A 253169-nucleotide genomic window follows, 5' to 3' on the forward strand; every position below is an offset into this window, starting at 1 on the left:
ACAATTACAGTATTTACAGGATTTGGGCTTCGAGCCCTGAAAACACAATTCTTGAGCAACTAGCCCAACTTTATGATATACAAATTTCACCAACGGGGCAGAAGACCCCAATCAAAGCCTGGAGCACTTGCTCCAAATTACACAGTAAAGCCTCCTCGAGCCATACAACACTCAGTTTTCAAAAAAAAAAGAGCCACTCGCTCTCAACTTTAAGCCTCTCCCAGGCCACACCAAGCTGTCCTCAACGGACATAAACACAGGGGTAAAATACCCAATCTACTGAGGCCTATTAAGTGAGAAAAGGTTAATTATATGGCCTCTAAAATACCAACTTGAAAGGAGGCTCTCCGCACTCCTAATACACTTTATTTAAAACCTACTTGGCACTAGGCCATTAATGCAAGGGCTAATCCCATACTACAGAGGTGACTTCAGAAAAGAACAATTTACATTATATTAACGAAGAATAGGTTGAGAAAGATAAGTTCACCTCAAAACAATATGATTGGGAGCTCGAGAGGGTAAAGCACTCTCTATCCCGATATGCAGTTTAAAAGATGAAATAGATACAAGTTTCTTTACATTTTAAGGAAGGTTACATAATGGAAAAAGCTTCGGACCCGCCCCGAGAGTTAAACTGCTGAGCAAGCAAGAAAATAAGTAATTAATCGGCCATTACCTGGTTGTTGACCGCCGCCGAAGAAAGAGGCGCTTCCCGCCCCCTGCTATGTACTTTACACACTGAAAGATGGAACAGAAGTGGCCCAGAGACCCTAAAATCAGCAGTTTATATACTCTCGCGGAAGGTTCTAGGCGTTAGGGGAATGAGAACACCCGCCCACAATCACTTTATTGGAGAATAAAGAGAAACCCCTACACAAGATGAAGAAGAAACACATTATTGGTGGAAAATTAAGTTAAGAAATTCGGGATTGGCTAGATTTAAAACAAGGGGAAAGAAAGGGTTAATATTGCCAACTTAAACAATGACTGAAAGAAATTTAGCAAGGAACAAACTTTTGAAATTAAATTTTCTCCAAAGAACAGTTCTTTTTCTTCGCACTAGGGTGCACTATTGTAGTTCTTCAGTAGTGTCCTCTAGAAGAGAAAGTTCACACTTCTTACTTCAAGCAAAACAAAAATACATCAAAAATGACACAGTTCTAAAACTCCAAAATTTACAGGTAGTGACATCTTCTGAGAAAGTAGAAAATTAATACCGTCAATAAAGTTCAGACTTCCTCCAGCAGAGGAGTTTCAACTGGCGCACCTTTTGAATTAGCGGCGTGGAGGTGTACCGCCCGGTACAGACCTCCCCCCCCCCCAAATGTTCCTCCAGGGGCGACACATAAAATTTGTTTGAAAACTAGGTCCAAGTTTTGATGTAGATATGGAGATTAATTGCCGAAAAATTTATAAGATTTTCTTAATGTGGTTTGGTTCAGTTTCAAAATTTTTGTTGTAACTGGAGAAGTAAAGTTTTTATGGTTGTAGAAGTTGAATTGAGAAGGAAAACTTTAGTTTTAACATCGAGGAAAAATTTTCTAAGTCCACCAGATTTTGTTGTTGAATTCCCAAGTGTAGTCATCTCTTATAGTAACTGTCCATGTAGTTGATGTTGATTAAGTTGGATGGCCAGACCGGCCGTTGCAGCTTGCGTCCAGATGAGGCCGCTCGGACCCCTCAAGTACCCTGAGATACCGCTCGCCCGCACCATGAGGGGAGCAGTGGTGTTGAAACACGCCGCGCCCGCGGTGAAGATATACAGGCTGCGGGCAAGTAGCAGGTCGTGCGCCGCACATCAGCCTTGGCCGGGAGGAGAGCTCCGGCTCGCCGTGCACATGTCGTCCTCGCTGGGGTCCAGGGGGCCCTTCCTCAATCCCAGTCGCGGCACGGCGCCGCGCGGCTGCGGTGGCACTGAAACATTAAAGCTAGGCGGCAGAATATTGTTGGACCATCATCTTTTTGAGGGCACAGACTTTGTGGAGAGGTTGAGGGGCCAGCGGCGTGCAGATATCCATGGCATTTAATATAAGCAAGCCACAGTGTGTATAGCAGGAGACGGGAGCGTGGTAATGGCCGTGGTAAGGACAGAATGGCAGTTTAACCGCGCGGGGAAGGTTTACAAAAACTTACATATGAAACAAAACATTATAGAAGGGGCAGAATGCCTTAAAAGTGAAAACTCAAAAAAAATATAACCTTCATATTCCTTTCACGATTATATGAAGCAAGTTGACACAAAATTTACACTGGTTTCACCTGTGACAGGTGAACCCTAAATATCCTCTCGGTGGCTGGATTACTTAATAACAACGTAACCGGCGTAAGAAAATCGAGAATGATACAAGGCCCATGAAATCTGGGGGCAAGCTTGCCCGCGGGAACAAAGTTTTTGACCATAACTTGGTCACCTACCTTCAAAGGGGTGGGTCTCCGTCCACGATCATACCTTTCCCTAACCTTTTCATGAGACACTTTAAGATTGGCTTTAGCCTTGTTCCAAAGATCTTTAATGTTGTCCGGATCTATTGTCTCGGGCAGAATGTCACTCAGAGACCAGAGGTTAGAGAGCGGCGTGTTGGGAACAAACTTGAACATCAAAGAGGCTGGAGTAAATTTATGTGATTCATGAACCGCCGAATTCAAAGCAAAAGCTAACCAATGCAGGAACGTATCCCACCTGGAATGATCTTCATGGTGATAGGCAATAAGCGCGGACCTGAGATTACGGTTAACCCGTTCAGCCAGAGATGGTTGAGGGTAATAAGCAGAAGTAGTTACATGAGAGATGGACAAGTCGAAACAGAATTTACGAAAAAGATTAGATGTGAACGCCTTAGCATTATCAGACACAATATATTGGCACGGACCAAAAGAGGCAAAAATAGAATTTAAGCAAGTAATGGTAGACTGAGCGGTAGCCAGCTTAGTCGGAAATAACCAGGAAAATCTAGTAAAGCCATCTACGCATACAAAGATAAACTTGTTAGCATTTCCCTTAGACTGGGGGAAGGGTCCTACATAATCAATATACAGGCGTTCCATGGGGCGCGACGCTTGATGAGAAGACAAAAGGCCTACCTTGGTGGACATGGTTGGTTTACTGAGCAAACAGGGTTTGCAAGCCTTCACTAGTTCACGGATTTCACCGTCCATACCTTTCCAGATGAACATTTCACGAATCTTCTCACGAGTTTTAAAGATTCCCAGATGCCCTCCTAATGGGGTCTCATGATAATACTTGAAGATCATAGGTACAAGAACAGCTGGAACGACAACTTTCATCATCTTATCATGCCTCGAGGGGCAACATAGAACACCATTCCTCAGAACATAAGGGACGACATGTTCCCCAGAAGAAAGGGTTTCCATTATCGGAGCCAGCGTCGGATCTTCACGTTGGTATTTCTCGATATCCCTAAAGAGCATGGGAGCATCAGTTAAGATGGCATTAACATCAGATAGTATGGACTCGGGAGGTGATGAACTGTCGACCGGTTCATGGGTCTCGACGTCGTTGGAAAACATACGGCTGAGTCCATCAGCAACAACATTTTCGGTACCTCTGATATGCCTGACATCGAATTGGAAGGCAGAAATACGGATGGCCCAACGGGCTAGACGACCAGTACGACGCGGCCTACCTAAGACCCAGCTTAAGGCTTGATTATCTGTCTCCAGGTCGAATTTGACATGTTCCAGATAGAGACGGAACTTCTCTAAGGCAAATAAGACTGCCAACCCTTCGAGCTCATAGATAGAATACTTGGCTTCTTGAGCCGATAGAGTCCTAGATGCATAGGCGATGGGTCGCCTCCCTAGTTCAGTCTCTTGAAGAAGGACTGCAGCTACTGCTGACGACGACGCGTCGGTTTGGACGATGAATTTCTTCGAGAAATCAGGCATAGCAAGTACAGGGGCATTACATAGAGCTAATTTAAGATCTTCAAAAGCGGCTTGTTGAGAAGGTCCCCACTCGAATTTGATGCCTTTCCTACGAAGAAGGTTTAAGGGCGCCGCTCTATTAGCGAAATTAGGAATAAACTTCCTGAAGAAATTCACCATACCAATGAACCTGGCGATACCTTTAATGTCCTTGGGAGGTTTAAAATCACGGATGGCCTGTGTTCTAGAATGATCGACTGCTACACCATCAGGTGACACAATATGCCCTAGGAATGACATATAGGGCTTAGCAAAGGCAACCTTGGACAACTTGACAGTTAACCCAGCCTTACGAAGGCGATCGAGGACTTCTCGCAGATGATCTAGATGTTCTTCAAAAGTCTCTGAAAATACGACGACATCATCCAAGTAGTGATATAAGTACTCAAATTTGATGTCGGAGAAGACCCTATCTAGTAGCCTAGTGAGTACAGCTGCTCCCGTGGGGAGCCCGAAAGGCACGCGGTTGTATTCGTATAAGTTCCAGTCCGTGGCAAACGCTGTAAGGTGTTTAGACTCTTCGGCAAGGGGAATTTGATTATAGGCCTGATTCAAGTCCAAGATGGTAAAGAACTTGGCCTTACGAAACCATGAAAAACAAGAATGAAGGTCAGGAAGGGGCACAGATTGTAACACCACCTTCCGATTGAGAGCCCTATAATCAATGACAGGCCTGAAGCCTCCTTGGGGTTTCGGGACTAGAAAAATAGGCGACGAATACGCCGACTTAGATGGCCTAATAATACCATCCTTCAACATTTGATCGATGATTTCTTTCAGAGCCTTCATTTTAGGTGGAGATAGCCTATAAGGTGGAAAACGGACAGGAATCGAATCCGTGACCTCAATTTTGTATTCAATAAGGTCAGTAACACCAAGAGTATCAGAGAACACCTCTGGAAATGACTGACATAATTTACGAATACTATCAGCCTGCTCCTCAGGTAGATGTCTAAGGTCTAACAACATCTCATCCTGGGTAGGCGAAATAGATGAGCATGATACAGAATTACACTTTAACAAGGGAATTTTACAATTGAACGCAAATTTGAATGTGCACGACTTACTCTGGAGATCGAGCACAAGACCAGTATGAGAAATGAAGTCCGCTCCCAGTATGATGGGGCAAGACAAGTGCTTAGCCACAAACAGTTTGGTTTTCCATGTAAATTTAAAAATACGAATTTTGACCTGTACGGAACCTAGAATTTCTAATGGAGATGAATTAGCCGAAACATATTGAACAGGAGATGAGACATAGTCAGGTAGTTTACAAACAGATTTCAATTTAGAATACCATTCAGCCGAAATAATCGAACAAACACTGCCTGAATCTAAGAGAGCTGTTACAGGTTCATTATTTAACTCAATCTTAAGAAAAGGAACCGGTGCGGGGGTATCTGCCGCAATCCTAAGACACTCCTTGGGGCATTCAAGGGATGGATTTGAAGATTGAAATTTCCCTGATTTTTCGATCTGTTTACCCGGGGCTGAGTCTCGGGAAGATGGATTAATCGACTCAGCCGAAGGCACTAGACACTTTATATTGTTGTTGGAAGTTGCACCAGAAGTTGAGCAGGAGGGGGTGCTATTCGAATTGGGACAATTCTTGGCAATATGTGAGAAAGCCCCACATTTAAAACAGCCTTGTGATGAACCAGCTCCATTCCTTGTCACACTAGATTTGAGCAATGGGCACTTGTTCCGAAGGTGGTCGGGCGACCCGCAAGCATAGCATTTACGGGGTGTGACTGGTCGGCGAGGTGGAGGCCGAGTATTACTAAAAGAAGGTGGGGGTTCTTTCGCGACACGCAAGGAATCGGCGTATCTCACTCCTTCCGCTGAGACGGCCAATGCTTCAAGTTCAGAGAAAGTTTGCGGGCACGCCGCGAAACACAAATATGACCTATAGGGAGGTGAAATTCCCTCTACAATAGCCTGTACAATCTGATCTTCAGGAAAATGAAGGGCAAACACCCTAGTATAAAACTTAATATCCTGTATGAAATCAGCCAAGTTTTCATCCAAGCGCTGTACACGATAATAGTACTTCTGAATCAGAGATAACCTCGCGCGAGCAGGAATAAAATTTGCAAGCAAGTGTGCATGAAAATCTTCAATAGATGACTGTTCAGCTATGGCTCTTACTATTTTGTCAGAGAGAATACCAATTGCATAAGGATAGATAATTTGCAAAATTTGACATGGAGAAAGAGAAAACACAAGGGCATGATCCTGAAATTCAACTAGAAATCTTAAAAATGAAATTACTTCACTGGTGGTATTAACGGAAAACTTAGAGATACCTCTGAGCAACATTGCCAATGGATGAGGCAAGCTGCTAAACCCGGGTGACATAGTCGGTAAAGGTTTAAGTGGCAAAGAAGTTAATTCAGAACGTACATTAGTCAATGAGTTACGACGTTCAGACTCGTTGTCTAATGGGGCAGAGATAGTTTGAGCAGCAACGGTTATCCTATTGACTTCTCCCTTAGGAGGCTCTTCCTCGCTCCCAGCATTCATCGTGGCGGGTTGATCAGTTTTGGGAGGAACTTCCCCAGTTAACAATTGAGTGACCTTGCTAGATAATTCAGACATATTTTCAAGCAGCGTACTAGCTTCCTTCTTCTGAACGTCATTCAACTTTAGAGACAACAGATCGTTAACTCTATTTGAAAAATGAAACAGCCTAGCTTTCACCCGCTTAATTTGATTAGGAGACGGATCATTTTCATCAAAAAAACTAACTACAGAAGCTAGCCCAGTAATATTCTCCGTGATCGTGGAAAGAGAGTCGTCAATTTCTTTCTCTCCCAAATTCGGGATGGAAATGGGCAAATCTAGGGATTCTCTAAGCTTATTTGTGTCTACTGCAACCGTGCCTCCAGATTGCACATTTCTAATAGTTAATTCATAGATTAACTCCTCTTTGCGCAAATAGTTAAGATGGAGAACATCGCGAGGGCCGGGCATGATGACAGAACAATTTTGAAAAAATAAAAAAAAATCCAGCAACTGAGAAAATTGTTAGAGTTCGGAACAAAAGAATGTTTAGCCGTCAAAAGGGGCTAAATTGAGACCCATTCAACCACGCTCTGCTACCACTTGTTACGGAGATTTCCGTGGTAGGTAGAGGTGAAAGAAGGTGCGGGTGTGAATAGGTCTCCAACTACGGAATTAAAGTTAATGTAAAATTTAACAAGGTTATATTTTCTTTCCAAAATTCAGAAATAACAAGAATGGCAGGTACGGAGTAGCAAGGCAACAAAGTACAATTACAGTATTACAGGATTTGGGCTTCGAACACTGAAAACACAATTCTTGAGCAACTAGCCCAACTTTATGATATACAAATTTCACCAACGGGGCAGAAGACCCCAATCAAAGCCTGGAGCACTTGCTCCAAATTACACAGTAAAGCCTCCTCGAGCCATACAACACTCAGTTTTCAAAAAAAAAGAGCCACTCGCTCTCAACTTTAAGCCTCTCCCAGGCCACACCAAGCTGTCCTCAACGGACATAAACACAGGGGTAAAATACCCAATCTACTGAGGCCTATTAAGTGAGAAAAGGTTAATTATATGGCCTCTAAAATACCAACTTGAAAGGAGGCTCTCCGCACTCCTAATACACTTTATTTAAAACCTACTTGGCACTAGGCCATTAATGCAAGGGCTAATCCCATACTACAGAGGTGACTTCAGAAAAGAACAATTTACATTATATTAACGAAGAATAGGTTGAGAAAGATAAGTTCACCTCAAAACAATATGATTGGGAGCTCGAGAGGGTAAAGCACTCTCTATCCCGATATGCAGTTTAAAAGATGAAATAGATACAAGTTTCTTTACATTTTAAGGAAGGTTACATAATGGAAAAAGCTTCGGACCCGCCCCGAGAGTTAAACTGCTGAGCAAGCAAGAAAATAAGTAATTAATCGGCCATTACCTGGTTGTTGACCGCCGCCGAAGAAAGAGGCGCTTCCCGCCCCCTGCTATGTACTTTACACACTGAAAGATGGAACAGAAGTGGCCCAGAGACCCTAAAATCAGCAGTTTATATACTCTCGCGGAAGGTTCTAGGCGTTAGGGGAATGAGAACACCCGCCCACAATCACTTTATTGGAGAATAAAGAGAAACCCCTACACAAGATGAAGAAGAAACACATTATTGGTGGAAAATTAAGTTAAGAAATTCGGGATTGGCTAGATTTAAAACAAGGGGAAAGAAAGGGTTAATATTGCCAACTTAAACAATGACTGAAAGAAATTTAGCAAGGAACAAACTTTTGAAATTAAATTTTCTCCAAAGAACAGTTCTTTTTCTTCGCACTAGGGTGCACTATTGTAGTTCTTCAGTAGTGTCCTCTAGAAGAGAAAGTTCACACTTCTTACTTCAAGCAAAACAAAAATACATCAAAAATGACACAGTTCTAAAACTCCAAAATTTACAGGTAGTGACATCTTCTGAGAAAGTAGAAAATTAATACCGTCAATAAAGTTCAGACTTCCTCCAGCAGAGGAGTTTCAACTGGCGCACCTTTTGAATTAGCGGCGTGGAGGTGTACCGCCCGGTACACCTCTTATCTTTAAATCGTTAGAAACCGAGTCTAACCATCGTCGCCTTGGTCTCCCTCTACTTCTCTTACCCTCCAAAGCAGAGTCCATTATTCTCCTAGGTAACCTATCCTCCTCCATTCGCCTCACATGTCCCCACCACCGAAGCCGGTTTATGCGTACAGCTTCATCCATCGAGTTCATTCCTAAATTAGCCTTTATCTCCTCATTCCGAGTACCCTCCTGCCATTGTTCCCACCTGTTTGTACCAGCAATCATTCTTGCTACTTTCATGTCTGTCACTTCTAACTTATGAATAAGATATCCTGAGTCCACCTAGCTTTCGCTCCCGTAAAGCAAAGTTGATCTGAAAACAGACCGACGTAAAGATAGTTTCGTCTGGGAGCTGACTTCCTTCTTACAGAATAGTGTAGATCGCAACTGCAAGCTCACTGCATTAGCTTTATTACACCTTGATTCAATCTCACTTACAGAGGACAATAAAACCTCCGTGGAAATACAGGAGAGGATAACAAGTGGAAACCGATGATTTTACGCCTTGCAAAGTATGTTTAAATCCAGGAATGTCAGCAGGAATACAAAAATTAAAATATACACAACAGTACTAAGACCAATAGTTATGTATGGATCAGAATACTGGGTGATGACCTCCAGAGAAGAACAGTGGCTGTTACGGTGGGAAAGGAAGATATCTGGTGCAGTAAGAGATCAGGATGGGTGGAGAATGAGGACGAATGTAGAGCTGCAAGGAGTGTTTGGCCAGCCAGATATTGTTACTAAAATTAAGCAGGGAAGAATTAGGTGGGCCGGTCATGTTCAGAGAATGGCAGAAACCTGCACCGTTAAAAAGGTGTTTATAGGAAAACTTGATGGAAGGAGGAGGAGAGAAAGACCCAGGAAAAAATGGATTGATGATGTTGAGGATGATCTTAGAAAGTTAGGAGTTAAACGTCGGAGAAGAAAAGCTGAGGACAGAGATGAATGGAGGAAGTGATAAAGGAGGCCAAGGACCTACAAGGACTGTAGCGCCGACAAGTGAGTGAGTCAGTGAGTGAGTGAGTGAGTGAGTGTGAATTGATTGTAGAACAAGACGAAACATGTTGGCTATCAGTATTTAGAACAGAAAAACTTATAACGCAAAACATTATAAGATTAATCTCTCTGTTGATACAATCGCACTCTTATGCAATCAACGCGCAAATGTTGCAAATGTTGTATATCTCCATTCGACATACTTCTTCTTAATCACTGCAGATAAAATGATTACTACATAGCAGTACATTGTCCTAAGGAGATGGATTTTACGGAATTCGAACACATGCAACAGAAAAAAGATCTGTTTAGTTACCGTAACAGAATAAAAAGATCATACTACTGTGCAGATAAAATGATTTTACTACTTAGCAGGGGATGCCGTTGTCCTACATCATATTGTGTTAAAGAGAAAAATTATGGATTCAAACCCTGTTCTAACACAGTAAAAAAATCATAGGATTGAAACTTTGTTTACAAGGGAGAGGAATAGAAGTGTACTTCCTCTTAAATCAATAATCACTACTATTATGCAGATAAAATGAGCTGTTCGAAAGGACTCTTCCTCCTCCTTACCGTGCCTTCATCGTAGGGATAAACGACTAATGGGCTAGAGTGCCTCTCCTTTCTTTATCCGGGCTTGACACCGGCTCCACATCTCGAGGCGGAGTTAAAACCCTAAGAAAGGGAGAATGTTGTAAAATAATCTATACGAATATAGATACTCGATCGGCTATATACTAAAGAAGGATGACTTAGATGAGGGTAAGCGCTGGGAATGTACGAAGGTGTTTAGGCTGTTGTACTGTCGAGAGAGAGCTATTACTCGATAATACTTACACGACGTAATTCTTGCTCTATTTCAAAAATATCCGCTTTATACTCTGTGTAACCAGTATCTTGATAGGCTCTTAGCAGTTGCAAATGTTTTACGAGTACTTCGGGGTCTTTACAGTATCTTATGTCTACATAGGATAACAGAGGCTTGTTGTGAACTTTGGGCCTATATGCAGACAGTTGATGTGTAGGGACTTGTTTTGATGTAATACGTGCTTCAGCAGTAGCGTTTCTAGGTACAAACTTAACTTGTTTCGATAGCAATGAAGCGTTGACATGTTCTTCTTCTTCATCTTGCGTCTCATCTGAAGATGTTTGCACTGCGACAGAACGTTTAGTAGGCTTAGAAACTGAAGTAAAATCATCAAGCTCTAATAGCAATAAAACATTGAGATCTTCTTCTACTTTTCCTTTACCAGTGTTTTGATCAACATCGTTATCCCTACTATCATAAGCATGACCTTGTCTCTCTTTATCTTGAAGTGTGTGTTTAGTAACAGAACTTGTAGCAGGCCTAGACAACAAGGGAGAATTAAAAAACTCTCGCAAAGGTGTAATTTTAACAAATAAATCAGTGTTCGGTTGACTACGGTCGAGCTCTTTGTATTTTCTTCTCAATGAAGCTACATTACACGCGGCTTCGTGACGGTGAGCGTCGTATGCGTTCCTGAACTCTCTTCTACATTGTTTGTGTTGAAAAATTGTCCTACATGATATCTCATGACGTCTCTTGTGATAGCTTCGGGAAAATGCTTTTCCACACTCTTTGCAAATATACCTAGAAATAGGTTTTTCCATGACGGACTTTATCTTCTGATAACAGATTCTTCTTTAAATCTAGTAGACACTTGTTACTTTCTACTTCGATGATGCGAACAGCTTAACGACTAATAGTAAACTAACACAAAAAGCGTATAACCAAGGTAGCAAGAGTGAGGTTTAGCCCCGTCAAGATGGCAGCAGTGAGGTTAGCGATGTTCTGCTGTTTAAAATTCCACACCCACATGGTTAAAGATGACAGCTGACAGGTGTCGAAAAGCACGTGGATTTTAAATTCCGCGCCACGACGTGCATAACTCTCGCATTGAAATCGCCCATTAGCCCTCTTTATTTCACCAACTACGCTCAGAGCAAACGATGACGCTATAACAAGGTATCACTTACTCCTCGCACATCCAGATGCATCCTCTTTGCTGACTCAGCCAGTTCTACTTTCTTTCTTCCATAAGCCCCATTAATATTGATAGTTCCCCATCGAATTCCATTTCGTTCGCCAAGTTGTTTCCAAGGAGTCCCTCGCCTGTCAAATGGGAGTGGGACTCCGTTACTCCCATAGGTCCGAGGCTTGCTTAAAATGTTCTGAGCTCGGTAAATTCATGAAGCAGGATGCTACCCTACTTGCACATAGTCCAAGTGAGGATCTCTCCTCTAACGGGTTATGGACCACCGGTGAATTGTATAGGCCCAGCCGCCTGAGCACAAGGAGGATCGAGATGCCCACTCCCATTCCATAGCAACTGGTATGCCGACTCTCAGGACCACTTACTAGGCCACTCAGCCGTTGCCCATGGTTCACGAACTGGGACGTGACTACAGTAACCCACACCATGGACCATGATATCGCGACGTTTTAAAATAACAGCAGATGTCAGAGACGGTGATGGCGTATATCCACTCCTTTTCGACTGTATCTTGGTAAAAGTTGCGAGAATTCGGAACGAAAAACTGAAGCACCATAGTATATTACCACTTGTGCTGGGGAGAAAGAACAAAGGTGTTGCAATAAATTGCCTAGCATTTGCAGATGATTTTGCCATATTCTCTGAAAGCCTGACTAATGCAGCAATACAAGTAAATCTTCTGGAAGGGACAGCCAACATGGCAGGAAACAAAATTCATGACAAATATAAAATAATGCTCCAATATTGCTAGGAGCAGATGTTGTAATGGTAAAGCAATTGGAGGAAACAATCCAAGAAAATGGTTTGGAAAAATCTGCCCTAGAGGCAAGGATATACAAAATGGAAAGAGCATATGGTATAACAAAAAATATTTATCTAAAAATCTTAAAATAAAGCACTAGAACACAGTTGTGAAACCGAAATGCTCATATGCCAGTGAATGCTTAGTACTCAATTATAAACTTGAAAGGTTGGAAGTACTGCATAGAAAGAAGAATTATAATAACAATATTAGGCCCCCTAAAAACTACAGAATTTTGGAAATTAAGAAGTAATAACGAAATTTATCAGAACATAGAAAACATATGTATAACAGTACGGAAGAAGAGACTGCTATTTTTTGGACATATTTACAGAATAGACAACAGTGGATTAACCAAAAAGATCTTCACGTATCTTTCGAAGAAAAAGTCAACAACCACTTGGATTCAAGAGATCAAAAAAGACTTGGAAAGAAACAACATCAGAGCAGAAGAAGTAATGGAAAGATAAACTTTTAGGAAGAAAGTTCTAAAGATGGAAGGTTTCAAAGGGAGGGAGGCAAACAAAACAGGCACAAAGTGGTCTGAAGAAAGAAAAAGTAACATAGTGAAACAATGAAGGAATATTGGAAAAAAGAATGGAACAACAGCTAAGGATAAAGAATTGAAATTGCAACTTGGTCTCCAGAAGGCCTAACGCAAGAATAATAAGTAGCCAACGGAAAAGGTTTAAGAATGTCTGTAGAACAAATCAAATGTATGAAAAATGTAAAAAATGCTCCACAATTTCTAGCAACAGAAATTGGTCGAATAAGGAAGGTAAAGAAATTGGCAGAAACAGTTCAAGAAAATGGTTTGGAAAAGTCCGCAGTAGAAGAAAGGTACACATACGGCATAACTAGGAATATCTACAACAAAATGTTTTTATCTGCAACGCAGTAGTCAAACCGGTACGCGAGTGCTGGATACATTACAAGAACTGGAAAGAAAAATTACGCGGTAAATACGCGGTAAATACTACAGAACTGTGGAGATCAGGAAGTAATGATGATATATACCGGAACAGAGAAAACAGAACAGGAACAATGCGGAAGACGCGTTTCATATTCTTTGAACACTTGTACAGAATGGATGACAACGCGTTAACCAAAAAGATCTTCAAATGCCTTTGGAACAATTAATGTCACGGTGACTTGTTCGCTGTCTGTGTCGGCGCGACGTAAAGGAGCAACTCCAGGGATATGAACTGCCCAATACGTAATAATAATATATTACTTATTTATGCCTAAAAATACAATTATTTTCTTAATCATCGTTATCCGGTCGATTAGATTAGCAGTTTGCCACTGGAGCGCTGATGTGAGTCAATGCAGAGTTTTTTGTTTTGTTTTTTTTGCTAGGGGCTTTACGTCGCACCGACACAGATAGGTCTTATGGCGACGATGGGATGGGAAAGGCCAAGGAGTTGGAAGGAAGCGGCCGTGGCCTTAATTAAGGTACAGCCCCAGCATTTGCCTGGTGTGAAAATGGGAAACCACGGAAAACCATTTTCAGGGCTGCCGATAGTGGGATTCGAACCTACTATCTCCCGGTTGCAAGCTCACAGCAGCACGCCTCTACGCGCACGGCCAACTCGCCCGGTAATGCAGAGTTTGTGGAGGGTATTGAACCAAGGAACACATTACAGAAAGAATTATGTACTATATAAGTTAATTTGGCTAGGATTTGAATAAAAAAGGAGACGAGTAAAGGAACGAGCGATTTGAGGCCGAAAGAGATTTTCGGAAACTTTTAGTTTCATAGTGCGATCCAAGCTTTAGCTCTTCAACTTTCGGCCCAGTTGAGGAAAATGCTTCACTTTACTTTTTTCGTTGTGTGCTAACATTAAAAACACCACATTCTGTTGGGGCGTTTCCTCGTAATGTCGTCACAATTAAATAAATAAATAAATTAATTAAAATAGATGGAGAGATACAAAAACGTCATACTTCGACGATTTCTTACAGTTTGCTTTACGTCGCGCCGACACAGACATGTGTTTTGGCGGCGATGAGCTAGGAGTGGGAAGGAAGCGGTCGTGGCCTCAATTAACGTACAGCCTCAACATTTGCCTCGTGTGAAAATGGGAAACCACGGAAAACGATCTTCAGGGTTGCCGACAGTAGGGTTTGAATCGACTATCTCCCGGATGGTTACCGTACTGTACGGCACGCGTTATCAAGCATTATAATAGCGATGTGATATTAGAGGCAAGGTCACTCGGCTCGACCAATGGCAGGCGAGGCGTAGGTTAGTAGGTCGCGGGAGGTATTTATATGCTAGTGGTCCCTCAGCAGGCACGCGCCATGGTCCTATATGAGGTGCCACTTCCCACCTATTGAAATAGATTACAGTATTTAAAATTAGGAAGTACCCATAAAGCATGTCCTTGCGTCGCTAGGCGCCACCTTGTCGCCGATAGCCTAGCACGCATACTCCCCTCATAAGATGATAATTACGAGACCTTGAGCACAATGTGGCAAGGGAGCGCATTTCTATGACCTAAAGTGTATAAAATATGTTCTATAATATTCAAAATATGTCTTAATGAACAGTATCTATAGAAACACTTTTATTACGATTCCTACAGGCAGCAATTAATGTAGAGTTCAAATCGTTTTCATTAATAGAAATTCTTATCCTGAAAATAAAGTGTAATGTTGAACTGCGTGCTCTGTGGAAGACTTAAATACTATATCAGCTATTGAATCAGTTGTATGTTATACACAAGGAGAGCGCGTAGAGCTCATTCCACGGTATTGCTCTTACAAGGAGTGAACACACCCATAATTCCTGAATATTATACAGTACTTTGAAATGTATTGTGAAAGGTAGATAAAAAGAATCGGGCATTTTTGCCCGCGACTTATAAAATAAGTACGTAACATTTCCTTTTTCATAAAAATGAAATGAAATGGCGTATGGCTTTCAGTGCCTGGAGTGTCCGAAGACATGTTCGGCTTGCCAGATGCAGATCTTTTGATTTGACTCCCGTAGGCGACCTGCGCGTCGTGATGAGGATGAAATGATGATGAGGACAACACACACACCCAGCCCCAATGCCAGCGAAATTAACCAATGATGGTTAAGATTCCCGACTCTGCCGGGAATCGAACCCGGGACCCCTGTGACCAAAGGCCAGCACGCTAACCACTTAGCCATGGAGCCGGACTCCTTTCTTATAAATACAAATGCATTCGTAGGGAGCAAGCACAATGGCGGGGCAGCCATCGCTTCGTTCTTCTTCTTCCTCTGTGTTGGTCTGGTACAAGCCTCACACTGCAGTGTTTATTTGTTGCGTGTCTGTTTTTAGGCTTCAAATCACTTGTCTTGTGTTGAGTAAGTGTTGTGTGATTTCTTTCTTTTAACATTAATGCGTTTATTTGCTGAGAACGATGGGACACGACAGTACCCCGCGTTGCCTAGAGATGCATCCCTCACCCCTCAAGCCCAAAATTAGTGTTTGTCTATTTTCTCCCCCTATTTGTCGTACAATTCAATGCTGAGGTTTTATGTATGCCTTAGTTTGTCTCTGATTCCGTTCAAATCAAAAATAGCTCCTATAAACCCCCCGTCCCCTTTAGTTCATAAAAATAATTTGCAGCTTAGTTTGTTCCGCTTTTCATCTTGAACTTAATTACTGAATATCACAAGATTATGTACCGCCGTTTACCCGTGATGGTGTTAAGCAGAGACGTTGGAGCAATACAGTGACCCTCACCAGGACTACTGGCTGGGAGACGTGATGCTCGGCTGTCGAGCTGTCAGGGCTGGGATGGACCTTTCAAAAGTGGGAAGTATGAAGATGAAGATGGAATTCAAGAGGACAAATATTCCTTTATAGGACGAGGATTAAGGGATTGGAATAAATTATCAAGGGAAATGCTCGATAAATTTCCAAGTGCGTTGAAAGTGCAGATAGAGAATCTCCCACCTGGCCGACTGTAGATCATTGATATGTGTGACCCAGTCTCCATTATCAGGATAATCTTAAGGTTGTCGGATGAGAATGCTCTCCCGTTGTCCGTGAGAGAGAAAAACTTGTATCAATATCACATGAAGTAACGGGACCGAATTTGAATAGAGTTAAATCATTTCGAGAACATTCCTGGAAATCTGCAGACAAATAAGTGCAGAATTGCCTTTGCTTCCGTCAAAATAATAGTGCGGTTTCCAGGAATTGACCTGCTAGAAACATCCCACACACTACAAGTAGCCTACATTCCAGTCTGTGCGGAGAGATAATTTCTAGACTTTACTTTGATTTTTTAAAACGAAGTTTAAACGAAAATTACCAAAATATAATGAGATTTTGTTCAAAATATTCCAGAAAAGTAAAAAGGAAGCCTAAATATGCATTTATATGCCCAATAAAACTTGTTTAATTTTAATTATCGTGCTTGGAAACGTACTGAAAATCCAAGACTGTCCTACATTATATAATGTTCAGGAAAAAAGTATGACTTGTCACAGAAATTCGGCCCGTAATTATGACACATTTCCTCTCTCCTCAGGAGCCCCACACCGCTACAAGTTGGCTACACTGTTTGAGTCACGGAGCTGGGAGCTGCACTGTTGGCAGCCCTCAACATGGTTTTCCGTCGCTTCCCATTTTCGCACCAGGCAAATGCTGGGGCTAGAGAAGCAATAGAACAAGACACCGACACAGATGCATCTTATGGCGACGATGGGATAGGAACGGCTCAGGAGTGGGAAGGAAGCGGCCATGGGCTTAATTAACATACAGCCCCAGCATTTGCCTGGTGCGAAAAAACGAAACCACAGAAAACCATTTTGAAATACAGTCCTAGCATGTACTACGTGTGACCACATGGACGGCTATCAACAGTAGGATTTGAACCCACCATTTCCCGAATTGAAGCTCACAGCTGCGTGACGCACACCGGACATCCAAATGGCTCCGTCAACCACATTGACAATTATCTATTATTATTACTACTATATCATTCACAATTTCATAATTGCGTTTATATGCTTCTTCGGTGCAATGTACATCGAAGAAGTACTATTTAGTACATACACACGTATGCTCCACGGTATATACTTCCTGTACATCGTTGACAAGTCCGGCTCCATGGCTAAATGGTTAGCACGCTGGCCTTTGGTCGGAGTACAGTGTGGTCAAGTCCAGTCCAGCCGCCATGTTTTAGCCAAGTACTCAGTCGACTGATAGATGAAAGAGAGTGATATTATTATTATTTCAATAAAGAATAGACTAGTTCAATATTTTAAGATGTTATTTATTTTGCTTATACTGCGTGAATATAGGCCTATCAGTATTTGTTATATTCAGAGTCTGGCGTAAGACTTCAGAATTTAGATTTACACGTCGTATAAATGTCACCATTATTTGTTCGAAATTCTGTGTTGGCAGCTAGGCCAATACATGTGGCATAAAATAGTATAGTCATTGTTTTGTATGTAATGACTGTAAAGTTAGCCTACATTTAAATTAAAAATTTAACATTACCGTATTCCAGGTTTTATGTTAACATAATATATTGTATCCATCTCTTGGCACAGGCCAGAGTAAAGTGTAGCTTCCACCGAAGTCCCAGTCTCATCCATGGCTGTGACAATATGGAAGCTGCTGGGGTATGGGTGGTGCTGAGTAATGACATTCAGAGCACGACTAGTGCATCTGAGTGTTATGAAAGGTGTTGCTCATACGGTCGGTCGTGCTGCAATAGCACTTTCTGACCCAGTGAGGAAAGCAATGGCAAACTACCTCACTCCTCGTCTTGCCTAGTACGCCTCATTTTGGTGCTGCCATTTGGTTTTGAGGTTTCCTTATAACCACATAACTTTTGGTGGTGCTATTTGAGGATCCAACCAGCCTCTGGGCTGATGACCTAACAGACAGACAGACAATATATTGTACCATTCTACTAATGGTACTAATATAAATAATGACGAAACTCTGCTACTCTTTAGTGGTAACTGTCATGGTCCCCGGGTAGTTGTGTATAAAACTCTGTTAATGACGGCTATGGTTTGATCCCCGCAATGAGCAATTAAATATTGGTATCGCTATACAATATAGTTTGAGAAAATACTACTTGTTGCTCGCTGAAATCAAGCAGTTATCCTGGTGCCGGAGTAACTTACTTGTATATTCAGGACTCTGTTACCGATCACACGCGGTTCGACTAATTCTGTGTCCCTGTTCGTTTATTACTGGTAGATATCCGCTGTATTTTAAACATTCTTTTTTCTACTATCGGTTTTGCTAATAAATTTTTATTACTGTTAATAATTTTTTTCTACCGCTCTTCCCACAAGTGTGGGGTTGTGGGAGCTAACTGCGTCACGCATGTGGATTTGGCCCTGTTGAACGGCCGGATGCCCTTCTTGACGCCAATCCTATATGGAGGGTTGTAATCACGATTGCGAGTTTCTGTGGTGGTTTGCAGTGTTGTGTGTTGTCTGAGAGTGTTGGGACAAACACAAGCATCCAGTCCCCAATACCCCGCCCGGTCGGGAATCGAACACAGGACCGTCTGAACTCAAGGGCAGTACGCTGACCATCCATCCACGGAGTCGGACTAATACTGTTATCATTATAATGTATGGGAAAATTCAAGTTGATGCTAGGTGGCATTTATAACCACGTCCTTTAAGAGATGAATAGCCATAAAAGCTTGAATTCGAGAATATATCCATCATGATAGCTCATGTAGGGGTTAGCGTGATTAGCTGCCACCCCCGGAGGATCTGGTTCGATTTCCGGCTGTGCCACGAAATTTGAAAAGTGGTACGAGGACTGGAACCGGGTCCACTCAGCCTCGGGAGGTCAACTGAGTAGAGGTGGGTCCGATTCCCACCTCAGTCATCCTCGAAGTGGTTTTCCGTGGTTTCCCACTCTCCTCCAGGTAAATGCCGGGATAGTACATAACTTAAGGCCACGGCCTTCCTTCCCTCTTCCTTGCCTGTCCCTTCCAATCTTCCCATCCCTCCACAAGGCCCTAAGTCTCACGCTCCAGGACACTGCCCTTGAGGCGGTAGAGGTGAAATCCCTCTCTGAGTACGAGGTAGAACCCTGCAGGGTAAACAGATTAAGAAAGAAATAAAGATGATAGCTCATGTGATCGGGAGTTACCTTTCCTGCAACTTTCCTTATGAACAAGTTTTAGATGTTCGGGGATATTTGGAAATTTGTGAAAAATAATATAGTCGTAAAAATCTGTTATTTTTCCGTACACGGTAAAATTGCAAAAAAAAATCGCAAAAGATCGGAAAATTACATTCTGTTATATTCTAAACATCTTTCGTTATGTACAGGTTTTCAATACGGCGAGTGTTAACGGAGAAATCTGACGTTTGCTGCCTTGGCCTCCATAAAATTACGAACGTACTTTGTATAATGTATGAGACAACTCTAATCGTTGCTGGGAGCATCTTATAATGTGCTGCTTTCAAAGCTGAAAACAAGCCATAGCCTAACTTCATTTTAAAACCCTTTCCGTATCTGTTTTCGCACCTATAGGCACAGCAGCCCGGCGTAATTTTCTTGCAATATCAGAGCTCAGAAATACGTAAATGCACACACATTTCGAAACTAATAATACTAAATAATCCCCCTGTTTAATAAAAACATATTTTCGGTAGTATTACAGTTAAAATAAGTAGCCTGTTCTTCGCCCTAACTGCATGAAGTGTGGTCTTACCCTGTGCGGAATACTTGTTTAAATCAGCTGACGGGGCATTTGGCTAAAAGATGGCGGAGCCAATCAGAATGAAGCACTCGTTGGCCACACTGTACATATAGAGTCACTGTAGGTCAGAGGGGTCCTGGGTTCGATTTCCGGCAGGGTCGGGGATTTTAACCATCATTGGTTAATTTCGCTGGCATGGGGGCTGGGTGTTTGATTCGTTTTCATCATCATTTCATCCTCATCATGACGCGCAGGTCGCCTACGGGAGTCAAATCAAAGACTTGCACCTGGCGAGCCGAACATGTCCTCGGACACTCCGAACACTAAAAGCCATACGCCATTTCATTTCATCGTTGATAAATAATAAATTTGACAGATATTTAGTACACGTTACTAGTCAATATTATTAGTCATTAGTCCTCTATATGGGGCATTCAGTGCACAAAGGAATCAAGTCACAATAAGAATGTTTTGAGAAAAATAGACATAAAGGTTTTGCTGAATAATTAATTACAGGAAGACGTTTACAATGTTTTAAAGTGTTTCAATAATAGAAGTTATTTTGTACAATGTATTCGCATATTACAAAAGGGTATATATATATATAAGTGCTAACTAAAATAGAAAAGTAAAGTTTTGGACTTGATTCTTTTGTGCTCTGAATGTGTTGTACTTGTATCTTCCTCTTTATTATAGGGTTCTGGTTTTATTAAGGAAACAGTAAAGGAAATACCTTTCTTGAATATATAATTTCCTTCTCTATGTATGCTTACAGCAAATATTTCCAAACAGTAAGTTATACAATTCAGATTCAAAGAAATACGTATTCACTTTCGTCTGCTTGCCCTTGCAAAGCCGAGGAAGCCCTTATGGCAGTTTCACACGGTAGGCTCTTGAAAAAATGATGATGCACAGGCGGAATGTATAGCAGTAAATCCTCTATGTCCTTTTTCTTCGCTTTTGTTACTGGTCGACGTTGGGTATAAAAAGGGCCTTGCTGGATGTTATAAAGGCGTGTTATGCGATGGTCAGGAGACTTCTTTCTTACGTCAACTTCGTCAAATTGCATATCAGGGTTCAGAGTCTGCTTAAACATCAGGGTAAAAGGGGATTCACTTTTATAAATTAACCAACTCATAGTCAGCCAGTTGATGTCATAACCATCAACCGTTTTTTTTTTTTTTTTCGTTACTGAATTCTCCTAGTTTCCGGTGGATAAGAAGTCTGAGAATTTCATTCCAATGACCACAAATCCAGGGGACGTTTTCTTTGCTTGTCTAACGATATCCATCCAATCATTTGGTGCGTAAAAGTGCGAGATTGTCCTACTGGTTTTCTCCACTAAACCAAAATCACAATCATTAGGTAAGTAATAATGTCCTGATACCAAGAATTTGTGATCAATGGCTGAGACATTCATGCTCGGATCTTGACACAACTTCATCAGAGACAATGACATTTTAATTATATCTCACACACCGACAAAGCAAACAATGGAAACTGTGCCAATGGACATGTTCCCATTGTGCTCTGAACAAATGACTGCTTCCCTCTGTGCTCAACAGAATTGCCAATAATATAACAGTTATTTACAATATCTGGACATGAAACTTTTATGCTCTGAAAGCAGCTTCATAAATAGTACTTAAAGGTGGAATAAGTCCAAAATGACCAAAAATGGACTTGATTCCCTTGTGCTCTGAACACCCCATATATGGTGGATAGTAGGGCAAGTGGCCAGGATTGCTGCTTTTGTTATTATTATTATTATTATTATTATTATTATTATTATTATTATTATTATTATTATTATTATTATTATTATTATTATTATTATGTGCGTATGGACCCAATGGATCACGCAAAGCTCTAACGATTCTGTTTTCTGAGTTGCCAAACAGCTCTCATCCTTTCTCCGTGGATCCTTTTTCGTTCTTCTGTCCACTTTGCTCCAGTCTTCTTTTTCACTTCGTTCTCTGGTTGCACTTTCCATCCATTAATTTTTTCCTGTAGAGGTTTCTGTCCGCGGTGTCAGTTGAGTCCATATGGGCCTTTTCCAGATAGTTCTTCACTTATAGTACCCATGGAATATTTTTTAGATGTTCTATGTAGGTGAGAATCTTGTGTGTCAGTCTACTTGCCGGCAGTCTGCGAACGTGCCCTGAAAATTTCAGACGTCTTTTGCGGATGTCTGCTGCAATGTTGGAAAGCTCTTCCGTCACTTTGCGTGACCTCAGTCTATATCCATCTTCTGTTTTTCGGGGGCCGAGAATTTTCCTCAGGATCCTTCTTTCTTCTTTTAAAATGTTTTCTAGGTCACCTTTCCCATTTAGTCTAAAGGTCTCGCCGGCATATAAGACTTCGGGCTTGATTACTGTATTATAGTGTCTGATCTTTGTATGGCGGGACAAGCACTTTTTATTGTATATGTTGTGAACCCTAGCGTAGACTTTCCGAAATTTTTGGGCAGCCTTCTCGCCTCCCGTTGGTTCAAGTATTTCTCCCAAGTACTTGAAGTGTGGTACTCGATTGATTTGCCCATATGTCGTGTTCAAATTTTGGATGTCAAGTTTTGAACAGAAGAACTTGGCCTTTTCGAGGGAAATTTGTAGACCAACCTTTCCAGCACGTTCACTAAGGGTTTCAATTTGTTTAACGGCTGTTACTACATCATCTGTCAGTATGGCAAGGTCATCTGCAAAAGCGAAGCATGATATCTCAATACCGTCTTTGGGTCGTCCTAGTCGTATGGGGCGCCAGTATCCCATGTCTTTCAATGCCTTCTTTGTCTAGGGCGAGGTTGAAAAGAAGTGGAGATAAGCCGTCACCTTGTCGGACGCCAGTTTTAATCGGGAATGGTTCAGAGATCTCCCTCATGAATTTAACTTTGGAGATAGTGTCAGTGAGTGTTGCCTTGAAGAGGTTGAGGGTCTTGGAATCAAGCCCCAGTTCCTCAAGAATAACAAAGAGAGACTGTCGATCAATCGAGTCGTACGCTTTCCTGAAGTCAACAAAAATGCAGATGACCGGTTTATTCCTCAATGCTTTGTATTTAAGTGTTGCCTTCAAGTTGAATATTTGTTCTGCTCACGAGCGACCAGGGCGGAAGCCTGCTTGATATTCGCCAATACTTTTTTCAAGTTGTTCTTGCGTTCTCTTCAAAAGGCAAGCTGAAAGAAGTTTGTATGTCACTTGGAGAAGAGAAATGCCACTGTAATTGTTCACGTCAGTCTTATCTCCCTTTTTGTGTAATGGGTGGATGAGGGCGCTCTTCCAATCCTGAGGTAATTTCTCCGATTGCCAGATATCTGTAACGATTTGAGGGAGTTAGGTCCAAGATTTTTCAGAAGTTCCGCAATGATGCCATCTTCTCCAGAGGTCCTATTATTTTTAAGTTTCAGGATGTGGCCGCGGATTTCTTCCTCTGTCGGTGGTGGAGATTCTGGGAAAGTGTGCCTTGGGGGTTCTTGATGGAATCTTGTAAGGGGCTCTGGACAGTTGAGGAGATCAGCGAAGTAAAGTGCTAGTTCCTGACAATTTTCCTGATTACTGAGTGCAAGTTTTCCATCTGATCTTTTGAAAGCCATGTTTTGAGGAGCATACCCACGGACTTGTCCTCCGAATTCCCTGTAGAAATCCCGTACGTTGTAGTTACAAAAGTTATCTTCAATCGAGTCCAGTTGTTGCTTCAGGTGTTTTCTCTTGACCTGCCTGATGATTTTGGCTACTCGTTTTCTGGTTTCATTGAAATATGTTTGGTTTTCTGGTGATTTCTTGCTGTTGTATTTCTGGAATGTTTCTTTTCGTTCCTTCAAGGCACGTTCACATTCAGAATTCCACCAAGGGTGTTTAGTATTCTTTTTCAGGGGAATTTGCTCTCGAGCTTTCTGGATGATTTTGTTGCGGAATTTCTCCCAGGTGCCTGCATGTTCCCTTTCCCACACTTCTTGCAGATTAGTGTTTCCAATCTGTGTCGTGTCAAACTTCGGTATGTATGACCTCTTATGATGAATTTTCTTCGGGGTGAATTTTACCTTTATTCTCACTAGGTAGTGATCGGAATCGACATTTGCTCCTCGGCGTACCTGTACATCGTGTACTTCTCTCTGCATGGGATGAGAGATACAACGTGATCGATTTGAAATTCACCGATCCCTGAATGGGAGACCTCCAGGTCTTCTGTTTCCGTGGAGATTTTCTCAGAGAAGTTGACATGATTTTAAGATTGTTTTGTTGACACAGTTCAATGAGTCTCAACCCGTTTTTGTTAGTGAATTTGTGAGCAGGGAATTTGCCAACAGTTTTCTGGTGTTCTTTTTCTTTACCAATTTGTGCGTTAAAGTCGCCCAGCAAAATTTTTGTATCCTCTTTTGGAATCTTCGCCATGACTTTATCAAGTTTAGCCCAGAATGCATCAGTTTTTTGCAGTTCTTTCTTATTGTCAGCGTTAGTGGGTGCATGTACGTTCACTATTGTATATTTCTTGTTAGCACATTGGATTCGCATTGTCATGAGCCGGTTGCTTATGGGAGTGACTTCTTTTATTGAGCCTACTATACTTTTATGTACCATGAAGGCTATTCCTAGTAAGGGAGTTCCCTTACCATCTCTCCTGTCCGTTTTACTCTTGAAGATCCGGTAGTTTCCATAATCATTTGTGTCCTCATCAGTGAATCTCGTTTCCTGAAGGGCAAGTATCTGGATTTTCTGTTGATCTAGTTCTGTCACAAGATTGTGCAATTTACCAGGTTGGATTAGGGTATTTACATTGAACATGCCGATGTATGTGAAGGTTTTGGATGTTAGTTTGCCAGAGAACTCCGACTTTCTCTGTGTTCGTGATTGCCTGGGTTCCCCAAAATCCGAATACCCAATAGCCGTCTCATGACGACTGGATTGGTTACCACCTGGAGTAATGCTGATTTTACTCTCATGAATCATCATAGCTTGTAATCAAAGATTGGTCCAGTGTTTCCACTGGGGAATTAGGACCAGGGATTTCTAGTTCCTGGAACGTAACTATACAGCCGTACCTACTAGGTAAACAGACGCTGACCACTTCGCCTCTGGATCCGAGTCAGACGCGAGGTGGAATTTATTTTTGGTTCTTCCGCCCTCTCAGCCATTGAGACATATGTCCTCTTCTGCCATCGAAGCCGTTGACCACAATTCTAGTTTCCTCAGTTGATGCGTGAGTTCTTATTTGAATACGTCTTATTCACACTTGTCCTGTATATCTACAGGAGACTTCCCCTATTAGCCATTGGGACGCGCCGTGTCGGGGTTGAGGGCCCCATCCCAGTGTCTCACGCAGGGTTATGCTTAGTTCGTACTCAGTTCGGAACTAAACCCCCACGTGAGCAGACCAAGTAATAATGTATTATGCTGTCCAATACACATGCGTCACATTGCCAGTCTTAAAAATGGCTGACAATAGCGGCCGGCAGTGTGACCTTGGCAACCCTGATAGTAAAAGTAATATAGCATATCTTTTTCGTGGTTTCTATGGAATTGATGACAAAAGAAACAAAATGAATGCAGCTATGTCAACTCTAGATCGTGTTATCTATGGAATAATTGTCGTATTTTCCAAGATGGCGGACATTTACGGCATGAAATTAATATTAAATATTAATCAAAAACCCTGTTATACAACAACAAAATCACAAGATAACACTCACTCACTTATAACACCACAAGTAGAACCACTATTATTCCTCGGAAGCCATAAAATAAGTACAGTTCTTTTGTATAGGTACCGTGCGCGTCGCTCTAGTGGCCGGGCAGAGAACAACACGTGAGGCAGACTCCAGACTCGCAGTAGCTGTTCTGTTATGACTGAGCGTGTAGTCACTCAGATGATAATGGCAGAGAAAAGGAGATCAAGTAAACTCAATTGTTGTGTTGTCAGATGTTCCAATACTTACGCAATTACGGGAAGTGAAGTAAAAAGTTTATTGTTTTCCAAAACGAGCGATAGATGTGGACTGAAAGAAGCGATGGATAATACAAGGAGTTAACCGAACGAAGTAAGTAGGCCTACACATACGCACTGCATATGTTTGCCATAAGTTCAGTTGATCCGATTTAATTTAATTTTTAGCACTGATGGATCACTTTGGCAACCTACGACTTACTCAAGAATATGTAGTGCGCATTTCATCGGAAACAAAAGATCTGGACACCCACTAAGTCCAGCCTATGTTCCGACAATATTTTCGGATTAATCCAAGAAGAGGAATGTGTCGCCGGGATCCAGCTTACAGCGCTTTCACTGGTAACTAAAGCGATTAAAACGATTAAGACGGAAAATTTTCAAGCACAGTTTGCCCAAGTAACATAACCAAGGATGCATCCGTGGGAACAGTTGCATCTGAATTTCATTGTTCAGACTTCATGTTTTCTTGTTCAATAAATGAAAAAGACGTAAATACACAAGCATGTATTCCACTTAATTTTGGTCTGGGAGGGGACTTAACGAAACACGATATCTGGAACGGAAGACGATCATGCAGACATCAAGGGTCCAGGTTTCCAAGGCTACAGTTCCATAAGAAACAATACACAAATGCGTGATTTAACAGGTGTGAACTTCAACGTCTTTCCCTTGCGTTATTATCAAACTGTAACGTTTCGAAATTATGTAAAGAAACCAGATTATTCATTTTCGTAATGAAAATGAAAATCGGACTGTCCTATTCTGCTTTGAGAGTGTTCACAGGACAAGTTCACGTTTTTTTTACGACCGTGGTTATGCAACTGGCACTGCGTACAAAATATTTCATATTCTGGCCTAGTGAGGAAAGTGTTCAAGAAACAATGTATCCAGCATTTAAAAGAAATTGCGGTAATTGTCGAGTCATTATTGACTGCACGGAATTTAGGGTTGAACAGCCTCCCCAAGTAGATCGAGAGATTGTATTTCTATTCCCAATACAAGGGTTGCTACACTGCAAAAGTTTTAATTGCAATCACGCCTAATGGTATGATCGCTTTAAATCTAAATGTTACGGTGGAAGAGCTAGCCACTCATTCATAACAACCGTCAGTGGTTTATTTTCCTTCAACCTGGCGATGAGGTCATGGCTGATAAAGGATTTAGGCATCAGAACTAACTTATTTGACCGCGCTATCATAATCGTGACACCACCGTTCTTACATGAAAGGAGATTAACAGCTGAGGAAGTTGAGAGTACTTACAATATTGCGAGTGTTAGAATTCACGTAGAAAGGTGTATTCAAAGAATCAAAATATACAATATATTACAGAAATTGCCAACAGAACTTTTTCCACACGTGGATGACATCGTCTATGTGTTGCGTGTTAAAGAATTTGCAACCTCATCGAATAACACGAACAACAAATGAACTTCCATAGCATTCTATTGCTTCACTTTCCATTTCACTTCCGTAAGAATGTTCAAAGCAGCTCCCCCAATTGGAGATTCATTTACAAATGCGAGAGCTAAAGTATCAAAGTTATGTCGTCTAGTTTTGGTCCGATTTGCTTTCGTGCTAGCAGATATTCTTATCTTTTTTTCTTGAAACCATCGAGGGCTTCCTGATTGAGATAGAGTGTCCAGGGAGATTTTAATTATAAGATCTATATCAACCTGCACTTTGCTGGTAAAAAGGTGTATTTGTCTGGGAAGCGCACGTCGTTAGAGACTTGTAAATGTAATAGCTGTGTCACAATTTCCTAACATTCTTCTCTCTCCACATCATTCACTACCCTGTCTATCAATAAGGTGACTACGGCTCTGCACGATTGTTTGATTTCAGTACTTGCTTCTGCTCGATGCTTTGTACGAAGACTGCAAGGGATGTGTTTTAAAATATCCTCAGTTAATTCGAAGGGGGGAAGAGATGTCCTCAAAGTCTTTTTACCGAACAGTTCTTCTACGCGTTTGCTTTTTCTATATTTTTCTGTTGACATTGTTTTCGGGCTCGGTTTTCCCCACTGTTGCGGACGGTCTGTTTTGGAGACAACACTTTAATTATTTATATAATACACTACCGCAGCTACGCGTTTGCAAGTTCTTCTGGCGTCGGCAGGACAGGAACATTCGCTGGTAGAGACATTACGATTCTGGTCAACCTGAACACAAAATAAAAATGCGTACAACTCAGCAAGCATACATCAGTTAATCCTTACTAAATAAACTATATACATTTTTACCTAACTACACCTTGCCTACCTCAAGTTTCACGATATAAGGCGGCAAAGTGCCAGACGTTTGTCGGGTGACTTTTCCTGTGATGTATCCGAAACCATTCGAAATTAACTCTTCAACACTGTTCACGTGGCCACTGACAACAAGGTCTCGTCCTTTATAGCATGATGATTCGCTTAGATCCCCGAATTGAATTGCTTTAAACCCGCAACTTGTTCGAATGTTACACACGTTGTACTGAGACTCTCGCACTGCGCCTCACCTCTTGTTTCAGAACAGGCCACTATGTAGCGCTAGTAGTAGCATTTCGATCTATTTGCACGGTGCCTATAAGCCGACAAATGACTCAGCACCATTACACATGATCTTACCCACTGGCCGGGAATCGAACCCGGAGCCTCCGGGCAAGAGGCAAGCACGTTACCCCTACACCACGGGGCCGAGTATCAGATGATGGACAGTGTGAAAATTAATGGAAGATATTGGAAGACTAAAAGGATAGCGAAAGGCAGATCGGCTTGGAGAGTGCTGATAGGCGGAGAACAGATGATAAGCGCCTCACTAGTGAGAGGGGAGCGACACCACTTTGAGAACAGTCTGTGGTGCGCCATCACACTCACATGTTGATGGTCCATAGAATTACCACGCGGCAAAGTAATTGCTATCTAATCTCGAATTCCTTCCTCTATAATCTATAAGCTTATTACGATCCTCGTATGTGTAGCCAGGCTCCGTAACTTCAACTGCCACCGAGTATAAAACAAATATCGCCACCCTGATAGCTCCTCACTGTTGCCAAGTTGACTAGTTACATATTGAAATCACGGAGACAGGTTCCCCTACCCAAGTATCAATGACGATATTCTCTCATTCTCACTCAATTTAATGTTACATATTTTTGCCTTCATTTTGATATTATTTTTCGATTTATTTTGATTACTATTTTTTGGTGTTTGTAAATAAATCAGCTCCCTTCTTGAAATTTGTTATTACTGGTCGGACTGAAGAGAAACCACACTGTAATAATACACACAAGCAAATATATTACATGTGACAAGACAAGGTTAGGTTGATAACGAAATTTCCTTCCATTTCAACTAAACTGATCTTTATAGAGGAGGTACCGTAATGTTGCTTTCCTTTCCGGAAGAGTTCTTGTAGATTTTTCTTGCTTCTTAGACATCGAACATGCCACAATTCTACTAACCTGACATTACCCAAACAGATTTACAATCCTACTTAAAAAGAAAATATGCTTCACTTTTCCCGCAAAGGTAACACTAGTGGCAGTACATAAGAAACCATGACTGTGTAGGCAAGTAGGGTGTGGTTAGGAAGAGTGAGGTCGTACCCAGCTCTACATTCGGCTGTCCTCAGAAATGTTTTCAATTCTCCTGCATTACTCGTACCGAGCTCGATAGCTGCAGTCGCTTAAGTGCGGCCAGTATCCAGTATTCGGGAGATAGTAAGTTCGAACCCCACTGTCGGCAGCCCTGAAAATGGTTTTCAGTGGTTTCCCATTTTCACAGCAGGCAAATGCTGGGGCTGTACCTTAATTACGGCCACGGCCGCTTCCTTCCCACTCCTAGCCCGTCCCTGTCCCATCCTCGCCATAAGACCTATCTGTGTCGGTGCGACGTAAAGCAACTAGCAATATATATATATATATATATATATTTAATAGCATTACTCGTAAGGCAGTTCCTACTTGAGGTCTTACCTTCTCTGCAAATCACGTGAGACCGCTAGCGAGGAATTTATTCTCTATTACAGTTTAATTGCTATTGTTTTTACAAGTTGCTTTACGTCGCACCGACACAGAGAAGTCTTAAGGCGACAATGGGATAGGAAAGGGCTAGGAGCTGCAAGGAAGCGACCGTGGCCTTAATTAAGGCACAGTCCCAGCATTTGCCTGATGTAAAAATGGGAAACCACGGCAAACTATCTTCAGTGCTGCCGACAGTGGGGTCCGAACCCACTATCTCCCGAATGCAAGCTCTCAGCTGCGCTCCGCTAACCGCACGGCCGACTCACTCGGCAATTGCTATTCAATAGAGCGCCGATACCTTCAGTAAAAATTAGTGGCGTAATTGTTCGAACTTGGGACGGGCAACCAGGACGGTGTGACATGTGCCTTGATGCATATGCAACCACTATCACGCACGAGTAGAGCGTGTAAGCTACAATGCCCGAATTCGCTCCAATTCGTTCGACAGGACATCTTCAAAGCTAAATTTGTGGACTAGAGAGGGATGACCTTGCTTGCTTTACTGACGTTGCAATCTATGTGGTTCATCGAGATATGTCCGACTCGTTGGCTGAACGGTCAGCGTACTGGCCTAAGATTCAGAGGGTCCCGGGTTCAATTCCCGGCCGGGTCGGGAATTTTTACCTTAATTGGTTAATTCCAATGGCACGGAGACTGGGTGTATGCGTTGTCTTCATCATCATTTCATCCTCATCACGACGCGCAGGTCGCCTACGGGCGTCAAATAGAAAGACCTGCACCTGGCGAGCCGAACCCATCCTGGGATATCCCGGCCCTAAAAGCCATACGACATTTCATTTCATCGAGATATGAGTAAGCCCTTGTTTGAAAAGAGAAAAGGCCGGGAATTCGGAGGTATAAAAGGTAAAGGGTCGGCGGATGTAAAGTGGGTCTTGGCCCACAAGTGGCGGGAGACGGAGAGTGGTCGCTCCACGCCGTCGGCTGTCCTGAGAATGGCTTTCCGTATTTTCCCACTTTCCTGCCGGAAGGAGCATGAAATCAGTCTACCTACTCTGCCAGTAATTGCCAGACGTACCAGTGCAACAAGTGAAACGGACTTTGGTAAAGCTAAATGCTTTTAACAAGTTGTAGGAGCTAGCTAGACCCAAACTAAGTCTATGGCTTATTATTAATTCATAACACTCATAACAATAAATAATTAGTTTTCAATTCATTCCCAATTTGGAGCTAGATATTTTGCACTAGCCATGTCTCCTCGGAGAGAAAACCTTGAGCAAAGAGGACTTTTAAAATTAATTTCGAGGTTTATATTTAACTGTATGTGATATAATGACTTATTAATTTGCACAGTTTATATAAAATGTTTTTGGTATGGGTAGTAGTGAAATATATGGCTAATGCATTAATAGTGTGTATTTACGCTAACCGGGAGGGGGAACTTCATTGACCATTTCTCCGACAGGAGTGATATTTACTACGTACGAGGCAGGCCCAGCCCAGTATAGTGTAGAAACACAACCTAAAAATATGAGTAAGTGTTGACAGCTTCACGCCCAGTCATGAGTCAACCATTGTGGCAAAAGCGTAATTTTCCAGAGATACAGTAAAGGTGCGCGAAACAAACTTAGCAGAGTACGGCTAAGCAAGGATTGAGGGAGGCGAGAACTTCTACCTGAAACTGAAATAGCGCGTGAAGGAGCAAGTATGAAGGGACAAAATCGAACGAACATAGCTCGCCCCGCCTCTGAGAAGCAAAGTTCGGCCATGGCCATACTCGGCAAATATGAACCGAGCATAGAGCGTGTTTTGCATGACACTAGTACAAATCAGAATGGTCAATGGGCTCGACAATTAAACAAGCATAATATCGGCCAGTTGTAGAATAATATCAGGACGGTTCCAGTGTGTAACGAGTTTGAAGAGCACAATACGAAATTAGTAGCCAGATCGGAAGCAGACACATTTTATAGACAAACAAATTGTTCGAAGTAGAATCGCAAAGTTCGGGGACTGGGGACACCCAGTAAACCACACACCTGGTGGATTTAGGAGCACTTTAGTCACTCCTGGAGAAATTCCCTTCGATGAGCTACTGACCTCATCTGTTTCCTTCAATGCGAAGGCAGAAGGGACATCTTTACATAGAACATTTACGAATGGTGACATATCCTCTCTACAAATGGACTTTCTATTTTAAATTGATGTCAGCTTTGCTACTGTTAAAGATATCGCATTTTCAAGCAGGAAATTGTTTGCAATTGACTATACTTAACTAAGGAAAGAAAACTTTTGATATAAAAACCAAAGGCAGGCCTTTATACAAGTGAAGATATATAGCTCCGTCTCTGCATTGTCCAACCAAGGAGGCTTGCAGTGGTGTCTCAACACCGAACAGCTATGGCTTAAAACAGAGTTCTGTATTCGGGAGGCGGTGGGTTGACCATTCTCCCCACTGCGGCGAATGCCGGGACAGGCTGTTTTGTAGGCCGCGGTCGTTCCCCTCTCACCTCACATTCCTGGCTTAAGAGGGCGCATGTGTGGCAATCGAACTGACGAGGCTACTACCACACTGAGCCGAAACGCTGGTAATTTCACGATTGGAAAAGTCGAAAAGATCTTGAATACCTAGCAAAATAATTTCAACAAAACTGTTTGTCTCCTCACGATAATGAAACATAATCATATCTGCTCATTTTAAAAAGACTGTAACTTCAAACTACATATGGATCAGCTTCAATGGATGGTGACATTTGGGCGCGAAAAGGTCAGTTATATCTGAATAAGCAGAAGAGCCAGTGCCTTCACTCACTGTTCAACGAAAAGTATTCACTCTTCTAAAAAACGATCTTTCACAATGTTACAGACAAGAAGTGTATTTGCAGAAGATGACGTATATTTGGGTAGTATCCATTTCAGCTAAAGAAAAAAGAGTCAACAGGTGTTTTCGCTGTCTGGATTCTGTTTTCCGTACATTTTATTTCACCCCTTAGAGCATCCACTGTGTCCAGCAAGCCTCTCTCAAACTCCTTCACGGCGCTACATGTCAAGCTGGTATGAGGCACTGTAAAATAAATGTTTCCCGACACTGTTTTGTGAACTGTGACACGCATGGCACATACACCGTAGCACGATTATTCTTCGTGTCTCAGAATCTTTGCATGAATCTGACGATTTACAATGCGAAGAACCGACACGCAAGTGCCGAGTTCCTCAATAAAGTGCTCCTTGAGTAAAGAGCTCAAAATCTTTTTTCGAATGTTTCATTCCTATGCTCTGCCAGTGTATCAATTATGTTTTGAGCCATTTGTATGTAATTAACGAGAGAGAGCCAGTGTGATACAAGTGGTGGTGGTGATTACTGTTTTCAGAGGAACTACATCTAGGCAACGATCCCCTATTAACACTAATCAAAGAGAAAACTTTAAGGGGTCCGACACTTCAAAAATGAAGGTATCGGACAAAGAAAGACGAGAGCCACGAAGGGCGTGAAATGAAAGACTCCCCAGGCCTCGCACCCCTAATACCGTCGGGGTCGGAAAAGAACAAGAGTTGACCAAGGGAGGTCGGAATGGACAGGATCCTGACACAAGTAAGTGGAAGCAATGTCAGGACTCAGCTAAGAGCCTCGTGGTCGCCAACCAACGCTCCCAAGTTAAGAGCCCCTGGGGCACCTTTTAAGTCGCCTCTTACGACAGGCAGAGGATACCTAGGGTGTTGTACCGCCCACACCCACAGGTTGCCAAGGTGATACAAAAGTTCTACGCAGTTACTTCTAATGCCACAATAAAATAAAGGTGATTAATTGCAGACAACATTATATTCATTTATTAAACACAATATGTACAGAAAAATGTTCAATCAACCAATCAATCAACCAATCAATCAATCAATACTGATCTACATTTAGGGCAGTCGCCCAGGTGGCAGATTTTAAGGAAATAAAATTGGAAATTTATTGAACATCTCCCTTGGCAAGTTATTCCAATCCCTAACTCCCCTTCCTATAAACGAATATTTGCCCCAATTTGTCCTCTTAATTTCCAACTTTATCTTCATATTGTGCTCTTTTCTTACATTTAAACACACCACTCAAACTTATTCGTCTACTAATGTCCTCCCACGCCAACTCTCCGCTGACGGCTCGGAACATACCACTTAGTCGAGCAGCTCGTCTCCTTTCTCCCAAGTCTTCCCAGCCCAAACTTTGCAACATTTTTGTAACGCTACTCTTTTGTCGCAAATCACCCAGCACAAATCGAGCTGCTTTCTTCAGATTTTTTTCCAGTTCTTGAATCAAGTAATCCTAGTGAGGGTCCCATGCACTGGAACCATACTCTAGTTGGGGTCTTACCAGAGACTTATATGCCCTCTCCTTTACATCCTTACTACAACCGCTAAATACCCTCATAACCATGTGCAGAGATCTGTACTCTTTATTTACTATCACATTTATGTGATTACCCCAATGAAGATCTCTCCTTATTTTAACACCTAGATACTTACAGAGATCCCCATAAGGAACTTTCGCCCCATCAACGCAGTAATTAAAACTGAGAGGATGTTTGAATGTCATTGCTAGTTGCCGTGTGCAGGTGGTATAATGAGCAGCATAGTCGGCAGATTTCGCACATGCCTTCAATGAACACTACTTGATGATAGCCTTTCCTGTTACACATGCCATGGGTAATGGAAACAATGTATTGCTGCTCTAGTGTAGAGGTGTCTCAACTGTTGGCTGTTTTCCATTCCACGTTGATCATGGCTGGGGTAGACAACAGGTTTTGAGTGGCCATAAGGTCCTCTATGAAAGATGTAGTTTCTGCCAGGTGGTATACAAGGCGGATGGGCAAACTTTGAGATACAGAGAGCTCTTTTAATATCTGGCTTTGACTCTGTGTAAGGCTTTAAGGTTTTTGTGTTTCAGATATAGCAACGTTATTTGTGTAGCACATGATGCCACAGGGGCGACTTTGAGTCTGACCAGTGACATTGCGGTTCTGAGTGAGAGAGATTTGAGATTACGGATGTCTATCGTGGCTTTTATTGCAGACACAGTCCTGTCCTCAATATGCTTCGTGAAAGTGATTCCCGTGACTTGTAAACTCATGATCACAAGAATTCCGGGTAGAAAGGAAAACATGTAACGTTTGGGCGTAGATTTTGGCAAACTCTGAGGATGAAGGTAAGTAAGCGAGGCAACACCACATGTGTTTCCTTCCAGGTGTGCCTTGCGACGTTACTCCCAAAACCATTTTCTCGGGAACTGATTAAGATGTTTCTGTGGTTAAACATTCTGGCTATACTGGCTCCTCCTAATCAAGGAAAGCAATTAATTAACTCTAATTTCATTGTGAAGAAATGTGCACGATGTAGGCCTAATCGTTCCCCCCCAATACGTATGGCATTTAAGTGTTTGATCAGGGCTGAAAATAACTGCATAGGAACGCTTTTACAAACACCCTGCTTCTCTGATAATCATAATTATTTAATGCCAGGTTATTTTTTCTTTGGTTGTTCAGGATAAAATGTAATAATAATAATAATAATAATAATAATAATAATAATAATAATAATAATAATAATAATAATAAAGAGCTGTCCTCCCTTCTAGTTGTCTTCTCAAGTTGCCCTGATTTAATAATTAAATAATAATAATAATAATAATAATAATAATAATAATAATAATAATAATAATAATAATAATAATAATAATAATTCCCTGGTTTAGAAATACCAAAGAAGACCTGCAAATGCTACATATCTCAGATGAAGACGCCTTTAACAGAGATCTCTTCCGCAAGAAAATATTGACGAACGGGCTAAACCGAAACGAGCAACCGAAGAGAAGACACGGTGCCCCTTGGACAGAGGAGCGTAAGCAGGCCCACTCACAAAGAATGAGGGAAATTTGGGCTCTAGAGAAGGCCAAGTTCAGTGTCAAATGCAACAAGACTTAACGTGGTCCTTGATGGCCCCAGCGAATTATATAATAATACACACTACGGGAAATCAACGCAGCAGTCATTTAAAATTCTATGGCTTTATGATGGTAGAAAAATGGTCATAATAAGAAGGGATAGTTTTATACCACACGGCAGTTCGTGAAAAGAAAAGAAACGAAGCGATTGACCTACCATACTTACTGTAGCATGTTTTTCCTGTGAATAATTTATGGACCTGTAATGTATTTTCGGCAATATAGAATAGCACACAGCACCTCGACCCATTCGAATACTGATCATGATCAGGCTCGCATGAAGGTCATCTCATGTAATTCAGTGTTTACAAACTGTTAAAACAATGGAGTTTTGTACAGACGTTAAAATGCTTCAGTAGTCGGCGACTGTTATCACTCTACCGTCTTAACTAGAAAAGACAGCTCGGTTTTAGATAAAAATACAGGTACCAGGAAGAGGGCACGGAGGGCCTTAAAACTCGCAGAAAATCGGGGTAACTTGAGTAGACAACTAGAAGGGAGGACAGCTCTTTCAGAAGCCAGAAATGAAAATACTTAATAAAGTAATGAAGAACCATTCAGTTTCCTCCAATCATTTGAATGGCTAGAAAATTATTATTTTTTTGTGGAAAACTAATGCTCTGTTTAAGAGTATACTCTACTTTTTATTTAATACGAATACAATTATTTTCGTGTGCAGGAAGTGTTCATTTTATTTCTTTGCTTTTTTCCTTACAAAATGCACTCCTTTGTTTCTTTAAGACATTTTACTATGATACTATTTCTTTACTACAACTCACCTATCCTTATTCTTTTTTCGGATTGTGAATAATGTTCTTCATTTACATGCCTTTTGTTTTATACGTCATTTTATGCCAGTCAATGTCTCTCCCATTTCCCATAATTATATCAAGAAAGATGATATTTCACTAAAAGAGTATAATGAAACACAAATCGTGTTTAGTGGAGGTTAGCTTCCTTCATCTTAATTTCTTGCGTCCAAATTTGATATCCGCGCATATTTTACTGCAAAATATATCACTTCTTCATTTGACAGTGCTTGCAAACTTGTTAATATAAGAGTCCTATATTCACGAAAAAAAACAAAAAAGGCTCGGGCCCGATGCCATTTAACAATAAGGTCATTGTTGACACCGCTAAGATTTCAGCCAGCCTTCGCACAAAAGAATTACAAATAAATAGGAGAATTTGACTCCCAATGAATAGACATACGAGTCCGCGTGGTTCCTTCATTCCCCTCTCTAGCGCATATTCCTGGTCGAACCAGGGGGTCGTGTGGGCTGGCGGGGAAGCAGGTACCTTCCCCTCTGTCGTGTATGGTTCACATTACATCTCCCGTCATTCGCTATTCAGGTGTGTCCATGTGCTATGCTTCAGAATGGACCTGACTAATGAAAAAGAGTGTGTGTAAGCTGGTACTGGGTGGTTTTGAAGACTGTACTGATTTCCTTGTCTGAAATGAATATTTATGGCCTGAGATTTACATGAAAACTAGTTTACTGTCACCCGTAACGACTGAACTACCTATTTCTAGTCTCTGATTTCAGCAGAGGAGTGTGTCATTTGTCACCAGCTTTACGAAACTTCCTGATCTTCGTTTTATTCTGATTTACGGGCATGTCGTTTTATCATGAGCTTGTTGAGCGCTTCTTGTATTGATGCCGTGTTGTAACTCACATCTTCGCTCGTCATCTTCTTTATTACATCATGCGTAACTATGCTGAACATTATCGGGTCACCTTGTGAGACCCCGGCATCTGCTGGCCATCCTTGATGTTTACTACATTCTTTTCCATGGTAATTAGCCAACGTAAAAGCTATTCCTTGTTCTTTATGAACAGTTTCGTAAAGGAATTCGACCACTGCCGGTAACTTGTCTCGGGAAACCAATAGAGCATCGTAGGCAGGATCTTCAAAAGGCAGAAGTACCGGTATTCAAGATTGTTGGTTACAAGAATAATGTCCAGATAGAGGAGACTAAGGCTAAAGAAGTATTAAAATTTACATATGATAACAATGACATCTACAATAAAATGCAAAAGTTGAAAACTAGAAAAGCGGCTGGAATTGATCAGATTTCTGGGGATATACTAAAGACAATGGGTTGGGATATAGTACCATATCTGAAGTACTTATTTGATTGTTGTTTGGTCGGAGGAGCTATACCAGATGAATGGAGAGTTGCTATTGTAGCCCTGGTGTATAAAGGAAAGGGTGATAGACATAAAGCTGAAAATTACAGGCCAGTAAGTTTGACATGCATTGTATGTAAGCTTTGGGAAGGCATTCTTTCAGATTATATTAGACATGTTTGTGAAATTAATAACTGGTTCGATAGAAGGCAATTCGGTTTTAGGAAAGGTTATTCCACTGAAGCTCAACTTGTAGGATTCCAGCAAGATATAGCAGATATCTTGGATTCTGGAGGTCAAATGGACTGTATCGCGATTGACCTGTCTAAAGCATTTGATAGGGTGGATCATGGGAGAATACTGGCAAAAATGAGTGCAATTGGACTAGACAAAAGAGTGACTGAATGGGTGGCTATATTTCTAGAAAATAGATCTCAGAGAGTTAGAGTAGGTGAAGCTTTATCTGACCCTGTAATAATTAAGAGAGGAATTCCTCAGGGCAGTATTATTGGACCTTTATGTTTTCTTATATATATAAATGATATGAGTAAAGAAGTGGAATCAGAGGTAAGGCTTTTTGCGGATGATGTTATTCTCTATAGAGTGATAAATAAGTTAAAAGATTGTGAGCAACTGCAACGTGACCTTGAAAATGTTGTGAGATGGACAGCAGGCAATGGTATGTTGATAAACGGGGTTAAAAGTCAGGTTGTGAGTTTCACAAATAGGAAAAGTCCTCTCAGTTTTAATTACTGCGTTAATGGGGTGAAAGTTCCTTTTGGGGATCATTGTAAGTATCTGGGTGTTAATATAAGAAAAGATCTTCATTGCGGTAATCACATAAATGGGATTGTAAATAAAGGGTACAGATCTCTGCACGTGGTTATGAGGGTATTTAGGGGTTCTAGTAAGGATGTAAAGGAGAGGGCATATAAGTCTCTGGTAAGACCCCAACTAGAGTATGGTTCCAGTGTATGGGACCCTCACCAGGATTACCTGATTCAAGAACTGGAAAAAAATCCAAAGAAAAGCAGCTCGATTTGTTCTGGGTGATTTCCGACAAAAGAGTAGCGTTACAAAACTGTTGCAAAGTTTGGGTTGGGAAGAACTGAGAGAAAAAAGAAGAGCTGCTCGACTAAGTGGTATGTTGCAGGTTATAAACTTCATTTTCCTTGTCCGTATTGAAGATCTACTTGTGATACAATTTCTTTAGTTTTGCCAATTGCCACCTTGGCAATAGTTTTTAAGCAGGCTAACTATGCAATCATCCAGTCTCATTTCATCAACCCATTAACCCTCACATTGTTTTAACATCATTTTAATTTAATTTATATTCAAATAGTCTTTAAGAGGAACAATGTACTTGAAAATAATGTATTCAGAAATTTAGCGATTCACCTAAGCTTAACAACAGCTGAAGATGTTCTCAAGTGAGAACAAAACATGTACTGTTTATAATTAGTAATTTGCTAAAAAGCAAATAAAAAGTATCAAAAAGGTGGAAGATTTTCAATTATTGTAAGTCTCTGAGATTAGAATTTGATATGGAAAATGAAGCTGATTACTTGCAATCATAAGTGGTATGTTCCGAGCTGTCAGCGGAGAGATGGCGTGGAATGACATTAGTAGACAAATAAGTTTGAGTGGCGTTTATAAAAGTAGGAAAGATCACAATATGAAGATAAAGTTGGAATTCAAGAGGACAAACTGGGGCAAATATTCATTTATAGGAAGGGGAGTTAGGGATTGGAATAACTTACCAAGGGAGATGTTCAATAAATTTCAAATTTCTTTGAAATCATTTAGGAAAAGGCTAGGAAAACAACAGACAGGGAATCTGCCACCTGGACGACTGCCCTAAATGCAGATCAGTATTGATTGATTGATTGATTGATTGATTGATTGTATCTCCCCACCTAACGAGTCTCGCAAAGTGACTTACCTACATCTTTTGACTTTGGTTTGAAGGGACGTTTCTTTGAACCTTCGCTTCTAATAATGTCATTCATTTTGAAGATTCTCCAATAAAATTATACACTTATCTTATTGTTCAGAATACATTTCTTATATCCGGTGATATAAATATCAACGAGATCTGGGAAAACTTGGAAAAAATATTTTTTGAATGTGTCGATCAAGTTGTGCCAAAAGTTTCCATCTCTAATAAGCGAAAAACGCCATGGATCACTAAGAGATAACATCAGGTATTTGAAAGAGAAACTGTTTATACAGGAAATGGAATGAAAACCCAAGTGACAGGAGGTGGGAGAAGTACAGACTGGCTAGGAACAAACTCAAATCATGAATCCCTGATGCCTACAGTTCATATATCCACAGCCTTAGTTCCAATAGTAAAGAGCTATGGGCTTTCATCAGAAACAAAAGCGGCAACAGTGCTCCATCCGTTTTCAAATACAACAGATTATCAGTTTCCTCTCCCCAAGAAATAGCAGACACATTTAACAGTCAATTTAAAAATAACTTCACCACTGCTAACAAGGACGAAGACATGTTCAACACAAGGACAGCCCCTCCCTTCCACCCCTAACTAGCTTGTACTTCACTGCTAACGAGGTCGCAACAAGTCTTCGGAGAACTAGACTTCATGCTGCGAGCGGCCCAGATAACATGCCGGCCAGAATTCCATCACTGTGCAGAAGCATTAGCACCTTCTCTTTGTGCAATATTTAACAGTTCAATGAACAGTGGGACTGTGCCAGAAGAATGGAAGAAAGCAAATGTCATTCCAATATTCAAAGACGATGACAGGGAAAATTTAGACAACTATCGCCTAGTCTCTATTACATCTGGCTTATGTAAATGCATGAAATGCCTAATTGTTAAACATGTGCTGGATTTTCTGAATGAGAGAAACCTGTTGAGTAACAACCAACATGGATTCCTCCCTGGAAAATCCTGTACTCCACTTTTAACAACAGTAATTGATGAGTGGCAACATTCCCTGGACCAGTCTAATATATCCCAAGTGGACTGCGTAACTCTCGACTGGAGTAGGCCTTTGATCAATTACCTCATCGACGACTGTTGTTAAAACTGAACAATTATGGCATTCAAGGCAACCAGCAGGCATAGTTTCAAGCAGAGCGTTGTGTTCAGTGGGGCCAGGTCAGAACAAACTTTAGTCACCTTGGGTGTGATTCAAGGTAGTGTGATAGGACCGCTTCTGTACACGATATTTACGCTGGATCTGCCAGGTTGTGTATCGTCTTCTATGGCACAGTATGCTGATGACACCATCATTTACAGAGCCATTCGCAATGAGAACGACGTCAATAAGCTACAGTCAGATCTGGATAGTGTGGCTCTGTGGTGCAAAATAAATAGAATGTCTATAAATGTACAGAAATGTAAATATATCTGCTTAACTAGAGCAAGATCACAATTACAACACCAAATTTCACTATGTGGTAAAAACCTGATGCCCTGTACCTCAATAAAATTGCTTGGCATTCACATTTGCAGCAAATTAAAATGGAACAAGCATGTTGAGGAAATAAGGTGCAAAGCATACAGAGTCCTGGGATTCATCCGCAGATCTCTACTGGGAGCCAGGAACAAAACAGTTCAGACAGTACATCCAATACTGCTGTACGGGCTTCCTTCTTGGCAACCTACTACAATGGAGAACATGATGAAACTAGAGGGAGTTCAACATCAAGCAGAACGACTAATTACTCAACACGGTCATTTAAATACAGCCAGGTCACTGCTCCCCATAACAAACCTCTGTAAACAAATAGATATTGCCTTCCTGAGAAAATCCCTCGCAAGTAACATTAATATAAACCCTTTCAACCGCTTACAGCTGAACTAACGTTCCGCTCAAAGAGGTCGAGGTGTGTCCCTTTTCCCTCCATTTGCAAGAACAGTATCATATCAAAGAGGCTTCTTCATTCGCTGTGCTCGGCAGTTGAATGAACTCCCATCATAGATAAAAGAACTACCTGCAGAAAAATTTTATAAAGAGGTAAAAAGGATATATATATATATATATATAAATAACGAAATCTTCTGTATATAACATCATTTTTCTACTGTGTGAATGTTCAGAATGAGTGGGGGGACGGATGAAAGTTTATGGGATCCCGAGTGAGTGAGACTGTATGTGAGTATGAGTAGCCGGCCTAGCTAAAGTGGGGATGCTAGCGAGAGAGAGAGAGTGTGTGTGTGTAATTACTTCAATGTTGAACAGGTCTTGTGAGTCCTATGTAAATATGCCTACGTAAATACGGTAACTGTATATAAGCACACTATGTAGAATGTAGTTGTATATTTGAATACTGTAATTTTAAGTGGTGATAGAGGCACTTTCGTGTATGTGGGGCTATGCCCTTTCTACATTCATCATCCTTAAATTGTATCTACAATTAGTGGAAAATAAATAATAATAATAATAATAATAATAATAATAATAATAATAATAATAATAATAATAATAGTATAATTTGTAAATTAGACTATGGAGTGGGTATGTGGGAAACTGGAAGTGAGATTTCTAGATCCTAATGGGTGGGTAGGAGATAGGGATCTCAGCTCAGATGGCCTTCATTTAAACCGCAGTGGTACGTATAAGTTAGGAAACTTGCTTAGAAAGGTTATAGGCAGGTACATTCAGGGAAACGGGATGGCCTAGGGAGCGGTGTTAAGCAAACAGGGAACTGGAAATCAAGTACGACTGACATAAAAATGTTAGTGCTCAACTGTAGAAGTATTGTAAACAAAGGAATCGAATTAAGTAACTATAGATATATACTTACCAGATATTGTAACAGAAGTTGAATCATGGCTGAGAAATGATATAAAGGATGCACAAATATTCTCACGGAACTGGAGTGTGTATCGTAGAGATAGGATAAGAATGGTAGGAGGGGGGAGTATTCATTCTGGTGAAAGAAGAATTTGTAACCTACGAAAAAGTTAAGGATGAAAAACATGAAATTCTGAGTGTAAGGCTCATCTCTAAAGATAATAAGCAACTTGATGTCTTTGGAGTGTACAGACCGGGAAAGGGTAGCGCTGACACTGATTCAGAATTATTTGATAAGATAATCAACTATGTGGGAAACGATAAGGAACATGACTGTAGCGGGTGATCTCAATTTACAAGCATGAACAACAAATGGCAAATAAGTTAATATGGGAAGGGCACCTGATTCAGAAAATGATGGAACCAACTAGAGGGAAGAATATTTTGGATGTGGTGCTGATAAAACCAGATAAGCTCTATAGAGAAACCAAAGTAATAGATGGTATTAGTGATCACAAACCGGTTTTTTTTCGTAGTTCAAAATAAATGTTAAAGAAAGGAAGAGATTAAAATTACGACTATTAGGCAGTACCATATAAAACAGGCATGAGGGAGTTCTTAAAAAGTAACTATGATCACTAGAAAATGGTAAATAAAAACGTAAACAGACTCTGGGATGGGTTTAAAGCAATTGTTGAGGAATGTGAAAATAGGTTCGTACCTTTAAAGGTGGTAAGGAATGGTAAAGATCCATTATAACAGAGAAGTAAAGAGACTAAGAAGGAGGTGCAGGTTGGAACGAAATAGAGCTAGAAATGGTTATGGAAGTAAAGAGAAATTGAAGGAACTTACTAGGAAATTGAATCTAGCAAAGAAGTCAGCTAAGAATAACATGATGGCAAGCATAATTGGTGGTCATTCAAATTTTAGTGAAAAATGGTAAGGTATGTATAGGTATTTTAAGACAGAAACAAGTTCAAAGAAGGACATTCCAGGAATCATTAATGAATGAGAGGAGTGTGATGCAAGGATCTTCAAAAGGCAGAAGTATTCAGTCAGCAGTATGTAAAGATTGTTGGTTACAAGGATAATGTCCAGATAAGGGATGTGAGTAATACTAAAGAAGTATTCAAATTTATCTATGACAGCAATGACATTTACAGTAAGCTAAAAAAGTTGAAAACTAGAAAAGCAGCTGGAATTGATAACATTTCTGGGGATATACTAAACGCAATGGATTGGGATATAGTACCATATCTGAAATACTTATTTGATTATTGTTTGCTTGAAGGAGCTATACCAAATGAATGGAGAGTTGGTACAGTAGCCCCTGTGTATAAAGGAAAGGGTGACAGGCATAAAGCTGAAAGTTACAGGCCAGTCAGTTTGACATGCATTGCATGTAAGCTTTGGGAAAGCATTCTTTCTGATTATATTAGATATGTTTGCAAAATTAATAACTGGTTTGACAGAAGGCAGTTTGGGTTTAGGAAAGGTTATTCCACTGAAGCTCAGCTTATAAGATTCAGCAAGATATAGCAGATATCCTGGATTCTAGAGGCCAAATGGACTGTATTGCGATTGACCTATCTAAGGCATTTGATAGGGTAGATCATAGCAGACTACTGGCAAAAATGAGTGCTATTGGACTAGAAAAAAGTGTGACTGAAAGGGTGGCTATATTTCTAGAAAATAGAACTCAGAGAATTAGAGTAGGCTAAGCTTTATCTGACCCTGTAATAATTAAGATGGGAATTCCTCAAGGCATATTATTGGACCTTTATGTTTTCTTTTATATATATCAATAATATGTGTAAAGAAGTGGAATCAGAGATAAGGCTGTTTGCAGACGATGTTATTCTGTACAGAGTAATAAATAAGTTACAAGATTGTGTGTGGCTGCAGGGTGACCTATATAGTGTTGTGAGATGGACGGTGGGCAATGGTTTGATGATAAACAGGGTTAAAAGTCAGGTTGTGAGTTTCACAAATAGGAAAAGTCCTCTCAGTTTTAATTAGGCGCCCGAATAGACGCTCGTGGGAAACCATGAAAGGCGTTGGTTGCTTAAGACAGCAGGACGGTGGCCATGGAAGTCGGAATCCGCTAAGAAGTTGATGGGGTGAAAGTTCCTTTTGGGGATCATTGTAAGTATCTAGGTGTTAATATAAGAAAAGACCTCCGTTGGGGTAATCACAAAAATATGATTGAATCAAGGTGGCGTGTCCGACACACGATCATCAGCTCGCAAAAGGAAAGATCTTCACTGGGGCAATCATATAAATGGGATTGTAAATAAAAGGTACAGATCTCTCCACATGGTTATGAGGGTATTTAGGGGTTGTAGTAAGGATGTAAAGGAGAGGGCATATAAGTCTCTGGTAAGATCCCACCTAGAGTATGGTTCCAGTGTATGGGACCCTCACCAGGATTACTTGATTCAAGAACTGGAAACAATCCAAAGAAAAGCAGCTCAATTTGTTCTGGGTGATTTCCGACAAAAGAGTAGCGTTACAAAAATGTTGCAAAGTTTGGACTGGGAAGACTTGGGAGAAAGGAGACGAGCTGCATGATTAAGTGGTATGTACATTTCTAAGTTCCTATAGGGGGAATTAGATATTTTTCACCAATAGAACATGTCAAAAACAGAACAGATGTAAGGATTTTCAGGCGTTTGCTCTATTAACCAGCATTTCAACATGCTCTATTGGTGAAAAATATCTAATTCCCTCTATGGGAACTTAGAATTTTCCATTCGGAATTGCTAGGCGGGCAATAATTCCATTGTGGAGATTTATCTGCCGTATGCAGTTACCAGACTGTGCCTCTTATATACGCTTCTGATAAATCACCTGCATACACCCCAGCGTCAGTGGATAGAGTTTGACACATCCCACACTGATGAGTCTAGTGTCAGACCTAAGACGAAATGCTGGTTAATAGAGCAAATGCCTGAAAAGCCTTACATCTGTTCTGTAAGTGGTATGTTCCGAGCTGTCAGTGGAGAGATGGCGTGGGAGGACATCAGTAGACGAATAAGTTTGGATGGTGTCTTTAAAAGTTGGAAAGATCACAATATGAAGATAAAGTTGGAATTCAAGAGGACAAATTGGGGCAAAATTTAATTTATAGGAAGGGGAGTTAGGGACTGGAATAACTTACCACAGAAAATGTTCAATAATTTTCCAATTTCTTTGCGATCATTTAAGAAAAGGCTAGGAAAACAACAGACAGGCAATCTGCCACCCGGGGGATTGCCCTAAATGCAGATCAGTAGTGATTGATTGATAGATAGGGTGTACACCTACCTGGATACCTCGCAACTGTTGTCAACAGGGTAACTTCTTATGATGCAAACTAGGCTGCTCAGGGTGCGAAATCAGAAAGAAATGGTGGGGGGAGAAGGAACATTGGGCAGTATCTGGCAGAGGAGTGGGTATAAAATTCCCCTGTAACTAAATTACCCTCTCCCCGAGGAAAATGTACATTTTAAATCTTTTTGTTTGAATTTTCTTGTTTTAACAAGAATGATAAACATTAGAAAGTTATTCCATTCAGCTGAAAAGTTTATGAGAGACCATCCCTTTCTTAAGAAAGGCCAGACGAGGCGTGATTTGTCTTGATTTATTGCTTTATTAGTGGAACCTTCCTCTACCAGGGCTAACTGCTGACTGAACAAATTTGTTGGTTTGTACACACCTGAAGTGAATATTGTCCTATTGATACCCATTGGAAACACATGCTCTCCAAGCAGTGCAGGAGTGGTGTAAGCTCGAGCTACTTTTTTTTTTTTGCTATGGGCTTTACGTCACACCGTTCGAGCTACTTAGAGCAAGGACAAGTAATAAATTTTTGCCTGGGGTTCAGATGGACTTGCCAGACTGTAGGCTGCAGGTCTGGATTACCACTGCTGCGTTGTTTTATTGCGCAAGGTCTGGCAGTCATTTGAATTATTGCTGATGTTTTTATGAAAATGTTGTTGTTGTTTGAGTCATCAGTCCATATACTGGTTTGATGCAGCTCTCCATGCCACCCTATCCTGTGCTAACCTTTTCATTTCTACGTAACTATTGCATCCTACATCTGCTCTAATCTGCTTGTCATATTCATACCTTGGTCTACCCCTTCCATTCTTACCACCTACACTTCCTTCAAAAACCAACTGAACAAGTCCTGGATGTCTTAAGATGTGTCCTATCATTCTATCTCTTCTTCTCGTCAAATTTAGCCAAATCGATCTCCTCTCACCAATTCGATTCAGTATCTCTTCGTTCGTGATTCGATCTATCCATCTCACCTTCAGCATTCTTCTGTAACACCACATTTCAAAAGCTTCTATTCTCTTTCTCTCTGAGCTAGTTATCGTCCATTTTTCGCTTCCATACAATGCCACGCTCCACACGAAAGTCTTCAAAAACATCTTTCTAATTCCGATATCAATGTTTGAAGTGAGCAAATTTCTTTTCTTAGGCCTATATTACACTATCACATTTCTGTGTCACAGAATATGATAAAATCTTTGATCACATGAATATGATCAAATTTGCTCATTAAAGACTTCTTGAGTATATTACACTATGTCAAATCTTTTATCATATGTCACAGTACTGCAATGATGAATCCAGGCTTCGGGGCCAGATGAGATACCTCCGATACTCCTACAGGAAGGACGGGAGATACTCGTCAATACCCTGACGGACCTCTTCAGAGCTAGTCTAGCTTCATGGTCTGAAGCTAAAGCAGTATTCATACGTAAACCTGGAAGGGCAAGCTATGCCCAAACCGAAGCACACAGACCATTATGTTTAACCTTCTTCACGCTGAAAGCAATGGAGAAAATTCTGGATAAATATATCAGAAGAACGGTGCAACTGAACTCGACGTTATAAAAAGTAATCATAGAAAGAGATGTCAAGATCATAGAACGTTAAGCTTGGTAACACATGCCTCCAAAATTATTACAAGAATTGTTTACCATTGCATGGAGAAAATAATAGAAGAAAATCTCCCAGAGGATCAATTCGGGTTTAGAAGAAACAGAGGAACAAGAGAAGCAATTCTGAGCCTTAGAACAATAATTGAACAAGCCCTAAGAATCAATAAGAATGTCCTAATTGCTTTCATTGATATAGAGAAAGCGTTAGATAATGTTAACTGGAATATTATGCTTAAAGCCCTTAGAAATCTGAAAGTGAACTACAGAGATCGGAAAATCATCTATCAGCTGTACAAGAACCAAACAGCGCTTATAGGAAAGGAGCAAATCAACGAGAAAATAAGGAGTACGGCACGGATGTGGTCTGTCATCTCTATTATTCAATGTGTATTTAGAAGAAGCAATGAATGAGTTTTCAGCCACCTCCACCCTTGGAATAAAAATAAATGACCAACTATACCGAACAATACGTTTCGCAGATGATATTGCTCTCATAGCTGAAACTGAGAAAGAGATACAGACCTCACTAAAGAAATTGAATGATCTACTAGTACTAAAGTATAACATGAATGTTAACAAAACAAAAACCAAGATAATGAAATGTACTCCGGATGGTAAACAGGATGTTAATGTTTGGTTGGAAGGAGAAAAATTGACTCAAGTAAATCAGTTCATTTACTTGGGAAGCATCATTACATCTGATCGGAGGTGTGAAAAGGACGTCCCTTCTCGAATAGCCCAGGCTAAAGAAGCTTTCAATAAAAAGAAGCCTGTTGACCTGCAAGGCAATATCCCTACCAGTAGGAAAACATTTCATTAGGAGCATTGCGAACTATGCCTCTGAAACCTGGACTCTGTTAAAGGCTGATAAGAAGAGAATAGATGCATTTGAAATGTGGTGCTGGCGTCGAATGTTACGAATTCCCTGGACTCACAGGCTAACAAATGAAGAAGTTCTCAAGAGAGTTGAAGAAACCATCAGTCTGGAGAAAATGATCGCGAAAAGAAGATGTAGTTGGATAGGTCATTTACTCCGGCATTCATCATGGTGCACTTCACTGCTTGCAGGGAAACTGGAAGGAAAGACTAGAAGAGGACGACCAAGAGCAGGGTTCCTCGATGGCATTAAAGGGCGACGTCCATATCAACTAATCAAGCAGCTGGCTCAGGATAGAAGGTCGTTGGACGACGACAGTCATGCTACCCACCAATTATCAGGTTGAGGAGAACGAGAGAGAGAGACAATGTTTTTGTTAATTTTCAGTCTTCTGTTCCTGTTTTTATAATCTTTATGCTTCGAATTATACAACATTTCATGTGATTCATAATGTGAAATAAGAAGTTTTGTGGTTACCACAGACCATGTGCACTTATTACTCGCCATTTTCTTTCTGCCTTGTCACAGATTTGATCAAAGGTATGATCGTGGGTATAACTTTTATCACACAACTGTGTCACAGCTAGATGTGATCAAAGATGCTGTATTACACTGTAAAATATTTTATCACATAAACATGATCAAACTTCTGTGACACAGAGATGTGATAGTGTAATATAGGCCTTAAGAAAGCTCTTCCTTGCTTGTGCTAGTCTGCATTTTATGTCCTCCTTACTTCTGCCATCGTTAGTTATTTTACTACCCCAGTAACAATATTCATCTACTTCCTTTAAGACTTCATTTACTAATCTAATATTTCCTACATCACCTGCCTTCGTTCGACTGCACTCCATTACTTATGGACTTATTTATTTTCATCTTGTACTCCTTACCCAAGACTTCATCCATACCATTCAGCAACTTCTCGAGATCTTCTGCAGTCTCAGATAAAATAACAATATCATCAGCAAATCTCAAGGTTTTGATTTCCTCTCCTTGGACTGTGATTCCCTTTCCAAATTTCTCTTTGATTTCCTTTACTGCCTGTTCTATGTAAACAATGAAGAGGAGAGGGGACAAACTGCAGCCTTGCCTCACTCCTTTCTGGATTGCTGCTTCTTTTTCAAAGCCCTCGATTCTTATCACTGCAGACTGATTTTTATACAGATTGTAGATAATTCTTCTTCTCGGTATCTGATCCCTATCATCTTCAGAATCATAAATAGCTTGGTCCAATCAACATTATCGAATGCCTTTTCTAGATCTACGAATGCCATTTACGTGGGCTTGTCCTTCTTGATTCGATCCTCTTAAGATCAGACGTAAAGTCAGGATTGCTTCACGTGTTCCTACATTTCTTCTGAAGCCAAATTCATCGTCTCCCAACTCAGCTTCAACTTGTTTTTCCATTCTTCTGTAAATAACACGTGTTAAAATTTTGCAGGCATGAGATACTAAACTAATGGTGCGGTAGTTTTCACACCTGTCAGTACCGGCTTTCTTGGGAATAGGTATAGCAACATTCTTCTGAAAATCGGATGGGACTTCTCCTGTCCCATACATCTTGCACACTAAATGAAATAACCTTGCCATGCTGGTTTCTCCTAAGGCAGTCAGTAATTCAGAGGGAATGTCATCAATTCCAGGTGCCTTGTTCCTATTTAGGTCACTCACAGCTCTGTCAAACTCTGACCTCAAAATTGGGTCTCCCATTTCATCAGCATCAACAGCCTCTTCATGTTCCAGAACCAAATTATCTACATCTTTACCTTCATACAACTGTTGGATATGCTCCTGCCATCTTTCTGCTTTGTCTTCTTTCCCTAGAAGTGGCTTTCCATCTGAGCTCTTAATATTCATACACCTAGATTTCCTTTCTCCAAAGGTTTCCTTGATTTTCCTGTATGCAGCATCTACCTTTCCCATGACCATACAGCCTTCGACATCCTTGCACTTCTCCTTCAGCCATTCTTCCTTAGCTACCTTGCACTTTCTATCCACTTCATTCTTTATCACCTGTATTCTTTTCTGCCCTCTTCATTTCTAGCATTCTTGTATTTTCGTCGTTCATCAATCAGGTCTAGTATCTCCTGAGTTATCCACTGATTCTTAATTGATCTTATCTTCCTTCCTAACATTTCTTCAGCAGCCCTACTGACTTCATTTTTTATGACTCTCCACTCTTCCTCTATAGTGTTTCCTTCAGCCTTTTCATTTAGTCCTTGTGCAACATGTTCCTTGAAACAATCCCTCACACTCTTTTCTTTCAACTTGTCTAGATCCCATCTTTTTGCATTCTTTCCTTTCTTCAATTTCTTCAACTTCAGATGGCATTTCATGACCAACAAGTTGTGGTCGGAGTCCACATCTGCTCCTGTAAAAGTTTTGCAATCCAACACCTGGTTTCTGAATCTCTGCCTAATCATAATGAAGTCTATTTGATACCTTCCAGTGTCTCCAGGTCTCGTCCACGTATACAGCCGTCGTTTGTGGTGTTTAAACCAAGTATTGGCAAGGACTAAATTATGATCGGTGCAGAATTCAACCAGCCGACTTCCTCTTTCGTTCCTTTGTCCCAATCCAAATTCTCCTACTGTACTACCTTCTCTTCCTTGGCCTATCACTGCATTCCAGTCTTCCATCACAATTAGATTCTCGTCACCTTTTACATATTGTATTAAATCTTCTATCTCCTCATATATTCTTTCGATTTCTTCATCATCCGCTGAACTAGTAGGCATATAGACCTGCACTATTGTGGTGGGCATTGGTTTGGTGTCTATCTTCACGACAATAATTATTTCATTATGCTGGTCGTAGTAGCTTACCCGCTGCCCTATTTTCTCATTCATTATTAAACCAACTCCTGCATTTCCCCTGTTTGATTTTGTGTTGATAATTCGGTAGTCGCCTGACCAAAAATCTTGTTCTTCCTGCCAACGTATTTCACTTATACCAACTACATCTAACTTTAGCCTATCCATCTCCCTTTTCAGATTCTCTAACCTACCACGATTCAAACTTCTAACATTCCAGGCTCCGACTCGCAGAATGTCAGTATCCATCTTCCTGATGATCGCCCCCTCTCGTGTAGTCCCCATCTGGAGATCCGAATGGGGGACTAGTTTACCTCCGGAATATTTTACCCGGGAGGAAGCCATCATCAGTACATCATTCATACAGAAAGAGCTGCATGTCCTCGGGAGTTAGTTACGGTTGTAGTTTCCCGTTGCTTTCAACCGTGTAGCAGTATCAACACAGCTAAGCCATGTTGAGTATTATTACAAGGCCGTATCAGTCAATCATCTAGACTGCCGCCCTTGCAACTACCGAAAGGCTGCTACCCCCCTTTTGATGAACCATTCGTTAGTCTGGTCTCTCAACAGATACCCATCCGATATGATTGCACCTGCGGCTCGGCTATCTGCGTCACTGGGACACGCAAGCCTCCCCACCGCGGCAAGGTCACATGGTTCGCAGAGTAAAAATAATTAATTTCAGTAATAAATTATATTATATGTGTTCTACATTTTCCTCATTATTTTATAATTAAACAATTCCCCGCACCAGGCGATTTTAGTGGGAACCTTTGAGATAAAGTCGTCAGTGGGGGGAAATTCCTCCTCCTCCTCCTCCTCCTCCTCCTCCTCCTCCCCCCCTCGCGCGATTTTGCACCCTGTGGCGCAGATGTTGTCTGTGATGATTCCCCTTCAGTGATATTATGTGTTGTTAAGTGTCAAATCACCCCAGAAGTATTTTATTTCTTTTAAACAAACAACACAGAGGGCTGTGCTATGTGGCATCTCTTCAAAATAATCCCAAGTCCACAACTTATGTTGCGTTTCGGACATCGTTTTAAAGCTGTACGTAGAGTAGCCATCAGTTTCTGTACTTGGCCTACTCGTTCGTGTACTTACCGCTGCATACAATGCCAGAAAATGTATCCTTTATAATTATGTAATAGTGCGTCAAAATAGACCTCGGTAGAAATGAACGCCCTAGTCGCTTGCTGACACGTTTTTATGGAATGCAGAAGGCCCGTGGTTGGCTATTCACATACTCAGCACAAACAACATTAAGCTCTGGCTACCTATAGGTCTACGACACGCTTCTCGCCGCATAATGCGAGAAATTTCGAGACCGTTGTCCCATTTCCATCCGACAGCAGTAGATAGGAAGACGCCAAGATGCTGGACTTTAGTCCCGTAGGAGTTCTTTTACATGCCAGTAAGTCTACCGACACGAGGCTGACATATTTGAGCATCTTCAAATACCACCGGACTGAGGCAGGATCGAACCTACCAAATTGGTGTCAGAAGGCCACCGCCTCAACCATCTGTGTCACTCAGCCTGGTTTTCCGAATGAGCAATCAATACCGTATTTATACCGAAACCTTAGAAAAGTTGAAGATGACTTCCGGCTTTGCAATTAAAGTTTCTTTTCCGTCCTGATTTTGTTACTCCTGCAACGTTCTCTCATTCACTCAGCCGTTTCCTGGAATATGGGCATGGCCTGCTGTCTCTTTATTATGGTCATAATTTTGTTTCTAGGGTGTTGTTGGATTTTTCAAGACGGTGGATGGGACTAACCTTTTATCGTGATGTACTGATTTTGCTCTTTAGTTAATTCAGTAACGAATTTAATTTATTTAATAATTTCAAGTCTATTTCCTTCTGGTGAGCTTCTGATTTAATTTTATTTCCTTAAGTTGCCAATTACTTGCCGATTTAAGCTGCAGGAAGTTTTTCTTCAATCTTCCTTTGGGTTGATATTAAGTGCCGGTCCAGTGATGTAGGGGCAGCGTGCGGGTTCGATTCCCGGCCAGGCCAGGGATTTTTACCTGCATCTGAGGGCTGGTTCGAGGTCCACTCAGACTACGCGATTACAATTGAGGAGCTATCTAACGGTGAGATGGCGGCCCCGGTCTAGAAAGCCAAGAATAACGGCCAAGAGGATTGGTCGTGCTGACCACACGATACCTCGTAATCTGCAGGCCTTCGGGCTGAGCAGCGGTCACTTGGTAGGCCAAGGCCCATCAGGGATGTAGTGCCATGGGATTGGATTAGGTTAGGTTTTTATATTAAGTTGGCTTGATTTTTATTCTTCCCAGCGATTGAATAATTAAGTTTGCCCTAAACTAGTTGTTGAAATTAGGTTCTCTGAATACATTTATTGATCTTAATAATTTCTAAGCATATTATTTTTGGGTTATCAAAGTAGTGTTTTGCTGTTCCGCACTACAAGGAAGAATTATAATTTGTTTAAACTGTACCATAGGTACACCCACCCCATGCATTTAAATTACGCGCCTTGTGTAAGGCCATCTGTAACGTAAACCTTGAAACTACTAGTACAAGAAGTTTGAACATATCTCAACAGATGTTGCTACTATGAATTATGTCGTGCCCTCTGGGGTGAAGATGAACTATTAATTTTTAAAGTAATTTTGTATGTCAAGTTTTCCTAAACTGAATTGTTTATAGCTTGTTTTTGATGTTCAAAAGTTATCAACACTTCTATCTCTTCCCGCCAACTTAAGATGTTGGCCAATGAGAAATTTGGTACATTTATTTATTCACCAATGATAAAATGTTGATATTCATTTGATTATCCAATGAAAGTTGGGGGTGTGTCAGGGAATTGGCCCCGAGTTTTCTGGAACCTTCATCTCCGCTATAAAAGCTGACACATTTCGGGCCATGACACTCTAGTGTGTGTTCGTAACGGAGGTGGATCTGGGAAGTCCACCAGTTAAAGGTAATGGCAGATTCTGATTAATAATGTGATAATCTTTTAAAGCTAGCTCAAGGGGAAGGTTTCAAATCTTTAGTAATGTAATTTTCAAACAAGTTGAAAGAACTTAACTGAACTAAGGGAATAGAGAGGGAGGTACCCTGAGAACTTGATATTAAGGTGACTCCTTTAACATCTATCTTGTAATTTGTGTAACTCCATCTAGTCACCTCTGTAGTCTCTGTAACATCGGGCCATAAACCCAAATAGGGTTTAAAGTATTTCATGTACATTTCAAGTGTTCGCCTTCTTACCATTTTGGTTTTCGGCCAGTAACTTTAACCCTTTGTTTTTACCAAAGGCCATGTAGAATGGGCACTTGTTACCCTGTTAAACTCTATTTCATTGCTTTTTGTTAAGGATATCAGACTGTTGAGTGATTTCCGACAAAAGAGTAGCGTTACAAAAATGTTGCAAAGTTTGGCCTGGGAAGAATTGGGAGTAAGAAGAAGAGCTGCTCGACTAAGTGGTATGTTTCAAGTCATTAATCTCATTTTTTGGTCCGTATTGACAACAGTGATTACATTCAATTTACAAAGTATACATTTATTATTCACCTATTCAATACCTACAGTACCACGTTTTGTGGTTACATAATCATAAAAGATTGAAAAGTTGTGGACATGTTTCGCCCTTCTTATTGGGCATCATCAGCACATTAGATAATCTTAAAACAAGCAATTTTATTAAGAATGATTGCACTATTGTTTATGAAAAATTGCGATGAGGTATGTTGCGATATTTTAAAAAAACATTTCTTTGAAATAGTAGTTAAGAAATTCGACATGGGAAGTAAAAGCACATATTAAAATTATTGTAGTATATTTTACAATATTGTCTAAAAAATTGTTTGTAATGATAAGAAGTTTTTAAAATCGGCATGTATCTCGAATTGAAATGGATCCTCTTCTTACTGAAAGTCAGTAATATTTGCCGCGATCACTGCTAAGTAGATCAGAGGATGAATTTTGTTTCAAATTATGCGTTCCAACTATTAAAATTAGGTTAAGAAGAAGCAAATGGTGTATTTTCGTTGAGTTGAATTGATATAAGATGCACTCTGGTGTAATCGTTGAAATGGAATATAAGTTGGAGATCTATCTGTGTTTGAAAGTTATGTTGATTTTCACATATAAGAGTGGTCTTCCAGATGTTGTAGGAATCTCGACAGATAGTGTGTTGTTAAACTGCAAAAAAATAAACAGAACGGCCTAGCAAAGGGAGACCCAATTTTGGGCATCTTAGCTGATATCTACATGGACACGATAGAGCACTCAAAAATCAAAACCGACATTAAAGGAATTTGTTTGAGGTTGAGGTATGTGGATGACAAGTTTGTAGTAATTGATAAGAATATCACAAAAGCAACGAAATATTAGAAAACTTAAACAACATCAACCCTAACGTAAATTTTACAAAAGAAGATGAGGATAAAGGCTCCTTAAACTTCTTAGATATAAAGATTACCCGAACCAATAACTCCTTTAAGTATCAGATTCACAGAAAACCTACACATTCGTCAGTAACCATAAATAATTCTTCACTACAGCCCGGATCACAGAAACAAGCATCCTTTTACAGCCTGATATACCGAGCTTTACAAATTCCATTATCCCCTATAAACTTAAAAACCCATTTCACTCGTCCACAACTCTTCTCACAACATACAACCAGCACGCTAAACAAGGTGAGTCTCATATCCTATCATATTCGGCCGCGATCCCATTTTTAGCTATCCATTTCATTAACTTAGTTTTTTCTTCCTTTTAAGCTTCACCACCCACGTTGAGCTGAGACAACCTTAAAAATCAACCTTATTCAACTTCTCAACGTCAGAAGTCCCGGCCTTAGACAAATATTTGATGGTCTTGTCAACCACATACAACACTGGACCTGGACTTATATATGTCTCCATTGAACAACAATAGAAGAGTGGACAATTTTATTGCATCGTTTTATTATCATATGAAGACTTTTATTCTCATTCATCAGATCAATTTTTATTGTATAATACTCACTTGCCTCATTAGACTATAACACCTTTATGTGTTATACTATATCACCATATTACACATCATTCTTCTAGCTTTTAATGAGAAAACAGCCTAACATTTGTATTTTGCAATGTATGTATTATCTATACAACTCTTATGACATGTACTATGCCCACTTTGTGATTTCTAGCTGATGATGACGCCATTAAGCGTCGAAACCAGTACTAGTAATAATAAATAATATGTTGTGAACACCTTGTACAACACATTTGTATTGAATAGGTTGAACCTTCTTGAATTCTAATTGTGACACTCATACAACACGCGAAGTAGGAACTCCAGTCAGACCAACGCTGCTAACAAAACAAGATAGATACCCACACAGCATTTGAGTAAGTACCCAATTTTACGCAATCCACAACACTGTACAATCACATACGTTTTAAACACACACATCAAATACGTCTTTTTATTTTTTTGCAGTTTAACAACACACTATCTGTCGAGATTCCTACAACATCTGGAAGACCACTCTTATATGTGAAAATCAACATAACTTTCAAACACAGCTAGATCTCCAACTTATATTCCATTTCAACGATTACACCAGAGTGTATCTTATATCAATTCAACTCAACGAAGATACACCATTTGCTTCTTCTTAACCTAATTTTTATAGTTGAAACGCATAATTTAAAACAAAATTCATCCTCCGATCTACTTAGCAGCGACCGCGGCAAATATTACTGATTTTCACTAAGAAGAGGAACCATTTCAATTCCAGATACATGCCGATTTTAAAAACTTCTTATCATTACAAATAATTTTTTAGACAATATTGTAAAATATACTACAATAATTTTAATATGTGCTTATACTTCCCATGTCATGCCTTTGCTGGCAGGACCTAGTGTTTACAGTGCACTATGTCTTCTGCTATAGGCTAGATCAATTTTGTTACTTTCATTGATCTGTCTCTGTCTTATCCTTGGCTTTGACAATATGTAAGTGCCAGAGGTATGAGCGATGCTAGTAATGCCAATCCTTATGCAGCCAGTCCCCGCTATGCATGGTGTGAAAATGTTGCTCATAGGGTCGGTTGGTGTATGCATTTCAGTGGGCTTGGTAGACTGATATGTAGTAGCAACTCTGGCTCGGTGAGGAAAGCAACGGGAAACTACCTCACACCTCATTTCCCTAGTACGCCTCTTCAGTGATGCGTAGGCCATCTATGACAGCTGATGGCAGAGCTGTTGAGGATCCAACCAGTGGAATTGCTGACGGACTGAACATACATACACTTCCCATGTCAAATTTCTTAACTACTGTTTCAAACAAAAAAATTTTTTAATATCACAACATACCTCAATTCAATTTTTCATAAACAATAGTGTAATCATTCTTAATAAAACTGTTTGTTTTAAGATTATCTAATGTGCTGATGATGCCCAATAAGAAGGGCAAAACATGTCCACAACTTTTCAATCTTTTATGATTATGTAACCACAAAACGTGGTATTGTAGGTATTGAATAGGTGAATAATAAATGTATACTTTGTAAACTGAATGTAAGTGGTATGTTGTGAGCTGTCAGCGGAGAGATGGCGTGGAATGACATTAGTAGACGAATAAGTTTGACTGGCGTTTATAAAAGTAGGAAAGATCACAATATGAAGATAAAGTTGGAATTCCAGAGGACAAACTGGGGCAAATATTCATTTATAGGAAGGGGAGTTAGGGATGGGAATAACTTACCAAGGGAGATGTTCAATAAATTTCCAATTTCTTTGAAATCATTTAGGAAAAGGCTAGGAAAACAACAGATATGGAATCTGCCACCTGGGCGACTGCCCTAAATGCAGATCAGTATTGACTGATTGATTGATTTTAGGCAGAGTACTGTTTAATTTTGTTAAATGTAGTTGTGCCTTTCATTGGCCTGGAAAGTGTAAATTCGTAGAGCAAAGACGCTCTTCCCATTGGCGTAAAAGAAATTGGGAGATCCATCTCCGTGACTGTTGGTTGAAAGGAGCAGTAGCACTCATGTAAAATTTGTAATTAGGAGCTTCAAGCTCAGTCTGTAAAATTGTTATTTGATTATTCTAGATTGTCTTTCGAGCTCACGAGCTAAATTTGTACCCGGTTTTGTTATTTTATTGGCAAAGTGTAAAATTTAAAATTTGAAAAAAAAAAGCACAGAAAGAAATATCGCTCCAATTTTAAAGTTTTAAATTAATCTTCTGACTCCACCCATTCATGCCCGCACCTTCTTTTACCTCTGCATTCCACAGAATCCCCGGAACATAAACTATAATATCAATTTAATATGGATCACTGTCCCCCATAAGTCCAACCCCTTGTCCACGTTGTGGGGGACGGGCAACGGTACGAAGTAGGGGATAGCCTGTAAGGGTGAAGTACAGCAGGGACCTTGTGTGCCCCAGGACCGCTACGGTAGCTGTGAAGGCCTTACAGGAACCCTGAAAAGTAACGGCTAACGGGGCTCTGGTGAAGTCCTTAACGGCAACTGAGGCGGAGAAGGGGACCTTTGGTACGGCAAAGTTGGCGGAGGAGGCAACCCTTCCTCTCGGGGTAAAATAAAGAGGAAAACCACTGCCTTGTGGTGAAGAGGGATCTTCAAAGGCTACGGGAGACTACCCCAACAGAAAACAAAAGGCTTGGAGGCGTAGGTGGCAGCCCCACCACCAAGCTCGGGTGCTGTGAGCCAATAACTCGCACAACCTTAAATTACCTTATTACAGAAACATCAACAATGAGAAACCGGACTGATCCAAAGATGACGACCTTTGGCTTGAAAAGGCTAACGAAAATTGGGCTATGGAATGTGAGGACTCTGCGGGAAAGTGGAAGGCTACGACAGGCAGTGGCATGTATGAGGAGTTATGGCCTGAACATCCTAGGTTTGAGTGAGGTAAGATGGAGCGAGTTTGGGGAACTGGCAACCCATGATGGAGCTACATTTATATACTCTGGAAGACCCGAGGGCGACGGAGCGAGTTATGGAGGTGTGGGTGTATTAATGGATAAGGAGGCCAAGAAGAGCCTTATGGAGTGGTACCCAGTGACGGAAAGGATAATAGTGGCACGTTTTAAGACCAATATTAGAAACATTGTGTTGATAGTATGCTATGCACCTACGGAGTCAGCAGAGGAGGAAGACAAACAGACGTTCTATGGACATCTTAATAGAACGGTTAAGAAACAGAAAAGGAAGGATATTATCCTAGTTGGAGGAGATTTGAATGCAAAAGTGGGATAGGACAACGAAGGACTTGAACATATTATGGGAAGGCATGGTTTAGGGGAACAAAATGAGAATGGACAGCTATCTGTGGACTTCTGTGCAAGCCACAATTTGGTTATTGGTGGTACTATATTTCCACATAAAGACTGCCATAAGGTGACATGGGTATCACCGGATCATAGGACAGAAAACCAGATAGATCATGTGGCTACTGGACGAAGGTGGAGGAGTTCATTGTTGGATGTGAGGAATAAGAGAGGTGCAGACATTGGTAGTGATCACCATCTTGTTGTGGCTACCTTTAGAATGAAGATACAGGCACAAAAGAGAAGGATAGAGCAAATAAGGAAGCGATATGATGTTGGAAAGCTAAGGGATGACAGAAATGTGAAAGAAGCCTTCAGGATAGAACTAAAGAATCGATTCCAAGCACTCACTGAGGTGAAGGATGAAACTATTGAGGAAAAATGGGTGAAGACTAGATCTGTATTTACTGAAGTAAGTGAAAATATCCTGGGTTTTAAGAACAGGAGGAAAAAAGACTGGATGACTGACCAGACATGGGAAATTATCAGACAAAGGAAAGAGATAAAGGAAGTAATGAATGCATGTAAGACACGAGCAAGGAAGGCAGAATTGCAATCCAAATATGCTGCGAAGGATAAGGAAGTAAAGAGAAGTGTGAGGAGAGATCAAAGGAAATGGATAGATGACCTATCTCAACAAGCAGAGGAGGCGGCCAGAAAGGAAAATCTTAGAGAACTCTATACCATCACCAGAGTTCTGGCAAGGAAGCAGATGCAGAAAAACCGTCCAGTCAGAAACAAAGATGGTGTCCTCCTAACAAACTCCGAGGATCAACTGAAGCGATGGCAGGAACATTTCTCTGCAGTGTTAAACCACTCCTTGGAGGAGCAAGTAGATGCAGGAGAAGGCGAAGAAGAGGAAGAAACCCAGCCTGACCCAAGGATTAAAGTCTGCATTCCAACAGTGGAGGAAATCAAGCGGGCATTGAGAGAGTTACATATTGGTAAGGCAGCAGGTGTTGACAATATTCCAGCAGAAGTCATGAAGGTTGATATGGATACCACTGCCAATATGTTGCAGCCGCTATTTGAGAAGATATGGCTTAATGGAGAAATGCCGACAGATTGGAAATGTGGGTTGCTGGTGAAGTTGCCAAAGAAGGGCGATACATCAAACTGTAACAACTGGAGGGGCATTACGCTTCTTTCAATCCCTGGCAAAGTCTTCACCGGGGTTCTGTTGAACAGAATTAAGGAGTATATCAACTTGAGGCTCTGACGGGAACAGGCAGGCTTTCGATCAAATCTCTCATGTGTAGACCAAATAAACACCTTGAGGATAATTCTGGAGCAGTGTGCTGAATGGTGATCTCGCCTCTATGCAGTGTTCATCGATTTCGAAAAAGCTTTTGATTCGATCAACAGAGAAGCTATGTGGAAGGAAGTGAAGCGGTATGGAGTGCCATCACAAATTACCAACCTCATCCAGGAAACATACCGTGATTATACATGCAGAGTCATACATGAGGGCCGTGTATCTGAACCTATATCTGTACGTTCAGGAGTGCGTCAAGGTTGTATCCTCTCGCCAACCATGTTCCTGGTGGTGATTGATGCGGTAATGCGAAATGTAACGCGAAATGTGAAACGCGGTATCCAGTGGGGATTGGCAAATAGGTTAGAAGACCTAGACTTCGTTGACGATGTGTCTCTCCTGTCTGAGGCACATGGTGAAATGCAATCAAAGATTGAAGACTTGGTAAAAGAAGAAAAAAAGGTGGGACTAATGATTAACTCAAAGAAGACCAAGGCCCTAAGGATGAACACCAACAAACTAGACCCATTTGTCTTCAGTGATGAACCTATAGAAGATGTGGATAGTTTCACCTACTTGGGCAGTGTAGTTTCCAAAGATGGAGGAGCAGTACAGGATATTTCTCAATGTATACAAAAAGCAAACGGTGCCTTTGTTCGGCTCTATCCGGTATGGAAGAACAACAAAATATCTATCAGGACCAAACTTCGCATTTTCCGAAGTAATGTCAAGGCTGTTCTACTGTATGGGTCCGAGACCTGGAAGGTGACTAAAGTGATTACCTCCAAGTTACAGATTTTAAACATCTACTGGCCGGAAGTAATCTCCAATCATGAACTATGGAGAAGGACAGGTGAAACCGAGATGGCCATACAGATAAAGCGGCGGAAATGGAAATGAATAGGGCATACGTTGAGGAAAGGGAATGAAGCCATCGAGAGAGAGGCACTGGATTGGAACCCGCAGGGTAAAAGGAGGAGAGGAAGGCCCAAACAAACGTGGCGAAGATCTCTACACATGGAGGCAAGACCTGGAGAGAGGTGAAGAGGTTGGCTGACAACAGGATCAGATGGAGATGCTTTGTAGATGCCCTATGTTCCACAAGGAACAACAGGAATTAAGTCAAGTAAGTCAGTATGGATCACTTACTCATAGTTTTTAATTTAATTAATCCAACATCTGAATTATTAAAATTATTTTCCTTTGAAATGGGTTTTCTTATTTCGATGTGTACTTGATTATATTTACGTGGCTTCCGAGTGCAACAGGCCTCTTCCAGGGGCAGTCCTTTATTTTAAAATGTAAATGAAATTTTGGACTTGTACAAAGATAAGTGATTGTACCTTTGATCTTGTTTGTTCTTTTCTGCTTTATGGATTTTTGTATTTGTGTCCCTCTTGTTCTAGATGGTGTACATTTCCCTTGCTTTATTGTTAAGCGTGGTCTGAGGGACAGATCTCTTCATATGGTTATGAAGTATTAGGGGCTCTAGTAAGTTAGTTATTGAAGTTACGTCCCACTAACTACTTTTATAGTTTACGGAAACACCAAGGTGCCAGAATTTTGTCCCACAGGAGTTCTTTAATGTGCCAGTAAATGTGACACGAGGCTGATGTATTTGATCACCTTCAAATACCACCGGACTGAGCCTGGAATGAACCTGCCAAGTTAGGCTCAGAAGGCCAACGGTCTATCATCTGAGCAGCTCTATTAAGAATGTAAGGAGAGAGCACATAAGACACTGGTAAGAACCCAATTAAAATAGGGTTCTAGTTATGGAACCCTCACCATATTACCTTATTCGAGGACTGGAAAATATCCAAAGGAAAGCAGCTCAATTTGTTCTGGGTGTTTTCTGACAAAGGAGTAGAAAATATTGTAACCTTTGGGCTGGGAAGACTTGGGAATAAGGAGACGAACAGCTCAACTAAGCAGTATGTTCTGAGCTCTCAATGGCTTCGAATGAAATTAGTAGACAAATAAGCTTGAGTGGAGTTTGTAAAAGTAGAAGAGAACATAATACAAAGATAAAAAAGAAATTCAACATGAGAAAGTGGGGCAAATATTTGTTTATAACGAAGAGGAATTAAGGATTGGAATAATATACCAAGGGAGAGTTCCATAAATATCTAACTTCTTTGAAATCGTTTAAGAAAAGACTCAACATGTGTAATTTACACTTCTACCACACTCATAGCTTACAAGAATTCTTACAAATACTATAAAGATGATGATAAATACAGGGTCTTACATAACGAATACAGTATATACAAAATGTACAGAGGCATCCACATATATATCCTACAATTTAAAAACAGATCTATGTCTTAGTTTCTTCTTTCTGAGCAAGAATCTTCTTCTCAAACTCTTCAAATTCTTTCTTTGTGATTATCTGGATTTCATCCTCGACTTGTTCCACACCAAGGACCTGCAAGAGAATAAGGACCTGTATCATTAGTGTAACATTCTTTCAGCTGGTTATGAAAAAGAAGTTAATTTTCTTGATTCTCTACCAATGATGCTTGATGCTTATTAGCAGGACTGCCTAAGGGGGGAGGTGTAAAGAAGCCAGGAAGTCGGTACAACTATGGAGCTAAGCTCTGCAACCAGGAGATGAGTGTGTTCGAGCCCCACCTTCGGCTGTCCTGAGAATGGTAAATTTACTCATTCAGGACAAATATTTTAGGTTCCCTATGGGAATCAACTCTGCATCATTTGATGGCCAGGCAGGCATCTATTTTTGGAAATGGGACATAGCTCTCATAGTGCGTTGGCACTGCTGGTGGCTTCAAATAGCCTATGCAGTGGCCTCCACAGTATGCACTAGCCTTGCGTCTAAAAAAAAAAAAAAAAAAAAAATGGGTGGTGTGCTAAGTCCCAACTGACGAGCCTAACTTAGCACATGAGGGCGAAACGCAGGCAACCAAGAATGAGTTAGCTGGAAAATGTATAATGTCCAATAACGGACCATTATATTGGTATTATGATATGGTATATCATGAAAGGAGCAGTATATATTCCATTAATGTACTGATAACTTTCAATTTAAAATCAAAAAAATTATATAATATTTTATTCTTTTGTATAATCCCACCAGACAGCAGAACAGCCACAATGGGCGAGTCCTGGAAACACCAATTACACAAGTCGATGTTGGCACTACCACCCAGCCTTCTTGCTGATAGAAAAGTACAATAGTATTTAAATATTTATTATTAAGATCCACCTTTTCAATACAAACTGTACAATGTTTTACATTACATTTACGTTCAGGGACTAGTTTCGACCTAACTGTAGGTCATCATCAGCCTTAAAGCAAATCAACACAAATACATCGAAGAAAATAAACAATGTATAGACACAAAGGTCTTAAAAAATGTATGCACAACTCATAGAATTGAAGTTAAGACTGGTTACATAAAATAAAACTCCGTTGAAAGCTCAAGCAATTTAAGACAGTGCAGTGTTGATAGAGATCCTTAAATTGCTGGTCAAGGATGATGCATAGAAGTTCAATAAAGGCTGGCTCCTTAAATATGCTGCTTTCTATTCAAAGTTCAACTGAGCCGAAGATATTCATATAATCAGTATATATAAATGTGATGCATGATGTTAGAAAGGCTCTTCTGTTTTAAGAATCTTGAAAGATGATGATTGTTACGCATGGATTTGTATGACTGCAAAACTTAGTGGACACAATAGTTATTTCATTGAAAGAATTATCAATAAATACAAACAAGTATGGAGGTCTAAATACATAATAGTAATTAAAGGTGGTTGCATTTCGCAGTTCAATGCAGACTGTACAGTTGACCTGGATAAATGACAGACAAGATAAGAAGAGTTAAGTTAGGGGGAAGAATATATTTAAATGACATATGTCGTATGGGAATCACCTCGTGTTGCAACAAGTTGAGCGAAACTGAAAATGAAGCGTGAATTTATTATTAAGATTAACTCCGTTGAAAGCTCAAGCAATTTAAGACAGTGCAGTGTTGATAGAGATCCTTAACACTAGAACGGCCAGAGCGGTCATTTTGACCGTTAGCGAATTTCAAGGTATTTCCACGCTCGTAATTTTTTACGCACGAGGTTGTTCTTTTGTGACTTTTAATATTTTAGGGTTATGTACATTCACGCCAAAAATTACATCCGTAGATAATAAGGGAACACTGATAATGTCCCTTATACCTAGGAAGGCCATAAGCGGTCATTTTGACCGCTTCACTTCCTTGATACGGTGAGCTCTATTTTGCTCACTGCTTGCTTCCTGTGATATATTTACAAGTGGCGCTATAGGGGCGTATGATGTAACTAAATAGTATGCCTCCAGCAGTGGTTGCGAGTGGACGAGTTAGTGCCTGTCCCTTGTGTCGTATAGTGCGTAATAATGGCTCGGCGGCAAAAACTTACTCCTGTTCAATTATTAGCAGAACTTGACAAGCTAGGAGAAGACGAATCAGGTGACGAAGATACATTATCAGATATAGACGCAATGAGTGACGATGAGGATTTTATAACTCAACAGTGTGATAATATGTCGGATAGTGATGGTGATTCGCCTGATGAAAATATGCACACAGTGGACTTCGCACCTACGATAGACGCAGTTACTCCTTCAACCAGCCGTGATCAATCTTGCAGCAGAGGACGATCTCTTAGCAGCAGGCAACCTGTTCGAAGAGGAAGGGAATGAGGTGGGAGAGGTCATGAACTGGTAAAGTCTTCTTCATTTGCACCAGTGGATCAGTTATGTGGTAATGATGGAACAACTATTTGGACTGTTGTCGACAGTAGTGGGAACCCCCCTGGAAGGATGGCTGCTCAGAATGTACTGAAAGAGGCAGCAGGGCCTACTTCTCCTGCTAAGCGTAACGTAGAGATTAATAGCAAGGTTAGTGCCTGGCGTTTATTCATTGACGCATCCATGTTGAAGCATATAAAGATGTGTACAGAGACCGAAGCTCGTAGACAGACAACGGATAATAATTGGTCTATTTCTTTGGAAGAATTAGATGCTTTTATTGCTTTGTTATACGCCCGTGGAGCTTATAAACTTACTAGTCTAGCTGTAGATCATATGTGGTCTTCTTTATGGGGTCCCCCTGTTTTCACTAACACTATGGCAAGAAACAGGTTCAAAGAAATTCTAAGGTATTTGCGCTTTGATCTCCGTAAAACTAGATCCACTCGTTTGCAGACAGATAAATTTGCTTTGGCTTCGGCTATTTGGAATAGATTTATTGAGAATTGTTATGCGTGCTATAAACCAAGAGCGAATGTCACAGCTGATGAACAACTCTTCCCCAGCAAAGCTCGGTGCAGGTTCACGCAGTATATGGCCAACAAGCCAGATAAATTTGGCATAAAATTCTGGCTACTGGTAGACGTTGATTCTAAGTATGTGTGCAATGGGTTTCCTTATCTTCGGAAAGACGAAATGCGACCCGCCAATGAGTCACTGCCTGAAAATGTTGTCATGAAACTTATGGACCCATACCTCATGAAAGGACGTAACGTGACCACTGATAACTTCTTTACATCGGTAAAGTTGGCTGAGAGACTGAAAGAGAAGAAAACTAGTATTGTTGGAACAATCAATCGAGTGAGGAAGGAAATCCCGGTGTCAATCAAAGCACTACGTATGAATCTGTACGAGACTGTCGTACTTCAGAAGGAAGATCACACCACTCTCACAGTATATCAAGGAAAAGTGAACAAGAATGTGCTTCTGCTAAGCACTCTACATCCAAGCGTTCAAGTCAGTGAAGATAACAAGAAGCTCCCTAGTACTACTGAATTTTATAACGAAACTAAGTATGGTGTGGATGTAGTTGATCAAATGGCGCGTAAATACTCCACTAGAGCTGGATGCCAAAGGTGGCCTGTACATGTATTTTACAACGTACTTGATCTAGCAGCAATAAATTCATGGATAGTCTACAAGGAAGTTACGGGACAGAGAATCTCTCGACATGATTATATTCTTGAAGTAATACAAGAACTAAGATCTGATTTTGTGAAGACAAGATCCCGGTTGATTGAACTCCCTATACTTCAGCCTGAGCCTCAGATTCAGGTTCAATATGCCAGTCGAAAGCGACGACAATGTCAAGTGAACTCCAATTGTAAACAGAACAAAACCTCTGACACATGTTCTTCGTGCAACAAAGTAGTCTGTGGCAAATGTTCGTGTAAGGTAATAACTTGCATGAATTGCTTGTCAAGTGCCTAAATAGGCTTGTAAACAAATAGAGACCGTTATTTTAATCATAATTTTTCACAAAGGCATTCAATAGCAAGTCCGCCGAAATATTTCATTGTTAACTATCAGAAGTGAGATAATATGAACAATTATTAATATTTAACAATGGATTGACCTGTATACAATACATCCTAATGGTTAACTATGTTGTTTTAAAATAAATAATTGAACATTTGCAGGTTTCTCAGATCCTGGATCCTAGGTATATGTCAGTAAGCGGCAGCGGTCAAAATGACCGCCTGCGGCCTTTATAGGTATGAGGAATGTTCGGCCGTTCTAGTGTTAAATTGCTGGTCAAGGATGATGCGTAGAAGTTCAATAAAGGCTGGCTCCTTAAATATGCTGCTTTCTATTCAAAGTTCAACTGAGCCGAAGATATTCATATAATCAGTATATATAAATGTGATGCATGATGTTAGAAAGGCTCTTCTGTTTTAAGAATCTTGAAAGACGATGACTGTTGCGCATGGAGGTCTAAATACATAATAGTAATTCAAGGTGGTTGGATTTTGGAGTTCAATGCGGACTGTACAGTTGACCTGGATAAAAGACAGATAAGATAAAAAGAGTTAAGTTACGGGGAAGAATATATTTAAATGACATATTGTACCCGTCTAAATGGTACCTCAGTTAATTTGAGAAAGCTGGGAATATTTATTACGGAGCATTGCTTACGAGTGCGCGTGTACCAGCTGTGACACAGTTGTGCGAGAGCGAGCCGGCCGAAACTAGGTCAACAGCTGATCGAGGGCGACCAGAGCGCAGTTACGTCACGACACCGGCAGACGACAAAGGGGAGGAGAAATGTTCTCATAAAATCCACTCGTAGCGGTCAAGGACGAGCTGTGGCGCAGGTCGAATACCAGCCAATAGAAATTGAGGAAAGTGCTGGAAATATTAGGATTGTTCTGGAACTAAGTCGAAGGAAGTTCTTGGGTAAGAACGTCAGAACAGTTCAAGAGAAATTTTACGAGACGACGGCCAGAACAGTTTTTCAAGAGCACGTCGGACAGTTGGTTCTTACGAGAAGTCGAACCGTGTATTCGCTACGGGAAAGAAGAATATGTTCAGACGACGTGAATACTAGTGTAATCCTTGTAGGGCACGATCATTACATTACTTGAATGCCAGTGTAATTCATTGTTAGCTCAACGCAGTATCCAGCGAGCTTATTACAGTCGTGCATTCTCCCGGGTGGAAAATGTTAAACCGCAGACAGTCAGCGTGCTCATTAAAGCCGATTCTTGCCATAGAAGCTTTAGGAATGTTCCATTGGACATTATGAAAGGAAATCACGATCTCAAGTGGATAGGCGAGAGGAAATCTAACCTTTATTTAATCATCATAATAGTCAGCCCTATTATTTGTCAGCCTAAGGCGTATCGTAACTTAATGAATGTGTTCAGAAGACGAAGCTTATAGTAATAATGGACCTAAAGTACATCGTTGCGCCAAGTTAAGTGTTGTACATAACTTAGTGAGTTATAGCTAGTGTGGATCCCTGTGCTAATAGAATATTTTAGTTTCAGCTATCTCCGAGGAAACCAAGTTGTCGACATGCGGCGATCAAGAGGGAAATCGAGAGATTTTCTGGGACTTTGCTGGAGTAAAAAGAAGACGCTGAATATAGCTACAGTCATGAGGAACTAAATTCCAGAGTGCACGCCAACGCGATGACTTTGTACATCCGTAAACCACCATAGATGAGGCAAGAGACGTTGTCGCCTGAAGCAGCATCCCGACGCCAAGGATTTTCACCGGAAATATGAGTACCCTTGTAAAATTTCTTCTCTTTTAGTAGATGACTAGATTGTATTCTTGCGTAGAGTAAAGTAGTTTCCTTAGTAGTTTTGTATGTAATGGTGATGGGAGAGCATTCCTTACTTCGTTGATTTGTAATTTCAATATTGTTCTATCTTTGCATTTTCTTGGAATAATGATAATTTTATTTTTGGACGAGATGATGAATAATCCCAGTTGTTCTCGAGTTGACAAGAGTGAATGATTATGATCTTCGAAAGTGATTTAAGGGAGTAAGGTCTACTAACAATCGTAATAATAATAATAATAATAATAAGAGTAAATTAAACTCATAAAAATAGTAAATGAAGATATGATTAAATGTAGGAGTAAACTATAATTAAATCGTAGTTTTAAAACCCTGTTAGTCATGTGTAGTGATTGATGGTAGAAGGGAAAGTGAACGACGAATGTTAGAAATATTCTTCGAGAGAACGATCTAGGAGCCATTATAGGATAATAGTAATAATAATAATGATCAAAATAGTAAAGGTCGGATAATGTAAAAGTTGTTGAGATTCAACTTGTATGGTCATTGTGATAATGGAGTTCGCCATTAATGGACGACATGGGACTACTAGGGTGCATGTCGGGCCTAAACGGTATTATGAGTCACAATGATTGTAATGAATGATTATGGCGATAATGATTTATGAGGATGTACGGATTTAGGGACTATAATAGGTCTATTTCTGGCTCAACCACTGATATGAATAATACACGACTTAATCGTTATTAGATGTTTTCGAGGCTCTTGAGCTCTTATCACTGATGATGGTGATGGTTATTCTTCGAGAGAGAAATTTGGCTTTCTGTATCATCATAACTACAGTCATGAGCGAGTTTTATTCTGGTCAGATGATTATAAGGATCTTCAATAAAACCCAAGAGGAAGACGAGATAAATGACTGGATAATAATAATAATAATAAATATTACAGATTCATTGTGTGATAAAAATGTACTTATAACCAGTTGGTAGAATTGGGTTATTTGGTGTCATTTACTTTTATCATTCCAAGGAAACTTATCTTGTATATTTTTTTTGTGACTGTGATGCATTGTTGTTGTTGTTGTTGATTCCGTGTAGGATCACATGATGCTCTATCCATCCATGAAATGCTAGGTAATTTAGAAAGGTTAAATAGAGTAAGGAAAGAATACAGTCAAGCGTAGTCTACGAGAGAGAGGGAGTTATGCCAAAGAAATTGTAAAAATATTTCCAAACGCTAAAGTGAAGAATTTGTAAAGATATTTCCCAACACTAAAATGAAATTGTAAAGGAATTTTATGATGACAAAATGAGTTAGAGGATTTTTCACAGGTAGAGTGAAATGAATGTTCAAGAAATTTTCTTGAACAAGTAAATGCTGAGTTAATAGTAATTGTTCTTCAAAATGTATGAAATTATTTTACCTGTAAATGACTAAACATGAGTTATAACGGGAAATGACAGCTTTGCTAATTTAGTGATTCATTCGATGTTACAGAGTAAAATCTTAGGTGGAGTTTCATTGGAGAAGCAATGGAATCTAACTCCAGAAGCATGCGAGGACTTACAGTCGTATTCATTTATTCACAAGCCATTAAAGATTGAGATATTCCTTTTATTGCAAAAATCACATTGTATTTAATAAATTTTTTTTTTCTTTCATGCATTTGTCCAGACTGAGTTTCCATTATGTTTTTAATAAACGTTGTTGTTATTTTGCCCTGATTTTCATTTATATTGTGTCACCTATCCAGTCACCAAGGGTCCTGAAAATATAAATTCTATGAAGTTGTCCCTTAATAGCATAATCGGCCCTGCGAACGGTCCACCCTTTTGGGACTCTCGCTCCGCCGACTGAGCGACCCCGGAGAAGGGGACATATTTCTGTGGCGCCCAACTTTCAGGGCCAACCCAAACCCTCATTGCTTAGGCATTGATCGTTTTGGTGAGTTATTTCCAGGGCATATTTTTGTTGTTGTTATATTTACGATCTTGTTGTTTCGGCGAACACTATTGTGGCGCAAAAGCAAGGAGATGGTAATTTTTATTCAGTTAAATGGTGACAATTAAATGGATAGAGATACCAAGGTTGGTAATGACATAATACAGCTGGACATTGCTTCGGTATAGGTCTATTTGTTACAGTACGGAGAGCATGCTTGTGGAGTTCATACTTTGTATTTTACAAATTCTTTGGCAATTTCCGGTGAAATTTAGGCAAATGGGGCAAAGATGTACAGGTTCATCGTTGTTGGCGAGCACAATGCTTATGAATTGTAATGGATTTGGATACTTTAGCTCGGATGATAGCGGAGATGAGAGCCAGCGCTGAGAAATTGGGAGCTGAGAATAAGGCTAGTATTGAAAGACTTGAACTTGCGCAATCTCAAATGTCGGCCGAGTGTAGGGCTAGTGCTGATTCTATGAAAGCCGAAACTAAAGCTAGTATTGAAAGACTTGAACGTAATCAATCAGAAATGAGAGCGGAAACTAAGGCTAGTGCTGATTCTATTAGGACTGAGTTTAAGGAGAGTCAAGCACAGATGTCACGTGAGTTCAAAGACAACCAGACTAGGTTAACCCAAGAAATTAAAGTGATGTCGCGTGATTTTAAAGATAGTCAGGCGAAGTTGAAACAAGAGATTGAACGAACAGTTACAAACTCGATAGCTAGCGTAGCGCAGGAGTTTACTGAGAGGCTAGGCACGCTCAAGAAATCAATTATGGATAATATGATCACACATAAGACTGAGGTGGAAAGGAAAATTTCTGAACTTAGCAACCAAATACAATCGCATAAAGAAAATACGACCGATGCGCAATTGAGGTGGACTAAACGATTTAAGGAAGTATGTGATAGTATAATTCAGGTCGACAAGGGGGTCAGACAGGAAATTCAGATGAGCAAAGAACTCATTACTGATGAAGTAGAAGGTCTGAAAACAGCTGTAAATGACAATAAGAAAGCTATCGGAGAAGTTGTATCCAAGGTGGAACACGAACTTCTTGCGTCCCGTGGGTTAGTAGGACAAATGGAGGATAAAATAAAGGGGATGTCAGACGAAATATCAAATATGACCCCGGAGAAGGGGACAATATGTCGTATGGGAATCACCTCGCGTTGCAACAACTTGAGCGAAGCTGAAAATGAAGCGTGAATGAGGAGCGGAGTGGGTGAGATTTTAACGAAGCCTTGAGAAGGAGGTGCGGGGAGGAAGAGAGGAAGGAAGTGAAGCGGAAAGAAATGGGGTGGGGGTAAAGACGGGGCTGAGGGATTCGGGAATACAGACGATTCCAGAGATGAGTTATTTATAAGGTTCAACCTATTCAATACTATTCAAAACAAATTGATCACAAACAAATGAGCAAAGACATATTAATTAAAACTGGTGTAGTGACACATTGAAATATGTACATTTCAAGATTAAGAGAAGGTTTATATCGGTCCCATGTTAAATAAATGTTGTGAATAACATGTAATTAGTATTGAATAGGTTGAACCTTATAAATAACTCATCTCTGTGATCTCAGTTCAATACGGAAACAACAATGAAGCTTACATCTCTGAATACAGATGATTCCCTAAGTAAAGTACTGTAAACAGAACGAAAAATCCATAAACGAGCGGCATACAATAGCATGGTTTATAGAGCCTTTACTGTACCAATGCCCAAAAGTGATCTTAAAAGAGAATTGAACAATATTTGTATGACTGCAAAACTTAGTGGACACAATAGTTATTTCATTGAAAAAATTATCAACAAATACAAACATCACCCTTTAACCACTTTGAAAAAAGAAAAACCCAATGTTATTTTATTTTCTACATTCACGTTCAATGAAGAAATTTATAAAGTCACTAACGTTTTTAAAAAAACATCATGTTAAAAATAGTCTTTAAAACTATCATTAATAACGCAACAATCTTACACAACTCTACTTCTATTAATAAGACTTAGTTTTTCAAAATCAGGAGTATATAGGATAAAATGCAACAGCTGTAATTTTTCTTATGTTGGACAGACTGGAAGGAGCTTTAACATAAGATACTTGGAACATGTCAATGCCCCAAAATACAATAAATTTTCAGCAGTAGGACAACACATGCACGATTACAATCACAAGTTTACTGACATTAAGCAGGATATGGAAATCCTCAAAGTTATGAATAAAGGACCCCTCCTTAACATAGCAGAAAACTACTTTATATATTTGGACCAATATTTTAATCCAAATTACAATCTTAACGACATTTCCGAAAAACCAAATATTCTATTTGACTGCTTATTCATATTTTCTGAAACAGAAAATCAAATAGTCAAGGCCTGATTTTTCATTCTATTTACAGTACTTTACTTAGGCATTCGTCTGTATTCCCGAATCCCTCAGCCCCGCCTAGCCCCCCCCCCCCATGTTTCCTTCCTATCACCCCTCTTCCTCCCCGCACCTCCTTCTCAAGGCTTCGTTAAAACCTCACCCACTCCACTCCTCATTCACGCTTCATTTTCAGTTTCGCTCAACTTGTTGCAACACGAGGTGATTCCCATACGACATATGTCATTTAAATATATTCTTTCCCCTAACTTAACTCTTCATATCTTGTCTGTCATTTATCCAGGTCAACTGTACAGTCTGCATTGAACTGCGAAATGCAACCACCTTTAATTACTATTATGTATTTAGACCTCCATACTTGTTTGTATTTATTGATAATTCTTTCAATGAAATAACTATTGTGTCCACTAAGTTTTGCAGTCATACAAATCCATGCGTAACAATCATCATCTTTCAAGATTCTTAAAACAGAACAGCCTTTCTAACATCATGCATCGCATTCATATATACTGATTATATGAATATCTCAGTTGAACTTTGAATAGAACTTTGAATAGAAAGCAGGATATTTAAGGATCTCTATCAACACTGCACTGTCATAAATTGCTTGAGCTTTCAACGGAGTTTTATTTTATGTAACCAGTCTTAACTTCAATTCTATGAGTTGCGCATACACTTTTTAAGACCTTTGTGTCTATACATTGTTTATTTTCTTCGATGTATTTGTGTTGATTTGCTTTAAGGATGATGATGACCTACAGTTAGGTCGAAACTAGTCCCTGAACGTATATGTAATGTAAAACTTTGTACAGTTTGTATTGAAAAGGTGGACCTTAATAATAAATATTTAAGTACTATTGTAATCACAGTACAATATGGATCTATCATAATGAAATTTATATGTTTTAGATAGAAAAGTACGAACGCCTGTGAATTGACAAGGGCTAATAGAGAGTAATCGAAATGTGGACATATTTATAATGCCCACATGTCCTAAAATGATGAAAAAAAATTCAAGGCTTGTTTAACTGACTTTAACCATGAAACAAAAATTGTCACAAAAAGCCACAACAATGCAAGTTTAGAGGATGTTTTCATCTTTATTTGTGTGATTTCTGTGCAGGTCAAGCTGATCAAGATTCTTATCAGACAGAACTCTTTATTCTGGTATGTGACATACAGTTGGACCAATTTCGAACAAACAAAGGAGCCCGTATGGATACGTAATCTCACGCACCCGAATGGGATCGCTTAGCACTCAACGTGTTATGATGAAACCAGGCCTCATCTGAAAAGAACACAAGCAGTATCTCACTCTTGCAGGTTTTAAACAATGTAACAGCTCTGTGTGCAGAGGAAACTGAAACCCCTTCTTCTTGTGCTAATTTTGTGAGTGATTTATTCAGTGACCGTTCAAAATTTGCAATCTAGCTTTTCCTCCATTAAAAATGTTCGTGTGCGCGCCTGTTCCTTATTGAGTGCTGAGCCAGTAGTTTCAAATTTATTTACAATTACATGAATCTGTACGCATGAAGGAGATTGCTCAACAAATGTTCCCGTCGAGCCGACTAGAATTTACGTATGAAAATATAGTGTTGCAATGATAACTGTTTCACCATGTTAACAGCTGAGATTGAGACTAGCTAGGTCGAACAAGTGCAGTTCTCGGAGAGTAGAAACCCTGTATTACCACATCCTTACCTCAGGTATGTAAAACTGAAGCATATTTTGAACTCCATTCTTCAAAGTGACAACAGAACTGGGACAGCTGGTGCAAGAACCTTGCATTTTTAGTTTCACGATACCGTCTTCGAAGCCCTGAAACACAGGTTATCAAAGTAAGCAAATAGTTTAAAATAAAATGAAATGACCATTTCTATGACAAGGAAGGCCCATACCATAAAAACAACATCGCCTCCATCCTCTTGCACTGTAGGCCTAATTCTAGTATCCAGCAGCTCCTTGATCATCTGAACAGTTTCATCATCATCCTCTGTTATTTCTGTAAGAGAGAACGACAACTATAATGCTTTGCATGCATGGAATTTGTTTTTTTATGCCCATTCATAGAAATTGATGAACAATGGAAATTACATCAAAACATGTTCAATAGTGATTAACCCTAGAACTGGCAACTGTTGAATATTCAACACTTTGGTTTCTGTTGTAGTGGCACTGTCGAATATTTCCTCATTTCTTCAATAGGTGTCATGACAGTCTACTTCTTGTCGTTCTTGATGTCAGTTTCATTCATATTTACAACCTCTTTGGGCGCAATTTCACACAAATAAATGAGTGCAGTTTTCCGACCAACTGAGTGCCATTTCTGTACCTTCACGGACTCTGCTTTGCTACTCTATTTCATTTGATTTTGTAGTTTTCCGTTCGGTGCGAGTTATTTACTTCTGTATATATTGTTATCTGATTGATTATATAGGCCTACATTTTTAGTACAGTGTGTGTCTAAATATGGCATCTTCACTTCATAACGGAAAATCAGTGATGAAGTATGGTGAGATTTGTTGGAAGACGAAAGTGATCGATCTGATTTTGAAGTTACTAAGTATGAACCGATAAATATAGAGTCGGATTTGGAATGTTTATCAGCTATTTCTTTGCATAAATATCACAAAGTGAAAGTGATAACGAACGTCCCCTAAAGCAACCTATCACAACATGGTCTAAGGGTATGCCTCCAAATGATTGCATGTCAATACATTTTCCCTAATACTTTCAAGAATATACCTCTCAGAGTGATGAAACTTTTGCTAGCGCATTACAGATACATTATTGACAATCTGTATATCTCTGTTTGTTTGCGACACGTTCCAGTTTTCTGTGCATATGATCGAAAGTTTTATTATTGTTCTGAATCTAGGAATTACACTTTTTTAACATGCTGTACATTTTTCTGGTCAAAACATTTGTGTAATTTCATGTCACCATAACAATCCTCAGTGTATTATCTTTCTATAGATATATAAAACTTCGCAGATATATTTCATATCTTGCGGATATTGTGTATTTTATTTAGACAAGTACAAGATGCCAAATATGGCTCCCACCACAGGATTTAACATTGCCAGTTCTAGGGTTAAGAAATATAGTGTGAGGCAGTCAAACTACCCGTTCTTATTCCATTACATGGTGTTGTCTTAATTTTTCTGTCCTTGTCTTAGAAGTATTTTGGGGTAACTGGGATTTCATTTTCAGAGTAAATGGAGGAGTGAGTGCAGAATGCTATTTTCTAAAGACTTCTTTTTACTACAACACATTGCATCATTTATTATTGATTACTTTCACCCGCTTCATATTGATAAAATCTTGAAGGTTTTTACAATATTGGTTCATAAGTAGGTACCTAGGAAGGATTTACACGAGAGTTGGAAGAGGAAGCTAGAGGTAAGAAGGAAAAGTTTACACAGAACAAGTGAAAGGAGGGGAAAAAAGAAGAGATAATAACACGTTTTTACAATCTGCTTTACACAGATAGGTCTTATGATGACGATGGAATAGGAGAAGGCTAGGAGTTGGAAGGCCTTAATTAAGGTACAGCCCCAGCATTTGCCTGGTTGAAAATGGGAAAATACGGAAAACTATCTTCACAGCTACCGACAGTGGGGTTTGAACCCACTATCTTCCAAATTCAAGCTCACAGCTGCGCGCCCCTAACCGCACGGCCACTTGCTCGGTTGATAATAACACAACCATAGGAGACAAAGAAAAGATGGAAGGATTACTTTGATGAACTTCTGAATGTAAGAAGTGGCGTAGATAAGATAATAGAGGGAGAGTGTAAGGAAGAATCCGAGAATGAAATCACAATGGAAAAGGTCAAAACTGCTGTTAAACAAGTGAAAGTGGGAAAAGCAGCAGGACTGGAGGAAGTGTGTGTGGAAATCATAAAAGGAGGAGGAGACAGTGGCTGCTGACGTTACCAAATGACTGGAGTAATAATGGCTATATTTAAGAAGGACGACAATGACACTCATACTTCAGGAAGCAAAAATATCTGGAATGAGAAGGTGGAAGGACAATTACAAGAGCAACACCAAAGCCCATTTTCAGCATGAGGCAGTTAATGGAAAAACATTGGGAATACAGAAGAGATAGGGTTTGATTTAGAAAAGCCTTACGATAGTGTAGCCAGAACAAAGGTATGGAACGTAATGCACTGGAAAGGATTTGAAAAACAAATGGTAGAATATGTGCAAGCAATGTACAAAAATTATTGCAGCAGTGTCCAGCCACACGTGGGGAGAAGATGGAGTACGACAACAAAGTGTGCTGTCACCAATGTTATTCATAATGGTTATGGAAGAAACTGTCAAGGAGACAAAGATAAATAAGGGGACAGGAACTGAAGTTGATATTGCGGTATGGAGAGCAAACAGAGAGCGGCGACTATATATTGAGTGAGATTATTGAAAATTATGGAATGAAAATCAGCCTCGAGAAGAGTAAGAGAGTCATGTTGACTACAAGAAAAAGGGAAGGGAATTATGAAAATAAAGAGACAAAACCTTCAAATGTTGGAGAGCTTCAAGTACTTAATTATAAGCTATAAATTCTATTTTTGTTCCATATTGAAGTGTAATTATAAGAATAAATTGACAAGAGGGTCACCTTTTCAATACAATATATCAAGTAAATGTCTTGGGACTAGTTTCAGCCACTCAGTGGCCATCTTCAGCCAAATAATGTGATAAATAAAACATATGTATACCATACAAAGAAAATGTAGGAATAATTATAACATTAAAATATATATAATAACAAAAATTAAGACAAACATTAAGAAAGCAATTGAATAGGTGGTAATTAACAAAATTACAAGTAGATCTTCAATACGGATGACCTGCAATCATTTAATGTGTGTGCGAAGTGATTCCCCGGGATGCGCTATTCCCTCGCCCACAATGAGTTGATGTCTCCATACTTAACTTAAAATGCACTCACTCAGTCATGGTGGAATATTAAATGCACAAAATATTAACACAAAAACTTAAGATTTCATTGGTAAAAATTTTGCATAAAAATCACATCGTGTACTGTTGTAAATAGAAAGTGCAGTACTGTGATTGTAGAACTTAAAAATAATAGGAATAAACTGTCTTCTCCTGTTTTAAGTGCCTTTTCTTTATAAACATTACATCAACTGTAAAACTCACGTTCCTCCTCCTCCTTCTTTGTCCAGCTAAATGACACCTTGCACAATTTCATTGTCATTTAAAGTATCAGTCAAGTTTAGTGAATCCAGAATGTCTTGTTTTCCAAGATCGCCACAATTAGACAGTTGCAGTAATTCATGTAACTGAGTTAGGCTGGTCGTCTGCTTTAAGGACTTCAGAACATCGTGATGATGGAATGGTTTGTTTTAAAATGTCATTTTCATTTTACCCTGTTATTACGATCTGATTGCCACTTGGCCAGATGACACCTCTAACCTGCTACTTGATGGGTTCCAGTGTCATTTCTTGCACTGAGGGGACCAAGGAAACTTGTCTGCCTGAAGCCGTTGGTCACCTTACTGCATTGGACACTCGCTGTACGGGATCACCAGCCAGACAGTACTAGCATTACTCTGTCCTATGGTCTGGTCCTGCAGTGGACGAACTACAGGGAGTGTACTGTAGTGCCAAAATCTCTCTATCTTCTTTGGCAAAAATTTAAGTACGGTCCCCCATTCAATAAATGTATTTTGTAATCCTCCCTCCAAAATCGCACAAAGGCGAAGTAAAATATCAGCAATGGTAGAGATAAAAATATCTAACTTCTTTAATATTAGAGTGATAGCACATGAAAAAGAGAAGTGGAGGATAAAGCATCAGTGGTCAAACTAGAGGACCCGTGTGCCCCGCAGCATTCCTTATAAATAGGTCAGGTAACTCGTCTTGATATGCCTGTCATAGCCATTTTGTTTTGCCAGCCCTTTTCAATGGTTCTATGAATATTTAATAAGAATCCACAGTTTGTTGTCAGAATTCATCCATGCTGTCTATCTGGTACAAATCTATCCATATGTACGCTTTTTTCTCCTACAGTTATTGATGTAAAGCTTGGTATTGTCGTTGAAGGCAATGGTATTTTTAATTGCGGTTCTTCTATATAGAACAGTTACCGTGTGAGCTCATAGGTTGGTCTTGAAGCAGAGTTTCTTCCCAGGCAGAGAACTATTTTTAAGATACATAGCCTTCATTCTTTCTAGTGTAGCCAGGTTATCGTTCGATAGGTATGGAATTTACATAATGGACAAGTATATACAATATTATACAAAAGAAAAACCTGCAAAGAATACATGGTACTAAGTAAGGAACAATTACACATAGATATAATGTCCAAGGCATATGTCATGATGGGGACTGTTTGTATGTAGACTTTTTGCTCTTAGCAGCATGTAAATTATTAGGAATGCTCTGCCATCTGTTGAGTATATTTGGAAGCTGGTAAAGGTTAGAGAATCAGAGTATCTAGTAGAAAATATTATTCTTGCGTGATCAGACGAAGTGTGAACTCTCTGGCTTGACAGGTAGTGTTAGTCGCTTAGCAATCTGCTAAGTAGAGAATGTATTGCGGGTTAGGGTAAGCCCTCGCCTGCAAATTTAGAGACCTATCAATGACGGACAGATTTGCCAAACATGTTTTAGTAAACTCTTTTAATATATAGATACCTTAATAGGTCCAGTACTGTAAAAGCAACATGACAGTAAAGCCTGTTCTGCTTTCTCCTTTACTTCTTTCTATCGATAGGTGTTTTTTAAATAAAAAAACAGGATTATCAGACTACTCTTCTTCTAGTGATAGGGAACCTTTATGACAGCCAAATGAAAACAAAGAGATTAGTTTTCTGGGAGAGACGAGACAGCCAGCGACCAAATCTGAAGAAATTAAAATGTTATTCACAGCCACTCCCCCAAAGTCTTTTTCATGTAAATGAACTTACGTGTGTCAGTGGGAGCTTCTGCATCTGTCACCACCGGCAAGCCACTAGCAAAGAAGTCCATAATGGTTGCAAATATCTCTGGTTTAACAATGCGCCATTCCACATCATCATCAACCTACAATGAATAATGCCAAACTAAATTTCCTCCATTGAATTGAGGCTATAAGCATGACAGTCATAGTATATAAAATTATAATAAAGTTCATATAACACAAGTGTCAAATGAGAACGCAGCAATTACCAACTGAAAAGCAGATCAAGGACAAAACAAGCTCTCGGGGCCAGAGGAAGACCTGAGATGACATGGACATAGAGAGTGAGCAGTTTGGGCATACATGGCACATGGCGGCCCTATGCTCCTCAAACCCGAGTTCAAGGAATTAACTCATAATCCACTAATTTAAAAAGTTCAGATGTTGTATGATGGTTGTGAAAGTAGTGTGCAAGTAGGAGATGGAAGATATCAGTGATTTAAAACAAGAAAAGGTGTCCAACAAGGGCGTTCTCTTTCCCCATTGCTCTTCATATCCCTCACGGTGTACCATTCCACTATTCCAGAAGTGAAATTTAGTCGAGTTGGAGTAAACGCAATTACCCACCACGAAATTAAACATAGTGAATAACTTTATAGAATATCACAGAGGCTCAGGTTAATGCAATGTCAAAATATATATAATCATGATGGCACTGAAAAAGACAAAACAGGGATTCGAATTGTTAAAAAACCAACACTATAGAAAAAACATAAATGATTGACTAGCTTAGCGAGCAGACGTATCGCAATTAGGAAGCAAGTTGAACTGCAAAAAATATATCAAGAAAAGAAGATATGAACAGTGATAAAACGTCTATATAACACGGAGCATATCATCATAAAGTGTGTTATTTTCATTTAAAATACTCAACAAGATTTGGAAACCAGCCATATTAAAGATGGCAAGTAGATAGTATTAACCAGAGAAGCAAATGATCAAAATAGTGCGATATTTTCATTAGAAAATTGATAAAGCAAATCCATATAATGTGTGTATATATACAGACATCTTGGAGGTCTGATAGACATTAGAAATCACGCAAAGAAACCTTAAAAGAAATATAATTGTACAGTATATTAGAAGGCTTTGATATGATTAACATGCAACAGCCAATTTCACATTTATATTTTATCTTTGTATCTGAGCAAGACAAGATGACGATGGCTTTCTAAAGATGTGAGGCAGGCTACCTGGATAAATCCGAGCTGAACCAACAACACAGATAAAGTCTACATAGCCAGCCATGCAGCAGGACGATCGCCCACGACAGCATGAACGAGTCATAAAATCATTCCAGAAGTGAAGGAAAAGAGATAAGTTTCTTGAATAAAAATAAGTAGATTGGTAGATGTTATTCTGAGCAGTAGTGGCTTTTCAGGTGCATCAGGTACAGCCCGGCTGCACTAACATTTCTCAAAACAATTGTCTATCATTTTCTGTATCCCTACATTTTCTGTTTAAAACATATTTGTTGAAAAAAACGAAGAGTGCGCTCTATATGTTGTGATTACTCAACATGCGTAGCGCTAATAGTTAAGCAAGCACCGCTGTTCGCTTCACTTACGAGTGCTGCGGACTGAGTGCAGCCCTCTCAATGCTCACAGCAGTGCGGGCTGACTTGTGACGTGTAACACAACGGTTGCCATGACAACGCTCAAGACTGTCATGAGTACGCATACGGTTGTATTTTGCGTGGTGCAGCCCAGCGAGTCTCTGGGATATTCGGCTGCTTGGCTCGAGCTGGGACGATATTATCCGAACCCAACCGAACGTGTAACCCACCCTCTCTGCTTAGGTTGAACCATTGAACTGTAGTATAGTTCAATGGGTTGAACACATGCGGGCTCCTACAGCATTGCTGCCAATATTAGTATCTCAATCTCACGCTAAAACACAATCAAACAAAGACACATTTACTAGTATATTTTGTGGCAAGAGTTGTGGCTACTGTTACACCAGCTGTAACAAGAAGCTTCTTATAAATTTGAAAGTGTGGTGCACGGAGTATTCTTTCATAATGAAAATAAATGTCTGTTGTTATAATGTGAATCGTGGCCGTGTGACGGATTAATTGTGAGTGAACTGTAAATAACATAAGCGAATTTGAAGAGCATTTAGTAGCACAGCTCACACGGTGAGCTCTTGGCGTTTTCATAGTTACTATGTGAAGCGTAGAATAATTATTGTCGTATGGATGTTTGGAGAGGAAGTGCGTTTGAATTTCATTAGGGATATAAATATGTAGTATTATAGTATTTAAATCTTTTCTTATAGTGTGAAAGAATAGCGTTCCCTCCAAAGCGTGCTTTAACATGGAACCCTCCGTGGATTTAGTTTGTATTTTAAGAGAAACTCCGTTTTCGAAATGGAAGGAGGAGGATAAAAGAGAAATTTTATCAGTCAATCGTCCCCAGCCAGATTTGACTTATCAGAAAATAACAGGTACTGCCTCCGGAAAGATGCACACACGACCTTTCCAAGTATCTTGGTGTAGTAGTTATCCGTGGTTATGCGGTACCGGTAGTCATTATTTGCAGAAACACTTTTGTTGGCATTGTCTTATTGTTGGAGTGAAACATGGAGTCTGGAATCACACAGGATTTGAAAATATGTCCTGTGCTACTAGGTCTTTCCAAAAGCACGAAGGTTCCTCGGAGCATATAAAAATGCCGTGGGATTTAAAGAACTTAAGAAGAATCAGAATCAAATTGCTGACGCTTTAAGAAAAAATGCTCGTCTATAAATCACAAAATTTAATGAGAATGTGAGACTTAACAGACTTTTCATGGGATTGCAAATCGATGCAGTTTTATTTCTTTCTAAGCAGGAAATTACATTTAGAGGCCATGATGAGAGCGGCGACTCCTTAAATAGAGGGAATTTCAAAGAACTGTTGAAACTATACCTTCATTAAGGATGCTGTGAAAGAAGAAATGTTAGAAACCTCTTTCTTTTCAGTTCAGGTCGGTGATACAACTGATATCACAAAGAAATCGCAGTGTTCGATGATACTTCGGTATATTATCCACAAAGGTGCGCTAGTTGAACGCTTTCTTGTTTTTTTTTAAGTTAGTTCGGATCGTACGGCGATTACTTTATTCAGCTTGCTGCAGACTGTATTGAGTGAAATTTCCTACAAAACTAAATTGATTGCCCAGTGTTATGACGGAGCTAGTGTCATGGCAGGTCATCTAAATGGTCTTCAAACTTAGGTCAAGGAGGATGCCCCTCAAGCATTATTTGTACATTGTTCGGCACACTGATTAAATCTAGTGGTACAGCAGAGTATTACCAACATATCAGAGTGCCGTATTTTTTTTGCGAGTCTTGGTGGTATTCTTTCATTTATTCATTCATCAGCCAAAAGAACTTTCGTCGCTGATTCAGTAATTGCGAAGCGAATACCATCTGGTGTGGATACACGTTGGTCGTCACATGGGAAACTTCTGAGCGTGGTTGTCGAGGAGTGGGAGGGATTGAAATAAATTTTTGAAAGACTCATGTACGATCCTCAGTCAGACGAAAAAACCATTCGCCAATCAGAGGGGTTGTTTAATAACTTTAATACCTTCCACTTCACAATTTTATCAATAGTATTCAATGACATTTTTGAGCTTGCTAATATATTATTTAACGTGCTCCAAAAGAAGTCTCTGGGCGTTTAGTTCTGCCTCTCAAAAGTAAGACCCACATGGCAACTGATACTAGGTAAAAGGAATGAAGAAACATTTAAAACCAGTTTTCGTACGGCTGAGAAGAAAACCAAAATTGAACTAAAAAGACATTCTGGTTTAAAAACAGAAAGTGAACTTTTTCTAAAGTATCGAGTGCTTTATTTTCAGATACTGGATTTAGTCTCCGTAGAGACTGATACAAGATTTTAAGATATGCAGAAGCTCCAATTTCTTTGCTTAGGGGATAGCTCTAAGTTTGAAGAATTTTCTAAAATCCTCCCTCTTGATGGTCTAGAGAACTTAAAAATCTCTTATCCCACAACATTTGACGCACACAGGTTAAAAAATGAACTTCAGTTTATCTATTCTGATTCCACTTACAAAAATACCAGTTTGGAGGAAATAATTGTGTCGCTCAATAATGAACTCACGGATGTTTTCAAAGAAGCGTATAAATTATGTTATTTAATACTTACCATACCGTCTACCAGCTCCTCAGTAGAAAGAAGCTTTTCGTGCCTTAGGCGGATAAAAACCTACTTAAGGAATTCAACATCGCAGGGGAGGTTGACTGCGCTGGCAACCATATCCCTGGAGAAGTCACTGTTCAGCGACTTGATGGATTCAATGCCCTTTTACGATGACATCATTGAAGTGGAAGATAGGAAAAACTAGAAAGGTTCCACCTTTTCAATACAAAAATGTTATAGGTTTATTTATAACATGTATTTGCACTTGGGACTAGTTTCGACGCTGTGTTGGCGTCATCATCAGCCAAAAAATGGGAAAATAGGCCAGTGTGTAGGCGTTCATATTACACAAGGTGTTACATTAAACAATACAAATCTTGCAAGGAGATAAAAACATGGATGAATATAGAAACAAATGAATCGTTGAGAAAGCAAAAGTTATACATGTTAAAAAATAACCTTAACCACACATCTTGCAGTGCGAAAATATTCTTCTTGAATGATTCCTGAGTATAAAACACACGCGCACACATTTCTGAAGAGCCAGCAGGCAGGACAAAGTAAAGTGAAACCTTAAGGGATCTTCTGAGAAGAGTTCATCATTTTTCTATGTTCCGATTAAATAATGAAGTCTCCCTTGAGTTCCTGATAAACATACACAACAGGAAATTCTCCTTCACTCTCAACAATAGCTATAAAGACCAACGGTAAATTTCATTTTTCAAAGACGTGAAAGCATGATCTTGAACGTGATGTAACTCCTTTCATTTAACCCATTTTTTACACAAGGTGTTACATTAAATAATATATCTCACGAGGAGATAAAAACAGGGACGAATGTAGAAACACATGCACCGTTGAGAGAGCAAAAGTTGTACATATTAAAAATAAGCTTAAGCACATAACTTGCAGTGCGAAAATATTTGAATTTGAAAGATTCTTGAATAAAAGACGCACGCGCACACACTTCTAAAGAGCCAGCAGGCAGGAAAAAGTAAGGTGAAACCTTAAGAGTTCTTCTGAGAAGAGTTCATCATACTTTCAATGTTCCGACTAACTAATGAAGTCTCGTTTTGAGTTCCTGATAAACATACACAACAGGAAATAAACAATATACATCTTACAAGGAGATAAAAACAGGGAAAGTTATACATATTAAAAATAGTCTTAACCACAAATCTTGCAGTGTGAAAATATTCGTCTTGAATGATTCCTGAATACAAAACACACGCGCATACAATTCCGAAGAGCCAGCAGGCAGGAAAAAGTAAAGTGAAACCTTAAGAGTTCTTCTGAGAAGAGTTCATCATTTTTTCTATGTTCCGACTAGCTGATGAAGTCTCCCTTGAGTTCCTGATAAACATATACAACAGGAAATTCTCCTTCACTTTCAACAATAGCTATAAAGACCAACGGTAAATTTCATTTTAAATATTGTGTAGAGACGTGAAAGCATGATTATGAACATGATATAACTCCTTCATTTAACCCAATTTTTACACAAGGTGTTACATTAAACAATACACATCTTACGAGGAGATGAAAATAGGGCCGAATGTAGAAACAAATGCATCGTTATGCATATTAAAAAATGAGCTTAACCACACAACTTGCAGTGCGAAAATATTTGCCTTGAATGATACATGAATACAAAAACGCACGCGCACACATTTCTAAAGAGCCAGCAGGCAGGAAAGAGTAAGGTGAAACCTTAAGAATTCTTCTGAGAAGAGTTGTATTTTAAATACTGTGTAGAGATGTGAAAGGATGATCTTGAACATGATATAACTTCTTCATTTAACCACCTATGAAAGTCTCTCTCTCTATTACATAGCTTCAATAACAACCATTCTGTAGATGCACAAAATAATCTTGTAATCTTCACAGGTCCGGTATTCAGCTCAACAAGAATATAAAATTGGTATTCAGGAATACGTTTTTGAGAGTTTGGAGGTTGACTGTGCCAGTATTTGTGGTGTATTGTTGCAGCATTACGTGTAGGGGGGGGGGGGGGGGGGCAGGTTTCTGTGATGTTTATTGCGGGACATGAGGCGGAAAAGCTATGTCGCGAGATGAAGAAGAAACAGAGCGTGTTGTATAGTTTAGGTCTGGGGAGCGGCCATTGTTGGATTAGGAGGGGGGAGGGGAGGAGTGGTAGGGGAGGAGGAGTGGAAGGAAGGGAAGTATGGAGGGTGATGTGGTGAAAGTGTGTGGCGTGACAAAGTATTATGCATAATCTGAAAGACCGATCTGTTTTTCGGGATATTCATGTTTTTGAAAAATTCAATGAGAAAGTCGAATAGGATCTTTGGTTTCTCTGAGATATCATTTAAGTTTAGGTTGGGATTGAAATATTGGTCTAAATGAATATAGAGGTTTTCAGTGACGTCTAGGAGAGAACCTTTGTTTAGAATATCTAGTACCTCAAGATCTTGATTTATTTCAGTAAAATTGTGCTTAAATTCTTTTATATGTAGGCCGACCGCGGAAAAACGGTTGTGTTTTATGGCATTGACATGTTCTGCATATCTGATTTTAAAGCTGCGTCCTGTTTGCCCTAGGTAAGAACTTTTGCAGTCTTGGCAAGAAAACCTATATACACCTGATTTAGAAAAAGGACTACTTTTATTTATTGATGAAGAGTTGTGTAGAATCTCTGTGCTTCTATTGTTAGTACGAAAGGCTATTTTAACGTTGTGTTTTTTAAGGACGTTAGTGACGTTGTAAATTTCTTTATTGAAGGTAAATGTGGAAAACGTGGCAGTGCTAGTATTGTCTTTTATTAGGGTGGTTTTTGGGCGGTGTCTGAATTTATTGATTATTCTTTCAATAAAGGATTCATTATATCCATTGAATTTTGCTATTTTTGGCTGATGATGACGCCAACACAGCGTCGAAACTAGTCCCAAGTGCAAATACATGTTATAAATAAACCTATAACATTTTTGTATTGAAAAGGTGGAACCTTTCTAGTTTTTCCTATCTTCCATTCTCAGTTCAATACGGACCAAAAATGAAACTCTTATGTTTAAATCATTGAAGTGTTCGCTGCTTCAAAGGACCGAAGAATAGATTTAACGTACAAGCAATAGACGTTACCGAATGTAAGATTTGTTTTTTAGTTAATGTTATAGTTACATTGTGCTTTTTAAAGTAATTGCATGAAAATTACACAGCGGGTATTTGTAGACCATTATCATACCAAAAGATCTCCCCGATCCCTTATTTCCTCCTAGGTAGATTATCCAACACACCTATTCAAAATGTAGGCTACACATTTACTGCAGATCGAGTGCTGGGCTGCACCGAACTTACAACCCACGAGCCGCCACTGATTCTGAGTTGACCATATGTAGCTAGAATGTTGATACTGTGTCGTTATAGTCTGCAAAATAACCTAAGGTCCCCGATCTAAATCCATGTCATTGTGTCTATCAGGGACATGTCCGATCTCTGCCTGATCTAAAGGGTGGTATATGACGGCATGTCGCTCTCATTTCAACTGTCGACCATGCAGCATGTTGCTGAGTTCGGAGGCCATACTAAACAGTGTTTGTAACCATAAATGCTAATAAACCTCCCAGAAACACTGGTATCAAGTATTTGATCTTTCCTGCCTTTTTTTCTTTGACCCCTATCATTGCTTACAGCGCCATATTTTCGTCTGACTGCAAAACTTGGAAGTAATAACTTTTGTGCTGAGCACATAGCTTAGTTATCATATCCACGATCATTACATCCCATGCTGTACCGTGCTGAATACCATAACTTTAATTGTGAACACCCGGTATCACGTTTAGTCTTCTCACTTAGTGACATTTAACATCTCTATGAAAAAACAAACCACCCACTCAAAATAAAGTAATACCTTTTTCCTTTCAATCTTCAGTATCATTCCAGCCCCATGTGAGACAAAGTCAGTGATTTCCTTAAGACTGGGCTTCTGTGTAATGTTACTGATTACTTGTTGAAAAGGTAACTCAGCCAAGTTACTTTTATTTTTCCCATCACTGTTCAGAAGACACATCACTGACACACTGGACTCAAGTTGGCAGGTTCGATTCCAGCCAAGTCCGGTGATATTTGAAGGTGCTCAAATACAGCGCCCTTGTGTCAGAGGATTTATAACCGGGCGAGTTTGCCATGCGGTTAGGAGCGCGCAGCTGTGAGCTCGCATCCAAGAGATAGTGGGTTCGAGTCCCACTATCGGCAGCCCTGAAAATGGTTTTCCGTGGTTTCCCATTTTCACACCAGGTAAATGCTGGGGCTGTACCTTAATTAAGGCCACGGCCGCTTCCTTCCCATTCCTAGGCCTATCCTGTCCCATCATCGCCATAAGACCTATCTGTGTCAGTGCGACATAAAGAAAATAGCAAAAAAAAAAATTATCAGCATGTAAAACTACTGCAGGGCAAAACTTCAGCAGCTCAGCATCACCATTAACATTAGTATTGCAGTCACACCATCTGTGAAATAAGCAGAAAGAAAAGTGATACTGTACTGTTCACTGATATACTGAGAGAAGAAATAGTAAGCTGTATGTTAGTTTTAAGGAAATAAAACTCTTCCACATGGAGTCTTGGAGGGGCATGCCAATCCAACTGATGAGCCCAAATGGCATATCTGGGTGAGACTCTGCAAACGCACACGGCCTAACCACCCAAAAGCTGGTTCTATTCCTGTGATTTTTAGACCTGCAGCCATGAAAGCCATTTTTTGGAATAATAATAATAACAGTAATAATAATAATAATAATAATAATAATAATAATAATAATAATAATAATAATAATAATAATGTCCCGGGCATGATGTTAAACTGCGTCCACAAAACCGAGTGACCACCGGTATAAGTGGTCCTCCTCTACCAAGTGCCAACGGCCTCTTCAGAGGGCGGACGAGCGGGTAGAGGTTCAGGGCACTCTCTTGCCCTTGGGGTGGGAAACTGCCCCTAAAGGCGGAAGAGCCACTAGATGGCCAACGGCATAGGATAATAATAAATCCAGTAGCGTCTGTTCACCTATTTGGTGCGGCAACTGGTCAGCATCTGTACTCCGAGTTGGAGCGGCTGCCTCAGAAAACCTTCAGGAACTCACCCACCTGAATGTACTCCAATCCCCCAGGATCAACCCAATCGCTTGAGAACAAGCACACCATGATTCCTGCAAGTAAGAACAACATTACTCCAGGTGGTAGCCAATCCACCCACCAACTGAAAACGAAGGCGGCAACCGGCCACTAAGATTCTGGAGGAGCCGGGCTGACACGAAAGAGAGAGTCAGAGCTCTCTGGCAAACTTCCCACTAAAACGCCCTTCTACATCGGCATGCTAAACATAAACACACTCCTACAAGTAGGCAAACTTCTCAGATTAACATCAGAATTAGATCAGCAAAAAATCCAGCTACTCGCCGTACAAGAGACCAGACTTACTGAGTCGGAGACGTCAGAATATGGTAACTACCGCATTTTCAAGAGCAAAACTACACGAACAGTAGGAAAAGCCACACCAATGTTAGGCATGGCCTTTTTCGTACACAAAAAAGATCGTGAACTCTGTACAAGAGATCATACCCATAAACAACAGACTAATGACCTTACGACTTCGCTGTGCAAATCACCACTACATCTTTGTAAATGCCCATGCACCCACCAACGACTGCAAAGATCAGAAACAAACAGAAAACTTCTGGAACAAACTTGAAACCACACTCATCAAAATACCTGAAAAAGACACCATCATTCTCCTCGGTGATTTCAACGGTAAAATTGGTAAAGAAAAGTGCTACAGAAAAACCGCAGGAAGATTCTCAGCACACGAAAAGACCAACAAAAATGGCAAATGCCTCATCAAGCTCTGTCAACAACAAGACCTGAAAATCATGTCAACATCCCTACGGAAAAACCCCAATAAGCTCTTCACATGGGAATCACCCAACACCTGCTGCGTCAAACACCAGATCGATCATGCCGCCATCTCCTTCCCAGCAAAAAAAGAAGTACACAACGTTCAAGTCCGCAGAGGAGCCAACATAGACTCGGACCATCATCTAACAAGAATCAAAGTGAAATTTACCCCAAAACGCTTCTACCAGAAATCCAAGGCAAACAAAAAATTGGACACAGCACAAATAAAAACATCAAATCTCAAGAAAACGTGGGAAAAAATCTCACCCAAAACTTGGAATGAATTCCACGACAAAATCATGAAGAGTGCATCAGAGCAAATCCCTCTACAGAAAAAGAGCAGACACCCGTTTTGGAACACCGAACGTGACCAAGCCATATTGAATAGAAAAAACGCATACCAGAAGTTCATCAGCAACCGTACACCTGAAAACGAAGAAAAATTCCGCGAAGTCCGCAGACAGACCTCTAAACTCATCAGACAAACCAAGAGGAAATACCTGGAGGCCAGAAGAAAAATTCCGCGAAGTCCGCAGACAGACTTCTAAACTCATCAGACAAACCAAGAGGAAATACCTGGAGGACCAACTGAAGTCGGCCGAACAGGACTTCTGCAACTACAACACCAGAGATTTTTACAGCGTCTTCTGCAACAGATTAAATGGGTACACGCCCAAGAACCTCTGCTTCAAAAAACAAAACGGAAAAACGGCACTCACAGATGACAAAAACACCAAGGAACTCGCAAGATACTTCGAGTCACTACTCAACTGCCCAGAACCAACGAAAAGGTTTCCACTTAAATCCCACCTGAACCCAAACCCAGACTCATCCCCACCTACACAAGAGGAAATACACCAACACATACGACTGAAAAACAATAAGGCATCTGGAGATGACGGCATCGTAGCAGAGCTTCTTAAACATCTAGGAAAGAATTCTCTCCAAGAACTCACACAAATCATACAAGAAATTTGGACAACGGAAAAACTACCAGAAAATTGGACAAACGCCCTCCTCGTTCCACATCACAAAAAAGGTGACCGAACAGATGTGAACAATTACAGGGGAATTTCCCTGGTGCAAGTCACATACAAAATCCTCTCTGCAGTCCTCCTCCAAAGAACACAGGAACAACTAGAATGACTCATAGGCGAATACCAAGCGGGCTTCATGCCCCACAGATCCTCAACCTGAAAACCATCTTGAAACTACGACAAACAAGAAAACAACCCACAATCTGCACCTTAGTGGACTTCCAGAAAGCATACGACTCCATTGACCGGCAATCCTTCTTCCATACACTGAGTGAGTACGGACTGGACAATGAGACTCAAAAAATCATCAGACTAACTCTCACCAACACAACCTCCCAAGTAAAATTCATGGAAAACATATCTGAAAAATTTCAGATAAAAACCGGTGTCCGACAAGGAGATGGACTTTCCCCACTACTCTTTAACATAGCCCTGGACAAAATCATGAGAGAATGGGAACAAGCTCTAAAAGCTCAAGGAAATTGGCAACCATTAAGTATGACAAGAAAACATGTAAAAATCTCTGTCTCGCTTTCGCAGATGATCTCGCGATCCTTGCAACAAACGAACAACGGGCAATCAGCCAAATCGAAACCCTCAAGAAATGCTCAGAAAAATTCGGCCTACAAATCTCCTTCTCAAAAACCAAGGTCATGTGCAACCACTGCAGCCTCCAGAATTTGAACACGAAATTTGGCACAATCGAAAAAGTAACTGAGTTTCGATATCTTGGAGAAATTATAGTACCAACAGGAAAAGAACAGAAGGCCCTCGAGGTCCGCATCAAGAAAATGAAGAGAGCCCTCGGCCGAACGCAAAATATTTACAACAAAAAATGCCTTTCGATCGTCACCAAAATTCGACATTACAATACTGTGATCAAACCTGAAATACTATACGCAAGTGAAACACTGGATCTCCACAGGAAAACAGTACTCGAAGAACGTAAAATCATCAGAAAAATTCTCGGCCCAAAACTGACTAACGAAGGATATAGACTGCAATCTCGTTCAAAAACCGAGGAGCTCTCAAACCTTGCAGCCGACATCAGAAAAAGACGCCTGAAATTCTACGGACACATCAAACGCCTTCCAGAAAACAGACTGACGAGAATCTTACTTGAGGCAACAGAAAACATCAAAACAAATAGGTGGACAATGGAAATCCGCCAAGACCTGGAAAAATCAGGAATCAAAGTGGCCGACATCGCTAACCAAACCTGCTACAGAACGAAAATCAACAAGTGGGAAGTAGAGTCAGAGAGAAACCACAAGAAGAAGACAGGAGCTAAGTGGACAGAAGAACGAAGAACCACGATGAGAGAAAAACTGAAGGCTGCCTGGCAAAGAAGGAAATGCACAACTTCTAAGTGAGCTTTGCGTGATCAGTTTTCTGGTCTTTTTCGCATATTATTATTATTATTATTATTATTATTATTATTATTATTATTATTATTATTATTAATATAATAATATAATATATAATATAATACATTCATCACATCAGGATTTATGTAAACAGCTGTCCATCAGATAAGACAGACCACATTGTTTAGGTTAGTTATATTATCGCCCTGATATTGCCAAAAGTTCCTGGACGGAAAGAATAAAAATAAATAACAGGAAAATCTACCGCATTTATGGGTATCTACAGGTGTGGCGGCGATGCGTTTTATTATCATAATGTTTAATTCCGTACGTTCGTTGTCTCTTTTTTTAATTAACAAATACCCTAGTATGTTTTGTTTGGCGTCTCCGAAAATTGTTTACAATACGTGGGGACATAATATTATTATTATTTGTTAGGTACGTTGGCGAGTAAAACAATCGTTTTAACTGGATAGCTTTTATCACATTTTAAACTTACTTCTCTCCAAATATATACCTATATTGGCCTGAGTTATGAATTTTAAAACTACCACTTTGTTAATGATCTCGCCTGGTGTATAAATAGCAACAACCGTGAATATTTCTCAACTAAAGTAAACTCATTTCCTCATCCCGAGGTGGTACAGCTCTTTTAAGACACACCCCCAGTGGAGGGGAGTTACATGTTCCGCTTTTACCGCATATCAACCTTCCTGCCATTCGTAAATCTCTGGCAGTACGGTACCAGGAATCAAAGTCAGACTCCCGAGAACAGCAACTAATTGTGCTGGCGGACATCATTAACTACAAAACACTGTCATATAGCACGACTGATCGAACACCTATTTGTGCAACGTCATCAGAGCTGCAGTAGGCGGACATTTCTTAACTACGAAACACAGATGTACCACGACGCATTTTCATTGCGTAGGTCGTACAGACGAAACTATTCACAAATTTGTGCGATGTCATCAGAGCTGCAATAAGACTTGTACCCGCTTCGAAGCGGAATCGTTCTCTGACGAATTACGTTGGGGGTCTTATATGCAAGATTTATTTTTTCATTTTCTTCGTCTCTAAAAGCCAGGGGGGGGTCTAATAGACGAGGAGATACGGTATATGCAATATGTACAACAACCATCTCAAGTTCATAACTGAAGTTCCATATGAAAAGTTGAGAGCCAGAAAAGAGCTTTGCTTGAATAACTGGTTGGTTATCACTATTAATAACCCACACCAAGTCACGTTTTGGGTTCGCATGCAGGGCTTTAAGTGCCATTTCACAGATGAAGTGTCATTTTTTACTTAAAATATCTTCTTCAATGTTATCATCATTGATGAAGTCATGGACTCCATCCCAATTCTGTGAATGGTCTGAACAACAAAAGTAGCAGCAGTTTAACATTCACTTCTGATGATCTATCAATGGTTCTTAATTTCTAATATTATATAAGGCACGTATGACAACAGAATTCTCCTTTCAAAAATTGTCTTTAAATTACTTTCTTTGTTTTAATGTTATTTTCATTAAACTATCACTGATTCAATTCAACTTCTCAATTAAAGTACAGTGCACATTCCTCTTATCACATCTCATGAGTTCATCCGAAAGAAATCTCGCAGGCTGGCGAAATGTGAATAATTTGCAGAGCTTTTTGCATGTGTATGGTGAGATTTTGCATTCACTCGTGCACGTATCAGTCCTCCCCCCTCGGACAGCAGGAAGCCCCTCTGCTGTACCCGAGTGGTGTTCAACAACGGTCAGAGCCGTGCAGGGTTTGAGTGCCGGTACAGCAAGTCATGCTGTGTCGCTGCTAGACACTGAGCACTCAGGTTTGCAGCCAGACAGTAGAAACGATAAGAGAATAGTTTCCTGGTGAGAGCAGTGACCTTTTGCTAGGTCTTCTTAGGATGAGATTTGCTTCTTTTTACGTTGTCTTCCCTGTACTTTTGCATGAAATGACTACTCTACAGTTAATTTCCAATGCCAACCTACTATCTAAAATTAATCAGATATGTAGTAACTTTTATATATATACAGAAACAATCATTTGTGCATCATTATTCTGCAACTTAACTTAAACACGTACGGCTTGGGTTTCTACGACGTCATATTTTCATCCTGGTCACTGTACAAACTTAACTTGAAGTGCTGAGTTCCTAGTTGACTGAGTTGTTTCATTCATATGTAACATTTTTTTGTAGAAGCCTCAATTATTAACTCACCAGTGGGGTGATTAGCTTAAAATGTTTACAAAATGTTCATTCTTTATAAATATAAATGCAAGTGGAAAATCCTACACTTATGTTCAACAACAAAATTACACTTTTTGTGCCCACACGTATATCATCTTTATACAAAGTAAAGAGCCCAAAATAAAATGATTTCCTAAAATTTATACGCAAATAACACATGTAACTCCTTATAAAATACTTTCTAAACCTGGAATGTGGTGACAGCTCAATGTTTTCCACCAGTTGTTTGTGATACTGATTTGTTTCATCAACAATCATGTGCACCAACTCCACTGGCACAAAAGTTTTTAAAAAAGCAATGATTTTGGGGTTGTCATTAAACACTACTTGGCTACCAGAGTCTGTCACAGTTACTTGTAAGTCTGGTGGAGGAAAGTCATCCGTCCACCATGAAAATAGTGATCAAATAGCTTTTGAACTCACTGTTTCGTTTAGAAGGAGGTTCTTTTTCTTTCTCACTTACAATATTTTCAGCACGCTAATATTATCACTCTCACTTTCCAAATCGCTTAAGAATTCATTAAAATCATCATCTTCATCATCACTTTTCACTGTGGTTAACAACTGAAAGATTCTTTGAACCCAAATACCATTGCCGCCATACCGGGCGAGTTGGCAGTGCGCGTAGAGAGGCTGTGAGCTTGCATCCGGGAGATAGTAGGTTCGAATCCCACTATCGGCACCCCTGAAGATGGTTTTCCGTGGTTTCCCATTTTCACACCAGGCAAATGCTGGGGCTGTACCTTAAGACCACGGCCACTTCCTTCCAACTCCTAGGCCTTTCCTATCCCATCGTCGCCATAAGACCTATTTGTGTCGGTGCGACGTAAAGCCCCTAGCAAAAAAAAAAAACAAACAACAATATTGCCGCGGAAGCAACTAGCTTGTTGTTTCACCATGCTTGTTTACATCACAGATGAGCTCTACAGACGTCTACAAAAAGCTCTGTAAGTTACTACCCGAAGCTATAAGCTGTGATCAATTAGTTCTACGTAATGCCCAACAGATGGCAGAACATGCATGAGTTCGAATCGGCACACAAGGGTGGACCGCAAAGCTAAAAAAAAATTCAAGTTCTCATGCACCGTCTATAGACGGGCGTAACACTCATTGAGTTAAAATAAACATATTTCTACCTTTTGAGAGCATGATAAGAGTTTCTATTGATAATAAAAATAAATATTTGACTATATTTTATAATTAAGTCATACTTAACAAAAAAATATAAGAAAAAGCAGATTTTTGCTCATATTAAAATTGTTTTAGCAGTTCTCCAAGTGTTTTTCACATATTTTGTGCCAATAATCCCACGTGATTTTGTTTGTGTTTGCTTATTCTGGATTCCATTTTCACAGAAATTCGAACCCTACTAATATATCTCCTGACTGCATGGTCTGTTTAGCAAGACATTTGAACAAATATTCACCTTTGTTACTGTGATGAAGTCTGGTCCAAAGAACACGGATTTCACACCTTCAATCCGAAACAGAAGTTTTGCCAAAGGAGAACAGAAAGCAGTTGTTCCATTTGGAAAATCCATAGTCTTACCAGGTCCCAAAACCTAGGAAAGAAAGGAAAAAAAATCACAATTAGTTATAAAAATACATTATTAAATATTGGGTCATCCAATTATCTTGAAACCATACCGGCGGCCAGGAGTGACAGATGCCCAGAAGGGAGGAGAGCGTGTGAAGACTACCGGTCTGGCATTGTCTCGCAACGTGTTTCAGTGTGCGAAGTGAAGTGAGAAATGGAAAATAATAATAGGCCTAATTATTCTATTCCACATCGAGTTTTTATCTGTGATCTGTATGTTTGTGCAGAATCCGCTGGTGCTGTTAGGAGATTTCAAGAGAAATACCCACATGTTCCAAGTTGTTGCATGATACATAAGATTAGTTAGAAAAATTTGTGAAATTGGAAATATTAATGAGAAGCGAAGAAGGCGGCGTAAAGTGCCCAAAGAAGAAAATTTTGAAGACATTGGACAATGCCTGAAAAATTCTCCTATCTCTTCGTCATCTTTCTCAGCAAATAGGATTTTCACATAGTTCCACACAAAGAGCTACGAAGTGAAGTTAAAACCCTATAAAAGCACTCTGGTGCCAGAACTTAAACCGGGTGATCCTGTATGTAGGATTAGATTTAGTGGATGGATTCTGAATGAAGAGCATGACTGAGAAATTGATTCCAAACTCAGACGAAACGTGAAGAACTAATAAGAGTGACGGGTAGTTCCATAAGATGATGCCAGAAATGTGTTGAAAATTAAGGCAGGTAGTTCCAGCATTTCCTTTAGTGACATGGGTCAGTACTTTTAACCCTTTCACTCCAGTTGACTGCTGTAGCAGTCGTGCTGGGCCCATGCCTCATAGACGGTCGACTGCTGTGGAAGTTCGGCCTTGGAGGTCTCTCGTGGATGTCTTGGGAGTCACCAGATGACAGGAGTAACCAGTTTGAAGACAAAAGCAATGTGTCCGGTATGCTACTAGTTGCTGCCCTGTGCTGACGTGCTTGTGCTTCTTGACGTAGCTTTCGATCGCTTTGAAATTGTGAAAGGCCTGACGACGGAGGAAACTCTTGCCCTCGTACTGGGTAGTGACTTTGAAGATGATGACGATGATAGTGATTTGTCATCTAAATCTAGTGATGGAACGACCCCTATCACACCTTCTACTTCAGGCAAGTTTACTAGTCCAGTTACTGCTTCATCATCTAAAGGGTCAGCTACTTCGATGATTCGAATGAAGATCAAGTGCCTGAACCACCGAGCAGAAAAGTACATTGGAAAAAGTAGAACCTGAATCCGAAGAAACTTAAGTTTGATGCGGCTAATTCCGGAGTGAAAAGTTTAGTGGACAGTGTTTTAAGTTTTTTAACACGAGTATTGCAACTCTTCCCTGCGAGCAGGATGAGAAGTGCTACAAGTATAGTCATAGGCATTTCACCGAATATGCATAACAAATAAAATAAAATACTCTAAAACTCTGCATGTCAGCAGCCAACTGCGGAATGGAGAGTGGAGCAAGCCAGCGTCTTGGTAGGTGTGCCACGTACCAAGTGATGAGCCCAACCTAGCACACGAGGGCGAAACGCTGGCAACCAGGAATGAGTTAGCTGGAAATAATGGACCATTATATTGGTATTATCCCATTTGCTTGCGTCACGCCACAGTGAAAGGGTTTCAGGCAGCCACTCTTTTATTGCCTCAGCTGCGGTTCTGCGTTAATTTGATAAAAAGCTATTATAATTCAACAATTTGTTGTTAATACCTGCTTTACCATGATTGTACAGGAGAAGATAGGTTGCCTTTTCTGCCAATGTGTGTTTTTCAACTTTTAAATGGACTAAAAATTATTTTTAGGTGTCTTATGGAATGACTTTTAAACTTCTTTAAAGAATCACCAACAAAGATGTTCATAAAATAACATTTCATAGGCTTACAGGAATTGGATACCATATGAATACAAAGATAATCCCCAGTGAAAGTATGGAGAGTGATCATAGATTATTAATTGTGAAACTAAAACAAGTAAATATCCCTGTAATTGTACTGAAGAAGAAACCAAAGATCAGGATTTGGGAATTGGAGGAGGAGGATAAAAGCATTCCAAGATTGTATAAAAAGGAAGTTGCCTAGCACGGAAATACGAAGTGGAGAAGAAGAGTGGGACAATATAAGGCAGACATTTGTGGAAGCAGTAACTGAGGTATGCGGGAAAACAAAAGCAAAGGTTAAGGGAAAGGAGACACGGTGGTGGACAAACAAAATAAAAAATGGTACAAGATGAAGAAAGAAATGGATAAGGAAAAGCAAAAAACAAACCAGAGGGATGAGAATAAGATAGAAAGGTTACATGTGGAATAGAAAAGATTGAAACTGCAAGCAAAGAGGAGTATCAAGGAAGACAAGAAGAAATGTTGGGGAGAGTTTACCAACAAAACTGAGCAAGATAGTCGAGCAAATCTGAAACTATTATACAGAGTAATAAAATCGAAAATAATAAATCAAGAAAAAATCAAGGCATTAGAGAGAGAAGATGGATCCATAGTACATGACAAAAAGGGCCTTCAGAGGGTGATGGCAAAGTATTTTGAAAAACTTTATAATGAGGATGACTGCTCGGAGGAAGAAGGAGATAAGAAAATGGAAATCATAGCTGGAGGAAGAGAAGAGAACCCTTTAACATGGTTTCGTTCTGGTCATCCCTGCACATCAAAAACAGATGCCAACAACTGAAAATGTCAGTGAATCAATAAATGATTTCAAAGAAATTGAATATTTATTGAACATCTCCCTTGGCAACTTATTCCAATCCCTAACTCCCCTTCCTATAAATGAATATTTGCCCCAATTTTTCCTCTTGAATTCCAACGTTATCTTCATATTGTGATCTTTCCTACTTTTAAAGACACCACTCAAACTCATTCGTCTACTAACGTCATTCCACGCCATCTCTCCGCTGACAGCTCGGAACATACCACTTATTACATGTTATAAATCTCATGTTATGGTCCGTATTGAAACGTACTTATAGTCAAATAATAATACTAGATTATAAATTCCACCTGTTCAATACATAAGAAATTTTTATTTAAATTTAAGAAATAATTCTTAACATATTAGATATAGGAACATGTTTCACCCATAATGAGGGCATCATCAGCCTAAAAATCTCATACCTGAAAGAAAGGTAGATCAGGATCCTGATTGTTCTTATACCTAAAAAAGAGGTACAAATGTGTATAAAATGACTAGCAAGTAGAATATAGTAGTTATAAGTACTCTTATGACAAAGTCTTATAATCGATCCTTATTGTAGATCTTTACGAATGTCTCTGTTTTTAAGATGTGGTACAAGTGGTTAGTTAAAAGTTCAAAAAGAATACGTAAATTGCTGCGCTGAAATAAAATTTGGTAAATATAGTGCCTTTTTCTGGAGATGGCGTAAGGAGTCAAAAAAGATCCCACAATAAGACTCCAGCGATATTTAAAAACACTGTTAAAAAATGCTACATTTTTACTCAATGAGCAAGAACAACAAAATCTAATCCTTATGAACCCTATTATTCCCACAGCCAGAGCATTACCAAAATTATGCAAAAAAGATACTCCCATACGTCCAATAATCAATTGCAGAAACAGCCCAACTTATAAAACATCTAAATATATCCACAATTTTCTCAAAAAAACATTACAATTTTAATAATAAATTCCCTTTAAAGAATTCAGTAGACTTTTGCGATATTTTAACAAAATTCTCCTTACAACCCAACCACATAATGTGCTTTTTTGACATTACTAATATGTACTCTAATGTACCAACCAAAGAAACAGTAAACATCATCAAAGACAACCACAGTAAACATAGTAGTAAACTTAGCAAGCTTGAAATAGAAGATTTCTTAAGAATCCTAAACTTTGTGTTAAAAAATAATTATTTTACTTTTAATGATATAATTTACCATCAGGATGGTCTAGCTACGGGAGACCCCTTATCTGGCATCTTAGCCGACATATACTTAGATTCCTTAGAACATCATAAAATATCAACAAATATAAAATGTATCAGCCTTTGGCTCAGATATGTAGATGACACTTTTGCAATTATTAATAAAGAACTCAATAACAGCGATAATATTTTAAATTTCCTTAACAACCTAGACAAAAATATAAAATTCACCAAGGAAGATGAAATCAATAAATCCTTAAATTTCCTAGACATCACAGTAACACGTAATAATGATAACTTTGACTTCCAAATTTACAGAAAACCAACCCACACTGCATTAACAGTAAAAAATACTTCATTACATCCAAAATCCCATAAACTAGCTACCTTTCATAGTTTAATTTACAGAGCCTTAAAAAACCCTCTATCACCCAAAAACCTAAAAGATGAACTCTATTACATAAAAGATTTGGCAAAAATTAATGGGTATAAACCAGGAACTATTAACAATTTAATCAACAAAATAAAACTCACATTAACAACTAACCTCATCCTTGACAGACCCAAAAAATCTAATTTTATTACTTTCACTTACAACAATCCAGACATTTACCAAATTTCGAACCCCCTAAAAAACCAAAACACTTGCATAGCCTTTAGAACAAATACCACCAACCTAAAATTATTTTTCAATCACACACAGTCAATTCAAATAATAACAGTTACTCAGGTTCAGGCATTTACAGACTCACTTGCACCCAATGTGGCGCCTCGTACATTGGACAAACTGGCCGCAGCTTTCACACTAGATACTTAGAACATTATAATGCCTCCAAACACAACAAATTTTCAGCTATGAGCTCTCATATGAAAGAAGCAGGTAATCATTTCACTATTACAGATCACTATATTACAACAAAAATTCAAACCTTAACAATATTATTGAAGTTAAAAACCCATTATACGAGATTTTACCAAAACTGTTGCAATCTCTAAACTATAAACACAATAACTTAATAAACAATCTAAAATTATCTTCTTCCAATACCCCTCCCACTTAGGGAGGCACAGCTCCCTCCCCGTTCGCCCCCATGGGTCAACCACATCCAATGGCACTTAAACTTGACGCCCTGCCCGACCCACCCCCACCTCTGCACCCTCCCCCCGCCAATCTCGCATCGGTATAGCACTAGAAGCACAAATATCAGTCATTCAAACGCTACCATGGCAACTAATTATTAACATTACAACAGTTGAAAAGATAAATGAAATTCACACACAACATATTTTCTTCAGCTCGCCTCATGTTTAACCAAATTAACATCACAACTGTCAAAGCGGTAAGTAATCTTCACACACATCGTTTTTTCTTCAGTCTCTCCTTCTCCTTTAATTTTATTCCTTAACATTTCACTCTCCTCTTATTTCAGACATAACACCACAAGCTCTACACAACTTCGCATATTTTCCTTTCGACTTTTAATACAAGAAGCTACAACCACGTCTACCAGCTAATTATAAATATAACTACGTTTTCCGACAAACACCTGTCCTCGCTCCTAAGTGCTTCAAGAAATTTGTCGTCTTAGCGGAAGCGCTGACAATCTGAAGAAGAGATCTTTTCATATAAGATTAACAAATTCAACAGACAAACAACTCTGGATTTTACCTAATCTTTAACCAAATTAACATAACTGTCGAAGGGACATAACACCACAAGCTGTACTCAACCTTGGATATTTTCCTTTCGACTTTTAATACAAGAAGTTACAACCACGTCTAACAGCTAATTATAAATATAGCTACGTTTCCCTACGAACACCTGTCCTCGCTCCTAAGTACTTCAAGAAGTTTTTCGTATTATCTTTTCATATAAAATTAGCAACTTACTACCAATAAGAGTGACTTTTATCCTAAATATTAAGCTATTATAAGCTCCTTGCGCCATCTCCAGAAAAAGGCACCATATTTACCTAATTTTATTTCAGCGCAGCAATTTACGTATTCTTTTTGAACTTTTAACTAACCACTTGTTACCACATTTTAAAAACCGAGACATTCGTAAAGATCTACAATAAGGATCGATTATAAGACTTTAACTACTATATCCTACTTGCTAGTCATTTTATACACATTTGTACCTCTTTTTTAGGTATAAGAACAATCAGGATCCTGATCTACCTTTCTTTCAGGTATGAGATTTTTAGGATAATGATGCCCTCATTATGGGTGAAACATGTTCCTATATCTAATATGTTAAAAATTATATCTTAAATTTAAATAAAAATTTCTTATGTATTGAACAGGTGGAATTTATAATCTAGTATTATTATTTGACTTTAGATACCACTTAGTTGAGCAGCTTGTCTCCTTTCAATTCTTCCCAACCACAACTTTGCAACATTTTTGTAACGCTACTCTTTTGTCGGAAATCACTCAGAACAAAATGAGCTGCTTTTCTTTGGATTTTTTCCAGTTCTTGAATCAAGTAATCCTGGGGAGGGTCCCATACACTGGAACCATACTCTAGTTGAGGTCTTACCAGAGACTTTTATGCCCTCTCCTTTACATCCTTACTACAACCCCTAAACACCCTCATAACCATGTGAAGAGATCTGCACCCTATATTTACAATTCCATTTATGTGATTACCCCAATGAAGATATTTCCCTATATTAAGACCTAGGTACTTACAGTGATCCCCATAAGGAACTATCACCCCATCAACGCAGTAATTAAAACTGAAAGGACTTTTCCTATTTGTGAAAGATTCTCGTAGGAAAGTGACAGAACACAGGCCATTGATAAACACTTTTTTATTATGGTATAGACAGCAAACACACAAGATTACGTACAAAGGACAGGTCTCCACTGGTTACAGACATTCGAAACAATCACCCAAGGTTTCCACTGTGCGTTGCCAGCGGTGGGGCACCCGCTGAATACCATTCACTGCATGTGTATTGCTAACGTGTGACACCTCTCCCCGAAACGCTGTTAAAATGTCCTCTTTATTAGCAAACCGTTGTCCACGTAATGGCTTCTTGACTTTGGGGATTAGATCATAGTCACACACCTAATGCTTCCTGCAGCTCTGCATGGCATTGGCATGCATTTCTGCTGCGGAGAACTGCTATTTTAATATACGATCGTTGCTCCTGCTTGTCGACTCCCATTTTGTGACGCTCTCACTCATACATTGCACTTGTGTGCATGTTTAGACCCACACTGTTGTTTACATACACGATCTAGTGGAATCATACGCAAGAACATACTGTACGTTTCTAAATGCATATCTTAGATTTTCCGTGTTTTCTTCTTTTCGCTAGGAAAAAAAATAGTTGCCATGACTTACGACTTAACCTCCATATAAGAAAACATAAAGGTCCAATAATACTGCCTTGAGGAATTCCCCTCTTAATTATTACAGGGTCAGATAAAACTTTGCCTACGCTAATTTTCTGAGATCTATTTTCTAGAAATATAGCAACCCATTCAGTCACTCTTTTGTGTAGTCGAATTGCACTCATTTTTGCAAGTAGTCTGCCATGATCCAACCTATCAAATGCTTTAGACAGGTCAATCGCGATACAGTCCATTTGACCTCCAGAATCCAAGATATCTGCTATATCTTGCTGGAATCCTACAAGTTGAGCTTCAGTGGAATAACCTTTCCTAAAACCGAACTGCTTTCTATCGAACCAGTTAATTTCGCAAACATGTCTAATATAATCAGAAAGAATGCCTTCCCAAAGCTTATGTCTATCACCCTTTCCTTTATATACAGGGGCTCCTATAGCAACTCTCCATTTATCTGGTATAGCTCCTCCGTCCAAACAATAATCAAACAAGTACTTCAGATATGGTACTATATCCCAACCCATTGTCTTTAGTGTATCCCCAGAAATCTTATCAATTCCAGCTGCTTTTCTAGTTTTCAACCTTGTATCTTATTGCAAATGTCATTGTTATATGTAAATTTTAATACTTCTTTCGTATTAGTCTCGTCCTCTATCTGCACATTATCCTTGTAACCAACAATCTTTACACACTGCTGACTGAATACTTCTGCCTTTTGAAGATCCTCACATACACACTCCCCTTGCTCATTAATGATTCCTGGAATATCCTTCTTGGAATCTGTTTCTGCCTTCAGGTATCTATACATACCCTTCCATTTTTCACCAAGATTTGTATGACTGCCAATTATGCTTGCTATCATGTTATCCTTAGCTGACTTCTTTGCTAGATTCAGTTTCCTAGTAAGTTCCTTCAATTTCTCCTTACTTCCACAGCCATTTCTAACTCTATTTCTTTCCAATCTGCACCTCCTTCTTAGTCTCTTTATTTCTCTATTATAATATGGTGGATTTTACCATTTCTTATCATCTTCAAAGGTACAAACCTGTTTTCACATTCCTCAACAATTGCTTTAAACCCATCCTATACTCCGTTTACATTTTTATTTACTGTTTTTCCATTGATCATATTACTTTTTTTAAACTCCCTCAAGCCTGCTTTATCAGCCATATGGTACTGCATAATAGTCCTACTTTAAGACCTTCCTTTCTATCACATTTATTTTTAACTACCACAAAAACAGCATCATGATCACTAATATCATCTATTACTTCGGTTTCTCTATAGAACTTATCTGGTTTTACCAGCACCACATGCCTCTAGTTGGTTCCATCATTTTCTGAATCAGCTGTCCTTCCCATATTAACTTATTTTCTATTTGTTGGTCATGCTTCTTGTCATTCACATTACCTTCCCAACTGACATTTGGTAAATTCAGATCTTCCATAGACCAATTTCATGTTTTTCCGTTTGTATTGAAATTGTAACTTAAATTCAGATCTCCCGCTACAGTCACATTCCCTTCCATGTTGTTTCCCACATAGCTGATTATTTTATCAAATAATTCTGAATCAGCGTCAGCGCTACGCTTTCCCAGCCTGTACACTCCAAAGACATCAAGTTGCCTATTATCTTTAGAGATGAGCCTTACACCTAGAATTTCGTGTTTGTCATCTTTAACTTTTTGTAGCTTACAAATTCTTCTTTCACCAGAATGAATACTCCCCCTCCTACCATTCCTATCCTATCTCTACGATACACACTCCAGTTCCGTGAGAAAATTTCTGCATCCATTATATAATTTCTCAGCCATGATTCAACTCCTATTACAATATCGGGTGAGTATATATCTGTTAAATTACTTAATTCTATTCCTTTCTTTACAATACTTCTACAGTTCAACACGAATGGCTGAGTGCATCAATCTCAATTAATGAGCTGCTAATTGTAGATTACTTAATGTCCGTTTACATTTTAACCTCCGTTTTAACATTTTTATGTCAACCCTACTTGACTTTCAGATCCCTGTACCCTTATCACCGCTCCCTAAACAGCAAGTGAAGTTGTTCACAAAGAGGTTGGTGCTTATGCTTTTGAGCAAATGGTGAATAAGCTGTTTAACATCAGGAAATTATACCAAAAAAAATTGGAGATGAGTTTCCTCTCACCCCATCAAAAGGAGGTTCAAGTGAATGTTTGTGCTGACATCGTCAAAAACATTGAAAAGAATTCTAACTTTTTAGGAAACCTTATAATTTGTGATGAATTGTGGTGTTTTTTAGTATGATCCAAAAACTAAACACCAACACCATGGAAAACGAAAGCACAGGGATTCTTCACGAAGGCCATGAACTGCGTATCCACTTATTTTGAAGAAAATGAGACAAGTCGTTTAGAAGTTATAGCAAAGTTTGTGTCAGCATGTACGAAGGCCATCCGGAAAGTGGTACCCATATGCGCACTAAAGACACAGGAGTAAATATTAACAAATGTACACATTTTTATTGGAAAGAGCATACTTTACACTACTTCTCCACATAATCTCCAAGCAAATTTAGGCATTTGTCATAACGTGGGACGAGTTTTGTATTCCTGCGCCATAGTCCTCCGCCGCCAGCGTATTGAGATACATAGAAGTTCTTCATCGCTGTCTTTTCCAGCAAACTCATTCCCAGTTGCCAGCGTTTCGCCACCGTGTGCTAAGCTGGGCTCATCAGTTGGTACCTAGCACACCTACCAAGACGCTGGCTAGTGCATACCGTGGAGGCCACTGCGTAGGCTAATTGTAGCCATCGGCAGTGCCAATGCACTATGAGAGACTTTGTCACATTATCAAAAATTGATGCCTGCTTGGCCATCAGATGATATAGATGTTCATTCCCATAGGGAATAGCACACGGAGCGAAACGCTGACAACCAGGAATTAGTTAGCTGGAAAATGTATAATGTCCAATAACGGACCATTTATATTGGTATTATAAATTTACTCATTCGGAACAAATATTTCAGATTCCCTATGGGAATGAACATCTATATCAAGAGATGAAAATCCGAAGGGGCCAAGTCCGGGCTATACGGGGGATGGTTGAAGGTTTCCCACTTGAATTGCTGCAAAAGTTGTCATGTTATTGCAGCTGCATGAGACCTGGCATTGTCATGAAGGAGAATGACGCCTGTAGACAATAGACCTCACCGTCGATTTTGTACTGCCCGCCGTAATTTTTTTAATGTTTCACAATATGCATTAGCATTAAAATCAATGAACAGTACACCTCGGCAATCCCAGAAAATGGCTGCCATGAGTTTCCTGGTGGACAGAACTGTCTTGAATTTTCTTGGTTTACATGTGATAAATCTCATAATTAGACCGTTTTGAAGATAATGTATTAAAGTTAAAAACTTTAATTTTTTTGGTTTGGTTGGTGAATGAGTATGATGCCACTCCAGTGACTGTCGTTTACTCTCAGGTGATGCATAACAAACCCATGTTTCATCCCCAGTAATGATGCGAGTCAGGAAAGAGTCTCCTTCATCGGAATAACGTCCCAGAAACGTGAGTGCTGCATCCATACGCTTGGTTTTGTGCTCCTCTGTAAGCATGCGAGGGACCCACCTTGCACAGATTTTTTGAATAATGCAGATGGTCTTTGACAATTTCATGAACAATTGTTCGAGACACATTAGGAAAATGTTCACAGAGTTCATCAATTGTGACGTGCCGATCGTTCCTCACGCATTTGTCTACTGCGCTCAGCAGTTGGTCTGTAATGACAGATGGTCTCCCTGAACGCTCCTTGTCGTGTGTATTCCCCCTCCCCAGCTTGAAGTTGCGACACCAGCGCCGAACAGACAACTCGTCCATCACATTGTCTCCATACACCTCCATTAATTGGTGATGAATATCAAAAGGTCGAACATTTCGTGCATTAAGAAATGTAATCACGGCCCTTTCTTCACAACTGACAGGGTTCTCAATTTGTTTAAACATTTTAAACGATCACAGACACAACACAGGCAATGCTAGCGTCACGCAACCTTGCACAGAGCAGGCAGACAAGCCACTGACGCGGTCTGACCTTGCCCAGCGGCTACCCGAGTCGTCAGCGCTTCATGCGGCGCTAACAGGTGCTACTTTCCAGATGGCCCTCATAAAATTGTGATATGTTTCAAAAATGTATTACTACTGTAAGGTAAAACTTGGCCAAATTTTAATACCGGCTTGAAGGGTCAGCCGGCATAAGCTACAAAGATGCAGAGACGGTAGTATTTCCTTCGACCTGCTTCACTGAAATCAGCTTCCTTTGGTCATAATGAACGTTTCTATACATAAAACTTTCTCGAAAAATACTTTGCAGAATGGTGAAAACTGCATGAAAATCCATCCAATGGTTCTCAAGATTAGCTGTCACAAGCAGACACTATGTAGAGATTCGTAAGTATTGGAAAGGAACAAACAAGTGCAGCTGTGTGTGAGAATGTTGAAATCATCCTTTTCCTTCAGTTTCTGACCTGTTATTCTCAGTACTGGCACAAATACCAAACCATTTCATAGTGTCCACAGAAATGTTCTCTCAAGTTCCTTGACCTACTAAGAAAAATGTCCTTGACACACGAAAATTAAATGACAAGTTAATTTGCCGAACAGCATGTTTTACAAGGAACAGCCTCCACCATCCCCATAGCTGGCCTAATTCTCTCTCCACTTCCTTCTTTTCAATTATTTATGGAAAAACGATTACATTGACCGCACTTTACATATAAACATATTTAATGGTAACATATACCTTTATCTTATCATTTCGAAGGAACAAAGGTACAACTAACTTATAGAGTAATTCAAATGTGAAAATAAAAATTGTTACCACAGCAATCTAATACTATTTAAAGCACTCCTGAGATCAAAAGCAATTACCTTCTGTTTGTAATGTAGGTGAATATAATGAATTGTAATTAATTTAGGTCTATATTCAAAACAGTTTTCAAATATGGAGACAAATCAGTCAGAAAAGATAGAAATGAAATAGAAAAGATTACTGTTTTTGTTTTATATTTTCTGAAACTACTTTCTTCCTTTCAATTTCAGCATCCTGCTTTTCTCTTTCAGTTTTCAACTTTTTCTGTTTTTCCTCCAAATCTTTCAACTATAATTCAATTTTCCTTTTCTCCACTTTCTTCCTTTCGTCTTTTGATTGCTTTTATTTTTTATTTTCCAGGTATGACTGATACTTCCTTCTTCAAGCTCGGATTGAGGTTAGCATACTTCTATCGATTGTAACATTCCTCAAACTACTAACGTGTTTTACACTATCAAAACTTATTCTCTGGGACACAAGTGATTCTAGTAAATGCTTATTCACAGAAAAGCCTGTCTCAACAAATGCATTACCATAGGATTAAATAAAACTAAGTTTCAATGTAGACCAAAGATCTTCATATTCCTCATCTTTTCCTAAAAGATTGTAGTAAAATTCATCCAATCCCTAGTCATCCATTCTTTTAGAAATGAAGACATTAATTTGTTTGTTGATTCCTGCAATGTTCTGAGCTGCCTCAGTTAGCAGACAGAACTGTCGTCTGGCCATTTCTGTACTTTTATCACATATTCTTCTATGGCTGTGTAAGTTTTCAAGGACAGCATCAATCCTTTTCATTGCCAAACTGGATTTGAGCAATATCATTTTAGGATTTAGGGCAGTGAGACCCTTTCCTAAATGTGATTTTAGAGGACTTTTCTCTCCGAGTTTTTCTAACATGGTGATCGAGATATTTTTGAACTCATTCTTAAAAGTAACCTTTTCCTTTTCAGAACATCTAACTTGTCATAACCAATATATCCACTTTTTCTCCTGAACCTGGGCCTAATTTGGAACGAAGAATCCCATTACATTCCCGTCTGTGATCAAGATCTTCCTCATCTGGATTGTATTCCTCGCTCCAATGCTACAATAGCCTGAGTTACAACAGAATAGAGCTTAAAAATATCCCCTCAAATCCATCATTGGGGAAGATTTCCCTGACTCTTCAGATTTTTTGTCTATTTCCCTGACTTTCCCTGACCAAAAATTTTTTCCCCTGACTTTCCAGAATGCGGACACTATGCATTTACATCATACTGTCCAAATATAAGACACATTTAAATTTGTCTTTAAAATCTAGAACTCAATTAGTGAAATATTGCTCTACTTTCAAAAAAGAAAATCAATAGCTGACGCCATGCTACCCAATACTCACTACATTCAAATGTCATTTGTTTACTTCTCTCACGGCCTTTGTGCAGAGAGTGCGAGTACGTAGTCGCGAGGTCAACAATGCTGCCAACGGGTTTAGTTGGAAACTAATACTAGTGACAAAGCCATTGGACTGTGACCAAGCAAAGAGGCTTACGCCCCACGAAGCATCTTTTAGGTCTCTAGCATTCTGTAGGATGAAAAGAGCACATTATATTTCACCCAAGTGCCTTGCTCACTTCCTGCTTCCCCCTAGACGCGAGGGTGCTACTGCAGCTCTGTATCTGCCACTGCATTTAGGTAAATTTCATATTGCTGTTGTGTATTTCACATTGTTTCCATCACATGGTTTTTTTATTTGTGCTTTTATTCAGCCAGGGTTGGTACTCAATCTAATTATCATCATTGATGGCACAGACGTCACATACTTTTCACGTTGGCCAACAGGACTGCAAGTAGCTACTTTAGCCATGGACAATGGTGGGTGCTCCTCTTCATTACGTTATAAAAGTAAATGTACTTCTGAGGGCAGGATGGTGGGTTCCTTGACATGGCAATGAACACATCTCTCCTCTAAAAGCAATTCCAAGTAAGATTTCCATAATTTCCACTTCAACTTTTGCCAAAAGAAATAGCAACCCCTAATCATCGTCTACAACATCCACCTTACTTCTACTTCACCCCATCCAGACAACAAAGCACGACCATTCTCAATGACAGTCAATTCAAACCTGATGCACTTATGATAACATTCTTCTGACTATTCCTTTCAAGGGAGCAAACAACTGATGACAGCAATATTCATGTTAAAAAACACCGTAGAACTAGGCGGTAGAGTAAAGGATGATGTGGTCATCAGAAAGCATTTACCAGTGGAAATCACACTCTGTGTAGAACGACTGTCACCGAAGAAGACAGAGGCCAGAAATCCATACTCCAGGAAACTAAATCAAGAGATTCTCAAAAAGGCAGACGAAGACCTAAATCCCACAGATAGGCGAGATCTGAATCAGATACTGGATTATCTGGAGAGCATTATTAAAATAGCTGCTGAACGACCATTAGTTAACCCCAGACGTGCAAAGCCATGGTTTAATAAGCTATGCTACAAAGCTCGCAAGGAAGCGCTACAAGCGCTGCACATATTCAGAAAGTTTCAGTCTCAGTCTGATCTACAGGAATATACAAAGAAAAATAGGGAATACAAAACCATATTGAGAGCTACAAGGAAAGATTTTCTGCTGGAGGAAGAAAAGAAGCTAATAGAAGACGCCAAAGAACATCCATATAAAGCCCTGAAAGCAAAACAACCTCAATTCCCCAGGGATATACCCATGGAGATATGGGAAGCGCATTTCAAAGATGTGTTACAGAAGGAAGAAACATGACTGGCATCAGCTGAAGATCACAAGAGCTGCATAAACATAAAACTATTTACTGCAAAGGAAGTGGAAATAGCATTAAAACAGCTGAAGAAGAATAAAGCATGCGGCCCTGATCAGATTCTCAATGAACACACAACAGAGAACACAAATGTACTGACAGAAGACTGGACACACTTGCTTAATAACTGCCTACTAGAGTGCAACGTGCCAGAGAAGTGGAGATGTTCAGTACTAAAGGTGTTATACAAGGGAAAAGGAGACACAGGTGACTAACTCATACAGGGGCATTGCTTTGGAATGTGCAGGCTTAAAATACTGACAAGATTATTGACGGAAAGACTATCAGACTTAGTGGATAGGAGATTACCTGAGGAACAACTTGGTTTCCGGAAGGGTCGTTCAACAATCAACGGCATAAATCATCATCATCATCATCATCCTAAACCATCTCCAGTTTCCCAGGTGTGGTATATGAGCCTCCTCCATCTCATCCTGTCCTTGTACCATTCTTCCTCCACCAACTTGTCCCAATCATGACCTCTCAGCATTACATCGCTCTTAACTAAATCTATCCATTTCCTTCGTGGCCTTCCCACGGGTCGTCTTCCTTCTACCTTTCTGTCAAATTCCTTCCTTGCAGTTCTGTTTACTGGCATCCTCTTCATGTGACCAAACCACTTCAGTCTTGATATCTGAATCTTATTTAGGAGAGAATTGTCTATTCCTACTTCTTCTCTAATTTTCTCATTCCTAATCTTGTCTTTCCTGGTTTTCTGGATCATAGTGCGTAGGAATTTCATTTCAGCTGCCTGAAGTTTGGAATTATCTCTATTGGTCAGTGTTGTGGTTTCGAGACTGTATGTAAGAATTGGTGTATAATAGGACTTGTACAATGTCATTTTTGTTTTCATGGGTATTTGCTCATCCCACAGCAGGTGTCTTACCTGGTGGTAAAATTGTGCTGCCTTATTGATTCGATTGTTCACCTCATGTTTTGCTAGGTTGTCATTTGATATAACGCTACCCAAGTATTTGAAAACTGGAACGCTGTCCAGTTGAGCTTCATTTAACATAACTATTGGTTCTGCTCCTTCCCCATACACTTTCATCACCACCGTCTTGGTCTTGCTGATGTTTAAACCATATTTCTTAAACTCCTCATTCCAGCTTTGTATTCTCTCTCCCAATTCATCTTCTGAGTCACTCCAGATCGCAACATCATCTGCAAATGTGAAGGCTTTGATATCTCCGTGTTCTTTCAGTGGTGACAATGAGCTGCCCTGCTGCACTCCTCTCTTTGTTTCAAACCAGTCCGACAAACCACATCCTACTTGAATACAGCTTCTGTTCCCACTATACAACATTTTCACTTTGTCTATGAGGCTGTCTCGCACTTGAAGTTCTTTCGTGCATTGCCAAATTCTTTCCCTTGGTACACTATCGTATGCTTTCTCAATGTCCAAAAATATTAGGAATAAAGGCTTGTTCTTCTCCCAGTATTTTTCCATTAGCATCCTAATTGCAAATATAAGGTCTGTAGTTGACCTTCCTGGTCTGAAACCATACTGCTCTTCTTCCAAAATTGGTTCAACAATATCTCTGATTCTGGTCTCTATTATTTTTTCTAATATTTTCAGGACATGAGACAGTAGTGTGATACCACGGTAATTAGTACATTTTCGTCGGCTTCCTTTCTTGAACAGAGGTACAATGATGCCCATCTTCCAGTCCTCAGGAACAGTATTTTCCTCCCATATCTTGTTGAGCAGTCTATAGAACCATTGGATTCCTGGAACTCCCGCTGCTTTCAGCATATCTGCACTTAGTTCATCTACGCCCACTGCCTTTCCTTTCTTCATGCTCTTGAGCGCATTTTCAACCTCAAGCCATGTAATTGGTGGTTCAGTTGTGGTTCCTCGACTTGGCTCTCCTCTATCCGTTGTTATGTTTTCTGTATCTCCATTCAGCAGGTTTTCGAAATAGATCTTGAGTTCTTGTTTAATTTCTCCCTCTTCTTGTGCCAGAGTTCCATCATCACGTTCTATTGCTTTTATGGTCTCTTGATCCCTTCGCTTGTTTTTCACTACTCTGTATAGCAATTTCATATTTCCTCTACTGTCCTCTTCCAGTTTGTCTGCAAACTCATTCCATTTCTTCTCTTTTTCTTCCCTTACAATGTTCTTTACAGCAAGTTTCTTGTTCCTGTATACTCCTTGAAGTCTTTGTATTTCTTGTTCATTTCGTTCTTGTCCCTGTTTTTGTTTCTCCTTGTCCAGTGCCTTCTTTATTTGGTTTCTTTCTTTCACCGCTGTTTTCACTCTATCATTCCACCATGGTGTCTCCTTTTTTCTTTTGATTGAACTTGTAACTCCACATAGGTTTTTGGCTTCTCCCACAAAGGTGTCTTTGAAGGCCTTCCATTCTTCATTAACGCTGGTTACTTCACACTTCGGCAAACTCTGTTGAATCCTTAGTTTGTATTCTTCCTTTATTTGGACTTCTTGCAACTTCCAAATGCCTACAAAATAATATCGAAGGATCATTGAGACTAAAAGGTGGCAAATTACATGCCATATTTATTGACTACTGCAAGGCCTTCGACCTGTTGAGCAGAAAGCTTATAATAGAGAAACTAGAATCCCTAATTGGACCTCAAAACTACATAGCAATGCTTATAAGGAGTATTCTTGCGAACAACGTGGTCCAGATCGACAACAACAGATCAGTATCCAGTGTGTTAGAACAAACGAACGGTATATTGCAGGGCGATCCACTAAGCCCCCTACTGTTTAACATGGCTGTTCTGGATGTAGTACAAGTAGTTAGCATGAACAACGCCGCGATCTATATGTGTGCGGACGACATGGTTCTAACTTCGGAATCGATTGAGCAGTTACAAGTAGCTTTCGACAAATTACTTAAGTGGTCTAAAGAGAATGGGCTAAGGATGAATAAAGTGAAAACGGTCATGATGACCTTCAGAAAGGAAGGAAGACTAGCTACAAACCAAGTAATCAAATTAGAAGGGATAAACTTGCAAATAGCAGAACACAACAAATCTCCAAACATATCGGTACACAACCTCCACAGCAACAACAATAACAACCATATAACGTGCATAGACGAGAGAAGTGTCACCACCAACTGCTCTAAAATTAAACCCTATCTTGCTGTATATATAAATCTTACCTGACTACATCAACAGTTGAATTGCACAGTTCTCAATTTTCAAATTTTAATGACAAGAGTTCTTATAACATACCAATACAAAGTATATCAGCCATAAAACATTCTCGATATTCACCTAATACAACTTAACACAAGAACTACAAGATTGAAGAATGAATGCAACACAACATGAACTCAAATTTTAATAGACGTTTTTAAAATATACCATGTTTTAATGTGTTTAATGTGCTATATTTTTTAGTGTCTTATGATGTGGCATATATATTTTAATGTGTTTATGTACTCATGTCCATGCTCAATCAATAGGTTTTAGTTTATTCTAACCATCACCACTTTAAATCAGAGATATTTTTACGCAACATACTGCAATATATTTTACTTCCATTTTTCATTAGACATCCGGATGCTCTTACGTAACATCTTTGTAATTCTGTCTAATGACTGTAAATTTGTGTGCTAGCTGATGATGGCCAAGATAGGCCGAAACCGGTAGTAGTGCAATAATTCATTCACAATAAATGTATTGATCGGTGGAACATTTTTCTTGTCTATTACATTGAACCCAATCAATACGGAATATGAAACCTATAAATAATAATGACTGGATGGACTCGAACTACGAGCTGCGACGTGTAGTTACCCGCCTTGCGGTTCATGGGTTTCACCATAGTGTGTGTAACATAAAGAAGTTCCACGTCCCAGATATACAGTGCCTGTGTGAACTATGCGGACGGCCATGTGACATATCACGTACTGTGGTGTAATCGACGCGGCTCCTCTCTAAGAAAGTTCTGTGAAAATTAATTATTCCATGCACATTGTGCGAAATTCTATACTATTATTATTACTAGGGAATAGCCTCTCAACTTGCTCTGCTACAGCGTGCTCCAATGGCAGGCACACGCAACAGGAGAATTCTCTGTTGTTCTTAGTGCCTTATTCACTTGCTCACCAATTATTTAATTCTGGAATCTGTGCATGTCCTGGCCAGTGGGAAAAACTATTGGTCTAATGCATCAGCAGTTCAGAGCAACGAGCATCTCAAAGCAAATGTGCACCCACCTAATAGCAAAGACTTGTTTTTAAGTTTTTATTGTTCGATAGTTGGTAATGAAATCTATCTGTGGGAATTCTGAAAGAGATACCATATTTAATAAATTTCAACCAAGAAACAATGTTAGGATGTTGGACCAAAACCTAACATTGTTTCTTAGTTTTAACTGTATCAATACGGATCTACACGATGAAGTTCGTAAATTGTACTAAATTTCAACCAATCGCAGTGGCTGTTCACGAAGGAGATATTGAAAATGTAGCATAATTTCTAGGGACGGTTTGGTGCATCCATGGCATTGGAAGTGAAACACTTCTCTCTCTTAAATATAATACAAGTCTTCAGCCCGGAGACTGGTTGGATCCTCATATAGCACCACTGAACGTTAGGCAGTTATAGTTAAATCACAAAAACCAAAGGCAGTACCATAATGGGGCCTTCTGGGCAGAGAAAACTCTCTAACAAGGCAATTTGTTTACTACAAACAGTGTATTGCAATCTGTATAAGTAATTGCATAAAGAAGTAGAAACTTAACACTGTCGTGCCCTACCTCAACACCAGGAATAAACTTCAAACTATTGGGGTTAGGAGTTTCTTGAGTCTGAATAAACATAGTCCTCTTCATCATGCTCAAGCACGAGTTCAAACCATTTCCATGGTTGGTCAGTATTTGCACATTTCCACTACATTTTCCAATGCTGTTATATGATCGAACAAGTTGAGGTATTCTGCAAAAAGGAGAAAAAGATTTTATAATAGTGAAATATAATTTCACAATATATTTCACACAGCCCACACTGTGATTTCACAATTCATGTATTCCATCACAAGAGAAATACAAGTAGCATTTTTTCATTTTTCCTAGTGGTTTAACATCCCATTACATTGAAGGTGTCTCACTTTTTGAGCAGGCACATCGCATACAAAAGATTGAAACCCGTGAAAAGCAGAAACTATGTCAGATCCAAACACGTCCTCCACCAACCTTTAGATGTGACGTGTGGCCGCATATTTCATGCAAAGATTGGCTTGATTCATCAGCGACATCTCCAAAGAGCCAAGAGACTTTAAGAAGAAATGCAGGAGAAAAAAAAAACCTATTCTCGGAAACGAGTAGTGGCCGACAACGACACTGAAGGTTTTTCAGCGATGGTAGGATTGGGAATGAAGCGGCCATGGCCTTAATTAAGGCAGAGCCGCAGGATTTGCTTGGTGTGAAAATGGAAAACCATCTTCATGGCTGCCAACGGTGGGATTCAAACCTCAAATGCAAAACCTCCCGAATGCAAGCTCACAGCTACACGACCCTGACTGCGCGGTCATCTCGCTTCGTATTTAGTACCGATACCTGATAACATATAAGGATTATCAACACATGCATGCCATCAATGGACTAGATTACTAATTTGGATATTTTTTAAAAAGACAGACGTGTCATGAATAGGGAATGCCCTGCACAGCATCAGTTGATTTAAGAGATTAGTGCATACTGCCCCAGTTATAGAAGACTCTGAAAATGATATGGGCAATATTAAAAATATGGGTAATATATTGTGAGATGGACAGTAGGCAATCATATGTTGATAAATGGGGTTAAAAGTCAGGTTGTGAGTTTCACAAATAGATAAGTCCTCTCAGTTTTAATTACTGCGTTGATGGGGTGAAAGTTCCTTTTGGGGATCATTGTAAGTACCTAGGTCTTAATATAAGGAAAGATCTTCATTGGGGTAATCACATAAATATGATTGTAAATAAAGGGTACAGATCTCTGCACGTGGTTATGAGGGTATTTAGGGGTTGTAGTAGGGATGTAGAGGAGAGGGCATATAAGTCTCTGGTAAGACTCCAACTAGAGTATGTTTCCAGTGTATGGGACCTTCACCAGGATTACTTGATTCAAGAACTGGAAAAAATCCAAAGAAATGCAGCTTGATTTGTTCTGGGTGATTTCCGTCAAAAGAGTAGCGTTACAAAAATGATGCAAAGTTTGAGCTGGTAAGACTTGAGAGAAAGGAGACGAGCTGCTCGACTAAGTGGTATGTTCCAAGCTCCAAGCTGTCAACGGAGAGATGGCGTGGAATGGCATTAGCAGACGAATAAGTTTGAGTGGTGTCTTTGAAAGTAGAAAAGATCACAATATTAAAATAAAGTTGGAATTCAAGAGGACAAATTGGGACAAATATTCATTTATAGGAAGGGGAGTTAGGGATTGGAATAACTTACCAAGGGAGAGATGTTCACTAAATTTCCAATTTCTTTGCTATCATTTAAGAAAAGGCTAGGAAAGCAACAGGTAGGGAATCTTCCACCGGGGCGACTGCCCTAAATGCAGATCAGTAGTGATTGATTGATTGAAGGGAACATTGAAGATCAACCAATTTTTGTGAATCTGGATGCTTCCACGAGCAATGACGGGAAGATCATGTCCAAATGAGCCTATAAAAATATTGTAGTGTTGACATTTTGCTTGAAACACTTCACATTTTGACTAGAAAAATACATAGTCCAATGAGAAAGAGACTCAATTCCTCCCAAAACCGTATATATATTTACTGCACATTAAGTTACTTTAAAACATTAATAATTTTGCTAAGTGACAAGTCTTTTCATATGTCATTATGAAAAAATATATCATTAATTATTTTAACAAACTAGTCATGATGGCCATTCAATTCTCAACCAGCATCGAAGCGAGTGGAAGATCTTTGAAGCCCAGTCTTGTCTACCATCCTTTCACTCCGGCGTAGTGAGTATGGTGGCGTGACCCTTTGGAGGCGAGCAGCGAGTGGCTCACCGAGCCCACTGTACAGGATACTTGTCTCGCTCCGCTCTCCCATCTGCATGCGGCTCACGACGTGAGGAGAGAACAGGAAGAGGTTTTTTTTTTTTTTTTTTTTAATGTGGAACTCCCACCTTCTGAGAAAAGTATCTATTAGTCTCATCGCACAGAAGAGTTATGACTCATGTTAAAAAATAGTTGAAAGAAACTTAACATGCTAGCATTAACCACTAAACTTCTAGTCCGGAATTAGCTGCGTCAAAATTATGATTCTTAGGATTCAGTTTGTTCTTTTTTCCAATTTAGTTTTCTGCTCGGTAGTTCAGGCACCTGGTCTTCATCCTCACTTTCTTCATCTTTAGTCGAATCGTCGAAGTAGGCTGGCGTTTTAGATGACGAATTGGTAACTGAAGTAGAAAACGTGCCTAAAATAGAAGGTGTGATTGAAGTCATTCCGTCACCAGAATCAGATGATAAATCATTATCATCGTCATATTCTTCAAAGTCACTACCCAATATGAGAACAAGAGCTTCCTCCACAGTATATCTTTCCTCCGTTATCAGGCCTTTCACAATTTAAAGCGACTGAAAACTAAATCGAGACGCACAAGCACATCAGCACAGGGGAGCAACTAGGCATGAAGTGAGTAGCATACCAACCACATTGCTTTTGTCTTCGAACTGGTTACTCCTGTCATCTGGTGATCATAGCGGTCTCCCAAGTCAGTCATGAGACCTCCAAGGCAGTACTTCCCCAGAATTTTATCGTAGCAAAACAGAAAACAGCCAAATGCCACGCGACTTCTGCAGCAGTCGACCGGCTATGAGGCACAGCTCCAGCACGACTTCTACAGCAGTCGACCAGCTATGAGGCACAGCTCCAGCACGACTGCTACAGCAGTCCACCAGGTGCGCGGCACAGCTCCCTCCCGACTGCTTGAGCAGTCTAATGGAGTGAAAGAGTCACAGGACAAAAGTAAATTTTCCACTAAAGCTTACAAGGCTCCGGCTGGGAAACGAATGGCCATTGCGACTATGAAAGCAGAGCAATCTTGTAATTTTAACCAACTGTTAATACCGTGATCACAGCACTGCGACCTCTAATTTTACATGGAATTCGAAACACAAGAGGTGACTTTCCATTTCAAATACCATTACTCCACGTGCATTAGTGGAATTTTCACAGACTGCTATCCATTCAAAGAATTATTAACAGTTAAGGCCAAAAGAAAAATAATATTGCTACTAAAACTATTTCAATTGTTTTCAAACAAAATTACGCCTTAACCTTCTAAAAGCACCCTTAAAGGTAAGTAGTCAAATATACAAAGGAGGGCCGATGACCTTCGATGTTAGGCCCCTTTAAACAACAAGCATCATCATCAAATATACAAAGGAACAAGTGTGGAAGAAACACACACACACACACACACACACACACACACACAGTCGACGACAGGCATGAACGATCAAAGTAAGTTGCCTAAAAAACGCCGTCTACAGTCTGTTTATTATACTTTGAACGTCCTTAACCTAAAATTATATACCTCACGCGAAATATCTCTTGTCATTTGACTAAACATACAATTTTCATTGTAATATATACCTATACGCAACATTCTTACCGCGATATGGGCAATATACTTCGCTGCACAATATATCTGGAAATTTCCCACGGAAATATTCTGCTTGCCATGTTAATGACTGTTTTGAGTGATATTTACATGTACCTGGCACCCCTCAAGCCAGACATGCGCACTAAGCAGTGTAGCCAACATTATATTTGTACTAGTTCTACACTCGCACACAATTCCGATAATGTAGAACACTGGTCGGGAATTGAAGCAGTTTCTATACATTTGTTATATAATTTTGTCCATATAGGGGCTAGCAGGTGTGCAGTGTCTTTTACATATTCATTATAGATCCCGTCCGGACCTGCGGCTTTCTTGTTTTTGGTGCTGTCTATAGCGGTTCTAGTTTCCTCTATGGTCAGGGGTACCCAGTCTAATTGTATATGTGGAGTAGTGGTATGTAGATCTTTTCTGGGGTGCGCTGGACCTTCGATGTTGAGAATCTTACTAAAGTGCGATTCCCAGATTTCCATGTCTATGTAGTGCGTCTGTTGTTGTTTCTTTGGGTGTAGGGCTATGAACGGATTTTTCTTGGCTTCCTCTGCTAGCTTCTTGCTCTCCGATTCTAAGTAGGCGCGTTTCTTTTCTTTCAGTGTTCTTTTGTAGAGTTTCCTCTTCTCATTGTATATGTATATTGGCTCAAGAGACATAACAAAATTACAGGAAACTGTAAATGACGTCCAAAACTGGTGCTCCGAAAACAAGTTGTTCATAAACATCTCAAAAACAGACACCGTGGTGTTCAGGAAAGGAGGGAGAGTACCCGCCTCAGCAGAGACCTTCATTCGGGATAAAAAATTAAAGATAGTATCAGACTTCAAATATTTAGGCATCACCCTGCAATCGAGCGCATATTGTTTCACAAAACATGTCACAGAAAAGGCAACTCAAGCAATGATGGCAATGCATGAAATAAAAGACATTAGATCACTTAGTCTGGAGACAGCAATGTTGCTATTCAGAGTAAAAATTCTTCCAATAATGACTTATGGCATTGAAATTATCTGGACACATTTAACAACGAGGAACTTATCAACCTTGGAAAAGGTGAAAGCGAACTATATAAAGAAGGTGATAGGTGTATCAAAAACGACACGATCTAGACTTGTATATCTCCTCGCAAGGGAATCATTTCTCATAGAAGATCTCAGGACAAGTATGCCACTACCGAACACCGGTGCATCCAAGAAACTGCTAGCAAATCTGACGGAGAAGAGAGAAGAAGTCCAACCAGACTTCTATGGCACAGGGGCAATGATAGATCGCTCATGGACAAAAGCTAATTTTGAATTAAGACATGTCATTACAAGATTAGCAGTTCACGGTTTTCATCACCTACTCTGCAAATCAAAACACTTCCATGACCCAAGTATAGACTGTGAGTGCAAACTATGTGGAAAAACGTGTGAACAGTACCACATTGAATTCTGTACAAGAAGAACAATGTCTATAAGTGATTATGCAAATATGTAACCCATCAATGTAACCTATATTCTCTGTTATGGCTATTTGGCTGCATTAAATATATTAATAATGTAGAACATCAATGCAGTTCGCAACTTGCTCTGATTGATAAGTACTTGAAGACTGAGTGAAGTAGATCGTGCAGTTGACTCACAAAATGGTTTCAAAGCACTTGAAATAGTTCATTAGAAGACGTAGCACCTAGATAACTGAGAGTGATTAAATTATGTATACAATACTAGGAGATATAGGAAAATCACAGGGACACAAGGTATACTAATCTTCACACTGGAGTGATCCGTCTCAGCGACTTCTACAAAATAAACAACACTGGGTCAACATATAAGGGGTAAGTAGGAGAGGGCAGTGGAACTACTGAGGGGTGAAGATATGAGAGAGTGTGGGACTTTGGACAGAGGGAAATTAATATCTGATCAACGTATATGGGGGAGAGAGCGGAAAGTGTTATTGAGATCGTAAACAAAAAACTAAGAGGCGTGACAGTGTGATGATATGACGGCAATGAAAGGGTACACGCGATAGGTGGAGGGGAACAGATGACAATATACGGTAGCTATGTGGCTTGGTTTAAAAGCAGGCGGTAGAGGGTAGAGAGGATGTGAGTCAAATGAGAACATTATGAAATAAGTAAATGATGTCAATGTATTGTGGTAATGAGGGATTAGAGTTGTAAATTAGAGTGATCTAAGAACTGATTTAATGTATTTATTATTGTGTGAGAGGGCTTGTATAGGAGACATGCAATTGACGTGGGGAGAGGAAAATTGAAAAACTTGAGTACAGGCAGCGTCTAGAGGAGTTATAAAACGGGAATTGAAAAAAGAGATGATTGATATTGACATCTACGGATCCATAATGACATAGGGGATGCTGTTGTAAACGAAAGCAAAATTTATAGAGTGGTGTAAGAGCATGATTAAAGCGAAGGCGTAAGATATTGATGATATGCCCACGAGTGTAGGTTGCGTGTTGATACCAGCAAGTAGTAGGTAATAGTGGTTGTAGATTATGATAGAAATTGCCCTTCTCACGTGCAGATGTTGTCCATATGCGTTGCCATAATTGTTTTTGTTGTGATTTTAACAGAGATATGAAATCTGTGGCGGGAACAGAAAATGTAGCTGGGTTTGTAGGTAAGAGTGAAGCCTCTTTCGCTAATTGATCAGCCTTTTCATTACCTGGTATATTTTTATGTGCCGGTATCCAAATGAGTGTAACTTGGACACCTGATTGGTTTAAAGTAAATGGGATGTACTTTACGTTATATACATACCAATTCAGCGTAAACTTGTTAGATTTTAGTGTTTGGAGCACGGAGAGAGAGTCAGTAAATATATTAGCAGATTGTATTGTGTGAATTGTTTATATACAGTAATGTTTGTCGTATGGCAAGGAGTTCTGCAGAAAAAATAGAAAAACGTGACGATAAATGAAATAATTCAGCATACTGAGTTTGTTCGTAGTAAAAAGCAGCTCCAACACCACAAGAATTTTTGGATCTATCAGTATAAAAGTTGGTACATGCATTAGTGGGTGAGATACGAACTTTTTTAGAATATAGAGGAAAATATGAAAGCCGGTACGAGAGCATAGCAAAGGATGATTCTTTAGAATAAATAATAGTAGGAGTATATTGAATCACGTCATATGACACAGACTAGTATGGTAACACATGACTACGAATAATATTAGGTTTAAATGGGGAGACAGACTCTAATGCCCAAATTAAGGCAGGGGTTCGGCAATTTTGTGTGAGAGGGGATGGGAATGATTGAGCGAGTAGTTGTATTTTCGGTAGAAGGTTATTGGAGATCACTAGAAGTCCTTTGAGAAGATACGTAGATGCTAGAAATCTGCGTCGAAGCAGAAGAGGAGGGTCACCAGTTTCTACTAATAATGCATTAGTAGGAGTGGTATATAATCCACCAAAACAAACTCGTAGCGCTTGATTTTGTATCGTATTGAGGGATTGAAGGGAGGATGGTGATGCAAGATCAATGACATGTGCACAGTAGGTAGTCGAAACGAGCACGGATAATGGAGCAGTATACTAATTTTGCTGTAACAGGATCAGCACCCCAGGAACGACGTGTAATAGCTTTTAGTAGGTTAATATATGTGGCAGTACTGTTTCGTAGGTGTTGTATATGTTGGGAGAAGGTAATTTACGATCAAGTATAATGCCAAGATATTTATGGTGCGAACGTATGGGAATTTCATATCTATCGAACAGTAAAGGCTCTGAATTATAAACACGCTTAGTAGTAAAAATTACCGCAAAGCATTTACCAGGAGATAAGGATAACCCATGAGTGTGTAACCAAGACTGGACTTTAAGAAGGAGCTGTGTTATGCATTTCCGGGCAACATCTAGATCTTTATGGGAAAAATAGATAACTATGTCGTCAGCATACATAAGAATTCTGACAGATTGGAGGGCAAGTTGCTCAAGATCGGATAAATATAAAGCAAAGAGTATTCCACTGAATATATCACCTTGAGGGGTGCCGACAGTAGCCTGACGAGGGGACTGTGTAGTGAGGGGAGGTTTGAAGATAAGAGTGCGATATATTAATCGATGGCGTAGAAGAGTTATGAAAGTAGTCGGGATTCTTTTCTGTAATAACACATCCCATAATATATTCAGGGGGACTGAATCAAAGGCACCTCGCATATCTAGGAAGACAGCAATAGTGTGCTGTTTTCTAGATTTAGCTAATAATATGTCAATAATAAGCATATTGATCGCATCCTGAGCATTTCTACCTTTACAGTAAGCATACTGATACTTGGAAAGAAGGGAATAATACTCTAAGTACCACAGAAACCTTTGGAGCATGATTTTAAGAAATAGTTTGCGTAGACAAGATGGTAATAATATTCCCCTTATATTGTGAGGGGTGGTCATTGGACGACGAGGCTTTAATTAAGGTACAGCCCCAGCATTTGCCTGCTGTGAAAATGGGAAACCACGGTAAACCATTTTCAGGGCTGCCGACAGTGGGGTTCGAACCTACTATCTCCCGAATACTGGATACTGGCCGCACTTAAGCGACTGCAGCTATCGAGCTCGGTTTCGCTGAAATTAGCGGTTGTTTATAAGCTGGATAATCAGGGAAAAGGCCGGGTACAGATCCTGTTTTTAATTTTCACGTTTTGCTGGTCACTTTGAAATCGTCATTTACGAAATATAGACTGCAAACCACGGAACAGTCAGAAGGAATCCATTTACTTCCCGTGCTGTTTCCTTCCCTGGATATAATGCCCAACCTCTTTCGACGCAATTCTGTACTTGAAGGTATTTTCACGGCATTCTAGCTAGTTTCCCTTTCTTTGATTTGCAGAAAAGCACGCAGCAGTACACCATTTTCACTGAAAATAAGTACAGTACCGGTACTATCCTTTTTCCCGCTATTTGATTCCGACACTCTGTTTACAACACTGCCTGCTCGATCTGCATCCGATGGCTGCTTAAGCAAATGTATGTATGTACTTACCTATATAAATAAAATCGTAATGACCTTGTGTCCATCCATTGACAATTTTTGCAAAATTTTTGTACAGTTATCCATTTCAGGTGTAATCATGACCATCTGCATCTATTTTAGCTTTCATTTGACACACTTATAAGAAGGACAGAATCATGAAATCCTCCACAAACATTAGCCCTCCTAGTAGCCACATGTGAACCAAAGTCTATGTTTTTAGCTGCCACATTAGTATCCAAAAAATAATGCTATGTGTGAAACCTTACCCAAATTTCTCCCTATTCAAAGTTTCTAACTCAGTCTAACCTATAAATAGAAGATATACAAGAAAATGTCACAGGATTAACCATTTAGACCGCTAAATGAGGCATCTTATGGTGCAATCCGTTTGTCGATATGAAAATCCACAGCCTCTTTCCAGTCATTTGACCAGGTCAGGGATGGAATGAATGAAGCCCCCATCTAGCGGCGAGGATAGGAAATGTGCCGGCTGCCGAAGCCTGTCGCACTCCTCTGGGGCAATGATAAATGACTGATAGATGAAATGAAATGTGAATGGAGAGTGTTGCTGGAATGAAAGATAACAGGGAAAACTGGAGTACCCGGAGAAAAACCTGTCCCGCCTCCGCTTTGTCCAGCACAAATCTCACATGGAGTGACCGGGATTTGAACCACGGTATCCAGCGGTGAGAGGCCAGCGCGCTGCCGCCTGAGCCACGGAGACTCAATCCGTTTGTCGATATAACCCACCTTTTACCAGCAGTTAATCTGTAAATGAAGGTCTGCAATATTGTAAACATGCATATACTTCCATTTGTTGATCTATATATATTAACCAAAGTCAATTTGTAGCGAACTAGAAGGGGTGTGTCTGCCATTATAATTAATACTTTACAAATCGATGGTGACTGCAGGAGCGTGTCTGCTATTGTAATCAATACTCCGCACATCGACTTTGACTGGCAGTAGGAATGGGGTCCTTCTCCAACTCCTGTTTGACTGGTGTTAGCAAGGAGGGCCTACTATTGTAATGAACAATTCTCTTCTCGATTTGACTGGCAGAAGGCAAGGGAGCATGCAATTTTGCTCAAAACTCCCCTACACGATAGTGTTTGGAAGTAGGAAAGGGGGCCTGCCATTGTGATGAAAACTCCCCAAATCGACTGTGATCCCACAGTAGATAAGAAGGTCTTCTATTGTAATGAAAACTTCCCAACTCAATTGTGAATGGCAGTAGGCAAGTGAGCCTGTCGTTATCATTACAACTCCGCATTGGAAAGAACATGTGGGGGATAACGCTAAGAGACATACAGTTTAAAAAAATCTTATTCACTGCGTATACAATGTAGAATACCGTACCAAAACATGGGTACATTTGCTAGTTCATATATACAAGAAAACATAAAGGTCCAATAATACAGCCCTGCGCCCCCCCCCCCCCCCCCCTCCTTAATTACAGGATCAGACAACACTTCACCTACTCTAATTCTCTGAGTTCTGTTCTCTAGAAATTTAGCCACCCATTGAACCACACTTTTGTCTAACCCAGTAGCCCTCATTATCGTCAGTAATCTCCCATAATTTACCCTATCAAAAACTTCAGATAGGTCTATAGTGATACAGTCCATTTGACCTTCTGAATCTAAAATATCTGCTATATCTTGCTGGCATCCTACAAGTTGAGCTTCTGTGGAATAACCTTTCTTAAACCCGAACTTCCTTCTATCAAACCAGTTAGTCATTTTGCAAACGTGTCTAATATAATCAGAGCTTACAAACAACACATATAAAGCTGATTGACCTGTAATTATCCGCATTATGTTTGTCACCTTTTCCCTTTGTACACTGGGGCCACTATTGCAACTTTCATTCATTTTGTATTGCTCCTTTTATGCAAACAATAATCAAATAAGTATTTCAGATATGGCACTGTATCCCAACTGATAGCCTTTAATATATCCCCAGAAATCTTATTAATCCCAGCTGCTTTCTCTTCCTTTAACTACCACCCCTGTTTCCATTTCTTGCCTCTTGTCCATTGCTCCCATGTACCCCTTCCTCGTTTTCCTTCTACTTTATCCCAGTTGGTCCCATCATTGCTATGTCCTCTTTCTCTGTTAAGTCATTGATCTCTGTTTTCCTTACTAAGGTCACCACATTGATAATACCCACCTTCATGGTGCTGATTACTGGTCTCCCACTTTTCACAGTTCTCCCAGCATCCTGAGAACTGCATTTCACCTACAGGATTTGCTCTAACCTTTTTTGAGGCTGGTTATCTTGTACCAACATAAGTATAGACTGATATTATAGATCACTACTCCCATAGGAATTTTAGAATTACTGCTAGCAATTGTTCAGGCTACTCCTAACTTGGAGAATAGACACCTTCTGTAGCCGCTTCACTGGAGGAGGAGAAGAAACGCTACAACCGATGAGTTGCCACATCCATCATGTCTGCCATATCGAAGCCCACTTCCTCCGTCTTTGATGCCGTCCAAGTGTTCACTCGTTACCCCAAGTTGAGACCCATACCAGGTAGTACACACCAAGTCAGTGTGCCATAGGATTTGCATACGTAGGGTTGCCACTGCCTGAAACGGGCCTGCCTGCCTGCCTCTAAAAGAGAATCTGAAAATTGAGTTCATAGGACTCGGAGTGTCTGATGACAAGGATGGAGGGGTTCAGATTAGAGGGGCAAGGAATAGTTGCCAAAGATGGAGATCTGAGACAGCCCACAGATTACAGGTAGCTTGGATGAACTGGAAGAGCTATTAGGTGTGCTCAGTAACAGAGAGCGGTGCTGTGTTACGGGGCAGAGATAAAGGCAATCAGGAAATAAGAGGAGAAGAAATCCTAAGGTGGATATGTGCAGTTACAAGGACAAACCTGATAAGGAATGAAGGAATCAGAGGATGTGTAAATGTAACAGCAGGAAAGATACTTCATAGTTATGTTGGGAGGAGAGTTAATAATAATGTTATTCAATGCTTTCACATCCCACCAACTACTTTTATGACTTTAGAGAAAGGAGAGGGGTAGGAGGGGAGGAAGGATAAAGAGATGGTTGATGGATCATGGGGGAGAAGAGATGCGACATAGGAGACATTGGAAGACGACAATGTTTGGGACTTAGGAAGAGGCTCACCAGAAACACTAAACTCATCTGAACAGGAAAAGACAGAATAAAAGAAGATTGATGAAAATCTTTATTTAAATAAACAGTAAAAGAACTTTATAACAGTGATATATTTCGTCTTTGGTATATTCATCTTAAAACCGGGTAAATTACTGTTTCTTAAGCTGCACCAGACTTGTAGAAGAATCTATATCTGAAGTTTTGGCCTCTGGTAGTGTTGATGACAAAGGCACTCTATAAATAACATAGTAGGCACCACCTACACCACTACCCTCAACCTATGAAATCTGGACGATCTATATCATCTTGTTCTTCATTTCACTTTTACTTTCTGCCGAGATATAGTCTGAATTTCATTTTCTGTAAACAGCAAAAGAGTATAGTTATTATAGGAATATTTCTCTGAAATCATTACTGTACAAATTTTAAATTAAGTCTCATAGACAAAATACAGGCATTCAAAGACAATAATGAATAATAGGTTCTGAAAAAGAAGTCAATCATATTCCTTATCTCTCACATATGTATTGTTTCAAACACTTTGAGAATCAAATTAAACTCAAATAATTTTAGAGAAATTACAACTTTCAGAATGAGAGAATACCAGATTTACTAATTCAGTTTTACCGACGTCATGAATTCAACAAATGTGTTCCTCATCATTCTTTATAAGTCATGCTTGCTAACTTTCAGATAACTTACTTTAGTAAGTTAACTACAAAATTTCATTCACTTGGAGATTGTAAATTAGAAAACTAAATTCCTCTTGTTTGTGCTTAGTTTAGTGACATACGGTACGGTACCGGTATCGTAATTAGGATACGTCTGAAAGTAGTTTATAATTACTGTAGTGTACTGTACAGTAGTATACGAGTAATATCGTATTAGAATTTAGTGTGATTATTTTATTATTGTAAAATATTTGTGTAGTACTGGTGTAGTAGAGGTATCCGTAGAGACTCTTACTAAAATACTGTTGTTGTAATTAGAATAGGCTTAATTGCAGTTTGGAATTGTGTAGTTCTTGTGTAGGCTATTATTTTCGATATTCAGTAATTAACAGCAGTTTTTATCCTGTCAGGGGTTGTAGGATTTAAAAAAAAATAGAGCACGACTAAGTAGTATTGTAGTGTAGTCGTATATTAATTACCTTATTGATGTGTACTATCCCAGACAATATATCCCTCCGTTCATTTATTTTTTGCAAATAAGTTATTTTACTTTTTCACTTCATTTTTTTCCCCGTAAAGAATGGCTAAGGAGCGCGAGTGTACTTACTGTGGATGTGGTGAGGCATTGAGGGGTATGAGGGAGGAGTTGGAAAGTTTGAGGGAGATAATTAGGATTCTCACAGAAGACAGGAAGGAAGATAGGACTCCCTCAAACAATGTACAGGTTACAGTAGGTGTACAAGAGGGAGGGGAAGGAAAGGGAGGAGTTATAGAAGACAGGTGGTCAAATGTTCTAAGGGGAAGGAGATTGCAGGCTAAGGGCTCTATTCAGGATCAGAATTCAGGACAGGTGTCTGTGCGAAATCGGTACGAGTCACTCCAGGTAGAACAACAGAGGGAAGATGAGGGACAGGGAACTGTTGCTGAGATGTGTGGAAGTAGGAGGAAGGGAAAAGGTAGGAAAGGAAAATGTAGAGTAGAGGATAGGAAAAGACAGGTGGAACAGGGTCATGGGAAGGAGAAAAGGGAGGAGGAAGTAGCTTCTGCAGCAGTGAGAGAAGATAGGGCTGACCAGGAGGGGAGGGGATCAAATGAGGTGGGTAGGGTTGAGGCTCTGGTCATGGGGGATTCCATCGTTAGACACGTGGGGAAAGTGTGTGGAGGAAAGGGTACCAGGGTAGAGTGTTATCCAGGAATTAGGTTGAGGCAGATGTTGAGGAAAGTAGAAGAGAGGGAGGAGGGGAAGGAGAAGGTGGTAGTGTTTCACGTTGGTACCAACAACGTAAGGCAAGCTGATATAAGTACCAACATAGTTGGAGATGTGTGGGATCTGGTAAATGCAGCACGGTTGAAGTTTAAGAAAGCGGAGATTGTTATTAGTGGAATACTGTGTAGGAGGGATACTGACTGGAGGGTGATTGGGGATTTAAATGAGACTATGGAGTGGGTATGTGGGAAACTGGGAGTGAAATTTCTAGATCCTAATGGGTGGGTAGGAGATAGGGATCTGCGCTCAGATGGCCTTCATTTAAACTGCAGTGGTACGTATAAGTTAGGAAATTTGTTTGGAAGGGTAATAGGGAGGTACATTCAGGGAAACGGGATGGCCTAGGGAGCGGTGATAAGGGAACAGGGAACTGGAAATCAAGTAGGGATGACATAAAATTGTTAGTGTTGAACTGTAGAAGTACTGTAAGGAAAGGAATAGAATTAAGTAATTTAATAGATATATATTTACCAGATATTGTAATAGGAGTTGAATCATGGCTGAGAAATGATATAATGGATGCAGAAATTTTCTCACGGCACTGGAGTGTGTATCGTAGAGATAGGATAGGAAGGGTGGGAGGGGGAGTGTTCATTCTGGTGAAAGAAGAATTTGTAAGCTACGAAAAAGTTAAAGATGAAACACATGAAATTCTAGGTGTAAGGCTCATTTCTAAAGATAATAGGCAACTTGATATATTTGGAGTGTACAGATCGGGAAAGGGTAGCACTGACGCAGATTCGGAATTATTTGATAGGATAGTCAGCTATGTGGGAAAACGACATGGAAAGAAATGTGATTGTAGCGGGAGATCTGAATATGCCAGATGTCAATTGGGAAGGAAATGCGATCGACAGAAAGCATGACCAACAAATGGCAAATAAGTTAATATGGGAAGGACAGCTGATTCAGAAAGTGATGGAACCAACCAGAGGGAAAAATATCCTGGATGTGGTGCTGATAAAACCAGATGAGCTCTATAGGAAAACTGAAGTAATAGATGGTATTAGTAATCATGAAGCTGTTTTTGTGGTAGTTAAAAATAAATGTGATAGAAAGGAAGGTCTTAAAAGTAGGACTGTTAGGCAGTACCATATGGCTGATAAAGCAGGCATGAGGCAGTTTCTAAAAAGTAGCTATTATCGGTGGAAAACGGTAAATAAAAATGTAAACAGACTCTGGGATGGGTTTAAAGAAATTGTTGAGGAATGCGAAAACAGGTTTGTACCATTAAGGGTGGTAAGGAATGGTAAAGACCCACCTTATTATATTAGAGAAATAAAGAGACTAAGAAGGAGGTGCAGACTGGAAAGAAATAGAGTTAGAAATGGCTGTGGAAGTAAGGAGAAATTGAAGGAACTTACTAGAAAATTGAATCTAGCAAAGAAGGCAGCTAAGGATAACATGATGGCAAGCATAATTGGCAGTCATATGAATTTTAGTGAAAAATGGAAGGGTATGTATAGGTATTTTAAGGCAGAAACAGGTTCCAAGAAGGACATTCCAGGAATAATTAATGAACAAGGGGAGTGTGTACGTGAGGATCTTCAAAAGGCAGAAGTATTCAGTCAGCAGTATGTAAAGATTGTTGGTTACAAGGATAATGTCGAGATAGAGGAGGAGACTAAGGCCAAAGAAGTAATAAAATTTACATATGATAACAATGACATTTACAATAAGATACAAAAGTTGAAAACTAGAAAAGCGGCTGGAATTGATCAGATTTCTGGGGATATACTAAAGACAATGGGTTGGGATATAGTACCATATCTGAAGTACTTATTTGATTATTGTTTGGTCGGAGGAGCTATACCAGATGAATGGAGAGTTGCTATAGTAGCCCCTGTGTATAAAGGAAAGGGTGATAGACATAAAGCTGAAAATTACAGGCCAGTAAGTTTGACATGCATTGTATGTAAGCTTTGGGAAGGCATTCTTTCAGATTATATTAGACATGTTTGTGAAATTAATAACTGGTTCGATAGAAGGCAATTCGGTTTTAGGAAGGGTTATTCCACTGAAGCTCAACTTGTAGGATTCCAGCAAGATATAGCAGATATCTTGGATTCTGGAGGTCAAATGGACTGTATCGCGATTGACCTGTCTAAAGCATTTGATAGGGTGGATCATGGGAGACTACTGGCAAAAATGAGTGCAATTGGACTAGACAAAAGAGTGACTGAATGGGTTGCTATATTTCTAGAAAATAGATCTCAGAGAGTTAGAGTAGGCAAAGCTTTATCTGACCCTGTAATAATTAAGAGGGGAATTCCTCAAGGCAGTATTATTGGACCTTTATGTTTTCTTATATATATAAATGATTGTATTGTTGTATTGTATTGTATTTTATTTCGTCCAACTGATCATACAGTGATATGGGACACGTCAATAATCATATTTACAGTAACAAAGGATAAAATAGTAATATACATGCCATGATAAATAAAGAGAAATATACAATGTGGTAAAGAGGCACAGATTTAAAAAAAGTGATACATGAGTTAATTTTCAAGAGCTAAGTATTCTTCAATAGAATAAAAACAATGGTTAGAAACAAATTTGAATAATTCTTTCTTAAATTTTGAACATGGTTTTATCTGCTTAATGTAGTCTGGTAATTTATTAAATAAATGTACTCCTGCATAACTCAAACTTGATTCATATAGCTTAGTTTTGTGTGGTTCTATGTGCAGACTGTGTTTATTTCTAGTATTATACCTATGTACATCAGAGTTTATGGTGTAGCTGTTTACATTCTCCTTCATATATACAAGTGTATGGAAGATATAAAGGCTAGGCAATGGTAAAATAAAATAAAGTTTAAAGTATTTCTTGCAGCTTGTCCTCCTGCCGACACCAGCCATTCCTCTAATTATTTTCTTTTGTAACTTAAAGATGACTTCGCTATATCGTGAATTCCCCCAGTAAATGATTCCATAGGTTAGTATGGGATGGACATATGCAAAATACATAATTTGGCAAGCCTTTAAATTAAAACTATTTTTCAAAGATATTATCATGAAATAAATTCTACTAAGCTTTTTCCCTATAAACTCTGTATGTTTATCCCAGGTTAATGATTCATCCATCCACAAGCCAAGAAACTTTGTTGATGATGAGTAATCAATTATGGTCTCTCCAAATGATATTGGACTAACTTCCATATTTAAATTAATCTTATGGTGAAATCTAATCACAGAAGTTTTCTGTTTACTTAAAATTAATTTATTATCTTCAAGCCAGCTCAGGATATTACTCACTATATTGCCTGCCTTCAATTCTAACCCTTCAGAACTTTCATCAGCTACAAAAACAGTAATATCATCTGCAAACAAAGTTAATTGCACTCCTTGAATATCATCAACAATTTGGACGATATCATTAATAAATACTAAAAATAATAATGGTCCTAAAACTGACCCCTGTGGAACACCATGATCTATGTTTCTGGCACAGGAATACACATTCTTAATTACATTTTTGCTCAAATCAGTACCGGTATATGATATTTCAACAATCTGTCTTCTATCCCCTAAAAATGATTTGAACCAGTCATAGGCCATTCCCCGAACTCCATACATGTATAACTTTTCTAAAAGCAAGCTGTGGTCAATTATATCAAAAGCTTTTGTTAAGTCCAAGAAAATACCTAAACATGCACCCTTCCCATCTAGTGTGTCATATATCCGTTCAATGAAATTAATGAATGCTGTGGTAGTTGATCTATTTTTACGAAAGCCATTCTGGCAACCAGCTAATATATTATGCTTCTCTAAGAATGATAACAGTCTATCGTACATAATTCTTTCCAGTATTTTGGAGAATACAGAGGGGAGGCAGACAGGCCTATAGTTACTAGCATCTTCTTCACTACCCTTTTTATGTATTGGAACAACTTTGGTTACCTTGAATTTGTCTGGAAATTTACCAGTGGTTAGTGACAAATTTATCAAGTAACAGAGAGGCTTTGTTATGTATTGGTAACAGCATTTAATAAGGTAGTTTGAATAACCATCTAAACCAGAAGACTTCTTTTTACCCATCTGTTTTATTATCTTATCTATCTCTTGCTCAGTCACAGGAGTAAGAAATATGGATGATACATTCCTGTGAACTGTATTCAAGTTTGTTCTTGTCACTGATGTTTGAAAATTTTCTGTTATCCTCAAAACTGCTTCTATAAAATAGTTACTAAATATTTCTGCAACTTCTTCTGGATCACTGATTTCTTTCCCTGCATTTGTAAGAGTAATATTATTTTTTAATGGAACTAGAGTACCTTTCTCCCTTTTTATAATGTTCCACATACATTTAGACCTGTTTTTAGAATTTTTTAGCTCATTCTCATTATGCAATCTTTTGGCAGCCTTCAAAACTTCTTGATATATGTTCTTATATTTCTTATAATAATCCTTCAATTCAGATGAGGTGTTACTCCCTTTCACACATTTGCTTAAAAACCTTAATCGTCTACTTGAATTTCTAATTCCTGTTGTAATCCACCCATTCCTATAATTCTTTACAATTACCCTTTTGACTGGTATTGCCACTTGATAATAATAATCGAACAAACCCAAAAACTCACTGAAGGCCTCATTAGTTGAGTTATTTCTATATACACTCTCCCAAGTTTCCTTGGCCAATAACTGGTTAAAATATGAAATATTTTCCTTGTTGCACATTCTAGTTTCCCTGTAAATTACATTGTTATTTTTTAAATTATGGTTTCCTATTACCCTAAAATTTAGATGCACGATTTGAGCAGAATGATCTGAAAAACCTGTATCATAAACTTCTATTTCATAGTTCCACATTACCTCATTCAATACAACTTGATCTACTGCTGACTTTGTATCCCCAGATATTCTAGTTGGTTGATTTACAACTGCCTTTAGACCGTACAAGGAAAACAACATTTCTAGCCTTTGCTTATCTCGCCCACCATTACTCCCTAAAAAATCTACATTGAAGTCACCCATGATTATTACATTTTTGTTATGATTCTGTAGGTCATCTAAAATAATTTCAATATTATTATAAAAAGTTTCAACATTACTAGAAGGATTTCTATAAATGCATATAAGTATTAACTTATAATCCACTAGTTCAACAAAGCTAGCCTCGAAATGCTCCTCTACATTCAGATATTCAAATTTATCCAACGGCTTACATTTGATATTATTATTCACATATATACATGAACCTCCACACTTCATTTTCTTTCTACAAAACTTACTTGCAAGAGCATAACCTTTTAATACAAAATTTGAAATCTCATCCTCTATCAACCAATGTTCAGTAAAGGAGTGGAATCGGAGGTAAGGCTTTTTGCGGATGATGTTATTCTCTATAGAGTAATAAATAAGTTACAAGATTGTGAGCAACTGCAATGTGACCTCGAAAATGTTGTGAGATGGACAACAGGCAATGGTATGTTGATAAACGGGGTTAAAAGTCAGGTTGTGAGTTTCACAAATAGGAAAAGTCCTCTCAGTTTTAATTACTGCGTTGATGAGGTGAAAGTACTTTTTGGGGATCATTGTAAGTATCTAGGTGTTAATATAAGGAAAGATCTTCATTGGGGTAATCACATAAATGAGATTGTAAATAAAGGGTACAGATCTCTGCACATGGTTATGAGGGTGTTTAGAGGTTGTAGTAAGGATGTAAAGGAGAAGGCATATAAGTCTCTGGTAAGACCCCAACTAGAGTATGGTTCCAGTGTATGGGACCCTCACCAGGATTACCTGATTCAAGAACTGGAAAAAATCCAAAGAAAAGCAGCTCGATTTGTTCTGGGTGATTTCCGACAAAAGAGTAGCGTTACAAAAATGTTGCAATTTTGGGTTGGGAAGAATTGAGAGAAAGAAGAAGAGCTGCTCGACTAAGTGGTATGTTCCGAGCTGTCAGCGGAGAGATGGCGTGGAATGACAGTAGTAGACGAATAAGTTTGAATGGCGTTTATAAAAGTAGGAAAGATCACAATATGAAGATAAAATTGGAATTCAAGAGGACAAACTGGGGCAAATATTCATTTATAGGAAGGGGAGTTAGGGATTGGAATAACTTACCAAGGGAGATGTTCAATAAATTTCCAATTTCTTTGAAATCATTTAGGAAAAGGCTAGGAAAGCAACAGACAGGGAATCTGCCACCTGGGCGACTGCCCTAAATGCAGATCAGTATTGATTGATTGACTGATTGATTGAAGACTACTAAGATGCTGGTGATGATGCTTGTTGTTTTAAGGGGCCTAACATCGAAGGTCATCGGCCCAAGACTACTAAGAACAGAGATTCTAAGTAGTTGTTCTTGACGAGGTCTGAATACACTTATTGGTAGTACTATGATCCAGAACTCATTTAAAGTAGGAAGGTCAGATTGTTCTTCTAAAATATTGGTCATGATTCAACTCTGCAATGGGCTAGCCTACAATATGAAACATTAAGACATACAGTACCTACCTAGTCCAATTTCCAGAAGTCAGAGATGTTTATTGAGAATTAGAAGTAATAGAAAACAGTATCAAAGAAGTCTGAACTACAGAAATAATTAAAAAGAAAAGATGAAATTGATTTGTTCATTGTCTGCTGAAGATTTCCTTGAAATCAAGGTTTGGAAAGAGTAAGGACAGACATTAGCTTTTTAGATAATGTATCCACCTGTCCGTGGGCAATGAAGAGAGGCCGGTGTCCTCAGATCCTGGCCAGTCCGTGTGGGATTTTAGAGGAGAAGTGTAGAGTTGAATGGATACTCATGCTGATGCTGCTTAGCCTGCAAAAATGAGGAGAGTGACCGAGTTCTGGGTTGCGAAGAGTAGGAAAATGTTTTCACACATTCAGTCCTAGACAATACTGAGATAGTACATTATTTCAACCTGATTGCTGCCCCAATTAATTGTAGACTTTTAGATATGTGCAAATGCGACAATAACACAGGTCCTGCATGTACACGTTAAAGAGCTGATGACCATGATACATGCAGCCAATCCCAGATTTGTTAAAGAATACTTAAAAATACAACTTCCTGTTACCTGTGGTGCTGCATGCCAATGAAATGGAGTGAAGGTGATTCACATAAAATACATTAAACAGTGCTGCAGTGATACACAAAGGTGCAGGAACACACAAGAAAAATTCTAAAATTGAAGAAAACTATATTCTCAGCAATTTGCATTTAATGCCCCAATACCAAAAGTACCGTACTGTAGACTATATATTGTGTTATTAGTCTTTGGTTTTTATAGGTTATTTATCAGATGATGTTTGATATTGTATGTTCATGTAGTGGAATGTCTGGAGATATACAATTGCCATGCCAGGAACTGCTCATGCTCTGTTGCCACGTACAATAGTGCACTCACTTAGTTCATCAATCCTTGGTGATACAGCAGTTCCCTTCACTCTAATGTTGTTGTTTTTTTTTTTTTTTTCCCCAGTCTTGATTAAGAAGTTGTTAACACCTGAACGGTCAGCACACTTTTCATTCTGAACTTGCCCTATTGTTTTTGCATTTGAAGCACTCAAAAATTCTTCTCTAATGCGAGAGTCATGTGTTCAAAGAATGTCTGCAAGAGCTATCTTTAAAAGTTCATGTCCAATAATGGTAGAGATCTTGTGCTAGGCATGGGAATAACACGAGAACCCCTTTTTCTGTTACCTAAACGTTCTCCCAGGGAAGGTTTTCATGTGATCTGTGGTGAAAAGAAACTACTGGAAGACAACAACTTCTCAGCTTATGCTGCCTTAAAGATATCCACAAACTATATACTTACGAATTGAAAGCATAAAAGGTTCATGAAAGTTTCTTTAAAAGGTCACTCACATCAACAGTTCTTGTGTTATCTAACGGCAGAAGTCATGTGCTAGGTACAGAAACAGGCTTAACACTGCCTGGAGCATTATAACTCTACAACTGCTGGACAGATTTTTATATGGCTTTCACTTTTGCCTAGAAGATGTCCCGACATAATGTACAGTACAAATATGATAGGAAGCCAAGCAGTAACGGTTTATGCAAAAGTGACGGACATACCCCCTACTCTCCAGCGGCAGCTCGACGTCTACTGCACTCAATATGAAAAAACTGGTTTGGCAACCTCTCCACATCACTTAGAACTCAGCAGGGTGTGATTGACTGCTGGCTTCCAGGAAGTGAGCCTTCATGTTTTGTTCCCAAGTTTACCTAAACCATTAATGATATCCACAAAATATAGAGCATAAAATGTTCTTGAAAGGGTCCCTGGAACACCATACCTGTCTTTTAAAGTTTGACAACAATGACAGTTTTTATGTTTGTTAACATTGGAAATCCTGTGCTAGATACGGGAACAGCATTCGGTAATTCATGAAATGCTGGGGAAATTTCTAACGGTTTTCAAAATTGTGTAAAGGACCTCCCAATCAAGGTTTCCAGGAGTAAAATATTCAATTGCTATCAAAGAAGTAACAACTTCTGAGAAACAACTCTAAGAAAATTTTGCCATGTGACAATTTTATCAGCTTACACTGCCTAAATCATTAAAGATACCTGCAAACTTATTGCCCATGTAGCTGAGATCTTTCAGACAGTATTGGAAGGAAGACTGAGGAGGAAGCTACAAGGAGAAATGGAAGAAGAACACTATGGTTTTAAGAAAGACACATCAACATTTCACGTGATCTTTACATTAAGATATATGATGTAGGAAAGATGGGATTCTGGAAAAGACATACTGATGACATTTATTGACATTGAGTAGGCTTATGACAGTGTGCCCAGACAGTTGGTATGGAACACATTAAGAAAAAAACAAGTTAAGAGAGTGGAAGTGCAAATGATTGATTTGTTCTGGGTGATTTCCAACAAAAGAGTAGCGTTACAAAAGTGTTGCAAAGTTTGGGTTGGGAAGAATTGGGAGAAAGAGGGCGAGCTGCTCGACTAAGTGGTATGTTACACGTTATAATTCTCATGTTAGGTCTGTATTGAAATGTACGTAAATACAAAGTAAGTTACAAGTGTTATTTTTTTTTAATATCCACTATTCAATACAAAGAGACCTTTTTTTTTTAGAAATTAAATATTATTATAAAATGTTAAATGTTTCGCCCATATTAAGGGTATCATCAGCCTCAAACTCAAACCTGTATGGTGAAAAATCAGGATCCTGATTGTTCTTACAAGTCGTAAAAAGAAGATATCAATGTAGATGTTTGTCTAAACATAAACATTATTAGAATGTCCTTGGTTAAAATCGCAGTATCAAGCTGCATGTCATAAGTTCACATGATTATCCCAAAACCTGTTGGGGGTAGAGCAATAAACAGCTCTATCTTTATAATGAAACAGAAATGTGTTTCCTTGAAAACTCCTGCTGGAGGATAAGAAAAAGTAAAGTTGATAGACTGTTAAAGATGTTAATTTTGTATGTTAAGATAAGATGACAGTCTTCGTAAGTGGCTGTTCAGCTGCCTATAGTCTTATTTAACTGGTTGAAGGAGTGAAAGTCGAATGTGTTACGATAAGATAACAGTCTTCTTTAAGTAGTTGTGGGAGCAAGGAAAAAGTATTCGGCTGTCTATAGACGTATTTCTTTTGCTTGAAGGAGCGAAAGTCGAAGGTATATTGACGTTGATAGAGCTTTTTGGTGTGAAGTCTGTAACAAGAGGAGAGTGAATGTTTAGGAAAGGTATTTTTGAAGAGAATGTGGGTTTAAAAAAAAAAGAAAAACATGGAAAATATATAAAACACTTACCCTTTCGTCTGTAAAGATGTAAATCAGTTATGGAAAGGTTAGTTGAAGGAAAACAATGTTATGTGTAGGTTCATTTATTTCTTTGACTGTTATGGTGTTAATCAGTTGCTATGGTAGTGTTGAATGACTGACACTTGTGAAGTCAAGAATCCATTATGCGAAAGTTTACCCAAATTATTGCAAACTCTAAATTCAAAACATAACTACATTCTTAAAAATCTTAAATTAACATCTTTTAGAACCTCCACTACTTTAACTTGACTCCCTTCATGTCCGCCCCCGCAATTCTCCCGCAACCCAACACGACTCCCTCCCTGTCTGACCACTCCCCTCCCCACCACACCCTCCTCCACCAATCTCACATCGATACCATACTAGAAGTCATAGGTTATTATTTATTATTATTATTATTTATTATTTTGATTGAGGATGAAACAACATCTAACAGTTCCCCATCAGCTAGTGGTTATTTACAGCAGTGTCCAATGGATTACATATAGCTAACACCACACAAATAGATTTGATGACAAACTACATGATCAACATTTACCAGTTCCCAGCAGTATTAGAACTAACAGTTCTGTGTATATAAATTAATACTTGAAATTATTCTCAATGATGAACATACTCAAGATGTTAGAACCTAGTTCATTTTCAAATTTATTCATAATTCCATCCCAGTTTTTAATGTCACTTTGTATATATTTGTTTTCATTTGTTTTATGTCAATTGTGTGCATGTACATTTGTTTAGTTATTAGGTGTTTTACATTAAGGCTGAAGATGGCCAGCCCCGGCCGAAACTAGTCCCTAATTAATGTAATTTAGAATATTACATATTATAGTATTGAAAGGTGGACCATTACTACATTAATTTAATAATTACATTGTACAATACTAGAAGCACAAGTGTCAGTCATTCAACACTACCATAGCAACTGATTAACACCATAACAGTCAAAGAAATAAATGAACCTACACATAACATTGTTTTACTTCAACTAACCTTTCCATAACTGATTTACATCTTTACAGACGAAAGGGTAAGTGTTTTATATATTTTCCTTGTTTTTCTTTTTTTTTTTAAACCCACATTCTCTTCAAAAATACCTTTCCTAAGCATTCACTCTCCTCTTGTTACAGACTTCACACCAAAAAGCTCTATCAACGTCAATATACCTTCGACTTTCGTTCCTTCAAGCAAAAGAAATACGTCTATAGACAGCCAAATACTTTTTCCTTGCTCCCACGACTACTTAAAGAAGATTGTTATCTTATCGTAACACATTCGACTTTCACTCCTTCAACCAGTTAAATAAGACTATAGGCAGCTGAACAGCCACTTACGAAGACTGTCATCTTATCTTAACATACAAAATTAACATCTTTAACAGTCTATCAACTTTACTTTTTCTTATCCTCCAACAGGAGTTTTCAAGGAAACACATTTCTGTTTCATTATAAAGATTGAGCTGTTTATTGCTCTACCCTCAACAGGTTTTGGGATAATCATGTGAACTTATGACATGCAGCTTGATACTGCGATTTTAACCAAGGACATTCTAATAATGTTTATGTTTGGACAAACATCTACATTGATATCTTCTTTTTACGACTTGTAAGAACAATCAGGATCCTGATTTTTCACCATACAGGTTTGAGTTTGAGGCTGATGATGCCCTTAATATGGGCGAAACATGTCCCTTAACATTTTATAATAATATTTAATTTATAAAAAAAAGATCTCTTTGTATTGAACAGGTGGGTATTAAAAAAAAAAACATTTGTAACATACTTTGTATTTAAGTGGTATGTTCCGAGCTGTCAGTGGAGAGATGGCGTGGAATGATTAGTAGATGAATAAGTTTGAGTGGCATCTTTAAAAGTAGGAAAGATCACAATATTAAGATAAAGTTGGAATTCAAGAGGACAAATTGGGGCAAATATTCATTTATAGGAAGGGGAGTTAGGGATTGGAATAACTTACCAAGGGAGATGTTCAATAAATTTCCAATTTCTTCAAAATCATTTAAGAAAAGGCTAGGAAGCAAATCTGTCACCTGAGCGACTGCCCTAAATGCAGATCAGTATTGATTGATTGATGATAAAAGCTATGTACAAAAATTGTGTTAGTAGCGTGAAGACCAGTATAGGAAGAACGAAATGGTTCAAAGTTGAAACTGGTCTCCAACAGGGAAGTGCACTATCCCCCATACTTTTCATCATAGTCATGGATGAAATTCATAAGAACATTAAACAGAGATTGGGAAGACAGGCAACAAAAGCCATGTTGTTTGCAGATGATATAGTGATATGGGGTGAGGATGAAACAGAAGTGCAAAAACAAGTAGATGTATGGAATCAAGAGATAGAAAAATTTGGGATGAAAGTAAGCACAGAGAAAATTAAAACAATAGTGATGACAATGAGAAGGAAGAGGAAAGATAAAACTGAATGATAAAATTCTGGAAGTGGTTAAAAGTTTCAAGTACTTGGGAAGTGTGATCACAGAAGATGGAAAGATAACCGAGGAAAGTGGGAAAAGAATACAACAAGCAAACAGCTTCTACCAGAGTGTTGCAAGTGATAAATATCATTATGGATCCATATTGAAGATACTATGTGTAGGCTGCTAATTAGTTTATAACGTCACCTATTCAATACATTAAAATTTTAAACAATTAGGAATTTATCTTTATTAAAAAAGGACCTGGAAGATACAGTTAATGAGGAAAATGTTATTATTATTGGAGATCTAAATGCGCAAGTTGGGGTAGACAGACTTGGGTACGAGAACATCATTGGTCCACATGGATTTGAACAAAGGAACCCAGAAGGAGAACAACTATTAGATCTGTGCAGAAGAAATTATCTTATAATCAAAAATACATTCTTCAAAAAAAGAGACAGTCACAGAATAACAAGGTACAGTTGGGATGGCCAGTATAGAACATTGATTGACTACGTAATCACAAATAAAGATGGTGGCAGGTACATCACAGATGTTAAGGTCATCCCTAGTGAAAGCATGGACAGTGACCACAGATTGTTGGTAGTAGACTTCAAACATAAGACAAATGAAACGCAGAAACTTATTACGAAAAAACCAAGGATTAAAACTTGGAAGTTGCAAGAAGTCCAAATAAAGGAAGAATACAAACTAAGGATTCAACAGAGTTTGCCGAAGTGTGAAGTAACCAGCGTTAATGAAGAATGGAAGGCCTTCAAAGACACCTTTGTGGGAGAAGCCAAAAACCTATGTGGAGTTACAAGTTCAATCAAAAGAAAAAAGGAGACACCATGGTGGAATGATAGAGTGAAAACAGCGGTGAAAGAAAGAAACCAAATAAAGAAGGCACTGGACAAGGAGAAACAAAAACAGGGACAAGAACGAAATGAACAAGAAATACAAAGACTTCAAGGAGTATACAGGAACAAGAAACTTGCTGTAAAGAACATTGTAAGGGAAGAAAAAGAGAAGAAATGGAATGAGTTTGCAGACAAACTGGAAGAGGACAGTAGAGGAAATATGAAATTGCTATACAGAGTAGTGAAAAACAAGCGAAGGGATCAAGAGACCATAAAAGCAATAGAACGTGATGATGGAACTCTGGCACAAGAAGAGGGAGAAATTAAACAAGAACTCAAGATCTATTTCGAAAACCTGCTGAATGGAGATACAGAAAACATAACAATGGATAGAGGAGAGCCAAGTCGAGGAACCACAACTGAACCACCAATTACATGGCTTGAGGTTGAAAATGCGCTCAAGAGCATGAAGAAAGGAAAGGCAGTGGGCGTAGATGAACTAAGTTCAGATATGCTGAAAGCAGCGGGAGTTCCAGGAATCCAATGGCTCTATAGACTGCTCAACAAGATATGGGAGGAAAATACTATTCCTGAGGACTGGAAGATGGGCATCATTGTACCTCTGTTCAAGAAAGGAAGCCGACGAAAATGTACTAATTACCGTGGTATCACACTACTGTCTCATGTCCTGAAAATATTGGAAAAAATAATAGAGACCAGAATCAGAGATATTGTTGAACCAATTTTGGAAGAAGAGCAGTATGGTTTCAGACCAGGAAGGTCAACTACAGACCTTATATTCGCAATTAGGATGCTAATGGAAAAATACTGGGAGAAGAACAAGCCTTTATTCCTAATATTTTTGAACATTGAGAAAGCATACGATAGTGTACCAAGGGAAAGAATGTGGCAATGCATGAAAGAACTTCAAGTGCGAGATAGCCTCATAGACAAAGTGAAAATGTTGTATAGTGGGAACAGAAGCTGTATTCAAGTAGGATGTGGTTTGTCGGACTGGTTTGAAACAAAGAGAGGAGTGCAGCAGGGCAGCTCATTGTCACCACTTCTATTTATTATTGTAATGGATGTAGTAATGAAATCTATTAAAAGGAAAGAACATGGAGATATCAAAGCCTTCACATTTGCAGATGATGTTGCGATCTGGAGTGACTCAGAAGATGAATTGGGAGAGAGAATACAAAGCTGGAATGAGGAGTTTAAGAAATATGGTTTAAACATCAGCAAGACCAAGACGGTGGTGATGAAAGTGTATGGGGAAGGAGCAGAACCAATAGTCATGTTAAATGAAGCTCAACTGGACAGCGTTCCAGTTTTCAAATACTTGGGTAGCATTATATCAAATGACAACCTAGCAAAACATGAGGTGAACAATCGAATCAATAAGGCAGCACAATTTTACCACCAGGTAAGACACCTGCTGTGGGATGAGCAAATACCCATGAAAACAAAAATGACATTGTACAAGTCCTATTATACACCAATTCTTACATACAGTCTCGAAACCACAACACTGACCAATAGAGATAATTCCAAACTTCAGGCAGCTGAAATGAAATTCCTACGCACTATGATCCAGAAAACCAGGAAAGACAAGATTAGGAATGAGAAAATTAGAGAAGAAGTAGGAATAGACAATTCTCTCCTAAATAAGATTCAGATATCAAGACTGAAGTGGTTTGGTCACATGAAGAGGATGCCAGTAAACAGAACTGCAAGGAAGGAATTTGACAGAAAGGTAGAAGGAAGACGACCGTGGGAAGGCCACGAAGGAAATGGATAGATTTAGTTAAGAGCGATGTAATGCTGAGAGGTCATGATTGGGACAAGTTGGTGGAGGAAGAATGGTACAAGGACAGGATGAGATGGAGGAGGGTCATATACCACACCCAGGAAACTGGAGATGGTTTAGGTTGATGATGATGATGATAAAAAAGGAATTTATCTTTATAAAAAAATCCTAATTGTTTAAAATTTTAATGTATCGAATAGGTGATATTGTAAACTAATTAGCATCCTACATCTACCAGAGTGTACGGGGTATTTTGTGGAACCAAGTTGTCCCGAAAAAATATAAGAAAGTATTATATGAAATAATTTGCCAAGGGAGATGTTCATAAATTTCCAATTTCTTTGAAATCATTTAAGATAAGGCTAGGAAAACAACAGATAGGGAATCTGCCACCTGGGCGACTGCCCTAAATGCAGATCAGTAGTGACTGATTTGATATTCAACGTATTATGAACCCTTACTAACCTATGCAGCTGGATCATGGACTACAACAAAATGAGAGGAGAGTAGAACACAGGCAGCAGAGATGAAATTCCTGAGAGGTATTGAGGGCAAGACCAGAAACGATAGAATTACAAATGAAGAGATAAGGAAAAGGACAGGAATCCTGAAACTTCAAGACAGGATAGAAACAACAAAGTGGTATGGGCACATGATGAGAATGGGAGAAGAGAGTGTGCCAAAAAAAGTTTTTCAGAAAAGTTGACAGGATAGAGACCATGAGGAAGATCCCGAAAGAGATGAACAGATTCAGTGTGGGAGTGCATAGAGAAGAAGGGAGGAAAACCAGAAGATGTACTTAAAATAGAAGAGGCAGGCAGTGATGGAGGTCCTTGTTTCACAAGCCGACCCGGGAAGCTGGAAACAGGAAATGAAGGTGACGACGATGATGATGACAAACTAGCAGTCACATGGACCTGATACATATCTTTAAAAATTCAACCACAATGTGTTAACAGTAGAAACTCTGCAGTAGATATGCGAAAAGCATTCTGTAGCTCAGGTGGAGAGATTTTGCCACGAGAACACTTTCTCAGTTTACGCTGCCTGAACCAGTAAACTAGATGGGTGGGAGTTTGAAACGGTCTCAGGGACCATAGCAGTTTAACAGTAGAGAGTCTCGCAAGGCAACTATGGAAGAGCATTCATGAGGCTCAGCTTAACGCTGCCCAAACCATTATAACATAAGTGCAGTTTTTGTTGTTGCCTAGAGGATATCCACAGGAAGGTTTTCATGTATTAAATATTGAACTGTGGTCAAAGGAAGCCAAGCCTCACACGAATTGATGGAATGTGAACACTTTCTCACCTTAGGCTACCTAAACCTACATGTGTAAGAATTATAGAGCATAAAATGTTATACAAAATAAAGTCAGGCAGACCACATATCTATCTTTAAGAGGTTACTCACAACAAGTATAAAATGTTCTATGAAAATTTTCACAAAACTAAACAGCTATATGTTACCTCATGTGAGATTTATGCACTATGATCAGGGTGCTGTGGAGAGACAGCTGTAGTGTTAGCTTAAATGTTTCCTTTGAAACTAACACTCAGAGATGTAAAAGCACATGAACACCAATATTATCTATTAACTATTTTTTAATGGCAGTGAATTTTAAGTTCATTTAGTGGATGTATGTATGTAAGTACTGACCAACAACATATGTGTCATAAAGACTGAAAATCTACTGCATTTAGCTGCATATTGCTGAATAGGATTGGTGTCAGGAAAGTCATCTGGCTGATCCCAGGAAATTGGGAACAGGCTAAGAAGAACTGGGTAGCGTACTTATCCCTCTGGTATCCCGGTAGAGTTGGGACTTCTGCCCATCGAATAGCAGTTAAACAGATGATTCTAATGAATATCAGAAGATGGATGGAATTAGTGTATTTTGATTTTCTCCATGCTTTTCTGATTATTTTCATTATAATTTTTTTCTTTGCATTCATGTGGATTTTCTTTTTTTTTTTTTTCCTACAGAATATTCAGCTTTAAGAAACATATATTTTGTAGGTAAGTATTTTCATGCAAATTCAAGATGGTGATGAGGACACTAGTTTAAAGTTCACCAGGAATTATTCCATGCAAATCAAGCAACTATAAAGTAAAGTTAAACTAAAAATATTTTTTATGAGTAGAAAGCATATATATTTCCTTATTCAAGAAAATTTTAAGAATTTGTCTTACTCTTCCTTGTGTCAGATAGTGTTCCAAGCCGTGTGAAGATTTAATTATCTACACATTCCTAAATATGTAAGAACAGTGAAGTTCTTGAACACTTTGTTTTGGTACACATGCTGTATTATTTGTTTTACCAACAGCTGCACAAGATTAGCTTCTTCAGGTGTTCATTACAGGACTTTCAGTCAAAAACACACTTGTATTCCTAAATTGAAGTATTTTGGACTGGAGATTTAACCACATTTCTAAATCAAAAGGAAGCCTCTGGGTCTCTTCACAATTCCTTATATAGCTTAGTTTCAAAGATATAGAATTCTAAATCTAAAATTAGGTGGTGAAAATAGCTGCATGTACTTGTAGTGCTTGCTATCTGTATTAATAACATAAATAAGGGTTAAAGTACAGAATTAAGAGATTGATAAGTGTTATGCTAGGATAAGTACTGGTGGACCTAGTGTATATATTAAAAGAGGAGAAGCAAAGGGACCAACAGTCCACTACAAGCTTTTGAAACATTTCTGTGAAATAACCTTGAACCAGATTTCAATATACAATAAGGTTAAAATCATACTTTTTAAAAATATTGTTGAATATTTTGCATCAAGTACACAGCTGAACTAATATGATGAAATGTAGGATGTTAAAAGGTTTGTTTTTTTCACCTATTCAATACATATAAATTTTATAAATTAGGAATTTATTGTAGATTCCACTTGAGACATGTTTCGCCCTTCATTGAGGGCATCATCAGTCAAAATATCACCTCAAGGTAAAAAATTAGGTAACTGGTTAGTAGTAGACATGTACAAATTATTACATATTATTAACAACATATAAAAATTAAGTATGGGAAAAAATTTGCACAAAAGTGATGGTTGAACATGTAGGTTTAGATGAAAAGTCAGCACCAATGCCTAAAAATAACAAAGTAGAGTTCTGCAGTGGTGCTCTGGAGATACAGTTGACGCAATCATATGAAAATAAAAAGTTTAAAAAATATTTACAATAAAACAATTAAGGGAGAAAAGGTGTAGTGTTTGGCATCAATGTTAGTAACCAAAAATTGATGTCAAAGGTTGGTAACTATACAGTATTTACATAGTTCAATTGAACAGTTGAGATAAAGTTTTTTAAAAATATTTACATTTAACATTCAGCGTAAATGTTTGTAATAAAAACTAATGTTAATGATTGGTAACTATATAGTAATTACATTATCTAATTGAAAGTTGAGAATTTACAATTATATACATATTTACACAAGAGCAGCTGGTGCGCAAGGATAAAAAATTTTAGTACCAAGTGTGTCCTGATGTTTTAGAGGTTGGAAGAAAGAATTAGCATTGACATTTCAGAAATATGTAGAGCACATCACAATCGATGCTACAGAGTCAACTAAAAGAATAAGCAGAAGTTTCAACCCACAACATTTTTCCTAATTAGCAATTACCCACTTTAACTGTCACCATTGTTGTCGTTCAAACGCACGGATTACCCATGAATCTCCAGCCACACTGACCAGTCTCCGTCCCGATCTCGGCGCTTCAACTGGAAAACTTTCAGCTTGATGCCTATAAAACCTCATTTGGCTATAAAAATTTCCCCTACCCCCGGTGATTTTTAACTAAAATAATCTGCTCTACATATTTCTGAAATGTCAATGCTAATTCTTTCTTCCAACCTCTAAAACATCAGGACACACTTGGTACTAAAATTTTTTATCCTTGCGCACCAGCTGCTCTTGTGTAAATATGTATATAATTGTAAATTCTCAACTTTCAATTAGATAATGTAATTACTATATAGTTACCAATCATTAACATTAGTTTTTATTACAAACATTTACGCTGAATGTTAAATGTAAATATTTTTAAAAAACTTTATCTCAACTGTTCAATTGAACTATGTAAATACTGTATAGTTACCAACCTTTGACATCAATTTTTGGTTACTAACATTGATGCCAAACACTACACCTTTTCTCCCTTAATTGTTTTATTGTAAATATTTTTTAAACTTTTTATTTTCATATGATTGCGTCAACTGTTTCTCCAGAGCACCACTGCAGAACTCTACTTTGTTATTTTTAGGCATTGGTGCTGACTTTTCATCTAAACCTACATGTTCAACCATCACTTTTGTGCAAATTTTTTCCCATACTTAATTTTTATATGTTGTTAATAATATGTAATAATTTGTACATGTCTACTACTAACCAGTTACCTAATTTTTTACCTTGAGGTGATATTTTGACTGATGATGCCCTCAATGAAGGGCGAAACATGTCTCAAGTGGAATCAATAATAAATTCCTAATTTATAAAATTTATATGTATTGAATAGGTGAAAAAAACAAACCTTTTAACATCCTACATTCAGTATCTTCAATACGGATAACAATGATTTTTATCACTTAATATGATGAAACTCGTAATGATATTTGTTAGACAAAGGAGATGTCCTACAAATACGAGACTTCAAACATTCTAAGAAGAGGGATAATAACATTCTCTTTTACAGTACGGTACTTATATTTTTATAGCATGACTACATGTCCATTTCACTGCAAGGTCGGGCATGAAGTGAGATGAATCTCCGTTGTGAGTTTTTATGACCGGATGCCCTTCCAGACGTCAACCTCATCAGAGGAGTTAATGAGATGAAATGAATGATGAGATATTTCTGACATAGTAGGAAGGGAGAGGGTGAAACTCATTCCCAGCACATAGTTGAATAGCACCAAGAAGTCTGCTCAAGGCTTGACGTCTCCATCCGATGGACGAATCACCATCAACAGTGTCATATGCCCTCACTCCACATGAGCACTACGGAGAGGTTTGGAATTTAATGCAGGCTTTTGGCACGCAATCTAGTGATTAGAAATTGTATACCACCACCTCCCCTACCCTGCCGGCCAACATTCTGATGGTGAACACGGCCACCAGGCCGGCTTTTTATAGCACAACTACTTCTGAAAAACGAGCATTTCTTTATTCCTGAAACATACTTCCTTCACAGTACTGATTTTCTTCTCTATCTTAAGATGTTGTTACTATTAAAATTATGAATCATTACTAATAATAATATTCTGTAATAAATCCACAAGAAATAAAGCAAGACAAAGTATTATTTACAAATAAAGCCTGCGATTTAGCTTCCTTCACCTGTTAACACGCCACATGCAGTGTTGGAGACAGTCACGTAGTGTGACCACCCGTGGGTGGGGCTGGTATCCCCTGCCTATCGTAAGAGGTGACTAAAAGGGGCCCCAGTGGCTCTCAACTTAGGAGCGTTGCTTGGCGAGCATGGGGCTCTCAGCTAAGTCGTGACATTGCTTCCACTTACTTGGTGCCAGAATCCTCACTTTCATCTATCCTATCTTAGTATTTTCCGACCCCAACGCTCTTAGGTTTCCGAGGGCTAGGGAGTTTTTCATTTTCACGCCCTTCGTAGCACTTGTCTTTCTTTGGCCAATACCTTCATGTTTTCTCTCTGATTAGGGTTATATAGAGGATGGTTGTCTAGTTGTACTTCCTCTTAAAACAGTAATCACCACCACCACCTCACATAGCGTGGCCATCTTGTGGAAAGACAATAGACCAGCCCACTGAATGTGAGAAATGGACCATAATTAGTTTCTTGAATTCACAACACATTGAACCCGCTGCCATTGATCGCCAAGTGATGTGTATGGTGAAAGTGCAATGACAGATAGAACGGTGAGGAAATGAGAGGTTGAAGCAAAAGTTTGTGAGGACAGATGGTTCACAATTTCTTCACTCTCTGGTTTTTCTACAGTGTTCAAAGTGACAGACCACAGAGTATTTCAGAAATTGTGTGCACGACGGGTGCCAAAACATCTCACTGAATGACATTGCATTGGTCTTTCTCACACAGGAAGGTGATGATGTGTTACAGGAGATGAGACATGGGTATCCCACATCATTTCTAAATCAAAGAAGCACTCCATGGAGTGGGCATTCAGTGTCACCAGTGAAGAAGAAATTCAGACTGACAGTTTTCACCTGGTTTTATGGGACAGACAAGGCATTTTGGTCAATGAATTCTTTCTTCAGAATGCAACAATCAACAAAGATGGCTGATCTGTGACACTAAAAAATCTGCGTTGTGCGATTCAGAACAAAAGGCATGGAATGTTTTCCCGTGGATTCATCTTGCTTTATGACAATGCCAGAGTGCACAGCCAGGACCTCATCACATCATTTGATTGGGATCAATGACAGAATGAAGAAGTTCTTGGTGGAAAGCGTTTTGATGGTGATCATTATGATCTCAGAGAAGGAGTAAAGATATGGCTTTCATCATAGGCAGCAGTGTTCTATGATGAAGGCATACAAAAACTGGTGCCCTGTTATAATAAGTGACTAGGTGGAGAAGTAGTTTAAGGTGTGGAGAAACCAAAGAAAATAGAAAAAGAAAATGATTCAAAATAACGTTGAAAATAACTCAAAACCCGTGCCTCGTAAGAAGCAAGCAGTCATTTTCAGTTTCTCACATTTTTAACTCTGATATATCTCATTTTGTGTCTTGCATCATATCACTGGGTGGTAGTTGCCTGACTAGATCTGTATTCTTCAGTGCTTTAATTTCTCTTTATTCTTTACTTACAAACTTCAATTAGTAAAATATTCCCCCTATCTGCAGGGGATATTTCATATACAGAGTGCTTGGTGAGTGATGTACATTGTCTTAGAAAACAAGCCCTCAGTGAAATAAGTGCATTACATCCACATATTTACATAAAGCAGACATACCACTTCTCTTGCTTTAGACAGGAGATTCTCTGAACTAGAAATATTCACTGGTTTCTTCATTAATATGTTTTCTCTCCCTGTTTCCTGTGAAAGAATTTTGATTAGTTTGATCTTTGGTATCACTAAATATAAGACAGATGACCTGCAGAGCTGGAAGCAGCAAATGATGACGATGATGATGATAGTAATAATAATAATTATTGGAGAATTGTATGAACCATTTGATGTTAAAACAGGAGTCGGACAAGGAGATGAGTTGTCCACTTCACTGTTTAACCTTGTGACTAGGACTTGGAAAAAAGTAGTTAAAGGAATAACCCTTGGCATTACAGTGTTTGGCCTTCGCTCATGACTTAGCATGAAGCAAACAAAGAAAGGACTGCTCCATTCTTGCCTTTCTACATCTTTAATCAATGATCTGCCTCCAATGGTCAGTGTTTCAGGTGCATAAAGTGCTTCAGGCTTGATTACAGTGTTGTAATGCCTTAAGATTGCATTTTGGGATATGGACTTTTTATTATATCTGTTCCAAGTGAGTCAGGTGTGGTCTTTGTGAGATCCTTTCTTTCTTTGCTTCAGTCCTGAAGGTTGGATGACTTCTCCCAGGTATTCGAATTTAGACACTTGAGATATTTTGCCATATTGGGTTTTCATTGGTTGTCTATCTAGGTATCAAAGAGATCCTTCCAAATTGTGAATATTTAAGATAAACTTAAATATTATAAACAAGATGGAATTAATTTCCTACCTTGTACAATGTACAATTTCAATTGCAGAATGGAAAGTCCGCTGAATGAAAGCACTACCCCAGGTGGTAGCTCGGAAGAGAAATCCACCATTGCGTTCCACCTAGGGTTCTGGGGAGTCCCAACATCTGCAATAAGGGTGAGTCGGAGCATCCTTGGAATCCTTTCAGACTTAAATTTAAGAGGAAATTCTTTGCAGGCACTCTTAATGTAAATTCCTTGCTAAAAACCAGCAAACAGAAAGAACTGGAAATTTTCTTAGATAGACATGAAATCCAGATCCTAGCAGCTCAAGAGACACGGTTTATGGATGAGAATGTAACAGAAACCAAAAATTATAGAATCTTTAAAGGTAAATCAGCAATCAAAATTATGAAAGGAATGCCACTACTAGGTACCGCCTTTTATGTCCATAAAGCAATAGTTGATAATGTTATGGAATTCAAATCTAGTTCAGAAAGGTTATCTCTTCTCACACTTAAATGCAAGAACAAAAAGTATACATTTGTTAACTATCATGCACCAATAAATCAAGATAATAGCAAGAACCCAAGTAAAACTGAAGAATTCTGGAGTCTTCTAGATGATGAAATGTCAAAAATTCCAAAAGCAAATGTTATTATTCGACTAGGTGATTTTAATGCACAGATAGGCAAAGAAAAAGTTTTCAGCAAAACAGTAGGGGCATATCCGGCACACAAAGAACAAACAAAAATGGCATGAGACTAATTAATCTCTGTAAATCCTTTCACCTAAAATTAATGTCGGCCTTCTTTAAGAAACTTCCAAGAAAGGCTAAAACATGGGTGTCCCCAAATCCGATGTTAGGTGAGTTTCAGTTGGACCATGTACCTATTTCTCAAAAAATTATTAAGGAAATTATGAATGTTAAAGTAATAAGAAGTGGGGAGTTTGACTCCGATCATTACCTCTCTAAAATTAAGCTAAAGCTTCTACCTTGCAGGAATCAAAGAAGGCCGAGAAAATTAATGAAATACAACATAGATAGGCTCAACATTACAGAAGCAACTATAGAAAACTTTCAGGAAGAAATTAAAATAACTCAGCATGGCAAATGGCCAGAATTATCTAAACAGATTAATAGTGCAGCGAAGAAAGTATTTAGATCAGTTAAAACTAAAAAGAAAGTATGGTGGAATAACGTATGTGAGGAAGCACTTATGGAAAGAACGAAAAAGTGGAAAAAATGGAAATGTTCCAGAAAGAATGAACACTATGAGCTATTTAAACAACAAAGAAAGGAAACAACAATAATAAGGCAGGTTAAAAGATCTTTTGAAAAATCGCAGCTAGTAGAAATTGAGAATAATTTTGTAAGAAATAACTCCCGAAATTTCTATCAGACCTTTAAGAATAACCTGAAAGGTTATCAATCCCGGAGTATTTGCTTCAGAGATGCAAATGGTAATATTGGCCTTAACAATGCCGAGAATTGTGAGGTTCTGGCAAAACACTTCGAAGACCTGCTGAACTGCCCTGAGCTAAATCATAAATTAGAATTTTCAGAAATTCAGGAAAATCTAGAAGCTGATTCACCTCCAACAGCAGAAGAAATAAAGGAAGCAATAACAAATCTTAAAAATAACAAAGCTAGTCGGGAAGACTCCATAACAGCTGAACTTTTAAAATGGGCTGAACCAAAAATTATAGAAGATCTGCAAATAATCTTTGAAGAAATTTGGAAAACAGAAAAGATCCCAGAGGATTGGAAAGGGGCTCTAATACACCCATTACACAAGAAGGGTAACAAGCAAGATGTCAACAACTACAGAGGTATATCTCTCTTGCCAGTTGCTTACAAGATATTCTCAACAATACTACTAAATAGAGTAAAATCGACACTGGACAGTCAATTGGGTGAATATCAAGGTGGATTTAGAGAAGGAAGATCTTGCTCCGAACAGATTTTCAACCTGAAATCTATAATTCGACACAGATTAATAAACTCCAAAGACATAGTTGTAACATTTATTGACTTTAAAAAAGCTTTTGACTCTATTGATAGGGAAATCCTAGATAAAGTAATCCGCGAATTTGGAGTTAAAATTAAATTGGCAAACCTAATTCATGAAACACTTACAGACACTATCTCGAAAGTAAAATTTATGGGTGAAGTATCTCGACCTTTCAAAATAAATACAGGTGTCAGGCAGGGCGATGGTCTATCTCCACTCCTTTTCAATTGTGTCATGGAGAAAATTGTAAGCATTTGGAATGAAAAACTGAGAGAATCTAAAATATTGCCACTCATGCTGGGGAACAAGAACAAAGGTGTTGCAATAAATTGCCTAGCATTTGCAGATGACTTTGCCATACTTTCAGAAAGCCTTACAGATGCAGCAGTGCAAGTCAATCTCCTTGAAAAGACAACCAACATGACAGGCTTGAAAATCTCTGCCGAGAAAACAAAATTTTTGACGAATATAAAGAGTGCCCCAAAGTTTTTAGTAACGGATATTGGTCAAATAGAAAAGGTAAAGAAATTCAAATATTTGGGTGAGACAATTCAAGAAAATGGTTTAGAAAAATCTGCTATAGAGGAGAGGATACAAAAGATGGAAAGAGCATACGGTATAACTAAGAATACTTACAACAAAAAGTGCTTATCAAGAAAACTTAAAATAAAGCACTACAACACAATAGTGAAACCAGAATGCCTTTATGCCAGCGAATGTCTAGCACTGAACTACAAGCTTGATAAATTAGAAATATTAGAAAGAAGAATTATAAGGAAAATATTAGGTCCTCTAAGAATTGCAGAGTTTTGGAAATTAAGAAGTAACAATGAAATTTACCAGAACGTAGAAAACATATCAGAAACAATAAGAAAAAGGAGATTGCTATTTCTTGGACACATTTACAGAATGGATGACAATAGACTAACTAAACGAATCTTCAAGTACCTTTGGGAAAAGAAATCAACTACCACCTGGATTCAAGAAGTCAAGAAAGACCTGGAAAGGAACAACATATGAGAAGAAGAATTATTGGAAAGAAAGATTTTTAGGAAGAAAGTCTTACAAATGGAAGGATTCCAAGGGAGGAAGGAAAGGAAAACAGCCACAAAGTGGACTGAAGACAGGAAAAAGAAACACAGTGAAACAATGAAAGAATACTGGAAGAAAAGGAAAGAACAACTAAGGAGGAACAATTGAAATTGTAATGTGGTCCTTAGAAGGCCGGAACGCAAGAAGAAGAGGAAACAAGATGTCTGCCTATTCAATCCACTTTATAAATTTATTATATTTAGTACATGTTTCATCCCCTAAGGGACATCAGCTATAATAAACTAACATTAATATATCAGAATACAAAGTAAATATGATTAAAATTGGCAAGACACATTAAAAAGTATTGATGTATAGTACGACATTCAAAATACAATCTTAGCAAATTTTGTTAAATTCTGAAGCATTCAATGTATATACTATTTAAGAAATTCATATTAAAGATCTAACAATCTTTCATCAAGAATTACTTTAAATCAAGAGGCTACTCACAACAGTGACCATTTAAGATTTTATAAAGCACAACTGTTATTCCCAAAAACATTATCAAGAGTTTAATGGACAATTCAACTGTTTTCATCGATCATATGACATAATTTTAACAAAATTTGCTGAGATTGTATTTTTAAAGTCGTACCATACATCAATGTTTTTTAATGTCTCTGCCAATTTTAATAATATCTATTTTGTATTCTGATGTATTAATTTATTATACGTGATGATGTCCCTTAGGGGATGAAACATGTTCTAATATAATAAATTTATAAACTGTATTGAATAGGCGGACATCTTGTTTATAATATTTGTCTTAAATATTCACTATTTGATATATTGTCAATACGGGATTATTATTATTATTAGAAATGAAGCTGTTAAAGCTTGTTACATGTAATGTAGATCCTTCCATGTAGTGAGTTTTCTGGTATGAAATATGGAGTCCTGTTCTGGATGCAATTTCATGGAGTTTTTCAATGGATTCAATGGATGGAATGTGGATGATAAGAAAATCAAAAGACCTGTACCAACACTCAGAGAAAGTCTCAATCACATTTTAGGAAAAGACGTTTGAAATTTTCGGATAATTTCTCAAAATGAGTTATAAGGGCCTTACCACACACCTTGCCCTAGCAATAAAAGTACAAAACAATTGGCTGCTCGAAGTTGGAAAATATCTTCAGTTAATAGGCATCACAGATGACATTGTTAGACAGATCTAAGTTCAGAAAATTAGGCGACAACGACCGCTTTAAACATCATCCAAGTACTACCGCAAACAAAACCTGATCAGATGATCACAAGAAAAGCCACAGCAAGAAGATGAAGAGATTGTGGGAGAAGACAAATGCAACAACATCAAGTTCAATAGCCCTCCTTAATCAGGCATAACGAATAATAATAATAATAATAATAATAATAATAATAATAATAATAATAATAATAATAATAATAATAATGATAATAATAATAATAATAATAATAATAATGGTCTAGCTGAACTAAGTCTGTGAGGATGGGGCCCTACCTATGATGAATTCTAATACTGAAGATGGCACACACCCCTAAGCCATCGGAATTAACCAATTAATATTAAAAACCTGACTTGGCTAGGAATCAAACCCAGAAGCCCTTGGATGATAACAATTTAGTCATAGAACCGGACATGATTAAATAATAATAATAATTGTATTAAGGTAATTTAATTCTGTCAGGAGGCACTGAGTGAGCCATGCCAACAGTCCTTCAAGAACTGACTACCTTCCCAGTTAACATCTGGTAAATTGAGATCACCCACTACAGTAACTTCAGTTCCGCACATAGCTGATTATCTTATCAAATAATTCTGTTTGTTGTCCAAATTTTGATTATTTGTGAATGATATTACCAAAACAGAAATGACAAGTAGATTGTCAGTGAAGGGAAAAGTATGATTAGAACTCCTCTTCTGAGCCAGAAAGCACTAATTATGGAACTTAGGATCTCGAGTTTTATGGGGTAGTGCAGAGTGCAGATTGATGGGGGGAGGATTCCTAACCTATAGCAAGGCAGATAGTGGCTTTCATACAAACCCTCTGAAGAGATCATTTGTTCCTTCAGCAGAGATGTCTGAAAACATGATACCTTAAAAATACTGAAGCAGCATTCATAAAAGGAATGAAAGCTAAAAACATTTAAAAAAGTTTACAACAAAATTAGTGACTCTCATAGAATTAATTTTCAACTAAAATGTGATGAAATATTAGAGAGGGAAAATGAAGACTGCCAGAAGCACTGACAGTAGTATATGCTCTGTACGTAGAAAAAGGTAAGACCCTCCATGGCTCCGGCGGTTCCGTGGTTCAAATCCCGGTCACTCCATCTGAGATTTGTGCTGGACAAAGCAGAGGTGGGACAGGTTTTTCTCCAGCTACTCCAGTTTTCCCTGTCATTATTAATTCCAGCAACACTCTTCAATATCATTTAATTTCATCTGTCATTCATTAATCATTGCCCCAGAGGAGTCCCACAGGCTTCGGCAGCCGGCACAATTCCTATCCTTGCCGCTAGATGGGGGCTTCCTTCATTCCATTCCTGACCCGGTCAAATGACTGAAAACAGGCTGTGGATGTGAATAGCATGCAATTTCCATACAGTTTACCTATTTTGTAAAAGATCTGAGTCATTCAAATTTAAACAAAAAATTACGTACACTGTAATTTCTGAATGGTACCATATGTTACTAATATTGAAGAAATAAATAAAATTCAGACCACAATTGTGCTAACATCACTAGTTTTATGTGCAATAGAATGTCCAAGAAGAGCTACTAGAACACTGGACAACAACCCTCATTCACCCACTGCACAAAAAAGGAGACAAAACCGACCTTAATAACTACAGGGGAATCTCGCTCCTAGACATAACATACAAAATCATCGCATAATCATCCTTAATAGGATAAGTTTACAACTTCAGAAAGAACTAGGAGAATATCAAGGGGGTTTCAGACCCTGGAGGAGCTGTCCTGATCAGATCATCAGTCTTAAGTTGATAATGGACTATAACAGGAGAAGAAACAGAGATATGATAATAACATTTGAAGATTTCAAGAAAGCTCACAACTGCATCCATAGAGAATCTCTGTTTAAAAGTTTAAGACACCTTGGACTACACCCCAAATTAATAAACTTGATAAAATTGACTCTCACTATCAAGAAATCAAAAGTGAAGTTTAGGGGTGTATGTCAGAGTCATTTGAAATTAAAACTGGACTGCGACAGGGAGATGGGCTCTCACCACTATTATTCAACTGTGCTCTAGAAATGGTAATGAGAGGATGGTTAGGAAATATCCCCCAAAAATAAAGACTGGCCAAAAAATTAAAACAAATTGCCTGGGATTCGATGGCGATTTAACATTACTAGCAACTGACATAAAAGAAGCAAAACGCCAGATATCAGAACTTCAAGACATTGCAAAGAAAATTGGCCTCAAAATATCATTTGCAAAAACAGAAATTATGCCCCAAAACACAACTGAAAGAAGTTACCATAAATGGTAATAAAATCAAGATAGAAACTCAATTTAAATATCTTGGAGAAGTAATAACACGTAACCTAAATGAAAAAATCTCATCCAAACAAGAACAAATTGATTAGCTAAAGCATAAAAATTAACATGGTACATCTACAAAAAGAACTGTCTATCAATAAATGCAAAAATAAAACACTACAGCACAGTTAAGAAACCAGAAGCTACATATGCAGCAGAAACACTTTTTCACCTGAATAAACAATCAAAGACTGACAGCCTTCAGAAAATTGAAAGGAGGATTGGAAGAACCTGCATCAACAAAATATACCAGAAAGATACTATGCATAAGAGGAGACTGGGATTCTCTGGACATATCATGAGGTTGCAGAATTCAAGACTTCTGCAACAACTAGTACAACACAATCTCATCTCAAAAAATACCACAACAGGATGTAAATGGATCAGAGAAGTAAGAGAGGATCTGAAGGAAATAGGCCTTACAATACGATGAAACTGAATACATAACACAAGAATACAAACCTCCGCCTTACCCTTATGGGAAACAAACCCACAACACGCACATTTTCAACCGAGGAAGGGGCACGAAGATCGGAGCATCTGAAGACGTACTGGGAGGATCGCAAAACCAGAACAATCCCTCAAAGAGACCTGATGGATGGACTGACTAAAGTGATCCTATGAGGTCATAAAACAAGAAGAAGATGAATTTCCAAGTCATTAAAAGACTGTGCACTTATGCTTATTGATGAAAGTACTGTTATTTGTTGGATAAAGTTATTGAGTTTACCATAGTCCGTTTTTATGTAACCGGGAAAATGTTTTTCTGAAATTCTAGTGCCTGAGGCATGTTAACAGAGGAGAAATTGTGTAGATGTTTCCCTCGAGAAGGAAAAGAAGCCTGATTTGCACTTTTGGATAGAGTATAACATTAGGAATTTCCTAATGATGTCTGGGTTCAAACTCACAACCTCCAGCATAAAACAACTAAATTCAAACTATGAATCAGTATACATACAATGTAATATTCCTGCAGTTTTCCTTAAATCCACTGGTATAACATACAAATTGTGTAAGTAAGAAAAGATGCCTGATAACTGTAATGTGACCTGGACCTCTTTTAATGAGGCTTAGAATGCAGGCAATTCCTCATCATAAGTAATGTGTATATGATTAGTTTCTTTTTGTTTTGTTTTTTTACTTCCTATCTAATCTTAGGGTTTAAGTTCAACTTGAACCGGATGGTGACATTTTATCAGAAGACCCTACTAACCTTAACCATTTTAAATAATATAAAGGATATAGACATGTCTGATAATCAGGGGCTAAGAACCCACTAGTACACACTTGAATGAAATAACCTCTTATCAGCAGACCTCCATCCTGGTCTGTTGAAGTGCATTCACAGAGCCAACTACAACACATTTGAATGAAATGACCTCTAAACTTTTATCAGCAGACCTTCATCCTGGTTAGTCGAGTGCAGTCAACAAACAAACTGTGATAAAAGAGCAACATGGATTTGCTTCTGGATCCTCAATCTCATGCTGTATTATCAGTTCATTGCGTGTAGATACAGACTTTCCCAAGGCTTTTGATACAGTTGACCATAGCTTCTTACTACAGAAACTTTCTGCATACAGTGTTCATGAACCTCTTCTATCACAGTTTCGATCATTTCTCCAAGTAGAATTTGCAAACTTCATCGTGTAGATCCGTATTGATGTAGTTAAAACTAAGAAACAATGTTAGGTTTTGGTGCACCCAATCAATACACATCACTTTACAAGTGAAAAACCATTTAATTAAAAAACATTAGATATTAGGGACATGTTTCATCTCTATTTGAGACTTCATCAGCCATAAAATCATGTGACGGAATCTCTTTTCTTAGATATACGAAGGTTTTAAACCCGTTAATTTTTATATCTCTTTCTTTCCAGACCTTTAAAAAAAAAAGGAAAGGAAAAAAGAAAAAAGCTCAATCATAAAAAGTGTAAGATAATCTTCTGGTGCCACTAGCATTTTCCACAATGTGCCTACCTTTCTTCATTGATGTTTTTGCTATAAATGATATTAAGGAGGTTTTTGCAAATTCTAAATCCCCAATGTTAGCATATGATTTAAAATTCTTTACAAGAACTGATTCACATAGTGATTGCCTTAGATAACAAAATGACTTCAGTCAAATTGAAGGTTATTGTTCAAGTAATGGTTCAAAGCTCAATCATAAAAAGTGTAAGATAATCTGTTTTTCTAAAAAGAAATGTAATATCTTCTTTGAATATAAGCTAAGTTCCAAAATTCCAGTGAGTACTGTTGAATTATGTGTATTATTCACAGATACCCTGAATTTCAGTGATCACATTCAACAGATATGTAAAATCCTTGGAAAGACTTGGTTGCACAACAAGGTATTGCAGAGAGTTTTACAATCTGCTCACTTTTAAACACCTATAGGTAACATTGGTACGTCTATTATTAGAATATTGCATTCAGATATGGAATCTTAACCATACTGTTTCCGTTTCTAGGATAGAGTCTGTCCAACATAAATTTTAACATATTTATTCTTACAGAATTGGCATCCCATAAGACTGCATAGAATATAAAAAGTTGGAAAACTATCTGGAATTACAATCTCTTCAGGGAAGATGTGAGAACTTCGATATTAGTTTCATTTATAAATTACTCCACTCTCATAGAAACAGTTCTGAATTAGTGGGAAAAGTAAACATTGATGTTCCTCCGAGGTACACGAGATTAGATCAGTCCTTTGTAACAATCTGGCACAGAATAAACCATGCTTTCCATTGAGAAATGTGAATAAGTTGGATACAGGTATATTTGACTATTCACACTCTCGCCTTTTGAAAAATGCTAGAAAATTAAATTTTCTTAAATCATAATCATTAGGTAACCTTGCTTATAAACCTGCGCAGTGTTTGTACTCTGGGCCAAACAGTGGTGAAAAAAAGAGGAGGAATCGTTAGTATCAGGGGAAGTGAAATAATGTAAGATGCAAGATAGGATGAGGAGAAGGGTACTTCTCCCAGAATGTAAGGAACAGAGAAGTTCCTATGTATGAGATGTACTCTACCCCCATATAAACGTATGCATCAGTGGCTTGGACTTCGAGAGCAAGAAATCCAGGCCAGTGAGATGAAGTAGAGAAGACAAGGGGAGACAGAGTAAGAAATGTTGAGGTCAGAAAAGAAATAGGAGTAAAAGAACTGAGTGATAGGATGGAGAAGAATACATTGAGATGGTTTGGACATGTTTTGAGGATGGAGGAGGGAAGGATACTAAAACAAGTATTGGAGGCTAAGATAGAAAGAAAGAGGGCAAGAGGGAGGCCCAGAACAAGATGGATAGACTCTGTCAAGAACTGAAGGAGACTGGAATGGCAACAATTACTGAAGAGGAGTGGTGGAAGGGGGGCAGGAGCTGGGCAAAGGGAAGTGAATGATGAATAAGATAATTTACCAACTTCTCCTTTATGTAAACATTTCTTATTAGCAACTCTGTAATACGGTTTTATGCCATTGATACAGTAAACATTATAACTCACCCCATATCTTGGTGTTCAGTCCTTCTCCACAGAAATAAAATCCAACAGTAAGAACATATACAAATATGGAAAGTATAATACGCTGAGTCCAGTTCATAACGTCATAGATAGGGTAGAGCCAAATCCCATGGAAAAGGTATGTTGAAAGAATACTGGAACAACAAGTGAAAGCACAAAATCAATCAATACCATACATTTTATCGAGGGGATAAAGTGCAAAAGCAACCAGATTTTCAAAATGAAATTATTTTTATAACTTAAGTTTCAATATACGTGTAGGCTAGCAGTAACAGAGAGATACAAACATGAAGTCTTCAACTGTACTCCTTTTCTTTCATAATTCTTAATTAATTCCTTCTTACTATTGTGGATGGTGTGTAGAAAATGACTGGAAACAGACTGTGCATTTTTAATGAGAAGTAATAAATAAGTGACATAAAGACATTACATTTAACTGTAAGACAAAGTAGTGCACGTCTTTCGCTCACGGACGACCTGGGCATCTAATGCTGAAGATTGCATGAGCTGAATTAACCAATGAAGGTTTAAATCGCTGACTGGGATGAGAATCAAACTCAGGACCCCTTACCCACAGAGCTGGACAAGTATATTTTGATGAACCTGTTGATATATCACTGACTGAAACAAACTATGGTCATTGTAACATGCAGTGATGGCTCCCTCGGGAACTTTCGGTGCGTAAATGTCCCAGTGATCGAAACACTGCAATTCATGTGTTGTTAATATTATAAATACAAACCGTTTAAGTAACTAAGGTTCGACCCTGGCTCAGTCCGGTGGTATTTGAACGTGCTCAGCCTCATGTCGGTACATTTACAGCCACGTAAAAGAACTCCTGCGGCACTAAATTCCGGCACCTCGGCATCTCCAGAAACCATAAAAGTAGTCAGCGGGACGTAAAGCCAATAGCATTATTAATTATTAACTACAAATGTCACCAGTCGGAGGCAAGGATCAAGTTAACAACAATAAGCTATAAGAAGAATAAACGACATAGCCCTTCAGTTGAAAATCCTATTTCATGAATGAAACCAAACATATTTATAGAACTCTAAAACAAGATGCACATGAATGCACGGTGTAAAAAAACCAGGAACACAGGAAAAATATAAAAGGAGGAAAGGGCTCCAACTTCTCAATTTTCAAAAGATGTCTATACTAGCAGCTTCATCTAAAATAATTTATTTTAAAATAACTTGTGATAATTTAAGTAAAACAGTCATTGGCTTTTAAATGCAAGAAAAATTCCCATTTGTGAATCATCATCATCACCACTATCAGAAGAAAAGGTGGAAGAAGACCACCTTAGTAAAGAGGGCCTTTTAAGCCTAGATGGTGTCAGCGAAGGATGTAAGTGAAGATAGCTCCCGGTTCTCTCGCGAAATAATCGGGAACAAGTGTGGTGTAAACAAGAAGCAAGTGAAGAATGGTATCCAGTGTGAAAAGTGTTTAATTTGGTACCATTTTGAGTGTATATGTAGTGCTGGTTTTGCTAAAAATGAAGATACTTGGACCTGTGCGAGCTGTGGGGAGAGCAAGTTGAATAGCGGTAACAAACCTAGGCCTACAACGGTCAAAGAATCGCTGGCGTCTCATTCCTTGGAGGATGGAGGTAATGATAATGTACTTGTAATTCTCTCTTTATTGCAACAGGATTTACAAGCATTAAAAGCGGAGAATGAGATTTTAAAGGACAAGGTACGTTTACTGGAAACCACAGTACCGGTACCAGCAAGCACTCAGAACACAGGTGGCTCTGTGAATTCTAGCGCGTGGTGTCAAGTTGCTTCAGATTCTAGGAGGAAAAGTGTACAGTTAAATAAGGACAACTTTGTAATTGACACCAAACATAGATTTTCAGCACTGAGGGAAGTAAGCGATACTCAAGGACTTATCCGTATGGGAAGCAGTCAAACGTATAGCGCAAAATCCGTTACGAGAAGTGGCAAAGTTAGGCCTAAAATCCCACACAGTGCACCAGCGAAAGTGTCGAACATTCTTATATTTGGTGATATCTAGGCGAGGGGAATTGCGGGGAAAAGGAAGATATTGCAGCATCGGCCGTCATCTAACCTGGGGCCCCAATCAAGAAGGTATTGGAAAACACGGAACAGGCAGCAAGAAATCTCGGAAGTCGTGATGCAGTAGTGATCATCGGCGGGACAAACGACGTAGCTCACAATGACGCTAAGAATGTCATTTCTCAACTTTAATGTACACTAGGTAAGCACGGGTGGCCCAGATTGGTTGCGCAGTAGATGTTAGTTTTCCCTCGTCCTGCTCGTGACGTCATCACAGGAGCACCGTGACTGTGTAGCATACAACTGCACGTGTATCTCATTTCGTTGTTTATATATGTCTGTCTTATAAAGAAAGGATTTCCATGTAATAACTATACGTAATTTCTTTCCGTATATTGCTGTTGGTTTATATAGTGGCCTACTGTATTTTATGTAGTGTGTGTGTCGTAGTTCATTTCTGTGAGATCTCTGTTAAGTTGCTGTGTTTCGTGCAGTGAGGTGCACTTATTTTCTTTTCGTTAGTTGCGTGAACAGTGTAATAGTAGCTGGAGTGAAATTTATGTGTTCATTGTACAGTATCATTGCGATAGAAAACTGTGCCATTAATGATTCACCGACCGAGCTTGATAGCTGCAGTCGCTTAAGTGCGGCCAGTATCCAGTATTCAGGAGATAGTGGGTTCGAGCCCCACTGTCGGTAGCCCTGAAGACGGTTTTCCGTGGTTTTCCATTTTCACACCAGGCGAATGCTGGGGCTGTACCTTAATTAAAGCCACAGACGCTTCCTTCCCATTCCTAGGCCTTTCCTGTCCTATCGTCGCCATAAGACCTATCTGTGTTGGTGCAATGTAAAGCAAAAAAAAAAAAAGATTCACCGCAATCTACAGCGACACCTGATTGTTCAGCAGAGGGATTTCGGTACCTCGCCAGCTACATCACCGACCGTGAAAGAAAATATGACAGGTCAATGCGAAGCCCCACTGGGGAAATGCTTTCCATTTTTTCTGGTACAGCCCCTGTGGGATGGATAGAAATGTTACCTCGGGGAGGTCTACTCGTTCCATTGTTAGAATGGTAAACCAAATGAAGGAATTTGAGTTAATTTTCAGGGACACTCACGGACGTGCTGAACTGTGACGCATACCTAATATTGTACGCAAAGTGCGTCATATAATTAGTAGTAAATTCCCCGCTGTACCACCAGAAATATTAAAAATGTATGTTAGAACGAGAATATTTATATGCATGCGACAAATGAACATTCGGACAAGAACTGAAAAATCCATAGCAGCTCATCGGCAAAAGGCTCGTCAGTGGATTTCATCTTCAAAAGCAACCACTTCATGACATCTAATCTCACAGGTAGGACTGTGTTCTAATGAAGTGTTTTTCCTGTTCTTTCTTATTGTTCAATTTTTAAAAAGTGACTATCTATGCGGAGCCTCCGTGGCTCAGGCGGCAGCGCGTCGCCTTCTCACCACTGGATACCGTGGTTGAAATCCCGATCACTCCATGTGAGATTTGTGCTGGTTAAAGCGGAGGCGGGACAGGTTTTTCTCCGGGTACTCCAGTTTTCCCTGTCATCTTTCATTCCAGCAACACCCTCCATTCTCATTTCATAGCATTTATCAGTCATTAATAAATCACTTTGGGAGTGGCGACCCCATTATAATAACAGCCTATATCTGCTTCATTCATTACATCCCTGAGCCGGTCAAAGACTGGAAAACAGTTTGTAGGTTTTCCAGGACTATCTATGCATGGTTTCGAATATGAACTTACTTCTGCTGCTGTTATAATATGTGTTAAGCTTTAAACTCGATACCTGCGGAAGTGAGTCAGTATATCGTATGTTAACATACGGTAGTTCCATCACGGAATTTCTGCTGTAAAGATTTAATATGACAAAGATTTCATATCTCTAAATATTTATGTTTACAGATTTGAAAGCGCGTAACATTCCTCAAACTGAATGGAGGAACTTGGAAATGTTAATAAATTTCAAGCGTTGGTCAGTGTGCCGTCACGTTACATTTACGCCTTATTCGTAATGGAAATAATGAAAAGTTACTCTGCTGTACTGTTTTTCAATCTTATAACAGCAGTAATCTTTATGTCTGGTCTGCAATTAGTTCTGAGAAACTGTAATGTTTGCTGATATTATGAGATTCCTACTGATTTGCGCGCTCTGGGCTCGGCTGCTTTGCTCCTACTGTGACGTCATTTCGTTAACCAATAGCAGCTCAGCTCGCGTTGGGCCCAACTTTTAGTAGTATTTAAGAACCTTGCTAGGTAAGCTGACTCACACTAACATCTTTGTAATGAACGTGCCCTACAGGCATGATTTGATTAGAGACTCGTGTGTGAACATCGAAGTGGACAAAGTTAATACAGATATGGTTAAAATTTATAAACATTTTCGTAATAGTCAGGTAATTGATAGCAGCAGTTTCAAGAGACACTGTTACACAAAGCATGGCCTTCATCTAAACAATTCAGGTAAACGAAAGATAGCAAATATTGTTCTAGATTTTATTAATCTTAACATATGTACTGTAAAACAGGCAACTCCCTTAAGTTATAATACTGACCAGGAAAACTAGTAGAAAGAGCCAGCTGTACTTCAAGCTGGCTCAGTCAACTAGAAAATGAAACTCATAAAAGTAAGGAATTTCAAGTTATCCAATTGCAACAGTAAGTTTTAGGGAGGAGATTGCTTTTGGTAAACTGTCAGAGTGTAGTAAATAAACAATTAAAATTCGGTACATTGATGGAATCTTATGAGATTGATGTGGTGATAGGAGTGAAATCGTGGTTGAGAGAAGGGGTGGGTAATAGAGAAGTATTTCCAGATGGGTACACAGTCTATCGTAGAGACCGAGGAGATAAAAAGGGAGGGGGTGTGTTTATTCTGGTGAAGGAAACTTATTGTTCACATGAATGGTTTACCGATGAAAGGGATGGAATATTAGGGATAAAATTAGTTTGTGATAATATGAAGGAGATGGGAATTATAGGAGCATACAGGCCTGAAAGAGAGGAAAGAGACATGGAAATATTTGAGAAAATAGATTATACTCATAAAAACAATAATTATGATATGGTAATAATTGGGGGAGATATAAATTTGCCTGAAGTTGAATGGAATGGAGCTGCAAGTGAAGCCCATGAACAGAAACTGGCAAATAAGTTAATTTGGGAGGGAGGATTTACACAAGTAGTACAAGAACCGACTCGTCTCAATAACTTAGTAGATGTCTTCTTGGTTAAACCATGGGAAATTGTTGATAAAACTGAGGTAATTGAAGGAATAGGAGACCATAAGGCTGTAATAATGGATGTAGGACTGGTACCAAAAAGGCTTAATAAGAGGGTCACACAAGACAAGAAATTGTACAGAAAAACTAAAGTTGATGAATTTGGGACTTACCTTAAATCCCAATTCAGTTGTTGGATAAGTGAAGGGAGTAATGTGGATACACTCTGGGCTAAATTTAAAGGAATCATTTGGGAAGGAGAGAAGAGATTTGTACCTGTTAAGAAGGGTAAAATGACCTCAGACCCTGTTTATTATACAAGGGAAATAAGAAAATTAAAAAGAAAATGTAGAATAGTGAACAAGAAAATCAAAGAGGGTAGGGAGAGTACAGAAACTAGAAAACAGCTAATAACAGAACTGAATAGAGTGAAAAAGGAAGCAAAAGAGAAATATTTGAATGGCATACTTCAAGAGGGTAATGACCACAAAGGGAAATGGAAAAAGCTGTATTCATATATCAGGAATCAAAAAGGAAAAGGAATCCAAATTTCTACAATGGTGGGAGAAAGGGGTGAACACTATTTAACAGATACTGAGAAAGCAAACCTATTCAGTAGGGAATTCAGAGATTCAGTAGATGATTGTCAGGAGTTGGAAATCGAAACAGAAGATAGAGAGGGAAAGACACAGAGGGAAACAAGAAGCTTCTCATTCACAAATGAAGATATTTTCAGAGAAAACCAACTGCTTCAGCAAGGAAAAGCAGCAGGAAGTGATCAAATTACTGGGGAGGTGTTAAAGACAATGGGGTGGTACATAGTGCCTTATTTAAAATTTCTCTTTGATTTTGTCATAAATAATAGTGTAATACCAAAGGAATGGAAGGAATCTATAATAATACCAATTTATAAAGGAAAGGGTGATAAAAGGAAACCAGAAAACTACAGACCAATCAGCCTGACCAGTATAGTTTGTAAAATACTGGAGAGTTTAATATCAAAGTACATCAGAGGGATATGTGATGATAAAAATTGGTTCATGAGGAGCCAGTATGGATTTAGAAAGAAATTTTCTTGTGAGGCACAACTGGTGGGATTTCAGCAGGACATATCAGATCAGTTGGATTCAGGAGGTCAGTTAGATTGCATAGCCATAGATCTTTCCAAAGCCTTTGATAGAGTGGAACATGGAATATTATTAAGGAAATTGGAGGGAATAGGATTGTACGTAAGGGTTACACGTTGGATAAAAACATTTCTAAATTCAAGGGTTCAGGAAATAATGTATCGCAGGAAGAGCAAGTTTGGAAGGGAATTGCATAGGGTAGTATAATCGGTCCATTGACTAATATACTTCGCGTGATGAATCTAATATGGCTGTCGTGGCAGAAAGTTGTTAGAATTTATTTTAGGCACTAGAAATGTTAATGTAAATCGTGTTAACTTGTGGAATCAAGTGTCTATTATGAGTTCTTGTTTGGGAAGTTGTTCTACATTTTGTTAATTATATCACAGTAGGTTGATTGTACCTAGTGAGTACGTTTAATGTCCTTGTGCAGGCTAAGTATGAAAGGAATGAAATGTCTATTGTTAGGACATGATGTCGTGTTATCATAGTGTTCAGTGTTGTATATAGTTTGTTAATTATAATCTGGGAATAAAAATATGCAAGAGGAGTGTGAAATCTGTGATTGGTGCATGTGATACTGATGTACTCAATTTCCTAAAATTTAATGTGATTTGTGATTATCCATCGATCTAAGCGTGTTTTTCATCTGATAAAGTGATAATTTGGAAACTACAAGAGAATTACTCCTTATTCAAGTGTTCAGTTTTGTAGATACGGGGATAAATTAATTTAAGGCATTATTTTATTTATTCATGATAAGTGTGTATGACTTAGTGCGAATATCCTTGCACCACAGAACACCAATTTAAAGACTACGTGAGCCATTGTTGATTTGAACAAGTATATCGATGGTGACGGTTTACTATTTGAAATCACGGCCTACCAGATCGAAGAAAAGACGATCGAAGTGCCCTAACACCAAAGTGACAAATCAATATACTAATATACTAAGTATTATAAAGTGATAGTGATTGTAAAACTGAGTGCAGTGAGTCAATAGAAAGTTGAAGTGGTAAGGAATACAACGTAGAAATATCTTAAGACTTAAAACAATCATTCACTGAACATACAAAAAGATCCGCCATTTTGGGACCCAGAGTACATAGATACATAGATATACCAGGCCACCAGGCAACTGACCAGAGTATCGACATGGAGAAAGTGGTAAACTGCGCCACCTGTGTGAAGGAAGTTCGCTCCAATGAAGAATCAATAGAATGCAAAGAATGCGATAGATGGCAACACCTTGAATGTAGTGGACTAAAGAGAGGGGAATTCAACATCATGCAGAGGGAGCATTGCAAGCTCACATGAATTTGTGTGGATTGCAAACCACGCACCATAAAAAGGAAAGATATAGAACGATCAATAATGACGAAATTCTTGCAAAAAATCCAAGATGTAATGAACAACATGATCGCAAATATTGGAGTAATAATGAGAGAAGAGATCCAAATAGCAATAAAGACAGAATTTGACCAATGCCTCCTAAGGGTAACTGCAAGACAAAAAGCACCAAACATACCAAACAGGGTGGAGAATGAAGAACCGACTAGAAATGCCAAACATAGTCCAAATGTAGAAAATTAAAATGGTGAAAGCAGAGACAAACAGAGAAGAGACATCGTTAAATTACCCAATGATCAAGACAAAGAAGATGATATGAATCAAAGTGAACTGATACAGGACATTTCTACACAACGGAAGAATGACCGGGACATTGTAGAAGAAAGGGCCGAGATGCGAAGGAGACAGAAACGGAAAGCAGATGAATCCACAGGAACTAAACCAGATGATAGCTACAAGCTAAGGGCTGCGGAACAAAAAGTCTGGCTATTAATTGGTAGAGCAAGCAAGGGAACTTCAACAGAATCAATAAAGAAATTTCTAGAGGAAAACAAAATAAAAGGGGAGACAGAATGTGAAGAACTCAGAACGGTTGGCAACAGGAAATCCTTCTAAGTAGGGATACCATACAAATATATGGATCTTGTATATAGTGCAGACTTCTGGCCAAAGGATATAGTATTCTGAAGATTTCGCTTCATGTGAAGCCAAGGAAGAAATGAATGGGAATTTCCACCCCAACACTAATAAAACTACACAGCTAAAACTACTGCTATGGAACACGGAAGGTGCGAGAAATGCCTCCATACATATTCCCCACAAGACACTTGTAAACATAGGTATTATAATCGCAACAGAGACTTTCCTCTTAGAACCAGTACACATCCAAGGATTTTACAGTACACATTCATTCGCAAAGTCTACCGACGGTAGGCCGGAGGGAGGTGTTTCATGTTTCTTCAAACCGACTATTGGAAAGATAACCAACGCGAAAGAAGACAATTTGCTAAAAACAAGAACATTCTCACAACAGTAGGCCTATACATGCCTCCACACTGGACAATGGAAGATGCAATAGAACATCTAATGAAAGCATTGACGGAGGTGAAACATGATGAGTCAGTCCTTTTAGCAGGAGATCTTAACTGCAGAAGAGATAAACTCAGTAACAAGACTGAACTGATTCTGGAAACACTCAGCGAGGAAGGCTTCAAACTTGTAAACGACCCAGAACTTAAAACATACTTCGCACACAATGGCACCAGTTCAATTGATTTAGTATTTTATAGTGGAAAATATGTTCGAAATCTGGCCCAAGAAGGTTTATGGTCATCTTCTGCAGCACCAATCAGAAAACATATTCCCATTGAAACTACATTTGAAATATAAAATATGCAGAGAAAATACATGACTAAGACCACCAACGACAGACCATCAAGAAAGATTGATATAAATATCCTCAAACAAAACGAGATGCAAATAGAAACTTCAGTGCAGCTCATAGATGAGGGCAACACAACTGGAGCACTAGAACTAATCAATAACATACTTCAACAAGCTCTTATTCCACCAAGACAACGTAGAGCTCAGCCCTGGTTTAATGAAAAATGTTACAAAATGCGTACAAAAACACTAGAAGTGTTATACGCAGCCAAAACGACAGGAAGAGATGAAGATCTTAAAACCTATGCAACTAAGAGGAGAAATTACAAGCAACTTTTGAAGGAAGCGAAAACTGCATTCATGGAAGAAGAAGCGAATAGAATCGCAGAAGCAGCAAAGAAAGACCCATTCATTGCCCTGAGGAAACGAAATGTAACACAAGCCACAGTTATACCGATGAACGAATGGGAAGAACACTTCAAGAAAATACTAAATCAACAGAACATTAATGTAGCTGTGTGCAGAAGCCTAACTGAGGAACGGATTCAAAATCCACTACCGATAACACCAGAAGAGATCACAGATGTCATCACTAAAGCGAAAAGTAGGAAAGCCCCTGGGCCAGATAATATTTGCATGGAAATCTTAAAAGACTCATTGGAAATACTACTTCCTTTATGGACCAATCTCTTTAACAAATGCCTGCAATCAGGGACAATACTGGAAAGCTAGAGAACTGCGAAGATTAAAATGCTATACAAAGGTAAAGGGGAAACAAATGACACAAATTCATACAGAGGAATAGCATTGGAGAATAACATCTTCAAAATCTATACTAAAATACTAACAAGGAGACTTGAACAGGAAGTAGACCCAAAAATACCAGACACACAATCACAAGACTAGCCATTCATGGCTACCACCACAAGTTATGTAGCAATAAGAAATTTCACCTACCAAACGGGAATTGCATATGCTCGCTCTGTGGAAAGTGCTACGAAAAATACCATATTGTGTTATGTTCAAAAAGGACCAAAAGCATCATGCAAATTAGCAAAGAATAATTTCAAATTTGATGTAACCATATTGTATATGCCCTTTCGGGTGTTTTTCCTATTAATTAAAATAATTGGTCCGTTACTTTTCTTAATATACGTAAATGATTTAGGGGATAATATAACATCAAAAATAAGATTGTATGCAGATGACATAATTGTTTATAGGGAAATAAATAAAATTGAGGATTGTGTAGAATTACAAAGGGACCTTGAGAGTATCCAACAATGGGTTGAAGAGAATAATATGAAGATTAATGAAGGCAAATCAACTGTTACAACATTTACAAACAGGAGTTTTAAAACTGAATTTGAATATACTTTGGATGAGGTAGTTATCCCAAAAGATGGCAAGTGCAAATACTTAGGTGTGAGATTTGAAAGTAATTTGCACTGGAAGGATCATGTGGATGACATTGTTGGGAAAGCATACAGATCGTTAAATGTCATAATGAGGCTACTTAAAGGATGCAACAAAGAATTAAAAGAGAAAAGTTACTTAAGTATGGTTCGTCCATTATTGGAATATGCAAACAGTGTTTGGGATCCTCACCAAGAATACCTAATAAAAGAAATAGACAGTGTGCAGAGGAAAGCAGCAAGATTTGTAACAGGGGATTTCAGGAGAAACAGTAGTGTATCAGAAATGTTAAAGGAACTTGGGTGGGAAACTTTAAGTAAGAGAAGGGAGAAAACTAGACTTATAGGATTATATAGAGCCTATACAGGAGAAGAAGCATGGAGAGATATCCGTGAGAGGCTTCAGTTGGAAAATAATTATATCGGCAGGACTGGCCACAAATATAAAATTAGAAGGAATTTTAGCAGACGCGATTGGGGTAAATTTTCATTCATTGGGAAGGGTGTGAAGGAGTGGAACAGTATACCAGGGGTAGTGTTTGATCCTTTTCCAAAATCTGTACAGATATTCAAGAAGAGAATAAACAGCAACAGCGAAAATAAATGAAATGTTAGAGGGCATTAGACCAGTGCAGGTTAATTGTAAATAAAAAATGTGTGTGAATAAATTAATTCCATCCCCTGGTCTAAGGAGTTTGGACAGCCAAAGCAGGGGTCTGCCTGTAGGGGTAAAGTACAGTGGGGACTTCGAGGGCCCTTGGACCGCTACGGTAGCTGTGAAGGCCCTACAGGAACTCTGAAAAGTGGTGGCAAAAGGGACTCTGCTTAAGACGCAGCAAGTAGTTATGCTACTTAGGTTCCAGAACGAGTAAAAAAGTAAATAAATACATTGTAAATTTTAATCTTATACCAGTTGTACAGTATCATTTGAAGTAATTCCACATATGTATATCAGTTGACTATATTTGTAAGTAGTACAGGAAAGTAGATTTTATAAACAGTATAAATTTAGTAAGGATGAGCTGTGTGTTTAATAGAAAAAATTGTCAGCATAAATTGTATAATATTGTATTATAGGAAAATTTTCTTCTCTTGTTAATTTATTATTTAGTGCTTGACAATAATGTATTTTAGTGTACCATTTGCCATAGAGGTAGGCACCTCATTTGCAAATAAAGAGATTTTGATTTGATTTTAATTACCCTGTCCCACTGGTGGATGTGTGTGAGATCAATGTTTCCTACTTCAAAGCTTTTTTCCTGAGAAATGGAATAATTTTGTAAACTTAACACTTAAAAATTGAACTTCCATAAAGCAACACAGATCTGCCAAAAATAAGTCCCAAATTACCAAAGTTACTTGAAGATATAATAACTGACAAAATAATACCTCCTTTCAACCATATTATAATCAACGATTATGACGGTTTTGTTCCCAGGTGATCAACCTATACTGATCTCATGATATGCCGTATTATCAGATTGTTGCTGATGCAATGGAAAGCCATTGTGAGGTTTACTATTTATATACTGTCCGCACACTTTATCTTGATGCATTTGTGTACGGGGTGAGGAGTAAGGAGGGAGCTGTCCCGGTATCGATAGTGCTGCCTGGTGCTGCCAACTGAATGAAAATGAAATCTGAATTGAATCGAGAATATGATCGATCGATATGAAATTTCTAAACCGTTGTCATCTTAAGCCAACAACTATGTCACATACACATTATATAACATTATAAAACATATCTCTCGATGCGAATCTTGTTCCTAGCATGAATTCTATACTTTGACTTTGATGTGTAAACAACAACAGTACCAGTACGTAAAGTTTACGCCAGATGTCGCACAACGATGCTTAAGCGATTCATAGTTTGTGTTTCAAAGGTTGCCAGTATGAATCTCGAAGATCGCCTAGGTCGACCGATTCAGCACTAGGATGTAAATGCACCAAGATAAAGTGTGCGGATAGTACATATTTTTCTAAAGCATTTGGTACACCTGACCATTGCATTTTACTACATAAACTGTGTACATATGGCATACATGAACCTAATCTATCTTGGTTTCCATCACATCTCCAAGGCTGTGACTTACAGTTAAAGATATACTTTCAACTTTCTAGCCGTTATGTCACAAGCGGTATCCCTCATTGATATTTCTACTGTATGTTAATGATATGAAGGACAATTTTAACTAATCTAAATGCTTAACATTTGCAAGACAATATAAAATTCTCTAGAAGAATTAATCTACTTAGTGAATGTCTTAGATTACAAGATTTAAATTAACTTGAAGTTTTTCTAATAATACAGTGAAACTCTGTTAAGAAGTTTTTCAAGGGACTGCAAAAAAAACAAACAACTTCTTAAGCAGGAAACTTCTTAAAAGGGATAATGCCCAAAAACTTATTCTGTACCCGAAATACATGTGAAACACACAGCCAACAGATTTCCTTGTTTGTGAACAATAGGCCGATATATAAGAGCTGCTTATAGAAAGCCACAATATAAAAATTCGATTATCATGACAATATTTTTAGAGATAAAGTAAAATAATTGAACATACCATATTATAAATATATTTGATAAGAGAAGGGAACATATTAAGTTATATAAAAACGTTGCAAGGTTTGATTATTTTAGCAGGCAGAACCATGTCCTTCCACACTTCCCTTTCCTCCGAACTTACACTCTCTGCTTCGCAACAAATTGTTTTGTAAACGAAAACCAAAAACCCCATGGCACTACAGCCCTTGAAGGGCCTTGGCCTACCAAGCGACCGCTGCTCAGCCCCAAGGCCTGCAGATTACGAGGTGTCGTGTGGTCAGCACGACGAATCCTCTCGGCCGTTATTCTTGGCTTTCTAGACCGGGGCCGCTATCTGACCGTCAGATAGCTTCTCAATTCTAATCACGTAGGCTGAGTGGACCTCGAACCAGGTCCAGGTAAAAATCCCAGACCTGGCCGGGAATCGAACCCGGGGCCTCCGTGTAAGAGGCAGGCACACTACCCCTACACCACGGGGCTGGCTTTGTAAACGATGCCTGCTCGATTTTTAAAGCGTTCCAGCCACCCGCTCGACGCGGTAAAAGGTACTCTTAATTTGCATGAGACTTTCTCCTGCACAATAGTCCCACTGAAAGGTATGTTTAAACTTCGCTGCTGTTTAAACTATATTAGCAGAACTTGTTCTATTTCATCGTACTTTTCATATTTAACTTCCTTACAATTTGCTGAAGTATTCCCTGCAGAAGCAGAGATCTCTTCTTTCTTCGCTATAATACCGTTCAAAGTAGACAGCGGCATCCCCAGCTCCTTTGCCAAGGCAACACGAGAAAGTGTAGATGACGCCACTTTCCTTATAATCTCCACTTTGTCTTTTATTGTTAATGCCATTCGCTTGATCTCTTTCCTCTGAGTTGCACTCGTTTTCACTTAAAAAAAAGCTTGTACGTTGATATTACAAGTACAACTAACTTCACCGACTCCTATTCCTACTAATTACGATGCTACACTATGCTTGGCAATCCGTAGCTTAGGCTTACAAGAAGCAAAGACAAGACGTGTACTACAGTTTGTTAGCATGGGCTTTCTATCTTCCTCACACCCCTGACACCTGCTTCAAGGATAACGGCAGCAAATGGGAAATCTAGCAACTTACTCTTAGAGATTCTTAGAACCTAGGCCTAAATCGCCCCTGCATTCCTACTGGTTGTCACGGCAACGGGCGTAGTTTCTGGCTGTTTCACAAGTACCACATGGCCAAGCCAGTATTGAGTTTATTTTCCCGCTTCAATCCTCTTCATGCTATAGGTAATGAAGAAAAGAAACACAGGTTCGAAGTTGCAGAAATTAGTGCATGGAAATGTATCTGGGGTATTACGTGGGAGAGATAAAGGCGCAGTAACAACGCTAGCACATCTAAACGTAAACAGTTTCTTTCCCTGCGAGAATTTTATTTCATGTCTCCTCATCTTTGTGCTACATTCTAATAATGCAATGTAATAATTACGAGTGACACGATAATACAATGTTTAGCTCGTATAAAGGTAAAATTAAAAATAACTTTCAATTTTATGCCAACACGTGGTATTGCAATGCCTATGTGTGCCTCCCTCAACACCCAGTTGGCTATCAACATTCGTAAACGATCGGGATCTTTCGGCCGGCTGTTTGGCGGCATGTGTATCAGCTGGCTGCTGGCAAATCGGCTGTTTCCTACATAGAGTCACGAAGTTGTTTTTATTCACCTCACTAATAATAGACACGGAAAATCTTATCAGTTTAGTTCAAAAACGTAATTTCCTCTATGGCAAGGCCCATAAGTATTATTGCAACAACGTAAGACTGAATGGCTGGAAGGAAATAAGCAAGGGAATGAAAAATCAGACAGATTAGAATATTCAGTTTTGTGGTAGGTTAACAGTAATGTTGTGGACAAATGCACTTTACGGTTTTTAATTAATGTTTAGGCCACCTCAATTAATGACTTCACCCTGTCGCGGCCCGCAAATTACTGCATTAAAGTTTTATCAAATCATCCATTGCGTACTTTATGTTTTTTTCGTAGAATCCCGTTCGATTTTATTCCGCTAGATGGAACGGTGGAGTGGAAATTTTGACTGATGGGTTCGATTCGATTCCACAAGTCGAGAGTGAGCATCTGCTGTCCGTGTTGTCATAGCGTGACGTCATATGGCCGTGGCAGGCCCGCACATGTTCCGTGACACCAGACACACACCGCAAGCGCGCGAACGGTCTAACACAGGGTGCAACTTGCGCAGAGACTGGAGGGTTCTAACCACGGGCTGCTTTGGGCGGACGTTTTCTATCTCAAGGGGCTCTGAAATCTGAACTGTTCAAGCGGGAAATATATTTACAACAGAACACTTTAAACGGGAAAAATATACATATATCTTAATGCAACTGATCAAGGGACCAAGAATATCAGACTTCTTAGGCGGGAAAACTTCTTATGCGGGAACTTCTTAACCGAGTTTCACTGTAGTTTAAAAAATTCTTGCAAGACCTGATTGCATAACGAAGGTGTTCTGATTCACTAACCCATAAACAATTGTGTTGAACAATGATGCATCATTATTGGCATATTGGAGCCCACTCAGTTGTTTTGTGAAATGGCACCAAAACTCAAGTTATTTGGCCCTTTTCCATTTTGTTTTTCATACACTCATATGGGAAATGCACCTGGTAGAGTCAGTCATCATAATGTATCAAGCATATGTCCATCTCACTTGTAGTGGTCTCACTGGGGTGATTACACAGACCACGTCATCGATGTCAATGGGCTCAACAATTTTGTTCAAGGTTAGGTCGAGCGGCAGGGAAGCTTTTCTGGACAAAAATAAATAATCCTAGAAAGGGACGGAAAAGAGGAAATGAATAGTGTTTGAGTAAATCAGGTGAACTCATAATACACTAAGAGAAATGAAAAGTGTTACACCATGAATACCTTGACCGAAAGTCACCAAACGGATGCGCCAGTATTTCCATGCCTGTGAGATATATTGATTAAAATTTCATCCTTATACAGGAAAATGCCACTCCTAAAGATGGTGGGTGGCGTGTGTACGTGATGGCTTTTGGGTGTGTCTAACGTCAGTCCCTTTTCAAGTACAGATCGCACTACAGCATGCCTAGAGGACATGCACGGGCACCTTATCACCATCTTTCGGACTTTGTGAAAGGTCGAATCATTGGCATGAGGGATAAGGGAACATCATACCAATAGATTGCGCAGACAGTTGGCTGTTGTGCAATGACTGTAGAACGAGTAGTGACGAGATGTACTCAGGATAGCAGTGTGCCATGAAGAGCAGGCACGGGTCCTTCCAGAAGGACTACACGACGAGAAAATCGTACGATTCGTCGGCTGGCTCTAATAAATAGACGGATGACACCACCTGAAATCTGCGCAGAGGTTACAGGCAGAGTGACATCACGAACCGTCGGGAACAAATTACTGGAAGCTGGGTAGAGATCTCGAGTTGCCATGCACTGTTTACCGCCGACACCAAACCGAGACTTGCATGGTATAGAGGCAGATTCAACTGGGACATCGAGTGGCATTCTGTGGTGTTCAGCGATGAGTATCGCTCCTGTTCGTGGAGGTCAGGTCGATGTGAACATATCCGTAGACGACCTGGTGAAAGGTTGTGTGAAGCAGCGATTATCGAGGTGCGTACATCTCCAACTCTTGGAATGATAGTGTGGGGAGCAATTGAATATGACAACAGGACGGATTTGGTACTTGTCGAAGGAGGACTAAAAGCTTGCCAGTATGTGGCAAGAATCATAAACCCTGTTGTCATACCCTTTATGACCAGGGTACCAACAATGGCATATTCCAGCAGGATAATACAAGAACCCACACTGCACTGCATACCAGAAAACCCTTGAGGAATGTACTGATTCTTGACTGACGTGCCCGTTCCCCTGATTTGTCACCCATAGAGCATGTCTCGGATATGATGGGAAGACGTATACGGTCATACCAGCTTCCAGCCAACAGTCTTCAATCAGTCAATCAATCAATACTGATCTGCATTTAGGGCAGTCGCCCAGGTGGCAGATTCCCTGTCTGTTGCTTATCTAGCCTTTTCTGAAATGATTTCAAAGAAATTGGAAATTTATTGAACATCTCCCTTGGTAAGTTATTCCAATCCCTAACTCCCCTTCCTATAAATGAATATTTGCCCCAGTTTGTCCTCTTGAATTCCAACTTTATCTTCATATTGTGATCTTTCCTACTTTTATAGACGCAATTCAAACCTATTCGTCTACTAATGTCATTCCACGCCATCTCTCCGCTGACAGCTCGGAACATAGAATAGTTACTTGTAACATACCACTTAGTCGAGCAGCCCTTCTTCTTTCTCTCAATTCTTCCCAACCCAAACATTGCAACATTTTTGTAACACTACTCTTTTGTCGGAAATCAGCCAGAACAAATCGAGCTGCTTTTCTTTGGATTTTTTCCAGTTCTTGAATCAGGTAATCCTGGTGAGGGTCCCATACACTGGAACCATACTCTAGTTGGGGTCTTACCAGAGACTTATATGCACTCTCCTTTACATCCTTACTACAACCCCTAAACACCCTCATAACCATGTGCAGAGATCGGTACCCTTTATTTACAATCCCATTTATCTGATTACCCCAGTGAAGATCTTTCCTTATATTGACACCTAGATACTTACAATGATCCCCAAAAGGAACTTTCACCCCATCAACGCAGTAATTAAAACTGAGAGGACTTTTCCTATTTGTGAAACTCACAACCTGACTTTTAGCCCCGTTTATCAACATACCATTGCCTGCTGTCCATCTCACAATATTTTCGAGGTCACGTTGCAGTTGCTCACAATCTTGTAACTTATTTATCACTCTATAGAGAATAACATCATCCGCAAAAAGCCTTACCTCCGATTCCACTCCTTTACTCATATCATTTATATATATAAGAAAACATAAAGGTCCGATAACACTGCCCTGAGGAACTCCCCTCTCAACTATTACAGGGTCAGACAAAGCTTCACCTACTCTAACTCTCTGAGATCTATTTTCTAGAAATATAGCAACCCATTCAGTCACTCTTTTGTCTAGTCCAATTGCACTCATTTTTGCCAGTAGTCTCCCATGATCCACCCTATCAAATGCTTTAGACATGTCAATCGTGATACAGTCTATTTGACCTCCAGAATCCAAGATATCTGCTATATCTTGCTGGAATCCTACAAGTTGAGCTTCAGTGGAATAACCTTCATGAACTGACACAACATGGCAAGAAATCCCACAAGGTGACATTCGGAGGCTGTTTGCTTATATGCCACACCGAATACGAGAGTATATTCGTGCTCATGGCGGTCATACCTCAGACTGATGATGATGGTGATGGACTGAAAGTTTAATCACTTAATACTTGTTATGTGTTGAACATCTCCACAAAGTGGTACTTCATGGTGTAGCACTTTCCATTTCTGCTAGTGGAGATCTCAGTGAATCACTGGAATGGTGGAAGGTAAATATTCAAAATCTTTTCAATGTAAAAGGAAAAATTTTCTGGTGACATCACAAACAACCGAGCTCACTGGGAAGAGGACAATGATGTTGGTGAAATTAAGCTTGAGGAAGTGCAAAGGATAAACTCCATTTCATAAAGCAGCAGGAATTGATTAAATTAGACCTGAAATGGCAGAACATAGTGGGAAGGTCTTTTTCTGTTTACAATTTGATTTACGCCGCACCGACACATATAGGCCTTATGTTGACGACGGGATATGAAAGGGCAAGCATTGGAAAAGAAGCCTTAATTAAGGTACAGCCCCAGCATTGCCTGGTGTGATAACTGGAAACTATTTCAATCTGCTGACAGTGGGGTTTGAATGCACGCCCCTAACCGCACAGCCAACTCACCAAGTCCATAACAGGAAGGCAGGGATGAAATGGTTTCATAGAGTAATAAGATTAGCATGAAATATCTTATTGGTTGAAAGCAGTAATTGCTCCTATCTATGTGTATATGTTTGTTTTACTTCAGTTGATTGTTTCAAAAGGTCAAGGGGCACTACATGTAGGGGGCCTGTCCTTTTCCCCTAGCTTTCCACAGACTCTGTAAAGGTTTTATGGTAAATAAAGAATGAATGGAACAGGAATTATTGCAACAACTATCGAGGTATTTCACTGGTCAGTATACCAGGCAAAGTGTTCACTGGCATTTTGAAAAGGAGGGTGTGATCAGTGGTTGAGAGTAAGTTGGGCAAAAACCACATAGTGGCTATCAGGATCAGATTTTCAGTGTGTGACTGGTAACTGAAATTGGTACATGAGAAATCGACAGTTGTGTTTATGTTTCATAGATCTAGAGAAGGCATATGATAAGAGTACTGAGGAAAAATATGTTCGCCATACTGAAGGACTATGGGATTAAGGGCAGACAAATAAAAGAAATCAAAGGCATTTATGATGAAATTGGGCTGTGGTGAGAATTGTGGTAGAATGAGTTCTTGGTGGAAGGTACTTACAGGGGTTAGACAAGGCTGTAATCTTTCAACTTTGTTGTTCAAGTTTACATGGATCATCTACTGAAAGGTATAAAGTAGCAGGGAGGGTTTAAGTTAGGTAAAAAGGTACAGCAACATTATTATATCTATATATTAGGGGATTCTCAATCAATCATTTACTACTGATCTGCATTTAGGGCAGTCGCCCAGGTGGCAGATTCCCTATCTGTTGTTTTCCTAGCCTTTTCTTAAATGATTGCAAAGAAATTGGAAATTTATTGAACATCTCCCTTGGTAAGTTATTCCAATCCCTAACACCCCTTCCTATAAACGAATATTTGCCCCAATTTGTCGTCTTGAATTCCAGCTTCATATTGTGATCTTTCCTACTTTTAAAGGCGCTACTCAAACTTATTTATCTACTAATGTCATTCCACGCCATCTCTCCACTGACAGCTCAGAACATACCACTAATACCAGTATAAATGGTCTGTTATTGGACATTATAAATTTTCCAGCGAACTCATTCCTGGTTGCCAGCACTTCGCCCCGTGTGTGCTAAGTTGGGCTCATCAGTTGGTACTTGGCACACCCACAAAGACGCATCGCTAGTGCATACCATGGAGGGCACTGCATAGGCTACTTGGAACCACCGGCAGTATCCCACAAGGATTAATTTGGTCTCTGTATTTTAATTACATAGATTTTAAGTCACATACGTAATTGTAAAATTCACAACTTAGCATAAAAGGCTCTGTCCATGTTCTTACAATGGTACAAGTATTTCCTGCAGCTACTTAAAGAAGTCTTGCAACAATTTCCTAGGTTGATGATGGCACAGAAAGGTGCCGAAACCGGTCCCAAAATGACAGATAATAAATATGTGATATTTTAATAATTTCATTGTATTGAACAGGTGGAAATCTTTATCCTTATCTGTAACTGTAGGCATGAAAGTAGCAAGAATGATTGCTGGTACAAACAGGTGGGAAAAATGGCAGTGGGGTACTCAGAATTAACTCAATCGATGAAGCTGTACCCATAAACTGGCTTCGGTGCTTGGATCATGAGATGTGAATGGCGGATTATAGGTTACCTAGGAGAATAATGGACTTGGTCATGGAAGGTAAGAAAAGTAGAGAGAGACCAAGACGACGATAGTTAGACTCAATTTCTAACGATTTAAAGATAAGAGGCCACAGAGCTAGTTACAAATTGAGGATTGTGGTGGCGATTAGTAAATTCACAGAGGATTGCAGACTGAACATGGAAAGGCGTAACAGTCTATAATGAAGTATAAATTTTTCCAACATACAATATTTTGGAAATAGCATAACTTAGAAGCTACGAGGGGCATTCAATATGTAATGCATAACATTTTATTTCTCACCCAATTTCATTTTTTAAAAATTTGAATTTTGTTTGGGACATCTTTGAATATTCCCGCTTCATCTTGTACAGTTTCATTAATTATCGATAGGGTGGCATTGCTATAACTAGCCTTAAAAAAGGGCATCTGTGACGCAGGTGTGTACCAAACAGAGAGTGGTTATTGAGTTTCTTTTGGCGGAAAACCAGGGCATCACAGATATTCAGAGGCGCTCACAGAATGTCTACGGAGACCAGGCAGGGGACAAAAGCACAGTGAGCCTTAACCACAACAACGCAAGACTTCACACAAGTCTACGCACCTGGCAGGTGCTCACACAACTTCAGTGGACTGTTGCCCATCATCCACCCTACAGCCCGGATCTCGTACCTTCCGACTTCCATCCGTTTGGGCTAATGAAGGATGCACCCCGCGGGAAGCACTACGTGGATGATGGGGAAGTTATCGATGCAGCTCTGACATCGACCAGTCGAGTGGTACCGTGCAGGCATACAAGCCCTCACATTATGGTGGCATAAGGCCGTAGCATTTAACGGAGATTTTGTTGAAAAATAGGGTATTTAAAAACGGATTAGGGAATAAAATTATCTATTTGAATCCTCAATAAACCAATCTGCTTTTAGAAAAAAAATGCCTCGCATTATGTACTGAACTCCCTCCGTACATAAAAAAGAAAATGTGTTTCTTATATATTCATAACAAAAAAGCGAACTTACCAAACTCCATATGCAACAATGTAGAGAGTAATGCCCATTATGGCACGGTTCCTAGCCCTAGGATACCTATGGAATGTAGTGGCTAGTTCCATCACTGCTGCAATAACTATGTTTGTGTGCATGGCATGATTTACCCAAGCTGGCATTACATTGTCTATTTCAGGTGGGAATATCAACTTTCTATCCACAAGAAACAAAACCCAGAACACAAATGCCACAGTCTGAAAGAAAGGTGAGGTAAATTAAATTGTAACACAGGAACATAATATTTGTTATAATATACCAATCAGAAACATGGCAGTTCCTGCTAAATGATTGACTGGCAAGCAAGAGTAATTTATTAAGGGCAGATGGTTATCACGGTGACACGATGCTGAAACTCCCATAAACTTTCTCACTGTATCTGACATAGAATTAAAGATAAAAGTACAGTGGAACCTTGAATTGCAAGCATAATTCGTTCCAGCAACATGCTCGTAATACAAATCGCTCGTATACCAAAGCAAATTTTCCCATAAGAAACTATTGAAACTCGGATGATTCGTCCACAACACAAAAACATTTATTCACCTAACATTTCTAAAACAAAATATAACGTAAAACAATTAAACTGCACTTTACCTTACAATAGAATCATTGTTGGTGTGAGGGAGACGAGAGATGACAATATGAGAAGAGTTTCTGTGTAGCACGAATTTCACTAACGGAATCACTGCTATCGGTTGGCTCATTGGAAGTGTTTTCTTTACGTGCAACCTGTCCAATGACAGTTGCTTTTGCCTCTTTTTGAGGATTTCATGAAAATGTGACATTGCATTGTCATTGAACAGATTCATCCACTGTAATCATCTCCTTCCGACCAAATTCCTTGTTAGCCTTCTTTTCGTTCACAGGGCCCATTGTTGCAGAACAGTTATATCACAGATGACAGAAACAAAACATGTACACTCGTACGGTGTTGACTATGCGAGTGAGGCACGCCAACTGAAGTCCAGCGCGGGAAATGATTACGCACACTTTCCCAGGAAAGAGAGTGGCAGGGGGAGGGGAAAACAAAGGCACAGGGGAGGTGGAAACGTACCTACACGTGACGCTCGTATTGCGAAACCTCACTCGCTTATCAAGTCACAATTTATTTAAAATATTTGCTGGTCTTGCAAAACACTCGTAGACCAAGTTACTTGCAATCCGAGGTTCCACTGTACACAAATTTTACTGTGTGAAGTTGTAAGCTTACTGATTCTAATGAATTAAATTTTTTTGGGTTTACACTTTTCGTTTCCTCTAAGCAATATGTATAATTTTTTAAGGACTAGTTGAAACATGTCATTACATCGGTACCTACACTCCTACTGGAGTATTGATTGCACTGCCTCAAAATTTTTATCACGTATTAAATATATTCAAAGCTGTAAACTATAATGTTTATTTATCAAATGTTAAAATTTTACATTGACTATTTAAAATGCAATCATACACATCTTTACAACAAATAGTGTTTAGCATCAAAATCCAAGGGAAGGAAATCAAAACCCTGTGATTTTCTGATGATATTGCTATTTTATTTGAGACTGCAGAAGATTTGGAGAAATTTCTGAATGGTATGGACAGTCTTGGATAAGAAGAACAAGATGAAAATAAATAAGTCAAAAACAAAAGTAACGGAGTGCACTGCAACGAAGTCAGGTGATGCATGTAATATGACATTAGGAAATTAAGTCTTAAAGGAAGTAGATGAATATTGTTACTTGGGTAGTAAAATAACGATGGCAGAAGTAAGGAGGACATAAAATGCAGATTAGCACAAGAAAGGAAGAGCTTTCTTAAGAAAAGAAATTTGCTCACTTTGATATAGAAATTAGAAAGATTGTATGGAAGTGAAACATGGACGATAACTAGCTCAGAAAGAGAATAGAAGCATTTGAAATGTGGTATTACAGAAGAATGCTGAAGGTGAGATGGATTGATAAAATCAGAAATGAATTGGTGAGAGGAGATTGATTTGGCTAAATTTGACAAGAAGAAGAGATAGAATGATAGGACACATCTTAAGACACCCAGGACTTGTTCAGTTGGTTTTTGAAGGAAGTATACATGGTAAGAACGGTAGGGGTAGAGCAAGGTTTGAATATGACAGCAGATTAGAGCAGATGTACAATGAAGCAGTTATGTAGAAATGAAAAGGTTTATAAAAGTAGGAAAGATCACAATATGAAGATAAAGTTGGAATTCAAGAGGACAAACTGGGGCAAATATTCATTTATAGGAAGGGGAGTTAGGGATTGGAATAACTTACCAAGGGAGATGTTCAATAAATTTCCAATTTCTTTGAAATCATTTCGGAAAGGGCTAGGAAAGCAACAGATAGGGAATCTGCCACCTGGGCGACTGCCCTAAATGCAGATCAGTATTGATTGATTGATAGGATGGCATGTAGGGCTGCATCAAACCATTCTATTGACTGATGACTCAAACAACACAACAACAACTACAACAGTGATTCAGAAACAGCACAATTTAGAAACTGCATAAAGAGTTTTAGTGTCACAATGTAGTCATAAATGAGTTTGCAAAATTTCCTCTCTAGATATATTTCACATACTGTGTGTACCTATAAATAAATAAATAAATAAATAAATAAATAAATAAATAAATAAATAAATAAATAAATAAATAAATAAATCACTACTGATCTGCATTTAGGGCAGTCGCCCTGGTGGCAGATTCCCTATCTGTTGTTTTCCTAGCCTTTTCTTAAATGATTGCAAAGAAATTGGAAATTTATTGAACATCTCGCTTGGTAAGTTATTCCAATCCCTAACTCCCCTTCCTATAAACGAATATTTGCCCCAATTTGTCCTCTTAAATTCCAACTTTATCTTCATATTGTAATCTTTCCTACTTTTAAAGACACCACTCAAACTTATTCGTCTACTGATGTCCTCCCATGCCATCTCTCCACTGACAACTCGGAACATACCACTTAGTCAAGCAGCTCGTCTCCTTTCTACCAAGTCTACCCAGCCCAAACTTTGCAACATTTTGGTAACGCTACTCTTCTGTCGGAAATTGCCCAGAACAAATCGAGCTGCTTTTCTTTGGATTTTTTCCAGTTCCTGAATCAAGTAATCCTGGTAAGGGTGCCATACACTAGAACCATACTCAAGTTGAGGTCTCACCAGAGACAAATATGCTCTCTCCTTTACATCCTTACTACAACCCCTAAATACTCTCATAACCATGTGCAGAGATCTGTACCCTTTATTTACAATCATATTTATGTGATTACCCCGATGAAGATCTTTCCTTATATTTATACCTAGGTATTTACAATGGTCCCCAAAGGGAACTTTCACCCCATCAACGCAGTAATTAAAACTGAGAGCACTTTGCCTATTTGTGAAACTCACAACCTGACTTTTATCCCCGTTTATCATCATACCATTGCCTACTGTCCACCTCACAACATTATCGAGGTCATTTTGCAGTTACTCACAATCTTGTAACCTATTTATTACTCTGTACAGAATAACATTATTTGCAAACAGCCTTATCTCTGATTCCACTCCTTTACACATATCATTGATATATATATAAGAAAACATAAAGGTCCAATAATACTGCCTTGAGGAATTCCCCACTTAATTATTACAGGGTCAAATAAAGCTTCACCTACTCTAATTCTCTGAGTGCTTGCATCCGGGAGATAGTAGGTTCGAATCCCACTATCGGCAGCCCTGAAAATGGTTTTCCGTGGTTTCCCATTTTCACACCTGGCATATGCTGGGGCTGTACCTTAATTAAGGCCACGGCCGCTTCCTTCCAACTCCTAGGCCTTTCCTACCCCATCGTCGCCATAAGACCTATCTGTGTCGGTGCGACGTAAAGCAACTAGCAAACAAAATTCTCTGAATTCTATTTTCTAGAAACAGAGCCACCCATTCAGTCACTCTTTTGTCAAGTCCAATTGCACTCATTTTTGCCAGTCGTCTCCCATGATCTACCCTATCAAATGCCTTAGATAAGTCAATCACAATACAGTCCAATTGACCTCCTGAATCCAGGATATCTGCTATATCTTGCTGGAATCCTATAAGTTGGGCTTCAGTGGAATAACCTTTCCTAAAGCCAAATTGCCTTCTGTCAAACCATTTATTAATTTTTGCAAACATGTCTTATATAATCAGAAAGAATGCTTTCCCATAGCTTACATACAATGCATGTCAAACTGACTGGCCTGTAATTTTCAGCTTTATGCCTGTCACCCTTTCCTTTATATACAGGGGCTACTATAGCAACTCTCCATTCATTTTGGTAAAGTTCCTTCATGCAAACAAAAATCAAACAAGTACTTCAGATATGGTACTATATCCCAACCCATTGTCTTTAGTATATCCCCCTAAACCTTATCAATTCCAGCTGCTTTTCTAGTTTTCAACTTTTGTATCTTACTGTAAATGTCATTGCTGTCATAGGTAAATTTTAATACTTCCTTAGTATTAGTCACCTCCTCTATCTGGACATTATCCTTGTAACCATCAATCTTTACATACTGCTGACTGAATACTTCTGCCTTTTGAAGATCCTCGCATACACACTCCCCTTGTTCATTAATTATTCCTGGAATGTCCTTCTTGGAACCTGTTTCTGCCTTAAAGTACCTATACATACTCTTCCATTTTTCACTAAAATTAGTGTGGCCACCAATTATGCTTGCCATCATCTTATCCTTAGCTGACTTCTTTCCTAGATTCAATTTCCTAGTAAGTTCCTTCAATTTCTCCTTACTTCCACAGCCATTTCTAACTCTATTTCTTTCCAACCTGCACCTCCTTCTTAGTCTCTTTACTTCCCTGTTATAATATAGTGGATCTTTACCATTCCTTACCACCTTTAAAGGTACAAACCTATTTTCACATTCCTCAACAATTGCTTTAAACCCATCCCAGCAGATAACTACAGTTAAAGTTTGTGTTACACTCACCCCTGTCCTAGGAGGAGGCTTCGTATTTTTCTTAATTTCTTTGTGAATTCTCATGAAATACTTAACAATTATTTATATTGTTTTGCTCAGTGAGGCACCTTTTCAAAATGACAGTAAATTTTTAAATCTGTGATCCCATTCACAATTTTGTGCAGAAAAATGCTCTTTTAAGTAGAATGTGTTATCATGAATAATGAGGTAATTGCAGTCTCGAGGTACTCACAGATGATAAGGGAAACACGAAAGTCCGGAATGTAAAATGCTTAGTTTTCTTAATTCGTGTTTGTAAACTACTCGGCACTCCTGAAGCTTTCAGCTGGAGAAGATCATCTACCATGCATAAAATGAAGTAATAACATTGTAAGCTCTGAAAAAAGAAAACATACATTCATTCGTGTAAATTTTGACACCATCACATCCTTCAAAACTGATAAACAAACAACTCTTTCAGATTAAGTTGTAAGCATTTTTAATGTTTTAAGTTTAAAATATGACTTACAAAATTCCATGTTGTGAAAAACCTAAAAGAAAATTTTTTCACATTCTTTATGTAAGTATCTGATGTTTTCGAATAATCTAGATGATGAAGACAGTAGAAAACAAATAAATGATGTGCCACAGCTATTGTGTGGAACAAGAGTTTTAGCAAAGTGACACTCTTCTTGCCCATGGTCCTGCTAGCTACTGGACTACACTACCACTGGCTCAGCCAGCCTGACCTAACCACTGTTATTACATAAAAGTTGATCACCTTGAAAAGTACAGGGGCCTCCACAAAACACTGACCCATACATACTTAAGATATGTAGCTAGTGTGACCAATCAGTTATCAATTCTGGAGTGATATAACTGATACATCTTCACATACATAAACAAAAGGTTTTTGACATTAAGCTCAAATCATATTAAACTTAAAAACAAGAAATATTGATTTTACTATGCTTGTTCTTTTCTTAGTAACCCATTAAAGTAATTTGAAGAAACTTTCTTAACAAGCTGTCATGCAACCAGACCACGGTGCTGTAATAAATGATTGTTTCTCTCCATGCTTGATATGTGGAGAAGGGAGGTGGATTTGATTCTCATTCTTTTGTTTCACCCTGTATGATGGTGGTGGTGATTGTTTTAAGAGGAAGTACAACCAGGCAACCATCATCTTTTAACACTAATCAGAGGAAAAAATGGAAGGAGTCAGATACTTTGAAAAATGAAGGTATCAACCAAAGAATGACAGTGGCTACGAAGGGCGTGAAAATGAAAAACTCCATAGGCCTCAAATGCTCTAATATCATTGGAGTCAGAAAAGAGCAGGGGTTGACCAAGGGAGATTGGATAGGACAGATGAAAGTGAGGAGCCTGCCATGTTCACTTTGATGACATATTTCCTTATTTAGTTGAAATGCTTGAGGCATCCTTTCAATTCATAGATATGATCTTTACCTTTCCTGCCTTGTTAGTTCTTTCAAACTGAACGGTATACTAATCTATAATGTATGGGTTATGTTATAATCTCTTATTCTGAAAACTGCTGTTATCTAACTAGGAGTGAAATTTTCATATTATGAGTTGATTAATTCCATAAAAATTTACTATGGTTCTCTTCAGAAAAATGACTAATAAAATTAGACATGTTTGCTTCCAAAATAAATTTTCCTCATGTGCTTATAATAAAATATTGCCCATTTTTGTTACTGTGCCTCACTCAATATTTTAATATCTAGTAGGCCTAGAGAGCAGCCAGATGGTAGCTAGGGCCTTATGAATATTATTACTACTTTAATTCGGTTCAATTCAATTTTTATTTATTGTCTATAGAACTTTACAGTTGTAAGACATCAAGCTATACTCTGTGCATTACAAAAAACATATATTCTAATTTGTATACAAATGAAAACCCTACATTCTGATTTATAGTTCATTTATGGAATACAGGCTTCTGTTAATTAAGATATCTTTTAAAGATGTTTGAAACCTTTTTTCATTAAGATTTTTTTATATCCGTAGACAGTTTGTTACAGAGTAACATGCCCTTTATGTATGGGCTATGGTCTGTCACTGTAGTGCAGTGGGAACTCATGTGGTAATCACTCCTAAATTCTGTGTTATATTGTGGACCTCACTGTTACTTATAGTCAATGTTTTATTATGCTTAATAAACAGAGTAGATTTATAGATATATGTGGAAGAAAGTGTCACAATATTATGAGTAGACAGCGGACGTTTAGGCTCTAAAAGGTCGTGTTTTAGGCACCTAAAATAGGCTCTTTAACTGCTATATTTAAGCACTAAAATGAATAATAGACAGATATATATATATAACTGAGCAGATATCAAGAAAACATTAAAACTCTGTCGAGTAATCAGGGAATTCAAGGAGCTGCTGTCGAATTAATGATACTTCAGATGATTTTATTTTTGGCATTACATTTTCTTCAAGTGAACACGTCAAGCTCTAATGACCAACAGTACACACATACCAGATGTGTAGCTGTTGTTCTAGTAAAAGATCAAATTCCAAGATTTGAGAAGGTTGTATTTGTACTGAAACAACTAGTACAACACAATACCGCAACAGGATGAAAATGGATCAGAGAAGTAAGAGAGGATCTGAAGGAAATAGGGCTTACAACAGAAGACACCACAAATAAGATAAAATTGAATACAAAACTCAAGAATACAAACCTCCGCTTTACCCTTACACAAAACAAACCAACAACACCCATATTTTCAACTGAGGAAAGGGCACGAAGATCGGAGCGTCTGAAGAAGTACTGGGAGGACCACAAAGCCCGAACAATACCTTCAAAGAGACCTGAACGACGGACTGACCAAAGTGATCCTATATGGTCATAAGAGAAGAAGAAGAAAAAGAAAGATAAACAGATTGGGACGTTCGCATTGCTGGGAAGGAGGAAGGGGTTGCTAACTCTCATAAGAAACATAGTTGACCTGTAAGTTACATGCTCTTTAAAAATAATGGTACCGAGGACCATTATTATGAATAGTGTAAAATATCAAAATTAAAAAGGAAATTCAAATCTAACAAAGGAAAAAACTGGAAAATTACACTAACAATAGACTTGGAATGGAAAATAGGTGCTAACATCAAAATAGGCATATTTAGGCATTATAAAACTGCTTTATAGAGACCTAAACATTCATGAAACATGTAAATTTAAAAGGGACGCATCTATATGTTAAGGAAAAGAATAGGCATTTGCCTAAATTCCGCTGTCTAATTATGAGTTATGAATGATTGTTTGCAAGTACTTTGATTCGGAATGCAAAAGATGATCCGTAAGGCTTTCATTTGCAGAATAAAAAGTGATTCAAAATATTAATTTGCCACACAACTCCAGACAACTATCCAATAGCTCAAGTGAGGGTATGTTACACCATAGTACACTTTTAGTAATACATCTGTATTTACAATTATTGATAGCCTATGTACAGTAATAAAAATGTTAACTTTTTACAGACGTAGTTAACATGATTCTCCCAAGACATATGACTATCTAGAACAATACCTAAGAGTTTTTTAAAATCTCTGGTTTCAGTTACAGGTTAAGATAACATAGCCACAGCAATTGTAAATAGACAAATGGTCCAGTGGTGGTTCATGAAAAAATCGTCCTAAGTGCTACAAAAAATGCTAAATACACTGTTTTCAATCTGCATATTGCCATGATGAACAACTCGTAAGTTACTTGTTAACAATAATAATAATATTGATAATTTTAACAGCTTTCCTCACAATTTATGACACACAACAAACAAAAACAGCATTAATTTCGAAGCAGATGAATACTTCGACAATTGTCTACGAGATAAATAATTCATGATACCAAACGCTGGCACCCATGAATTAGTTAGCTGGAAATTTTATAATGTCCAATAACGGACCATTGATACTGGTATTATAAATTTACTCATTCGGACAAATATTTCAGGTTCCCTATGGGAATCAACATCTATATATCTGATGTCCAGGCAGGCATCAATTTTTGGTAATGAGACAGTCTCTCATAGTACATTGGCACTGCTGGTGGCTCAAAGTAGCCTACACAGTGGCCTCCATGCTATGCACTAGCCATGCATTTTGGTGGGTGTGCTATTTACCAACTGATGAGCCCAACTTAGCACACTGGAGCAAAACGCTGGCAACCAGGAATGAGTTAGCTGTAAAATTTATAATGTCCAATAACTGACCATTTTTATTGGTAATATAAATTTACTCATTCAGGACAAATATTTCAGGTTCCCTATGGGAATCAACATCTATATCATAAATAATTCATTCGAGAAATATTGTTTTTACTCACCTAATGGCGAAATACGAAGTCCATATGGCGATCTTGTGATAGTACATATATCACGGCCTCGCACTGTATTTAGAAGTGAGAGAAATTATTGTCAGTATTTGATTTATTATTATTATTTCAGTTCTATATTTTGTCATTACTATTTGTAAGCTGGGAGGTCTCCATATGTGGTATGAGTAATTTGTTTTGTACGACGGCTGGGGAAAACATTGCTATCATAACTCAGGAAATTCGTATGACTCATGTGTATATCCCAAAGTCTGATGAGGTGGACTTGTTATTGTAGTTGAAAAGTTCCGATGACTCATGTGAAACACCCTAGTGTCTTCTGTTGATGGTATTATTGTCTTGGGGCCAGGAAGAGATTCAGGGCGTGGTCTTGGCTAGATCACCTACTCATGATTGGCTGGCCAGGATGAATCTAGACGGATCATGTAAGAGGAAGGGGGAAGCTGATGTCTATTTAGGCATGTGATGAAACGGCAAGGACGACACTGTACGGGAATGAAAGAGTGCTGACACTGGTACACCTACAACTTTATACGGTACTAGAGTGACACTGCTACAAGGTACTGGACTGGACATGAGGGGTAGTCTTATTATGTTTGTGGAACGTGACTGACCTACAATTGTTTAGTGCTTAGATACTGAGTATTGTAGCACTTGTGGCAGCTTGGTACTATATGATATAGAGGTTGATTCCCATAGGGAACCTGAAATATTTGTCCCGAATGAGTAAATTTACAATACCAATATAAATGGTCCGTTATTGGACATTATAAATTTTCCAGCTAGTTCATTCCTGGTTGCCAGCGTTTCGCCCCCAATGTCCAATAACGGACCATTTATATTGGTATTATATGTCGGTGAAAGCTGCGGGATGCTATATCTCAGATTTTCCAGAATTTACGTTTCAGAACGACAAGTGTGTTGCTCAAGTGAATATATCTTTAAAACAAGTGTTAATAATAATAGTGTTATTTGTTTTACGTCCCACTAAAAAACAAGTGTTAGAGTCAGTGAACACAGTATTATGAGGTACCATATCTGTGTGATATAAGTGCCAAGTATGAGAATCTACAAGTCGTGTTGATACACAGAGATGGTGAAGGGTACTTATCTACATATATGTGCATTGTTCAACAGACTAACTGCAAATAGTGGCTTAGTCCTCACTTTCGTTATCCCAGTGTTTTCATTGTTGTTGTAAATATGGAGTTTCCAACAATATTTTGTGTGTGTATTATATGTATATTTTGGTGTGTTGATGAGGTGCTCATGCACGGATTTTATTGAGAATATAGTTAGTTATTTTAGAATCAGTGGAGTTATTGATGAACCTAGGTGCAGTTCCTACCTATTTAGTTGTTTTCAGAAGGTTAGGTAAGGCCTGAAGCAGGTGTACCAGTACGCAGCTTTTATGTACACACCCTGGGAGAGAAAAAATTATTATCATGCTCTATTAAAATTCGAGGGATCCATTCTAGTGAACTCTGGTGCCCATACTACGGACATTTAGATTAATTATTTTTATTCATTTAATTATTTCAATTATTTTATTAAGCTTTTGAGTAAATTTATTCATGATCATTTATTAATATTAACAGTAAAGTTACAATCTTTCTTGGTGCAAAACTTGTTGATCACCTTTTGGTTGAAGTGCTTTATTTCCAAGATAAGCTTTTTCTCGATTGATAGCATCACTACTGCAACCAACCGTTCCTGACACATAGTATTTCGAAGGAACATTTTAATCCTTTTAAGACTCGAAAAGCATCTTTCCGGTTCTGAAGGAGTAATTTGAATCGTAATCAAAATCCTGAGCAATTCTGTTATTTGGGCAAAGGTATCTTGCACTTTGTTTTTCAGGATCAGTTGAAGCAAAGGAACTGCACCGTCAATTTCTCTGAAATCAGTTCTTTCATGCAGAACGCCGAGCTCAGTCTATTCTTGTTTGGGAGTCTGTATACGTCACACATGGAGTTAACTCCTTTTACAGGGAACTGTTTTGAATATTCGCCAAAATTCATTGAATCTAATAAATAGGCAACCTCTAAATAAGAAACAGACTCAAATCTACGACCTAACTCTTCAGTGATTCGATCACAAACATCCTAAGCATCAGCCGTCCTGTAGGATTCCGTTCTGCGTTTTTTTGCTTTGTGGCATTTCTGAAGAAACTTCACTTGCTATTTTATCAACAGAATCTCTGACTGAGGCAACAGTCTTTGTAAAAATGCCAACAGCATTTCCTATTTTGATTGCATCTGTCGATCTTGCTTGTAGCTGGGAGTACAAAATATCCACATGAGGCATTATTCTGTGAAAGAAGGACAGCCAAAATAAGAACTCTTCATCCTCCAAATTGTGTCTGAGTCCACGTGCTTCTTGAACTGTCCTTACAGATTTCGACTTTTACAGGAGATGAGTTACATATAATTTTACAGGTCCAGAAAGCACTGCAACAAAGCATCTTTGTTTTCATGCACAACATTGACAGTTCTGGACTTGAAGTTCCATCTTGTTGATGAACATCCTGGAATTCTTCGTGCTACCACTTTTTCCAAAGCTGCCAGATGTTGAAGAGATCTGGAAAAGAATGCAGGAAATGCAGATAGGTTGCAGAAAAATTTGCGCGCAGCTTGATCTTGAGAGGCCGCGTGTTCTAATACAAGGTTGAGCTGGTGGGCATAGCAGTGAATGTAATTGGCTAGGGGATAGTGAGCTTTGATTTTCCTTTGAACTCCACCTCTTTCACCACTCATCACAGATGCTCCATCGTAAGTTTGGGAGATAATTTTATTTGGATTAACCCGAAAAATACTATTGACCTGCTGCAGTATTGTTGGGGACAAAACGTGATGACCTCAGTTCTTGGAAACGACCTGGAAGACAGCTGTAAATCCCACCCTGCACCCTGCTGAGTTAATGAGCTCCATGTGATCGTTGCTTGGTATGGGGAGGTTGCCAAATCACTCTCTTCAGGCTTGACTCTTTCTTCATGCCGAGAGCAGTGCAGTGATCTAGTGAGCATTATTAATAGTAAGATATGAAATAACTGATATTTGTAATATTTATAACTTATCAGTTTAGCGCAAGAGCAATAATATGTCGGTATTCTTCTGGCCGTGGGTAAATCAAAAATCACAGTGTAATGAAGCAGAATTAAATCAGCTGCCTGGACCTTCTTCTTCTTCTTCTTCTTCTTCTTCTTCTTCTTCTTCTTCTTCTTCTTCTTCTTCTTCTTCTTCTTCTTCTTCTTCTTCTTCTTCTTCCTCACCAAGAACTCCAACTACAAGTGACAAAAATGTGATTGGCAGAGGTGTTATATTACAAAAACATATCGTGATTTGGTGAGGAATGTTAACAATTTCTTATGAGGTGTTTTAAGAAATGGCGGTGTTATTAACTGGTAAAAATTTAAATAATTTAGCATCGGAAGCGACAGGAATCTGTGTTACTACAGTGAAAAAAATAGTTAAAATCAGTGATGTCAATACTTATCTAGCCCCCACTAAGAAGAAAGTTCAGAAGTAGAAACTTAAATTTGATAAAATAGACGATTTCACTCGGTACCTGCTTCATCGAACAGTTGAGTGTTTTTGAGTATTAATTTATTATCACACTAAGCATCATCAGCCAAAAATAAATCTTAGCCTAAAGTTAGGTCAGGGCCCTGAACCTAGTGTCCTTAACATATATGGCACCCTAAGAATCAACATTTATATTTATAAAATGAAAATAGGCTTAAAACTAGTGTGAAAAAACATGGAATGTTACAACATGGCTGAGAGAAAAACCACAATCGAGTTGAGACAGAGGATAAGAACAGAAAGTACAATACAGAGCTGGTAGTGAAATAATTAAAATCATTAGGATATCATTGTTAACAGTCAGTCAATCAGAATGTTCAAACATAAAAACAAGAGTGAAAATATATACAGTGTTCATCATGGCTGAGTTAGAAAAAACACGTAATCGTGTTGCCAGAGGTTAAAACATAAGGTACAACACAGAGCTGGCAGTGTAATATCAAACTCATGGCTGCCAGTCAGTTAATAAGAATGTTCATATATAACAAAACATGATGGTTATATTCTTTTAAGTGAAGAAATAATTAAATCCCACTCTTGTATAGATACGTGAGAACGGGCGAGGGAAGTCATATGTTGTAGCAGACATGGAGTAGTAACACTTCAAACAGGATTGATCACGCCTGAAGCTGCTTCATTTTTGCTGGGAGTTCAAGACAAAACGGAAAAAATAAGATGCCAAGTGCATTAAGCGAAACATGCCCCATCTTACAACGCCTGTTGTAATGTTTATTTCCTAAATATAGGAAAGATAAGTATTGGAAAGGTGGTGTTAACTATTATTCTTGTTTTAATGTTCGGGTTACTAGCCCGTCGGACTAGCACTGAGCTAGTCCAGTTTTATGACACGTTTAAGTCTGCGTTTTAGTATTCAGGAGTCTCTCTTCGTTACCTCATAACCTACTTTAGATCACCATAATACGAATATTAATATTATTTTTTCATGTCTAAATTCCTGAGCTACAACAATAATAATAATAATAATAATAATAATAATAATAATAATAATAATAATAATAATAATAATAATAGTAATAATTCTGTTTACATCGAAATGACAAATAGATTGCATAAAAAGGTTTTATTCCTGCTCTGGCTCGTTTGGTGCTAATGAGATAGACGATTTGGCAACTCTGACTACGGCAGACGTACAAAATCCTATTAGCCCCTAATAGACACCGGGCTGTTGCTGGAGGGTAGTGGTGTGAGGCGAGGTTGTCATGTTTTGTCCCCAACTATATGGACTCAGATATTGCATCTGCAGTTTGTCCATCTGGATTAAAGATCTTTCAAATGGTTGGCCATTTAATACGTATCTGAACACAATTGTTAACTTTAGCTCTTCATCTGCCATGGTAGCAGGGTACTTAGTGTTATGTATTTCCTCCAGTATCTTTTCCCAGCAGACTTCCCGCATATAGTCTAGCAATTCATTCTGGATGGTTTTTGATGTGCCCTTAAATATCTTACTGGATTCCATGTGTTCCTTAATGACACTGCCTAGACTGTTCATGAAATCAACTAATCCCAAGAAACTCCTGTAAAGCTGAAAATTGTTGTGATATGCCCTACTAAGTTGTGTTGCAATATTCACATTTCCTAGAGCACTCAGGTCCACAACATTATTGATGTATTTTCTGTTCTTCATATACTCGTTTAAATGCAAAAGATCCTCCATACCTTTTGTTCTCCGGATATCATTATTTCCAAATAAGACACAAGGAAAACAAAACAAAGCATTTCTTGCACCACAGCCACATACCCAACTGTTATTTACAGTTGAAATGCCTGATATAACTTGAATTTTCCCTCGCAAAGACTTCCCAATTAAATTTAAGACTGGAGTGGGACAACCTATAATCTTCATGTTCACTTTTCCTTCTAATGTTCTCCTAGAAAATGGTTTCCTCATCAAACTGCCCACAATATTCATGCTGTATTCTCACTTCCCAACTTACTTCAGTGCAAAGAGAATCATGAGAATATAGATCTTTGAAAATCAAAAATCTCTTTATTTGCAAATGAGGTGTCTACCTCAGTGGCAAATGGTACACTAAAATACATTATTGTCAAGCACTAAATATTCAATTAACAAGAGAAGAAAACTTTCCTATAATACAATATTATACTATTTACGCTAACAATGTTTTCTATTAAACACACAGCTCGCTCCTTAATAAATTTATATTGTTTACAAAATTCTACTTATAATATCTCCTGTACTACTTACAAATATAGTCAACTGATATACAGTATGTGGAATTACTTCAAATGATACTATACAACTGGTATAAGATTAATATTTACATTGCATTTATTTACTTATTTACTTTTTTACTCATTCTGGAACCTAAGTAGCATAAACGACCTGCTGCGTCTTAAGCAGAGCCCCTTTTGCCACCACTTTTCAGAGTTCCTGAAGGGCCTTCACAGCTACCGTAGCGGTCCAAGGGCCCTCGAAGTCCCCACTGTACTTCACCCCAACAGGCAGTCCCCTACTTTGGCTGTCCAAACTCCTTAGACCAGGGGATGGAATTAATTTATTCACACACATTTTTTTATTTACAATAACCTTCACTGGTCGAATGCTCTCTAACACTTCATTTATTTTCTCTGTTGCTGTTTATTCTCTTCTTGAATATTTGTACAGATTTTGGAAAAGGATCAAACACTACCCCTGGTAAACTGTTCCACTCCTTCACACCCTTCCCAATGAATGAAAATTTACCCCAATCGCTTCTGCTAAAACTCCTTCTAATTTTATATTTGTGCTCAGTCCTGCCGATATAATTATTTTCCAACTGAAGCCTCTCACGGATATCTCCCCATGCTTCTTCTCTTGTATAGGCTCTATATAATCCTATAAGTCTAGTTTTCTCCCTTCTCTTACTTAAAGTTTCCCACCCAAGTTCCTTTAACATTTCTGATACACTACTCTTTCTCCTGAAATCCCCGTTACAAATCTTGCTGTTTTCCTCTGCACACTATCTATTTCTTTTATTAGGTATTCTTGGTGAGGATCCCAAACACTGTTTGCATATTCCAATAATGGACAAACCATACTCGAGTAAATTTTTCTTTTAATTCTTTGTTGCATCCTTTGAGTAGCCTCATTATGACATGTAACGATCTGTATGCTTTCCCAACAATGTCATCAACATGACCCTTCCAGTGCAAACTACTTTCAAATCTCACACCTAAGTATTTGCACTTGCCATCTTTTGGGATAACTACCTCATCCGAAGTATATTCAAATTCAGTTTTAAAGCTCCTGTTTGTAAAAGCTGTAACGGTTCATTTGCCTCCATTAACCTTCATATTATTTTCTTCAACCCATTGTTGGATATTTGCAAGTTCCCTTAGTAATTCTGAACAATCCTGAATGTTGTTTATTTCCCTATAAACAATTATGTCATCTGCATACAATCTTATTTTTAATGTTATATTGTTCCCTAAATCATTTGCGTATATTAAGAAAAGTAACGGACCGATTATACTACCCTGTGCAATTCCCTTCCAAACTTTCTCCTCATGAGATACATTATTTCCCACTTTGACTTTCTGAACCCTTGAATTTAGAAATGTTTTTATCCAACGTGTAACCCTTTCCAATCCTATTCCCTCCAATTTCTTTAATAATATTCCATGTTCCACTCTATCAAAGGCTTTGGAAAGATCTAAGGCTATGCAATCTAACTGACCTCCTGAATCCAATTGATCTGATATATCCTGCTGAAATCCCACCAGTTGTGCCTCACAAGAAAATTTCTTTCTAAATCCATACTGGCTCCTCATGAACCAATTTTTATCATCACATATCCCTCTCATGTACTTTGATATTAAACTCTCCAGTATTTTACAAACTATACTGGTCAGGCTGATTGGTCTGTAGTTCTCTGGTTTCCTTTTATCACCCTTTCCTTTATAAATTGGTATTATTATAGATTCCTTCCATTCCTTTGGTATTACACTATTATTTATGACATAGTCAAAGATAAATTTTAAATAAGGCACTATGTACAACCCCATTGTCATTAATACCTCCCCAGTAATTTGATCACTTCCTGCTGCTTTTCCTTGCTGAAGCAGTTGGATTTCTCTGAAAATATCTTCATTTGTGAATGAGAAGCTTCTTGTTTCCCTCTGTGTCTCTCCCTCTCTATCTTCTGTTTTGGTTTCCAACTCTTCCCCCTTCTCCCACCATTGTAAGGATTTGGATTCCTTTTCCTTTTTGATTCCTGATATATGAATACAGCTTTTTCCATTTCCCTTTGTGGTCATTATCCTCTTGAAGTATGCCATTCATATCATTCTCTTTTGCTTCCTTTTTCACTCTATTCAGTTCCCTCATTAGCTGTTTTCTAGTTTCTCTACTATCCCTACCCTCTTTGATTTTCCTGTTTCCTATTCTACATTTTCTTTTTAATTTTCTTATTTGCCTTGTATAATAAACAGGGTCTGAGGTCATTTTACCCTTCTTAACAGGTACAAATCTCTTCTCTCCTTCCCAAATGATTCCTTTAAATTTAGCCCAAAGTGTATCCACGTTACTCCCTTCACTTATCCAACAACTGAATTGTGATTTAAGGTAAGTCCCAAATTCATCAACTTTAGTTTTTCTGTACAATTTCTTGTCTTGTGTAACCCTCTTATTAAGCCTTTTTGGTACGAGTCCTACATCCATTATTACAGCCTTATGGTCTCCTATTCCTTCAATTACCTCAGTTTTATCAACAATTTCCCATGGTTTAACCAAGAATACATCTAGTAAGTTACTGAGACGAGTCGGTTCTTGTACTACTTGTGTAAATCCTCCCTCCCAAATTAACTTATTCGCCAGTTTCTGTTCATGGGCTTCACTTGCAGCTCCATTCCATTCTACTTCAGGCAAATTTATATCTCCCCCAATTATTACCATATCATTATTATTGTTTCTATGAGTATAATCTATTATTTTCTCAAAGATTTCCATGTCTCTTTCCTCTCTTCCAGGCCTGTATGTTCCTATCATTCCTACCTCCTTCATATTATCACAAACTAATTTTATCCCTAATATTTCATCCCTTTCATCGGTAAACCATTCATGTGAACAGTAAGTTTCCTTCACCAGAATAAACACCCCCCTCCCTTTTTATCTCCTCGGTCTCTATGATAGACTGTGTACCCTTCTGGAAATACTTCTCTATTACCTACCCCTTCTTTCAACCACGATTCCACTCCTATCACTACATCAGTCTCATACGATTCCATCAATGTACCAAATTTTAATTGTTTATTTACTACACTTTGACAGTTTACCAAGAGCAATCTCAGACCCCCTTCCTCCCTAAAACTTGACTTTTGCAATTGGGTAACTTGAAATTCCTTACTATCCTGAGTTTCTTTTTCTAGTTGACTGAGCCAGCTTGAAGTACAGCTGGCTCTTTCTACTAGTTTTCCTGGTCAGTATTATAACTCAAGGGAGTTGCTTGTTTTACAGTACCTATCTTAAGATTAATAAAATCTAGAACAATATTTGCTACCTTTCGTTTACCTGAATTGTTTAGATGGAGGCCATGTTTTGTATCTCTCAAAACTGCTGCATTCAATAACCTGAGTATTCCAAAAATGTTTACAATTTTTAACAATATCTGTATTGACCTTGTCCACTTCAATGTTCACACACGAGTCTCTACTCAAATCATGCCTGTGGGGCACATTCACTACAAAGATGTCAAAATCAAAATCAAAATCTCTTTATTTGCAAATGAGGTGTCTACCTCGGTGGCAAATGGTACACTAAAATACATTATTGTCAAGCACTAAATTTTAAATTAACAAGAGACAAAGAAAATTTTCCTACAATACAATATTATACAATTTACGCTAATAATTTGTTCTATTAAACACACACATCATCCGTAATAAATTTATATTGTTTACAAAATTCTACTTATAATATCTTACAAACATAGTCAACTCATATACAGTATGTGAAATTACTGCTAATAATAATATACAACTGGTATAAGATTAAAATTAACATTGAATTTATTTACATATTTATATTTTACCCATTTTGGAACATAAGTAGCATAACGACCTGCTGCGTCTTAACCAGAGCCCCTTTTGCCACCACTTTTCAGAGTTCCTGAAGGGCCTTCACAGCTACCGTAGCGGTCCCAGGGCCCTCGAAGTCCCCACTGTACTTCACCCCTACAGGCAGTCCCCTACTTGGGCTGTCCAAACGTTAGTGTGGGTCAGCTTCCCTAATGTATGTTTAAGTTGTGATCTTACATTCTTGGCGTCGTCGTGAGCTACGTCGTTCGTCCCACCGATGATAAGCACTGCATCGCCGCTCCCGAAGTTCCTAGTTGCTGCTTCTACGTTTTCCACAACACTGCTGATAGAAGCTCCTGGATATATTCCTCCGGTTGCTGCTATATTCTCGTCGTTAATCACTCCCGCAATTCCCCTTCCTTGGCTATCACCAAACACAGCTACCTTCACTGATTTAGGCCTAACTGGGTCTTGAATCTGAATTTTAAACTCGGCACGGCAACGGCAGCGGATCATGATGATTTGGTTTCACGCGCGCGATCACTTTCTTCCAGAATTAAATTAATTAGGGCAGAAAACCTATTTCTGATGTTTATTTCCGGAAATTCAGTTGTAGATTTCTTCTTAGCCGGCCATCCACGAACTACTTGACACCACGTGCTCGAGTTTGTTACTGGTACCGGTATATCTCTCGAAGAATGGTCAGTCCCAAATTCTAGCGATCGCAGTCTTTCTTTTAATTCTTGATTTTCAACTTTAAGAGTATCATTGTCCTTTTTTAGAATGTTTATAATTTCTAATGCACTTTTATATTCCTCATCGATTGTTTTCGGTACTTCATCGTCAACGCCGTCGCCAACAACAACATTCCAAACACACTGCTCACAAATCCAGTCAACATTTTTCATTAGTTTTTACGTCTCTAGGGCAATTTCCGCACTTATAATGCTACCATCGATCACATGAATCACACAACATTCCATTTTTCACTAATCTTTGACATTTTCCGCACTTTTCGTCACATTTTACAGTTAATTTACTCGGAGGATAAAACACTACCCATCGTCATTACCGGGCGCCATTTTGAAAAAAAATCTTCACTAAGAATATTAGTTTAATTTCACTTGATATACACTGTAGTGGATAAATAATTGGATAAATCTCCATATGAACTTAAGCACTAACACAGTGATAGAAAAACACCCACCAACAACATAACCGCGAGATCAAACACCATACAAAGCGACTGAAAATGCTGCCAACTGAAACATTGAGACCTCCCCTATTACCAGCATAAATTACATTCTGATGCAGGATAACATTTAGGGTCAGTCAAAGATCCTTTGACTCACGTACGGATTACTTATTTTTGACACAAAAGGAAGATGGATATTTCAATAAGCATTGGTTGGTTACCTTAATAACAACATTATGTTTGCGATAGATTGCCCCCAGTTACGCTTTACCTTTGAGCCCAGACGATGCTACTCTCTAGAGGCAGAATCGCTTATCACATTCATCAGGGTAGCAGGAGGCATCGAGCACCCCTACCCCCTTGCGGGAGGGAAAGGAACTATAGACGGGATCAGTGAAAGTCGATCTCGGTTTATGGTATACTCCACTGGCTACGGGGAGTGTTGCAAGCTTGGCTGCGCCTGCGTATTGCTTCCTTCAGGCTACAGGTGAGAGCTCATTTTACATGAGCATGAGCCAAGTTACCCGGGAGGAGCTAGGTATTAGACAGATCTTGTCCTGATTTTCACAAAACACAAATTCATACCGTACTCGAAACAAAGAAAATGCACCAAGATAATTGTACTGAATATAATTAATTCCTTACAGTTCTGAGCTACGTGCTGGAGCCTGGAAGCACATATTGACTGTCCGCCACTGAAATGGTCATTGTCAGTAGAAATACCAGGGATGGATTGTTTCTTCACACTTTAAATCAGATTAAAATTTGAAAATGTGTCTAAGAATGGTGGGGCCCTCGAGCTCCCCTCTGCCTACGTCACTAGCACGCCTTCGTAAGTGTACTTCAAAGTACACCTCTTTCCTTCACTAACTACTCCATTTTTATCTGAAAGTCCTGTCATAGTCACAAAAATGTTACATTTAGTAACAAAATGAAAAAAATGGAAACTCAATTACATACTTACAGAAAGTTGCTTAGTACAGTAAACACCAGATGTCAGTCATAGACTGAAAATACAGTAGTTGAATAAACAAGTGTGTAAAAGTAGGGAGCCACTTGATCTGTCTAGCCGAGTGTTTGAGGACATGTTCAGCTCGCCTAGGTGTGGTCCTGTCAAACAACACAGAGTGGTCTGCCCTCACTCCATATGAACATTGCGGAGAGATTTGCAATTTCAGGGTTTTAGCATGGAATCTACTGATTAGAAATTGTAACACTGTATTGTGTCTCTTGTTCAACTCCACACCCTGTACTTCCAGCATCTTTTCTGCACAATTTTCCGCACTTAATAGTTTGTCAAAACACTGTTTAAAAATCTCTTCACCTTCCTCTTTCACCAGCTATTTCTTTCCTTTAAGTTTAAACAACATCCTTTAACCTCCATCTCATGTGCGAGTCCCTCCCACCTTTTATTCTTTTTACATTTCATTCCAGATATTTCCTTTTGTTTCAGTTCCATTCCTTCCTTCACCTTTTCATTCCACACTGATGTCTCCTTTTCCTTCTTTCTTGTGGATCCTCTGCCAGAGATGTTCTCTGCCCAATTAACAAATGCTGTTTTAAATTTTGTCCACATTCAATCAATCACTACTGATCTGCGTGTAGGGCAGTCGCCCAGGCGGCAGATTCCCTATCTGTTGTTTTCCTAGCCTCTTCTTAAATGATCGCAAAGAATTTGGAAAATTATTGAACGTCTCCCTTGGTAAGTTATTCCAATCCCTAACTCCCCTTCTTATAAATGAATATTTGCCCCAATTTGTCCTCTTGAATTCCAACTTTATCTTCGTATTGTGATCTTTCCTACTTTTAAAGACACCACTCAAACTTATTCGTCTACTGACGTCATTCCACGCCATCTCTCCACTGACAGCTCGGAACATACCACTTATTGTTTGCAAGTAATCAGCTTCATTTTCTGTATCAAATTCTAATCACAGAGACTTACTATAATTGAAAATCTTCCACCTTTTTGATACTTTTTATTTGCTTTTTAGCAAATTATTAATTATAAACAGTACATGTTTCGTTCTCACTTGAGAACATCTTCAGCTGTTGTTAAGCCCAATACAACAGATTTGAACTAAAAATAGTAAACAAAATAATCAGAAAATTCAAACAGAAGTTACAAACTAATCTAACACCTGAAATAAAAAAGAAAGATAAATATGCCAAGTTCACGTTCAATAACCCTAACTTATGTACAGTAACGAATTTGTTTAGAAAATATAACTATAAGATTGCGTATTCAACCAGCAATAATACAAAGCAAAAATTATTTAATTACAATAGTTTCAGTTCCCCCCTAGGAAAAAACAAACATTTAGAATCAGGAGTTTACAAATTGAAGTGTCATCAATGTGAAAAAACTTATGTTGGGCAAACAGGGCGCAGTTTTACTGTAAGATACCTAGAGCATGTCAATGCTGAAAGACATAAAAAAATTTCCGCGATGGACCAACACATGAGTACAACCGGACATCAGTTCACAACTACAGAGCAGGATTTAACTATATTACGAAAAATAAACAAAGGAGCTCTTCTAAACACATTAGAAAGTCTATATATTTATTTAGAACAAAAAAGTAATCAGGACAATAACCTGAATGATACAACTGACAATAGGAACCCTATATTCGAAGGGATATTATCAAGTCTTGAAACTTAAGGCAAAAGAAACAACACAGACAATAAAATGATAAATAAGAACGCGCCTCCACCATTTTGTACATCCACTCTCCCCACCCCTTCTAAAGCCGAAGCCGTGACAGTAAGCGACACGCCTCCCCCCCCTCTCCACAGCCTTGCCTCCCCGAAAGGAGGAGCAAACAGCAGAACACACACACCATTATTATATTAGACGTAAAGCAGCTTCAAACGTTCCCCCTCCAGGATCACGGCAGAATTGGAGTTTAACAACATTAAGGTATGGAACCATTTTATACATCACATTATTATGTAAAGACACATGTTTCATTACAAAGAAAACAAATTCCTATTTTCCTCATTTCATTTCAGAAATTGAGACGAAGCTCCTTTCTCAAAAAGTGACTGGCAATCAGCTTCAAGGAATGAAAGAAATGAACATTCAGCAATAATTAGAACAGTGTCAAGAAGCCAATAATTTTTTTAAAAAACTTTTAACTGGAAGACAAATAGATATTTTTAATGTAATAGAGTTGGAACTTTTAACAACTATTCCAAAGAATAGATATAGTTTTCAAGCTGACCAACTACGTAATCATCCAGTCTCATTTCATCAACCCATTAACCCTCACATTGTTTTAACATCATTTTAATTTAATTTATATTCAAATAGTCTTTAATAGGAACAATGTACCAGGAAATAATGTATTCAGAAACTTAGCGATTCACCTAAGCTTAACAACAGCTGAAGATGTTCTCAAGTGAGAACGAAACATGTACTGTTTATAATTAATAATATGGTAAAAAGCAAATAAAAGGTATCAAAAAGGTGGAAGATTTTCAATTATAGTAAGTCTCTGTGATATACCTCTTAGTTGAGCAGCTCGTCTCCTTTCTCCCAAGTCTTCCCAGACCAAACTTTGCAACATTTTTGTAACGCAAGTACTCTTTTGTCGGAAACCACCCAGAACATCGAGCTGCTTTTCTTTGGACTTTTCCAGTTCTTGAATCAAGTAATCCTGGTGAGGGTCCCGTACACTGGAACCATACTTTAGTTGCGGTCTTACCAGAGACTTATATGCCCTCTCCTTTACATCCTTACTACAACCCCTAAATACTCTCATAACCATGTGCAGAGATCTGTACCCTTTATTAACAATCATATTCATGTGATTACCCCAATGAAGGTCTTTTCGTATATTAACACCTAGGTACTTACAATGATCCCCAAAAGGAACATTCACCCCATCAACACAGTAATTAAAACTGAGAGCACTTTTCCTATTTGTGAAACTCACAACCTGACTTTTAACCCCGTTTATCATCATACCATTGTCCACGTCCATCTCACAACACCATCGAGGTCACCCTGCAGCCGCTCACAATGTTGTAACTTATTTATTACTCTGTATAAAATAACATCTACAAACAGCCTTATCTCCGATTCCACTTCTTTACACATATCATTGATATATATATATAAGAAAACATAAAGGTCCAATAATACTGCCTTGAGGAATTCCTCTCGTAATTATTACAGGGTCAGATAAAGCTTTGCCTACTCAAATTCTCTGAGTTCTATTTTCTAGAAACAGAGCCACCCATTCAGTCACTCCTTTGTCTAGTCAAATAGCACTCATTTTTGCCAGTAGTCTGCTATGATCTACCCTATCAAATGCCTTAGATAGGTCAATCGCAATACAGTCCATTTGGCCTCCTGAATCCAAGATATCTGCTATATCTTGCTGAAATCCTACAAGCTGAGCTTCAGTGGAATAACCTTTCCTAAACCCAAATTGTCTTCTGTCAAACCAGTTATTAATTTTGCAAACAAAAAAAAAATTTTTTTTGCATTTTTTTTTTTTTTGAAAAAAAAAATTCTACAAGTTAGCAACATATGATATAACAAACATGTATCCCAATATACCCACACAAAAAACTATTACTATCATAGAATCCAATCTTTATAACCATAGTAAGCTAAGCAAATTGGAAATAGATGAATTTATAAAACTTTTACAATTTGCTATCAATAACAATTATTTCAAGTTCCATGACATTATCTATCAACAGAAAGGATTACCCATGGGATCACCAATATCAGGCATAATAGCTGATATATATATGGACTATTTAGAACACCAAGAAATCAAAAAAATAGGAAATATCATCTATTGGTGCAGGTTTGTCGATGATGCATTCATAATCATGGACAATAGACATACTAATGAAAACATAATCTTAGAACAACTAAATAAAATAGCTCCCCATATAAAATTTACCATGGACACTGAAAATAACAACACCATAAACTACTTGGATATATCCACAACCAGACATAACAACCACCTAACATACAACATATATAGAAAACCTACCCATACATCAAATACAATAAAGATAGACTCCACCCACCCACATACTCACAAGAAAGCTGCATACTATAGTATGATTCACAGAGCATATAACATTCCACTTTCAAAGGAAAATCTAAATAAAGAATTAAACACAATCCATGAAATAGCAAAACAAAACGGATATAAAAGAGAAATGATAAACCGGATCATCAACAAAGTCAAAAACCAACCGAAAACCAAGCTAACCAGAATCACCAAAAATAAAAAAGAATATGCACTGTTTACTTACAACCAGTGGCGGCGCGTGGATAAAGCGTCTGGGTGTTCACTGCTGTCGAAAATAACGTGTTGAGATTTATTGTTACTTGATGTTTACGTAGATGTAAAATAGTGACATTGCTTGATTAGAAACGCGACTTCCCTTTGAAGGGACACGGCTACAGCTCGAAGAAGTTACCAAAACAATTAAGATGAAAGACAGAGAATATGAGGTGCAATTACTTAAAGCTGATCCAATTTCTTCTGATTTTGGAGACGTTGCTTGCGTACAAATAACTTCTTCAAGAACATGTTAGGCAGACTACTGTCATTTATGTATTGACGTATTTTGCTGCTTACTTTTCGTAAAACACGGATTACTAATGAAAAGCTCCAGGGGCTCTCAACTTGGGAGCGTGGGTTGGCAACCACGGGGCCCTTAGCTGAGTCCTGGCATTGCTTCCATTTACTTGCACCAGGCTCCTCACTTTCATCTATCCTATCCGATCTCCCTTGATCAAGTCTTGTTCTTTTACGACTCCGACGGTATTAGGGCACTCGAGACCCAGGGAGTGTTTAATTTTCACGCCCTTCGTGGCCTTTGTCTTTATTTGGCCGACACCTTCATTTTCGAAGTGTAGGATCCCTTCCATTTCTTCTCTATGTTAGTGTTATGTAGAGAATGGTTGCCTAGTTGTACTTCCTCTTAAAACAATCGCCTCTTACTAATGAAACGTTTCATTAATTACATAAACTTAGGCTACGTACGTCTATTGATGCTATACAAAACGTAGTTTCCGAAATATTCTGGCTCATTGCGGTTAATTACATCAGAATTGCAAAATCGTCAAATTAAAACCCCTCCAAAACCTACCACATACGGCAAACTTTTAACCGCGCGCTCTGACTGTGCTTCGGCTAATTTCGGAACTGCTCGATATAACTCGTGTGTATCGCTGGTCCAGTCGCCAGCGATTCCTGGGCTATGTTTTTCCTGCTCCTCACAGCCCCTCGCCTTGTGCACCCTCCTTACGTCTCACGGCCCCGTGCCATGAGTCCTAAAATTGAACCTCTTCGCTGGTTCCGAAGAGCAACAGAGTGTTGATGTCAAAAATACCGCTACGCGCGTGGATATACAGAGTTTATTAAAGGAATATGCTGTAATAAACCATTTTACATAGACTTATCTATTTCTAGGGCGTTCACTGAACCACTGAACATATAGAACGCACCGCCACTGCTTACAACAATAACCATATACATTCCATAACCAATATCTTCAAAAAACAAGGTCTAAAAATAGCATACAAAACTACACGCAATAACACCAACATACTATACAATTCCAAATCAGTTAACAACATAAATAAATACAACCACTCAGGAGTCTATCGCCTCAAATGCAACGACTGCCGAGCCAGCTATGTAGGGCTTACTGGTAGGAGTTTTTTAATACGATATAATGAACATGTAAATGCCGTCAAACACAGACACTTCTCAGCTATGGGTCAGCACATCGACGATCAGAAACACAATTTCACGGACATTAATAGTGACATGCAAATCCTCAATATGAATCCAAAAAGTCCCTTGCTCAGTATAGTAGAAGAATTTTACATAAATTTAGACAAATACGTCAATCCGAACTCCAACTTAAATGAAAACATAGACAGAAACAATATTCCTTTTCATGCAGTAATTTCCTTACTAAAAGATTACTATCTTAAAAGAATTAATAAACAAAAATCCATACGTTCAAATCAACCGCTCCAAGACCTCCTCCCCTCCAACCCCACTCCCGTTACTAACACTCCACCCATCCCCCCAAACCTCCCCTCTGCCGACGCCAACTACAATCTCAGAGCAACACGCATTAGAACTCAACAGTAGAGCTGGGAACGGTAGGAGCGGAGTGGAGCAGTTGTTTTCGCTCGTCCTCCGGAGACCTCCGGTAGTCCTCCGATTGAATTCACGGGCGGAAAATTCAAATGCTTTAATGTGGGCAATGTTGTAACGGTGATCTTAAGAGGAATTACAATTTAAATTTCATTACTAATTCCACAGACGCATGTGTTCCCCCACGTTTGTCATTCAAATGCTGTAGTCGTTTCAAGATAGCCGCATTATTTGTTACGCTATGAACAACAGATTTTGATCTGCTGACATTCAGTTTGCAGTAGGTGCAGGTGGATAGAATACTGTAGATTGAATATTGGCACATATAATACCATTGCAAATGCATTTACAATATTATTAATAGTAAAACAGTTTAAGCAATAAGTATATTCCAGTGCATGTAAACATGTATTATATACGATGCTCTTACATTGTGTTATACGTGTAGCTCATTTATGACGGAAGAGTACGCCCGGCTCCATGACTAAATGGTTATCGTGCTGGCCTTTGGTCCCAGGGGTCCCAGGTTTGATTCCAAGCAGGATCAGGAATTTTAATTTTAATTGGTTAATTTCGCTGGTACTGGAGCTGGCTGTATGTGTCGTCTTCATACTCATTTCATCCTCATCATGACGCTAGGTCGCCCAAGGGTGTCAAATCAAAAGACCTGCATCTGGTGAGCCAAACTTGTCCTCGGACACTCCCGACATTAAAAGCCATACGCCATTTCATTTTTTAATGAAGAGTACGAACTGATTGGTATTGGTTATATGCTGTACCGGGCTGAGTAGTTCAGACGGTAGAGTTCTGGCGTTCTGAGCTCAAGTCTGCGGTTTCACTTCCGACTTTGCTCGGCGGTACTTGAAGATGCTGACATACGAGAGTCGCATGTCGGCAGGTGTACCGGCACATGAAAGAACTTCTATGGGACAAAATACCGGCACCTTAACGTCGCAGAAAACCACAGAAGTGGATAAGGGAGTACAATAATAATAATAATAATAATAATAATAATAATAATAATAATAATAATAATCTTTCTACCAATTTACCCTCCAGGGTTGGGTGTTCCCTCGTTCGCAGAGAGGATCCCACCTATACCGCCTCAAGGACAGTATCCTGGAGCGTGAGACTTTCGGTCGGGGATACTTTTCTGTTTTGTTTTACGTCGCACCGACACAGATAGGTCTTATGGCGACGATGGGATAGGGAAGGTCTGGGAATGGGAAGGAAGCGCCCGTGGCCTTAACTAAGGTACGTCCCCAGCATATGCCTGGTGTGAAAATGGGAAAGCACGGAAAACCAACTTCAGGGCTGCCGACAGTGGGATTCGAACCCACTATCTCCCGGTTGAAAGTGGGTCGTTTTCCATTTTCACGTCTAGAAATTGCCCTCCTTAATCGATCCTATCACATCGTCGCCATAAGACGGCATGACGTAAAGCAAATTGTTATAAAAGTAATCGACAAATGAAACACGAACGATAAATGAGAATGTATGTATTTCATATATTCGCCTTCGTCATACGTATAAAGCAGTATTTACCATGTCGCTACCACATCCGTTGCGCACCACGGATGGAACGGCAAGGAAGCACGCATTCAATACTGTTCCTCCGTCCTCCGCTCGCCCTCCGCTCTCCGACCGAACCAGCGATTGGTTTCCAAGCAACAGTTTACTACCAAAGAATACCGGAGGGAGCGCTGCACTCGCACTACCGATTGCAATCACAGGAGCAACTGCTCCGTTCCCCGCTCTACGTCCAATGACGAACCGATGCAATCTCAGATGAAACTGTGGAACATGACATAGCTAAGACGAAGACAGACTGCCTAGAGCTGAGAACGGTAGGAGCGGAGCGGAGCAATTGTTTTCGCTCTTCCTCTGGAGACCTCCGATAGTCCTCCGATTGAATTCACTGGCGGAAAATTCAAATACTTTAATGTGAACAATGTAGTAATGGTGATCTTGGGTGGAATTACAATTTAGGCTTCAGTATCAATTCCACAGATGCATGTGACTTTCTACGTTTGTCATTCGAATGCTGCAGTCGTTTCAAGATTGCCTCATTATTTTGTTACGCTGTGAATAACAGATTTTGATCTGTTGAAATTCAGTTTGCGTCCGCCTCTGTGGTGTAGTGGTTAGTGTGATTAGCTGCCCCCCCCCCGGAGGCCCGGGATCGATTCCCGGGTCTGCCACGAAATGTGAAAATTGGTACGAGGGCTGGAACGGGGTCCGCTCAGCCTCGGGAGGTCAACTGAGTAGAGGTGGGTTCGATTCCCACCTCAGCCATCCTGGACGTGGTTTCCCAGTTCGCCTCCAGGCAAATGCCGGGATGATACCTAAGTTAAGGCCACGGCCGCTTCCTTCCCTCTTCCTTGTCTATCCCTTCCGATCTTCCCATCCCCCCGTAAGGCCCCTGTTCAGCATAGCAGGTGAGGCCGCCTGGCGAGATACTGGTCATCCTCCCCAGTTGTATCCCACGACCCAGAGTCTGAAGCTCCAGGACACTGCCCTTGAGGCGGTAGAGGTGGGATCCCTCGATGAGTCCGAGGGAAAAACCAACCCTGGAGGGTAAGCAGATTAAGAAAGAAAGAAAGATCATTTATTACTGAAGAGAATGAAGTGATTGGAATTGTTTATATGCTGTACCGGGCTGAGTAGTTCAGACGGTAGAGCGCTGGCTAGTGGCTGGGACGGAGCGGTGCAGTTGTTGTGACATCATCCGGTTATACCGAGTAAACTACCGATTGCATGTACTGTAGCGGCATGACAACGTAAAGGTATTTCACCCGTATATTCAATGCCCTTTTCTCACAACATAACTGTTTCGCTTAATACAGCAATGTTGTTTTCTTCTGCTGAAGCCGACTGCCACCCGTCGCGTAATTGCGGCCGCAAATTGTGCATTTTGCTGATGTTTATCATCGGTAATTTCAAAGAAATGCCATGCATCAGACGGCCTTCGTGGCATTTGTGGTACAAATTTCTGTACAAATTTATTAAATGCCTTTAAATATTCTAAAACACGAATACCATCTAAAAACGGGATTAAATATCAAACCAATACCACAATTATTTTCTAATATACTTTGCATTACCTACACAACACAACAAACAGAGGAAATATAGACGCAAATTTAATACGCACAGACTTAATACAGGTACAATACACTTACAAGGGGAGACCATGACGTTCGGATCACGTTCTCGAGAAAATCGCAAGATAACCTTTCGCGTCGAATATGTACCGGTGCTTTGGGTTTACGAACACGAAATGGCGGTGGTCGAGTGGTTAGCGTTCAAGCTCCGAAAGCGCTGGTTTACTGAATCGAGTCCCGCTTCTCGCGTTGTTTTTCAACACTGGTTATTTTCTTCAAAATGCTATTTGTTCGGGGCGTCGACCCATGCGGATCTTTTGCCCCTACAGGCACCATATTGTATGAACCTGCGTGTAATTGGAATGGCGGTAGTGTGGAATGTTGTGTGTGAGGAAAGGAAGATTAAGGACGTCACAAACACCCAGTCCCCAGGACTGGGATAGTATTCATTACAATTTTAAAAAACCCGGCCCGGCTGGGAATCGAACCCGGGGCCACCGGGCGACAGGCGAGCGCGTTGGCCGCAACACCGCGGAGACGTACGAGAGTATATATAGTCTATCATGTATATTACACTTCAAAGGTAATATAATGAAAAAGGTCTATTCTATTTGCATGGGCTTTTATCGGAAATATATATATATATATATATATATAATTAAACGTTAAAGATAAATGCGAATGTATTTATTTCATATATTAGTCTTCTTCATACTTATAAAGCAGTATTTACTACGTCGCTACCACATCCGTTGCGCTCCACTACTGGAAGTGCAAGCGAGCACACATTCAGTACTGTTGCTCCGTCCTCCGCTCGCCCTCCGAAACCTCCGATTGGTTTCCAAGCAACAGTTGACTACCGGAGAATACCGGAGGGAGCGCTGCACTCGCACTACCGATTGCAATCATAGGAGCAACAGCTCCGTTCCCAGCTCTACTCAACAGGCAGCTACACAGAGAGCACGGTTCCAACACCTAACGTAAGTGAAACGACATACGATTTACTATTACACTTTCATACCACACCATTTTCACACTCATTATTTCTACTTCCAGATACTTTGTTTTCACAACATATATGCTTCTACGATAAAATCAACGTGCACCCTACCAGGACGCATAACATTCAACGCGTTCTTACAAATGTCACCAACTCAACATATTACGGCACACGAAAAGAAGAACATGCTCCATCAATAATATTCAAGACTCTTAATAGCTCTAACAACAGTAGCTGCCCAAAATATCGCCAGACATTTATTTATTTATTTATTTATTTATTTATTTATTTATTTATTTATTTATTTATTTATTTATTTATTTATTTATTTATTTATTTATTTATTGGTGACAAAAGGTCCCATGAGCCTCTGGCTCGTGACAGGGACAATACAGTACATACTTTTTTAAGGCAACACAATAATTACATTTCATATACAATGGCTTTTCTGTAAAGTGACAAGTACTTTTTTTTTTTACATGTTAGGATCATAATTTTTTTCAGAAGTATATTCAGATATTGCATGGCTGTAATATACTAAATATGGACAATATATATATTATTGTATTAATTAAAGCAAGTTATATAGAGATTATATTAAGATATCTGTAAAAGAGTAATATTCCTTCAGTTTTTTCTTAAAACATATAACCGATTTAGAGTTCTTTATAACAGGAGGCAACACATTATATTCCCTAAACATTGATGATTCTATGCCTTTCACTCCGTACTTTACTGAATTAGAATGAGAGGGATATATCCTTAATGATCCTCTAGTTTCATATCCATGAATTTCACTAAAATGGGAGAAGTTAACAGTAGAATGGGTTAATTTCCTGTCTAGCTTATACATAAAGACTGCTGATGAAAATGCAATTTGTTTATGGAATGGCAGAATATTTGACTCTGAAAAAACTTCATGTGATGGTTTGAGGAAGGGGAATCCATACATGATTTTGATGGCTCTTTTTTGTAGAATTTCCAAATTATTAATGTAATCTTTCCTACATCTTCCCCAAATAAAGCTTGCGTATGTTAGATGTGGGTGGATCATTGCATAATATATACACTTCAATTGTTGATGAGAAAAATTACTGTATCTTAATCTGTGCATTATTCCTATCAAAGGGGTAATTTTGCTGATTACACAATCAATATGGCTTTTCCAGGAAAGTGTTGAGTCTAATATTGTACCAAGATACTGACTGAGTTGACTCGCTCTATTACTTGGTCCTTTAGGATAACAGTGTTAGCCGCTGTTATCTTATGGGCTGTTTTATGAAAGATTAGGTATTTTGTTTTAGTCACATTTATGATCATTTTTTTAGATAAAGCCCAGTCCGATAACTTGTCCAAGTCACAATTTATGTCTTCCATAATTCGCGTTTCACATGGTCCTTTGTAAGTTATTAAGATATCATCAGCAAATACTTTACATTTCCCCTTTAGTGTTAGAGATTGTATGTCATTAATATAAATCAGAAATAGAATTGGACCTAGTACTGAGCCCTGCGGTATTCCCGTTTTTGTCTGCTGCTTAAAACTTTTAGTATCGTTAATCATCACATATTGTGTTCGATTTGATAAATAATTTTGGAACCATTTGTGTGCTGAACCTCTAATTCCTGCTAATTTTAACTTGTTCAGAAGTATTTTGTGGTCAACCAGGTCAAATGCTTTTTTAAGATCAATGAGTAGCCCTGCTGCTAATTTATTTTCGTCTAAGGTCTTTTGAACATCTATTACTGTATCAAATACAGCATTATCAGTTCCTCTATTTGGGAGAAACGAATATTGATTATTGGAAAAGTAATTAGTTTTACACAGAAAATTTACAAATCTAATTTTTACTACCATTTCTATGAGTTTTCCAATTGCAGATAATATACTAATTGGTCTGTAATTGGATGGATCTGTGTTATCTCCTGATTTAAAGATAGGTACAATTCTGGCACATTTGAGTAATTGGGGTATTTCTCCACTGAGAATTGAACGGTTAATAATTTCCACAATATATGGCACTAAACTTCCAACACATGTTTTTAACATGACATTGGTTATTTTATCTTCAGTTAAATTATTTTTATTTTTTAGAGAAGTGATAATTTTGAGCACTTCACATTCATCAGTAGGAGACATGAAAATACTATTAGTTTGACTTTCAGCTGTTGTGCTGCCATGAACTTGCTCATCTTCAGAAAGACCTTTTCTTATATTTTCAGCTACATTAACGTATAGTTCATTTAGGTTATTGCATATGTCCTCTGTGTTTGTAATGCTGACATCATTTACCACCAGATGGCTGATTTCATGTTTATGTCCAGGCTTCCTATTTAACACTTCATTGACTACATACCATGTTTCTTTTTGGTTTTTGCAATTCTGTAATTTGTGTTCATAATACCTTTTTTGTAACTCTCTCTTCAATTTGGTTATTTTATTACTGATTCTTTTGTATTCTTCAATTACTTCTGCAGAGGGGTTTTTAACTTTAGTTTTTGAAAACAGTGAGTCTTTGATGTGAATCAGTGTTAGTAATTCTTGGGTAACCCAAGGTTTTAGGGGAATGTCTTTGGGGTTCTTTCTTTTTATTGAAATTGAGCTGGTTTCAATTCCTGTGCTAATATACTCAATAAATTTATTATAATAAGTGTTTATATCCATTTCCTCACATTTAAATTTATTTTGTAGGATATACTGATTTAATTTGTTGTAATTTACAAATTGCTTACCACTATCTTTGATTATTGGTACTACTGGAACTGCCTTTTCACTAGAAATTTCACATACCAGTAGGTAGTGATCACTTAAGTTATTTGTTATATTGAATACATGACATTTTTTACTATTATTTGTGACAAGTATGTGATCAATTAATGTGGAGGTTGTTTTTGTTACTCTAGTTGGGTATTTGTTATTACATGTTATATAGACGTAAGTTGTTATTAAATTGTCATACAAAGTTCTGTTTCTGGAGGTAGAAAGCAAGTCTATATTTGTATCTCCAAGTATTATTGAAGTATGCCCTGAACTGCTATTTAGGATATTTTCTAGATCAAACAAAAAACTTGGTGAGTTACTATCCTGTGGGTTATAAATGGTAATGATTTCATATCTTTGATTTCCTTTTGTAATCATGACTTGCAGTATGCTATGAGATTTATTTATTTCATTTATGACATTGCTTTTCCATTTGTTTGAAACATAAAGCGAAACACCCCCACCTATCTGCTCTCTTACCACATGATGAGAAGTGTAGTTTTTTATTTCAAAAGCGTGGGTTAGTTTGTTGGTTAACCAATTTTCGGAGATTGCAAGAATATCTACTTCTTTAATCTGATCTAAGATAATTTGTATATTATCAAATTTATTTTTCATGCTTTGTGCATTTATGTGTAGGCCTTTCAATTCACATGATCTACTTTCTGAAACTCTATCTTTAATATAATTATATAGGGTTTCACATTTAAATTCGTGTACTTCAAGAAATTTGTTTTCAGGATCCAGGTTTGGTTATGTAAGGACAAAAATTTGAAATTAAGAAAAGAAAGCTTGGAATTGAAGCGGGCACAACACAAGGAAAGGTTACCTCGTTGTTTCCAGATCAGCTGGAGTGAGCAAGTTCATGCAGAACTTCAGGGTTTGCCACTAGCCTCGAAGGACCGTCCTGGAACTTACGGATATACACTTTACAGTCCCTGACCCATGTGCCAAATATTTTCCCCTGTTGCCGTAGCTCGCGGCATTTTTTGGCGAGTGTCTCATTCCTAGGCGTTAAGTGCTCGTTGATATAGATGTTATTTACCGAGCTATATCCGATTTCGTTCGTTTTTAGTGTCTTTTTTTGTCGTCTGCTACTGAGGATTTCTTCTTTCTTCCATCGATTAACAAACTTCACGATGATAGGTTGTGGTCCAGGTTTCGTGGATGGAAGTCTGTGTGCAGCGTCAATATCTTCGGGCTTTATATCGACTCCCAGCGCCTTGCCAACTTCAGTTACTTTCTGGAACACTTTTTCATCCTTTTCAGCAGGAACTCCATACACTAGTAAATTGTTTTTGCGTTGATACTGCTTCAAGTCTTCTAGCTCGTTCACGGCTGCCGTTGTCGCAATTTCCGCATTTTTCTTATCTTTCCTCAAAGTGTCTAGTTCTTTCTTGAGGTCGTCATATTTTTCGGAAAGAAAGGTCGCTAATTTCCGTAATTCTTTGTTTTCTTCCGTTAGTACTTTGAGGGACTCTTCCAGTTGTTTGGAGAAGTTCGCCATAACCTCATTTATGTTAGGTCTTCACGTTTACACGACCATTGGAATTGTTCTTCCTTACGGAAGTTTTGGAGAGTTTCTTTGTTCATTTTTACACATGTTACGTGGAACCAACGTTCGCATTTACCATCACAGCCTACAGCCTGTTGATTGTTTTTTATTTTCTTGCCACACGGGGAGCACACGAACACCATGATGTTGTTTGTCTTATTTATTTACTTGTAGCTGTTTGAGTGCTAATTAGATTTTGTTTTAATGGTTTCCTGAGTTATTGATGTTACTGATCTGCAGTATATTACTGAAGAATTGTGGATATTACTCACATAAATTTGTTTTTTTCGTCACTTCACTTAATATATCACACACTCACTGCCGCCAACCAAATATTACCTAAATTGCAAGCAGATTATACAAATACTTATCTAACCGCAATTATGTATATAGTTATATATTTTTACGGACCCATTATATCGGAACATCATAACTAATCAAATACTGTTGTGAAAACTTCGTTAACCCCATTTTACCCCAAACAATGTATATATAGCACCACATATTAATAATGTTAATGTAATGTATTTTTAACAAGGTATATATATACCACTGTTTTAGTTATGTGTCCAATTTAACAAGATTATCCAATGCCTATGCTCAACAAAACAAATAGTTTTATAAAAGTTCAACCCTATTCCAAGACATAATATAAGAATAATAGGCTTTATAAACCGATACTTTAGTATTTAAGATATATGCCAACAAGGTATTGCATACTAATATTTGAATCACAAGTGTCCAAACCAATAATTCTACATTTTTATATGACTGATCAATAATCAATTAAAGTAATTTAAGAACCAATTTTTAATGTATATTACTGAACTTACTACTATTAATTTACACAAATGTATGTATATCTCATTCCACATTGTACAACCCAAATTAGATAGTGATAACATGAAAAATAGCATGTAATTTTATGGATGATGTATATTAGTCACGGGTGGCCCAGATTGGTTGCGCAGTAGATGTTAAGTTTTCCCTCGTCCTGCTCGTGACGTCATCACAGGAGCACCGTGACTGTGTAGCATACAACCGCACGTGTATCACATTTCGTTGTTTATATATGTCTGTCTTATAAAGAAAGGATTTTCACGTAATAGCTATACGTCATTTCTTTCCGTATATTGCTGTTGGTTTATATAGTGGCCTGCTGTATTTTGTGTAGTGTGTGTGTCGTAGTTCGTTTCTGTGAGATCTCTGTTAAGTTGCTGTGTTTCGTGCAGTGAGGTGCACTTATTTTCCTTTCGTTAGTTGCGTGAACAGTGTAATAGTAGCTAGAGTGAAATGTATGTGTTCATAGTAAAGTATCGTTGCGATAGAAAACCGTGCCGTTAATGATTCACCCAGTGGCGTATCCTGGAATCTCCACTGAGGCATGCAACTAGTAACCATGCAGTTAACACAATGTATTAAGTAAATTTCAATTCTAATCACCCTAATTACATGTAAGTGAACTCGAGCCAAACAGTTTTACTGTAAGTTCCTGGATTGAACGTGCGTACACAATTCTTGTTTTCTATTTTTAAATTTACGAGAGTCCGCCTCTGTGGTGTAGTGGTTAGTGTGATTAGCTGCCACCCCCGGAGGTCCGGGTTCGATTCCCGGCTCTGCCACGAAATTTGAAAAGTGGTACGAGGGCTGGAACGGGGTTTACTCAGCCTCGGGAGGTCAACTGAGTAGAGGTGGGTTCAATTCCCACCTCAGCCATTCTGGAAGTGGTTTTCCGTGGTTTCCCACTTCTCCAGGCAAATGCCGGGACGGTACCTAACTTCAGGCCACGGCCGCTTCCTTCCCTCTTCCTTGTCTATCCCTTCCAATCTTCCCATCCCCCGCAAGGCCCCTGTTCAGCATAGCAGGTGAGGCCGCCTGGGCGAGGTACTGGTCATCCTCCCCAGTTTTGTCCCCGACGCAGAGTCTGAAGCTCCAGGACACTGCCCTTGAGGCGATACAGGTAAGATCCCTCGCTGAGTCCGAAAAGCCGAGGGAAAAGCCAACCCTGGAGGGTAAGCAGATTAAGAAGGAGAAGAAGAAGAATTTTTGTTTGCTACGGGCTTTACGTCGCACCGACACAGATAGGTCTTATGGCGACGATGGGATAGGAAAGGCCTAGGAGTTGGAAGGAAGCGGCCGTGGCCTTAATTAAGGTACAGCCCCAGCATTTGCCTGGTGTGAAAATGGGAAACCACGGAAAACCATCTTCAGCTGCCGATAGTGGGATTCGAACCTACTATCTCCCGGATGCAAGCTCACAGCCGCGCGCCTCTACACGCACGGCCAACTCGCCCGGTAAAGAAGAAATATACGAGGGAAGGTAGAGGTCTCCCGGCTTGAACTATTTGCATCTTTTCATCAAACGAACGGCCAGTAAACTGATTTACAATTATATCCGTTTTAGACTCATCCATCGTTAATACCACAATAAGCGCAAAATATAATAAAAGACCGAAAACGACGAATAGCACAGGACCAGCACACACAGAATGAACTCACTAATCAGCAACACACACAATGAATTAACTCACTAGTTAGCCACAACTGAAGCACTGGAGGAAAGTCACCTCAGTGGCATTGGTCAGTTTCGTCACGTTGGGTTCTCGCTGGGGATAATCTGTGGGTCCCGTTCGCTGTAAACATGTCGACTTTCTCCAAGTTGCTAACAGCTGGCAGAGGGTAGCACGGGTATGGGGTGACAAATTCTGACCAAGTTTCAATTGCAACGACATCGTTCGGAGGGTTTCAGAACTACGTCTGCCACCGAATGCAATTTTAAGATTGAATGCCTTGCATCCTTAACTCCGCCATACTGTCTCTTTCTTCCTAGAGAGGAGTAGACGGCGAGACTACACCAGCACCACACGTAGTCAAGCAACGGAACTAGTACAGTTGCGCGGACCTTTTGAACTTCTGAGAGATGAAATCGTTAATATTTGACTTAAAACAACCTAAAATCGTACATCAGACAGTTCTTTGTGTTATCATAACGCATGCAGTGAATGCCTTGCATTCAAGGAGAATACGCCCCTGGATTCACCGCAATCTACAGCGACACCTTATTGTTCAGCAGAGGGATTTCGGTTCCTCGCCGGCTACATCGCCTACCGTGAACGAAAATGTGACAGGTCAATGGGAAGTCCCACTAGGGAAATGCTTTCCATTTCTTCTGATATAGCCCCTGTGGGATGGATAGAAGTGTTATCTTGGGGAGGTCTACTCGTTCCATCGGAAAAATGGTAAACCAAATTAAGGAATTTGAGTTAATTTTCACGTACACTCACGGAGGTGTTGAACTGTGACGCATACCTAATATTATACGCAAAGTGTGTCAAATAATTAGGAGTAAATTCCCCGCTGTACCACCAGAAATAGTAAAGATGTATGTTAGAACGAGAATATTTATACGCATACGACAAATGAAAATTCGAGCAAGAACTGAAAAATCCATAGCAGCTCATCGGCGAAAGGCACGACAGTGGATTTCATCTTCAAAAGCAACCACTTCATGACATCTAATCTCACAGGTAGGACTGTGTTCTAATGAAGTGTTTTCCTGTTCTTTCTTATTGTTTAATTGTTTTTAAAGAAGAATATCTATGCGGAGCCTCCGTGGCTCAGACGGCAGCGCGTCGGCTTCTCACCACTGGATACCGTGGTTCAAATTCCGGTCACTCCATGTGAGATTTGTGCTTGTCAACGCGGAGGCGGGGCAGGTTTTTCTCCGAGTACTCCGGTTTTCTCTGTCATCTGTCATTCCAGCAACACACTCCATTATCATCTCATAGCATTTATCAGTCATTAATAAATCACTTTGGAAGTGGCGACCCCATTGTAATAATAGCCTATATGGTTCATTCATTACATCCCTGACCCGATCATAGACTGGAAAACAGGTTGTAGGTTTTCCAGGACTATCTATGCATGGTTTCGAATATGAACTTACTTCTGCTGCTGTTATAATATGTGTTAAGCTTTAAACTCGATACCTGCGGAAGTGAGTCAGTATTTCGTATGTTAACATACAGTAGTTCCATCACGGAAATTCTGCTGTAAAGATTTAATATTACAAACATTTCATATCTCTAAATATTTATGTTTACAGATATGAGAGCGCGTAACCTTCCTCAAACTAAATAGAGGAACTTGGAAATGTTAATAAATTTCAAGCGTTGGTCAGTGTGCCATCACGTTACATTTACGCCATATTCGTAATAGAAATAATGAAAAGTTACACTGCTGTACTCTTTTTTTCAATCTTATAACAGCAGTAATCTTTATGTCTGGTCTGCAATTAGTTTTGAGAAACTGTAATGTTTGCTGATATTATGAGATTCCTAATGATTTGCGCGCTCTGGGCTCGGCTGCTTTGCTCCTACTGTGACGTCATTTCGTTAACCAATAGCAGCTCGTCCCGCGTTGGGCCCAACCTTTAGTAGTGTTTAAGAACCTTGTATATTAGTTAACTACTTACCTTGACACTGTATGCTGGTAAACTTAGGATTGACACATACAATAGCTCAAATGTACCAAGACATACATACCAACATTTATGATCAGTTGGACTTAATTTAAGTTTTAATCATTATATGTGATGTATATATCTTTTATGCATGTCAACTGAAGATGACCCCTTAGGGGTCGAAACCGGTCTTGACCATATTTGCTAGCTGAATGTGAATAAATTTTGTATTGATAAGGTGGTGCCTTATATTTATATTGTTTTTGTAAAATACAATTATGTTATCGAGACCAGAACAAATGTACCTTACATGCATAAATAAAGCCATGGGAGGTCTTGGTATTGCCTATTACTGCTTTGGTCCTAATATAAGACTGCGAATTTCACATTTTTGTGTTAAAATGTTATAAAAACCAGTCATTTTATTTGCACACATTACAAATAAACTCGTACCGACTTGTACAGCGAGTGTGCTTTCCAGCTGAGCTCAAGGTTGCGAATAACCGTAATTTTGGAAGTGTTAATGATGTTTTTTCTCTCTCCAATTTGATTGTGATTAGTGATGGCAGAATTGAATATAATGCATTCGAGAACTGTATGATCGATACTTACATTTGAAACCATATTCTCGAGTTCAACATAACCTTTTAAAGTCGATGTAAGCCTAATTTACATGGTACAAGATTTCCATAAACTGACTACGGACAGTATACTGGTGACCAAATTACAATGGAAGGTTATAAAAAGAAGAGATTTTGCCATCATGTTGGGCGCTTTTTGTATCGAATGTGCTGTATTTTATTAGATTAGATAATTAAAAACTACTTGTGGTCGATTGATGTTTGGTGTTACAACTGACAAAGTTTCCCCGGTAAAACTGAGTGTAAAGTTTCGAGATTTTTAAGTCGCGTACCGGTAATTAATGTTTGAAGCCGGCCCCGGGGTCTAACTTGCCTGCCCGGAGGGCCCGGTTTCAATTCCCGGCCAGGTCAGGCATTTTGACCTGGATATGAGGGCTGGTTCCAGGTTCAGTCATTCTACTATTACCTTTAATTGAGGAGCAATTTAATGGTGATATGGCGACCCCGGTCTAGAGAGCCAGGAATAATGGCCGAGAGGATTCGTCACACTGACCATGCATCATCTCGTAATCTGAAGGCCCTCGGACCGAGCAGCGGTCGCTCAGTAAGAGAAAGACCCATTGGGGCTGTAGTTTAGTTTGGTTTAGGGGTGTTTGTAAGATTATAAGTATACATATTTAACTTTTTTGATGTGTAGCCAAATTGTCGATGGTTCCCGGTTTTTTCGTTTTCCCGTGTTGTACGTTTTTTATTCGCGGCCCCTTCGAAAATGGAGAATTGAGGTTCCACTGTATTAATTTATAGAGCATTTCAATCTCAATCGATTTACTGTACTTACCTCAAATAAAGATCCATGTAAGTTAATTACTGTACTGTATTAACTGTTGACTACACTGCCTTTGTAATTCTGCTCATCCTTTGCCCAGGAGAAGGTTAGCGGTAGGTGGTTTAAAATTTGTGTAATATATTTTTTTAATATACAATAGTTACTTTCTTAGAATGGCTATAGAATTATCTAAGATGCAATATTTTCTCTGAATGAAACATTTTAATTGCTACTATTGTACCTGTATTTATAACATCAACACAAATTTATTCCACATGGAAAACTACACAATCACTGCTTACTACCAAAATAGTCCAGAATCGATCTCTGTTTATACTTCTTATTTCTTATGACCTCTATTTGTTTTTCAAGCTCATAAAGGTTATGAAAATTAGTTTCACCCCCCCCTCTACAGATGACAGATACCTGTGTAAAACTTCCACTGCTGCACCTGCATCTGCACTGGTAGACATCACTGTCTGCCTCTGCTTCATCACTGTCACTGGTGGGAGACTCGGCTGGTGTTTGCTCAGCAACCAACTCCTCCACACTTCTTTCCTCTGCAGTGATCACAGAATCATCTACCCGAAGAAAATCTTCAGTAGTGCAGTCTGACTGCAACATTCTTCATACATCAGGTAGCAGGCCTTCTTCTTCTGGCAGCTGAGATTCGGGATGATTCTTAAAAAAATCCTGCTTTCAAGAAACAATTTAAGACGGTAGTCTGCTTCACGGCTTTCCAAGACTTCGCAATGAAGTGAAGCGCATCCACGATTGAAACTTTAAATGATGATGAATCCTTTCCAGCATCCATAAGGAATAAAATTCGCTGCACCAGGTTCTTCCTATAAAGTGACTTAAAGGAGTGAATAACCCCTAAATCCATAGGTTGAAGCTTGCTTGTGCAGTTAGCAGGCAGAAATTCTAACTGCGCATTCCTCAAATAAACATCCACGGGATGTGCAGGACAATGGTCGATGAAAAGAAGGATCTTCCTATTTTGCGCACCCATTTTTGAATCCAGAGCAATTAACTGCTGTCGGGAAAGATCTGAGGTCATCCAAGCTTTATGGTTGGCATCGTGGGCAGTAGGTAATGATCGCATATTCTTGAAGCAACGAGACTTTTTAGATTTCCCTATCACATAGCGGTGGAGCTTCTCAGAGCCATCAGCATTGGCTCCCAACATCACTGTGAGCCTCATCTTGCTGGTTTCTCACCGTGGCATTTATCTCCTTTGAATGCCAAAGTCTTGCTGGGCAACACACTGAAAACAGTCAAGTTTCATCTAGGTTAAAAATGTTCCTAGGTTCGTAATCCTTGGTCAGCTCCTGCAATCTTCTATCGATCAATTCTTCCACAGTTTCATCACTAACTGCATTAGATTCCCCACAAACAGTTTTATAGGTTAGGTTATATCTTTTCCTAAAGCCATTGGACGAGCTGAAATTTTCATTGCCAAGAATGTTTGCCACTTTAAGCGCCTGTTCCCTTAAGAGCACTCCATCAATTGGAATGTCTGCGGCTCTTGAAGTTTCAAACTAAAATTTTGCAATTTTTTTCCATTTTCTTGTATTTGCAGTATGACGCATACTTCCTTTTCTTGGAGTTTGGTCTGCATTGCATTTTTAAGCACTTGATGTAATGCTTCCTCTGTTTTTCACAATTGTATTCAGTGTGGATGCAGGAAGTTGCAATGCGCGTGCCAATGAATCATGTGTTCTGCGGTAGGAATCAACCTTTTCTGATATTCAAACTTTCTCGTTCATAGTGAAAGTTTGTCTGTCCTTTTTTTCCATTATTAGCCTACCAGGAAAACAATAAAGCAATAACAAAGCAGGATTAACAAATACACACGACGGAAAAGGAAGATTGCGGCAATTCACTTTGACTGTTTGACTCACATAACAAGAACAAAAAACGTGACAAATAACAAAAATAAATGTGACGAATCAGCGACAGTAACTTTAACCAAATACAGTAGAGACAATATGCGACACTTCTAGATTTAGCCTTGTTAAAATGGGAGACAATTCGCAAGTGGCGCTCCTAGTGGCGTGACCTGGAAATCTGTGCTAAATTCAAATATCAATGGAAATGCACATATGGAAATGGATAAACAAATTACGTCTACAAAGAAAGTGTTATTAAGATATTAACTTCAAAGTTGCTCAAGAAATTCTGGATAAATGAATGAAGAACAGATTATTATTTAAAGACTGCAATTAGACATATAATCAAGATGTGAAATGGACTGCTGTGAAAGGGCTTGTTCTTTCATTTATGCAATAATTTTTTTAGCTTTAGCATTCCTGCCTGAACTTTCACAGCTAGATTTGTCTTTTTTCTCATTTCAAAACGTCTTATCATAACATTAACACACTTGTCAATAAAAATATTGGCACATTGCTTACACACATGATTCAATAAATTAATATTAAGGGCTGGACAATTTTCGTCTTAACTTGAAGCCTACTAACAGAAAGAAAATCCATAAATTTAGCCTCAAAAACATTCAAAATTTCCCTATAAGCAATACTTGCCATTACATTAGGGTAAAGCAAATTTGCATCATCATATTGTTTCAACAAAATATCTACATTTCTTAAGTCACCCATATTTTTTTCAGTGCTTGACAACACATTACGGCATTCCAAATGGGGTAACTTGCAACACAACCAGCCACACACATATGCATTTTCCTGAATTAAATCAGTACCCACAGATCACACCTATAACAACACAGTGGTATTGAAGGTTAACTGCTGCACTATACTATAAAATAAGATTATATTTTAAGCCAGTTAAAATATGGGGCGTGCAGGTAAGAAGTTTGGGAAGTACTATAAAAATCGCATTGTAACTGGAAAAATATATATGCTAACACAATATTATTTACTTATATTTTTTGTCACGAGGGAAACGAAAGAAAGACCGCGAATCCTTTTGCACTTCATAGTTATTGCAGCCAAACATAGCACATATCTTTCCACTCATATTGACAGGAGATATAAAGGAATGATACACGCTACTATTTACTTATGTCAACTTAATGCAAACGCATAAATAACGCCAAAGACAGAGTTCTAATCACTGTCCCTCGATATATCGCATTGTCTCTACTGTATTTGCTTCAACTCCAACAACAAATGCAAGTGTAAAACAATCATGAAATAATGAACTCGGGCAAGACAAACACTGAATCACTTGATAACGTCTCCTTCTTGTGGCTTATACTGTACTTAGCAATAAAGCCAATGTTGGCAACTCCTAAGTTCAAATTCCCCCAGATCACTTCTAAAATCCCTCCAAATGAGACAATAAACCCTCAGATAATAATAATAACGCTCCACAGATAGGGCAAACGCGAAAATATCCTAAGATGAGAGCGAAAAATCATGAGGAAAATTTTAGGACCAAGACACACGAAAGAAGAGTACCGCCTCCAATCCCTGAAATCCACTCAGGAAGAAAGGCTAAAATTTTATAGACATGTTAAGAGGCTTCCAGAAAGCAGACTAACCCAGCAAATTCTTGAAAGAGTTGATAAAGTGAAGACTTTCCCTTACACACGACAAAAAAGGGGACATGAAGAACGCATAAATTCAACCTGAAGAAATTTTGAATCAAAATTTTTTATATAAAGAAAATTGAAAAATGGTAAGTTACTCCAGAGAATGAAGTACCAAAAAGAGCAGGTACCAAGTGGCTGGAAGAAAGGAAGAGGATCTTTAGAGAACAGATGAAAACATCCCGGATCCTCCGCAAACGAAATCATAAATAAAGTTTCGTGTGTTCCGAAAGGGACCATTCACGCATAACAATAATATTAAAAATAAAAGCACTGCAATTATTCACAAAAATAGTAAATCACTCCAGAGAATTATTCACACATCACAGATATCGCCTTATTTTTGTTAACACACAACGCAAATAGCCTTACAACTGCATTAACTGCACAGTCTCAGTGTAAACTGCATAGAGTTACACTATCAGAGTGCTACATTCACGTACTGCGAGGATTTCCCTCCTACATGACGCTGACAACTAGTGACGTTCACTCTACAAGCGGAGCAATGAGCTATGTGCGAGTCCCCAAGTGCGTGATCCCCCTTATGATCCACCAAAAAGGAGAAATGCTTATGCGGTTACCGAGGGGAAGGATAGGGATATGCAATGCATGTCTCCAATGTTTTGATACATCGGTATATTGTGATTCTTATTAATTAAATAATTCAGTAAATTTAATATAAATTCCGCTGGTAGTCAATAAAAATGTAAATAATAAGGCGACAGCTACGTTCATAAAAGTGACGTGAGGAGGCCATCCCGAAGCACGTGAAGGGATCGTACGTTAGGTACTGCTAGAAGAGAAAATTGCAGTGCCTGAGACAGGCAGGCTGGCCAACAGCAGAAAAAAACTCAAAATAAAACCAACACACTATCAGGACCAAGCAATGAAATAAATAAATAATTATGTCATCCCCACAGCCCCTCAAGATTCCTCAAAAAGTAAATTTCTCCCTAACATTCCCGCTGACTCTTCTATCCCCCCAACCTTTCCTCTGGGACGATTAAATCCCCATAAATTTAGGGGTAAAACCCCTAAGTTGGTAACATTGAATAAAGCAAACACCTGATATCTTCTTCTTCTCCTTCTTCTCCTTTGCGGTTTTGTTGGGCTCTGCATTTTGCCATTACCCAGATACTGTATGTGTGGTATTATACAGGTTTTTGATTTCTATTGGGTGTTTGTTTACTTGCATTCAAAATTCATAGGATTATGGTGGAAAGTTTGTGTGTAGGTGAGATTTAGAGAGTCAATTCAACTCGTTGTCCAATTTGAAAATAAGGTTTAGGACGTTGTGGAAAACACCTGATATCAAAGAATGCGCTGCGTTGGTTAAGCAGAAGTTTAATACTGAGAGTTCTATGAGTTATTATATATATATATATAATTTAATAGCACACAATTTGTGTATATAAAGCGATTACATGTCATTTAAACATAAGTCGATTATAGGCCTATTTCTCTTAGAGCATTCCACGACATGGTAACGAGAACAAGTCAAATTACACAGTGTACACACACAACTCTCGTCCGGTTCATGAAAGATCCTGGTTTTGCAGAGTTTGTAGTGGTATCCATGAATTGCCATAGAATTGATAAAATGTCGGAGGTCCTGGTTTGTATTGGTCCACGTTCTGTTCGTCATTGCTTCAGTCGTATAGAATTCGGGACAAATATCATTCCTTTTGGCCACTCTTTCGTCCAGGAGTTTCTTCCATTGGTCTGTTTAAGGTAGAGCAAGCTTGAATCTCAAATCTTCAATTAGGAAAGGCTCCTTTGCGAGTTCATAAACTAGTCTTGGTCTAGTGAATCTAGACACACACAGGGTTGTCTTTAAGAATCGGGCTTTGACTTTTTCTAGAATGTGTAGATCATTCTTTGTTAGCTTATCCCAAATGATTTCCAGCCCATATGTTAAAATAGGGATTATTTTTGCGTCAAACAGGGTAATGGCCGTCTTGAGTTATTATAGACCATGGTTGTTTGATTTGGTCACAATGCCATGGTTACTCAAAGCATTTTAGGTTGGTTGCGACACCATTTTACCTCAAATTTTTTCCTCTTGAGGATTTAACATATTGTTAGCTTAGGAAATCTCAGGGGACCAACAAAAAATGTTGTAAAAGACAGGAAAACGTAAAAGCCAGGAACGTAAGTGCGGGGTAATACTGTAGTGCGTTGCAGGAAAAATGAAATCAACGGTGATCCCTTTCTGAACACTTTGATTTACTAAATTAACAAAAGCAGATAGAGGTACAAAACAAATTAAATAGCAAAACAGCCAAAATAACACAGCGAATGTACTGTAACATTTTGATGACTACTAGTAAATAATATCATGAATAAAAATATATTAATAAAATTACTCAAAACTTAATAAAATTAATAAGCATAATTAACCGAAATGACCGTAGTATGGGCGCCAGAGTTCACCAGAATGGATCCCTCGAATTTAGATAAGAGCATGATAGACTTTATATCCCAGGGCGTGTACATAATGCTGCGTACTGGTACATCTGCTGCAGGCCTTACCTAACCTCCTGAAAACGACTAATTAGGTAGGAACTGCACCCAGGTTCATCAATAACACTGATTCTAAAATAGCTAACTATATTCTGAACAAATTCTGTGCATGAGCACCTCATCAACATACAACATTATACATATAATACACACATAAAATATTGCTGGAAGACTCCATATTTACAACAACAACAATAATAAAAACCGTGGGAAAACGAAAGCGAGAACTAAGCTACCATTTGTAGATAGTCCGATGAACAATGTACATGTATGAAAATAAATACCCTTCACTGTCTCTATATCAATTCAACTTACCGATTCTCATAATCGGCAGTTATCACATCACACAGATACTGTACCTTGTACTACTGTGTTCACATATTTTAACACTTGTTGTAAAGATATATACACACACGTCTGTCGATCCTCAACATAAATATGGAAAGTCTGAGATAGCTTTCACCAACATATAATGCTAGGCCGCCACAAGTGCTACAATACTTAATGCGCAAGCACTCTCCACAATCAGCCACTTTCCACAAACATAACAAGACTATGCTCCACGAACGTTTGAAGTCCAGTCCATTGCAGCCGTGTCACTCCAGTACCGTGTATCAGCACCACTTCCTTCCCGTACAGTGCGTCAGTTGTAGTTGTAGTTGTCTTCCTTCTAGTTCCTTTACAATCACCTCTACAATCACCCTTACAATGCTTCTTACAATCTCTTTCACAATGTTTCTTACAATCTCTTTCACAATGTTTCTTACAATCTCTTGGTTGCCGCCGTATCATCAACCTTTATAGACATCAACATCCCCCTCCTGTCAGATGATACTGTACGTCTGGATTGGTGCTTGCCAGCCAATCATGAGTGAACCTCTTGTCAAGACATGCCCTGAACTTCTCCTTCCTCCCAAGAGATAAACAAACACTCCGGGAGTTTTACATGAATCACCAAACTTTCCTACTACAACAACAAGCTCATCTCATCAGGCTGGGATATATACATGACTCATGAATTTCCCTGGTACAACAACAAACACTGGGGTAGCCAGATGACTCATTCAAATTACCAGAGTTCTTAAAGCAATGTTTTCCCACTCGTGCAAAACAAATTACTCATACCTACATATGTGGATATCTTCCAGCTTACCAATATAAATGGCAAAATATATAAATGATATACTAATAATAATAATAATAATAATAATAATAATAATAATAATAATAATAATAATAATAATAATAATAATAATAAATCGAATACTGACAATAATATCTATAACTTCTACATATAATTCGGGGGTGTGATATATGTACTATCACTTAACGCCCCCTTGGTGAATCGATGATATCACATATTATGATTCACCATAAAACAGAACTTCATACATAACCTTATAATGACATAACTGAACACACAATTTACTGTAATAATGATATATACATTGCGTCTACTGCATTGTATTCGCACACACGAAATACAATTTGTCCAAACAATAATAATAATAATATGGCTATATACACACAACTCTGATTGTTTCACATACCATTGAATACAATCCCTTCTTACTACAGTACATTTAACTCAAAATTGATAATATATACATCCAAGGTGCAGATCCTATCTCTTATATCTGCGAAGGCTATAGATATTAAATGTCCCAAGGACCTAGTCGTCAGAAGTTAGAAGCTGATAAGCACACTTGCCTATTCTACTTTCCACAATATATGGACCCTGATTCAATTGAAAAAACTATACATAAACTTAACATTGGCATCGATAAGCGAGGAATGCGTACCACAATAAAATCTAACTACGTCTAGAATCCATTCTATCTCACACACAAACATTCATACCATCCAGTCACATAAGAATCATACAAACTTTCATTCGGAACATTCATAAAAAGGAAATCCCTCTTTCTGAAATGCGCGGGAATCTCACTACGTTTACTCTTCCACAAAACCATAATTAATGCAAGCAAACAGGTCACATACTTTTTCACACATTCCACATCGATATCACTCAGCAAGTCATTCACACAACTCTCAGTCTTAAATAAAACATTACACACTCGCTTGTCAAACATACGCACTTCATTCTCACTCACGCTCATTCGATTACAGAAATTCTTACCATAATGCACTTTGAAATTGCTGGCATTACTACTTAATGACCCAACAATTAATCCATCTTCACCACCTTCCATATCAGCTCCTACTTGCACCACCTTCATGCCAACAACACTGCTACCCTCGACTCTCTTATCAGAAGTTTCATTAATCTCAAAGTCACCATTTTCACACATAATGGTCCTAACTTTACTCTCCTCACTTACACTTAAATCAACAAAAACATCCTCATGATGTATACTCCGTAAAAACTCTTCACTCAAAACAACCTTCATCAACTTCACAAAAAACTTCACTTTCAATTTCAGAAACTTCCACAAGATTATCGATCGCAGCACCGCTATTACCATCACCACTAGCACAAAGTAAGACATCGGACACATCTTCCTTACTTTCATCACGCCCCCTATTCTCAAAATCTCCCTGAACACAAAACACAGGGTCATACAATAATTCCTCTTTCACGTCTACCTCGTAAGTTACCTGTTTCATCACGTGAATAGAAATTTTGGTATCGGACTGCCTATCTGACCCAACTAAGAAGTCCGATTCCGGTTTAAATTACTTGACGTAGCTTGTTCACTGTTATCATTTCTCGGCACTTGATCTGGATGTCTTTGATCCGTACGCCCCCTACTTTCTGATTCCCCTTGATTAGATCTTCTGCCATAATATTCCTGGTGATTACCTCCTTGGTTAGAGTGTCTGTTTCCCCTTCCGGAATTACCACCCTGATTCCCTTGCCTAGAATGACTGAAATTCTGATTATTCCTATCTCCCGCTACCTGATTACCTTGTCTCCCATTATCCCCGTAATTTCTACCTTCACTTTGCCTAGTCCTCCCCTGCCCTTCCAAAGCATCAAACCTCTCTAACAACTGCTCTAATTACTTGATTGTAACAATATTCTGCATACATGCAGCTAATCCGACCTTCTCAGGAAAATGCCTCAACATCTGGCGGACTGTATCTCTCTCCGATGCTAGACCTTCAATATTCTGGCTGATCAGAACATGCGCCAAGAAATATTCCGTCATAGACACACCTTCCTGAGGTCTATATTTGCCAAATAGCACGCGATCTCTTTCCCTTCCCTGAATAGCTTCACTCCAAAATTTAGAACTAAATTTCTCCCTAAATTCCTCCAAACTCGAAATACCCTGTCTGTAAACTTGAAACCAAGATCTCGCTTCTCCAACAAATGCAACATCCAACAGCTCATCAACCATACTCCAATCAATCAAACCATCGTCAAGATTCTTGTAAAACCGTTTCTCCACCGTTTTCAAGAATTCCATCGGATTAAACTGCCGACCATTAAACTTGGGTAATTCAGTGTCCTTCTTACAAGATACGTACCTATTACATATGCTGCTACCTACTTGGATTTGACTGATCTCCTGCCTTAACTTTACATGACATGCTTTAATTCCTTCTTGAACTACCATTCTGGCATTTCCTTCTACTGACTTGAGGTCTTTCTCCAATTTCTCAGTCTTTTCATCTATTCGCTTCACTAAAACATTCTGGCTGGTTTTAATTCTATCTATTTCTTCGACTTTATCTTCCACTATTTTTATTCTCTTGTCGCATTCCTTGCTGTTTTCAACAAATTCCTTCCTAACTACATTAAATCGGCATTCAATTTTCTCAGTCAATTCCAAGCGTTGAGATTCTACCTTATTATTGACTTCCTGAATTTCCCTGCTTTGATGGTCAAACTTCTGGTTTAATTCCTCTATTCTACCATTCACAGCACTGCTTAAACTATCAATTTTACTAGACAAATCAACAATCACTGAATTTAATTCCTTACTCTGATTCTCAATCTTACTAGACAGTTCCGTACTAACTGAATTTAATTCACTATTAATACTGTATATTTCATTGCTTAAAAAACTCAATTCACTCTTCAACTCTTTACTCTGACTATCAATCTTATTGGACAATTCAACATTATTATTGTCGATTTTACTGGACAGTTCAACATTATTACTATCGATTTTACTGGACAGCTCAACATTATTATTATCGATTTTACTGGACAGCTCAACACTTACTGAATTTAATTCAACACTCTGATTATCAATCTTATTCGACAATTCAACCTTCAACTCTTCATTCTTACTGTTTAATTCACCCTTCAATTCATTAAGTAGCGATTTAAGCATAATGAGCATTGAAGCCTCGCCTTGATCTCCTACGTTCTGAGTTTGAGACGGGTTACTCGGTTCCTCACCTATCGTTACCGATTGATCTTTCCTACTATCAGCCATTTCGCTTTTCTCACTTAAATTAGATAAACTCAATGTGGTGGAATTCTTTTGACTTCTCTTATCCTGATTCATAGTACCAACAACTTTAACAACCTCTCTACTTCTCAATTTTATAATAGTCGACTCGCTACAACATTTCTTCATACTCCAACATACATATCACGTACATATAAAACACTTCACTGACATAGTTTGTAGAATTCCATCCACACCTGACAAGTGCACCTACGCTTATAAGCCTAACAGATGTACCAATCATTCAGCCCCACGTTGGGCGCCAATTGTAACATTTTGATGACTACTAGTAAATAATATCATGAATAAAAATATATTAATAAAATTACTCAAAAACTTAATAAAATTAATAAGCATAATTAACCGAAATGTCCGTAGTATGGGCGCCAGAGTTCACCAGAATGGATCCCTCGAATTTAGATAAGAGCATGATAGACTTTATATCCCAGGGCGTGTACATAATGCTGCGTACTGGTACATCTGCTGCAGGCCTTACCTAACCTCCTGAAAACGACTAATTAGGTAGGAACTGCACCCAGGTTCATCAATAACACTAATTCTAAAATAGCTAACTATATTCTGAACAAATTCTGTGCATGAGCACCTCATCAACATACAACATTATACATATAATACACACATAAAATATTGCTGGAAGACTCCATATTTACAACAACAACAATAATAAAAACCGTGGGAAAACGAAAGCGAGAACTAAGCTACCATTTGTAGATGGCCCGATGAACAATGTACATGTATGAAGATAAACACCCTTCACTGTCTCTATATCAATTCGATTTACCGATTCTCATAATCGGCAGTTATCACATCACACAGATACTGTACCTTGTACCGTGTTCACATATTTTAACACTTGTTGTAAAGATATATACACACGTCTGTCGATCCTCAACATATAAATTTATGGAAAGTCTGAGATAGCTTTCACCAACATATAATGCTAGGCCGCCACAAGTGCTACAATACTTAATGCGCAAGCACTCTCCACAATCAGCCACTTTCCACAAACATAACAAGACTATGCTCCACGAACGTTTGAAATCCAGTCCATTGCAGCCGTGTCACTCCAGTACCGTGTATCAGCACCACTTCCTTCCCGTACAGTGCGTATTATCCTAATAGCGCCTCACACAGCTTGTCAAACGGGCCTACAACACCATAGAACCAATCTATAACAACAATAATTCAACAGCCTCATCAAACTTCCATAATACTCTTCAATAGTATAAATTATTAAAATCATCGTTTTATAAAATATATTGTCATCGAAGAAGAACACAACAGCTCTCCAACCTTCACGTCAAAAAACCAAATCAACGTTGAGAATTTCCACCCATCATCATCTCTGCAACTTTCTTGATGACTTGATACAAATTAGGCCAACTATAAACATCGGGTGAACTTCTTGTCAACGCAATCTTGCCGAATAAATCTAAAATAACCTACGAACTGTTGACCAATAAATATCACGGACAAATGCATGCCAACGTCAAGTAACTTTTGTCAAGCAATTGGAATGTTTTTCCTTCATATTTTTTATACTAAGCTTTATATTTTGACTTATAACTTTTTACCATATATTAGCAGTTATTGACCTATACTTTAAACTTTGACTACGGCTTTAAGCCATCAACTGTCATTTATAGTCACATGACGCCTTCATTTTTAAATGTACTGCTTATGAATCTACCAGTTTTTATGTATCAATTGATTGTATTATATATTCTTATTGAACTGATTTCATATGCCTTCCACTATGTATTAGACATCTATTAATGACTACGGCTTTAAGCCGTACAATCATACGACGTCCTAATCAACAAAGAACTACATATGTGTTTATCATTTTATTAGATCTTTAGTTATTTCATTGAACATTTTATATGTACTACCTATGAATCCACTAGTTTTTAGTATCAATTGAATGTAATGTATATTCTCATAGAACTGATATTTTATGCCTTCCACTATGTATTAGACATCTATTAATGACTACGGCTTCAAGCCACCTTCTTTTGCTATAGTACAATCAAACAAGTCCTATTCAACAAAGAACTACATATGTTTTTATCAATATATTAGATTTTTAGTTACTTCATGAACATGTTTATAACAAATGTAAATCTTACCTCTCTTATAATCATCAAACACATTTTTGAATATCTTTAACCAGATGCCTGGTAAAATAATAAGGTTTTTGATAATGACTGAGGATGCCTCACAGCAGGAGGAGAAACATGTCTCATCTGAATAATGTTTTAAAGTAAATGCCAACATCTTGTAATGTATTGAATAGGTGGAAATAAACAAAAAATATTATCCTATATACAGTTTATGAAACTTTCAATACGGACGAAAAATGATTTTCATCACTTGTAATAAGTGGTATGTTCCGAGCTGTCAGCGGAGAGATGGCGTGGAATGATATTAGTAGACGAATAGGTTTGAATGGCATTTATAAAAGTAGGAAAGATCACGATATGAAGATAAAGTTGGAATTCAAGAGGACAAACTGGGGCAAATATTCATTTATAGGAAGGGGAGTTAGGGATTGGAATAACTTACCAAGGGAGATGTTCAATAAATTTCCAATTTCTTTGAAATCATTTCGGAAAAGGCTAGGAAAGCAACAGATAGGGAATCTGCCACCTGGGCGACTGCCCTAAATGCAGATCAGTATTGATTGATTGATTGATTGAAATGTCTGATAATGGTGGCGGTTTCAAGACGAATCTCCTCAGCAATTTGATCCGGTAAGGGCTTTAGAGAAGCCTCAACAACACAGATGATCTCCTCCGTTGGAAGCTTAAGAGGTGAAATCGCAAAATTTAATCCCTTCTCGAGCACAGTAATAGAAGGAGTATCCAAATTAGTGGTGGATAGATTAACCACTAATTTAGAAGAATTCAAGTGTGCGACAGAATTCTTCCTCTGGCACATCGATAAATGGGAAAATTTGGATACATGTCTAGCCCTTGAAGAAGATGAAAGCGATAAGAAAGCCATGTGAGATACAAGGTCCAGATGATTGAATGTGTTCACCTCTACTGTCCGACTTAAAGAAAGATGAAGCTTATAAAGCTCACCTGAAACAAAATCCAGTTCCCTTCTCAAAGCATGAATGCGCTCTCGAATGAGAGCGAAGCTCGCCCTACGTAGAATTCTGCGATAATGTGGCGATTCAATCGGATGCTTTAACACCGCGAATTTAGGGACGATGTTATTGTCCCGACATCTAACACAGAAAGTTAGAGACGACAATATACGAGCCTTTTTCAGCCTCAGATGTTCAAAGCGTTTCATGTCGTAATAAATACTCTCCCCATAGAGTTTGGTAATCTTAATACGTAGACTTTCATGACCACTAAATGACATTATGATAATTATTTGGGGATATTAGATCGTGTAATAATAAATAAATACCAGCTGACGCGTTTCAATCCTGCGACCAGGATCGTCTTCAGAGCAACAACAAAGCAAAATGGCTACGGTCACTCCATAGTAACCAGACTCAAGATAGAGAGACCCTGTTAGAAATGTAGTTCATTCCAGGGCCTCCAGAGTCACGGAGAAAGATGTTGACGACTTAACTATGGAGGGTAGCCATGATCTACTCAGTACATAGCCGTCACCTTTGTTGAAATTATTCGGGCGTTTAGCAACTTCTATCGCAGAACATGCCATACATAATGACCATCAAATAATTTTTGATGCAACTTCTGTCATTTGTAAAGAGAAACATTTTATTCCCACAATCATTCGTGAGGAGATAGAAATTGCTAAATGCCCGAATAATTTCAACAAAGGTGACGGCTATATACTGAGTAGATCATGGCTACCCTCCATAGTTAACTCGTCAACATCTTTCTCCGTGACTCTGGAGGCCCTGGAATGAACTACATTTCTAACAGGGTCTCTCTATCTTGAGTCTGGTTACTATGGAGTGACCGTAGCCATTTTGCTTTGTTGTTGCTCTGAAGACGATCCTGGTCGCAGGATTGAAACGCGTCAGCTGGTATTTATTTATTATCACACAACCTAATATCCCCAAATAATTATCATAATGTCATTTAGTGGTCGTGAAAGTCTACGTATTAAGATTCTCTTTGATTTCCTTTACTGCCTGTTCTATGTAAACATTGAAAAGGAACGGGGACAAACTGCAGCCTTGCCTCACTCCTTTCTGGATTGCTGCTTCTTTTTCAAAGCCCTCGATTCTTATCACTGCAGACTGATTTTTATACAGATTGTAGACAATTCTTCGTTCTTGGTATCTGATCCCTATCATCTTCAGAATCTTAAAATAGCTTGGTCCAATCAACATTATCGAATGCCTTTTCTAGATCTACGAATGCCATGTACGTGGGCTTGTCCTTCTTGATTCGATCCTCTAAAGTCAGACGTAAAGTCAGGATTGCTTCACTTGTTCCTACATTTCTTCTGAAGCCAAATTGATCTTCTCCCAACTCAGCTTCAACTTGTTTTTCCATTCTTCTGTAAATAATACGTGTTAAAATTTTGCAGGCATGGGATACTAAACTAATGGTGCGGTAGTTTTCACACCTGTCAGCACCGGCTTTCTTGGGAATAGGTATAACAACATTCTTCTGAAAATCGGATGGGACTTCTCCTGTCTCATACATCTTACAGTACACACTAAATGGAATAATCTTGCCATGCTGGTTTCTCCTAAGGCAGTCAGTAATTCAGAGGGAATGTCATCAATTCCAGGTGCCTTGTTCCTATTTAGGTCACTCAAGCTCTGTCAAACTCTGACCTCATAATTGGGTCTCCCATTTCATCAGCATCAACAGCCTCTTTATGTTCCAGAACCAAATTATCTACATCTTTACCTTGATACAACTGTTGGATATGTTCCTGCCATCTTTCTGCTTTGTCTTCTTTCCCTAGAAGTGGCTTTCCATCTGAGCTCTTAATATTCATACACCTAGATTTGCTTTCTCCAAAGGTTTCCTTGATTTTCCTGTATGCAGCATCTACCTTTCCCAGGACCATGTAACCTTCTACATACTTGCACTTCTCCTTCAACCATTCTTCCTTAGCTACCTTGCACTTTCTATCCACTTGATTCTTTAATCGCCTGTATTCTTTTCTGCCCTCTTCATTTCTAGCATTCTTGTATTTTCGTCGTTCATCAATCAGGTCTACTATCTCCTGAGTTATCCACTGATTCTTAGTTGATATTTTCTTCCTTCCTAACATTTCTTCAGCAGCCCTACTGACTTCATTTTTCATGACTATCCACTCTTCCTCTATAGTGTTTCCTTCAGCCTTTTCATTTAGCCCTTGTGCAACATGTTCCTTGAAACAATCCTCACACTCTTTTCTTTCAACTTGTCTAGATCCCATCTTTTTGCATTCTTTCCTTTCTTCAATTTCTTCAACTTCAGATGGCATTTCATGACCAACAAGTTGTGGTCAGAGTCCATGTCTGCTCCTGGGAAAGTTTTGCAATCCAACACCTGGTTTCTGAATCTCTGCCTAATCATAATTAAGTCTATTTGATACCTTCCAGTGTCTCATCCACGTATACGGCTGCCGTTTGTGGTGTTTGAACCAAGTATTGGCAAGGACTAAATTATGATCAGTGCAGAATTCAACCAGCCAACTTCCTCTTTCGTTCCTTTGTCCCAATCCAAATTCTCCTACTGTATTACCTTCTCTTCCTTGGTCTACCACTGCATTCCAGTCTCCCATCACAATTAGATTCTCGTCACCTTTGACATATTGTATTAAATCTTTTATCTCCTCATATATCTTTCGATTTCCTCATCATCCTCATCATCCGCTGAACTAGTAGGCATATAGACCTGCACTATTGTGGTGGGCATTGGTTTGGTGTCTGTCTTGACGACAATAATTCTTTCACTATGCTGGTCGTAGTAGCTTACCCGCTGCCCTATTTTCTTATTCATTATTAAACCAACTCCTGCATTTCCCCTGTTTGATATTGTCTTGATAATTCGGTAGTCGCCTGACCAAAAGTCCTGTTCTTCCTGCCAACGTACTTCACTACCAACTACATCTGACTTTAGCCTATCCATCTCCCTTTTCAGATTCTCTAACCTACCACAACGATTCAAACTTCTAACATTCCACGCTCCGACTCGCAGAATGTCAGTATCCATCTTCCTGATGATCGTCGCCTCTCGTGTAGTCCCCACCCGGAGATTCGAATGTGGGACTAGTTTACCTCCGGAATATTTTACCCGGGAGGAAGCCATCATCAGTACATCAATTATACAGAGAGAGCTGCATGTCCTCGGGAGGTGGTTACGGCTGTAGATTCCCGTTGCTTTCAGCCGTGTAGCAGTATCAACACAGCTAAGCCATGTTGAGTATTATTACAAGGCCGTATCAGTCAGTCATCTAGACTGCCGCCCTTGCAACTACCGAAAGGCTGCTACCCCACTTTCGATGAACCATTCGTTAATCTGGTCTCTCAACAGATACCCATCCGATATGGTTGCACCTGCGGCTCGGCTATCTGCTTCATTCGGACACGCAAGCCTCCCCACCGCGGCAAGGTCACATGGTTCACAGAGGAGGGATGTGGACTTAGTAACAAAAATCCAAATTCATGAATATCTTTGTGATCATAGCCGGTACGGTAACAATGTATAATACATAAATGATCGGAAATTTAATACTATATAACTTTAGTTATGTAGTATTTATCGATACGACCTCTAATAACAAATATTTGAGAATTAAATTTTAGGCCTTCCCCTATAGTACCATTTCACTCAGCGTGAATACAATTATTTATGGCCTAGATTATAGCGGCTTATTCCTCAACTTTGCATATACCGATTTTCATTAAATTCTCTTCAGCCGTTTTCTCGTGATGCGTGTACACACATACATACAGACATACAGACAGATAGAAATTATGGAAAATTAAAAAGTGCTTTTCCTTATTACTCTGGACATGACTGATACATAAATGCCATCCTTTTTAAATTCTGAGCAATGTACAGACAAAACTCTTATTTTATATATATAGATGAAAACCAAACATTCTGATTTATAGTTCACTAGCTGATGCACCCGTGCTTCGTTACGGGATTCTCAGAAAGACTGACTTTGTGGTTTTCCTAACTGAAATCAACATAGGTCATTACAAAAATGTCAGTAGGATTGTAGCCATTAAAAGCAATGTTATCATATAAAATACTCGATCAAATGAAAAACCGCATATTTTATCACTTTTAACAAACAGTACTATGGTGCCAATCTAACACTCCAAAGTTCCAGAGCCAGAATGACCAGGCCGTAGACTGCCGTGAACACTCCTCTGCCATTATTCCGTTAAATGTGAACACTGCTCATTCCAATCAGTCCCTCAGAGTAGGGATTGAATAGTTCGAATGCTCTGATGAACCAGTGTGTTAGGTACCAGAAGTATTAGAAAATTTACGAACCAGAGGAATGGCATGCTAAAGAAGAAAGTTATCTAATTTCTCAGCTATTTCCCGTCAATATTCAGGCAGGCTATTGCAGTCTGTATGACCGGGCGAGTTGGCCATGTGGTTTAGGGGTGCGCAGCTGTGAGCTTGCATCCAGGAGATAGTGGATTCGAACCCCACTGTCGGCAGCGGTGAGGATGATATTCCGTGATTTCCCACTTTCACACCAGGCAAATGCTGAGACTGTACCTTTATTAAGGCCAAGGCCACCTTCTTCACATTCGTAGCCCCTTCCTACCCCATCGTCGCCATAAGACCTACCTGTATCGGTGCCAAGTAAAACAAATTTTAAAATACTCGGTACGCAGCAGTAATCCTATCTACCGGAGATGAGTGGCAAAAGGAGACGCAAAGCACATCAAAACAATGGTCAATGTAATGTTATTGTTGATCAATGTTATGAGCCTTCTATAGTGTAGGCCTTCACATTTAGGTTTCTTTCGACTCTGTGATTTGTAAAATTCTTTATAGCGTAGACTGTAGATCCTTATTCTCCGACTTTACATATCAATGTTCATTAAATTCTGTTTACCCACTTTCTCGTGACTCAGGGCTGATACGGACTTAGTAACAAAAATCCGAATTCATGAATATCTTTGTAATCATAGTTGGTACAGTAACAATGTATAATACATAAATGATCGGAAATTTAATACTACATAACTTTAGTTATGGACGACACCTCTAATAAATATTTGAAAATTCAATTTCAGGACTTCCCCTAAACTACCATTTTGCTCATCGTGAATAAAATTATCTATGGCCTAGATTATATCGACTTATTCTTCGACATTTCATACTGATTTTCAATAAGATAGGATCATTGATAACATAAATATTTGATAATTAAACGTTAGGCCTTCCCCTAAACTACTATGTTTCTCAGCGTGAATACAATTATTTATATCCTAGATTGTTTCAACTTATTCTCCGACTGTGCATACCAATTTTCATTAAAATACGACCACTAATAACATAAATATTTTAGAATTAAATTTTAGGCCTTCCCTGAACTACCATTTCACTCAGCGTGAGGAAAATGATTTATAGCCTAGATTGTAGTGGCTCACCCCCTGACTTCACATACCGATTTTCATTAAATTCTCTTCAGTCGTTTTCCTGTGATTCGTGTGCATACATACATACATATATACATACAGAAATTACGGAAAAGTAAAAAAGGGCATGTCCTTGTTACTGTGGACATGACTGATACAGAAATACCATTCTTTTTAAATTCTAAACAATGTACAGAGAAAACTCAAATATATATTGGTTTATGGAATACAGGCTCCTGTTAATTAAGATATCTTTTAATGATGTTTAAAGTTTTTTATCTTTCAGATATTTTTATATCCCTGGGCAGTTTGTTACAGAGTAACATGCCCTTAATGTATGGGCTATGGACCGTCACTGTAGTGCAGTGGGAACTCATGTGGTAATCACTCCTAAATTCTGTGTTATATTGTGGACCTCACTGTTACTTATAGTCAATGTTTTGTTATGCTTAATAAACAGAGTAGAATTATAGATATATGTGGAATAAAGTGTCATAATATTATGAGTTATGAAAGATTGTTTGCAAGTACTTTGATTCAGAATGCAAAAGATGATCCTTAGAGCTTCCTTTTGCAGAATAAAAAGTCTTTCAAAATATTCATTTGCCACACAACCCCAGACAACTATCCCATAGCTCACGTAAGGGTATGTTATTCCATAGTACACTTTTAGTAATGCATCTGTACCTACAATTATTGATAGCCTATGTAATAAAAATATTCCAGATGTTAACCATTTACAGACATAGTTAACATGATTCTTCCATGACATATGACTATCTAAAACAATACCTAAGAGTTTTGCAAAATCTGTTGTATGAAGATTTGTGCCAAAACTAACAACCTGACTTTTGACCCCGTTTATCATCATACAGTAGCCTACCATTGCCTGATGTCCATTTCACAACATTATCAAGGTCATGTTGCAGTCGTCAACATCCTGCAACCCATCCACCACTCTATACAGAATAACATAATTCAAAAAAAGCTTTACCTCTGTTTCCACTCCTTTACTCATATCATTTATATATATAAGAAAACATAAAGGTCCAATAATACTGTCCTAAGGAATTCCCCTCTTAATTATTATAGGGTCAGATAAAGCTTCACCTACTCTAATTCTCTGAGATCTATTTTCTAGGAATATAGCAACCCATTCAGTCACTCTTTTTTCTAGTCCAATTGCACTCATTTTTGCCAGTAGTCTCCCATGATCCACCCTATCAAATGCTTTAGACAGGTCAATCGCAATACAGTCCATTTGACTTCATGAATCCAAGATATCTGCTATATCTTGCTGGAAACCTACAAGTTAAGCTTCATTGGAATAACCTTTCCCAAAACCAAACTGCCTTCTATCGAACCAGTTATTAATTTCGCAAACATGTCTAATATAATCAGAGAGAATGCCTTCCCAAAGCTTATATGCAACGCATGTCAAATTTACTGGCCTGTAATTTTCAGTTTCATGTACATCACCCTTTCCTTTATACATAGGGGCTACTATAGCAACTCTCCATTCATTTGCTATAGCTCCTTCATCCAAACAATAATCAAATAAGTACTTCAGATATGGTACTATATCCCAACCCATTGTCTTTAGTATATCCCCAGAAATCTTATCAATTCCAGCTGCTTTTTTAGTTTTCAACTTTTGTATCTTACTGTAAATGTCATTTTTGGCATATGTAAATTGTAATACATCTTTAGCATTAGTCTCCTCCTCTATCTGGACATCATCCTTGTAACCAAAAATCTTTACATACTGCTGACTGAATACTTCTGCCTTTTGAAGATCCTCGCATACACAATCCCCTTGTTCATTAATTATTCCTGGAATGTCCTTCTTGGAACCTGTTTCTGTCTTAAAGTACCTATACATACCCTTCCATTTTTCACTAAATTTTGTATGACTGCCAATTATGCTTCCCATCATGTTATCCTTAGCTGCCTTCTTTGCTAGATTCAATTTCCTACTAAGTTCCTTCAATTTCTCTTTACTTCCAAAGCCATTTCTAACTCTATTTTTTTCAATCAGCTCCTCCTTCTTAGTCTCTTTATTTCTCTGTTATAATAAGGTGGGTCTTTAACATTCCTTACCACAATTTCTTTAAACCCAGCCCAGAGTATGTTTATAGTTTTATATACCTTTTTCCACTGATCATAGTTACTTTTTTTTTAAACTGCCTCATGCCTGCTTTATCAGCCATATGGTACTGCCTAATAGTCCTACTTTCAAGACCTTCCTTCCTATCACATTTATTTTTAACTACGACAAAAACTGATTCATGATCACTAATACCATCTATTACTTTGGTTTCTCTATAGAGCTCATCTGGTTTTACCAGCACGACATCCAGGATATTTTTCCCTCTAGTTGGTTCCATCACTTTCTGAATGGCCATGCTTGCTGTCGTTTGCATTTCCTTCCCAATTGACATCTGATAAATTCAGATCACCCGCTACAATCACATTCCTTTCCATATTGTTTCCCACATAGCTGATTATCTTCTCAAATAATTCTGAATCCATGTCAGCGCTACCCTTTTCCGGTCTGTACACTCCAAAGATATCAACTTGCCTATTATCTTTAGAAATGAACCTTACACCTAGAATTTCATGTTTGTCTTCTTTAACTTTTTTGTAGCTTACAAATTCTTCTTTCACCAGAATGAATACTCGCCCTCCCACCATTCCTATCCTATCTCTACTATACACACTCCAGTGATGTAGATGTTGATTCCCATAGGGAACCTAAAATATTTGTCCTGAATGAGTCAATTTATAATACCAATATAATGGTCCGTTATTGGACATTATAAATTTTCCAGCTAACTCATTCTTGGTTGCCTGCGTTTCGCCCTCGTGTGCTAAGTTAGGCTCGTCAGTTGGGACTTAGCACACCACCCAAGACAAGGTTCTTAAACACTAGTAAAGGTTGGGCCCAGCGCGAGCCGAGCTGCTATTGGGTAACGAAATGACGTCACAGCAGGAGCAAAGCAGCCGAGCCCAAAGCGCGCAAATCAGTAGGAATCTCATAATATCAGCAAACATTACAGTTTCTCAGAACTAATTGCAGACCAGTCATAAAGATTCCTGCTGTTATAAGATTGAAAAAGAGTACAGCATAGTAACTTTTCATTATTTCCATTACGAATAAGGCGTAAGTGTAACGTGACGACACACTGACCAACGCTTGAAATTTATTAACATTTCCAAGTTCCTCTATTTAGTTTGAGAAAGGTTACGCGCTTTCAAATCTGTAAACATAAATATTTAGAGATATGAAATCTTTGTCATATTAAATCTTTACAGCAGAAATTCCGTGATGGAACTACCGTATGTTAACATACGATATACTGATTCACTTCCGCAGGTATCGAGTTTAAAGCTTAACACATATTATAACAGCAGCTGAAGAAGTTCATATTCGAAACCATGCAGAGATAGTCCTGGAAAACCTACAACCTGTTTTCCAGTCTTTGACCGGGTCAGGGAGGTAATGAATGAAACATATATAGGCTATTATTACAATGGGGTCGCCACTCCCAAAGTGATTTATTAACGACTGATAAATGCTATGAAATGATAATGGAGAGTGTTGCTGGAATGAAAGATGGCAGGGAAAACCGGAGTACCCGAAGAAAAACCTGTCCCGCCTCCACTTTGATCAGCACAAATCTCACATGGAGTGAACGGGATTTGAACCACGGTATCCAGTGGTGAGAAGGCGACGCGCTGTCGTCTGAGCCACGGAGGCTCCGCATAGATAGTCTACTTTTTTTAAAATTAAACAATAAGAAAGAACAGGAAAAACACGTCATTAGAACACAGTTCTACCTGTGAGATTAGATGTCATGAAGTGGTTGCTTTTAAAGATGAAATCCACTGTCGTGCCTTTCACCGATGAGCTGCTATGGATTTTTCAGTTCTTGTCCGAATGTTCATTTGTCGTATGCGTATAAATATTCTCGTTTTAACATACATTTTTAATATTTCTGGTGGTACAGCGGGGAATTTGACACACTTTGCGTATAATATTAGGTATGCGTCACAGTTCAGCACGTCCGTGAGTGTCCCTGAAAGTTAAGTCAAATTCCTTAATTTGGTTTACCATTCTAACGATGGAACGAGTAGACCTCCCCGAGATAACATTTCTATCCATCCCACAGGGGCTGTACCAGAAGAAATGGAAAGCATCTCCCCAGTGGGACTTCGCATTGAACTGTCATATATTCTTTCACGGTCGACTCCCCCTGTGGGTGGGGGCGGTAGAATAACACCCACGGTATCCCCTGCCTGTCGTAAGAGGCGACTAAAAGGGGCCTCAGGGGCTCTGAACTTTGGAGCGTGGGCTGGCGACCACGGGGCCCTCAGCTGAGTCCTGGCATTCCTTCCACTTACTTGTGCCAGGCTCCTCACTTTAACCTATCCTGTCCGACCTCCCTTGGTCAACTCTTGTTCTTTTCCGACCCCGACGCTATTAGGTTTGCGAGGGCTAGGGAGTCTTTCATTTTCACGTCCTTCGTGGCCCTTGTCTTCCTTTGGCCGATATCTTCATTTTTCGATGTGTCGGACGCCTTCCTTTTTTGCTCTCTTATTAGTGTTATATAGAGGATGGTTGCCTAGTTGTACTTCCTCTTAAAACAATAATCACCACCACCACCACCACTTTCACGGTCGACGATGTAGCCGGCGAGGTACCGAAATCCCTCTGCTGAACAATCAGGTGTCGCTGTAGATGGCGGTGAATCTTCTTGTTGTTTTTTTGCTTTACGTCACACCGACACAGATAGGTCTTATGGCGACGATGGGACAGGAAAGGCCTAGGAATGAGAAGGAAGCTTCCGTGGCATTAATTAGGGTACAGCCTCAGCATTTGCCTGGTGTGAAAATGGGAAACCACGGAAAACCATCTTCAGGGCTGCCGACAGTGTGGTTCAAACCCACTATCTCCCGAATACTGGATACTGGCCGCACTTAAGCGACTGCAGCTATCGAGCTCGGTTGATGAATCATTAACGGCACAGTTTTCTATCGCAATGATACTGTACTATGAACACATACATTTCACTCCAGCTACTATTACACTGTTCACACAACTAACGAAAAGAAAATAAGTTCACCTCACTGCACGAAACACAGCAACTTAACAGATATCTCACAGAAACGAACTACGACACACACACTACGCAAAATACAGTAGGCTACTATATAAACCAACAGCAATATACGGAAAGAAAATACGTATAGTTATTACGTGGAAATATATATAAACAACGAAATGAGATACACGTGCGGTTGTATGCTACACAGTCACGGTGCTCCTGTGATGACGTCACGAGCAGGACGAGGGAAAACTAACAACTACTGCGCAACCAATCTGGGCCACCCGTGCACCCAAGACGTAAGGCTAGTGCATACCGTGGAGGCCACTGCATAGGCTATTTGAAGCCACCAGCAGTGCCAATGCACTGTGAGAGCTATGTCTCATTTCCAAAAATAGATGCCTGCTTGGCCATCAAATGATGTAGATGTTGATTCCCATAGGGAACCTAAAATATTTGTCCTGAATGAGTCAATTTATAATACCAATATAATGGTCCGTTATTGGACATTATAAATTTTCCAGCTAACTCATTTTTGGTTGCCTGCGTTTCGCCCTCGTGTGCTAAGTTAGGCTCGTCAGTTGGGACTTAGCACACCACCCAAGACGCAAGGCTAGTGCATACCGTGGAGGCCACTGCATAGGCTATTTGAAGCCACCAGCAGTGCCAATGCACTGTGAGAACTATGTCTCATTTCCAAAAATAGATGCCTGCTTGGCCATCAAATGATGTAGATGTTGATTCCCATAGGGAACCTAAAATATTTGTCCTGAATGAGTCAATTTATAATACCAATATAATGGTCCGTTATTGGACATTATAAATTTTCCAGCTAACTCATTCTTGGTTGCCTGCGTTTCGCCCGCGTGTGCTAAGTTAGGCTCGTCAGTTGGGGCTTAGCACACCACCCAAGACGCAAGGCTAGTGCATACCGTGGAGGCCACTGCATAGGCTATTTGAAGCCCCCAGCAGTGCCAATGCACTGTGAGAGCTATGTCTCATTTCCAAAAATAGATGCCTGCTTGGCCATCAAATGATGTAGATGTTGATTCCCATAGGGAACCTAAAATATTTGTCCTGAATGAGTAAATTTATAATACCAATATAATGGTCCGTTATTGGACATTATAAATTTTCAAGCTAACTCATTCTTGGTTGCCTGCGTTTCGCCCTCGTGTTCCGTGAGAAAATTTCTGCATCCATTATATCATTTCTCAGTCATGATTCAACTCCTATTACAATATCTGATGAGTATATATTAAATTCGGTAAAGGCGTACTCGGTTCGCCCGGAAGGATGTGGGTTTGAATCCCCATCAGGAAGTCATAAAATTTAAGAAATGAGATTTCCATTTCCGGAGGTGCATTTGGTCCTGAGGTTCACTCAGCCTACACAAAGAATGAGTACCAGGTGAATTCCTGGGGGCAAAGGCGGCCGGGCGTAAAGCCAACCACTCTACCCCATCACGTGCCGAGGTTAACAATGGTGGAAGCCTGTAGGGAGGGACTTTGCTTTGCTATATATTAAATTACTTAATTGTATTCAGCACTAACGTTTTTATGTCATCCCTACTTGTCTTCCAGGTCTCTGTACCCTTATCACTGCTCCCTAGACCACCCCGTTTCCCTGAATGTACCTCCCTATTGCCCTTCCAAACAAAGTTCCTAACTTATACATACCACTGTGGTTTAAGTGAAGGCCATCTGAGCGCAGATCCCCATCTCCTACCCATCCATTAGGTTCAAGAAATTTCACTAGCAGTTTCCCACATACCCACTCTATAGTTTCATTTAAATCTCCAATCACCCTACGGGCAGTATTCTTCCTACACAGTATTCCACCAACAATCTCAGTTTCCTTAAACTTCACCTGTTCTGCATTTACCAAATCCCACACATCCCCAACTACGTTGGTACTTACACCAGCTTGCCTTACGCTGTTGGTACCAATGTGAAACACTACCACCTTCTCCTTCCCCTCCTCCTTCTCTTTTACTTTCAACATCTGCCTCAACCTAATTCCTGCATAACACTCTACCCTGGTTCCCTTTCCTCCACATGTCTAATGATGGAATCCCCCATGACCATAGCCTCAACCCTAGCCACCTCATCTGATCCCCTCCCCTCCTGGTCAGCCCTATCTTTCCTGATAGCTGCAGAAGCTATTTCCTCCTCCCTTTTCTCCTTCCCATGATCCTGTTCCACCTGTCTTTTCCTATCCTCTACTCTACATTTCCCTTTCCTACCTTTTCCATTCCTCCTACCTCCACACATCTCAGCAACAATCCCTGTTCCTCATCTTCCCTCGGTTGTTCTACCTGCAATGACTCGTACCAGTTTCTCACAGACACCTGTCCCGAATCAATCCTCTTCCCCTTAGAACGTTAGACCACCTGTCTTCTACAATTCCCCCCTTTCTTACCCCTCCCTTTTTTACACCTACTGTAACCTGTACATTGTTTGAGGGAGGCCTACTTTCCTTCCTGTCTTCTGTGAGAATCCTAATTATCTCCCTCAAACTCTCCAACTCCTCCCTCATACCCCTCAATGCCTTGCCACACCCACAGTTCCTACACTTGCACTCCTTAGTCATTCTTTACAGAAAAAATGAAAAGAAAAGGAAAATAAAAAAATAAAAAATGGAAGGGAATATTGTCTAGGATAGTACTCAAAGATCACACGACAATAAGGTAATATACGACTACACTACAATACTACTACTGAATTAAGCCTGTTAATTACTGCAACTTAAAAGAACAAGATTATT

General features: G+C 38.8%; 2 protein-coding genes across 3 annotated transcripts; both read right to left on the reverse strand.

Moving 5' to 3' along the window:
- Nucleotides 1-63153: 63153 nt before the first annotated feature.
- On the reverse strand, nucleotides 63154-120321 carry LOC136883010 (NFU1 iron-sulfur cluster scaffold homolog, mitochondrial). The gene is made up of 7 exons (XM_067155166.2): nucleotides 120189-120321; nucleotides 116335-116512; nucleotides 96542-96676; nucleotides 80371-80485; nucleotides 75326-75429; nucleotides 75129-75245; nucleotides 63154-63464 (listed from the first exon to the last, which is right to left on the reverse strand). Exons 1-7 carry the CDS (start codon nucleotides 120257-120259, stop codon nucleotides 63357-63359), a joined length of 828 nt encoding a protein of 275 aa, XP_067011267.1. The 5' UTR covers nucleotides 120260-120321; the 3' UTR covers nucleotides 63154-63356.
- An 8035-nt stretch (nucleotides 120322-128356) lies between these two features.
- Nucleotides 128357-215369, reverse strand: LOC136858784 (androgen-dependent TFPI-regulating protein). Of its 2 annotated transcripts, none has more exons than XM_067138583.2 (5): nucleotides 215100-215369; nucleotides 189838-189981; nucleotides 184631-184851; nucleotides 162932-163083; nucleotides 128357-128669 (listed from the first exon to the last, which is right to left on the reverse strand). In XM_067138583.2, the coding sequence occupies exons 2-5, from the start codon at nucleotides 189949-189951 to the stop codon at nucleotides 128623-128625; spliced, it is 534 nt and encodes a 177-aa protein (XP_066994684.1). In that variant the 5' UTR covers nucleotides 189952-189981; nucleotides 215100-215369; the 3' UTR covers nucleotides 128357-128622. The 2 variants fall into 2 exon arrangements, with proteins under 2 accessions (XP_066994684.1, XP_066994683.2); XM_067138582.2 differs by lacking the exon at nucleotides 215100-215369 and adding an exon at nucleotides 190114-190327.
- Between the last annotated feature and the right edge of the window lie 37800 nt (nucleotides 215370-253169).

The sequence above is a fragment of the Anabrus simplex genome, chromosome 1 (genome assembly GCF_040414725.1).
Source record: "Anabrus simplex isolate iqAnaSimp1 chromosome 1, ASM4041472v1, whole genome shotgun sequence".
Lineage (NCBI taxonomy): Eukaryota > Metazoa > Arthropoda > Insecta > Orthoptera > Tettigoniidae > Anabrus > Anabrus simplex.

Excerpts from the sequence above, each read along its gene's own strand:
- LOC136883010 (XM_067155166.2), bottom strand. The coding sequence starts at position 120,259 with ATGGCAAGCAGAATATTTCCGTGGGAAATTTCCAGATATATTGTGCAG. Across the intron at positions 96,677-116,334 it reads AGTTTATTCCTGGTGTTGAG|GTTTTGGGACCTGGTAAGAC; the intron begins GTAGGGCACGAC and ends TTTCTTTCCTAG. Across the intron at positions 75,430-80,370 it reads AGAAGCTCCCACTGACACAC|AAATAACAGAGGATGATGAT; the intron begins GTAAGTTCATTT and ends TCTCTCTTACAG.
- LOC136858784 (XM_067138582.2), bottom strand. The coding sequence starts at position 190,284 with ATGGGCAAGAAGAGTGTCACTTTGCTAAAACTCTTGTTCCACACAATA. Across the intron at positions 184,852-189,837 it reads TCGTGTTTCCCTTATCATCT|ACTGTGGCATTTGTGTTCTG; the intron begins GTGAGTACCTCG and ends CCTTTCTTTCAG. Across the intron at positions 128,670-162,931 it reads ACTGAACACCAAGATATGGG|AAAATGAAATTCAGACTATA; the intron begins GTGAGTTATAAT and ends TGCTGTTTACAG.